This window comes from Tiliqua scincoides, chromosome 5, assembly GCF_035046505.1.
Source record: "Tiliqua scincoides isolate rTilSci1 chromosome 5, rTilSci1.hap2, whole genome shotgun sequence".
In the NCBI taxonomy this organism is placed as follows: Eukaryota; Metazoa; Chordata; class Lepidosauria; order Squamata; family Scincidae; genus Tiliqua; species Tiliqua scincoides.
The window spans coordinates 61,163,847-61,368,535 of NC_089825.1; the positions used below are offsets into that span (position 1 = coordinate 61,163,847).

Sequence of the window (204,689 nt, forward strand, 5' to 3'; positions counted from 1 at the left end):
GAGGGATACACATTTTTAAGAAATTAAATTGAGATGACACAAGTATGTAATGAATATGTGTTCAAGTTATTGTCACAGCAACACATAAGCCATAAAAAAGGATGGTCAGTTAAATGTAATATTAGAAAAGGAACCCATTCACTTGTTATTTGGCCCTGGAAATAGTACCTTGGGTGAGATCAAAAGCAGGCCTTATGCTTGCATTTTCTCCCCCTCACTACCTCCTTCCCCAGTATCCGCTTAGCATAGGGATATGTTTACAATCAAACAGGAAAATCCCACATTCAAATAAAGCTTAACTGTCCTAAAATTCTGAATATGGTAAATGGTTGAGGGGCAAGGAACCTGAGAGAGTTCATGGGCATGAGGTACACTACCAATCTCACTCCAGGTACAATCAGACCAAGTAGCAAATGAACAACCCTAAAGTCTCCCACTAGAGTAAGAGTTCCCACATAAGAGAACCATGAGAAAAATTGCTGTTTAAAACCAAATTTTCCTTCAGGAAGGAAACATTTTCAGAAGAGTCCCTGACCCAAATCAAGAAAATTATAGTGATTTCCAAGGTAGAAATCTAATGCATTCAGCTTGATTTTAAAATTTAGGGCACATTGATTTCAGTGATTTAGGGTACAATCCTATGCATGTCTACTCAGAAGTAGGTCCCATTTTGTTCTATGGGGCTTACTTCCAGGAAAGTGTGTGTAGGATTGCAGCCTTAAGCACATGTTTAACTCTCTCCCTTTGAAATCAGTGAGACTTGAAAGTGTTGAACTTTGTGAGGATCATAACCAAATAAAGCTACAGTTATATCTTTTTATTTAACAAACCTTCCACTGGGAAATCTGTAGTTTTCCAAGGGGAAAATTCGGAACTGCAGAGGTCATTTGCAAAGCTCCATGGGACCTTAACGTATTTGGAGCCCAATCTTATCCTTCCTCAACCCCTTGCTGGTGCAGCTGTGCCAAAAACAGGCACACTATATCCCTTTGGGGGGGGGGGCTGATCAGGAGGCTTCAGAGGGGAAAAGGGACTTAATCCCCTTACCCCTCGATAAGTCTCCCGCTCCACAACGGGCCTGGACCTGCACCAACGATTTTGCTGGCACAAGTCCATGAAGACAAAAAGGGGTGACGAGACTTGAAAGAGAGGGAATAGGAATCTGCGCACACCATTGCCACTGAATCCATCCTCTCCTGCAGCCTCCCTGCCCCCCGTTCTGCCTCCCACCCATTTTGCCCCCCACCCTGCCCCTGCCACTGCCTTACCTGCTCCCATAGGTGCAGGATGGTCTGGTGGTGGTTGGGGAGCACTTCTGACTCCTGCAGCAGCACTCCTAAAATGGCAGCCAACGGTGTTCTCTGCACTTTGTTGGCCGCCATTTTACAGCAGTGGAACTGTGTTTCACTGTCATAAAGCCCTGCACATACTGGCCCAATTGGGCTGTTGGTGGCATATGCAATGCCAGTATACTTTATTTGTTCAGTACTTAATAAGAGAGTAAGTGGGCAGAATGAATACCTTCTATTCAGGACCAACGTTATATTACCTGTTTTGTCCTAATTAAGGACTTCAAACCCAGAAAGCCATAGTTTCTCTCTCGGAGGTTTGTCACAATAATATTGTACAGCTTTCATTATCATGACTATATGGATCATCACATTCACAGTGCGTATCTCTCATTCTGTAAAAAAAATTAGGGTAATATGATATAATTTTAAATTGCTATTTTAGGCCAACAGGTTAAATGAAAATAAAAATTGTCCCCCAAGGTGAGATTTTAAAATTATATTCGATAAACTACTCTGGAATTTTAGATTGAAATTATTTCAATAAAATCAATTAATTTGGAATCAATAGCATTGATTTGTATCCTAAGGTTTCCATCCTCCTGCAGAAGGAATCTTCCCCTTTCAGAAAGAGAGAAGTAAACCTTAAAATAAAACTTATCCCTACTAAAAATGCATGTTCATTTCCAAAATAAATTTGAAATAGACCTTTTCACTTGAAGATCTCAGCTAAAAGAATGTATTCTTTAAGGAATACTGCATCATCATTGCTGCAAAGGGCCTCCTGATGACTGGAAGAGTAATCTTCTAAACATTGTTGGTAGGCAGTCTCTACCTGTTTCTGTGGAACTTCTTTACAAACATTGTTGAATTGAGCACAGGCTGCACAGTGCCAGTGCCCTGTGGATCACACAATGTATTTCCTTGTACAAACACACCAAAAGATTGGACTAAAAGCAGTGATCCAACTAAAACATACTGTCTCCTGTCATTATGACATAATAGTATTAGGAATGCCATCCTCAGTATACAAAATCATGTGGAAATAATTGTACCTTGGGCATGAATTCGTATGTGTAAGATTATAGTCAATGTCCCATCAAAATCATATACATCGTATTAAAGATGGGATGTCATCTTAAAAAAAATGGTATGAAAACAAACTCATCAATGCCCAATTATCTAATGGTTAGTTTTGGGCAGGCCAATTATAATGGTATACCAAGAGCTATGAATCCATTATTTATAATGCTGTATAGTTAGGAGTTTTTAAAGACTTTAAAAAGCTATATTTTATTAAAAATTAAACTATTTTTTTGTAGTGCAGTCAAAGATTTGCATTTGCTGAGAAGGCACCTGAAGCAAAAGAAATGCTCTCCTAAATTCCACTATACAATTGTGTCCTGATGTCAGCCATGCCCTGGGGACAGAATAGATAGCTTCAAATATGTCCCTCCAACTCTTGCTTGTCTGTTCTAGGAATACACATTACACTTTGTACTTTCAAGCAAAAGCAATGTTGTAAATAATCCAGACAGGAAGCTGTTTTCTCATACCATTTACTTTTGATGGCACGTAAACAAAGCCAGTTTTCATTCTTTCCACAGCAATGACACTGTAAACTTGTTACAGTATTATACACCACTAAGGGCACAATCCTAGTCCACTTTCCAGCATTGTCATAAGGGCAATGTAGCTCCGAGGTAAGGTAACAAACATTCCGTTAAGAGGCCTCCATGAGTGCCACCCAACCACAGGATGCAGCACATTTCCCATTGGCACTGCTATGCCAGTGCTGGAAAATTGGTTAGGATTTGGGCCTTATTTGTCCAATTTGATTAAAATCTACTATAGTTTTGGGCAAACTTTAATATACAATAAAGAGTAGAGGGAAAAGCCTTGGATGTAAACTTGGGGGGGGGGAAATAGTTAATGTTTGGAGGTAGAGGAAAAAACAGAATGTGATTGTTTGAAATGCTGCTTTTTCACAGGAAATAAATATGTTTATGTAAAATGAGGAAGGCTCTTTTTGTCACAGTCAGTAAAGTGCCACAGTCTGAAAAAATGCAGGTTATGGGCTCCATCAGTCAATACATAAAAGTGACATGGAAGCCACTTCCCTATGACACCAGGCCATGTGGAGTGTGCATGAATTAAGCAGCCATATGGGTGGGACCACAGTTGTGTGTCTTTCACACCCAACCATTGCCCTCTCTCTTAGCTTGTCAGCAATAGGAAAGTTGCTTCCATGGCTCTGACAGCACATGTGAACAGAATCAAATAAAAGGGAAAAGCAGACATGACATTAAATTAAAAACAACCATCTTATCTAGTTGTGCAAAAACTCAAATCCTGCTGACTTCAATAGATTTGAAAGGGTCATCTTGCATCTGACATCATATTGCACTGTCTTTATTACTTTATATTATTGCCTGACAGTATTCATTTTGGCCACCATTTCAGGTAACCAAGATAATTTTTTCTTCTGTCACTTTAAGTTTTGCTTTGACGTGATATATTACATAGTCTTGAATTTTGTGCTATTTCATGTGGAAGAACTCATCAATTCATTCAAGTGCAAATGAACTTCGCAGGGACCATACTTGGAGTTCATAATCAGATTGATTGATTGCTTTCTTTTCTGCAGACCTCATCACAACAAAAGTTCGGCATTGCTCCAGTGTGAGACTAGTTGCTTAACTCTAAATATATTAATTTGAAGACTCATTAGTATGAGGAAATTCAACCTTCAAGCAAATATGCTAGGGTCACAATCTAAAACCAACATATACATATTTGGCAATAAAGGCTATTGAAATTAATGAAATTTATGTCCACATTCACATATGTTTGGTTCTTGCAATGAAATTAATCCAATATCAGTTAATGGAGATTTTGGACAAGGGACATGGCTTTACAATGATATCTGCCCTGAATCCTAGGTCTGAAGGCATTGGGGCTACTGTCATTAACTTCAACAGAGATGGAATGTCATCCTCTCAGGAAGGAATTTCCAGCAACGATCCAACTCTTTCAGTCAGTCACATACCAACAAATCTTTCTATTTTAAATACGGTGCTTTTTACAATTCTTCCTCTTGCTGTACCTCAGTGTTCAAAAATTGATTGCAATATGCCACAAATCTGGGATAGCTTTTCCAAGTTATCACAAAGTCCAAAAGGTTGTATCGTTGCTTTCTTCCTAATAGTTCATAGTTCCTTTGGTCTAGTCAACAGATGTCTGTAGATAGTAGATACTAGGTATAGCAAATATTGAAACCTTAGCTGAATTCCCTGCAGCTTCCAATTTACCTAAAACCAAGTGTCTATTATGGTCTCATTAAAGACTTCATACAAGTCAGTGGCAGGAAAGGTCCTCATTCTTGGGCTGATTTTGCTTATATTGACAGGAAAATGTCACATGATACTCAGGCTGCGCTTTCTATTCAATCATATCACTGTAAAGGAATGTCAATAAAATCACTTTGTTATGGCATCACATGGTGTAGTTATTCATAGTTTATTTTTGGCATAGTTTATTTTCTGAAAAAATCCTTTTATATGCTGATTGCTGGGCTATACAAAATGTGTACTGGTTGTTAGGGTACATCCTCCAGTTCCATCTGTGTAGCTAATAACATGACAGAATATGATGAGCACTTTTGGTGGTACTAGGTGATGGCAGCTAATAAATGTGGGCATATGAGTGGTATATAGTGGGCCAGACCTGCATGACTTGTGGCCCACCAAATTGTGACCCACCAACACATATGACAACTGATCAGAAGCTCAAGTAATCTATTTTAAGCTGCTTTCCTAGGATTGGAAAAAAATGGCATGTTTTTAAGCACATGGGGGGGCATAATTCAAGACTACAGCAGTAGGCTGTGTTTAGTTTGCAAGACCACATGGTATGCAGTTCTGTAGTGGGTTGATTTTAAAAATCCTATCATTTGCATGGCTGTTTCACAAGTAGAATGCAATAGGTCAGAGGTCCAGAGCAGCCGGTGCTCCTAGTGAAAAGAATACAGTAGATGGTCTACGGGCCTGCCATTCAAACCTAACATACATATTTTGGGAGAGAGTTGAAAAAAGCACAGAACCTGGTTTGTTAAAGCTATCTTGCAATGCATGAAATTAATCACAGGAAGGTCAATTAATAGGAGTGGACTTAGGGTGCAATCCTAACCAAATTTCCAGCACTGGCATAGCTTTGCCAGTGGGGCATGTGCTGCATCCTGCAGTTGGGGGGCAGTCATGGAGGCTTCCTTAAGGCAGGGCAATGTTTGTTCCCTTACTTTGGAGTTGCATTGCCCTTATGTCAGAGCTGGAAAATTGGTTAGGATTGCAGCCTTAATGAATCAGGGCCCAGTCCTATCCAATTTTCCACTGCTGTTGCTGCTGTGCCAGTGGGGGTATGCACTGCTTTCTTTGTTGGGGAGGCAGTCACAAAGGCCTCCTTAAGGTATGTGAACATTTGTTCCCTTATCTCAGGGCTGCATTGCGGCTGCATCAGTGCTGGAAAGTTGTATAGGATTGGGTCCTCATGTACTCTAAAATCTTGAGCCAAGTATAATTGAAGAAATGTAATTGCAAACAAGTGGCTGTGCCAGGAGCTGGGGTTGTACATTCACAGCCCTATTCAGATAATGTTTACTACTGCCAAACATCTGTTCAGGCATGGAGAGGATGGAACTGTTTTCAGCCCTCCAAAAGGGGAGGAATATCACAGCATTGCTCAAAGACCATACATGTCTTCAGTCCTTCAGTCTCGGAAGACTATGGTGTCACGCTCTGAATGGTGGTTCTGGAACAGAGTGTCCTCTCCAGTGCGCGAAGCCTGGGTAAAGTAGGTATGGAGGATAGGCTGTTACCCATGCAGAAAATCCCCCCTCTCCACGTCGCTGAAATGGTCCAATGGAAAGGCAGAGGCCAATACGGTTGGTTCCAGCGGCGTCGCAGGAGTTGCCAGAACGTGACTGTGTTCAGCCATGAACTGCCTCAGGGACTCCGGCTCCGGATTTTGCCTCGAGGTTGACTCCTGTAGCCTTTTCCATAACTGGATGTAGCCACAAGGCAGTGGAGGTTTGGGATCCTGAAGCCTTTTCCATAACTGGATGTAGCCACAAGGCAGTGGAGGTTTGGGATCAGAGTTTTCCTTCTCTCAGATGAGCTGCCTTCCCAGGCTGATGAGTCCCATCTACCCGGTTGCTGTTTAGTCGCCTCTTACGACAAGTACAGCCAAACTGAGGGCCTATTCTTATCCCCAGCCCCCAGGGGAAAGACCATATTCAAGACTAAATTCCAGTACATATTTATTTTCAGAGCATTTTCTGTGATAACTTATTTCTTTCAAAAAACAGAGATATAGCTTTTGGCTCCTACATGGTCTAAAATATGGGGGGATGGTAGCCCTATGCACGTACAACCTCATCCATGTCCCCACCTTGTGTGTATATCTCCTCCTGAATCAGATTATATTCTTGAAAGCAGGATAACCTTCTCTTTACCTAAAGCATCCATGATAGATGCTTTTTCAGCCTTCTCCTGAAAACGTTGATGGACTAGGAATAAGGAGGCACTTTCCAATCTACTACAATTAATAATTTTGCAGGCTATACAAATGTAAGGAAACTTTTTCTTATCTTTATAAGAAATTATCAATCATTTTAGAGTTGAGAGTTGTCTCTTCTATTGAAGGGCATCAGTCATCAAACCAATCCACCAGAAGAAGTCCATATATTTAAGTAAGATTCAAATCTGTGCTTTGAGCGATGGCTGAAGATTTAATCAGTGTCACACCTGAGCTTGTAAAATGATTATTATTTCAGTCAGGAATGGGATTTCATCTTCTGTGACAAGTTATTAAAATAGCAAATTTGTAATATTAAAAATTCAATGGGAAAATAATGATAGGTAGTACCACCTACCTATCAGATCATACAGGGTACTTTAAGGGACTAGCATTAATTGCTCAGACAACCTTTGCAATTTGTTCAGGCAAGCTTTCAAGGGCAGCACTAAAATCAGGCTTTCACTTCAGTACATACAGAACATAAATCAGAGAGGATATTATCCAAGGCAAAACACTAGATGCCATTGTTCCCCACTCCACAGCTTTCTCCATTGCTTGCAGGACAAGAGCGTCTCCCTGAAGAGAATACATTCCAAAAAAACATGACTACAAATATGGGAGGATAATACAATTAGTCACATACACAAACCTTTATTGGCATTAAAATACAGTTAGTCTAAATCAGTGGTTCTCAAACTTTTAACACCGGGACTCTCTTTTAAGAATGAGAATATGTCAGGACCCACCCAAAGTGATGCCATAACTGGAAGTGACATCATCAAGCAGGAAAATTTTTTAACAATCCTAGGCTGCAATCCTACCCACACTTTCCCAGGAATAAGTCCCATTGACTATCATTGTTAAAAGTATATACATTGTAGCCTGTTAAAATTACAGATCTGTTACATTTCCCCAAATTCCAGCACACTCTTCTGCTTTGTATTCCAGCACACTCTTCTGCCCAACTTCTTTTCAGGATCTAAGGTGACCAGATGCAGACAAGGTCAGGATACCTATACCTTTAACAGTTTAGTAGAGGAGGACATGTTGGCAGGTGGATTGCATCATGCAGAAAAAAAGAAAAATTGTACCTGCCCTGCTGAAGTTCTTCTGCACAATTATGGAATATCCTGTCTTCTTTGGCATCTAGTCATGGCACTGCGCACATATATGTTCAGTGAACACTCACAAACACGTTGTTCTCTGTCCATCAGTTCCTCTATCCTGGCTGAAAGTCTGCTGCATGACAATTGCCCCATTGTGTATTGTAATTTGGGCACTCATTTATTTGTTCAGCATTTCACTATGATCCTGTGCAGGCTGAAGGAAGCCACTTCTTGTCCTGATGTAGGTGGCAAAGGCAGTGTTTAGGATTACAGACATCCCTTGTTAAGGTTGCAGTGGTATAAACTCTTACTTGGGGGTAAGCTCTGTAGTAATTGGTGGGGCTTATATCTGAATAAACATGTATGGAAATGAACTGAAAGGCTGCAATCCCATGTACACTTATTTAGGAGCAAGTCCTATTGAGCACAATGGGACTTCCTTCTGAGTGAACATGCATAGCTTGGATTGCATTGCTGCATTCCTATCCATCCTCACAGAGGAGCAAATCTCACTGAACACAGCAGGATTTCAGAGGAAACATGCTTTGACTTGCACTGCACATGTGATTTGGTTCAATGAGACTGGTTACTTCCCATTATAGCACAAGCCTATGCATGGTTATTCAGCAGTTAAGTCCCACTGGGTTCAGTGAGATTTGCTTCTGTGCAATGATAGGATTGAAGCCTCATGGCCCAGTCACATCCATGGCCTTCCTATACTGTGCAGGGCGGCACAGGCTCAGCTGCTGCTGTGGCCAGCAAGGGACTATGATGGAAAGGAGGAATAAACAAAGGAATGTTTTACTTACTAGGTTGGCCAGTGGTCCTCAGTGGGTTTACTAAGATTTGCACCAGTCCTTTGGATATCATGGGTATGTCAAAGCAAGGAAACCTAGGATATCAGCAGTACTATTGCCATGGATATCAGCCCTGTCCCCTGATACACCCCCAGCCAACCCCAATCCCTGCTCTGATCCTCACCCTCCCTCCCTACAGCCCACCTCCGCAGCCACCAGTGGTGGCCGGGTACTCGGTGGCATGCACACGTGGTCACCACCAGTCAGGCAGCCCTGTTCCACATGCTATCACCGCAGCTACCACACCAAGGCCTTCTATCAATGGAATATGAGTTCTGTAAGCAGAAGGTCTGGATAGGATTGGGGATAGGATTGAGTTGTTAGTGTACATTAGAATCAAAGAAACCAAGGTTACAAAATTGGACTGTTGAAAATATGGAACTGTTGTCTGCAGCCTGTACATTATGCCATAAATTAACTGAATGCCTCAGTTATGCCACCTATTAGGAACTGCTTCAGTGAAGTCACTTTGTTCCATGTATTTGATTATCAAAATACTTTGTCAAAGAGAATGAAGAGTGATCAAGTCACAAGCAATGTAAGGAATAGGCCACAATAGTCCACTACATCTCATATAAAGCTGTGGTGCTAGTAATAACATTATTGAAAGTATTGCTGCTCTTGATCTTGGGGCTTCATCTTTCCTGTAACTTCATGGGACCAGCATTCAGCCCAGGTGAGCAGCAGGAAGGTTCCAGCCATCTGATAGGGAAGGGTTAATGCATCTGAGCAGGAGGGGGAAGCAGGAGAAAGCTCTTTTGCTCATCTCCCATAGGAAGGAAGGAACCAATGATCATTGCACAAAGGATGGAAACTTTCTTTGGCTGAGGCAGGGCAGGAGGGGGAGCCAAGGGTGTTCTTGCCTTACAATTTACTTGAGTTCATTAGAGTCACTAAAGAGTGACTCGGTGACTAGGAAAATGCCCCCCTTATGACTTATTTTCGAGTTGAGTCACAGTGGGGCGGTGACTCTAGATGCGACTTGAGTCAAGCTATGCTGGGTTTTCCTTATCCCTGGTCCAAAGTATGACAGAGCAGCCACCCCAGAGAGCATCACAGTAGCTATGCAATTCCCTTGATGCTTGTGGGTTTGGGCTCAATCCTATCCAAATTTGCAGCACTGGTGCAGCCACAATGCAGCCCTGGGGTAAGGGAACAAATGTTCCCATACCTTGAGGAGGCCTCTGTGACTGCATCCACACCACAGGATGCAGCGCATGCCCAACGGACACAGCAGCACCAACACTGGGAAATTGGATAGGATTTGGCCCTTAGTCTCTAGATTTTGGAGCTCCGCGGAGGAGCAAGCAGCTGCCTTGTATAGAAGAGGCAGGCAAGTGTGCCAGCCCAACTTCTCTATGCCCAGAGGCCTCCCTGCCACCTGGGCCACTTGTGGCACTGCTTTTACCGTACAGGGGCAGCGTGTACAGGGCTACCCTGTTCTCCTCACAACCTTCCCATGAGGTAAAGTTAACCTGACAAACTGCAGTCTGTTGAAAGCCACCAAGTATGTTTCATTCCCCAATATTATTCCCAAATAATAGTCCTAGGGCCCAATCCTATACAACTTTCTATTGCTGATACAGCTGCCATGCCACCCTGAGGTAAGGGAACAAAGGTTCCCATAGAGGAGGCCTCTGTGACACCCCTCCATAGAATGGGCGCATGCCTGGTTGGCACAGCTGCATGGGTGTAGGGATGTGTGGTGGGTGGGGAGGCAGGTGAGGCAGAGCCTCCCCATCCAGTGCTATTCGAAGGACTCCACTGGAGAGGCTCTGCCTCACCTTCCTCCCTACCCAGTGCTTTTTGAAGGACTCTGGTGGGGAGGCTCAGCCTCCCCACCCACCACACGCCCCTGCATGTGTGCTGGGAAGGTGCTTGGCATTGGGCCTTAAACCCCGTGAACCGACTCTAAGACTTGCAGCGCCTAGCCTAGCCAGCAGGTGGCGCTGCCTCGCCGTCAAGTCAGCTCTCCTCGCGCTCGCGCTCGTGCTCCTCCCCACCCCGAGCGCTCGCGCCGTCCTTTGTCTTTCCCTTTCCCTCCCTCAGGTGAGGCGGTTGGGCTGGGACTGGGCGGGGCGTGGCGGGGCGAGGGGGCGTGGCCCTCGCGCCTCTCCAACTGCCAGTCACAGGAGCGCGTGCGGCCCCTGTGTGCGCACGCGCAGCCGCCGTTGGTTCGAATTCGCTGCAGCAGAGCGAGGCAGGCGGACGGTTGTCGCTGGCGCTGCGCTCGGTTCGAACAGGGTTTCTTTGCACGCGGCGGTTGAGAAGAGAGCGCCGGCCTCGCTCGCCATGAGCCCCGAGGAGAAGCCTCCTTCGCCGCCCGCCGCCCGCAGCCGGGGCAGCCGGACGCCCCACCAGCAGCGGCGCGGAGGGCTCCTGACGGAGATCCGCACCCCCGTCCTTGCCGAGCCCTTCCACCAGCGCTACAGCCTTAGCCCCGGCCGCGAACTGGGCAGGTGAGAGGCGAGGGCGTGGGGGCTCCTCGGGGCGGCGCCCGGGCAGTTCAGCGGTCCCTGCTGCGGGGTGTGGGTGGCGTCCTCCGCCCGGCTTGTGGGGATCGTTCGACCGTCTGCAGTGAGGAGGCGAAGAGCAGACCTGACAGGCGGGCGCGGAGGAGCAGAGCCCCAGATGACTGTCTCGGCTCGGCTCCAGCAGCCCGCCTGTCAGCCAGTCTGGCCGGGTCTACAGCTGCCGAAGCCCCGCTGGGTGCTCTCCCCCCGCCCCCTGCTTCGAGAGCATGTTGATCTGCCCAGCGTTGCATATACGCAGCACGGACCCAAAGTGTGCACCTGTGGGCTGGGCAGGAATGGGCTAAAGCTGCTAAGAAGAACTAAGTCCAGCGCTGTTCTGGGACTGCTGGGGGGAGCGTGGGGTTGTTGACACGCATCTTCCCTTTTCTTCCCCCCCCCCCGCCTTCAAGCTTTGCTTATTACCTATAATTTTATAGAGAGGGAAGTGTGTGTGTATACACACACCTGTGTATATATATACACCTACATACATATACCTATATACATACACACATATATGCACAGATAGAGATAGGTAGTTGTGTATATATACACACAATACACTTATCTACCTCTGTGTGTGTTTATGTGTGTGTGTGTAGGTATATATGTGTATATATATGTGTGTGTAGGTGCATTTATATGCACGTATGTGGGTATATATGTATACACCTAGATACATGTGTATATGTATACACACACACACTCACTGTATATATGTATAGGTATATGTAGGTATATAGTCCCCCATCAGGAAGGTGGCAAGGTATTTGCATGCACTCAGTTACAAATGGCACATCACCATGACAAGCCCCCCCTCAGGACCTATGGGTAATTAGCAAAAATGCCTGCCATCCTGATGGGGGGGCTTGCCACAGGTTGAGCGGTGATGTGCCATTTGTATCTGGGTGTGCGCAAATACTTTGCCACCTTCCTTCCCTTCTCTATAGGTGCCCTGCATTGCCCCAGGCTGTAATGAGGCCAAGTTTTTTTTCCCCTTACTGTAATCTTATCCCCAAGAGTAGTGCTCTGCTGTGTCCCATAGGAGGTAATGGCAACCTACTTGTATGGGAGAAATTAAAATGATGCATTCTTGGAGTGGAAAGGTACGCTTGCTCCCTGCCTCTGGTGACCATAGTGATTTCAGCCATTGCTAATCCTTATTACTCAGTCTGAGCCCTTATTTTCTTGATGATTTTAAAGGATGGATGAATGTTAGGGTCTGCCCATCTGCTTACTATCACTTGCTCCTTAAATCATTTGAATGATCAGCTTGGAGTGTGCCTGAGTGCTACTTGAGGGTCTGTCAAAAGTTGTGCAAGTGAAATAAAAATTTAAATATTTCATTCATGAGTGCGTTCTATTTCTCACACATGAATACCTATGGCTGTAGGTACATGTTTTCTGTTGAACCAGCTGTTGAAACAACAATGTGTATGAACTGAAATAGAAGAAGAGTACTGCTTGTAGGATTTCATGACATCTTGGTGGTAGTGATTATGTCTGAACTCACCAAGTATTTTGTGACCTGAAAAAACTGTACACCTGAATGTTGTCTGTTTTGATCAAATGCAATGTAAACATTTGTAACAGTTGTGTCTTGTGACTGCGCAAGGGACTAACCTTTATACCTCTGAATGCAATTTGTGTGTAATAGGATTGTTTTTAAGCTTGTATAGATACAGTAGTATCATTTTTTTTAGTTTTTATTTGTGGTATTTTCATAAGAGGAAAATTGCGAGACAAGTAATAAGAAACTTACTCCTTCACTTGCTTTAAATGACCAGCATTATGGATAGATTTTACTGGTCTGACTTTTTTCATGTCTGCCTAGTCCAGCCATTTTCAACCACTGTGCCATGGCACACTGGTGTGCTGTGGATTGTCTGCAGGTGTCCTGCGAGAGTTTGGGGGAGGGTCATTTGTTAGTAGAGCCACTGGGGGATGTGCACCCCTGCTGTCAGTGTGGTGTGCCTTGTCAAATGTCAAAAAATTGATGTGCCTTGACAATTTTAGTGCCTTATTAGTGTGCCATGAGATGAAAAAGGTTGATAATCGCTGATCTAGTCATTAAATTTATGTACCTAGAAATGTTATGAACTTTAGGTCTAAAGATAAGCTCTGGAGCATGGAGTTTTTTTGGTAACTGGTTGATGCTAATGAAGTTTTAATACTTTATGGTGTGAGCTGTAAATATCTTTCTGGCATGAATGCTTAAGTTACTCATGATACAGGTCCTGCTCTCAAAAAAAGTTGCTTGCATTTTCATTGTGCTTTTGCTAATTGTGGGCAAGCCCTATGCAGCCCAGGACCAGGGTAATTGAAGAACTAACCTTCTCTTGTACACAAACTTTTCCCCTAAAGCAAGGAACTCATTTCATACAGAGGGCCAAAGTTAGCTTTCATGGTGCCTGCTGAGGGCTGGGAGTGACATCATTAAGCAGAAAGTGATATTGTTAAGCCATGATGGCCAGAAATAAGTACTTAGTTCTCCCATAGAAACTCATTAGCTGCAAATGACAAAAGAGAAAAAGTGCAAACCTTGTTCATATTTTCAAGGTATGAAAGCCCAATTATCAAGCTTGGAGAGGCTAATTATAATGGGATCTAGATAAATAGCTTCCGGGGGCCACATGTTTGACACCCCTGCCCTAAGGCCAACAGAGGAGTTCCTGCTGTGCATGCTGCCTCTGGTGGAGATTAGATTGACACTAGGAGCAGGGTCTTCTCTGTAGTAATGCCTTTATTATGGAACCCCCTCCCAGGGAGTCTCCACTTTGTTAGTCTTTCAGTGAGAGCTGAAGATTTTCCTTTCCTGTCTGGCCTTCCCTTCTTAGTTAGTTGTATTCTTTACTGCAGACTTCCTTATTTTTTCATTTATTGCCCTTTGTATTTTGTTCCTGTTTTCATGTTACTGTTTTATCTCCTTATTTTATGTCACCTTAAGTACTCCATTTATTTGAAGGGAAAGATAGGAGATGAACCATTTAAATAAACAAATCATTTTCAGATCTCCAGCTTCACAATTAACAACCATTTCAGAATATTTCAACTTTTTGATATATTTATGGTTACAAGAACTTGCAGTTTAATAAGATAACTAGTTATTGGAAAGAACAGCCATTTTTTATACAGGTGTGTTCCCTTATCCATGGGGTTTCCATTCTGGAACCTGCTGCGGATAGCTGAAACTGTGGATATGGGCGAATTCCCATCCCTGTGGTCTGGGGGGGCTGACCCCTCTCCAGAGGCGAGGGGAGCTCCACTTCCCTAGACTCCAGGGGGCTTCTGAGCTTAGCAGAGGCTGAGGTCATCCATTCTCAGTTCAGACTGCAATAGAAAAAACACGATTTTTGGTTTCAAGTGAAATGCATTGATATGCAAGGCATTGAGAGACCTAGGGAAGCCCTCCAGGGCTTCTCAGTGAAACCGAAAGTTGTGTTATTTCTAATGCAGAGCTCAGTCTGAGCTCGGCAGAGAATGGGAATGGACATCCTTGGTCTCTACTGAACTTGGAAGCCCCTATGGAGGCGAGGGGAGCTCTCTGGAGGAGGTGCGCAAATGGGGGTTGGACTCAGTGTGCGGATATCTGAATCAGCAGTTGTGACCCCCTGTATTTTCTTCTGCTACTAGTATTATAGTGATAAACTACAACTAAAATAACTTTTAAAGAAAAATCTGTGCCTTTAATCCAGAATATGCAACTAGTGGTTGTACTTCAGTTTGTTTTACTGTCTGTTACTTTATTGCTGGAATAAATAGTATATCGTATATACAGCCTGTCCTTTCTTTCTGAATGGCCACTCCTACTTACTTACTTAGCATATGGCATATAATACATGGATTTCTATAAATTAAACTAGATCAAATATCAGTGTCCAGTTCGTCCAACCATTCAAGGACAGAGTTACCTTCATTGAAAAACTCAGATCATGGGCCAGTATACAACCTCAGTTTGCAGCCAGACACAATGTGGTATATGGTTTGGCAGGAAAACCCGGAATCACATTGTGGGGTAGATACTAGCCCCTGTTTAAACATTGAGTCCTGGCAAACACCTGGCCACTCCTAGACCAGATTACACAGAGATTGGTCTGGACCAGGGGTGCCCAAACCCCAGCCCTGGGGCCATTTGTGGCCCTCGAGGACTCCCAATGCAACCCTTAGGGAGCCCCCAGTCTCCAATGAGCCTCTAGCCCTCCGGACATTTGCTGGAGCCTACACTGGCCCAACACAACTGCTCTCAGCATTAGGGCAACTGTTTGACCTCTTGCATGAACTGTGGGATGAGGGCTCCCTCCACTGCTTGCTGTTTCCCATCTGTGATGCAGTAGCCGCAGCCAAGGAAAGGCCAGCCTTGCTTTGTGCCAGGCCTTTTATAGGCTTTGAGCTATTGCAAGACCTTCAATCATTCATAGAAGTTCATCTTAATATATACATTTATGTAAACGTATGTACATTTATTCAAATTTTAAATGTAAATTCTTTTTTCCCTCAGCCCCTGATCCAGTGTCAGAGAGATAATGTGGACCTCCTGCCAAAAACTTTGGAAACCCCTAGTCTGGACCTTAAATAGTTAGCCAGGAGCATCACTGGTGCAAATTTAGCTGGTCTGAGATTATAGGGCATGTTTGGCATAAGATGCCTGTCCCTGGTCCAGGGTATTCTTATTCATAGTTCCACACTGAGCATTGCTTCTGATAACTTCACAAAAGCTAAGTGATGATGTTTTCTTTTCTCCCTGACATGTATGCTAGAGTTACATGATAAGGCAGGCTATAAGAGAATCTCAACATTTTCATACTTGAGGCTTAAATTTGGTTTGTTTTAAATTTGGTATTGCAAATTTTGAAGACTGTGTTGCTCAACTGTGTTTGATTTTCTCAGTTCTTTCCCACATGAACATATTAAACTCTTTAGTGAGCTTTGCGTTAACTATGAGAACACATCTCGGGTATATTTCTGCTTAGTGTACTGTAGCACATAGTTTCCTACTCTGTGAACTCCATAGTGCAGTGGTTAACTAGGGTGCAAAGTTGAAGTAATTTAGTAAATTCTGTTAAGTCATTGTGTAGTATGTTGGAATTGTAGGTTTATACACCATATGTTTTCTGAATGAATACCTGGAAGCTCCACATACTAGAACTGGAATGTGTTGCATTTCTGAGATAGTGGCCCTGTAAATTACATATTGATGGGAGCCTAGTAGCTGGGGGGGAAAAGGATTTGTGTATGAATGTTTCAGGTAGAACAGTGGTTTACGTTGCTGTCTGCCCTATACTGGTACAGATATTGAGAAAAGTCTGACTTCCCCTTGGTTAACTGTCATGAGATTTCTGCTGCTCATTTGGGAACTTGACCTATAGACTCTGTATTATCTCATGCACAAGTCCCAATGGATGTCACAACTGGGACGTTAAGCAAGGTACTGTACCTCTAGAAAATAAGTTGAAATTGTGACATTGATTTTACACGTATATAATGGTAGTTATATGCAAAGGTTGTGGTGCTGATTGGTCAAATATAATTGTGTATTCAATTTTGTTCCCAAAATTCAGCTTGATGGCGTTTAAAAGCTTTAATTCATCTTTTGTCAGCATAAAGATGGTGTCTTTTGGAAGTAATACATCTATAGCAAAATTTGAAATTGTCGTAGGCTAATGTTCAGGGCTGGTGCCCAGTTGTGCCAGGCTTGGAGATGGTGCTGCCTTCTGGGCTTGTGCATGAAGTAAGCCTGCATTTGAGACCCCTTCTGTATGGGCCTGTTTTTCTCCCCACCCATGACTTTTGTCTCTTTCTCTTCCTTCTCTCTCCCCTGGTATAGGTTGGTCATTCACTCTCCTTCCCTTACCTGGTCATGTGTCACCATCCCCAACAAGCAGTTTCCCTCTAGTCTGGTAAGCTGGGATCTGAAACCCTCTGAAAATAGAAGAGAGGTTGTGTACCTGTAGGCTGGGCTGAAATGGGTTAACAATGGCTTGACAGGGATCCCTTGGACCTGCCAGACTTGGGCCAACCTGAGCCCTGCGAAGGCAACCAGAGCTGCACTCCAGTCACCTCCTGAGGGCTTTCTGAAGCCCTTCTAATTTCTTTTAAAGCCCAGCCCTCCTAATCTCTTTTAAAGGCATAAAAACATTACTTCCAGTTTTGTTGAAAAACTAGTAGTGACTTTTTTGCCTCTAGGAGACATTCTGAAGCCTGCAGAGGTCACGGGTGGACGTGCGCAGCCTCTGTGGGCTTGAGAAAGCCCTCTGCAGTTGACCAGAGCAAGGCTCTAGTTGCATTTGGAGCTCAGATTGGCTCAGAAAACCATGAATTTTCTTGTTCACGGTTTTTGGTACCTATGGAGGCTCTGGAAACGGATCTGTTGTGGATACAGAGGCACCACCTATAGTTTGTCTACTGTATTTTCTGTTGAATTCTGTAATATTTGTAGAAAGTGTGTGTGCAGGATCACAACACAAACACTTATTTAGCTTTCCATCTTTCGTCCATCACTTTTTTACAAGTGTACAGTTCCCCTTAATGCTGTACAGTGAAAGCTAAGTGTTCCTTTCCAGTATCTCCTTCCTGTAAATAATCTTATTGTTGGATTGAGGGAAAAGAAAACACATGTGCTTGCAGATCCCTTTGGGGAAGCACATATTGATGCGAGTTTAGACTGCACATATGCGAGTTTAGACTGCATTCCTCTTTAGGCCATGTTTTCTAGTGCCGGTACTTGCAACTAATTCATTGTAACAAAAATTCTGTTTTAAAAAAGTGCTGTATAAAGTGCTCTTAATAGCTCATGAACTACAATTTGATAACTTATTTAATAATTAGGTATGTATAAAACTAAAAGATGCATTCTATCTCTTAACATCAAGATATTGAATCATTGTGTAAGACAGAGAGTTCTTTTTATTTTTAAACATTTTTAAACATACTTTTACTTTTAAATTTATCTGTTCCTTCAGGTATTTAGAGGTGTTTCAATTCCTCCTATCAAATGAACATGTGTTTATGATAGCAGTATGTGCATGTACATAGAGTATGTGTACTCTACATAGGTAGAGTCAGTGGTGTCAAATCCAGGGCAAATTCGTTCAATATAAATTAGCATAGGAATTTTTATTAGCCTGGAATGCAAGCATAAAAGAAAATAAAATGGTACTAAAAATACTAAAAATTCTACCACATTGGGATGAAGTTCATGGTTGCTTTTGTTTATAGCAATGCTAACTACATTTCCAAGCAATAGCCAGTGTTTAGGAGGTAGCCAGGCATTCCCTCGTGACCTTCTGCATATTGTCTAAAAACAAGGGAACATAGTTAAAAAGTTTCCAAACAAAAATGTGAAGACTGGAGTCTTGCTTTTGCTTAGGGGAGAAATGGTAAAAATTGTGAAAAGATGGACTACTTATCTCTTGTGCAGTGAATCAGTCAATACCTTACAAGTCCTAGAGACTGCAAGAGGTAGTTTGGGAAAAGCCAATCAGGGAAGCACAGTGCAGGACAGCATTCTCATTGTCCATTCTAGTTCAGATTAATGATGCAGGGAAAAGATACAATTGCAACTACTTTCTGATTGGCGGTTGGGGAATTGGGGGGGTGTTTCCCAAACTGTGGGTTGCGACCTGATTGTTGGCGGGTCATGAATTTGGCAAGCAGATAGCTGACAAGGAAAATGTATTGAGCCCTGTGGAAAGTGAAACCGAGATGCATGTGCATGTTTACTCATGAGTAGGTGACCATACCTCAGTCCATTTCTAAGGGCAGGCTGAGAGGACACAATGCCACCAGAATAATCCTGATCTGATGAATGCAGGCCCCAAAAACACTCGAGAAGGAAGCCCCTCACTAACAAGGAAAATGTATTCAGTCCTATGGAAAGCAAAACTGAGCCACATGCCTGTTTACACATGCCTTGGTTCTTATTGAAGGCCAGGTGAAGGGGAATGCAAGGCCACCAGAATGGTCCTGATGTGATGAATGTGGAGTTCAAGAAACACACATGAAAGTGCCCCCCCACCATAGTAAAAAGGATAGAAACAGACTTCAGAGGTTACTTAAGTGAAACCTTTTTTCGTCTCATAAAACTAGGTGGGTCCCAATAAAGTGTCAGTTTAAAGTGGGTCCCAGTGCTAAAACATTTGGGATCCATTATACTAGATCCCTTAAGTATGATTGATCAGCCCTTAGTTAGTTAGTAAAGAAAGAAGAGGTTTTGTTTCTTGATGATGGAGTTGTATGACAGACTCCCAAAATGGGATTTGTATTGGCAACCTTCAGTCTCGAAAGACTATGGTATCGCGCTCTGAAAGGTGGTTCTGGCACAGCGTCTAGTGTGGCTGAAAAGGCCGATTCGGGAGTGACAATCCCTTCCACACCGGGAGCAAGTGCAGTCTGTCCCTGGTCTGTCTCCCTGGCTGTGGGCCTTCCTTCTTTGCCTCTTTGCCTCAGACTGTTGGCCAAGTGTCTCTTCAAACTGGGAAAGGCCATGCTGCACAGCCTGCCTCCAAGTGGGCCGCTCAGAGGCCAGGGTTTCCCACTTGTTGAGGTCCACTCCTAAGGCCTTCAGATCCCTCTTGCAGATGTCCTTGTATCGCAGCTGTGGTCTACCTGTAGGGCGCTTTCCTTGCACGAGTTCTCCATAGAGGAGATCCTTTGGGATCCAGCCATCATCCATTCTCACGACATGACCAAGCCAACACAGGCGTCTCTGTTTCAGCAGTGAATACATGCTAGGGATTCCAGCACGGGATTCCAGCTAGGGATTCCGACGCATCCTCGGCATCACCTGGCAGGACAAAGTTCCAAACAACACAGTCCTGGAACGTGCAAAATGGGATATGGTGCTGTATAATGGTCAGACTCTTACAATCAGGTGCACTGGTTCATTACATTGTGGTCTTCGGGTCTTGGTGCACAGTAGCCAATTCTTCCTATGCTGAGATTGTATAGCTGGAGCATTAACAAAGATGTACTGCTGTAAGTATGAGGCTGTAAGTTGTAACTGTAAGTATGGGGACATAGATATGTACCTGCATGTATGGTGGTTGTGTTCCCAAATAAGGCTTTAGACAAAGATAATTTTCTGTATGGAAATAGGTTACCTCAGTGCTATATATATATTTTACTATCTAGAGCAGTAGTTCCAAACATTTAGAAGGCCATGGACCCCCGAGGCAAAAACTGGATTCATTGTGGACCACATGCAACCACCATCACAAAAATACAATTCAGCATATAATAATTAGAGAGCATTTAATTAAGAACATAAGAACAGCCCCACTGGATCAGGCCATAGGCCCATCTAGTCCAGCTTCCTGTATCTCACAGTGGCCCACCAAATGCCCCAGGGAGCACACCAGATAACAAGAGACCTCATCCTGGTGCCCTCCCCTACATCTGGCATTCTGACTTAACCCATTCCTAAAATCAGGAGGTTGCGCATACTCATCATGGCTTGTACCCCATAATGGATTTTTCCTCCAGAAACTCGTCCAATCCCCTTTTAAAGGCGTCTAGGCTAGACACCAGCACCACATCCTGTGGCAAGGAGTTCCACAGACCAACCACGCGCTGAGTAAAGAAATATTTTCTTTTGTCTGTCCTAACCCGCCCAACACTCAATTTTAGTGGATGTCCCCTGGTTCTGGTATTATGTGAGAGTGTAAAGAGCATCTCCCTATCCACTCTGTCCATCCCCTGCATAATTTTGTATGTCTCCATCATGTCCCCCCTCAAGCGTCTCTTTTCTAGGCTGAAGAGGCCCAAACGCCGTAGCCTTTCCTCATAAGGAAGGTGCCCCAGCCCCGTAATCATCTTAGTCGCTCTCTTTTGCACCTTTTCCATTTCCACTATGTCTTTTTTGAGATACGGCGACCAGAACTGGACACAATACTCCAGGTGTGGCCTTACCATCGATTTGTACAATGGCATTATAATACTAGCCATTTTGTTCTCAATACCCTTCCTAATGATCCCAAGCATAGAATTGGCCTTCTTCACTGCCGCCGCACATTGGGTCGACACTTTCATCGACCTGTCCACCACCACCCCAAGATCTCTCTCCTGATCTGTCACAGACAGCTCAGAACCCATCAGCCTATATCTAAAGTTTTGATTTTTTGCCCCAATGTGCATGACTTTACACTTACTGACATTGAAGCGCATCTGCCATTTTGCTGCCCATTCTGCCAGTCTGGAGAGATCCTTCTGGAGCTCCTCACAATCACTTCTGGTCTTTACCACTCGGAAAAGTTTGGTGTCATCTGCAAACTTAGCCACTTCACTGCTCAACCCTGTCTCCAAGTCATTTATGAAGAGGTTGAAAAGCACCGGTCCCAGGACAGATCCTTGGGGCACACCGCTTTTCACTTCTCTCCATTGTGAAAATTGCCCATTGACACCCACTCTCTGCTTCCTGGCCTCCAACCAGTTCTCAATCCACGAGAGGACCTGTCCTCTAATTCCCTGACTGTGGAGTTTTTTCAGTAGCCTTTGGTGAGGGACCGTGTCAAACGCCTTCTGAAAGTCCAGATATATAATGTCCACGGGTTCTCCCGCATCCACATGCCTGTTGACCTTTTCAAAGAATTCTATAAGGTTCGTGAGGCAAGACTTACCCTTACAGAAGCCATGCTGACTCTCCCTCAGCAAGGCCTGTTCGTCTATGTGTTTTGAGATCCTATCTTTGATGAGGCATTCCACCATCTTACCCGGTATGGATGTTAGGCTGACCGGCCTATAGTTTCCCGGGTCCCCCCTCTTTCCCTTTTTAAAAATAGGCGTGACATTTGCTATCCTCCAATCTTCTGGCACCATGGCCGTTTTGAGGGACAAGTTGCATACCTTAGTCAAGAGATCTGCAACTTCATTCTTCAATTCCTTAATAACCCTTGGGTGGATGCCATCAGGGCCCGGTGACTTATTGATCTTTAATTTATCAATGAGGTCTGAAACATCTTCTCTTTTAACCTCTATCTGACTTAACTCCTCGGTTAGGAGGGGCCGTTCGGGCAGCGGTATCTGCCCGAGGTCTTCTGCCGTGAAGACAGATGCAAAGAACTCATTTAATTTCTCTGCCATCTCTAAGTCTCCTTTTATCTCCCCTTTCCCTCCCTCACCATCCAGAGGGCCAACCGCTTCTCTGGCGGGTTTCCTGCTTCTAACGTATTTGAAGAAGCTTTTATTATTCCCTTAATGTTGCTGGCCATGCATTCCTCATAGTCTCACTTGGTCTCCCATATCACCTTCTTACATTTCTTTTGCCACAGTTTATGTTCCTTTTTATTCTCCTCATTAGGGCAAGACTTCCATTTACGGAAGGAAGCTTCCTTGCCCTTCACAGCCTCTCTAACTTGGCTGGTTAGCCATGCGGGCACCCTCCTGGATTTAGTGGAACCCTTCTTTCTTTGCGGTATACACCTCTGCTGGGCCTCTATTACTGTTGTTTTAAGCAGCCTCCATGCACTCTGGAGAGATTGGACTCTTTTTACCCTCCCTTTCAACCTCCTTCTAACCAGCCTCCTCATTTGAGGGAAGTCCGCCCGTCGGAAGTCAAGGGTTTTTGTGAGAGATTTGCCTGGTATTCTTCCCCCAACGTGCACGTCAAAACGGATCGCAGCATGATCACTGTTCCCCAATGGCTCAGTAACGTTTACATCTCTAACCAGGTCCTGCGTACCGCACAAAATTAAATCCAGAGTCACCTGTCCTCTGGTGGGCTCCGTGACTAGCTGATCTAAGCCACAGTCATTTAGCACGTCAAGAAATCCGGTTTCCTTATCGTGACCAGAACACAAATTGACCCAGTCAATATGAGGATAATTGAAGTCCCCCATGATTACAGCCCTGTCCCTCCTTGTCACCTCCCTGATCTGTTTCCTCATTTCAAGGTCCCCATCAGATTTCTGGTCTGGAGGACGATAGCACACCCCCAGTATTACATCGCTGCACAAGCCTGGTAATTTAACCCACAGAGATTCTACGGTGGAGTCGGACCCCCTTCAATCTCTACTTTGCTGGATTCTATCCCTTCCTTAACATAAAGGGCCACCCCACCTCCAACACGCCCCTGCCTGTCCCTCCTGTAGAGTTTATAGCCCGGGATTGCGGTATCCCACTGATTCTCTGCATTCCACCAGGTTTCCGTTATGCCCACTATGTCAATATTTTCCCTTGTCACCAGACATTCCAGTTCTCCCACCTTTGCTCGTAGACTTTGGGCATTCGCATAAAAGCATTTATACACGGAATGCCCCAGGATGGGCTGCTTATTCGCTCCTTTGTCCCCGCATCCTCTCATTGTGCCAAACCGTCTATCACATCCCATCACCCTACCTTTCCCAATTTCTTCTCCTACCCTGCCTTTGTCTTGTTGTTCTCTAACCTCCCCATCCTCATCCCATAGGGATGAGGAGTCCCGAATCCCATAGGGATGAGGATGCCCCTCGGCTCCTGTCGGCCTTCCCCCAGGGATCAGTTTAAAAGCTGCTCTGCCACCTTTTTAATGTTATGCGCCAGCAGTCTGGTTCCATTCTGGTTCTCAATTAGATATTTATTGAGAAGATTTGCTGCTTTTGTTGCTGGCTGTGGTCTGTTCATTCTCCGCCCTCTCTGGTGGTCCATGGGAAAGTGTCTCTTGAGTGAGTGGTTCCCCACAGACTACCAGAGAGGACAGATAACAGACTGCCCACAAGTGCAGCCAACACTTCAGTCTACCACCATGGGGGACCACACAGCAAGACACTAGAAGTAAAGGCAATCTTTTTTTCTGACACCTTATGGACAACTTCTGAGGGTCTCATGGACTGCCTGTGGTCAAGCTGTGGTCTCATGGACCACAGCTTGAGAACCAATGACCTAGAACATTGTTCCGCTGCTACAATAATCCATAGGGGGGGGAAACCAGCGAATTAGAGTAGCAACAAAAGACATGCTTAAAATATTTAAATAAAAATTGGTTTAAGAAATCTAGGAATAACTAAGAAAAATGTACGTAATGCCCTTATGGAAAAATGTGGGAGATGTGGTCAGAATTCAAATGGAGCAAAAAACAAAACGACCACATGCTTATTGGAGAAATAACTGTGGATTGCTTAAAAATAAGCCCCCAACACACTAACCTAAAATTTAATGCAGTATGTTAACCTACATGAATATTAACCAGCTGTTAATTAATGTTAGTATTAGGCTGCATAAATTTGTTTTATTTCACAAGTATGTACTTATATACTGTCTGTATACAGCTTATATACTGTCTGAGGTAGGAGATGAACTTAAAAAAATGTTTCCTACATTTTGAACCTCTTAAACTTGCATTCAGCGTTTAACAGCATTTACAGCTCTCTTATGGCTCTTGCATCTGAGTGCTAGTATTCTTAAGTCTACAGTCTTATTTACTCCCTAGTATGGCACTATGAAGCAACATAGGTGATGAAAGCTTTTTCTGTAAAGAAGGGAGAGAGAGGATTGATGAGAAGAATTACTGGAAGTAGCATTTGACTTATAACAATTCACAATGTCCATGTTGTCTCTCAAAATTCAAAATGTATGGGGCAGTGCTCAATATTCCCTGTACAAATAGCCAGTGTCTACAATAATTCTTTATCTAAGAGTGCCATTGTTTCTCAGCCTATTTTTATGCCTTCAAAAAAGATTAATTTTTTTCTGAAAGTGCTGTTAATAAGCAGTGCACCCACAACAGTAGCAGGATGCATTGTAGATTACTTGAAGAAATGATCATTTGATGTCACATTCTTAGCTGCTCTGTAGTGGAGCCCATGACAACCAGAAAGTGGGTAAACATATGACGTAAAAGCGTTGGGCTTATCGAGCTTGACTTGCAATCAGTATGGCTTTTGTTTCTTTTCTTCAATCTAGGAAGCATGCCAACTTAAACTATGCCTTTGAGGTTGATAGTTTCAAGAAATGACCTTGAGTTCTCTTTAATACCATTTAGAATTTCAGCAAAAAGCACCTCGCATCATATATGTAGCAAATTTGGTTCATTTACAAAGTGTTTTATGATTTAAATTTCAAGCATTTGCTGCAAATAGCTGTAAGTCATACCTAACCAAGAAGTATATTTCTTTCCTTGAAGAGAATGATTTGTATTCCAGTAGTACTTCAACCTCTGCTTTCTCTTCACTAAAGTTTTTTTAAAATAAATTATTATGATCCACAATTGTGATAATTTTTTACAAACAGGCAAATTTTAAATTGAATATTTCTTGCTCTGATATTAGAAGAGACAAGAAAACTCTAGTTCTAGACACTTGTGCATTAACTGACATTTCTCGTGATGTTGTGAGCCAAGCAGATAGAATGATTAAATTCTGCATAAATATGAGCAGTTTTAATTGCGGTCTTGTAAAACTTGAGAACTTGGGCAGGTTTTTCCTGTGTCACTGAAATTCAACATTGTTTCTCAGTAGATCAAAATCTATTTTAAGTTAGGTCTGGATTGTGGAGCCTAGGTGTATTGCGTGTAGTGGTTTGATGCCAGATATGATTTCCATAAAGTGTTGGCAGGTTCCATGTGTCTGTCCTTATTTTTCTTCAGAGATAGATTTTTCAGTCTTAAGTGGGAGTGGGGAAATCTGGTTCAAGCTAATTTTGATTGAGCTGAGATTAGGAATTTTTGGGAAATGGTGTATAACCCAAAATGACAAGTAATACATACTAAAAAATGCAAGCATATTCTGCTGCACTTGCAGTATCCTTACACTACTGTTTCCTGCATATATACTCCTACTGTATCTTTTGGGCACCATGCTTATACACTGTCTAGTGCAGTGCAGCATGGCCTTTCCCAGTTTGAAGAGACACTTGGCCAACAGTCTGAGGCAAAGAAGGAAGGCCCATAGCCAGGGAGACAGACCAGGGACAGACTGCACTTGCTCCCGGTGTGGAAGGGATTGTCACTCCCGAATCGTCCTTTTCAGCCACACTAGATGCTGTGCCAGAACCACCATTCAGAGCGCGATACCATAGTCTTTCGAGACTGAAGGTTGCCAACAAAGTACGGGTACCACCAGTGGTACTTGAGGTGGTGTCTGGTGGTACTTGTGGGACCCCCAGGCTTCTGCCACGTGGCAGTGAGACCAGTGACAGACAGGTTAGGAGGCTTGGCTTAGTGGGCAGAGCAGCAAGACATGATTTTCCACATTCAGAAAGGTTCTCCTGTCCATCCTAAGCCTCTTACTGTGTTTGTCATGTTGCATCTGGCCTCCCAATCCAGAAATAACTGGTCATGACATCACCAGTTATTTCCAATAGATGGACCATGCAAAGTGGTATGGCAGAGGACCAACATTGAGAAACACTGGTCTAGGGTAAGGTTTCTGGAAACCCTAGCAGATTTGCACATAACAAACCATTGACCTTATGAGATAAATGGGGTTAGATGCAGGGCATTGGGGGGGGGGTGGCTACCTTACCTGTAAGGCTTCTACTTCAAAGGCTCTGCACTGGTTGTGGGTGCCATTTGAAGGTCCCTGCTGCCTCCAAAATGTCTCTGCTACACTCAGAAAGCCAGCAAAGACTTTCCTGAGGCAGCAGGAACTTTCAAAATGGCGCCTACAACCAGGGCAGAGCCCTTTGAAATGCATGTGGGAAGCTTAAAACATTTCAAAGAGTTCTGTGCTTGTCGTGAACAGCACATTTTCAACATCTCTGCAGCCTTTAGGAAGCCAGCAGAGACCTTCAGAACACCACAGAGACATTTAGATAACAGATAACCAAGAACAGCATTGTGGGAAAAGTGGCAATTCTGCCCCTCACAGATATGCAAATTCATCTATGAAGATAACTGATTGTATTTCAGCAAAGAGCAGCTCTGTGGAACAGAGGAGAAGGTTCTGTTTGTGACTTAGATAATCAAAATAGTGTGAGAAGTGAGACATTTTCTTATGGATATTGCCTTGGAGTAAAGGCCAGTTCAGCTGTTAAGTCCCCACATGGAGGCTTCTGATACATTTCCACAGCAACCAGTAATGTTTGGAAAGAGTTCATTCTGAATACACTCTGAATTACCCCTCCTTACGAGGGTAATTAATTTCTGGGAGAAAACCTTTGTAGAGCAAAATTAAATGTAATTACCATTAATTTCAATGGAAAAAATATTCGTGTTCCTGAGGTCCAAAAGTGACACCCATTTACCAAATCCCATTAAAACTGGCACAATTACTTCATTGGTCAATGTTAGTTATCCTAATGCAACCCAATAAGGCATTTTCTCTTCATTAATTATGCTATAATATGGCTGTTTACTTGCTCTCGTTAAGCTCTTTAACAGCTATTATGTCCCGTGCACTTAAGACTAATCTCACAAACATACATATGATACTCAGTGTAGTTCAACCTTTAACGCAAAAAAACTCAACAAGTTGACATAACGTGGAAAAGTGAAAAGATGAGGTGAGGAAGACTGCAAGGAGAGTCATTGGTTGGTTGGTTAGTGAGGACGGGAATAGAAAACAAAGGCAAAGTTAAGGAGAATGAAGATGGTTTGAGTTCTTCACGCTCCATAATCTCTAGGTCATCAGTGTCATCTTCTTCCTCCTCCTCTTCTGCTGCTATGGGAGGACAAGGTTGAAGTGTGGAAGCCACAGAAGTAGCAGAGAAATGGCTGGACAAAAAAAACAATAAAATGTGTCTGCTTGGCTTCTCACACCTTCCTTGCATATATACAACTGTAACATTCAATCAATTCTCTCATGAGAACTTTGACTTTCTGAGCTCTTTCAAAATTGCTGTCATTTCCATCCACCAAAGCAAAACTTCTGTTGATAATGGATAACAAATTGCACAACTGTTCCATGCCAAATACTTTTATTAGTTTCTCCCCTTTGTCAAATTGCCCTTCTTTCAAACACCCAGTCTCTTTTAAACTCTCTTCTCTTTGAATTAGTCTGTCATCCATCACATTTTCAAAGTGAAATTCCAAGATGTCTTACACATTTTCAATGTGGACCTTGTTTTTGCTGCAGCTGTATGATATCATCACAGATGGTTTCATAAACTTAGTGTCATGTGCAGCTTCAGGAAGACGTTTCTCTAAACTACATCCGAACTGTCACTTCATCCCAAGCAGTTTCAGTGTTTTCAATAACCACTTTTATGTTGTAATTTTTCCATGAGTCCCTGTCACTTTGTTGATTATTTGGACAAGAGTGACAAGATACTTAATCACAAGCTGCATATTGTAAGCAATGACACCTTGGTACATCAGTGGTAGCAAAGATGTTGTGTTGGAGGCAAAAGACAACCTGAACAGTGTTATCATAACAGTTGCTGAATGGCCTGGAGCACTGTTTTTCAACTGGTGGAACCACTTGAGGTGGTGGTTGGTGGTACTCATGGTACCCCCAAATCCCCTCCACCTGGCAACGAGAACAACAGTGCAATGTGACAAGCAGCAGAAAGAGGCTTGGCTTGGTTCGGCAGGTAGTGCTCCAGCTTGCATTTCTCTTGCACTCAAAAAAGCTGTCCTGTCTGCCCTGAGCCAGTGTTTGTTGTGTTGTGTCTAGCCTCCCAGTCTGGAAGTAACTGGCAATGACATTATTGCTAGTTACTTCTGGTGATACCTTCATTAGGTGGACCACGTGAAGTGGTACTGTGGGGGGGAAAATGTTGAGAAATGCTGGCCTGGAGCATTGTCAATTATTAAAGTGCTTGTCTAGGTTATTTTCTTTGTAGTCTTTTCCAACAAAAGTAACTGCACGTAATCTAGAAACACTTGTCACCTATGACAGTAGTGTCACCTATGCACTCTTACTGAATGCCAAATCACTGGAAGTTTTATCTTTTGACAAGCCCTGGCTTGTCTGAATGGTACACGAGCAAAAATTTGAGCTTTACGGTGCCCAGTGTTTGCCACAAAGCAGCAACATAAATCTGTATTTAGCGATTTTATGTCTTTGCTCTTCATCTTTGGAGTTGTACATACAAGACTTCATCCATTTTCAAAACAAGCCAGCCTTGTCTATATTGAAACTCTGCTTGTTGGTGTAGCTGCCTTCTTGGTTCATTTTATTTAGCTCTTCAGGAAAAGTGTTGGCTGCTGTAAGATTGGCAGATGCAGCCTCATCTGTAATCTTGAAGTTATGCAAGAGGCCGAAGCAGTCCTGAAGCAGTTGAACCATACCTTTAAAGTTCAAACCCTTGGCTATTTCATCACTCTCCTCAATTGCGTGTGCCTTCAATCACTCAAACAATGATAGTGCCTTTTCGCTTGTGAGAAGAAAAGTGTATTATGTGGCATTTCGTTGAATCCTCTACCCATTGCAACAAACGTTTCTCACGTTTCTCCATAATGTGGATCCCTACGCAACGACAACATGGTTAAAATTGCACAAGCAATAGCTCTCCCAGCAGTTTTCAACATCTTCATCTCCAAAGATGAAAAGAAAGCTAAAGGACATAAAGCCTCTAAATACAGGCTTATGTTGTTGCTTTGCGGCAACACTGTAGGCAGTGTAAACCTCAAGTCTTTTGCATGTAGATAGTGTGCATAGTAGATGAAGAAATGAAGTGCCTACACCATATATTTGTTACGTTGTCCATTAGTATGCTTTATCACTTCCAATTTTACACTGAAAAGGTCTCTCTTGCTTTTCTAGCTCCTTAGTGTGTTAACACTTCATTTTAGTGGGCATGATTCATGAGATTATCACTGCTATAAACTAGCAAGCCACAAATATGTACTCTGAAAGGAGAATTTAATGCAATGTGCCACAGCAGCTCATGGCTTGCAATGCTCAGCTGCTCACGGGGCATGCAAAATACAAATTGGTCTTTGTAAATGTGAATGAATTCTTCATAAGCTGAAGACGGGGTATTAAATGAAATTTCTCATAAAGTCATAACCCAAATGGGCGTAGTTCAGGATTTGACTGTATTGTTGATTGCAAGAAGAGTCTTTATACCAGGTGGATGCAATTCTGAACACTGGCATAAACTGGGTGTGCCTTTTCAAATCTTGTAGTTCCTGTGTTGAATGCCAGTCCCTCTATATGAAGTTGTAGCATTTTATCTATTTGGGAAATTGCCCTCCAGCTGAACTGTGTTCTGAGCATTTTGACCATTGAAGTGATTCAGGACACACGTAAAACAATGCCAAGGTGAAATTGCTAGGAGACGGGAGGATTTATTTTTTTTGTAACAAAGTTTATTTATTACAGATACAGGTACGGAAAATGGGTTAGACTTAGGGCTGGTACTACACAGGTTACACCTGAGGGTCTTGGCCATCGATTACAACATGCATTAATCCAAAAAAGCGACAGAAGGATTTAGAAGAACTACAAGCAGATGTAACAAAAGCTAGATTTGGTCCATGGCTGAGGTTTCAGTAATGTAGGAATAAATGAAGAGGATCTGTCTTCTGATCTAGTGACCTTGTGCTCTGTCTACTAGAACTGATGGTTTCTTCTTAAAGCATGTTCAAACTTGTTTACTGATCTTCCAGTTAGCTAATGAGAAGTATTCTTTTTTCACAAGGAGGAAAAGTGCAGAAATTGGTATTCTGTGTTTTTTATTGCAAGGTACATTTTTATAAATTATAATTTAAAATATTATTGCCTTAAAAGTGTACTAGATAGGTGGTATAATGTCAGCGGATGCAGCTGCAGTCATTACCCATGCACCCCCAGTCCAGCCCATTATTTTTTCACAATTTCCTGGTTTATTTTTCACAGGTTTGGGGGCATGTGTGTTTTGTACAGTAATGAGAAGTGCAGAACATGGTGTTATGTGTTTTTTATTTTGTTATCACCAAAAAATTACTACTAGTAAGTAAACTAAAGTTCATCTAGTATGAATTAGGAGTTGGATCTAATTTGGGGTGTGTGGGTGTGTGCATATAGATGAAAAAATTCAAATGTTGTACCATAGTAACAGTTATTCAGTGACCTGTGTGTGTTTACTTTGCATAATTTGACCTTTGCAAGTTACAAAGGAGCTATGTAAGACGTGGAGCTATGTAAGACACTCATGTCAACCCCCTTCTCATGTTAAATTCTCCTGACCTACCCTTTGACTTTATGGAACTAAGTAGTCATTGCCCTCCGAAATCTATCTTTGCCACTAAAGGAATTGAAAGCTTTCTTTTATAGTAATAAAAATTGACATAACTATTATAAAATGTTTATGATCCTGAGTTCTGTATCCAATACTAATTTTTGCTTCTGTATGAACTACATACAATTCTGTATACGAGCGATAGTGTTCAGCCATTCAGTGAGACTTGGATCTTGACCTTTTAAATGTTTTGGCCCAAATACCAATTTAGTTGGAACATAATAGTGCGTTGGCCAATGTCAGAGAGCAGGAAAGCTGAGCACTGTGGAGATATTTCAGTATGCATGGCTTTTGGTTTTCTAGGTAGCTTTCAAAGCAATAACATACAAAAAAGTGGCATTCTGAAAACTAGTGAACTATTTGGCAGAAGACATTCTTCAAGCTATGCCCCTGTACTATAAATATTCAGATTTTGGCTTTTTACACTTGGCAGCTTGCTTAAGGTGGTAGCAGCAGGATGGACTGAATATCTGTGAAATTGGCAAACATGTTCTCCCTATGGCTGCTGAATGGTGAATATAGTTTAATGTTGCATCCATTTTATTTTTTATCCTCCCCCTCCCCCACAAATCTAGAGGGAAATTTGCTGTAGTAAAGAAGTGTGTAAAAAGAGAAACGGACCAAGAGTTTGCAGCAAAATTCATGAGAAAAAGAAGAAAGGGCCAAGATTGCCGGATGGAGATAATTCATGAGATTGCTGTTCTAGAGCTGGCACAACACAACCACTGGGTGATTAATTTGCACGAAGTGTATGAAACACAAACAGAAATGATCTTGGTCTTGGAATAGTAAGTAATTAAGTTCATTATGATAGTGTAACTTGTGTATAAAATGAAGGAAGATTTCATAAGTAACTAGCTATATTGTTGCAAAGCCTTGCTCCTTTTGGACGAATGGCCTTCAATTTACAACTGCTTCAGTTTGTCGTTTATCTCTGGGGTTTGGGGTAGATTAAAAAATGGCAAATTGTACATACTTATTGATTTAAAGAATTTATACTCCACTTTTCCCTTGCCAAAGCAATTCTCAAGGTGGCTTACAACAGGGGTGTCCAAACATTTTGGCAGGAGGGCCACATCACCTCTCTGACACTGTGTTGGGGGGGCAGGAAAAAAAAGAATTAATTTACCATTTAAAATTTGGATATAAATTTACATAAATGAATATATTAGAGATGGAGCTTATATGAATGAATGAAGGTCTTACAGTAGCTCAAGGCCTATAAAAAGCTTTGCACAGAGCAAGGCCAACCTTTCCTTTGCTGCCACTGCTGCATCACAGATGTCAAATGGCAAGTAGTGGAGGGAGCCCTCGTCCCACAAGTCAGGTGAGAGGTCAAACAGTCATCCTCTTGCTGAGAACAGTTGCATTGGGCCAGCACAGGCTCCAGCAAGTCTCTGAAGGACCAGAGGCTCATTGGAGACTGGGGGTTCCCCAAGGGCCTGATTGGGAGCTTCCAAGGGCTGCAAGTGGCCCCTGGGCTGGGGTTTGGGCACCCCTGGCTTGCAAAATGCTCACAGGAACACAACATAATAACTCTCAGGCCAGTGCTGGACTCCATGGGAACCACTGTTATAGGCTCCCTCTGACCTAGGCATGTTGTCTTCATGCTTCCATTCAGGGCATGCAGATCTTAAGCCCAGGGAAATGTTGTACTAGACATAGAATGTGTTTTTAATCACTTACGGGTGTAATGCTTATTCTTACATCAAAACCAGCCCAAAATAAAAATTGTTCAGCATTCCTGAAAAATGCTCAGTCTTCGAGGTAAAAGGAATTCATAGCACTAAATAGATACCAAATATTCCTTTGTATTCCTTTATGAACTTGATGCATAAATAGAATAATCAAGTGTGTTTTTGTGATTGGTCTAAGGATTATCACTGAACACTAGAATAATGTGTAAATGCTGCTGTTATTAACATTTAATATTTTCATAGCACATTTCAAGTGTTCAAAGTGCTTTATGTACTTGATTTCAACAGCCTTTAACAGCTTGCTAAAGTGACAGCACAGTTCACTGCAGCATGTGCTGCACTGGTGGTAGCCATTGCAAAAGTGCTGTAAAACACTTTGCGATGAAATCACAGTTGCCATCGCTGGCACAAAGGCCTGCATGTACTGGCAGAAGGAATAATGCATGTCAAGGCAAGCAAGTTCCACCCTGAGTCCCACCCTGGCAGAATGGGGTGGGGGAGGGCGGTGATGAGGGCGGTGTGGGTGGATTGGACTCGGAGGGATCGGGATAGTAGCAGTCACGTGTGCTGAATCCTTTCTCCTTCTTGGACCTGATCCACTGACATGGATTCACTTGGATTTGTGCTAGCTACTTAGCTTGAGCAGATCTGAATAGACCCTTGTAGCAGCTGGGGCTTTCCCTGGGGCAAGAGGAGAAATGTCTCCTTACCTTGAGGAGACATCCAGCCTTCCAACTTCCCCCCATAGGATGCAGTGGGGCCTGCTGCATCAGTGTGCAGGGGAGGGATACTATTGGGCTGTGAGTCACTATTCTTAACCTTTTATTGTAGATTAGACTGAGAATAAAGATGGTTTAAATTTTTGGCAGAGGCAGGCATTTAGCCAGGGATCTTGTAGCTGACATTCTTAGCTTGCTGTGAATGAGAGCTGAGAAATCATCAGTTTGGTGAAGATAGTGTCTTGTGTGTAGCATCCAGAGAAACTTTTTTCAAACTTTATGCCTTGTAAGGCATTCTGAGGAAGCCCTTGGACAGATGCGCTCAGAAAGCCTCTGGAGGTGGCGCAGGGATATAAGAATGCATCCCTGTTAAGTGATGCACACATGTATTGCAAAGAGACTTTCTGGTAACCAACAGATTCTGAATGTCAGTACTGGCTCACTGAAACATAAGTGTACACGCTTTCCTGGGAGTAAGCCCTGTTGCATTTAGTAGACTGATTCCTAAGTTGGCATACCTAGGATTGTAATCTGTATTTCTTACAGCACAATTCTATGAATGTCTACTCAAAGCCCATTGTATTCAACAATACCACAGCATTGTATTCAACAATTGTAGTCAACAGTTCCTCGGAAAGTGTGTATTGGTCTGCAGCCTTAGTTTTTTAGTTTCTATGTGGTATTTTTCAGTGCTGCTGGAGGGGAAATCTTTGACCAGTGTGTAGCTGAAAGAGAAGATGCCTTCAAGGAAAAAGATGTTAAGTGTCTCATGAGACAGATCTTGGAAGGAGTTTCATTTTTACATCAAAATAATGTGGTTCATCTTGACTTGAAGGTAAGATTCTGATTCTGCAAAATTGAGCCAAACTCCTAGTTCTAATTTCTCAATGCAATTAGAGCTGTCTTACTTTATTGAAGTGTTCTAATTACATAATCCAAATACATTTGACATTTTAGAAGCTTAACCTATTCCTGCACTTCAATTTATTGCAGTCTTGGTATGGAATACTTTTCTGTCTACTCGAGATGTGTCTTCACACCCATGTGGCATTTGATACAGTACTTGTATCAAGCTGCCCTTCTGTTGAGCCTGTTTCCTGCTCCCTAGTCTGTACTCCAAGTTGTGCTAATCTTAAAATATTTAGCCTCAACAATTCTGTCCAAATATTAGGTAGTGCTCTAAAGGTGAACCTAGATATATAGAATATATCTAGATATATACATTTGGATCATCCACTGGGGGAAGATGGGGATGGCAGAATGACATTTATTTTGGCATGCCTTCATGGCTATGGGGTAATTAGCTTATATTGGTCAAACCTCTTTACTTTCCATTACATGAGTTACTACCTCATTGAAATAACCACTATCCCACTACAGTATTGTCTCAGACTCCTGCAAGCCCAGTTATCTAAGGTTGGAGTGATTTAGAGAAAAACTCTGTTAAGGTCTAGATTCAGATTTTGGAATGTTTCCTAGTGAATATTTTAACTCAAATGACTGGTAATATTGAGCCCCACACAGTATTTATTGGTGGTCTGTATCCATTGTTAATAGTGCAGTATTTGTGTAGTGCATGCAGCCTTGTATGTTTTTATGAACAGCATAAAACACACACACAGTGAGTGAGAGAGAGATCTTTAGCTCCTATAGAACTTACTGGATTCAGATGTAAAACTCTGTATTGTCCAGTCCTTTGAGGAATGTATACCCTGCTTTCTAAGTCATCAAAGTGCTCAAGGCAACAAATACTTTTGATGAAGGTCCTTTGTCTTGATATTCAAAATATTCCTGATAGCTTGTTGCAGTAAACAGATAGGACTATAAAGCAATTAGGGTAGCTATGCAATTTTAATAAGCAAACTCTTGTTACAATTACTTTATTTCTATTCACTTATTCTCAGCCCCAGAACATTCTGCTAACCAGTGAATCACCGTTGGGAGATGTTAGAATAGTTGACTTTGGCCTTTCCAGAGTAGTGAAGAATAGTGAAGAACTAAGAGAAATTATGGGCACACCTGAATATGTGGGTAAGTTATCAGCAAAACCAACTAAAATTGTTGGTGTGATCCTCGGGGCAAATGCTTAAAGGGGCAAAGCAAAGATACATGATAATGAATGTCCATCCATACTTCAAATCTACAAATGTTCAAGAGCTTGCTTGTTAACTGGTAGTTATTCAAAGGAGCAAGACACAGTACAAAATATCTACAGTTCTGCTTGATGCAAACAATATTAATTCTCAAGCTTCGAGTACTATTGCCAAAACTGTAGAAGCATTAAGGTTGTTTCCATACACAATCAATTTGGCATCCAAATATTACATTGTTTACACTTTTATATAAAGCACAGTAACCAGCAGTGTATTTTTTTTTTCTGTAAATAGCTCCAGAAATCCTGAGTTATGATCCAATCAGCACTGCAACAGATATGTGGTAAGGAGAACTCTTTACTGAAGTTATTTCAAATTTGTAAGGATTTTTTCCTTAAAGCTTACATGTTTTATTTTCTGCCTTTAAATTTAGGAGTATTGGAGTACTAGCATATGTCATGCTAACTGGGGTATCACCTTTCTTGGGAAATGATAAACAGGAAACATTCTTAAACATATCTCAAATGAATGTAAATTACACTGAGGATTTTGATCTCATATCAGAATCTGCTGTGGACTTCATCAAAGCACTTCTGATTAAAAAACCTGAGTAAGTTGTATTCAAAAGTTTTGCTTCAGTGCTTAAAATTATACAAGTTGCAATCATAATCAAGTTGTAAATGGAGTGTGGTTGTCATTATTCCTGATAGAGTACAGCTGCATGTTTTTATATACAAGGAACATTGTCTTAATTTTTTCTTCTGTTGTAAAGGCTAAGAATTTTTTACATAGTTAACAGTAACATACTATGCATATTGAAATAAAACTGTCTGAATTAGGGCTCAATCCTACCCTGCACTGGAACAGGCAAGCCAAGGGGCTTGCGCTGTATCCAGCGCAGGATAGGGGCCCATGGTGGCTCAGCCAGAAGAAAGGGGAAACTTTCCCCTTACCGGGGTAAGGTGCCCTTGGCCCCAATGGGTCTCCTTGGACTTGCACCATCTCTTGCAGCTCTGATCTCCCTGAAATGGGGGTTGGGATCCAGCATAACTTCCAGATCCCAGCCCTGCCCTCACCTGGGGCTGCCATTTTTGGAGAAAACCTCTTATGTTTAGAATTTTTGAAGATGGTGTTTGTCCAGTGTCTGCAAAATCCAGAACCTTCCTGCAATTTCAAGAGTAGTATCACAGGGCCAGAGCTTCCACAGTGTGGGGATTTTGCAGTGATGGTGGAGATCTGTGTGGTACCATTTCATTGAAACAAACGAGGTGGACTTGATAGTAAAGTACTTCCTGAATTCTCCACTTAAATGGTTAAACTCTTTACAGTAGGAAATTTTGTTCTGAATTGAATTTTTATCATTGAAAAGAATTGAGTCAAATTTCCTCTTCTGTCTAGGGAACGAGCAACAGCAGAAGAATGCTTGCTACATCCTTGGCTAGCACAAACTGAGATTCCTGATGCTGTTTGCTGGATTAAGAATACAGAAGAAGTGAATACCAGTATAGTAAATGAAGACAACTCAACTTCTGAAAACTCTACAAATGGCGAGATAACAGATGAATCAGTGACAGAAGAGCTGATTGTTGTTGCTTCATATACACTGGGACAATGTAGGCAGTCAGAAAAGGATAAACTTGTTGAACAAAAAGCCATTTCCAAGCGGTTTAAGTTTGAGGAGCCATTGCTACAGGACATACCTGGAGAATTTATTTACTGACTTGCAACTTGCTTCTCCTCTGGAGACTTGAAATTCTAACTTGGAAGACTAATGGTCTCTCAGAGCAATTTCTGTATAGCCAAATCACATGTTTGTGTATGCAAAAATCCTTCTAGAGAAAGTAAGGGTGGAAATGTTCAAAAGCCAACCTGAAAACTGTGCCAAGCTGCTCAATTTTTTTTTTTATGGAAATGGTATATTGGGGCATCCCACAAAGATGGGAGTAATAGTGTTTGGTATGTGTAAGGTTTTTTTCTAATGCCGCTGCTATTTAATTCAAAGATCTTCACCATTGTGATCCATTCCTGTACAGGAAAACACTGGTAGGTATTTCTGTTATCTGTACAAGCTGATAAACATGACTTATGTCACCAAGGGCAGCAAAATACCAAGTTAAACTAGAATTTTCCTTTACTTGTTGGTATATTAGACTGGATGATTATTCAGGCTGGCATGATCTGGATGAAAAGTGATTTAGTCTTGTTCATTAACTTGAAAAGTCAGATCACCACTAGTGAAATAAGTCTTGAAGGATAGCAAGGCCTCTAGCTGCCATTTGGCCCTAGATAGGAATGCATGAACATTTCTCATTTCCATTTTGCAAATAATTTTTTTATGGTGTAAAAACACTTGTACTCTAAAGACAGTGCTTGTTAATCCCTCACTGTAAACGATAGTCACTGGATGAAATGGTACCTCTTAAAAATACTTGCAAGTTAGGTATTCAGTTTGGATAGCAAAACCTACATTCTCAGCCCAAGAAATGCGAAGTAGAGCTATTCCACAATTGCCAGACTAAATTATAATGCTGTTTCAGTGTCCATGAAATTGTCTTTTGCATACAGCAGGACTACTTGGCTGTTTATCCATACCCCAGTTTAGGACTGTTCTGTTATAAATTGGCTTTTGTGCATATTGTTATGGCTGTTTCATCTATGCAAGGTTTTTCAGAGTTGGCTTGACTTCTTGAAAGATTAGATCTGAGGAGGCATTAGATCTGAACAGACCAGTGCTACCACTAAGCAGAAAGCTTTTCAATCTAGTTTTAAAGGGTGCAGTGGATGAGAAACAAATGGATGCAGTGACTGAGTGTGCGCTGCATAATTTGTATTCATTGGTGAAATGCTTTTGTTCCTTCAGGGCTGCTTGGTGTGAAATTGTCCTATTCTTTGAAAAAACATGTATTGCAAAAATTAGTAGAACAGTTAAAACTTAATCCAGACTGATATTATATCTAGCATTTTCTGTAAAGCATTTGCAATGCCATTTCCTCTGGTACTCTAGGCAATGTTATCCAGCATACTAACGTGTTCTAACAAAGCCATAAGTAGCAACACAAGTGTCTGAAAGTGTTCTAGGACTCTGCCAGTGCTGCTTGCTAATAAGCATTGCTCTCTCGAGTTTCACCATTCTTGACTCATTTATAAAAATTGGACCAAAGCTTTTATGCTTGTGTGAGGGAGAATTAACTTCAGCTACAAGAATATATGCTTTGTGTGAAAAAAATAGTCTTTGGATCCTACTTTCTACTTTTAAACAAACCAGTTAAGATAAAGATGTTTAAAATTACCTCTGTTAGAAGCTAATGGGAGGGAGAGACTGATGACTTTGCAAATTACTTTGGCTGAATTAGCAAATATATTGTATAGCATACACTTAAATTCTTGCAATACAAAATTTAAAAGGCAAGGTTTAAGCTGCATGGCAGCATGTCCCCCATTACCTTCTAGTCTGTATTGTTTACTATTAAAATTTCACATTAAGTGTAATGTACTTACAAGGCCAACTTTCTTTTGGTTGGCTGCTTAGAGACTTTTCTGTATTCTATATTGTATTAACTTGCTGTGCCTTAAGGTGGATTTTGTACAGTAATCAAATTGTTTCAAATATGTATAATGTTACAGAAGTCTAACATAAGTTATAAGCAAAACTTGAGTTTGTCTAAGTGGAAAAGTGTGTGTAAGTAAGGGGGGGAAGGGTGGCAATAAGCTAGTTCCATAAATCCATTACTCAATTATATTCTCCTTTGTGAGCATACAGTTTTATAAAGAAATTGAAGGCTCCTATAGATCCTAGAGCCACATTACAGCTGAGAAAAACTTATTAAAATGAAAATAGGTGAATATACAAAATATAAATACAGATACTGTGATCACAACCCACTAACCATAATCTCTTGACATTGTAAGTCTTCACTTCCATTTTATGTTCTACCAGTTATGGTGCTGCTTTTAAATTCCTTGCTATAGCAAATACTGAACTTTTTGAAAGGTTTTGTGTAAGAAGGGGAAAAGCAGCAGCTATAGTTGGTTCTGATGTAGAGGATCAGGCACTTGGAATGACAGAGTTAAACTGTACTAAGTACTGATCACATGACAGGAAACATTCTAATGTTTATGGTAACCCATCTCTAAAGTGACTTATGGTAGAAATGTTCTGTAACTTTTAAGAGCGAAGTGCCATGCCTCTTAAAATTTTTTTGCAGAATTCAGGCAGTTGTACACAGAATTATTGCCTTTAAACACAGAAGGCCTATTATGTTCTTCTATTGGCCAATGCAAAACTGTTTTGCTTTTAATATAGTGAACTGGTTTTTCTAGTTTTTTAATGATGATCTTCAGCACTTGCATACTATAGACCTTCCAGCCAAAGAAACTTGTGTACTCCATTAGTTCTAGGGAGATGTTTAACTCCCAAGTGGTTTCCTGCTTCCTATAGGAGTTAACAAGAGGCTGCCCAAAGGATTCTCATCAAGTGGCACAACTTAGGTTATACTTGCTTCATTGGTTATGCAGTGCCTTAATTACAATACCATCCCCCCACTTGCTTCATGAGAGTTATCTAGGAAACCAAAGTTAGCTTGGGCAGGAGACAACTCTTTAGTTGCTATCAGTAGCCTTTTGTTCCACAGTGGTCTCTTCATTAAAGTTCAGTTGACAGTGAAACTGCTGTATAGTGTCTGGAGTAATAGGGTGAAAACTGCAACTTTTGCCAGAAGTAAACAAGTCTTCTCTATAGGCTTTTCTTTTACTCTGCTATACGGAGTTACTTTGAATTTGACATTGGTATTGTCTACTGAAGACAATCTGAAGGGGGCTCGAATTAATAAAAATGCACTGCTACCCCTTTAAAGCAGGATAGAATTGAACTCACTGACCTGGCTATAGCAGTTAAAAAATTTGGTATCCTAATGGAAGTTTGGCAGGCTTTTCTGACAAAACACTCTAACACTGTATCTACTATACAGCACTGCCTTCTCTTATGGCAAGAAATTGCATTGCCACCATTGTGTTTAACTCCTAACTTGAGCAATAATTCCACTGAAAAGAGTTAGCACTTGAAGTTCAGTAATGATGAAGTGTTCACTTAACACTCCCTACAATATTACGAGTAGTTACATCAACTTGGAGCTAAGAAATATACCACTTAGTGCTTTGGGAAATGTTATAAAGCATCTTGATTTTTCACATTTGTATGTGAAAAAGGTGTTAAGGGGATCAATAAATGTTCAGTTTTATAAAAGCTGTGTCTCCTGATTCAAATGAAAAGCGTATTTAAACAAGATTTTTGACAGTGACTTCAAGCTTGATTCTTTAGTGCAATCTGCTTTATGATCTCTTACAGCCACGGACATCTACATCATTATGATTAGGCAATCTCAACTATATTCTTGGCTAAAATGGTGTCATATACCCTGATTCAGCTCTAGTGCCATGTAAATAACTCTGGTGCAATCCTAATCCTTTATGTCAGTGCTTTCCATGACATAAGGCAATAAAGTGACATAAGACAATGAAGCTGCAAGGTAAGGGAACAAACATTCCCTTACTTTGAGGAGGCCCCTGTGAGTGACACCCAACTGCAGGATGCAACACATGTCCCACTGGCACTGTTGTGCCAGTGCTGGAAAGCACTGACATAAGGGATTAAGATTCCACCCATATATGGCAAGTTGTGCCAGCTTGCACACAAGCGAGTCATAAGCTGATTTCAATCTGGAACATGGTCATAGACCCAATGAAGAAGTGCAAGTGTGGAAGTATGTTTCTGCCCAACATACCCTTTCTGGGTGGTATATAGTTCTCAATCTCAATCCTATTTATGCACTTGATTTTCTATCTGTAAAGTTGGAAAGGCAGGGAAATTGGACATAACTTTACAGTAAAGGGGTGCAGGCAGTATATGTATTTGATCAGATAGTTTGATAATTAGGATGGAGCACAGTTCTGAAGGTGTAGCCACAGTTATGATATCTTGGCAAGTGAAATGAGCAGTTGTGCACTGGATATCAACTTATAACTAGAAGTGTTTTTACTCAAAAGTAAGCCAGTTGTGTTCAGTAAGATAACTAGCATCTTCTCTGTCCTCCCTAACACTTGCACTCCTATAAGTAGCAAAAAGTATTACTATACAAGTCCATTTTTCTTCAAGTATATACTTATAATTCCTGCATTTTTAGATGCCTCTGTTTAAACAGCTACTATTTACTAAACTTATGTGCCTGTTAGGTAACAGAGCCTAAAAACAATAACCAGTTTTGCAAAGGGGAAAAATTACTAGATCTTTTTCTGCCTGAAGTAGAAGAAATAGTTGGATCTCAGCCATGGGTTCAGTACTGTTTCCAAAGAGCTGCACAACTAGTTCTATATGCCTAAGGCAGGTTCTGGCAAACTACTTTTAGAACTGGTGCCTATCAAAAGCAGATTTATTAAAAAAAATGGCCCCTATGCCATAGCTCAGTCAAAAATCCAATTAGAATTCTTAAAGCAGTTCTTTTGATCCCAGCCTGTGTTTATAGCTTTATTCTTAGCAGAAGCCATTTGTATCAGAAGATGACTTGCCTGTGCACATTTAGTCATGGATGAATGAAACTGGTAGTGTTAGTATGCTTTTATTGAAATAAGGATTTGCAGCTGTTTGGGTAGTAAAGGAAATTGCAAAAGGCATGCATTAAGCCACATATCTAATAGTTTGGGGCCGAATGTGCTGTGATAGTACCTGATGGAAGTTCTGTGGCTGAACCAAGTAGCTCTGGTCCTGAAAGAATGACTGCATGGGAGATTCCTTACAAATCATTTGTAAGCCACTCTTAACTTGCTTGGAAAAAGTATTAAAAGGCCATACAGAAAATATAGTCTCTTGTCCTATTAAACAGCTGCATTTACAATACTGGAGCAGCGTCTGCTCTGTTGCTCAGTTTACTTAGTAAACAGTAAAACAGGAAAGAGAAGAAACAAGTTAAAATTACATGAGACTACTATATTTTTTGTTCAAGTAGTTACATTAACAGAACCTCTGAATTTTACACCTCTTGCCCAGTAGCAGTCTTCACAGATGAAAAATACACTGGAAGAGTTTGACCATCTCGAAGTTTCAAGGTAACTTCTTGTAGATGCCAGCTGCTGAAAGTAAATACTTCTGTTAGTCACTTTAATACTGTTCTGTGGTTAGGTGCAGCACAACAGGAGTGGCAATCAAATAACCAAGTTTAACCCATTTTTGCCTGACCCACAGGTATACACATTTGGTCTCTGTTGCATATATGCAACATTGGGCAGAAATGGCTTAACTTATAATAGCCTCAGTACTGTTTATCTGTTCTGCTTACAGTCCTAGAAGCTGCTATTTTGTTTCAGCCATTTGTTGTAGTAGATGAATTCTTCCTATGTCCTGTCATTGGTTGCAAAAGCCTGTGTGATCCTGGTTGTATGTATTATCTTTAAAAAAATGGCTTTAGAAGGCTTTGCCTCAAAACAAGTGATTAGATCAGAGTTTCTCAAACTGGGTCAGGACTCACTAGGTGGGTCAAGAGCCAATTTCAGGTGGGACCCTATTCATTTCAATATTTTTTTAGTATGTTAGACTTAATGCTACCATGGCATGTGACTGCATTTGGGGAAATGTTACAGACCAGTATTTTTAACAAGCTACTATGTATATTTTAACAATGACAATAAATGGGACTTACTCTTGGGTAAGTGTGGGTAGGACTGCAGCCTAGATTGTTAAATTTTCCTACCTGATGTCATTTCCAGTGGGTCCTGACAGATTCACATTCTAAAAAGTGGGTCCCAGTGCTAGAAGTTTGAGAACCACTGGACTAGATGATTATCTTCCAACACTAGTCAGATGATGCAAGATAGCTGCTATGTTTCAACATGCCATGTTGCTGCACAGAGTTCTCCTTTCTCATCCAGAAGTAGGAAGTAACCTTGTGCATGACAAGCTCTAGTCACTTCATGTAATCATAAACCACAAGAAGTCGATCTTACAAGGCTGGAGGGCAAGACATCTAGCCAAAATGGTACTGCCATGTTGTCACATCAGTGCCCAATGTATTCACAAGTATGCCCAGATTGATTCACTGAAGCAACAGGCTATGTCCAGCCCCAGAATATCTTTAATACATAAAAGATGAACCAACATGACAGCAAAGGATTATTGTTCAGCCTGCATATGGTATATTGAGGGCCTGAGTTTGTCATTGTATTTAACTCTTTGCTGATGCTAAATGGTTGTTTGATAACATGACTCATACCAAGATGGTCCAACACATCTGAAAACCAGAACCAATTCATACCCACACATTATGGACAGTGTCTGCTGGAAAATGCAATGGCAATTGATACAGTTAAAGTCACAAGCTACAGTTAAAGTTTTAGCTTCACAGGTGGCTTTGCCAAAGAGGGCTGCTGTGTGAACAGGGTCTAAATTACCCAGTTTTGTAGTTTAGCAGCTTTAGTAATAGGGCTGAGCAAGTTACAAAAACCTCAAAAGTTCTATGTGCAGCAAAGTAACATTATTTGGAACCCCCCCCCCAAATTTTTTGCACAAGGTCAGTCACTTAATTCATGCTTCATGCAGTTATTTATCTCCCAAAGACCACTAGTGTGATATTCAAACAAGTGTGAGCACTCTCCCCCTCCCCCAGCATAGTCTTTTCCATACATACCTGTTGCAGGAGACGTCTCTTTCTGAACTGAGGTAAAGGTAACCAGCTGACTTAGTTCCAGATACTGGTATCTTCAACTGCAGATGTACAAGTAAAACACTACTGTTGAATATGTGTTCACATTAATCTTTTCACATGGTACACTGTTTGTAATACATACTAGTTAGAAAATTTTGAACCCATCTAATGTATTGAAATCCTGAATTACTGTAGCAGATTGACCATCATGTCATCCTAAATTTGCACAGCAAAGCGGCTCTGTGTTGTATATGTATTCAGATGACAAAATTCCTCAAAGCTCAAGGAGAATGCCAGGATCCAGTTTAGCTGTCTTACTGTATGCAGAAGTAGTTTTAGAACTGGTTATCTGTACTTTTCATTAATAGATTGAGAGCCTCTTCATATATTCTGATGCAGTCTAGGCAAGAGCTGCTTCCTTGCAATTCCAAACTATAGCAACAATTTGCTATAGCAACAATTTGCAGGTAAAAATCATGTAGGTGAGGTTCATGTATTGCTTTATATTTATCACCTGGGAAGTAATGTTCACATGCAAAAGAACCACGAGTGGCTGTCATGCCACTGCTATAATGAACGCATCTGATCTTGCAAATCTTATGTGCTGTAGTCCTGATAGATTCAATGAAACTAACATGGCATGTGTGTCATCCACCTAGATCAGTGTTTCTCAAACTGTGGGTTGGGACCCACTGGGTGGGTCATGAGCCAATTTCAGGGTGGGACCCTATTCATTTCAGTATTTTTAATATATTAGACTTGATGTTCCCTTGGTATGTGATTGCATTTGGGGAAATGTTACAGACCTGTACTTTTAACAAGCTGCCATGTATATTCTTTTAACAGTGATAGTAAATGGGACTTAATCCTGGATAGGATTGCAGCCTAGGATTGTTAAAAATTATTATTACTATTATTATTATTGTTAACTTTATTTTTACCCCACCTTTCTCCCCAGAGGGACTCAAGGTGGCTTACAAACAAGATTAAAACAAATTAAAAAACAATTTAAAAACAGATAAAAACATAACGACATATCATAAAAACAGTAGATAAAAAAGTAGTCAGGTAAAAGACCTTAGCACAGCAAATTATAAAAGGATCAGGCCTGTAACCAGATGTTAAAAAAGATATTAAAAGATGTTTAAAAGGCCAGGAACTCAGAAGGCTTGTCTAAACAGAAGGGTCTTCAGGCCTTGCCGAAAAGTTTCAAGAGAGGGTGCAGTTCTTATGTCAAGGCGAAGGGAATGCCATAGTGTTGGTGCCACTACTGAGAAGGCCCTATTTCGTGCCGCCGACACATGTACCTCCCTAGGCGGCGGCACTCATAAAAAAGCCGCTCTGATGACCTGAGAGGACGAGCCGGATTGTACGGGAGAAGGCAATCTCTAAGATGCAGTATAGGGCTTTAAAGGTCAAAACCAGCACCTTGAATTGGGCCCGGAAACAAATGGGCAGCCAGTGCAGCCGCTGGAGAAGCGGCTGCACTAGTTGCAGTTTCCGAACCGTCTTCAAGGGCAGCCCCACATAGAGCGCATTACAATAATCTAGCCTCGATGTTCCTAAAAATGTTCCCTAAAAACCCTAAAAATGTTCCTGTTTGATGCTACTTCTGGTCATGACATGACTTCCAGTGGGTCCTGACAAACTCTCATTCTAAAAAGTGGGTCCTTTTGCTAAATGTGTGAGAACCACTGCCCTAGATCCTAATGTAGTGAAACCAGCAGGCAATTTAGCTACACACACAGACAGAGATGCTCAATTTACAGGGACATCTGTTCAATTTAATGGAGGCCATAGGAAGTTGCTTTCTACTGGATCATTCCATTTGTCCAGCTAGCCGGTATAGCTCAGTTCACTCTTCTCAGTACTTAGCTCAGTACTTCTGCATTCAAATGATATGCTCTGCTATTGAGATATTGCCCTCCTCAGCATTTCCACATCAGTGGTGCACTTAGATTTCCCTGACCAGATCAATACAAGTTGTTTTGATAAGTTCGATTCCATTGAGCTAATATTCACAAGCCATTTAAACTGGTGCTTGCAAATTGCATAAAATTCTTACCTTCTATTTTAAAAAAACCATCAACATAAGAATATTTACTATATCTATACCTCAATAAATAATTTAGATATTTAGGATAACTACTACTCTTAACAGCACCAGGTAATCACAGCATAATGTCATTTTATGCTGACACCACCCCAAAGCACGCAAGTCTTGAGGATGAGCTGAAATTTACCCTTTGTTTCTATTCATAATTTCTTATCATTTCTCTTCATGATTTCTTATCAAATCATAATACACCTGTTACCTGAGCGCTTGAAGCATCCACACGATTGCTTTTGTCTGTTAGTCTGATGTAATGTACTTTAAGAGGAGGGGCACCAAGCATCTCTAGGGCTGTTGTGTCTTTATGAAGCTGCTCAAGAGCCTGCTGATAGTATGCTGTTCTGGCAAAGTTCTCTAAACCAAAAAGAAAAGATCACAACACCATTTGGAAGTCAGCTAGTGTAAACAGAGAAAATCAGCAATGGCATATTAATATTTAACAGCCTGATACAGAATGGTGGCCAACTGTTCTGACAGGTGCCAGAACCAAGACAACCAAAGGGCTGTGCCCTTTCCCAAGTGCCCTCTATGACAGCGGTTCTCAACCTGGGGTATGTGTACCCCTAGGGGTACTCACCAGGACAATTAGGGGTACTAAAAAAAGAATTGAGTAATAGGAAAAGGCAGGTAGTGTTCCAGAATGCCTTGCAAGGCCAGCAAGGCAGGAAGGAAGGCAGCTAGCTGCTGTGAATGCCCCACCAATTGCTAGTTTTGTCAGCAATTCATATATTATCAAATATGAATAAATAGTTGAAAACCAGAACAGGAAAAAAAAACAGTGCAAAGTTCTTCGGTTCTTCAGTGCAGGCTTCAGTTCTTCAAATAGGTAAAAAGAGAAAATACTGTGATGAATTTATGAAGTATGGGTTATTTATAGATAGATGAGGCCTGTCCTATAGATATAGATAGGAGATGAGGGCTGCCCTAAACCCCAGTGTTTAGTGTGTGGGGATATATTATCCAGTGGTTGCATGAAACCCTTAGTTTTGTAGCATTTACAAACAAAATATGTCAGTTATACGAACAGATACGGAGCTGGTGGAAAGGACTTTCTCTTATGCCTTTATAACAAATAAATACTATAGTAAGCTGAATGCTTACCATGTTTCAGATTTAAGACTATATCTTACATCAGTTAAACCTGATTTCAAAAAATGATGTGCTGCAAAACAAGTTCAAGGTTCATACTGAATATTTGTTGTGTATAAAATATTTGTGGTGAGTTTTATAAAAATCATTCCATTGCTTTTTAATCCCATTATTGGGTCATTTATTTATAGTTACAACTTATACATTTGAAATAGCAAAATGTTTGTACTGTAGTTAATATGTGGGGTACAATTTATGGAAATGGGCTGCCACGGGCTACACAACTGGAAAAAGGATGGGAACTACTACTCTCTGAAAGAGCTTTCTCTTTATGGCAACACACATTTCATCTTAGAACAAGAATTGACTGCCCTACACTCACCCATTTCAAATGTACAGATCCTGTTAAAATAGATCTAAGGTGACTAAATACCGAATCTCAGCTTTGGGCAATACTAGCACAGAGAGCATTTTCTGTACATCGGGGTGAGCCTGAGATAACTAGACCCCTGTGCTGATAAAGCTCCTGCTATTTGGTGCAAATTAGTATTTTCAACTCCACTATTACCTTTACCACAACATGTACTAAGACCATTCATTTCTATGGAGCAATGTGCTCATGGAATAATTACGAGTGGGAATGCAGAATTCAGCTTCCTAAAAGCATTTTTCTCTTAAATTCCCAGTGGTTGGGGAAGGGAGGATCAATGTCCAGCATAATCCTTCCCGTCTCACTAGGATAGTAAAAGCTGAATAAATTATGCAAAACACAAAAATACTAGATATGGAAATTTGCAGAGCAGAATCTGAATTGTCTTGGTGCACAAATCATGCAGGGGCTTGATGCAAAGGCAAACAATATGTATGCATGCCCACAAATGGAAGCATAAACTTTTTTTTCTCCTGCTGAGGGAGAGAAGCCCCTTCTCCTTTCACTCCCCAAGCTCTCTGTGAAGCCAGAAGAAAACAATTCCTTCCTTTCCTCCCAAAAAACTAGTTCCAGTTTTTGCAATTTCCATCAAACCCCAGTAATTTCTTTACTCACCAGAAAAATCCCTTCCCCTGGCCACACGTGGCAACTCCACAGCCATGCACCTGGGCCAGTTAGAATTTGCAGACTGACTGTCCTGCTGGGCCTCATGGAAGGCCTCCCAATGCAATCCTGTCACCAGGAAGCATATTTCACCTGATTGATATAGCTACAGCATTTTGCACATATGCAGGACATTGGAGCGGAATAGGAGTTGTTAGAGCATTGTCCAAGATGGGCTGCTGAGGCTGTTCTGTGCTGGAGGTAGTCTCATTACGTCCGACTCATAGAGCTGGGACAGAAGCATCTAATTTTTCTAAAATCTACCCAAACAAAGTGGATGGTGGGTACCAAAAAGAATGTAAAATGAGAGGGAGTTTTCACAAGGAGTCTGACTGAAAACGAAGAGCTCTGCCACAGTGCTATAACAGCCAAAGCTATGTGTACTTGTGGTGATTGAGTGCCCCTTGTTCACTTCTTCCTTTTGCTTCCTTTTAAGAGGTTTCCCTAAGACGGCACCATTGCAGAAAGACTGCATGGTCAGCCTCCCATCCGGGCAGGGGAGGTTGTTCTTCACCCACCCAAATCTGCTTTTTTTATTCTTATCACCTTGGATTATCCAAATGCACACCCCTCTGTATTTTTAATAAACTCTTTTTACCGTATAACTCTTTACCTGCCTGCGCTTGCTTGAACTCAATCAGTGCTTTGCCTCAGTCCTCCTTAGCCTGTGGCTACATGCCATTGACTTGGGTTTGGGAGAAATTCTCCACAAAACGGTCTCTTCCTGCCTTGCATCATCCTGGAGGCAGTTGCATCTACCCATTTCGGCCTTGGTGCAGGGAGGATCAAAGAAAAGGAAGAAGGCATCAACTTGAGGACCCTCATCCCCCATACCACCAATCATGGCAGTACGCCACACTAAAATAAAATTCTGCATCAAGACAATTCAAATTCTGAGTTCTGCAACCTGTATAATTAACAAAACAACAACAATAATCAAGCAGTGACAAAAGAAACCACTTCATATTTGGAAAAACAATTGACAACGTTGGCATCTCTGAGCTACTAGCTACCTTGTACCCAAGTTGTACTTCTGAACTTGGAAACGGACACAAAGATGTTCTATTGCAATGTACCATCCTTATGTTAGGTAAAAGCAGAATTCACTGAACATTAAATGAGTTCTTGAGGGTCAAAGCAATCCATTTGCCTTTATCAGACTCTAAAAGGCTCTTAGCTGTGAATATAGAGGGAAGATGTGAACAAAATTGAGGCTGTTCTATGTATACAGTAGAAAGCATCATATTATTCCACATAACAGCTGGGGAGATGCCACTTTTGAAAACATCTTGGATGCATATAAGCAAAATCTTCCCAGAAAGAGAAAACTAGCACAGGCAGGAAGAAAGTTCTGTTCAAGCCCTTTGCCTGCTGTGCTGGTTTTCGGTATACAACGAGTTTTTAGCAGAGTGAAACATTTAAAAATGTGATTTGACCCATGCAGCCCAAAATGGTGCAATCCATTCTGCCACCACCATATTCTACCACCTCATTCTGGTAAACCTGTGGAACAGACCTAAGTTGCTAGGCGTGATGGAACTTACTTTGCATGAAGTAATACATCAGAGAACATCCCCCACCGGATAAAATTCCCAGATAAATAGCCATTTGCTGAAGTTTTCTCAAGGACTCTGGCATGTTTTGTTCCCTAAGGGGAAAGAGGGGAAAAAATAGATGCATTGTACATGAGCAAAACAAGGGAATTTTGCCAAAGCCCTTTCAATATTCCAGCAAAACAGGGCTGAATGAAAGCCCTTTCGGGGGCTTTCAAAAGCCATTTTGGGGGCCCTGCCATTTACTCAGAGGAAATCCAGGGTAAGAACTGAGGAGGCTGGACACCTCTGCTCAAATACATTTCTTCATTTGTTTGAGGGATGCCACCACTTCACTAATTGCCGAGGAGAAAATGACCTCCCTGGTGTGGCTGACAGCCAGAAATGAGGCATATTGTTGTTGCAGCTTCCCATACATACTGAATAATACAGGGGAAGTATTCAAGCTTCAGGGAGCGGAGTGGGGGCCGATTTACCTCAAAGTGAACTGCCCCACTGAAGGAAAGAGAGTAAACAGCATGGGTGAATTTGGCGCGGCTGACTTAAGAAAACAAAGCCAAGCCTAGCTACTTGGTTACCAGCAAAGTATATGGTTGCTGCATTTTAGTGGTTTGAAACTTACGCACGAAAAGTGGGGGAAGTGATAAACAGGAAGATTTTGCAATGGTCTTTCCCTCAGCCTTTCAGTCTTCTTCCCACTACCACCTTGCCTATTTGTGAGAAACACATATTTGTCATCTGAATGACATAGCAAAGTCGCAAATACCACAGAGAAAGTTAAAAGGCATGAGTGTGCCTCGTAGAAAATATCACTAATCTGTCCAGAGATTAACATGTACACGCTTTCTCTCCCCTTGGTATCCTTTCCTGTAATTACCATGTTACTGAAAACATTCTGCTAATGACAGGGTCTTGTCCTCTCTCTGTCCGGTGTCAGTCAGGGTTTGGATGTCTGTGTTAGAGCACAACTCATAGAAGCTCTTCACTTATCCATCTTTAGGGTAATAAATAATATACAGTAGAACCTCCAAAGTTGACCACCTCTCTATAATGACCACCACCTTAACTTGACCTAATTTTCACAGTATGGACAGACATTGCATATACACTATGGGAGATCAACCTCTATACTGACCACCTCCGTAAGTTGTATCTTGACCACTTTGACCATTGTATAGAGTATTAATTTACCCTCCGTAAGTTGCTCACTGAACAAGATACTGTGGGCCTGTGTTTTGTCTGGTTTGTCCCATCTTGGAAAAGCAAGAAGCATTTTGCCAAAGAAGATGGGACAAAGATGGTTTGTCCCATCTTGGAAAAGCAAGAAGCACAGGACAATCCCTCCCCTCACTGGCATCGCTAGGGGGGGTGCGGGCCGCACCAGATGACGCGCCGGGAGGTGACGCGCCCTGGGGAAGGATGTGCTAACTTCGGGGCTTGCAGAGCTAACCCATTGTGCCATAAACCGTTGGATGTGGAATGCCCAGCAGAGTGCAATGCAAAAAACAGAATTGAGATAGCTCCTTTTGTTCAAAAGTTAAGAAAAAAATGCATGGAGCCCTATAAAAAGCTAAAGTGAGCTGTATCGCGCGTTTACTCGAGAGTAGGTGTAATTGCTATAGTCCGTCAGAAAGGGCAGGCTGAGAGGAATCTAAGGACATCAGAATGGTCCTGATCCAATGAATACAGCCCCCAAAACACCTGAGAAGGAAGTCCCTCCCTCCTGCAGTCTATTGAGCTTTATGGAAAGCAAACTCAGCCATGTGGTTGCGTTTACTCGTGAGTACGCAGACGTGCCTTGCCTTTTGGTCAGGCAAAAGGGAATGTGAGGCCACCAGAAGGGTCCCGATCTGATGGAACTGCAGCTCAACAAATGCTCCAGAAGGCAGCCTCCCCCCCCCCCAACTAAAAAGGACAAAAAAAAAAAAAAAAAGGCTTGAACTGGTAAGGGGAAAGTTTTCTGTTTTGCACTTGTAAAGCCAGGTGGGTCTTTGTATTGATATGCTTGAAAAAGAAAAAACTTTAAACTGGGCACTGGGGAGGGCTGGAAATCTCCCCGATTCTTTCTGGGGAGTTGTTATTGCAGGCAGACTACAGAGTAAGCTCCATTGACCATTATGGGACTTACTTCAGGGTAGACATGCATAGGATTGGGCTCACAGGCTGCAATCCTATCCACACTTTCATAAGAACATAAGAACAGCCCCACTGGATCAGGCCATAGGCCCATCTAGTCCAGCTTCCTGTATCTCACAGCAGCCCACCAAATGCCCCAGGGAGCACACTAGATAACAGGAGACCTCATCCTGGTGCCCGCCCCTGTATCTGGCATTCTGACATAGCCCATTTTTAAAATCAGGAGGTTGCACATACACATTATGGCTTGTAACCCATAATGGATTTTTCCTCCAGAAACCTGTCCAATCCCCTTTTAAAGGCATCCAGGCCAGTCGCCATCACCACATCCTGTGGCAAGGAGTTCCACAGACCGACCACACGCTGAGTAAAGAAATATTTTCTTTTGTCTGTTCTAACTCTCCCAACACTCAATTTTAGTGGATGTCCCCTGGTTTTGGTGTTATGTGAGAGTGTAAAGAGCATTTCCCTATCCACTCTGTCCATCCCCTGCATAATTTTGTATGTCTCAATCATGTCCCCCCTCAGGCAACTCTTTTCTAGGCTGAAGAGGCCCAAACGCCGTAGCCTTTCCTCATAAGGAAGGTGCCCCAGCCCCGTAATCATCTTAGTCACTCTCTTTTGCACCTTTTCCATTTCCACTATGTCTTTTTTGACATGCGGCGACCAGAACTGGACACAATACTCCAGGTGTGGCCTTACCATCGATTTGTACAATGGCATTATAATATTAGCCGTTTTGTTCTCAATACCTTTCCTAATGATCCCAAGCATAGAATTGGCCTTCTTCACTGCCGCCACACATTGGGTCAACACTTTCATCGACCTGTCCACCACCACCCCAAGATCTCTCTCCTGATCTGTCACAGACAGCTCAGAACCCATTAGCCTATATGTGAAGTTTTGATTTTTTGCATAAATGTGCATGACCTTACACTTACTGACATTGAAGCGCATCTGCCATTTTGCTGCCCATTCTGCCAGTTTGGAGAGATAGATCCTTCTGGAGCTCCTCACAATCACTTCTGGTCTTCACCACTCGGAAAAGTTTGGTGTTGTCTGCAAACTTTGCCACCTCACTCCTCAACCCTGTCTCCAAGTCATTTATGAAGAGGTTGAAGAGCACCAGTCCCAGGACAGATCCTTGGGGCACACCGCTTTTCACTTCACTCCATTGTGAAAATTGCCCACTGACACCCACTCTCTGTTTCCTGGTCTTCAACCAGCTCTCAATCCATGAGAGGACCTGTTCTCTAATTCACTGACTGTGGAGTTTTTTCAGTAGCCTTTGGTGAAGGACCGTGTCAAATGCCTTCTGAAAGTCCAGATATATAATGTCCACGGGTTCTCCCGCATCCACATGCCTGTTGACCTTTTCAAAGAATTCTATAAGGTTTGTGAGGCAAGACTTACCCTAACAGAAGCCATGCTGACTTTCCTGAGAGTAAGCCCAATTGACTACTATGGGACTTACTTCAGAGTAGATTCACTTGGTGGAACAGGACTGGCACCCCCTTATTTAATTATTTCTTTTATTTTAATTTAATTATTTATAATTATTTATTTTAATTTGCTTGATGATGTCACTTCTGGCCATGACATCACTTCCAATGGGTCCTGGACAGATTGTCATTCTAAAAAGTGGGTCCCGGTGCTAAAAGTTTGAGAACTGCTGCAATAAGGTGTTAGTAAGTTAACACAGAGGTGTGTGTGTGTCTGTGTGTGTGTGACACTCTACAAGTTTTCAAAATCACTAAAATCAGAATTTGGAGGAATAATACCATCATGCTATATATCAATCAATGCGTAATTTCATGCAGAATGCAATGAAACAAACCACACTGAAATATCTGTGTTCTAACAAAAGGTACAGCCAAAAAACCAGTGGGGGCGGGGCGATGGTACATTACGACGCTCACCACCTGGGGCATTGCCCTGCCTACTGCATGGGGTGATGCGCAGGCCTCCCGCACCTGGTGACATGAATCCTAGTGATGCTACTGCCTTCCCTACACCTGTTAGCACGTGTGCGAAAGGGTTTTTATAGGTGGGCATACTGCACATACTCAACAGTCCTGCGCTGGCTGCCAACTGTACCTGGACATGTACCAAGTTGTGAGGACATGAGGTTCTTGTGCATAGTGAAGCCACTCTCCTTTCACTTTGGTTCCCATCACCACTGCATTACTTTACACTTATACTGAAACACAACTGCTATTTTGCTGCCTATTCTCCCTGTTTGGAGAGATCCTTCTGGAGCACTTCACAATCCCTTCTGGTCTTCACCACTCAGAAAAGTTTAGTGTCATCCACAAACTTGTCCATCTTCCTGCTTAGCCCTGTTTCCGGGTCATTTATGAAGATGCTGAAAAGCACCAGTCCCAGGACAGATCCTTGAGGCACTCCACTTTTCACCTCTCTCCACTTTTTTTGTCATTTGCCCATTGACACCCACTCTCTGTTTCCTGGTCCTCAACCAGTCCCAATCCATGAGAGGACCTGTCCTCTTATTCCCTGACTGTGGAGTTTTCTCAACAGCTTTTAGTGAGGGACCGTATCAAACACCTTCTGGCATTTAGTGAATCTGAGGAGACCCAGTGGAGGCCAGGCAGCCTAAGTAAAAATGTGTGTGTTTATTTTTTAGCTGTTGGGGTATGTAACATGCTACATGCTAAGGGCTGGCAAGGGACAGCATTGGTCTGCCTGTCTGCTATGAAACCAAGTATTTTTTTTAAATTTACAATTTAAGCTTATGAATTTTCAGGGTTTTTTTAAAACACTGATTGTGGGCTGTTTATTCTCTGTCTCTTGATATAGATATAGATGATATAAATAGTAAGCATAACAAGAGGATCAATTCTCATTGATATTTGCAATAAAACTTTTTAAAAATCCAATCTAAATAATAACTTGGCCTTGCATTTGTTGTCCTGGGAGCTAAACATGGTAATATTTAAATGCCTTTTTTCCCATATGTTGACCACCTCCCTATGTTGACCAATTTCCTCCAGTCCCTTGGGTGGTCAACCTAAAGACGTTCTACTGTATACCAATCGCCTGGGGGCTGGGGATAAGAATAGGCCCTCAGTTTGGCTGTACTTGTTGTAAGAGGCGACTAAACAGCCAACGGGTAGATGGGACTCATTAGCCTGGGAAGGCAGTTCATCTGAGAGAAGGAAAACTCTGATCCCAAACCTCCACTGCCTTGTGGCTACATCCAGTTATGGAAAAGGCTTCAGGAGTCAACCTCGAGGCAAAATCTGGAGCCGGAGTCCCTGAGGCAGTTCATGGCTAAACACAGTCACGTTCTGGCAACTCCTGCGACATCGCTGGAAACAACCGTATTGGCCTCTGCCTTTCCATTGGACCATTTCAGCAACGTGGAGAGGGGGGATTTGCTCCATGGGTAACAGCCTATCCTCCAGACCTACTTTACCCAGGCTTCGCACACTAGAGAGGACACTGTTCCAGAACCACTATTCAGAGCGCGATACCATAGTCTCCAAGACTGAAGGATGCCAACAACTGTATACCAAAGCACATTGCTTTCAGTACAGTGGCTTACTGAGAAATATTAAGAACACCTCGAAGTAGGACATGAAGGCAGATTTGTAAATACTTTGAGGATAAAAATTGCTTTATTTAGATGCTACTAATTTAGCAATTCAGTCTACCGAAATGTTCAGTGTTTGATGCCATCAACCATGGTATCCTCCTTCCGGAGAGGTATTCTGAGTTGGAGACTGGAACACATTCATGGTTCCATCCCTCCTTGGATGGCCAATTCAAACAAGTGGGTGCTGGGAGACTTCTGCTCCCCCTGAAGGACCAGGTGCACATACTGGTGGAGGCAGTCTATCTTTTTAAGTGCTCTTCCTAAGAAGCTTGCCTGGTGCATATTTTTAATACTGCCATTTTGTCAGCTGTTTTCCCACTTGTTTTGTTTTTAAAAGTAATGTTTTTACTGATCTGATTATTCTCTGCATATACTGTATAAGCTTCCAGAAAATATGAAGAGCAAGATACAAATTTCTCTCTCTCTCTCTCTCTCTCACACAGAGAGAGAGAGAGAGAGAGAGAGAGAGAGAACTGAATAATGCTTTTGTGCAACTCCCATTCATTTCGATAGGGCCTGCCTGGGACATATTCCCAATGCATGGCCAAAGGATGGCCGAGAAGCAATTATAATGAAAGAGGCATAGCATGAAGCCATTTCCAGGAAGATGTTCTAGGCAAAGCGTTTACATGCTTACGAAAAGTCTCAAAAGCCGCCCAGATCAAGTCTTGCTTCACTTGATGAGTCATATTACAAGTGGGTGCAACAAGAGGAAACCCTACCCTAGCACAGGAACTCTTACCCTTAGCAACCCTAAAGATGGAGAAACCAGGATGCAACATCACCATTACTGGGCAAGTTTCCTTGGTCCAATAAAAAAGGATTGGTGCAGCTGTCTCCATTCTTTCCGCTTGAGCAGAATATTCTCAGGGAAAATTAAACATGCAACCACCATCCTAAATATTGTTTAATATCTTTTAAAGAATCAGTGGGGAAAAATTAATGCAAAGATAAATTGACCCATTATATTGTGCCATACCTTCTCAAGTTTTCTGTTACAGATTCCTTGATCTTCTTGGTCAAGGGCTAATCTAACACCAGAACACCACACAGTAATTTTCAGCTTCTTTTGAGTAGCTCTGGAACAAAAGTATTAAATGTCTGCTCCTATTCTTCACCTATATGAAAGGAAGGACAAGATAAACTTGAAAGACTTACATCAGGAACTAAGAAAAGTTATCTGCTTACAAACCTGAAACCACTACTGCGGACTGCAGTCTTCATGCCTGCTGTTTTATTCACCCCTCCAAGTCTCTGCAGTCTCATCCCACTCCTTGTAGTTAAATATCTTGACATTTTGTTCATTCAAAGTGTGTATCTTATCCATTTATAGCTCAACCACACAAGATTGGGATAGTAAAATATTTTCCTGAGGGGCAACTGAGGCATATGAGGATTTTATTCATATAAAAAAGGGGTCTTAACAAAGTTTAAAAGATTATCATCTATAGGTGTCCAAGCAGCTTGCTGCAGGTGATAAGGACAAATGAGAAAGTGAGTAAATAAAAATATCATTATGTATGGAATTCAGGGGTAGAAATCATATTGTGATGACTACTGCTAAGCCACAAATATTCATACACATAATTACCTCAGGCTTCCTATTAGTTTCCTTTCACACCCTTTCCATATTCTAGTTTCCATTGCAGAAGGTTTCCTCCAACCCCACATCATGATATTTTGCCCTCATCCCTTTGGTCTGTGACACAAGCATGTAGTAAGATGATGTTGCACAAGCTATGAATGTATTGAGAAGTTCTCACTTTGCTTCCATCGGCCCTAAGCAGCTTTTCTACATGAAGGAAATATCCAGCAAAACTGGGAATAAGCCAGTCCCATTTCAATGCCAAAACCATGAATCTACCTTGCTAAACAATACAATGATTAACCATTCTTTTTAAAATAATATATATATATAATTATATAATTTTTATTTATTTATTTATTATTTATAAATAAATAAATTTACAATAAATAAATAACATTAAAACAAAAGATACATAAAAAACATTAAAAAAAGAAAGCAAAAAAACTACATAGAGTACAGGCATGCGCCACTTAACAACTGTTCGCTTAATGATGGACCACATACATGATGGTGGTCAAAGCACAATAAGGATGCTCTTAATGAGGCAATTGCTTCTCCCATAGCCTGCAGCAGAGTGTTTATTATTTATTTATTTATTAGTAGAATTTATATACCGCCTTTCCACTCCAGAAAGGAGCACTCAAGGCACAACAGAGAGGCTCTTAATGCAAAGAAGAGGCAATTTGTCTCCAGTAGTTTGTGCAGCCAGCTAGTGTCTGGCACAGAGTGTCCGTTTACACAACAAAGGTACTAGATTATGCTGAATGTTCGCTTAATGACCTAATCGCATAACAACAGGGATAGGAGAACATATCCCTGTTGTTAAGTGGTGCACACCTGTATTTCTAACAGTGTAGCAAGAGCAAAGCCAAAAACTCTAATTACTTACTGCCTTAATGCTAATAATCTAAATTTCCACCCCTACAAAAGCTGTATCTCCAACAGTCCCTCTTATAACTAATCTTCAAATCCAGAACTCATTAAATCATTGCTTTCTCTTTCTCTTGCAAAAAGTCAGTGATTGGTTTCCAGATTTTCATAAAAGTTTTGGTTGAATTATCTTTAAGTAAATTTGTAAGTTTATTCATTTCTGCAAAGTACATAACTTTCGTCCACCATTCTTCTATCGAACGTATATCTGTGGTTTTCCATTATTGTGCATAAAGTTTTCTAGCTGCACATCATCTATAAGAACAAAATTTCACTTTTTTCCACATATTCATGTCACACCAGTGATTAACCATTCTCTACCTACAGTGGGAACTTTCCCACTGTTCCTTTTTCCAGCATCTCTTGTACAAATTAACCTTGATCTTTTCCAATTCTTGTTTTCTTCATGCCTATCTGTTGTCTACAGAAAGTCAGTGTCATGGCTGCCTCAGACATAAGAACTGGGTGTCCAGGAAGACAAACATAGTAGGATACACCTTCTCTTGCTTGAAGTTTGACCTTCTTTTTAATTAATTCCAATTAAAACAACCCATAAGCACTCAACTTAAAAAAAAGTTCCTCCATTACCATTTTGACCTCCTTACATTCCTCTCAATGATGCTGATTAAGTTCTTGCTTTCCCTCAGGGCCCCTCAGTCAACCCAACTCCACCCTTATCACAGGGGCACCTTTTGAAAGCCAGGAGTCTCTGAAGATTATAGCTGGTGCCCAGCTACAGGAAATCTTAGTGATATTACAGAGTTTTTTAAAAAGAAAGGCTTCAACTGAACATCTCCCAAATACATTCCTTCATGACATCACTGAAAGTCCCTAGAGAAGTGAGGTAGAAATAGCTCATTTCCTTTTGTCATTTTACTTTGGTGTCTGTCCCAACTGACAGTGACACCATTTGAATGTCTAATGTGGCTTGCTCAATCAAACACAAGAACTAGCTCTTTGTGAGACATCACCACCACTAGATGTACTGTGACCCTTTCAAAAGCATGCCCTAGATGTACTTGCTGTGTTCCTTTCAAAAGCATGCCCTAGAACTGCCACACAGTATTTGCTTCTGCAAGTAAACTACTGAGGTTAACAGTTCACAAACATCTATGCTTTGATGGGGACCACTGATAGAATGCTGAGATGCAGTGAAATCTCTTGTTCTAGGAAACATCACAGGTTATTTGCAACAGGTTATTTGTATATAAACTCAAACAGCAACAGGAATCAAAATGTTCTCTAAAGTTAAGTCTTCACCCTTTTTGGAACCAATATTCACATTTAAATTGAGCTAGTAAAATGTTGTCCACTTTTACTTTTTTTTTAAATAACATACGTCCCGTTCTTTCTCATGTACTTTCTATCCTGATTTAAAAATCTTGAATGAAAAATTGGAGTGCTGATGGAAGTGGGACCAGCAGTTCAGGAATATTCTAGAAGACCAATGTTCTAGAATATTCTACAGCAGTGGTTCTCAAACTTCAGGACCCATCTACAAAAGTTTCACTTTACCAGCTGCTTAAGCCTCTGTGGCTATAATGGTGATTATAATGGGCTATAATGGTGGTTCTGCAGCAGTGCTCCCCCCAAGTAGCAGGTTGTTTAACCCTTGATGCACACAGTCTAATCTGCCTTGTCAGTTTTGCAACAACCGAAAATTGGGTCATGATGACCTAATTCCTAATTCACAGTTTGAGAACCACTGTTCTACAGTAAAATTTTATCATTTTTGACCAAAACAGCACCATACTTTGCTTCAGTCTTTTTGTATATAAAAGTTTGTGAGCATAGATCCCAACAAATCTTGCATTATATTTCTGGTAACAGCCCTTCCAGGACTCTTAGGACTGTAATTATTTTGTGAATAGAATCCATATATGTCAGTATCATCAGTGTTGCAAGGTGCTACATGGTCCTGTTCTGTTTCGTATATTCCTCCATACAATGAGAAATTCTGGCACAGTATCCTTTGAGAAAAAAAGGGGCACTGAAGACTTTTGCTCACACAAACCCTCTTCTTTCATGGGCAGCAGACTATATTGTGGGTTTGCTTGCAGAGACCAGCTGTTTCAGTTGCACAAAGCCCCTACGTCATATATGACTCAACAGCTGTAGTCTGTGGGGATGACAATTTTGTTTGAGGGGAAGCTATTTGCAGGAGGCCATTTTACTGATTAAATGTTTGTTCCACCCTTCTCCAAGGATCTTAGGGTGGCATATATGGTTTTCTCCCATTCTCCCATTGCAACAACTCTGTGAGACAGGTCAGACTGAAAGGTCACTAGCCCAAGTTCACCCAGCATGCTTCATGACTAAGCAAAGTCAAAATCTGAGTTTAATCTATGTACAGCTACATACCACTTCCAAAATACAGACACACACATAGTGCTCTGTCCTTCCTCCTCTGCCAGCTAAGGAGCTGGCATAGACAATTTGTTACTACAGACAGTTGCCCAAGAAACAGAGCCTCAGAATCCAGAAAAGTCTCCCAGAAGATGGAAGTGATGTCACAAAAGGTGAAGACCACAGAGAGGTCAGTGTGCCATGAAATGGCAAATGTTGAAAATTGCTGATTTAAGGTGTGCATCTCACAACCAACAACAAAATGGAGGGAAACAAACTGCCTAGCTGCTTGCTATTCTGATAACAGGCCTGAAACAGATCCCTTTAGTCCATTTTTTTTTCCTGATCAGTCTCTAACTCTACTGCAGTGCCAGCCTTATAATGTGTGGAACAAGATAGGGCTATTTGTACATTTTGTTTTTAGAATATCCCTGGATTGTACATGCTAACAAACAACACTGATAATGGATCTCAACATGATTGAGGCCTGGATGGAAAAGCTGCCCTGAAGTCCCTCCAGAGAACAATTTTCAAACCGAGCCCTCAAGGGAACTGTGTCTTACTCCATCCTGGAAATGACATTCAGTAAAGCAAGCACTTCCCAGTTGAGAAAACTGTAACTGTTATGAATTCAATTGTGTTTTATATTTTATATATTTATGTGAAAGGAGGAAAGCTAGGTTTAACAGAAATCAGATGGAAAGGCATTTTCACAACACTATGTATGCCCCATGACAATCTGACTGTAATTACCTAGGAAGTGATCAGTGAAGAAGCTGAAACAGGGAGAATTCTATATGAGCCAGTACTTCTGCTTGAGACAGCAAAGACAATTTGGTACTTAAAAAAAAAAATCAATAATGGTTATTCATATTTTTAAAATTTAAAACACCAATTTTTAAAATTTAAATGAAGCAGCACTTACATAATGCAAAAATACAAGTATGTGTACCAGTATATTAGAACAACTTTAAAAAAACGGAAATGTCAAAGTTATCTAAACTTTCCCCTTGCCTTGAATTCAGGGCTGAGCAAAGCTACACCCCCTCCCCAAGCTCACAGCCTTATTCATCAGCAACATGAAGAGGTCCCTTCTTTTAGCAATTCTTTGATAGCCACTTGTCCAAAATAGGAGCTAACTATTCAACCAGAACTCAGATTTTCTGGTCGAGATCATGCTCTTTGTGGATGCTCAATTCCACTTTTGTGTCATTTGGTTGCATGTTGTGCGCCTCCATAAGCAGGGCAGAAAGCTGTACCTCACTCTGTTTTGGCTTCATGATGGCACCATGTAACATGTAACAACATGGCACTGTCTTAACAACATTGCCACAAAATCAAATCAAAGTGAGGGCAATTTTTGCTTTTATTCTGTCTTTGTGCAGCTGAAAAATCTGCTGAACAGCATTGGAGGAGCTGTTCAGAGACATAAGCTGTAAACAGGCAGCAATGGAGAAGTGGACAAGGTGAGTCGGGAGAGGGCTTTGTGGAACTTCTCACATCCCCAACTCCTCCTTTTCCAGGTGAAAATTTTAAGAATATTCTGAACAGGTTTTGTTTTAGTCATACCAGAAGGGAGTCACGCCCACAAGTATCTTTATCAGAACACAACTGCCTCCAACTAGAAGAAATAAATATTTCCACATGCAGATTCTCTCACTTTTCCCACTGTCTGCTTTGCTTTGGAACATCCTGTTATTTTCTTCTGCTTGGTCATTCCATGTCAATGATATGTTTGACATTTAGATTAGTACCACAGATACTCACCTGTAAGTCAAGAAGTTTCTGCTAATAAATCAAGTGTAAATCATCTCCTTGCCTTATCTGAAGGTCACTCTGGTCAGGGTTGTTCAGGCAGCCAGGAGAAGCCCAGAGGAGAGCAAAAGGACAATGCAGAGATAATTAAGGGCAATTAGGCTCCAGGGTAACCAGGGCATTAGTTTCTGCAAGCTGCAGCCAAAGTTAATCCTTTCACTCCTTCCTCCTGAGAAAAAAAGTAAGCCAGGGCACAGCCATTGAAATCAAGCAAGCCACATTCACTTTGGCAGGACACCCAACCCTTCTGCACCCTCCTTTCATTTTGCAAATGTTTGGCAGAGGTCTGGTTTTTAAAACACTAGGATGCAATCCTCATTTCCATCTAAAACAAAGTCCAGGGCTACAATTCAGTGCACCACTACTTAAGAATAACACCCATGGAAAGCAATGGGTCTACTTCTGAGTAAATTGGGTTGCAACAATATGTAGCTGTGCTTGCTCATTCTCATACCTTGTTGCTTGTTTCTCTGCTGTGAATTGAATTGCACACTCCCAGTTATGTGTTATATGTTGTATGTTATATGTTGAGCCTCTGGCTTAACATACCAGGCACCTTAAAGAAGGATTTGATTAATGGTTCTGCTGGTATGTTGTTTACAGTGCTCTTACTCTGACAGTGTTTACAAAATGGTTGGGAAGATCAGAATTTAAAAAGTTAATGAATAAAAATATATCTTATGATCTTTTACCATATTTTTAATAGAAACTGTACAGTTCTTAGGTAACAATTACTGGAAGGTTATTTCTTACGATCTGGCCTTAGGAAAAATCAGACAAAACCCCCCTAAGTTTAAATAAATAGTCAGACACTCCCCTAAGTTAAAAAAAAACAAAAAACCCTCCTGACTTATCTGAGGATCATAGAAAAACCCATGATTTCTGTCTCAAAACTTGCCCTTTGCTTATCTGTGAGATCAACTTATACTCAAGTAGATTGAATTGTTAAAACTAGGCATTTTCCTCCTCTAACTTAGGAACATTTACACTCTATTTAGGGCTATGCCAAAGATACCCCAGTTTCAATACCTGCACTCTTCTTAGCCATTCAAGGAAGAACAATCAACAGTGGGGTAAGAGGGAGTAGAAATGGCACCTTATTTTCTCAAATTTTCTCATTCTTTGATGCTTTTGGGAGTACATATGTTCCCCTTGACTGCTGATTCTTCTTGAATTTTATTTTATGAATTTGTACCTTTCCCCATGCTGCAGGTGCCCAAGGCAGGCACTATTCATCCTTCGTGGTACAGTTTAATCTGATTCGCTATAATGATCCATGTGACTGTTTCAGAATGCCTATAATGTAATTGCATCTGATGCAATATCATGGCATCTTCTCCAAAATCACATGTGCTGTCTCACCCAAATGGATTAAAAGGCAGTGAAAGAAAGAAAAATGACTCAGAGAAGAACTGTACCCAAACAACATGAACACATTTGCTATGACTGAAAAGGTTGGCTGAAAATGGGAGGTACTTTTTCAACACTCACAAAAATAAATCTGAAACAAGGAAAGTTGTTTCAGTTCAGTCACACTATTTAGACACATTTAGGGTGCTATCCTAACCCCTTATGTCAGTGCTTTCCAGCAGTGGCATAGCAGTGCCAATGGGACATGTGCTGCATCCTGCAGTTGGGTGTCACTCACGGAGTCCTCCTCAAAGTAAGGGAATATTTGTTCCCTTACTTCAGAGCTGCATTGCCCTTATGTCAGTGCTGAAAGCCACTTAGGGCTCAATCCTAACCAACCTTCCAGCACTGACCTAGCTGCAATGCAGCCCCAAGGTAAGATAACAAACATATCCTTACCTTGAGGAGGCCCCCTTGACTGCCTCCCCACTGCAGGATGCAGTACATATTGGTACAGCTATGTCAGTGCTGGAAAGTTGGTAGGATTGCGCCCTCATTTATTTTAACAGAATACATTTCTTTATCTTTTTAAAATCTTAGCTACGGACTAAAGGGTACTGGTCATGCACATGCCTAAATGACCTACAGGCAAGACAATTAAAATACAAAAATTCACCTCGAAAATTATTCAATAAATTAAAAACAGAATTCTGTCATTCTTCACCTGTCCTTTTCTATTCAAGGTTTTTATGAACACCAATCATCCTATTATTCATCCGGCAGGACAATATGCATGCCCATCCATATCCTTCATTCTGGGTTTGGGTGTTGATGGTTACATTTGTATTGGTTTGATGCTGCTTTTACTGTTGTACTTATAAGCTGCTCAAAATTCTGATAGAAACTACACACACACACAAATGTATATACAGGTGGTGACTCAGTATCCACAAGGGATCCGTTCTTGGACTTCCCCACAGTTACGAAAATCTGCAGTTTTGGCACCTTTAAACCCTCCAAAGGTGACTGGAGCTCCGTCCACCCGTGGCCTCTGCAGGCTTCAAAATGACCCCAGAGCGCAAAAAAAAAAAAAAAGAAGTCTTCCTGCAGGGCTTCCACGGGCATCAGTCCTATGAGGGCAAAAAGGGTCCCTTCCAGTTTCCTGAGGGAAAAGCAAGTCTTTTTTTTGCGCTCCATGACCATTCTGAAGGCTGCAGGCGCACGCAGCCTCTGTGGGCTTCGGAAAACCTTCCAGAGGCAACCAGAGCACAGCTTCGGTCGCCTTTGGAGGGTTCGGGTTGGGCCAAGTCTGGTTCAATGCGGGTCTGGTGGAAAATCCACTAATAAACAGCCTCAACCATTATAGGTTATAAAGGTCACACACACACACACACACACACACACACACACACACACACACACACACAATATCAGTACATTCGAAAGAATTTTAGCCTCAAAATTTTTTTAAAAGTAGAGGTAAATGTATCTCAAAAGTACTAATCTAACTTTTATATTACATTTAAAAAGCAACAATTCCACTGGCTTGGGTGGGAGATTTCCTGAGCACAGTGTCCATTGTGTGCTCATGACCAAATCCCTAGTCATTCCACATGCCAGTTTCAAGTACACATATAGAAGCCCACAACAGGCTTAGGAAGTATTTTGGGTTCCTTTTACAAGGGAAGCGTCTTGATAAGTGGAAAGGATAGACAATGCTATGCTAAGGAATGGAGACGCCTACTACATAAACACTATGTATCTGATTGCTGTTCCTAAAGCAAGGGAATTAAAAAGGTCAGACGCTGTAATAGTGGGGTGTGTTTTAAAAGAACAGCAGTGTAATTATATAAAGATAATGTTACTGCAGTTAGATCAGAGTTGAACTTTGCCATTGGTGAATCACTGTCTTAATAGTTCTTGTAGCATAGGCAGCATAAAGCAAAGTAGTCCATCTCATCACTTTGGAAGGCTAATCAGTTTGTTTTGCAGCCCTTGCCGCCTGTTTACTTCCATTTCAGCTATAGGCAGCATCTAATTGCTGAACCAGTTTACAAAAAATGCTTTCACCTGCCTACCATTCTAGCCAGAAAAATATAGTGATCACACAAGAGGGATTTCACAAGAGCACAAGGACTATGTGGCATCCATGGGAACTGATTCAAAAACACAGATCTACACTTTATGTGGAACCACCTATAACAGAGGTAGCCACATCCACGTGACAGAACTCTACAGCATACCCAGGGGCTTGCAAATATGTGAAAGGACAAGGATGTATGTGACAAGGATGCAAATACAGGGATCCTCCATGTCCACCGATCCTGTATCTGTGGATACACTTATCCACGGATCAAGTCCGCACCCCCCAGCACATGCACCCCCATGCACACCTCCTCCTGGGACTGCAGGGACTGGCAGTAATCCATATCTGCGATTTCAGGTATCCACAGAGGGGGATGTGGAACCCTGCGAATAAGGGGACACACCAGTATGTGAAAGGACAAATATGTAATGAACAAGTCCTTTATGAGAACAGCCATCTACACTACAGATAGTTACCAAAATCATCACCAATGGGATCTTTCCAGTGGTACTACTCATCTTTCACTGCTAGCAACTTTGTTTTCCTTTTAGTTATTATGAAAGACAGAAACCGGGATATTCATTCATTCATTCAAAAGATTTATAGCCCACCTTTCCTCTGCCGGAGCAGATGCCAAGGTTGTCTGCTTGGGAAGAGGAGAAATTAACCTGGCAAGAATGTTATAAGAAATGCTATACTTTCCCCCCAAGTAAGTGCTACATGTACAGTACATTCTTTCAGCAAACCTCACAATGACCCTGAATAACCAGTCGTAAAATCTCCAAATTACAGATGAGATGGATGCGGCCAAGGCTGAGAGATAGCAACTTGCCTAAGGGCCCAATCCTATCCAACTTTCCAGTGCCAATGCAGCCGCAGTGCAACCCCCACATAAGTGAACAAACATTCCCTTACCTTGAGGAGGCCTCCACGACTGCTCCCTCACTGTAGAATGCAGCGGACACCCCACTGGCATGGCTAAATCAGTGCTGGAAAAACTGGATAGGATTGGGCCCTAAAGCTACCTAGCAAATTCATGGCTAAGCTGACACTGGAACTAGGACCTTGCAGTTCTGAGCTCATGCTCTTCATCATGATGCTACTTCTGTTCTGTACTATGCTTTGCCAGCTATCACTGCTCTAGGTGGTCATTCAAAGTTTTGTTTTTTTAACAAAGCCTTTGGTAGTCATCGCTAGCATTTGGTTCCACGTGCAAAATTTTAGTTTCTTTTTTTAAAAAAGGCACCAGAAGCTGTGCTCCGTATCTTGCGATGCAGTATTCATGATGATTATTCTGCTAAAGACTTAATATACTCCATGGTGGTTCCATTTTGGATAGGTCTGATTTTGTGGGTAGCTAAAGGGCAAAATGAAAGCAATAAGTATACTTGCTCAAAAAAGAAAACAAGGAAAGTCTCTTCACACACGCTAAAGCAGTCAGATGCCTAAAGTCAAATATGGGGCATAGTGCATCTTTTGGATTCAGCTGAAGCATATAAAACGCTTCTTGTTTCTGCGCCACCGATTCTCAACACTGTCAAGCTCCCGCCTGTAAACTGCTGCCTTGTAACCAACTTGACAGCAAATATTGTTCTACATTTATTAATACACGACATGCTGTTTGCAGAATGACATTTTCCAAAGCTGGACCTCAGCTGTCCTCAACCATTGCTACAAAAGTGCGTCAGATAATTGCCTGGGTGCTCTGTTGATAAAAAATAAATATGTTTTCAATGAGCTGCTGTCATATTCTTTTAGGATTCTGTCTTCAGCCTGCAATAGCTACTGCCAAGTGGCTTGAAATCCCAAGCATGCTTTTTATTTTCTCTCCAAACAAACTTTCTCCCCCCCTTCCTTCTTATAATGCAAATCCTGCCTCCCAGAAACTCATATCAACAAAACAGGTTAATTAAATTCAGAAATCATTTCACTTTTCTTTGAATTTAGATGTCCATCAGTCTATCACACTATTTTTTAGGTCAAAAAGTTATTTTTCCTTATGAATAAACGGTTGACTACACACTTCAGTGATAACTGAGCTTCCCTGCTCTCTACCTTCCCCCCCATCTGATTCACAATGATTCTTCGAAATCAGTGCCATGAAAGAAAGACCACATGGCCAAGGTATAGCTTGTGTATTACTTGTCTTCATCACTTGAGTCCACGGAAGACAATAGCCCACATGCTGGGATTGGCATGCATCAGCCAACTGGGCATCCAAGTCCACCTGACCAGGTCAAAGGGCAGGTAGAGATGCTTACATGGTCAAAAACAATCCAATAAGATGGACCTATGATCTTACTGAACTTTGGTTACTTCAGGTCAAGCACAAGGATGCTTGTGTGTGTCCTGATCTTGCTCTTTCAGAGTGAATCTGTGCATGGTCAGTTCCACCTGTCTCACTAAAAATCAAGGAGGTATAATGGTACCCAGAAACCTGAGGCTGTAAAGTAAGTACAGATAGGGATCTGTGGGCTAAGGCCGATTAGATAATTATTGTACTTTTAAGCTTACTTGTAATCGCCTGCTTATATTTTTGCTAAGATCTTGGGCACTTCCAATATCCCATTTTTCAAGATAGCTGGTTCTTCCTTTTTATTACCCTAACACACACTTTTTCTTGTTTTAATAAGTGCTTTTTATGTTTTAACTCTTCACTTAACTCTGCCACTTGTTGCCAATGCTTTGTCCTAGTTCTCCTGGACCCTTGTGTTACGTGAAAATCTCCTTTTCCCTTCCAAGTTGTGATTTTATATGTATTATGGGCTAAAACTCATGCAGGTCAAACCTCAAAATACAGGACACCCTTCCCCCAGTACACTTTTCCAAAACCCTGGTAAAAGTCACAAGTTTACACAACCTCTAGCAATGAAAAAATGCCTCCTGATCCAATCACTGTTATGCAAAACAAGCATGCACCTCCGGAGGAAGAAGTCTATTGTTCTATTGTTGTAGCTTTATCACTCTTAAGTACCCTATGCAAACTGCCTCCAGGGGTTGGCCGAGTTCCCCCACATAGCAACCCATCATGGCTGTCAGCTGACTTTCGATCATCCTTTTCTTGCATGCTCCACGTGTCCCACTGTGTGTAGTGAGCATGCACATCCAGGAGGCCACATCCAGGTCATTTCAGGTCAGCAAAAACCCTTAAAAGAGAAAGGCTGCCATGTGCGCTCTCTCTCTCTCTGGCTGCCCTCCAAGGCACAGGTCCTCCATAGGACTCTTCCCCCCTCCCCCCAACTGCTTCTCAGGACAGGTAACTATATCTTGCGTCTGGAACTCTCCCCCTTCTATCCTACCCATTTCTCCCCTTCTCTCCCCATCTTAGTTAGCAGCTGGGTTATGCAGATCAGGGACCCCTAAAATCCTTCCCTACAACCTATCCTTTTCTGATTCCTTCTCGGATGCACCAAATACACAGCACATGCAACCACCATAAAGCTAGGTACACAGGATCCAAGTACTAGGAACCAAGAAACATGTACTTACCATTTTCCATGTGCATTATGTTTACCTGTGTGTTTTTTTGGTAATAAAAATATAATCGTTGATTGAAAGTTATCTTTCTCCCGGTCTCCTCTTTAAGCTAAACAAGGGATTATCTCTGCATTACGCTATTTTGTTAACTAGCCTGCGATCCTGAAGTTTCCAAAAGGGTAATATAATAATTCCCCTTAAAACATAACAGCCCTTTTTGGTAACACTTGGTGACATATTATTAGATTTATTTTAGGGCATTCTTCACATAATTGGGCACGAGACTTACAAGAATGGTCTCCCTGTGCCTGGTTTTGTTCATACAGTAGTAGTGGAGTCTACCAATTGTAGTTCTGGCATAGAGACAGCTCAGGGGAAAGAGGGCACTAGCTCTTCCCCCCCCCCAACACCCCTTTCATCACATAACAGAACCCAAAACCACTTAGCAGGCAGAAGAAAAATCAATAAAGGGAAGGATTTGGCAGCTCAGTATAACAGGAAATTATTTGCACTCTCAGCTTCAAATCAATAATCTTTCTTCTACTGCTCCAACAGGAAATTATAACCTTTGTGAGCATAATCTGGAAAGTTATCTTCTGCAGTTATTCAGCACATGTTTCCCCCTGCAAATATAACAGAGAACTTTACTGTTGACTTAAAGAGCCTTTATTTTCAGTTCTACCAAATATCCATTTCTGCTTCCTTGGCAGCAGGTCTGTACTTGCCTCATTGATGACTTCACATCTATTCATTGTAAACAAGGATCACTCAGGGCTGTCATCCCCATATGGCAGTCCTATCACCTCCTCCCTGCACACAATTTCCAGCATCTCATCTATGCAAATTCACTCTGTCTGTCCTCTCCCCCACCCTTGTTTTGATATTAACCTATAAAATAGTTGTCTTTATCCAGACATGTGTTCTTGCAGAAGTTCCATCATTAACTTACATAAACTAGATTGTCTATATTTCTACAAAAACAGTATGCACACATAGGCACACATTGTACATTGGTAAGGTTGAGGCTTAAAAAAAAATCTCCAGAAACTATACTACAAGACCGGTTCACAGGACACAGCTGAAGAGAAGAACTGCTTCCATTGTAAACTATAGGGTTGTAGCCACATAAACCAAGTCACATAAAGTAGGCACCAATGAAATAAATGAGATTTAATTTATAGCCCATTCCAGTGCAGGGCCTATGGCAGCAGATTGCAATATTCACTGCTTTTAAGTCTTGTTATGGTGCAGGTTGAGATTCTATTCCCCCTTCCTGGCCCAGACCCACTCCTTGACTCACACCAGCAAAAGTTCTGCTATAGGTCTGAGGAGATACCTTGACAGGCTGCTTACTGAAAAGTAAAAAATATTCTTACTAACCTCTCTTGGGCCATCAGGTCAACCCCTCTCCCCAAACCACTGCATGCAGCATGCACTCTGGTAGGGTGGCTACACAGCATAAACTGGAGGGTGATAGGATTGGGCCATTAGACGACATCTAACTTGTATGCTCCAAGCAGAGGGTTGGCTCAGATAACATCCCCAGGTCTCTTCCAACTCTAAGGTTCTATGAACTTGTCTCATTGATCTCAGTGGTGCTTAGTCAGCATTCATCTTCTTTGGATGCAGCCCATTGTGTCTGAAGCAAGGTCTTGTTGATACAAAATCTTTACCTGTGATGGCTTTACCTGTTGTAGTGCTTCCTTCTTGCAATGTTTATTTCCCAAATGCAAGTCATCACTTAATGTTGTAGTCAATAAAAGATGAACTGGCACACGTGGCCCAAACCTTACAAAAATTTTGACTTAATGTCTAAGGTAATTTTGTCATATTGTCATCAAACAGATTAAGGGCCTGTTCCCATGCGTGTACCGCCTGAGCCACCCACTTTCCCTTTATGCTTTAATTCCCTTTAAGCTTCTGATGAGTCCATTTATGCCAGAATTTGAAACTGAGGCCTGAGGTACACATGCAATCAAATGAGGAGCGTAGATTGCTTCGGTGGTAGAATGAACTGTTGCACTTCAGATTGAAGTTGGAGAGGGACCATATTTCACTGTTTCCTCAAGTAAAAATGAAATCCTGGCATGTAGAAAACCAGCACAGTGAAGGGTGGGTTGGGCTCGAATTTCCCTGCAATGCTAGCTTTCCACCTGCAGAAAGAATTTTAAAAATGATGCCCCACCTGCACCTTTAAGTGGTACAGTTCAGAAAGAGATTTACCGTTTCACCTGTTGTATATCTCACAGACCCAGATCACATAAAGTTGCTTCCATCCCATTTACAGAACCAAATTGCTGACATAAGCCTGGAAGTCCTACTAAGCCGATGTCCAAAGGCCATTACTGCAAAAGGAAGGAAGGGAATACCACACTGCTCTCCCAGAGCTTGGCTAACCCAAGCTGCTCACCACACTGCAGCCAAGAAGAGCTTTTGTCTTTGAAAAACATGTTTTGTCATTTTGGTAACTCTTTCCATCAAACAAATATCCTATCCAAGATTAATTAAATTAATTAATTGTTCATCATCATAGGTGTACTGATCTCCTGTGTGCTTGGCTGGCACACTGCTGTTCCTTTCATCTTATTAGTTTACAGAGCTCTAGGTGCACTCCCTAGGTGAAGCATGCCAAACAGGGAACAAAGAAAACAGCACTTGGGAGGGGTTTTTAATATGTTACTACAGCATGTCTTTCCACTCAAAAGTTTGGAGCACAGGACTGACTGGCTCTGTGGCTACTCTGGTCCTGATCTAGATAATCTCCTCTTGACAACAGAGTTGCCATATTTTTACTGGACATTGCTCCTGTGCTTTCAACAAGCAGTCTGATGACTAGCCATGAGCAGGCAACAGATTTCTCCATGAAAAGCTTCATCAGCCAGTTCTGCAGACCATGCTAGGTGTTAAAAGACACAAGAACCTGTCAAGCCTATTAGCTTCTGTTCAGTTGGCAATGCTACTTGTCCAAATCCCACCAATGTTTTATAGCTACAGCCTTTGAGACTCCTTTTCTATTTAATGTCCCCCTATGCTCCCCTATTCGCAAGTTTACAGCTTCCTCTACCCTAGTGTTTCTCAAACTATGGGTCGGGACCCACTAGGTGGGTCGTGAGCCAATATCAGGTGGGTCCTCATTCATTTCAATATTTTATTTTTAATCTATTATACTTGATGCTACCATGGTATGTGACTGAATTTGGGGAAATGTTACAGACACGTACTTTTAACAAGCTATACATGTATTCTTTTAACAATGATAGTAAATGGGACTTACTCCTGGGTAAGTGTGGGTAGGATTGCAACCTAGAATTGTTAAAAATTTCCCTCCTTGATGATGTCACTTCTGTTATGACATCACTTCTGGTGGGTCCTGACAGATTCTCATTCTAAAAAGTGGGTCCCAGTGCTAAATGTGTAAGAACCACTGCTCTACCCCATCAAATGCCACTGACTTCAATCCTCAGAATTAATTCTGGCAAAGTTCTTGTGTCTTTAACCATTGCACAGCAGTGGAAACTCAACAGATGGTATATTCCCTGGCATGATAAACCGCTGTACCTGCTGAATTTCTGTCCATCACACAGGTACAAAATCTTGGTCAGAAAAAACAAAGATATCAACCTTACCCAGAAATTACTGGATCACTGAAATTATCCAGTGATAATCTAGAAATTATATCACTGAGTAGTCCCAGTGATATAAATGAAACTCCAGGAAATGTAGTTTGAGGACTATAGCCTTGAATTTTTCCTGCATGAGACACACACAAGAGTCCATTCCACAAAGTAGGTGAGGCCGGATAGGTAGCTTTGCAGATGGGCAGCAATTTTGATACATAAGACTGAAAAAAGCCTCAACATGACTGATAGCATTGTGTATAGAAACTGGAACACACACAAGAGATGCCGCCCCGTCATACCCAATACTGAGTAAACCTCAATCTAAGTAGTGAAGGGTGTGTATTGTGACTAATGCTCTTCAATTGGAACTTAGACTTGGGTTGATTTTGAGAAGTCAAGTCATCAAGCCCCTTGCCAGGGCTTGCACTGTTCTTGCCCTTTTAAGGCTGTGCAGTTTTTTCCCAGCATGTGTGAACTGGCTCATGAATATGTTTTGAAAGCAATGACAAACCAAAAGTTGCCCTGAGCTTCCAAACACACACTGTGCTCTTTCTCCTCACCCTTTCAGCCTAGTCCTGGAAAAGGCAGCACACATGGCTTTCATGTGAGATATGTTTACAAAAGGAAAAATGGAATCTAAAATCCACGTCGAGAAAAATGTGAAGCTTGACTGCACTGCAAGAGGAACGTTTTTGGTCTGCAGAGTTACAGCTGATCAGAGGCACAATATTAGATCAAGAAACATAATACAAATGCAGGGCCAATCATTCGTCTCAGTTCTTATTTAGCAATGGAAAACTCTTTCCTTTAACTGCAAGCATAGGATTCGATTTAAAATGAAGTTGCACAGCAATAAGGCTGAAGAAAATGAAGTCACACTCAGCAATAAGACTGAAGAAAATGAAGTTGCACACAGCAATAAGGGCTGAAGATCTGGGTGAATTTCTACTGCTGTTGACTTGGTGCAGGATGATCAAGTCTTAGACTTCTGCTAGGACTAGCATCAAACATGGGGGAGGAACATCTGCTTTATACATCCATCTTTATAATTATTATATAACAGAATGACAGGTGTGTACACAACCTGGCCTCAGGGCTGGAGTCAGCTGCTGACTTGCATTTCTGCTAATTAAGGATGTCACATTTTGATAAGGATCAAGAACAAAGCAAGAGCCTCAATACTGCAATGACCCTAGTGTGGCAGGGCTCTGTGTACACAATGTGTCTTAAAGTTAAACCATTCTCTTCAACTCTTGGCAGCTTACAGATTTGTTTTGTTTTTCTGATCTACCCCCCTCAATCCCACCACTTAGGGAGCCAATATTTTGATAGTCAAAACTTGGCAAACCCTCGTCGTCACATGGTACAATGTACAATCCAGTCCGAAACATGCAGATCTGGAAGTATGTGACACCAAGTTCAAAGGCCATTTCTCCCACATAAGAGAGCAGAGACTTGCAGCCTTCATGTGGGTTTCACATAGCAGTGACAAGTGCTTGCACTGGCTCTTAAATATGTACTATTCCAACTGCGAGTCATGGTTGTATAGTATGGTAACAATAGCAAACATAGCTAATTGTGCATCCATTGCTCACAGAAAATTGCCATGGGAGTATACAGGGAGTGCCATGTTATCTACTCCATCTTATTAGGACACAGAGATAATCCTTATTTCATATTCACAGATGAGCGACCTGCACTGTGGACATCTTGTCTCTTATTTGTTTTTTGCAGTAATGCTACAGAAAGCAAATAAAAAGAAGCCAGTAATTTTAAGAGTATACCAGAAACTACTTAATTTTAGAGCACCTTGGAAGGACCTCACTTTCAACGTCAGCTCATTAACCATGATTCTATATGGGTCATTTGTGTTTCAAGGAACTCATTTATAATTGTGAGAAAGAAATGGCTTGTTTAAAATGGACAGGAACATTTTAATTAGTCCCCTGGTCATAATAATGAAGAAAATACTTCCCTCTCCCCTGCTAGGCACCTATTATAAAAAGGTGAAAATAAATGTTAAATCTGTTAGGAAGAAAAGGCAGATTCAGAAGTAATCACATTGCTTTAAGTATGTTAATGCATTTTATGTTTGGACAGAAGGAAAAACTTAACATGAAACCATTAGATAGGTTGCAACTACTGCTGCTTCTCATTACACTGCATTTTAAGAATGTATTTAATAACTTTCTTTCTCACTTCTCCAAGACTGTTCAAGCAACATCCTTCATAAATTCAGTTTTCCTTAGCTATGACTTTTCAGTTTCAAGATGTCTTTGTTGCAGAGTGAAACAGGTAAGTGAATTTTCAGGTAAGTGAATTTAAAAAAAAACATGAGTAGTTTAATCAGAAATGACTAAGATTTATAGAAGTCACAAGTACAAGAAATATCAGGGTTTTCATACTCCAGCAAAGGAAACAATTTAGACATTAAATCACAGATTATATTGCTTGGTTTTGGTTTTATTTTTTCCCCCAACTGCCTATAACTGTTTAAGAAAGGGGCCATGTGGGGGGGGGGAATAAATATACAGAAGGGAACATTAAAGAAACAAGGACTTATGGAGTGTTTTCCTTAACAAAAAATTAGAGCAAATGATGGTTTCTTTTGGTGCAGCCAATATGCACCTTTCTTTACCAATACTGTATATACAAGCACACTATATATTATTTTGGCTTACAAAGGTATCATTTTCTAGACTGAAGTATTTTGAGAACATTAATTTGATAGCAAATGGGATTATTAGATGTGAAACTATTAGTCAGCACTTCCCGTGTTTGGGCGCCCATGTGTGGTTCTCTTTATTTTTCCCACATGACAGAAATTCCTTGAGGCATTTCTTCAAGGAATTTCAATGACATATCTTCATCCACATACAGAGTATTAACCTCCTTCAGGAGGAACAGAAAGCTTCTTCACATGTGGGGCTTTGGATTAAGCCCATGATCTTTTCTCATTACAAGCATAGTTCCTACTTATTCTACAAGCAAGCAAAGCCCGGAAAATGGAAGCTGAGTGGGGAGGCAAGGGACCATCTCAGGCATCTGGGTGGGGAGGCAAGGGACCATCTCAGATGAAAGTAGGTGGCCCCACAAAGTAGGTGGCCCCACAAGTAGGTGGCTATGTCAGAAGATCTAGCTGATGGAATGAACACAAATGACTCTTTACCAATTAGTAAATACAAGATGGTAGTCTGCTTCATTCTGCTAAATGGAGAGGTGAATTTTACCATGCTTCAGATGTGTAAATGTGGCAAACATCTCCTTACTGCTAAGCAGAAAAATCCAGATGGGGTGTATATCCAAATGGGTGTAGAGACTAGAATACTCAACTAGAACTGCAGGGACATGGGTTCAAATCCAACTTCTTGGAAAAAGAGTGGATATGAACAAAACTCTAATATAGTACACTAGTATTTGCTACATTGTTGTCTTATTAATCCACCTGTATCTTCTGAGATATAAGTCATAGGATGACAGGCCAAAAGGACTCTGAAATTCCCTTAAACCTTCTGTGTTACACAACTGGAAATTCAGATGCCAGCTGTGGCTCATTGGGTCTTTGCCCAGCTTCGGATGGTGTGCCAGCTATGCCCGTTTTAGTCTCAAGCAGACCTTGCCATTGATGACTTAATCACCTCTCAGTTAGACTACTGTGCTCTATATGGGGCTACCTTTAAAGACTATTTGGAAGCTTCAGCTGGTGCATCAAGTGAGAGAGCATAAACAGGGGCAAGGCTTTACAGTCATGCCACATCCTTCCACCCACATGGTTAGATCTTTCAGTGACATTATCTTGCAAGTCTAGCATGAGTTGGCTTGCAAGAGGGCTCTCTCAGTGGTGGCTCCTGTATTATGAAGCCCTCTTTCTTTGGATATACAGTTGTGTGCCACTTAATGATGGGAATCAGGAACACAATCCCTCTTATCAAGCAGCACTTGATGCAATGCGGACCCTCCGCAGAGAAGGGGATGCTCTGCTCCCCTTGCCTCCAGAGGGTTGTCTGAGCCTCCCAAAGGCAGCGCACATCTGCAAGGCTCAGACTGAGGGAAATTTTGTCTCTCACACGACTTCCAGTTTCATGGAAGAAACCGGAAATTGTGCGAGAGACGCAATTTTCCTCAGTCTGAGCCTTGCAGAGGCAGCGCTCGGACATGCTCTGCCTCTGGGAGGGTCAGACAACCTTCCTTTTGGAGGGTTGGGGTGCGCACCCCCAACACCACATGACCATGCGTGATTGTTGGTTATGGAATCCCGGCGTTAGATGGAATGTTGCTAAGGGGCACACACCTGTATATACCTGGTACCCTCTTTACAAACTTTTTGCCACCAGCTGAAGACAGACAATTGTCTGTTTGATCAGACAATTTAGTGATTCTTTATCACTTGATTTTTTTAAGCTGACAGTTCTTTGTTACAATTTTTTATATTGTATTGCTGTTCTTTTATTAATCTTTGACTGGTATTTTGCAACTAATATTGTTGTTAGCTGCCCTGGATCTTCATGAAAATAAAAAAGTAATTTGTACCCAAACGTCCTTAGGGGATTAACCCACATAATCAGGATGTGAGCATGTCAAAAATAAAGGAATATGCAAGATACACAAAAGATGCATATAAAATAAGTCAATACTATTAGGAAATGCTGAACTCACAACCAAACAGTCCAGTTCTAGAACTTAGACCTAAAAGCTTTGAGGGGGTGGAATGTCCCATTGATACACAGAAGCCAGATCCAATATGAAGGATTTGACTAATATGCTCCATGACATGCATCTATTCATTCCTCAGATAAGTGTTGAAAAATATATAAAAGTAGCATGTATTATACACTGGGCATGTGTATGGCTCCTACCACAACCTGCATGGTCACTTGGTGTAACCACAATGCAAATATTTAAGCTGCAATGCAAATCTGGCTGGCAAACATCAACATCAGACAGATTCCAGGGTAACTGCAGCCTTCAAGACAAGAAGTAGAAATTTAAAAAAAATCATAAGTAAAGGAGTTCTGAAGCGTGGATAACATGTTGCCTGCCGTTCACCACAGACATCACTCACTGTTTAGTGATATATCAACATATGCTTGGATTGTAGTGGCTTTTGCATGCCAGACTCATAATCCACACACATGCAACTTCCATTCCACTTTCATGGATACTGCATTTTAAAAAAATCTATAAAAGCCTGTGTTTTGCAGTTGTGTACCTTATAACTGTGCAACATGAAGAAAATTATCTTGGCGTTCTTACTGATTCAGCCTTTTTCGATATGAAATGAATCTGGCAAATCTGAGCACAAGACAGGCATGTCAACAACAAATTGATTCATGTACTGATAACTTGTCATTTTGTAACGGGGATTTTGTGAATGACAGTGCTTTGGGTGCAAGTCCTGCTGTACTTGGTCCAGAAATTAATCTACCAAGTCCCGTGTGCTCCTCCTTTTCTGAAAGGTGTGTGTTTATTACATGTGAAATCCATGTGTCCCTGAACACTGACGCATTCATTTTACTAATCATAATAGTCTACATACAGGTGAGTTTGCAATGGAAAACACACTCTAAAAATATGACTCAGAAGTTCAGCTTTCCAGTGTGTGTGTGTGGGGGGGGGGCAGTCAAGTAAAACCAGGGTAAAGCACTGCCTCCACCCCTGTACTTCAGACAAGTCACTCAGGTTTTAGGACAGTTTCTCAAACTGTGGATTGGGACTCACTAGGTGGGTCATGAGCCAATTTCAGGTAGATCTCCTTTCATTTCAATATTTTATTTTTAATACATTAGACTTGATGCTACCATGGTATGTGACTGATATGGGGAATTGTTACAGAACTGTACTTTTAACAGGCTACTACATATATGCGTTTATGATAGTCAATTGGGCTTACTCCTGGGTAAGTGTGGACAGGATTGCAGCCTAGGATCGTTAAAAATTTTCCTGCTTGATGATGTCATGTCTGGTCATGACTTCACTTCTGGTGGGTCACAGCAGATTGTCATTCTAAAAAGTGGGTCCCACTGCTAAAAGTTTGAGAACCACTGCTTCAGAACATCCTGCATATCTGATTCTTTAAATACAACCAATTCAACAATGCACAAACATGGATCAGTCTTTTGTTATGCAGTTGACTGCAAGAAATCAACAATCCAAACTTCTTGTGGTTACTGTGTTGCACCATGTCACACCCTTCTACTTTTTTTCCTATCCTTTACTAAGTTTGAATTGCTTCTCTTTTTCAGTCTTGATTTGTGGCCTTGACATTACGTACTCATCTTTCATTGCTTTCTCATGCACACAGAAAACTAGGGGGAGGGGGAAAGATTCTTGTCAGACATTCTCACCAATGTCCAAGTTTTCAATCTGCAGGGATGTATGCTTTGTATAGAGGATTATGCCATCCCATTTATTTATATATCACCTTCAAGGCAGTTCAACGGGGGTTTTACAGTATAGTTCTGTGAGAAGAACTCGCAGAACCCTCAGTTCACCAGATGTTTTCCGCACAAGTGCAGCCATCAACCTGGTTGTGCCCTGCACTTTCAAGCTTCCACGATAGCCACAATTGGTGCTTAAGATGTTATCCAACTCTAGCTGACTCCTCCTCCACATTCCACTCTCACAATGTGCCTTCATGAAGTCAACAGAATTCCTTATTCAAGTTGAGACTGCAGTTGAACCTGCTTAGCTTTCTTCAGGCAGGCACTGGCTCAACCACCAGACCACACCTCCTACCCAATAGATCACATTAGTCCCCACCTGCAGTTAGAAGTGGTTAGCCCAGACACCAAGCATAAGTGTCATTCATCTAAACAGCACCTGGGATACAAATTTGGCTACACACCCTGTCTCCATTCTACCACAACTGGATCAAAGTGTAGGATAAACCCAGTTTGTATAGCTTGTATTCTCTCCCTGTCCCCTATCCCCACCCAACCAGTGTCTGCTCCCTTGTGAACAGTTTCATATCCATTTATAAAGGAGTACAAATAATCACCAAAGGAGAAAGGCCCAACCCCATTTTGGGTCAACACTACTTATGCTGCAATTCTATGCACACTTGCCCAGGAATAAGTTCTACTAATCTAATGAAACTTACTTCTGAGTAGACACACCTAGGATTGCATTGCTAGTATTGTTTATGAATGATGAAAAAGTTCCATAAATGGATATAAAAAAATCACTTTAACAGAAAGTATAATGTTCTGATGGGTTTTGAGTAGGGACCTCCTTTAGAACAAATTGACATTAATCATTACAAAATAATATTCTAAGAGCCCAGTCCTAACCAACTTTCCAGTGCTGATACAGTTGTGCCAATAGGGCAGTCTTGCGGTGGGGGGGGGCAGACACAGAGGCCCCCTCAAGATAAGGAAATGTTTGTTCCCTTATCTTGGGGCTGCATTGCATTGGCACTGGAAAGTTGGGTAGGATTCGGCCCTAAGAATTATAAAAATAATACGGGGGAGCCATATTCATTATTGAGTCAGTGGGGGGCCCCCATGCACCCCTCCTCTGGAGGTGAGGGGAGTTCTGCTTCTGATTTCACGTGAATTCTGGTTTCACAGAGAAACCAAAAATGACTTTTAATGCCTTATAAGGTGGATGGATGTCCGCAACCTCTGCTGAGCTCAGAAGCCCGGGTTTCCCTTGCCTCCGGAGAATCCAGACTGCATGGACAGGCATTCGCCCTTACTTATGGTTTTAGGTATCTGTGGGTGAGGGGGGATTCTGAAACAGAACCCCTGCAGATAAGAAGGCATACCTGTATATCTAAGGGGTTTGGAGAAGTATTAGCTGAAGAAAAAATACAAATAGGAGCTGCAACAAAATGTTGCATCTCTCAAAAGTTTAATAACCACTTACCACAATTTGTTAAAGGCTCATGCAGGCCAATTCCCTCTCCTTGTCCCAATTGCTGCTGCTGCTACTTTTTTCCAACCAGCACCTCAACATTCCTGGGAGCCACTAAGAACATTCCATCCATGTCAAGCCATTTGAGGGGATGTTTGTTTTTTTTTAATGTGCAGACGCATGTGCTTCTGAGCAAATACGAAGTCTCCCAAGTATGTAGAAACCACTGCCCTGTCTTGGGGTGGCCCTTTTTTGCCTTCAGTTCAATAGCAGACACATTGAGTGCCTATTAGCATATATTAGTGCTAGCAGAACATTTTGTTCTCCAGTGAAATTTCTCACATCAAAACAACCCCTGATGGACATTGAAAGTTTTCAACACAGGAGCTTCTTTGGGGGGGGGGGGGAACGACTGGCATTTTTAATTCCTATGTCATATGACCTCTGTCATATGATCCAATTCAGATCTGCTGATGCCTTAGCATGACAAAGATACTGTACTCACCTTAGGAGAGGCAAAACTATGTTGTGCTACATATAAATAATCAAGAGAAGTCCAGAAGGTCACATTAACAAGTTGCCCTGCTTGCAGAGAACAGCAGATAGATTCTGATTCAGGAAACGTGTCTACTTGCAAGTAAGTGCACATCTAGAATTGCAACAGGTCAACTTTAAGCTACACAGATTAGCGTAGTGTAGAACATTAGTTCTACCTACTAGTAGAAGTACTACGTGCTAGTTTACCCCGTACTAGTGTAGAACATTAGTGTAGAACAACATTAATGTTCAAGACAGTTGTGTAGCTGAGGGGGGAGTCACAGGACCATAAGGTGGTACTCTTCTAGGGGTGGCAATCCAGCCCCTGCCACGGCAATCCAGTTACTGCAGACCTACTTCTTCTAGTTTGCAGTCAAACCGCTCAGAGTGAGTCCGCCTATAGAAGCAGTCAGCCTTGCCCTGAGCGGCGTGCAACCACACCAAGAAAGGCTGTAGGACGGGCAGGAGAACCTGCCTGCCCTGCAGCCCCCCTCAACACAGTTGGTCAGAGTGAAACGCACCAGATGTAACTGCAATGATGTCATCACATCACCGCAATTACTTCTGATTTGGAGGGGGCAGCAGGCTGACTGGCCTGCCCTAGAGTGGCATGCTAGTCAGCTACACGGTTGGTTCAGGACACATATTTTAAAAAGGACTTTTAGAGATGGTTGGGGGGAGGGAATGACTGAAGCCTGTTGAAAAAAGTGGGTAGACAGATGTTTTCCTCCCTCTCCCATAACTCCATTAGAACCCAAGGCCATCAAGTGAAACTGATCTGCAAGAGTCAAGACAGACCAAGGAAGAACATTTTTTAGCAACTGCATAACTAATTGGAATTCTCTATCACAGGATATGTTGACAACCACTAGCTTGAATCACTTTAAAAGAGGATTAAACAAATAATTCATTGAGAACAAGTCTATCAATGGCTACTAGTCATTGTAGTTAAATGCTACCTGAAGGAGAACAGCAAGAAAGAAATATGTTTTTGAATCAAGTGGCTTATGTTGATCCAATGTAAATAAGGTAATAATTAGGGCAAAATATAAAAGACACTCACTTTTTAAGTATATGTGAGTAGTCTCAACATCACAACAGGACCATATAGAAGAAATAAAGCTCATATAAATTTGACTTTTATTTTTCATTTTTAAATATCCCATTACTACAAGCAAAAACAACATTTAAGACATTCTTGAAATGTATGTATGAAAATAATGAACATATAATAAAACTACATTTTCTGGGTTGCACACATCCTCCAACCCCTCCTAAACTCCAGGTTCACTCAATACACTGGAGATCTTTCAACAGCTTTTTTAGTGGATTTTGACTCAGACCCTTCTATGCAAGTGAAGCCCTTTTACAGAGATGATTTGCAGACATTGAGTAATCAAACCTGAAAACTACTTGTGAATATTTACTATCAGCCAGGGGCATTTTCCATCAGCACTCCTGGAAACAGCTTATTTTAGTTCTGTGGCTTCAATTCTCAAAGCATTGGGGCTGGGGGGGGGGGGAGACTCCTGACTGCTTTGAGGGTCATGTGCTATAAAGCAAGTATCCTAAACTACTGGAACATTTTACAGTGCATGGCAGTACATCAACATCTTGACAGACTTGCCTGAACAGTTCCCCCCTCTCGCTCTCATTTTGTTTTTATAATTTTTTTTAAAGTTTCCACTGTGCAAGAACTCTGTTGATTGCACTCAAGAAAGATGATGCTACAGGTCTGGTACAGAAGCAATGCTGCTGATCCCGTCATTTGGCTTGCCTGCACTTGTTTTAGTTTTGTTTTAAAAAAAATCTGCCAAGGGGGTCTGATCCAGATCAGAACCATAACAGCAGCGTTCCTGGAGGGGGAACAAAACACTAAGTTTCTTCAGGTGCCTGGCTGCTGGTGTAAAGTGGCTCCTCCTCCTCGCCTTCAGAGCCAGTTGTGACTGCAAAAGCTTTTGCTTTAGCAGTTGCAACTGGCTCTGAAGTCGAGAAGGAGGAGCCACTTTACACAGGTCAGACACCTGAAGAAACTTAGTGTTTTGCCCCCCCTCCAGGTATGCTAGTGGACCACAAAGGGGGGTGGAAAAAGGTTTTAAGCCTTTTCCTCTAGTGGGAGCCAAAGTTTCCAATGGGAGCTTCCTTCCTGAGACAAACGGTTACCATATTGGAAGTGAGAATAATTCAGAGCTAGATCAGACGTTAACATTAACCATGCTTCGTGCCAGCACCGCCCTAATGCTACACCACAGTTAATAATGGCAATGAAAGGGAGAGGGAGTAACCTGCAGTGTGCCACAGCAAGTGCTTCTTATTGTGGGTCTCGGAAGAGAAATGGCTAAGAGAATTGCTTTTCTTGGTGCATAAAGGGGAAGATATGTGGTTGCAGAATAAAAATATTTTTCTTGACAATTTAAAGTTTCAACAAAATATAATGGGGAATTATTAAAATTTTAAACAAATAAAAAAAGTTCTTTGGCCAGTCAATGAAAAACTACTGTTTTGTATGATTTGTCAGCATTTTGACTATTTAAGATTTGCATATTCTCTGTCACCCCCTACATCTGGGAAATCAGTATCTGACATAATTGGAGACAGGATGTTGAGTAGACAGGCACTTCAAAACAAAGAGACTTGGGACACAGATGCCACTTGATTTCTCATCACTTGATGAACGTGTGAACCGCTGAAAAGCAGTGCACTGAGGTGTCAATAGGTGATATGAAGCAGTGCACTGAGGTGTCAATAGGTGATATGAAAGCTTTGATTGCTGCACTAGATCAGCGATGACACATAGATGACACATAGAAGACCACAGGGATATCTACTATACAAACAGTATAGGTGCTTTGTCTCTTAACTTGCATTTCCTTGCTTCTGTGAGTTTGTGTTCTAACGCGTATAAGCAGTAATTTAAAGTAACTGAGGGGTAATTGAGGAGTAAACAAATATAATTACAAAACCTGAATTCTATATTCTACATGCTTATGGCAAAAATCCACTGAATCTACATCTCTCTGTTTGAGAGGAAGTGTTGCAAATGCTTGGAAAAACCTAAGCAAAGTGAATTCATTGGATTTGACTTCGGCAAATTTTCTGAGAAACATGGTGGCCGACTGTTCCAATCAAATAAAAATAATATCGTACTTATTTCAACAAATCTGGAGCCAAACTGCAGAAAAGCATAGCATCTGCCTGAGAATTCAAGAAACTACAATGGCAGCCAAGGTAAAAATGAAGGAAAAGAAATCAACAGGACAGGGCTTTTAACATGCAGAGGTGTTTTGTCTTTGATGCATCCACATTTGCAGTCTCTCTGATCAACCACAGAAAAGTTCAACATTAATCTTCCACTCAGAAGAAGAAATTAAACATTATGCAAGTTGGTTGACATCTGAAAAATTAATTCTCAACCCAGAAAATTAATGTCAGTTCTACTTATATTTAAAGGGAAGCTAACATGCACACAGGTGTGTATTTAGCCCCACTTGTTACAAGTGTTGATCTCTCATTCATTACCTGTGAAAAGGAAAGAGACATTCCCCCCCAGAGCAAAATGTGGCACTTTAATTAAAATTCTGATGCTTTTTTACAAACCAGGGAAGGGCTATGGCCCAGTGCAACCCTTGACATTTCCAGCTGAAAGGATCTTAGGGACCAGTGCTAGGAAAACTCTTTGCCCAAGGCTCGGAGAGCCACTGCCAATCAGAGTAGGCAGCACTGGGCTAAATGGACCAGAGGTCTGATTTTGCATAAAGAAACTTCATCCAAGACCTGAAGTTGACTTTTTGTCTTTCATGCACCAATCATCCCCTTGATTGGGCCAATCTTCCAACCAGCAGGATTGAGTGCAAACTGGGAGGCAGCTGCAATCATTTCACCTATGTATTTTAACTCCACTCCCTTTCTTCAAGAAGCACTGTAGGCACTCAGCAATTTAGCAAGTTCCAAATTCTTACAGTGCATTCCTTAGTTTCGCTCCAGGGCTTGCCCAGAGCTTCCCAAGCAGCCTGAACAGTTCGGGCTGAGCCACCTTGTGTCATTCCTTGGAATTATCATTCCTGCCCAATGATAATGAATACTTTTCAGCACAGATTTGTCTGGGCTTTACTTACACAAAAATGTTCCCAACTTGTCTCCCAACTTGTCTCTAAGGCTGCAATCCTAACCACACTTTCCTGAGAGTAAGCTCCATTGCACAAAATAGAACTTACTTCTGAGAAGACCTGGTTAGGCTTCTGTCCTTAGTCTCTCACTTTACTTCGGGTTTATGCTAGTTGGGATCACTGGACCTCCTGCAGGTCAAGATGAATCTCTGTCAACTACCACTCAGAATTCCAAGCAGAGTTTCAGCTGAGGGTGGCTGGTCTGGTCAGTGTAAGAGGTGAAACAGGAGCCAATGACAGTGTAAGCTATATGCTTAAAGCAGGGGTATCCAAAGTTTTTGGCAGGAGGGCCACATCATCTCTCTGACACTGTGCCAGGGGCAGCGGGGGGAAAAAGAATTAATTTACATTTCAAATTTGAATACATTTACATAAATATACATAAATGAATATATTAAAGATGAACTTATATGAATGAATGAAGGTCTTGCAATAGCTCAAGACCTATAAAAGTCCTTGCACAAAGCAAGGCTGGCCTTTCCTTTGCTGCCGCTGCTGCATCACAGACATGAAACAGCAAGCAGTGGAGGGAGCCCTCATCCCACAGCTCATGCAAGAGGTCAAACAGTTGCTCTCACGCTGACAGCAGTTGCGTTGGGTCAGTTCGGGCTCCAACAAATCTCCAGAGGGCCAGAGGCTCATTGGAGACTGGGGGCTCCCTGAGGGCCACATTGTGAGGCCACATGTGGCCCCAGGGCCGGGGTTTGGGCACCCCTGGCTTAAAGAATACTCCTGTCAGTTTCACAGATGCCCCCTACTCTCACATGCACATCTTTACTTCTAAGTTTTCCATATCCTTCCCTTATTTCTCAAGATATTTGCGCTTCATCAGTTCTACCTCAGCTCTCTTGTCTGGAACTCCCTTCCAGAATACCTATGTAATTAATCCCCCCTTCCCCAAGCTCACCTTTTCCAACGAACCCCTTGCTTTAAAGTCCTCAACTTCCAACTGCTATGAAGCTTAAGAACACATTTGCTAATTCATTTGCTGCATTTGCTAATTCATTCCTTGTTGCCCTTACCTTCCCTCCATCTGTTATCTTTCCACTGTAATATTTAGATTGTAAGCTCCCTAGAAAGAGGAGTTTGCTTATACAGAACTATCAAGGAGTAATGCAGCGATATTGTTTATATTATCAAAGGCCATGCACTCTGGTGGCGCTGTATAGACCACAGTTACAATTCAACACAGAATTAAAGATGCTCACATCCATTAATTTCTTTGTGTTGAATTGTGCCCAATATAAATAAGCCATTGTCACTCAAACCTTCTCGTGCCACCAAGGACAACATCTTGTGTTGACCAAGGACTACATCTCCTATTACACTGGTAATATGGGAGCTGCTGAAACATAGCACCTTTCTGTTTCACCAATATAATGCAAGAAGCTCCAAGACCATGAACAGAAATCCATCCAGCTGATGCTCCATGTTTCTGGGATAGGCAATGACTGAGTGGGGAGAAGCCATAGTGGGGGATCCTTCCACCTGGTCCCATGGTTTCTCATATTAGCCTGGTGGTACAAGAAGGTTGTCGGCACAATGCAAGGTGAAGGCCTGAGCAACAGAAAAATGCTCCCTCAGATCTGACAGCTGGTGTAGTGCAATGGCTAAAAGAGTGAGCTGTGAATCAGAAGTGCCCTAGTTTGATTTTCACCTCTGCCATGAACTCACTAGGAGACTTTAGGCAAGCCACCGCCCTTCAACCTCAGTTCTCCAATTGCAGTACAGTAACAATAATAATAATAATAATACCTTCCAGAGTTGTCGTAAAGACAATATCAAGATAATACATACATGTGTTAAGTAATATCATGACCTCTCACTCATAGTCAAATGTGATTTGAGAATATGGGTCAACCAGAGCAATGCAGAACCTATCACACAACCAGCTTCTAACTCAACCCACACTATCATTCACAGTTACTAAAAAATTCATGCAGCTCAGTGACGATGATCTCTTTGCAGCACTTTAGGACTTCAGCAGGGATACTGTCTTTTCCAGGTGCCTTGCCAAAGGCAAGGGAGTCCAGGGCCACGTGAAGTTCTTCTAGGGTTGGTTCACTGTCAAGCTCCTCCAGCACAGGCAGGCACTCAATGTTGTTCAACACTTCTTCGGTGACTACATTTTCTCTGGAATATAGCTCAGAGTAGTGCTGCACCCAGCGTTCCATCTGCTGTGTCCGGTCCTGGATGACCTCGCCTGTGGCAGACTTCAGAGGGGCAATTTTCTTTTGCGTTGGACCTAGGGCCTGCTTGACACCGTCATACATCCCCTTGATGTTGCCTGTGTCAGCTGCTATCTGTATCTGGGAGCAGAGCTGGAGCCAGTAGTGGTTAGCACATCTCCTGGCAATCTGCTGGACTTTGCTGCGAGCAGCTCGGAGGACCTGCAGGTTGCGCTCACTGGGACAGGCCTTGTAAGCTGCTTGAGCTCTCCTCTTTTCCACAATGACTGGTGTCAACTGCTCAGAGTGGGCTTCAAACCAGTCTGCCGTCTTGTTGGTCTTCTTGCCAAATATGGACAAGACGTTGTTGTAAACGGCATTCTTGAAATGTCCCCATCTGTTGGATGCATCTGCATCGACCCAATACCGACCTAAACAAACGCATCGGTAAAGCAGCTACTACGTTTTCCAGACTCACAAAGAGAGTCTGGTTCAACAAGAAGCTGACGGAACATACTAAGATCCAGGTCTACAGAGCTTGCGTCCTGAGTACACTTCTGTACTGCAGCGAGTCATGGACTCTTCGCTCACAACAGGAGAGGAAACTGAGCGCTTTCCACATGTGCTGCCTCCGACGCATTCTTGGCATCACCTGGCAGGACAAAGTTCCAAACAACACAGTCCTGGAACGTGCTGGAATCCCTAGCATGTATGCACTGCTGAAACAGAGACGCCTGCGTTGGCTCGGTCATGTCGTGAGAATGGATGATGGCCGGATCCCAAAAGATCTCCTCTATGGAGAACTCGTGCAAGGAAAGCGCCCTACAGGTAGACCACAGCTGCGATACAAGGACATCTGCAAGAGGGATCTGAAGGCCTTAGGAGTGGACCTCAACAAGTGGGAAACCCTGGCCTCTGAGCGGCCCACATGAAGGCAGGCTGTGCAGCATGGCCTTTCCCAGTTTGAAGAGACACTTGGCCAACAGTCTGAGGCAAAGAGGCAAAGAAGGAAGGCCCATAGCCAGGGAGACTGAACACAGACAGACTACACTTGCTCCCAGTGTGGAAGGGATTGTCACTCCCGAATTGGCCTTTTCAGCCACACTAGATGCTGTTCCAGAACCACCTTTCAGAGCGCGATACCATAGTCTTTTGAGACTGAAGGTTGCCAACCAGCCACTAAAAAATACACTGGTCCAGTCACGCAATGCCACCATTCAAGTTGTGAGCTGAGTGTGTAGGCGAAGCAATTACATGATCACTTTGCCCAGATCCATTCAATCCCCATTCTACATATACCAGTTTGGTCAGGTGGACTGACTTTCACATTAAGGCATTCTGGAGATCAACTGGCAGCACCCATAACAGCAGGTGACTTTAAGTAGTTGCTTGGCTGACTGGTCAATTTATATAGGGTTTGACTGTTCTGTTTACTACTCATTTAATTAGAGAAGCTCAGTTGTATCACAACTGAAATATCCTGGACAGATTACATAAACATCCTCAATTAAATCTAATCCTTTTCAAGGAAATGGCTGCGGTAGACAACTAAAGAGATGCAATACCAGATACTAAAATGCTGTACTGGATAAGTGCCCAGCTATATGGTTGACATGACATAAACACTCATATGAGAAGGAAGAGGAAATTATTCACTGCAGAAGGAGAGACGATCATGCTGACTATTCAGCTGAGACCAGTTACTAGCAACTAGTAAAACGTCACTTCATAATGAACCCAAGAAGTTCATGCAAGCAAGAACGTGTCAGACATTTCCTGGGTGAGTCTTTGAGAATTGCTTAGGGAAGACAAGAAATGTTAGCACTTTCCACTTCCAAGGGTCTCACTGAGCAAAAAAAATAAAAGGCCATGCCAAGATAAGTGTTTTGTTGTTGTTTTTTAAAGTATGCTTGGGGCTTATTGGTTCACAGTACAGAACTACAAACATAATGCAGTATTTCTAAGCCTGAACAATAGCAAAATGGCAAAGGATGACCCATTAGATAAGATTCTAGCGCTAATACTTGTACCATGCAACAACTGACTTCAGAAGAGAGTCCCAATTATAGGGCCCCTTCATGTGTTACTTGAGCAGCATGGTAGCTGCCGTATTCCCAGTGTTCAAATTACAGGGGAACCATGGGTCCCCCAGTTACTGTTTTAAGAAACCTACAAGTGGCCATGATGTGCCTATAATTCAGGGAATAGAGCATGTGAGTGGGCCCCCTACCTTCTCTCATAATTCAAGAACTGCTCTTTTCCACACTACTCCAGTAGTGTTTGGGGGGCTGGAACCATGTGGGTGGAGGTGACTCGTGTTGGTTTTAACACCCAATCATTTGCCCAACATTCTGTTCGCAGGTGCCTAGATCTTTTTCAATTACTTGGAGCCCAATCCTAAGATGGGTAGCTCTGGCAACTGGTGCACTGCCCTGGCAACTGCTGTCACAGAAGTGCCATAAGGCACTCCTGAGCCAGTAGACACAGCATCAGTACTGGGACTCAGTGGTGTGAAGACGGTCTCATGTAGCAACCAGCAGTAAGTACTACCGCTAAACTAGAGGCAGAACTAGGCGGAGGGAGAACTGGGTGAAACTGGGCAGAGGGGGGTAGGCCAGAGGAAGGATTGGATCCAGGAGGGGGGCAGAGATGGCAGCAGAGGCTCCCACCATATCCTGGACCCCCTCCCAAGCCACAGAACCCTCTACAGGTCTTCTTAGTTCTGTTCCAGCTTAAGAGCTGGCATATCTCTTTGGAAATCCATTGGGGCTTTTGCAGTTCTTCATGGGGTATGGAAACAACTGTTCACTTACCCCAAGGAGACTCCAGCAGATGCCCTAGCCCCATAGGATGCAGTGGCAGCCATTTTGGCGCTGCTGCATTGCTGGGTGCCACCAGGGCTTAGTTGTGGCAAGGAACAGTTCAATCCAATCTCCCACAGTTGAATGGGAGGGTCGCAAGCCATCCTTGCCACAACTATCTCCCATCAAAAAGTACTGGAGACGACATTATGTTATATGAAAATTATATATGTAGGTAGCCCACTCACACATGCTACTCATCAGCTGGCGTTACAACTAGTGATGTTGCCACAAAAGCTTGCAATTGGGAAGTTTGGAGTATGAACTGCTACAGACTGTAACTTCCTAGCTAATTACAAGTTGGGATCAAACCTATCCAAAGCTTATTTTATTTTCATTTATTGAAACATTTTTATGCTGTCTTTCTGCTTGAAGGCACTCAAGGTGGTTCACAGCAAAATTCATTGAGACTCAACTCACAGTTATCACAGCTTCTACTACATCTGGCAAAAGCCTGCTATACAACATGTGTTAAGGGCCTGGAACGCTGAAGTAATACTATGGACACAAAGACATTGGGAAATGTGGCTCCTCAAAGCTTACGTTTCTTTAATAAAGGCTATATGCAATCTGGAAAATTACAAATTCCCAAAGAGATGGGCATCCAGGATATTGTGGTAATATTCCAGCATGTAATCCACCGGTGTCAAACATAAGGCCTGCAGGCTAGACGTGGCCACCAAAAGCAATTTATCCATCCCTCGTTATAATTGGGTTCTCCCAGTGTGATAGTTGGGCTCTCTCATATCTTGAAATTATGAAAAAAAATTGTACATTTTCTCTTCTGCATTTGCAGCTAATGAGTTTCTATTTGAAAACAAAGTGCTTATTTCTTGCCAGCACCTGCTTAATGATGTCACTTCCGGCCCACAGCAGGCACCATGAATGCTGTTCAGCCCACGATATAAAATGGGTTTGACACCTCTGCTATAGGCTTTTGTGCAGTCCAATGATAATACTGGGAGAGGAACAAGACCTGGAGCTCTGAACTCGATCTGATCATTCAAATTAACTTGCTTTAGGTGAGCCCATCTCATTGACCCTCAGAAGGCTCATCCATCACTAGTTACAGTGATCTGCTTGTGAGACAGCCCTAGTAGGTTAAGCCATTTCTGCCCAATGTTGCATATATGCAACAGGGATCAAAAGTGTACACCTGTGGGCTGGGCATAAATGGGTTAATTGTGTGCTTGTGTTCTCTCTCTCTCTCTTTAAATTAGTCAAAATGCTTCACATTATCTGCATAATCCTTACAACAATCCTCTAGGGATGGCCAATTATCATTCTCACAATATAGATGGGTGACTGAAGCCAATAAAAAGTATGCCCAAGGCCAAAGAAGTGGCTTGCGTAATGATTATATGCACACCTTATCACATTGTTAATGGTTATATTCACACTATGCAAAATAAGAGGGTTACTCACCTCAGTCCTATCCATGATAGCATAACTATTAAACTGTCAATCTACATATACGAGATTGATCAGTTAAGGTGTGAAATATTTGTTATTTTTTCAGGTTTTAAATGCTGCCCTTCCTCCAAAGGGTGGTGTACATAGTTCTTTCCCTCCTTCTGTCCTCACAACAGTCCTCTGAGATAGATTGGTAGATTAGGCTGAGAGACTGTGACCTGTGTGGCCCAAGGAAGCTTCATGGCTGAGCTGGGATTTGAACCTGGGTCTTCCAAGTCTAAGTCCAACTAAATAACCACTACACCATTGTGGCTCTTTAAACAAATGAAGTCTTGCTTAATCGTTTTCCATTTCCCTCTTTATGATGATTCTAAAATTAAGCATATTCAACAGTTCTTTGAAAATGGTTCCAAAATTTCTTAGCTCCTGATCTATGCTACCAAAATTCTGGATTATCTTATTTTAAACTGCTCTAGGGAATTGAAAAGCATTTAGTAGCTAATTTAATTGTCTGCGTGACCACAAAATCCTAATCTACCTTGTCCTGAATTTGTCCGTAAACATTTGGGAATGGGAAATTTAATTTGTAACTTCAAATAACTTACAATGCAATTTCCTATAAGTTTGTTTTGTATTTATTTGCTATTGTATTTGACCATCGAGCATGATTGTTAAGCAAAATAGTTCTGTTAATGGCACAATGCTGAGTTTTGAAATAAGAGCATACATCATCAAGATACAGTAACAGTAAAAATATACTCCCTTAGGCCAGGGCCTGGGAAATGGAAAAAGGTAATTTCAGCAATATTAAGGCCAACTACTGAGACACGTGAGCTTCTTAATCACAGGTTAGTACAAATGACTAACGCTAATGTAAGGTAATTGTCTTCTCTGAGGATTTTTTTTTTAGGTTTAAAACAAAGTATAACTTTGAAAGCTGAATAGTCTATTGCTGCAAATACCTTTTATATAAAGAGTTTTAGGAGCTTCTGTTCTTTCTCTCCATTAACAGATTCATATTAGCATCATAAACAGAACTGGATGTATGTTGCAATTCTGCAAGAGCACAGAAAAATACAAATGGAGTAACAGCAGTGTAGAATTTAACTTCCCAAGAACCTCAGCTTTCTAAACCAAATTTCTGGCCCTCATGGATATGAAGATATGTTTGACAAAGTGAGAGCAATGAACGCTGAAATCTTAGAAGCCAGAGATGATTAATATTTCCAGTTTATAGAGGTGGGGCTTCAGTAACCTGCATAGCTACTCCCTCCCCACCATCTGTGACTAGTAAAGATCCAATATTATGCAAAATGTAGTAAATTATATAAATCTGCAAAATTACACAGGTTACAGAATTCAGTTTTTTACCAAGTAGAATTTGGATTGACTGAGTAGAAAACCAGGAGTGGTCCAGCAACAAAATACTTGCTTTAGGCAAGTCTCTTGACTTGGTCTCTCTTTTCCATCTAAACCAGGGGTGTCCAAAGTTTTTGGAAGGAGGGCCACATCGTCTCTCTGACACTGTGTCAGGGGCCGGGGAAAAAAAAGAATTAATTTACATTTCAAATTTGAATAAATTTATACAAGTTTACATATATGAATATATTAAAGATGAACTTATATGAATGAATGAAGGTCTTGCAATAGCTGAAGGCCTATAAAAGGCACAAAGCAAGGCTGGCCTTTCCTTTTCTGCCTCTACTGCATCACAGACATGAAACAACAAGCAGTGGAGGGAGCCCTCATCCCACAGCTCACGCGAGAGGTCAAACAGTTGCCCTCACGCTGAGAGCGGTTGCATCGGGCCAGTGTGGGCTCCAACAAATCACCAAAGGGCCAGTGGCTCATTGGAGACTGGGAGCTCCCTGAGGGCCGCATTGAGAGGCCTCGAGGGCCGCAAGTGGCCCCAGGGCCGGGGTTTGGGCACCCCTGATCTAAGCAATGAGACTCATAATGCAGAGTATGAGATAAATAGTAAAGGCTCACACCTTAACTATAGGGCTGGCTCTCACAGTCCTATAATAATTGTCACGATCAAAGAGGAACTGCAATACTTAGGGTACATCTATACCAGCTGTATTAGAGGACAAGTCTCAAGTTATATTAGAAACCAATATGCAGTCCCCAGCTGACCTAGTGTCCCTGATTAGGGTTGCATTCTTGGACTTTCTTGCAAAAATGTCAGTTCCGAGAGAGAGATTAAGTTTCCCATGATATTCCTTGAGAGAACATTGTCTCTTGGAATGCAGGATGCCACACCTACTCATTAGAAGAGGTGCCATATGCTCTTCTTTGTGTGTCTAGTACAGGTATAAAAGAATAACAAATCATATTGGTGAACCAACACACACAAATGAAAGGCAATTAACAAGGTCAAAATAAAGTGGGACAGAGGTGTGGATGCAGCCTGAAAGCACTGTCAAAATTAAGACGCTCTATAGCTTCCTATGTGACACAAGCCTTTTGCTTTAAAAAAAAAAAAAGCATTAAAATGATCAGATAAATAAAAAGAGCATGAGGTGACAAAAAAAGGACTGTATACATCTACTAACCAGTACCATATCATGAGATAAACATGTCCGCTGCATCATCAGAAAATTTGCACCTTTGCCCCCTTTATTGATGAAAGTTTGGAAAACCCAACAGATGTCCATTCACATCAGCCTACACATTGCGTGCCACACAAGGAGGCAGCCAAAACTGTCCCAGCTGTGTTAGTTTCTTCCCCTCTTCCCCACAGCTTAATGCTTGCCCCATGATGCAATGTGGTCAGTTTGTGGAACTTTCCTGGGAGACAACTCTTCATGCATGGACACCGTATTATGGAGGAGCCGTTTCAGCATCTCATAGCACACATTAAGAGTATCTGTTTTTTAAAAGCAGACACACAACTTCAAAATCAAGCAGCACGTCTAGCTTGATTCCGACTCATTTAAACGGGTGCTTTTTTTATTTCATACCTTTCCACATGCACTTGTGTCACCCACTTTTGCTTGCTTGACAAAGAAAGGACAGCAATCACTAAAAATCAAACAGAAGAATGTACATAACAAAATGAGCACTTGTGGGGGCTCTTTCTGAGAGGGCTTGAGCTCAGTGAACCTTCATGTGGGGTTAGTCAATAGAGCTCAGCATCATTCATGCCCACAGTGCTGGTTTGCAACTTCCTTTGTGAGCCCCCTACACAGCCCCCTTGTGCTACACTGATCCTGCCACCCACTCTGTATCAACTGGCTGGCCCACCCACACAGCTGTCACAATGCAGATAGGTTCAGAGACACCATGTTAAAGAGAGATGATGGGAGTATCATTCCTGCTCAGCAGAATTGCAAACACAGACACTTCTCTGCCTCTACCCAAAATGCTTCCTATGGACATAACACTTTACATTTTAATTCATAAAGGGATAGTGATAGGAGTCATTATGGCTATTTAAAGGGAGCAGATGGGATTCTGGAGAACTAGACTTCTGGTGTTTTGCACTAAGTGCTTTCTCTTGTTCCAAGAACTAATTAGTAGAGTTTTGGATCAGAAATTTCTACAGGCTTGATCAGCTGCTTCTTAACAGCAGTTCCTGTACATACTGTTATTGGAGGGAAGCGTCTTTGCAGCTTTGCTTTATAAGCAACTCATCAATGATTATGAAAGACTGGCTACAGACGATATCCGGTCATGGCTGAAAAATAGTCCAGCACCACCTGAGGAAATTGAATCATCATGTTGGCAACCTTCAGTCTCGAAAGACTATGGTGTCGCGCTCTGAAAGGTGGTTCTGAAACAGCGTCTAGTGTGGCTGAAAAGGCCAATTCGGGAGTGACAATCCCTGAATACTTTCCTGAAATTATCCACCTCTGGTACAATAAATGTGTCATTAGCCATTTGCTCTATAACACCCAGCCACCTTCCCTTGAGACTGGGCTTCTGCTGCAGCAAAAGTGCTTTTCCAAGCACTGGATGCACAGCAGGGAATGTGCACATGACGTGACACTCTTGAAAATTTTAGTATTGTAAGAAAACTCTTGATATTTAAGCAAAGCTTTTGTCAGCCTGTTGAAAAGGGAGGATTTGTTCTGTTACAGCTTGCTTCCATGAGCTATTTCTCTTGGAGATGAAAGGATTTTAATGTTGTTTCAATTTCCGCTTAACTTATTCAGACAAGGGGTTAAACAGTCTGAAAGCCCTGAAAAGCACCTTTGGGTAATGTGCCTCTCCTGGTTCACTACCACTTTCATCAGAAGGATAAGGGGTTGCATAAACAAGTAGAGTGTGTAAAGATGGGTGGAGTAGTACAGCTTAGTGCAACTGCACAGTGACCCAAGAATGAGAGGTAGGAAGCAAGCAAAGCATAACCACTCCTGACTGCAATCAGGAATGTTTTGTTTCTTAGAAACTCATGCTGCTAATAAGCATGCATTGAAAAGATGGGGAGAAAACCCTCTGACTACATCAACAGGGCAATTAAAGTTGTTGAGAAGGAAATGAATTTGCATCTAAGTGGTCTTGAACATGTGTTCTTTGATATCTTGATAATGTAAACAAGTGCTTTGAGGCAAGATAAACAATCCTCCCTCCTGCCCAGCTCCCTCCCCCTGGAACACCTCCTCCCCACCCTCCACCCCTCTCCCCAGAACATCTCAGCCCTACCTCTCCCCACGCCTCCACTGACCTCTCTGCTGCTCAGTGGTCTGCCAGAGATTTGGTGGCTGCCCGGCAGTAGCCCAGCGCCAGCCAGCACTGGGCTACCACCAGCGCTTGCCCGGTGCTAGGGCTTGCGAACGTGCCTTACGGCACATTTGCAACAGTGTGCGTGCACTGTTCAGGATTGGGCCCTAAATACATATTACTTTTAATAAGAGTGCTTAATGATTGTTATCAGCAACATATTTAGAAGACCTGGAAGAGGCAAAATATATTGTTTATTTTGTATTGGTTTATATAACCACGAAGTGGAGAGATTAAGGCAAAAAATTGTTTTTTTGCTCTGCACATCCTGATAATTATAATACAAAACATTTTGTATCTTCCTCATAGATTGGGAATTCTGATCAGAAGCTACACAAGTTCTGGAATATCAGTGCCACCTGGTGGAGAAATTCAGTGTCTCATTTCCTTTTTGCAGGAGACATACTAAAAGTCACCACCACCTTTTGATTTAGGGTTTTATCATATTTACATACTAATTACCTTATAAGAAGCATAAGGCAGCAATATAAATATCCCCTTTTAGCCTTCAACTTCCTTACAAAGCAAAAAAATCACTCACAGCCCAATCCTAACCTGCACTATATGCAGGTACAGATTAAGAAGAGGCTTGAGGTCTACTCAGAGTAAGGGGATATTTATCCCCTTGCACTAGGCAAAACCCCAGCCTTCCCTATGGGGCTTCTCATATCTGCACCAGCTATTTAGCTGCTGCAAATCCAGAAAGCCAGGTGTAATGCCAGGAGGCCCAGGAAGGGGGGTTAGGCTACAGCACAGGAGGCCTCTACCAATCTCGCCCCCTCCCAGGTCCAATCTGCTCACCATACTGCCCTCCCTGCCCAGAAATGCCCCCTCCCAGCCAGCCACCCCACACCCCTGGACCACTTGGCACCTTACTTACTCCCATTCCGGCTTTGATCAGACCTAGACTAGTCTAGCTTCAGCAAGGTTGCTGTGTCATATGCTTTTAGACAATACCATGTCATATACAGAAGTTGCCTATGTGAAGTTGTCAGCTCCTGAACTAGACATTTTTGTTTAAAGTTAAAAAACTTCAAGGAAATCAGTATTTTCCTCAGTCATCTGTCTTCTCATCTACTGTGAAGCGAATCTGCACTTCAGTTTTCTCCAGAAAGCTGATCTAGCCCATCACCAGAGCACACACTAAAAACAAACCTTACAAACCTTTCTCTAGCATGAAGACTGTTAGCAGTGAGGTATCCTAACTGCTGAAAAAGCAGCTCAGGAAAAGTGACCTCTACATCTTTCAGGCTACACATTTTTAAACCAGCACTTTCTGGAGATGGTACCAGGTCAACTAAAGATTTGACTTCTTTCACAGTAAGAGAATAGCAACAGTCGAGTTTTGTTAGGTGCATAAGTATTCACAATTTAGTTCCTTTTCCACTTCACAGGCAACTATGACAAAATTACAGGACTGAATTGCCACTAGGAGCTAATGAAATTCTCCTAGTAATGGAAACATTTTGAGATTATTATTCTCAGTGCTGTTAGATGTGCTGTTTTATGTGGAAAGCTTTTGGAGACTGTGATTAGACACATTTTTTCAGAGGAAGAAAAAACCTTTGCTTTGCATAAAAATATGAAAACATGGGAGAATATAGCTCTCACCCCTAAGGAACTTTTCAGGGTAGCAACATAGCTATGGGGGGGGGCACAGCACTAAGTTTTGCAGAGTGCCACAACACTCCATGCAAGCTGCCCCTCCCCCCTTGCCATTGGAGCCATTCCTGGCAATGAAAGCAAAGTGGAGGAGATGCCTCCACTTTGCTCTCAACACCAGGAATGGGTCCAACAGCAAGGGAGGGGGGCCACTTACATGGGGCACTGAGGTGCCCTGCAATACTTAGAACTGTGCCCTCCCGTAGCTACACTACTGAGTAGTGAACAATTAAATTTAATGCAAGTGCAAAAACTAACAGTAGCAGTAGGTAGATCAGAACTTCTGTCTTCTCACATACATAGGTATTCTCCTTCAACATTAGGGCTGGGTTAGAAGGCCATGAAGTAGAGACCCAATTCCAGCTGCTAGTCGATCTATTCTCCATCCCATCCCAGCACTTCTTCTTGTTGGCATCCTTCAGTCTCGGAAGACTATGGTGTCACGCTCTGAATGGTGGTTCTGGAACAGAGTGTCCTCTCCAGTGCGCAAAGCCTGGGTAAAGTAGATATGGAGAATAGGCTGTTACCCATGCAGCAAATCCCCCCTCTCCACATCACTGAAATGGTCCAATGGAAAGGCAGAGGCCAATACGGTTGGTTCCAGCGGCATCGCAGGAGTTGCCAGAATGTGACTGTGTTCAGCCATGAACTGCCTCAGGGACTCCGGCTCCGGATTTTGCCTCGAGGTTGACTCCTGAAGCCTTTTCCATAACTGGATGTAGCCACAAGGCAGTGGAGGTTTGGGATCAGAGTTTTCCTTCTCTCTGATGAGCTGCCTTCCCAGGCTGATGGGTCCCATCTACCCGGTGGCTGTTTAATCGCCTCTTATGACAAGTATAGCCAAACTGAGGGCCTATTCTTATCCCCAGCCCCCAGGGGATTCCCAGCACTTAAGCTGCAACTTAAGCTGCACTTAAGCTGCAAGAGTAGGAGACCACATATAGTCCACGGACATGGGAAGCTGTTAAAAGGGAAGCAAGCCTCAGTCTGAGTGGGAGACTGTTTAAGAGTCACATTCTGCTCCAGAGTTTCTGAAGGAAGAGCAGGTCATTTTTAAAAAAACAACTGCCATCTCCTTACATTTTCTACAAGAATCAAAAACCAGCCCCTGGGTTTGGCAGGTCACTTGACTCATTCTAAAAGACTTTTCCAAGGTTTTAATGTAGTTATGCTCTTCAATTTTGTTAGGTATTAAAGTGCTTTTCAAAAAATTGCTTTAGATAAAAACAGTACAAAGTCAACAGTATTAAAATCAGCTAAAACAATATATGTATATGTAGTTTTCTGAAAATCAATGTTCATTTTTACTCACATCTTCTGAGTTAAAATATCCACATGTACGTTTAACTGAGTTCAAAACATTAATTGCATAGCATGGATGCCACCTCCACATGGTCTAGTTCAGGGGTCACCAAACCTGTGGGCCACATTCAGCCCACCAACACATTTTGACCAGCACGCTGAGGCCAGTACAGCCCTCCCCCTCTTCTCACCCCTCCCCTTGTGATGATTGACACATTTGTTTTATACATGTCTGAGTTGCTGCTGCTATGCCAGGTAAGCAAGAACCAGAACAATCTTGTGACAACCCAATCTTGCTTGGACTGATGGATGGAAAAGGTCAGGTCCCACAGGCGTCATCCATGCTGCGGGTTGGCTATCTTTAGTTTTAAGGCAGTGGTTCCCAATCTGTGTATTGGGGCGCTACAAGGCACTTGCAGGGGCATTGTGGGCCGCCAAAGCCCAGCACTGAGACTGTGGTGCCAGACTCCAGACCATGGCAGAAAGCTCAGCATGGTGGGCAGGCCTGTAGCACACATAAAAAGCAACTGCAAAAACCCCTCTCATCCACCCTGATCCACTTACCTTCCTTTGGCTTGTGTTAGGCCTCCAAACCTGGAAGTTGGTGACAATACCATGTGATGCATTTTGCATCCCATGGCACCTCTGCATGTTGCAATTTTCAGAGATGCACTCTTCAGTCCATCCAGCTTAGTCTGGAACGCGATGTTCCCGGCACCACTGTTCTTTATTCAGCTGCCCTGAAGGCAGGAGCTACCAAAGGTTAGAAACGTGGGTGGTCCACGTGATCCCATCCCTAAGAAGGTAGTGTTGATGCAAGGTCCACATCCATATCACATCACAACTTTTTTTAACGGGTCAGGCTGGAAGCAGAAGAAGAGGGAGGAACCATGTGGAAACACCCCTCACGCTGAAAAGTGTGGCCACTCAGACAAGGAAAACACCACTGAACGTATATAAGAAGAGCCCCACTGGATCAGGCCAAAGGCCCATCTAGTCCAGCTTCCTGCATCTCACAGTGGCCCAACCAATGCCTCAGGCAGCATACAAGACAAAAAGATACCTGCATCCTGTTGCCACTCCCTTGCATCTGGCATTATGAGGTAGCCTACTTCTAAAACCAGGAGGTTTCATGTACTCATCATGGCTTGTAACCTGTGATGGACTTTTCCTCCAGAAGTCTGTCCAATCCCCTTTTAAGGGAATCTAGTACCTTCACCACATCCTGTAGCAAGGAGTTCCAGAGTTTAATCACATGCTGGGTTAAGAAATGCTGGATCTTTGTTGCCTCCATGTTTCTGTGAGCTATGGGGCTTTCAAGGGCCACCTGCTCAACAGGCAGGGACCCAAGGTGAATTGGATGATTCTACAACATTGAACAGAGACAGGTAAGTGCAGCCGTATTCCCCCCAACACATCGCTGAAAAGTGTGGAAGAAGCTGAAGCTACTGCTATAGTCACATCCTTTCTCTAAGGCGACAAATGGGAGATGCTGGCTGGGAATCTATGGACCCACACATTTTTGGATAACTGTGAAAACAAGGAGGACTTGATAGAGTCCTGTCATCAGAGTCCTGTCAACAGCTGTCATTGACATGGAGCTGAGCAGACTGCAGATGGACATCGTCGCCCTTCAAGAGACTAGGCTGCCAGATTCCGGATCTGTCAAGGAGAGAAATTTCTCATTTTTCTGGCAGGGAAAACCACCAAACGAAACCAGGGAACATGGCGTTGGCTTTGCGGTCAGAAATACCCTGCTGAAATCCATCATCCCACCTACTGTGGGAAGTGAAAGAATTTTGTCCCTGCAGCTCCAGTCATCAGCAGGACCTGTCACTCTCATCAGTGCTTATGCACCGACTCTGTCGTCTCCAGCAGAAACCAAAGACAAATTCTATGATGACCTGGCCACCACTGTCAAGAAAATCCCTGTAAAAGAGCCATTGTTCATCCTCGGCGATTTCAATGCTAGAGTTGGTGCTGATAACAGTTCATGGCCCACTTGCTTAGGTCGGTTTGGCACTGGGAGGATGAACGAAAATGGCCAACGCCTGCTAGAGTTTTGCTGTCATCACGGTCTCTGTGTCAGCAACACGTTCTTCAACACAAAGCCCCAACATAGAGTCTCTTGGAGACATCCAAGATCAAAGCACTGGCACCAGCTCGACCTGATCCTCAACAGACGCTCCAGCCTTCCCAGCATCAAGATCACACGCAGTTATCATGGTGCTGCCTGCGACACTGACCACTCCCTGGTGTGCAGCAGAGTTAAACTGCAAACAAAGCGACTGTATCACACGAAAAAGGAAGGAAGACCTCGCATTGATACCAGCAAGACCCGGGATCAGAGAAAAGTGGAGGAATTTGCACAAGCGCTTGAGGAATCTCTTCCAGGCCCGGCCGACGCAAACGCATCCAACAGATGGGAACATTTCAAGAATACCGTTTACAACACCGCCTTGTCCATATTCGGCAAGAAGACCAACAAGGCGGCAGACTGGTTTGAAGCCCACTCTGAGGAGTTGACACCAGTCATTGAGGAAAAGAGGAGAGCTCAAGCAGCATACAAGGCCTGTCCCAGTGAGCGCAACCTGCAGGTCCTCCGAACTGCTCACAGCAAAGTCCAACAGACTGCCAGGAGATGTGCTAACGACTACTGGCTCCAGCTCTGTTCCGAGATACAGATAGCAGCTGACACGGGCAACATCATGGGGATGTATGATGGTATCAAGCAGGCCCTAGGTCCAACACAGAGGAAAATTGCCCCTCTGAAGTCTGCCACAGGCGAGGTGATCCAGGATCGGGCGCAGCAGATGGAACGCTGGGTGCAGCACTACTCTGAGCTATATTCCAGAGAAAATGTAGTCACCGAAGAAGCACTGAACAACATTGAGTGCCTGCCTGTGCTGGAAGAGCTTGACAGTGAACCAACCCTAGAAGAACTTCACGTGGCCCTGGACTCCCTTGCCTTTGGCAAGGCACCTGGAAAAGACAGCATCCCTGCTGAAGTCCTAAAATGCTGCAAAGAGATCATCGTCACTGAGCTGCATGAAATCCTCTGTCTCTGCTGGAGAGAAGGTGGAGTACCTCAAGATATGAGGGATGCAAACATCATCACGCTGTACAAGAACAAAGGTGACAGGGGTGACTGCAACAACTACCGCGGCATCTCTCTCCTTAGCGTTGTAGGAAAGCTGTTTGCCCGAGTTGTACTAAAGAGGCTCCAGGTACTTGCAGAGAGCGTCTATCCAGAATCGCAGTGTGGATTCCGAGCCAACAGGTCCACCACTGATATGGTATTCTCCCTTAGACAACTGCAGGAGAAATGCAGGGAACAACGACAGCCACTCTTTATAGCCTTCATAGATCTCACAAAGGCTTTCGACCTGGTCAGCAGAGACGGCCTCTTCAAGATTCTCCCCAAGATTGGATGTCCACCCAGGCTCCTCAGCATCATCAGATCTTTCCACAAGGACATGAAGGGCACTGTTGTCTTCGATGGCTCCACATCAGACCCTTTTGACATCCAAAGCGGAGTGAAGCAGGGCTGTGTTCTTGCACCAACCTTGTTTGGGATTTTCTTTGCTGTCCTGCTGAAGCAGGCCTTTGGAACTGCAACAGAAGGCATCTATCTCTGGACCAGATCAGACGGAAAGCTCTTCAACCTCTCCAGACTGAGAGCAAAATCCAAAGTCCAGCTGAAATGTCTGCGTGACTTCCTCTTTGCCGACGATGCAGCTGTCACTACCCACTCTGCCAAAGATCTCCAGCAGCTCATGGATCGTTTTAGCAAGGCCTGCCAAGATTTTGGACTGACAATCAGCCTGAAGAAAACACAGGTCATGGTTCAGGATGTGGACTCACCTCCCTGCATTACAATCTCTGAGCATGAACTGGAGGTTGTCCATGACTTTGTGTACCTTGGCTCAACGATCTCCAACAATCTTTCTCTCGATACCGAGCTAAACAAGCGCATCGGTAAAGCAGCTACCACGTTTTCCAGACTCACAAAGAGAGTCTGGTCCAACAAGAAGCTGACGGAACATACCAAGATCCAGGTCTACAGAGCTTGCGTCCTGAGTACACTTCTGTACTGCAGCGAGTCATGGACTCTTCGCTCACAACAGGAGAGGAAACTGAGCGCTTTCCACATGCGCTGCCTCCGACGCATCCTCGGCATCACCTGGCAGGACAAAGTTCCAAACAACACAGTCCTGGAACGTGCTGGAATCCCTAGCATGTATTCACTGCTGAAACAGAGACGGCTGCGTTGGCTTGGTCATGTCGTGAGAATGGATGATGGCCGGATCCCAAAGGATCTCCTCTATGGAGAACTCGTGCAAGGAAAGCGCCCTACAGGTAGACCACAGCTGCGATACAAGGACATCTGCAAGAGGGATCTGAAGGCCTTAGCGATGGACCTCAACAAGTGGGAAACCCTGGCCTCTGAGCGGCCCGCTTGGAGGCAGGCTGTGCAGCATGGCCTTTCCCAGTTTGAAGAGACACTTGGCCAACAGTCTGAGGCTAAGAGGCAAAGAAGGAAGGCCCATAGCCAGGGAGACAGACCAGGGACAGACTGCACTTGCTCCCGGTGTGGAAGGGATTGTCACTCCCGGATTGGCCTTTTCAGCCACACTAGACGCTGTGCCAGAACCACCTTTCAGAGCGCGTTACCATAGTCTTTCGAGACTGAAGGTTGCCAATACAAGCATTTTGCATCACTATCACTCATTTCAGAGTTCTGAGGGCATCACAACAATGGTAAGCTTGGGAACCACTGCCTTAGGGGAAAGGCCAAACAGAGTTCTACAGAGAAATTACCCCTACCCACCCCTCTAGCTAGCTGGTTTAGGGGAAGCCTTGCCTTTTGGGGGAGGAAATTCCATCACTAGCTGCACCTTGCTTGGTCAGGAGATTTAAACCTGAAAACAAGACTTCATCTTGGGAACCTCCTGATTCTGAAATAAAGTCATTAGCATGCACAAAGGAACTGCCTTCACACTTGGCTTTTCAGCAGCTTCACTGTAATACTCAATCAAGAGCTGTATAGTAATTGAGGCACACTAAACTGTGCAATCAAGGAGCATTCCGCAGCACCCTCTGCAGGACAAAGAACAACAGAGGCTCCCATCTCAAACTGGAGTGAACTATTAAGGGTCATTAAGGGGGGAAGAAAAGAATGGTCCTTGATGTGCTCCCCATACAGTAGCTTCTGTTTGCCTGTTTCCTTATAAGAAGCCAGGTCACAGACACTTTATGTTTGCTTGCTGTCTCCCATTGCTCATTAATTGCTTAAATGCCTGCTGATGTGGCAACAAGTGCTATTACCGTACTCTAAAACTAAAGATAGCCAACCCGCAGCATGGATGACAGAAGTGGCACTGTTAATGAGAGCTTGTATCATGTCCAGATTGGAACAGAAGGATCAATGGCCTGTGTATAGTACAGAACCAGGCCTACTTTCAGAACTCCTCTCCAGTGCTTCTGCCTGCAATCTGGCTCAGTGGACTAGAGGCAAGCAAAACCACTTGCGGACTTAAATACTGCAGAAACACTCATGGGCAATCCAGTCATGAGGATGACTAAAGTGCATGCTTTGAGCAGCAGGATGGGAGAGGCAATGAAGTAGCTGGAGGGGGGATTCCATACCTGCCCAGCCACTGCCTCATCCACATTTTGCTCGCTCACCTGGGAATAGGAGTCAAAAAAAGGAAGGGGCAGTTTATCTTCTCCTATGGCGCTACTGTCAAGAATTGTAGAGTTGGAGAAGGTAGTAGCAGCTGCTGCAATCCTGTTCCCAATGGCTCTCCTAAGCCCTTGGGAAGATCACCACCTCCGCAACCCCTCTTCTGCAAACACAACCTGAAAACAGGCTGGTAAGATCTTCCCATCAATTCCCCCCCCCCAAAAAAAAACCTCCCAAGTCCTTTTTAAAAGATGTGCTAGTGGGAGAGAAGATATGGAGGAGGCAGTGGTAATGATGGGAGTCAATGTGCCTGAAAAAAGCAAATGGGGGGGGGGGAATCAGCAGAGTGAGTATGTATGTATGTATGTATGTATGTATGTATGTATGTATGTACGTACGTACGTACAAATAAATAAAGGCCACTTCTGGCTGCAGTTCAGCTTTGCTTGTTCTGGAAGCACAGCAAAGAGAAACTGTGCCAAAGAGTCATTAAGGAATTGAAGAATGAAGTTGCTGATCTCTTGACTAAAATATGCAAAACAGCCTCAAAACGGCCATAGTGCCAGAGGATTGGAGGATAGCAAATGTCACGCCAATCTTTTAAAAGGGAAAGAGGGGGGACCCGGGAAACTATAGGCCGGTCAGCCTAACATCCATACCGGGTAAGATGGTGGAATGCCTCATCAAAGATAGAATCTCAAAACACACAGACGAACAGGCCTTGCTGGGGGAGAATCAGCATGGCTTCTGTAAGGGTAAGTCTTGCCTCACAAACCTTTTAGAATTCTTTGAAAAGGTCAACAGGCATGTGGATGTGGGAGAACCCATGGACATTATAAATCTGGACTTTCAGAAGGCGTTCGACACGGTCCCTCACCAAAGGCTACTGAAAAAACTCCACAGTTAGGGAGGGCAGGTCCTCTCCTGGATTGAGACCTGGTTGAAGACCAGGAAAAAGAGAGTGGGTATCAATGGGCAATTTTCACAATGGAGAGAGGTGAAAAGCTGTGTGCCCCAAGGATCTGTCCTGGGACCGGTGCTTTTCAACCTCTTCATAAATGACCAGGAGACAGGGGTGAGCAGTGAGGTGGCTAAGTTTGCAGACGACACCAAACTTTTCCAAGTGAAAAGTTCTTCTTTCACCAGAAGTGATTGTGAGGAGCTCCAGAAGGATCTCTCCAAACTGGCAGAATGGGCAGCAAAATGGCAGATGTGTTTCAATGTCAGTAAGTGTAAAGTCATGCACATTGGGGCAAAAAATCAAAACTTCACATATAGGCTGAAGGGTTCTGAGCTGTCTGTGACAGATCAGGAGAGAACTTGGGGTGGTGGTGGACAGGTCGATGAAAGTGTCGATCCAATGTGCGATGGCAGTGAAGAAGGCCAATTCTATGCTTGGGATCATCAGGAAAGGTATTGAGAACAAAACGGCTAATATTATAATGCCGTTGTACAAATCTATGGTAAGGCCACATCTGGAGTATTGTGTCCAGTTCTGGTCGCCACATCTCAAAAGGGATATAGTGGAAATGGAAAAGGTGCAAAAGAGAGCGACTAATATGATTACTGGGCTGGGGCACCTACCTTATGAGGAAAGGCTACGGGGTTTGGGCCTCTTCAGCCTAAAAAAGAGATGCCTGAGGGGGGACATGATTGAGGCATACAAAATTATGCATGGGAAGGATAAAGTGGATAGAGAGATGGTCTTTACACTCTCACATAACACCAGAACCAGGGGACATCCACTAAAATTAAGTGTTGGGAGAGTTAGGACAGACAAAAGAAAAAATTTTCTTTACTCGGCATGTGGTTGGTCTGTGGAACTCCTTGCCACAGGATGTGGTGACAGCATCTGGCCTGAATGCCTTTAAAAGGGAATTGGACAAGTTTCTGGAGGAAAAATCCATTACAGGTTACAAGCCATGATGTGTATGTGCAACCTCCTGATTTTAGAAATGGGCTACGTCAGAATGCCAGATGCAAGGGAGGGCACTAGGATGCAGGTTTCTTGTTATCTGGTGTGCTCCCTGAGGCATTTGGTGGGCCGCTGTGAGATACAGGAAGCTGGACTAGATGGACCTATGGCCTGATCCAGTGGGGCTGTTCTTATGTTAAATAAAACTCTAAATTGAGTGATGATTCAAACTAAAACTTGGGATAAATGACCAAACTTTAAAGAGACAATCAATAAGATGCATTCAGTACAAGAGATGAATACAGTACAAGAGACTAGCAGACATCCTAGAAAGGGTTTGTGTAATAGAAGCAGAGCTAGCAAATCTAAAGAGCTAAAGGAGCTGGGAAGCTTACAGGGTCAGTCACGCATCACTGAAGGTGGGGCAAAAAAGTCCCAGGAGTAGAGGTGAACTGGTTCAAATAGAGATCAGTCAAGAAAGAGAGCAAGAAAGGTCACTAGACAAGAGCAGGTGGTGAGAGATTACTCCATATGAGAGGCTGGAGGTGGATGGATGGGGGTGGGGAGTGAGCCCTATAGAGGTAGGAGAAACAGTGAAAAGAAAATTAGTGTTTCTAGACTATAAACTTAGAGAGCACAAAACAGAATTGTGGTTTCTGTAAGAATCTGAGAAAGGAAAATATGGAAGCAATGGGCATTTTTAAAATAACAGCTAAATATTTACCTCCACAATTATCAGTGTGGTCAACAGATATTAGCTGGCTTTTGATACAAATAAATGGGGTAGTTATTTTGGTGGGGGAAATTATGCCCTAGTAGAAGTTTGGTCCTAGAAGGAAAGTTGCATAATAAGTTTTGTTGCTGTATGTAGGACTGACTTTTTTTGTAACTTTACACCTGCTTGGAGAAGCTTGCAGGCTTGCTGGACCAGTAAGTGAGCACTTCCTGCCTATGGAAGGGAAGTCACTCTGGAGAGCACAAATATTTAGGATCTAGATACCGGCAATTATCACTTGATTTGCCCTATATCATGAATACTGCCTCATTTATCCATCTCTTTCATGCTACAAAAAATATTATTGGTATCTGGAAGGTCAAAGTACATCATTTTTACAATAATAATGGCCTTGCGTGGATGAAGCCAAGGGTAAGACAGAACAAGTTCATTGACTCCCTTTCTTACACCCAGAAACCTGAGATTTACAATAGTTTTACAGTAAGCAAACACACTAAATTAGTGACATATAGTGTCACATAAAGTGTGACATATAAACGCGAGCTATAGGCTTTTTTCTTTTTCTTTTTTAATATTTTGGTCACCAGCTTTTCCCACCATAATATATAAAAGAAATGCATGGCAAAACCCTTGTTCATACAAATAATGACCTTCATCAGACTTTTATTTCCCTCAGCTGAGGATATGGGCACCATCCAAAGAATAGGAAGAATGCTTATATCCTGTGGATTTCAGTAAGTCTTAACTATATTTAATGCTGCACTTGAATTATTTCTCATTTCTCTATGTCGCCCTTCACCTAAGGAGCTCAAGTGAGTGTGTACAGGAAGAATAATCCTTAAAAGCCACATGTTAGATAAGGGCAAAAGAGAGTAACTGACTGGCTCAAAATAACACAGTGAGCTTCACAGGACTCACATGGGGATATGAAACCAGGTCTTTGTGGTCTGAATCCAACAGAGAAACCCCACAAATGCACTAGCAATAGGATGTGTCCTATGACATCATCAAAATTTAAATTCGTGGAATTTTACTGACCTTCTAAAACCAAAGATATGGACTGTCTGCAGAAAATGTGGACAATAGTTCAACAGCAGAGTGCATGCTTTGTATGCAGAAGGTGTCAGGTTCAACCCCTGGCATCACCAGATAGGGATGGGAATAACTCCTGTATGAAATCTTGGAGATTTTATAAAAACTTTTATTTAAAAAATTCACAAAAATTTATATAAAAACTTCTATATGCTGGATGCAGGATGTCCTAGTCAGGGATAGCTGTGTCAGTGCTTTCATGTAGGTGCAGCACGGTCTTTGTGGTGCTTTTACACAGGAATGATAGCAGTGACCTGGGAAGAGCTCTGAAGTATGTATGTTCCAACTGTACACACCTTCAGAGTGGAACCAGTACATATTTTGGGGATTTAGAATAGATAATGTTTTTCTAAATCCCCATTTCAGCATTCTAATTACCTAGTTCACAAAAAATGTGTCTCCATACTGGAACACCTTGGTTGTTCATGCTCCCTTCTTATGACACACACTATTCAGACTATGTGTGGACTAATATGTGAAGAACAGCAAAGGGACAGAGAGATGTCTCATTATTTTATGGCAGGAATAGGCAACTAGCATGAGGGGGAGGGTTAAAATGGCCCCCAACCGAGTCCCCATTCCTGTATTTGCCCAGGTCTCCCACATTAAGGTAAGAGCAAAAGGGCGTTTACTGTCCTAATCACCAGTATGAATGGCAATCACGGGTCTGCCAGAGTTCGTCACTTGTGCATGTCAGCTGCTCACTCCTGAGCAGCAGGCCAAGAATCAAACAAAGGGAACTAAGAAGCTCAGGTGAATAATGGGAGGGCTCTGCCAAAGCATCTGTTGCTGGTCACACAGAGACAGGAGAAAGATTAAAAAGCCTTTGTCTGTGTATTGTATGAAAGCAACTCAGTGGGCAGAGCTAATGTTTCCCTTCAGTTCAATTATAACTCTGGAGCCTATTATTTTTACAATGCCAAACTGCTAGGTGAAATTGGTTTGTTTATTTTTTTTAAAGGCAAATCTCCTCAAACTGCTAACAGGACTTGCCAACCAGGGGTTCTACAGAATGATGCCTCCCCACTACTGTAATGAGGCAACACATCAGGGTCAGAGAGATCCAGGTTCAAATTTCCACTTGGTCATGAAGCTGGGTGACCTTAGACTACCACACCCTCTCAGCCCCAGGGGTGTTGTGAGATAAAATGGCAAGGGGGAGTACACTTCTTTGAGCTCCATCAAGGAAGAGTGGGCTAAAAATGTGGTTTATTTTAATAACCCCTGGAATAACTAGTTAACATGACTTAAGAATGCAAATAGACAGTGCTGCTAGTTTAACCTTATAAGAAAAAGCACAAAAAGCCTTTCTGACTGAAGGTTCACAGTCAGGATTCTGAGCCCTCAACAAGAATTAAATGTTAATGCTGTACCCATATCACTGTCATTACCTGATACAGCCACATCAATCATTTAAAAGCTAAGTCAGCAGGACACCTCCTTGGCTATCAAAATGCACAGAGGCGAGGAAGAAGCTGGACAACTGCTGGGGAACCTTCCTGCCCTATACATCCTCCTCCTGGGTTAAAACAGACTGTATTCAAAAGCCCTTTGGTCGCAAGCAGATGTTCAATGCATTTTGATCCCAAGTCCCAGTGTGCTTGCATTAGTATTCCCGCTAGCATGTTTGTCCCTTCGTGTCTATGCGTTAAAGCTCTATTTAAAATCTGCCCATGTCCCTAATCTGCCCATGGACCTTTTAATGAATATTCAGGGCCAGTCTGCTGCCTCTGGCAAAGAAGGGGGGACGACTATGAGAAGAGCTAGTGTGGTGCATAAGTCCCGTAGCTCTCTCTCACACACTCACCCCTCAAAAGAATGACAAAATCCCTACAAAGCATGGCATTTCCACAACAAAGACGGAAGCAGGACCAAGGAGTTTTCTCCAGAGAATATGCGCCACAATCAGTGCTGCTAAACTCACAAGAAATCCAGCTGCAATCATTCAAGCAGCCAAGTCCAACATAACCACAAGACTGTATGCCCTCTGACCCCTCACTTCGGTTCTACAGAGCCACAGCACAAAAGCACGCTGACACACAGTCTGTTTTCACTGATGAATCAGTATCTAGACCCTATTCCAGAGTGCAAGTGTTGGCCCAGTCCCCTTTATTTCTGTGAACTCCTTTGACCAGCTTTAAGCAACAAGAGATTCTCACACACAAACATAGAAATACCCAAACAAATAAAAGCCACCTGAGGACACTGTAGAGCTGGCAGCTTCTTTTTCTTTTTTTTTTAACCTCACAAATAACTAACCTAGCTCTGTGTAGACGTGTGGGCAGACGGGCTAATAAAATGATTAGGAACGATTTTGGAAGGTTGTTCCAAGTTACCACTTCTACATTTTATTCATGCAATAGATAAAAGTAGAAGATAGCCATTATGTAAAATTAAAGAACTCAGTAGAACTTTGCCACTTGAATTACTAGCGGAAATACAAGTATCATTATTAGTGTGAAAATACAAGTATCGTTATTAGTGTGAATAATGCAAGTATCAGGAAATACAAGTATCATTATTAGTGTGAAAAATATAATACACTTTTTGAAATACTAGAGTTCTCTAACCTGTAAACTAAATATTAAGAGACCTTAATGGGTAAAGAGAACAAGCAAGACAACAGAATCAAAAGTAGCAGCCATACAATTGCTATTATATACTTGAATGAGAGGAGTTCTTTTTTCTGATAGCAGAAAAAATAAACTCACCAGATGTAATTTGCAAAAGATGAAGTGACATCAGATAGGTTTTTGCTCTCTTGGAATACATCAATATCTTTTGGAAACAAGAATATGGACCCAGTTCAATATGCTGACAGGTTAAAAAAATTGCATGTAGTACAACTATCAAAGCTACAGACCCTACACAAGGCACACAGGATAACAGACAAATTTCAAAACTAAGTACATAGAGTTGCCATTGTATTCTTTACATCAATTGCAGGTTCACTTCCTGATAAACTGCTTTGGTATTTCATACTTCACCCCTCCACAGAATTCTTGATATCTAAATATTTTTCTTTTGTTATTTTGTTTGTTAGTCAGACAACAACCTGTGACAGGTGCTGTAACCCTACACATGTGGCCAGCCCCCCCACCTCAATTATAAATCTCCCCTCTCCCAGCAAGCTACATCAAACACAGCACAGTTGCCCCAAACAGTCTCAGACCCAACCAGGCAATTTAAATCAAGTGAATCTTTCCATGCCTTTCCTACAAGCTACGTGTGGATCACTTTTCCAAAGTTCTTGCTGCACAAGCTGCTTCCAGGAAAAATAAGAACACAGTCTTCCTCAGTTTAGGAAAGAACCCCAGATGATTTGAGGTGAAGTGCAGAAGAGCCTTGCTGGAGTCTTGGCATGTCAGAACATGCTTGCACAGTGGCTTATCATCACAGAGGAAGGTTAATGGAAGTGCCATTCCACACCCTGTTCTCCATACATGCAGGCTCATATCCAGAAGTCTCAACTTTGACAAAGTACACCAGGTGCGTTTTCAAGCACCTGCACTCTTGAACCAATTTTTTATTTTGGAAAAGGACAACCTGTTGAAAAACCATTTCCAAAGCACGATACATTTTACATAAACGGCACTTCCAAGTATATAGTTATATCATGACATTTATAGTTCAGAGTGCCTGGTGCTTATTTTTGAAGGCAGAACTGCAGCTGAGTCCAGTGTTCCTCTGTCTACTTGTTTTGTTTGGGTTATGTTGTCAAGCTGGAAGTCAGGCTTGAGTAGCTCTTTCCTACTAATTCAATGTGAAATGGCAGTTGCAATCACCTGAGGCTAAGCATTAGGTTTGGAAACGGAGCTAACACCTCCTTAGGGCTGGAATTGTTTGAGCTGTGTGTGTTTCCCTGACTTAACCCTGTGCCCCCTGCTTATGTGCGGGTGTGCACAGAGAAAGAAACCCTTTCCAAAATGAATAAAACCCATCCCTGGTGCTAACTTTTATTGGAAATGTTAGATCAACAGTGCTACTTTTTAAGATTAGATGAGCTTTATTTTCTATTTATATTATAGCCTTGCCTGATTTTGTATTTTCTTTATTCTCAACCACCTATTTCAATGCTAGTAGCTTGTGTTCCCATGCACAGAAACCTGGACGTTATTATGAGAGCACAATTTTGTACTGTCCAGTAAGACCACACATAGTACTTTGGAAACATTTTTCGATAGCGCCTCTTTTCCAAAAATAAGAGCAAATGCACATTTAGTGGTTGCAACCCAGGAGCAACAGGCCAAGGTCTATCCCCCTTCCCACACACACACACACACACACACGTACAAGGGAGGGATAATAGCTGGGTGTTATATGAAGCTACTTAATGGATGCTTTGAAAGCACTTTCAAGGTCTCCCAGTGGAAAATGCTGCCTAAGAATTATTAATGATGGAGCTGGCTCCATCCATGAAGGCATTTTGATCAGCCAGCGGTACACGTTTTCCACTTGTAGCTCAAAACATGGTTGGTATTGTTTCTCCTTGCAGCAGCAGCACCATCTATAAATGACTGCTAGGAAGTTGCCTCATGTTTATTATTATTCCATGTGGCCCTTTTATCATAGGAGGCTACTGTTCCAAAATACGACCCATATAAACTATGAGAATCCCAAGGGCTACAGCTCATTTACTGGTGAACTCTCTTCTCTCTCTCTCTTTTTTAAAGCCACAAATCAAGACACAGTCCTTTTCAGCGCTTGACCCACTTTACAAACTGTAAGCCCTGCAGGGTGCTGCTGTGAAATATTGCAAAAATAAAGCTCCTCTTGTCAACAACCACTACCTTTCCTGGCTGGTTAATCACAAACCAAATGGAAATAATTGTAAAACTACAAGCACACGTTTAACTCTCTCTTGGCGCAACATCCGAGATGTAAGATGAAGCCAGCTGGGTCTGTTTACAGGGCTAGCTCTACTTGAGTAGGAAAAGCACTCTTCTCAATAATTACAGTCCAGTTAAGCTCAAGCTTAAATCCCATTTCTTAAGTGTAACTGGTAGGGCTCTAAGCTACTGTCAGTAGACTGATCTACTAAGATTTTGGTTGATTCACCAATAGAGCTGGAGGGGTGTTCCAATTTTATTCAGAGGGTAACATTTAATTAAGGGGAGGTGCAAGTTAAAGAAAATGCTACTTTTAATTTTGGAGGCTAATTTGATTGTGATGAATTATGTCAGTTCCAACAAAATGGAAAACAAAATATTATTTTTTCCTTCTAAGAATGAGCTCAATCTTTTGATCATTACGGTGTGTGAATCTCCCATCAAAGTCTGGGTCCATCCTTACAGAGCGATACTAAAGGGTGCAGGGACCTGCATCCAGCACCTGGGGGCACAAGTGCAGGCATACACACATGTCTTATATTGAGCCCATCACTGGTCTACATACTCTGAATTCAAGACACTCTCCAAAGCCTTAGGCAGGGGTCTTTCCCAGCCATGCAATCCAAGATGACAAGACCCAAGCCTGGGGCCCTCTGCTTGCAAAGGACATGTTCTACCTTTGGCATCCAAACACTTCTCTCTCACCAAAGGGGTAATCAGCACTTTCAGAAACTCCAGCACAAACTATTCAAGCACATGGAGGAGAACATGCCTCCTTAGAGATGCTATCACACTCCCCTTTTGCTGGCTTATTTTTACTAACAGATTTCAGAACACACACCCTGAAATCTGTCACAAGAAAAGAAGAGCCCCTAGGACAGCAGCAACAAGAAGGAGAGCAAGGGCACCACCAAGGGGTCATTGCTCTATTATCAGTTCAGGTGTCAAGTAGCTGACAAAGTCCTGCACTAACACATGCACACCCCAGCTTACTAGCAATGAGTGACAGCAGCACCCATTGCTCGTCATCTGTTCCAGCACCCATTCTTCTTGTGCCCCCCCTCACTAACAAATGAGGGGGGTATCTGTAACAGCTGACCAGCACTGGGGGATTCAGATGATGAAGCTCAGGAAGTACTTGACTGGTGACAGACCTGGCCGACTTCCCTACGTACTGTGCTACCGCTTCTCCTCCTGCCACCATGGTAAGAAAGGGATTGACTGCCTTTCTGTTTCAGTGGAAAAAAGTTAAGGCCAGCCCTGCACGGTACTGTAGCAAGTAGAATTGGAGAACCTGGGTGAAATTGAGTCCAATAACCAAGACAATAAACTGAAGACCAATTTTCACATTATTGTGTCCAGGTGTGAGGGAGCGCACCAGGATGCCGGTCTGCTGTTGTCTTGTGTGCTCCCTGAGGCAATCTGTGGGCCACTGTGAGATACAGGAAGCTGGACTAGCCTGATCTTGCTTTTTCCCAGTTTACCTCAACATTCTTAATGGAGGCCATGTGCTATAGGAGGCATATTCAAGCCAATATATTGTACAGTGGGCCCTTGTTATCCAGGTGAGTTCCATTCCCAGAACCCTCACACTTACCAAAATCTGCTGATTAGGGCACTAAAATTCTCCAAATGCGATTGGAGCTGTGCTCCGGTCGCATCCGGAGAGTGTTCTGAGGGTTGGAGAAGCTGCACACAGCCTCTCCAACTATCAGAATGCCTTCTAAAAGCATTTCAATGCAACTTCCAGTTTCTTGGAGGAAACCAAAAGTGATTTTTTTATGAAGGCATTCTGAAGGCATTCCTTGCACAGCCTCCTCAGCCCTCAGAACACCTTCTGGGTGAGACCAGAAAGCAGCTCCAGTCATGTTTGGAGGGTCCAGGTCAGGCCACCCATGGGTTCAGAACTCACAGATAATGAAAGCTGCAGGTACTGAATCTGCAGATAAAAAGGGCTGACCTGTGAATTATTTTATTCACACTCTGACCCAGGGCTAACCCAAGCCCCCCTGAGGTGACATGCCAAATGCTGCCCCTCTTACCCAATTATGTGCCAGCCTTTGCTCCTCCCATCTGTCAGTGTTCTAGCTCAGCATTCTTCTTTCTTCCATATTTTCTCTTCCTTTCGGTCCCCCTCTTCCTTTTCCAATTCAGGCAGTGGGAGGAGAAGCAGTGGGGCAAGTAGATGGAAAGAGATACACGCCTGCCACTAACCTGCTGAGTTGACCACTTCAGTTGGCCTCATGAATGGGTTGGCCATGCTCTGACCTTCTATCACTGCCTTGTGGCTCCCTTTCCCTCTTTTCCCTCCACCACAATCCCAGGAGCGGACTAGGGGGAGGAGCATTAAGTCTGTCAACACTGTCAACAACGTGATATATATAGATATATATACCTGGGCCCAGAATAAACATTTATCACTGGAGTATTTGCAGTACATATAGTTAAAAAGGAGTGTTTGATCAATCAGTCGAAGAACTAGCAGCTCTAGGGTGGGACCTGAGACAGGGCCAGGCAGATCTTACCATGGTACAGGCAGAAGCTAGCAGATCTTTAGTTTCAGTTTTTCAGGCCTCAGTATTAGTTACCTTGTAGAGCAGAGCTGAGCTTTACAGTCACATCAGTAAAATACTAATAAAATACATGTTGATTAGCAACCTTACTTAATACCTTGCATCTACTGAGGTTCTATTGGGATTGGTTTATTGTTACAGTCTGTACTACAGTACTAGCATACATAGCTCCATAACAAACATTGGTATTGTAGAAATGTATTTTGCTTCCCTCACTGAATTAGAACTGTGGTTCTCACACATTTAGCACCGGGACCCACTTTTTAGAATGAGAATCTGTCAGGACCCACCGGAAGTGATGTCATGACATCATCAAACAGGAACATTTTTAACAATCCTAGGCTGCAATCCTACCCAGGATTAAGTCCCATTTACTACCATTTTTTAAAAGAATATACATAGTAGCTTGTTAAAAGTACACGTCTGAAACATTTCCCAAAAGCGGTCACATACCATGGTAGCATCAAGTCTAATATATTAAAAATCAAATATTGAAATGAACGGGGACCCACCTGAAATAGGCTTGCAACCCACCTAGTGGGTCCCGACCCAAGTCTGAGAAACACTAAATTAGAAGAAAAATACTTTTCATGAAGGCAATCTGTGTAAAAAGGACGAGGTATCCGATTTCTTCCCAATTTCTGTATGAGTAACTTTTTGTTCTTTTTGGAAACCTGAAAATCAATCACAAAAAGCTGTGTGATCATCATTATCCACAGACAGACATTATCTCTTCTCAAAAGTAAAAGTTTTTTTTCTTGTGTTTTTTTTTTTACAGTAAATGCTTTGCCCAGATGACAAATTTCAGTGGATTTTTAAGGGATTAATGATTGGTTTGTTAGCCACTCTGCCATTTAATAAGCCTCTTAACATCCACATTGACAAGCCATTGACAAGCATGGCTTAATTCAGCAAAAAGAATGTTTTCCCAAACCTATGTTCTTCAAATTTACCACTTCGTTATGATATATTTTACTTACTCTTTCCTCTGGTAACCAGTCTTCTAATAGACTTGCAATTTTTGATTTTTGTTTTTAAGAGGTTGTCATCTTCAAGGCAACTTCCTCCAAAGAAGCTGCATCTTAAATGCTACAGTGTCTTGCTAAACATCAAATTCTATGCCTATTCCTAAAACAAGCTTCTCTTAAAAGCACATGAACCCACATAAACAACAGGACCAATATCAAGGTGGTGAAACGCAACCTCCTACTCTGGAATACACCAAAAAAAGTGTGCAGAAATCTGGCATTCACGCTACTTAATGTGGAATCACAGAATTTAAACTTGTGTTGTATTCACATGAAAGTTTCTAGACCTCACAGTTGTAAGGACAAAAAAAAATGCAGACAGTGATGCAACTGTGTTACAAGTCTGTTTTGCAGATAAGACTTTCAGATCTCTATTAAGGCATTCCTCATTTCAGAAGGCACCACACTTCAGAAGCTGACAGAAAGTAGATCAGGATCTAATGACAGACCTCTGGGTAGTTTGCCACAATAGTGGCAAATGTTTCTGACTCCCAGTCATTTAACAAGTGCAACACAAGCCCTTGAAAAAGCATCATTAGAATCCCTGATCTAAAGTACTATGATTCAAAGATGTGTACATACTTGTACAGTATACACAGGTCATCCCAATCTATGGCTCTTAGGGTGCAGTAGGAAATGTCTGCCATCAACCTGAGCCACTTGCATTCAGTTCAAGCCACTAACCTGCACCTGGCTTAGGTTTCTCATAAAGAAACAACAGATTATGCAATGCTCAAGTTTGTCCATGCCTGCCACAGAAAATAATGGAAACCCCTTATGACGTTTATCAGTTCTTAACTGTCCTTTACATTTTCATCTTGCAAGATGGATTTCAAATCTCTCCACCCTGTCTCCTATATTGTAAGCAGTCCAAGGCAGATTTTCAATTTAACTGGGTGGAGGGGGGGCACAAGGCATTTAAAACGTAACATACTTCAGTCAGCACAGGATAAAGAGGATTAACAGTCTGCTATGCAACCGTGTATTATTTATATTACAGACCTTCGATATAGTTTCAACTCGTCATCCTTCACTTATGTGGAAGAATGAATAAACTGCAGGAGGGATAGCACTGAAATCAACACAGCTGCATCTAAATTAATTTGGTCTGGAATATTTCTAAAGTGGCACAAACTCACCGGCAGCTTCCCCCCCCCACCCCAGTCCTGGCCCCATTAGAGATGAAGGAGAATGTATTTTCCATATCCACATAGGAAATATAAATGTTCTATTTGGTTGCAAGTGCAGCCTGGCAGCAGGGGGGGGGGGAACAGGACAAGATGAGAGGAAAATTCAAGTCCATTCTGCTGTATTCCAAGCAAGCCCCCCTCCAAAAAAATCCCAAAGGAGCTCCCCTACTTATCTAAATTTTACAAACATACAGGCCTGCAATTCATGTACACACTTCTGTGAACTGAAGTTTCACGTCTTCCACTTCTGTTTAAACCTCAACACCTTAAAGAAGGGTAGGTGACAAAGGAATGATACTATGCCTTCCCAGGTATAATCTTAATGTTCAAAAAGCAAATCAGAAAGTGAAGTGAGAATTTATCTACAATGCAAACATCAATGCAAACATCTATCCTTCCATTTTATACTAGTCAAAAAGCAGTACCTCCTTGATAGAAATTTTGGAAATTTGAGAATGAAGATGAAAAGCATGCTAATTGTGATGGAATTAGTGAGAACACATCTCTCAGTCCAGAAGACAAAATCACTTGGAAACAATGCAGAAATTAAAATAAAACCTATGCATTTAATAGGTAAGGATGCAGAAGCAGGCAGCTGCTAGCACCAAAAGTCCATGGGGCTCTACAAGTGCTCAGCTGGAACACTTGAAAAGCTCCAATTTGTTCATTGTTACTAGAACTGGCACTAGGTGGCTGGGTTCCTGAGGCAGAGCCCTGCACTGTATCTCCCATGACATCCTCACGCACCCCACGGTGGTGGACTGGTTATAATCACTGACACTGAGGGTTGTTGGCTTGGCCAGGTGGGCCTTCTGATGGTCATGAGCCCTCATCCAGGTCAACCTTGATTGTTGCTCTCAAACATATTCTTCCACTTGACAAATAATCTCATCTTGGAGAAGAAGAAGGGGTAGGTAATGAGGCAGGTGTTCCACAGATGCCCAAATCATCCTTTCCCACTGAGGACCTTTGGAAGGTTTCCAGGAATGAAACCAGAAGGAGAATGCTCTGCTTATCCATGGGATCACCTGACCCTGCCTCCATCCTTCCTCAAGGTTATTTGCCCTGGGAAGGTGGGAGGGGGATTGCAAGCAAGGAAAGGAAGATAAGGTGATGTCCCACTCAAGGTGGACTGTGTCTGCCTCAATTCTGCTTGTGATAATTTGAGCAGAAGCATTTATCAAGCAACTCTGCACTGAATGATTACTATCTCTCTAGTGTAGACTGTAACATCTAACAATTCTACACATAGATTTATCTCCATATAGGTATGATTTAGAAAGTCACAGCTTCTCACACTTTCAAACCAGCTGTAAAGAAGTGGTACATACAGTAAAAAACTGCAGGTGGTATAGTCACATTATGATAGATTTAGAAATTGTGCCAATCATCTTCTTTAAAAATTCAAGGCAGCTTATGCAAGAATAAAAATTATCCAAAAGTACCTCACACAATTGTAGCTAACACAAAAACACTACAACAGAAGTAGCACCTTGGATTGGAAGCAAGTTAGATCAATTGTCACAATGTTTAATATTCTTTTAGAAGCAAGGAATGGTACTTTAAACCAACTGAGGCTTCCAAATAATTTTAAGGGATGTTTTAAGCACAGCACATTGCCAAAGCAAATTCTCAAGGTTAAAAATACATGAAAGAATGTGACCAGATCCTCATTTTCCCAGAAAGGGCACAAGTGATATACCAGACATAACTGGAGAAAGGTAACCCTGGCCATCATAGACACTTAGTTTTCCAGGCAGAAAAGACAGATCCAGCAACCCTAGACAGTAAGCTTGTGAAGGAAACGGATACTCCATAAAACAAGAGGCCAACTCACTTCCCTATGATCACCAAGATTCCCCATTTGAATCAATTCCAAATTGCTTGGAGAAGTGATTCTACTGTACCATTCATTTTTTAGCTCTCATCCACCATCTGCAGATGGATCTCTGAGTGAGTTTCAAATAATTCCTATGCAAAAGTATAAGAATTTGCAAGATGGCCTTCAGTTTATCCAAGCTTCAGGGATCACATGTTTTTTCCCCCAGTAGATAAGAGATCCAACTGAGATGGTTAATGTGCACAAGTCTTATATTCTAGGGCTTGATTTGATTTAAGACAAAGCTCAGCCTTGGAACCTGTTACCAAAGCCAGAGCTAAAACAGAAGGAAAGTACGACAGACTTTTGGCTGGCTCTCCTCCTCGAGAACAGGAAGTATGGATGTTCTCCATGTTGACTTTTGAGAGCACTGCAGGTGCTCCACCTGTTGTTGTTTAGCATCCTCAGATGACACAACTAAAAGGTCAGGAGAGACTAGTGTTTCCATGTGCCTTTAAAACTCACAAAGACCAGATGCTTCCATGTTTATCACATAAGGCATAACACCAAAATTAGGTATAATTTAATTTTACTGGAAATAGTTCTTGACATTTTAAAGAGAATTAGGAAATATCTTTTTGAGAGCAAGGTGCCACAAGGGTGACAAGAGTCATTCTAGTCACAACAAATTCGTGAGTCAATTACAGCTAGCAGCTGACAACTTCAGCTCAGTCACGATAGAATAGCCTCTTAGGGCCCAAACCTATCCAAGCTTTCCAGTACTGATGCAGCCTTGTCAGTGGGTTACACACTGAATTCGGGTGGGGGGGGGAGCAGTCATGAAGGCCTCCTCAAGGTAAGGGAATGTTTGTTCTCTTACTTCAGGGCTGCATTGCAGTTGCATAGATGTTAGAAATTTGGATAGGATTGGGCCCTTTGTATTTCAGACTATTATCCCAATGAAAGTTAACCTATGCAAATCTAACGGAATGTTCTACCAGACACTGTCTCTTCGTCCTTGCCTTCACCCACTTCCCTGATCAAAAGCAAAAAAGAAGTCCAAAAGCCAAACTGGAACATTACATTCTGACTCTGCCATACAAAACTTCAACTATCAATTTATTAAAGTGTCTGGCAAAACTAATCAATGCCTCTGGCCCAGTGGTTCTCACACATTTAGCAACGGGATCCCCTTTTTAGAATGAGAATCTGTCAGGACCCACTGGAAGTGATGTCATGACCGGAAGTTACATCATCAAGCAGGAAAGTTTTTAACAATCCTAGGCTGCAATCCTACCCACACTTACCCAGGAGTAAGTCCCATTGACTATCATTGTTAAAAGAATATACATAGTAGCTTGTTAAAAGTACAGATCTGTAACATTTTCCCAAATACAGTCACATTCCATGGTAGCATCAAGTCTAATATATTAAAAATAAAATATTGAAATCAATGAGGACCCATTGATAATAAGGCAGTGTTATTCACACTGTGTGGCGCGGCTCTTTAGGGAGGCGCCAGCAACTCAAAGGGGAGGCGTGGCGGGATGTCCTCTCGCAACGATACAGTCACACCCCTGGGCAGAATATGAGCCCATCTTCTGCCCATCCTCTGCGCTTTTTTTTAAAGCAGGAGTTGAAAGCAGAAGAAACGCCCCGCCCTCTTCTGTGTTTGATGCATGTTGTTTCCAGAGCTCTTCGACTCCAAACCCCATCTGGCAAGTACCAAGCATGTTCAGTTTGCAGTCCTTAACCCTCACTGATCCTTGTCCAGTTGGTTCCTAGTTCCCAGCCTATGATAGCTTCTCATCAAAGTGAAATCTCTCAAAGTGAAACCCCCTCCCTCTTCCACTCCCCCCTTTCAATCTCCAAACCTTTCCGCTTTCCTCCCCCTCCCCAAATAAAACACTTCCTATTTTACCAGTCACCAGGGCTCTTAAAGTTGCTTCCATGCAGTTGGCCAAGGGGGAGGGGAGAGACAAGCACACACTTTACTTGGACAGGAGCAGAAAAAGGGTACTGTTTTTAAAGTGATTTATTAATCTTGTTGTTTGACTGAAGAGGAGAGGCTGTATTTTTAAAGTGAAGAATCTTGCTATTTGAAGGGAATACTTAGCAGCCACTGATGAAGTGATTGCCAGCCCAATCCCATCCACACTTTCCTGTGAGTAAGCCCCATTGACTATAATGGGATTTACTTCTGAGTAGACATGCATAGGCTTGAGCTGTGCATCTCCTAGTATAGGAGACAAATCAGCTTCCTAATCAAACCCTTATCAGCTCTGATATATTTTCATGGTCTATTTTTGTTTTCCCCACCAGCTGCTGGAAAAATTTAATTTAATTTAATTTAATTTAATTAATAAAGGGTTCAGTCCTATCCAAGGAGAATGGGAGAAATGACTAGTTGGATTGGGGTCCACAGGCGTGTGTGTGTGTGTAATGTTGGTCAGACTGGTTGTTCACAAAATTCATTTGATAAAACAATTCTATTGGTATGCTTACATAGTTTATCCCGATCGACTAATTAAAAAGGTGATCGGAGTTTGTTTGGCCTGGCCTGGAACACGAGAGTCCCTCCCTAATGGGGAATGGAAGGGGGCTGGGGCTGGCAGCTATGGCAGGCCTTTTAAAGGGCGCAGGACCCAGCCCTCTTCCTCCTTTGCATGTGGGCACCATGGGAATACCCGCCCGCCCACCCTAGAGGCAGTCTGAGTCTAACTGGTCGCCGTTTTCGAGCTGCCATTGGTCACTTTAAGAGGGAAGGTGGTGCGGGTTAGGAGGTGTGAATGGGACTCTGGGCATGCACCTTCAGGCGGCATAGGCAGGGCGGAACCCTATTTCAGTCCTCAGGGACTCGGCGGCACAAGGGCGTAGACGGGGCCCTGGCCAGGACCGCGGGGCACACCTCAGAGGCTCAGCGGCTCGAGGTGGTGCAGTCTGCGGTCCGACTGCCTTCCCCTTAAGGGACAGACATGGATGAGACGCGCCGCCCAGCAGCGGGGCGCGACCTGGAGTCGGGTGCATGCCCGCCTGGGGGCAGAGGTTTCTGGTACCGCCCAGAGGTCCTGACCCGCACCACAGGGGCTTTCGCTGCCTCGGATGCTGCAGGTCTCAGCCTCCTCTTCTCTTGTTAATGTGAAATAAAGTTGCCCTTTCTCCCATATCTGTTGTCTCGAGTGTTCATTGGACAGTGCGGAAACAACAAAAAAAGAGTCCTCCTGGGCCAGACAATATCTACTTACTCCAGCATCCTGTCTCCAACAGTGATCAGCAGCTGATCATTTATAAAGCATGTATATTGCTGTGTATTAATAATATATATTTTAAGATCTGCATTTAATTAATTATATGATTAATATAATTAATATAGTTACTATATATTTAATATTATATTAAATATAATATTATATTATATTTAATATAGTTAATATTTCTGGCCACTTCCTGTTTAATGATGTCACTTCCAGCCCTCAGGAACATGATGGGGAGTCATGACCAACAGCCACCGGGGTCAAGGGAGCCACTGGCCGGAAAGGTTTGAGTACCACTGCCCTAAGGATAGGTCTCATGATAGAGATAATGTATAGGAACTCTCCTTCAGAGTGACTGGAACACAACTTTGAGTCAATATTTAGCAAATCTGGCAATTCACTGAACACTGCAACTTAACTCAAGCATCTTGAAAATGAGGCTGTGATAGTAAACAGATGCTTCAAGCACCCTTTAAATTACTGTTTGTACACTGCACTGAAAACTTTAATGTTCTTAGCTGATAACACAGCAGAGTGTGTAACCAAACTATACTATTTTATTCAAAGCCACTGTCCCCAACCCAAGCACAAAACAAATACTAACCACGGGAATAATGTATCCTTCAGGAATTAGAGACAATGTACAGTATACACATATTCAGAGAACATCAAATTAAAATATTATCAATGATGTCAATGAGTTCCATAGTTTCCTAACTTCAGAGTACTCAATTTATGCCAATGCTGCTAGATTAACAAAATAATTATTACAGTTGGGTCTTGACCAGTATCTGTCCTTGGAAAGAAGGCAAAGAGACTGAACACCTCAGGTCAGTGGTTCTCAAACTTTTTAGAGGTCCTAGAAGCTGCTGACTGACATATAAATGCCAAGGGTGTGGCTATAATGGTGACTGGGTAGCAGCAGGTAAAGACGGTAATTTGTACCCAGGTCAATGGTCAGAAAGGGAGCCCAGGAGACAAAGAAGAGGGCCCAAAAATTTACTGGGATCTTATATTTTCCTACCTCACTGCCCATGTAGGATGCTGTGTGTGTTGCCGCTGCTGCTGGTACCAAAAGTCATATGAGCTGGGTCAAGGAATGCATACCTGACACTTAACGCAGTGTCAAATCTAGGAGGTTACCAGTCTGCTACAGTAGCTCTTTAGCATGTAGATCCACTTGGATGTAGATCCAGTTGCCATGAAGGAGTGCATCCCGTGTTTCCCTGAAACCTACCTACCCCGAAAATAAGACCTTGTGATCAGGGCAGAAAGGGTCCTCGGGTGGGGTCGGGCGGACAATGTGACCAGGAACGCTGCACTCCCGCACGCGCCACCTAGAAAGCGCCTGCTATGCTGGCTTGGGCAGAGGACGCTGAGGAGGACCTGAGGCGGGAAGCAGCAAGTGAGGCAACCCGGCCTACCAGGCTCTGACACTCTCCACACCTTCCAGGGATTAAGTCCCATTAACTATAAAGGGACTGACTTCTGAGTAGGCAGGCAGGCAGGCATCCTCCTGGGCGCTGAGGGGACACCCTCTCCACATCTTCCAGGGAGCAAGTTCCATTAACTATAAAGGGACTGACTTCTGAGTAGACAGGCAGGCAGTACATTGTGGTACATTTAAAAAAAAAAAGACCTACCCCGAAAATAGGACCCAGTATGTTTTTTTGAGCCAAAAAAATAAATAAATATAAGAGTGTCTTATTTTCGGGGAAACACAATAGGAGCTCAAGGACACAGCTTCGGGGCTACAGCTGCTGCAGAAGTATGTTTTGGTGCAAACAGGACACTTTATGTCCTAGTAAGCCTAAATACAATGATGCTAATTTTCTGCAATGATTAGCTATATTTAAAAGGTTTTAGAGAGATTTAGGACTGTGTTTGGTTTTCCATCTTATTATATCTAGCTGCCGACACTGCACAGGCAGGTAGAACAGGACGGTGCATTGGGAAGCCCAGTAGACTTGGACTCCAAAGACTTTTCTGGCTCTTGCCACCCTCCCCGTTTTGCCCCTTCCTCACCACTGTTCTGCCCACCCTTGTCACTACCCTCCCCCACCCGGTTTCATCCCCTCCCCCTTTGGAAGGGGCGCAAAAGAAACTTTGTGCCCCCTGAGAAAATTCTTCTCTGTGGCCCTGCATAGCAGTGCCCTCCCCCCACGTAGCAGCTTGTTTAACCTTTGATGCATATAGCCTAATCTGTCTTGTCAGTTCTGTGATCCAAAAAAAAAAAGAAAAAGAAAAGGAAAGATCACAACCTACATTTTGGGAACTGATGCATTAGGTACTTCAATCAAGTAGGACACTGTTCTTTAGATCATGTACAAGGCTTACAATGGTTCGTAGTTCATTCCTTCTGGAAGCAACAGGTCCAGGCATTCCATTCAAGGGCACTGAGAATGAGAGAGCAGGGCACAAAACAGAAATGCCAACATCCCTCATCTGCTTGGCCCACTGCAGATTTAACTATGGCTAGAATTAACCATGGTTTATCATCAACCTTGGGGGAAGATCCCAAACACACAGAGAAACCATACCTTAGTTTGATGAACTAAGCCTCATTTGGACATATACAGGGACACATCTGTGAGCTGCATTGGTCAGTTTGGAAAGGTGCTAGTGGTATAGAGGAAGCCCCAGCTTCAATCCCTTGCATCTCCAAGTAGAGGTCAGGAAGACCTCTGGTATAAATAAATAAGAACCTGAATTCTATCTAAAATTATAAGCAAGGGAAATTTCTCCCTATCCATGCTCTCCTCACTGGTCATAATTCTATATGCCTCTATAATGACTCCTCACAGTTGGTGGTGGTGGGGAAATACAGAACCTCAAATGTTTTAGCCTTTGGATTGTACATTCGTTGAGGTAATACAAATAAAAAAAAATGTGGGAGAGAGAATCCTCTCTAGACTTGCTCATTCTCCCATACAAACACCCATTTCATGGCAGCTCTTCTTCCTCTTGTATTACAGCCAGGGTTGGGGACGACGACAACTTTAGCAATGGCTGGGCGGTGGGCTGGGAAGTCGGGTGTTTGGAAGGAAGGCTCAGAAGAGAGGGGAAGGATTTTGCCCTCCTGACCACCAATTCGTTCCTGCGAATGTCCCACCAACCCCTAACACTTCTAGTGTTAGAAGTAAATGTAGTGTTGGCAGCTGTGCGTGTGTGTGTGTTTACAGATCTATCAAAGGCTCTTTGCCAAAATTGCAGACTCCATGTGCAGAGACCCTAGATATCAGAACACCAGATGCTGATGAGTGAGTCATTATCTTCATCTCCTGCTTCTGAGCTTCGATGCATTTGGGAGACTGCTTTTGGAAGCAGAATGCTAGATAACAGACTTTCCTTTGATCCAGAAAGACAATTCTTGCATTTGCATTATTGTTTTGAAGTCAAGCCTGCCTTTTTATTCTTTCATCTGTAGCTTTCAACGTCTTATAACAATAAGTGGTCAGGAGCAGCCTTTATATCAGAAACTTGATGCAAGCCAAAGAACTGCAAGGGGTGACTGACCTCTCTGATACAAGTCTGAAGGAGGAAGCAGTCACCCACTTGTGTAGACAAGGCTGTGACTAACTGATGGCAGCAGAAGCACAGCTGGACTAACTCTGCAATACCCCAACTAGCACCAATGTTACTGTGGGGATATTTGCTCTTACCAAGGGTGTGCAACACAAGTCCAGGAAGGAAAGCCTGAGAGAGAAATAGCATAGCCCTAATATGAATTTGTCTGGGCTTAGTAGAACCAAGCTCTCTACTGCAGATATGTTTCTCTCGCTATGTGACCCACTTTAAACATGACACTTTCCCTACTGCCTGCAGGAAAAATCACTCACTCTGTGTGTGTGTGTGTGTGTGTGTGTGTGTGCGTGCGTGCGTGTGTACACATACACATATACACACTTTCACCTATGAAGATGCATACATACATGTATAGCCTTCATATGACAGTATACATCCACATGCGATTTGTTTTTTTCTGACACAGAAGAGAAAAGCAAAAAGGAAAGAAAGGTCATGTTTGAAGAGATATCAGAAAGAGCCTCTTTTCTGTCTGTCGTGACAAGCCCTTGTGTCTTATCCTCTGATGATGCATCTGCTTGCCATTATGTCTTGGCCAGGCTGAGAACTCAGTTTCACGTTTTCTACTTCCTTGAGCTTTAAGATATTCCAGAGTAACTTTTTAGGATCAGCTTCATGGTGAGGAAAGATTGCTGGCAAGGTTTGATTTATGAATGTACAGCTTGAATAGATAGAAAGCAAGATTGTACACTATCAGCATTAGTTTCAGAACAGCAGCATTCTAGCATTCCAATATACATGGTGGTTCTGCCAGCCTGAAACCTCTTAGCAATTTTTTTCCTAGCAAGCTCCTAATTCAACTCTGGGCTTACACACACAATTATTTTTTTCAACTCCTATCCAGCCAGGTGAGGCGACAGAAATATTCCATCAGTTTAGAGCAGTGTTTCTCAAACTGTGGGTCAGGACCCACTAGGTGGATTGCGAGCCAATTTCAGGTGGGTCCCAACTCATTTCAATATTTTATTTTTAATACTGTATAGTAGACTTGATGTTATCATGGTATGTGACTCCATTTGGAGGAATGTAACAGATCTGTAATTTTAACAGGCTACAACGTATATGCTTTTAATAATGATAGTCAATGGGCTTACTGTTGGGTGAGTGTGGATAGGATTGCAGCCTAGGATTGTTAAAAATTTTTGTGCTTGATGATGTCACTTTTGGCCATGTCATCACTTCCAGGTTAATGACATCACTTCCAGTCATTGTCATTCTAAAAAGTGGGTCCCAGTGCTGAAAAGTTTGAGACCCACTGGATCAGAGGACTCAAGAAACCATAAAAGGTCCTCAATCAGGATCCTATTTTGCACAATTAATCGAAAGACAGCACAGGTGTATTTTGTGTACTGTATCTTAAGAACATACTTTCAACATTATTATTGGAACAAAATTGGTTCCGTGGTCCCTAAAAATGTGTACCATGTTCATGGAATGAAGACTAATACAGCCTGATGAATTCTAAAAAGACTTCCTATCCTCCTTGACCAAAACGTTGAATGCTAGAAGGGCTGGTTTACATTAGTGGCGCTGTGTGTTCATTATGAAGAAGCACAGGATTAATGATCTATGGCCAGGAGAAACTCTGGCCCCGCAGAGAGTGGGGAAGGGTCGCACAGAAAGACGGGTACTGTGTCCAGCAATACTGGGCAAGTGCAGACAAGTTTGCCCCAAAGCAGCAAGTCTAAACAAAATATAATGGAAGTTTCAGTGCCCAAATCAAGCCAAGCATGAACAAAGGCCTCAGCACAGACAACAATGGATGGGAAATGCAAAAGATTAGCACACCAGCTCAGAGGTTTTTCCTGACGCCAACAGTCAAGACTATGAATGAGGAGGGGGAAATTAATAATGAAGAATTAGGAACAAGAGCCGGGGAATGGAATGAGGAGATGAAACCCAATGAAAAGAACGAGAAATTACAGCAGAACCCTGAAGGAAGTAATTTGTGAAACTTTAAATTTAGCAGATTCCTCCTATCATGTCAATCTAAATAAACTTGGGAATCAGTGCACTTTCTGCCAACAAATGGTGACCCTAAAGAAGCCAAAAGTAGAATTTTTTTTTATTTTAAGTCATCATTTCAAAAGGGATCTTCAATAATAGGACCCACAAAGATGTGTTGAATTTTACAACATTGAAAATAAAGTCTATCTTATTTCTCAGTCATTCTCTCAGTGGTTTTGTGAGCGCAAACAGAAACTGGGTTGCAACTAGTGCAACCCAGCAGCTGGATAGCAGCTAGAGCTGAGAGAGACCAATTAACATGGGGGGGGGGGTTAGATAAAGAGCTTCTGAGGGTCATATCCATCCTGCAGGCTTTATGTTTGACTCCCCTGATCTAACCAAACAAATAGCTATTTTTTAGCTATTCCGAGGCTTGGAGAGCCCTGCAAAGTGGTCCGTGGGCTCCCCACACCCTCTGGAGGGCCGACGCTGCCAGAGGTAAGTACATAAAAAAAGTTTTGTCCCTAGCAGCAGCACAAATGTGGCGATCATGTCATTGCCTTTGCCATTACCCCACCCCTTAAGGGAGCAGAGCCACAGCTTTCCTGGGAAAGGACCCCAGTTTGGGAACCACTGCCATAAACAAAGCAGAGCAGCAGAACCTATGATCTCTTGAAGCTTCAGATTACAGAAACAAAGTTGCTGACCTAAGAAGATAACTTTGTATAGGAATATTGTTTCTACACAGGATAACATTTAGCATAATTACAACACTTGCTGAGCATTAAATGCACATTCATAGATACCACTATTTTTTTGTGATACACAGCTAGGATTGCCAACTCTTCTATATTATCAGTGGCCCAAGCAGTAAATCTGTATTTGGTCAAACAACTAGTACTAGAGCAGAAGCTCTTAACATTTTTACAATTAAAGACCCCCAATGGATTGTCCAATATGTCCCCATACTCTCTTCACCAAACTGTCAAACTCATCACCACCAGTCCTATTGGGAACCAATATGACTTCAAAAGATGTCAATAGTTTTACTTTACGTATGGATAGCTAGGAATAGAATGCCACAATCCGTATTGATAACAGTGATCGGTAATAATCTAAAACAGGGGTGTCAAACATTTCATACATTTCAGATAGCATCCATGGCACCTGCTGAGGACCAGAAGTGATGTCATTAAGTAGGTACTGACATCATTAAAAGGTGATGACCAGAAATAAGCACATTTTTCTCACTTAGGAACTCATTAGCTGCAAATGACAAAAGAAAACACAAAACCTTATATTTTCAAGATAAGGGACAGCTCAGTTATCACGTGGGTGGCCCTTTCAGCATCACGGCTTCTGTTGAGTCCTCACTTCGCAGCTCAGCAACTGAGAGGTCCTCTGCAAAGTGACACCTCAGCAGAGGCAGTGCTGCTGAAAGGGTGGCCTGTGTGATAATTGGGCTCTCCTAACAGCTTCTCCCTTCCTCACCCCTCAGTCTTCCTTTGTACCACAGAACACTGAGAGAGCCCAACTATCATGTGGGCTGCCCTTGCAGCAGTGACACCTGCATGATAATAGGGGTCTCTGCCTTTCAGCAGAGGCACTTCTGTTGATGCATCACTTTACAACTCTGCAGCTGATAGCAGCTAGTGCTGAGAGAGACCAATTAACATGGGGGGGTTAGATAAAGAGCTTCTGAGGGTCATATCCATCCTGCAGGCTTTATGTTTGACTCCCCTGATCTAACCAAACAACAATATTTTTAAAAACTGTTCAGCAATCAAGTCCTATCATCATTTGGTTACCATAACCCCAAGGGTCATGAATACCCCAGTTAAGAATCTCTAACCCCAGAGTCTGAATATTCCAGGTGACGTCTTGGCTCAGTCCCCCTTAAGCCTACAAAGGGACTATTTTTATTTAAATAACAAGTTGGAAAGCATAGACTGAAGTTCCACTGACAGATGAGAGTTATGTAAAATGAGAGTTATATAAAATAAATGTTCAAGACATCATAGCTAATACAGCTCTATACATGGCAGAAATCTATTTTATATCCCAATGAAGGCAACAATATATATTCCTTCAGTAAAAATGAAATCTTAAACCTTTAGCATGAGAAACTAAGGGCCCAATCCTACCCAATATTCCAGTGCCGGTGCAGCCATGCCAATGGGGCGTGCACTGCACCCTGTGTTGGGGAGGCAGTCACAGAGGCCTCCTCAAGGTATAGTAACATTTGTTCCCTTACCTTGGGGCTGCATTGCAGCTGCACCGGAGCTGGAAAGTTGGATAGGATTGGACCCTAAATAATGTGTTGAAAAGTTGACATAACCATTTTATGGGTATTTAACCTTGACATCAAGAGAGAAGAACTAAGAGGGTTTATTTTCCTTCTAATCTGGGAAGTGCTTCGTTTATTCAGAGGGGAAAATGTGATATAAATCAATCAACCACATTTTCCATGTTTTTTTCTCTGCATGTCTGGTATATCATAAAATAAAAGTGGGCAAGAAGTATTTACAATGCTCTTTCGAATCATTTAACTTCTCTATTAAAACTGTAGCAGAAGAAAAGAACATTGTATACATTTACTTCTTGCATATAGGGGCAAAACAAAAAATATTTTTAAAAATCCTGCATGCTGTAATCACCAAACTACAGAAGAGACAAATAATTAAATACATACATATTTTATTCTGCATCCCAATGTAAGGGAAGAAAGTTTGTACTCTTTTGGTAACACTAGTACAAGCAAGGCAAAACAGGTGGCCTTCCTACATTTAGGAAACATCTGAATTGAAACAGCAGTGATTTAAGCTTTTCCACAGAGACTCTATTTTAAATGTAAATACAAGCACAAAGAAAAGAGAAACAAAGACCCAACAGGGCAGACAGGGAGGAGGAATCCCTCACACCAATATAAGGAAAATGTAGTAGTCGACATATGGTGCGTAACAAGCTTGACAAGATTAAATGCTGCCATCCTAAACATACTTGCAAGGAAGTAAGTCACACTGAACTCAGTGGGATCTACTTCCAAGTAAACATGTTTAAGATCAAGCAGAGAATTTGCATTGTGGGGGAGGGAGAGAAGTTCGTATTTGGCAGTGGAAAACCTCCCTCTAGTGGTTGTACAGTATGTAGGCATTTAAATAATAGCATAACCCAGTAAAACACATCTCTTTCTCCTTGCATAGCTAATTTGAAAGTATAGAAGAGTTATTTATGTTCCTAGACTTAAAACAACAGTGTGAAAGGGGGGTGAATGACCTCAGATATTGTCCATTGCTATTACATTTTTTTTAAAAGTCAAGCTTTTTCAAGAGTATTTTCTGCAGTGCCAGGTAAGAGATCTTTAATGCCTTTTGTCAGGATAATATGGTCTGAGCTAAGCTACAACATAACATAAAAATGTACACATTTCCACCCATTTATTTTGTACTAAGTGTGGCCTTAATTTTCAGAATTAATGACTTTTTGAAAAAGAAAGTCTCAAACTTTACTCTGACAAAGAAATTTATTTTGGAGTATTATTAAATGGATTGATACACTGTCGTCTATGTACGTGGCACCTTACATCAGGTGTGACCAACCTTTCAACTTTAGAGCTCCTGAACCTTTAACAATTGTGTAGGGGGGATTTCAGCAGGTGCAGCTTGTCATCTGTGAGATGAAGGGGGTCCAGGAGCCAAAGGAGGGGGCCTGAGAATTTCCTGGGATTTCCAATCTTATGTAACTGAAACACTCAGCTTAGAGTGCCAGCCTATTCAGAAGCCTTAATACGTTCAGTGGGATTTACTCCTATGTATAGGATTGCAATGTTAGCTACGGTAGGGAACATGGACTAAGGTTTCATAGAAAAGATGGGTTTTCCTAAGGAAGTGAGTGAGGAAGCATCCCATAGGTATACCAAGAGGCAGTTCCAAGTACAAGGGACAAAGGGAAACAGCCATTCAAGAAAGCAGGAACTCTTTGGACAGCTGATGGTAGTGAAGCTGAAAGAGCAACTATCACAGGCAGGAGTGTAACAGGATATGAGTGCCAAAAGATAGGGATAGATGAAGCCATGGAGCTTGGACAGGATATAGGACAACTCAGGAAGCCAGTGAAGAAATTTAAAGATGGGCATGATGTGGTCAGCACAAAAAGCTAGAAGGACTACTTTAGCAGCAGAGTGTTGGATGGAGGTAAGGATCTAAGATGAGCCAATGAAGAATTAGCAAGGTGGAGGCTGTAGTAGTCACGACAAGAAACAAGAAGGGCTTTTGCCAAAGAGCCTGGAAAGAAGGTGATGAATTCACCTTCACACACAGAGATGAATTCACACACCTGTCTTGTTAAAAGCTAGGAAAAGAAACATACACCCCCTGGAATTGTTCTGTGAACACAGTACTGTCATGAGGCTCTTCAAAACCATAAACATAATTATTTAAATTTTTAAAAAAGTCAAGTGTCTTTCTTGAAAGCTCATGCAGCATAAGTGATAAAAGCAGGCACTGCAATACAGGAAATTCATGCTTCAGATATAACCTCTGAACTATGCTTAATGGCAAAAGAACTGTCTTTGAAGACAGGTCATTGCTGAACAGCAGCATGATGGAAGGGGGTAAGTTATTTCCTGGGAAGAAGCAGCTGGCAGGACTCAACTCTTCCTCTACCTGACACCTCAGAATTTCTCCCTATCGCTGACTCCAGACTCCAAGGCTGGAAATGAGTTGGGTTGTGAGAAAAGCAGCTGAACATAGGAGCTGCAAGAGAACATGCAACAGGTGTAACAAGATTAATTTTATAATAATTTTATAATAATAATAATAATAATAATAATAATACTGCTTTTCAAACCCCTGGGGGATAAGAATAGGCCCTCAGTTTGGCTGAACTTGTCGTAAGAGGCGACTAAACAGCCACCGGATAGATGGGACTCATCAGCCTGGGAAGGCAGCTCATCAGGGAGAAGGAGAACTCTGATCCCAAACCTCCACTGCCTTGTGGCTACATCCAGTTATGGAAAAGGCTTCAGGAGTCAACCTCGAGGCACAATTCAGAGCCAGAGTCCCTGAGGCAGTTCATGGCTAAACACAGTCACGTTCTGGCAACTCGTGCGACGTCGCTGGAACCAACCATATTGGCTTCTGCCTTTCCATTGGACCGTTTCAGCGATGTGGAGAGGGGGGATTTGCTGCATGGGTAACAGTCTATCCTCCATATCTACTTTACCCAGGCTTTGCGCACTGGAGAGGACACTGTTCCAGAACCACCATTCAGAGCGCGATACCATAGTCTTCCAAGACTGAAGGATGCCAACAAGGCTTTTAAACAAAAAGCAGTTCACAAAGTCGTTTACATAGCAAAACAAATCAATCAATAAAAGATTAGACAGTTTGTTAGAGGTCACTGTAATGCAGTTCTATTGAGGCAATTCCTAAAATATTCATTTGATAAAGATGTTAATATCAAAAAGCAGTCAGGACACCAGTAAAACATGAAACCAATCCAAGCAGCTATGTTTTTATGCAAGTTTACACCTGTTCTTGATCTTCTTTGTGTGAAGAAAAAACACTGGCCTACCCTGCAAGGTTGTTATTACTTCAATAATGTGTTCAAAGCATTTCACATTCTGGAAACGCACTAACAAATGGATATCATATTTTCTAGTTACCATGTGGCTGAAGTTTTAAATACAGTAATTATGAACTTTTTGTTGAAAAGTGGTATATAAATACTACTACTACTAAAAATAATAATAATGCAATTTGAGACACAGAATTGCAAAAAGCAAATAAAAGAAATCCCAGATCAGTTGTGCACTTTGAGGACAATTTTAATACATGAAGTTAACATTGGTTTGTGTTTATATCAGTCCATAATAATCTGAAACCAGTAGGTGAAATTTTTGCCAAGTAATCAAGCTCAAATTATCACTTTGCCTTATCTCCGGGACAATCAGAGGGCAGAACCTTTCAACTCTGAAAAGTTTCATTTCTCAAGGGCAGAGGCGCCAAGTTTCTCAAGCAGCAGGCAGCCACAGCTCCTTAGAAGCAATTTCTTAACCTTTTATTCTCCTTCCTTCTGCTGCAGCCTGCTTCTGCTTTGCAAATGCTTGCAAAGCAGGTCTGTTTTTTGAAACACCAGGATGGGAATCCTCCTTTCCATCTGAAGCAGGCTACAGTTCAATGCACTCTTACTTAAGAACACCTATGGAAAGCAGTGGGTCTACTTTTGAGTAAAAAGGGTTGCAAATATATGCAGCTACATCTCTCTGCTGTGAACTGAATTGCACACTCCCAGTTATGTGTTATGGGTTGTATGTTGTACGTAGAGCTTCTGGCTTAACACACTAGACACTTTAAAGCTGGATTTGATTCATGGTTCTCCTGCAGTGGTTCCCAACCTTTTTCACTTGCATATCCCTTGGCAGCCCATTTTCATAAACTGTACCCTTCCTATTAGCAAAGTGTTTGTAATTAATAAGACAAGCCCTCATCTCCTCTATATGAAAGCCCAGACTTCATGTATTTATCACAGTGTTTTCTCTTTTTATCTGTTTGAAGAACAGGAGACTCTGCCTTTGCACTGTTTTGCACCAGAAGTGTGCTGAGAAATTCTGGGTGATTGATCACTTTCCATATTATGTTTCAGCTTTTTTACTGTGGTGGTTTTCAATCACCGGTTCATACATGAATTGATGACCAAATACTAGCTATTGGTGGGGCTTTCACAGCCAACTAGCTACCTCCCTTCCTGCCTTGCTGGTCCTTGCAAGGCATTCTGGAGCATGACCTGCCTTTTTCTACCATTATTCCATTCTTTTTCAAGTACCCCTAAAGGTCCTGTTGAGTGTCCCTGGGAGTACATGAATACCAGGTTGGGAACAACCGTTTTACTGGTATGTAGTTTACAGTGCACTTACTCTGATAGTTCTTACAAAAACGTGATGAAGACCGGAATTTAAAAAGAATAAAAACGTATCTTATGATCTTTTACTATGTTTTTAATAAATTAGAAACTACAGTTCTTAGGTAACAATTAGTGGTGGGTTATTTTTCAGGATCTGGCCTCGAGTAAAATCAGACAAAACTATAGTCAGACACCCCTCTAAGTTTAACCCCCGACTTATCCGAGGGTCATTGAAAATTCCATGACTGTTGGCTCAAAACCTGCCCTCGGCTTATCTGTGGGATCGACTTATAGGCTATCTGCGGTGATTTGTTCAAGTGTGCATTTGATTTTCCTCTTGCAATATATCATACAGTACTTATGTTTTCATCTTGTAGAACTAGGACAAGGACAAAAGAGACTTAAAAAGAAAAGACAGTTTAAATATCATGTGAAAACAGTTTTCATTCAGTTTTCAGCAGGGACTGTAGCAAGAAATGCAATAATACTGGTGAGCATTTTCTTGTACCATCTACTAGCTTTAGTTTGCTTTTTTCTTTGTTCTAGCTAGACTGCTTTTTAAAAAGCTATTCAAGTAAGAACATAAGAAGAGCCCTACTGAATCAGGCAAAAAGCCCATCTAGTCTAGTTTCCTGTATCTCACAGTGACCCACCAAATGCCTCAGAAGGCACACAAGACGAGATGCCTGCATCCCGTTACATAAGAACATAAGAACAGCCCCACTGGATCAGGCCATAGGCCCATCTAGTCCAGCTTCCTGTATCTCACAGCGGCCCCTCCAAATGCCCCAGGGAGCACACCACATAACAAGAGACCTCATCCTGGTGCCCTCCCTTGCATCTGGCCTTCTGACGTAGCCCACTTCTAAAATCAGGAGGTTGCGCATACACATCATGGCTTGTACCCCGTAATGGATTTTTCCTCCAGAAACTTGTCCAATCCCTTTTTAAAGGCGTCCAGGCCAGATGCCGTCACCACATCCTGTGGCAAGGAGTTCCACAGACCAACCACACGCTGTGTAAAGAAATATTTTCTCTTGTCTGTTCTAACTCTCCCAACACTCAATTTTAGTGGATGTCCCCTGGTTCTGGTGTTATGTGAGAGTGTAAAGAGCATCCCCCTATCCACTCTGTCCATCCCCTGCATAATTTTGTATGTCTCAATCATGTCCCCCCTCAGGCGTCTCTTTTCTAGGCTGAAGAGGCTCAAACGCCGTAGCCTTTCCTCGTAAGGAAGGTGCCCCAGCCCCGTAATCATCTTAGTCGCTCTCTTTTGTACCTTTTCCATTTCCACTATGTCTTTTTTGAGATGCGGCGACCAGAACTGGACACAATACTCCAGGTGTGGCCTTACCACAGATTTGTACAACGGCATTATAATATTAGCCGTTTTGTTCTCAATACCTTTCCTAATGATCCCAAGCATAGAATTGGCCTTCTTAACTGCCGCCGCACATTGGGTCGATACTTTCATCGACCTGTCCACCACCACCCCAAGATCTCTCTCCGTTGCCACTCATTTGCATGTCACATTCTGAGACAGCCTACTTCTAAAGCCAGCCACCACCACATCCTATGGCAAGGAGTTCCACAGACTAATTACCAAGTATGTTCTTTAAATGCTAGCAACACAAATCCAAAAGCATCGAACACAAATTTTTGGGAAAGCCCCAATTCACTTTAGAAAATTATTTCATACGTTTTCCACAATGGCCAGCCCATCCTTGATGCAAATAATGTGACTTGTATCAGGTGGCAGGGGAATGGCAGACTTGGAGTGCTCTTTGCTTCTGTCTTCCACTGTTTCCCTCCAACCTGCTATGGACAGAGCGGCAGTGAACCACTTTCCCACTCACTCACCTTGCTCCTTCTTCACACTGTTCCTTTAAACCAGGTGTGCCCAAACCCCAGCCCTGGGGCCACTTGTGGCCCTCAAGGACTCCCAATCTAGCCCTCAGGGAGCCCCCAGTCTCCAATAAGCCTCTGGCCCTCCGGAGACTTGCTGGAGCCTACACTGGCCTGATGCAACTGCTCTCAACATGATGGCCAACTGTGGGACGAGGTCTCCCTCCACTGCTTGCAGTTTCACATCTGTGATGCAGCAGTGGCAGCGGCAAAGGAAAGGCTGGCCTTGCTTTGTGCAAGGCCTTTTATAGGCCTTGAGCTATTGCAAGATCTTCATTCATTCATGTTCCATCTCTAATAGATTCATTTACGTAAATTTATTCAAATTTAAAATGTAAATTCTTTTTCCCCCTGGCCCCCGATACAGTGTCAGAGAGATGATGTGGCCCTCCTGGCAAAAAGTTTGGGCACCCCTGCTTCAAACAAATCTGAAACTGCATGTGGGAAGGAACAAGTAAGAGGCTGAATTTTTCTCTCTGGGTTTTTTGGAAGGTTGAACTTATGCACTCAGTGGTGGCAGCAGGTCAAGGCAGTGTTGAGTGGCAAATTATATTGGGCTGGTCTGTCCCTGTATCCCACCCCTCCTTCAGGATGCTCAGAGTAGTTTACAAGGCTCTCAGGCATATCCAGGCATTTACACGTACTGTATTATGAACATGTTTGCTTTCAACACACCTTGGGAACTAAATACAGTATAAGTGCAAAACAGCTGCTGAAGTTTTCAGCATATATAGAGTGATATGAGGAGTGGGTGAGGAGGAGAAAGGAAAAAGTCCAGTTGCCTGTGGAGACTTCCACATCAGGGTAGAATCTAGACCAGGGGTGCCCAAACCCCGGCCCTGGGGCCACTTGCGGCCCTCGAGGCCTCTCAATGAGGCCCTCAGGGAGCCCCCAATTTCCAATGAGCCTCTGGCCCTCCGGAGATTTGTTGGAGCCCAACACTGGCCCGACGCAGCGTGAGGGCAACTGTTTGACCTCTCGCATGAGCTGTGGGACGAGGGCTCTCTCCACTGCTTGTTGTTTCACGTTTGTGATGCAGTAGTGGCAGCAAAGGAAAGGACAACCTTGCTTTGTGCAAGGCCTTTTATAGGCCTTGAGCTATTGCAAGACCTTCATTCATTCATACAAGTTCTTCTTTAATATATTCATTTATGTAAACTTATGTAAATTTATTTAAATTTGAAATGTAAATTAATTCTTTTTTTCCCCCCTGGCCCCCAACACAGTGTCAGAGAGACGATGTGGCCCTCCTGCCAAAAACTTTGGACACCCCTGCTCTAGACCCTCATAGAAGTATTTTAAGATTTATTTAGATATGTGGGCTATTGTAAGCTCTCCCAGTTGTTTTTGTTGAATACAGCTTACTCTTTGAAGCTGCTATCATGAAAAACAGAGTCTTGTATAGACCCTTCAAATGTGCTGTGTCTGTGACAACCTTTCACAGGTCACAAGCCTACTTGGGCAAAAAGTAAAAAAATCCCATCTTTTGAATGTAACTCACTCCCAAATAGAAATGAAGCCAAGTTAATAGTCTACAAGCATATCTAAGAACTAAGTAATGTATGAACTCTTCACTCTCAGCCTTTATTCAACTCAAAAGTGGGTGGATCTGCATATGAATTTCAACCCAGCAACTTCATGCTGGAATTTTCCTTTGAATTTTTTGGGGCTGGGAGGGTATGACAACTTTTGAGTCTAGAGATCTAGCAGGGCAGGTAAAGGTTCCTTATTTTATCTTTTAAAATAAACTTGTAAAATGAGTGACTAATTAACAAGTAGGCAACAGAGAGAAAAAGCCTAAGCCTATTCATGTCTGTCTATCCATGTCTATGGTAAATGAGGCTTACTCCCAGGTAAGTATGGCTATGACTGCAGCCTGAGAGCCCAATCCTATGCATGCCTGCTCAGAAGTAAGTCCCATTATAGCAATGGGCAAGTGTGAGGATTGCAGCCTTACAGCCCAGTATGACTACTCAGAAGTCCCATTATAGACAATAGGGCTTACTCCCAGGCAAGTGTGGATAGGATTGCAGCCTTACAGGATCCTTACAGGATTGCATAGGATTGGGCTGAACGTAAGAACAAAAGAAGAGCCCCCCCCCAGCCAGGCTCTTATGAACAGCCCAATACTACGCAAGCCTACTCAGAAGTAAGTCCCATTATAGTCAATGAGGTTTACTCCCGGGCAAGTGTGGACAGGATTGCATTATAGTCAATAGGGCTTCCAGGTGAGTGTGGATAGGATTGCAGCCTTAGAGCCCAACCCGATGCTTGCCTCGGGCTGCAAACCTACCCACACTTACCTGGGAGTAAGCCCCCTTGACTATAGTGGGACTGACTTCTGAGTAGGCACGCACAGCCTTGGGCTCTCAGCCTGGCAAGCTCGCTGTCGCCGGCCTTAGCCCGCAGGAGCTGCGCCGAGGAGCGCGACCACCCTGCCGAGCAGCTCTTGAGAACGGGCTGGAAACTCACCGACCCAGAAGAATCAGGCCCCAACGTCGCTGAGGCGGCGAGACGAGGGCGCTCTGCGCAGGGTCACGCCTTGCCGCTGGGCGCAGCCATGTTGGGACGCCTCCCCGCGAGCAGAGCTGTGCGGGTGCCGCTCAGTGCGCAGAGGCTGCCCGGGGAAGGCACTTCCTGAGCCTCCCCAGCAGAATGACTCGCGCGCTGTGCTGGGAAGGCTGGCCAGGCTCCCTCCTTGCGAGGTCAGAAGCCCCACTGACTGCAGCAGGGCTGAACCAACGCCTCCTGCTTGCACATCACCTCCAGTGCGCTGAAGGAGCCTGCGCCCCGCAGTAAGTACGCGCGGTCAGGCCGGGCTGCTGCTTGCTGTGCACCCTTGGGAGGATGCAGGCGTTTGCTTCAGCATCACCAAGCCCTGATCGGCTCATAAAGGGCTTGATGAGAGGGGCAGTTTCCCCACTCTGAGGAATGGTGGGCTGGGATGAAGGCACCCTGCTTTTCTCATCTGAAAGCAGCCTCCTTGGCTTTAAAATTTTTCAGCTGCTAAGTTGTGATTAAAAAAAAAAAATCATTGCATTTGTAACTACATCTACTCTATTTTTATTTATTTTTCACATTTTTATTCTGTCCTTTCTCCAAAGAGCTCAGGGTTGTGTACACAGCTGCTCCCCTCCTTTTGTCCTCACAACAATCTTGTGAGGTAGGTGAGGCTGAGAGAAAGTGACTGGCCCAAGGTCACCCAGGAAGCTCCATGGCTGAGGGGGGGATTCAAACCTCTTAAGTCAGTGATTTTCAACCTTTTTCATCTCATGGCACACTGACAAGGCACTAAAATGGGTCAAGGTGCACCACCAGGTTTTGGACAATTAACAAGGCACACCATGCTGCCAGTGGGGGCTCCCATCTCCCATTGGCCCTATTAATAAATGGCCTTCCTCCAAATTCCTGTGGCACACCTGCAGACCACTCATGGCACACCAGTGTGCCAAGGCACAGTGGTTGAAAATGGCTGCTCTAAGTCCACCTCCCAAACCACTACACCACCCTGGCTCTCACTACAAGTCACTACAAACTTAAGCCATTTCTGCCCAATGTTGCATACATGGGTGGTCACACCCATATGTGCAACAGGGATCAAATTTGGGCTAGGCAAAGGTGGGCAAATTTTCCACTTTAGCGATCCTGGACCTTTAGCAATTGTGGGCCCTATCCTACCCAACTTTCCAGTGCTGGTGCAGCAGCAATGCAGCCTTGAGGAAAGGGAACTAATGCTCCCTTACCTGGAGGAGGCCTCCATGATTGCACCCTCACTGCAGAATGAAGCACAAGCCCCATTGGCATGGCTGCACTGGTGCTAGAAAATTGGACAGAATTTGGCTCTGTGTAGGAGAGAGAATGTCATCTGTGAGAGGAGACACTGCACCTGCTGAAATTCCCTCTTCTAAGTTAAAGGTCCAGGATCCCTAAAACTGAAAGTTTGCCCACCCTTGGGTTAAGGGACTGGATTAGTAAAGGACAATTCCACTTGCAATCCTATACATATTTACCTGAGAGAAATTCCTCTTGGATTCAGTAGGGTGACCGTGGAATTTATTGAAACAAGCATGGGACAGATATTGTAGTCAGCTATGGCTAAGAAGATGGACTTCCAAAGGTACCAGCTGAAAGTCAATCAGCCTTCCTCATTAACATAGAACAGGGGTGGACAAACTTTCCACTTTAGGGACTTGTCATCTCACAGATGAAATTTTCTCTCCTACACAATTGCTAAAGGTCTAGGATCCCTAAAGTTGAAAGTTTTCCCACCCCTGATGTAGAAGGGTGCTAAGGAAGGCAGCAGTGCTCTTGTGCCTTTAACTGTGTAGAGAACCAGGATTTGGGCAGGTGGCTCTTGTCAGGCAAGCACCACCTGCTGACATTTCCTCTTCTGCATCACCACTGTGGCAACAGAAGCCTTTCCCGCTGATCACCCTGCCCAAAAATAACCTCCCACTCTTCGAAGCTCAGTAACTCAAGGCAAAGACTTCCTGTAGCAGTGACCCAGGCTGGCAAGGCATGATAAAATATAGCCTTAAGTAAGTCTTATGCTGGTGGCACTGTGCCCACCTCCACAGATAATGCATGCAATTGGGGAGTGTCTCAGTTGTCAGGAAGAATGTGCCCCCTCCACCACCAAGATGGGCATTGCATTAGCCTGTTTGCAACTGGGTTCCAACACAACTATGGAAAGGCATGCAGGCTGCATGTAGCAGGAATGGGGGGAAAGAGGACCCAGGCAGAAAAGAACTCCGGCTACAATTCTATCCACACTTTCCTGGGAGTAAACCCCATTGACTATAATGGGACTTACTTCTGAGTAGATGTGCCTAGGATTCGGCTGTAAGGCTACAATCCAGTCCACATTTTCCTGAGAGTAAAACCCACTGACTGTAATGGGACTTACTTCTGAGTAGGCATGCATAGGATTGGGTTCTCCCCCAGCTGGCATTTCTTGCTGTCTTTGCTAAGGATGCCCAGGAAAAGCTGCTCCACCCAGGTTTTTCTTACACAAAAGGACCGATCAATCCACACATGCTTCTCCCTCTTAGGCACTACCCCCTCCCTCTCTTCTCATTTGGCTGGTGCAATCGCTTGGTTGCACTAGTTGCTTTCATCAGTGCTTTCATGCTCATTATCAGTGTAGCTGCTGCTGGCTTCAGGCCCCGCCCCCAGATTGCCATTAGAAGCAGAAGGAGGGGTTGGGACACAGCTGACAGCCAGCAGACCTTCCCAGGAGTTGTGTAAGCTGCAAGCCACAGCTTTGATGACAGTGGTGCTGGTGGATTGGATGTATAAACAGGATCTGCAGGGAACTGAGCAGCAGAAAGAAGGGTAAGCAAAGCCTCTCTTGTTCTCTGTCAATCAAAAGGACACATATTGCTCTGTCCTTGCTGTTACTATGCAACGCTCCATGCATGCTGATGATGCAGGTAAATAATAAGCCCACTTCCTGTTAATTGCCACCAGAATTTTTTAAAGGTATTTTGCTATGCTATTCAGTCTCCTATCCCCAGTTTGCTTGCTAGTGTTGACTCTTTGAGGTCTCTGGAATATGAGAGGTTATTTGTGCATCCCCCACTTGTCTCTTTTATTGCAGCTCTGATCAAAACTAAAGGGAAAAGCAAGACTTGGAATGGTTTTTGAATCTTGTAAACTGAATTTTAAAAGGGTGAGATGCCTACCAAATGGATAAGAAGTATTGCATTCTAGGGCATGGTCCAAGGGCGCACGATTATCTTGCCTGAAGCAAAGAAGGTCTAGATCTGCCAGAACCTGTAGGGTTTACCATCTGGGAACCCCGTGTATGCTGCCTTGGATTCCATTAAGAAAAACAGGCGGGCTGTGAATAAGATTTTTTTAAACAAGGTACAGAGCATCTGTCCAAAACTTAATAACTTGGGGTGCATTTGTTATGAATTTATAAAGTGCCCAAATGTTTTGGGCACTCTGTGTAAATTAGAAAATAACACAGGCTTAAAATTTGGTAGACACGGTACAAAGAGGAAAAGGGACGGGGGAGGAAAAAGGCCAAGGAGCCAATAATACTGGAAGTAAAACTTTCAAGATACACTTGAAATGGTAATTGCAGAGAACAGTCTGGGAGGAGAGGAGGCAAGTGGCAACTTGTACCAGCCATGGAGTGGGTTTGGCTGCCTTACTTCTCCCGTAGATGCTGCAGGTAGAATGACTGCTCCTGGGAAACGAGGCGCCAAATGGCAGTTAGTCCCATGTTGAATGTGCCGTGCTGCCTCATTTGAAGAGAACCCACTGTAACAAGGGAGGAAGTAGAACAAAGACAATGAAATAAAGGAAGCAAACATGGGGACAGAGGATGAGACAAGGCACATCCAAGACACATTATGTAACTTGGCTAAGGCTGCAATCCTAACCACACTTACCTGGGAGTAAGACACATTGACTATAAGGAGACTTACTTCTGAGTAGATATGCCTAGGATTGGGCTTTAAATATCAGTGGCCAAACCGAGTTTAAGCAGAGCTTAAGAAACTGAAGGCACCTGAAGCAGATGAGCACCTTTGTCCCTTGAATATTCAGAGATCTCTATTCCCAGAAGGAAGGGATTTGGAATTGACCTATTCAAGCAATTGCCATTCCATATATACCAACAGAAGGCATCAGATCACCTGATCCCCAGCATCAGATCACCTGGTTCCTCCCTGCTTTGGCTCTGGAAATATAGTTAAAATTGTATTTTAAAATACCCTAAGGGCACAATCCTAACCTCTTATGTCAGTGCTTTCCAGCACTGAGGTAAGGGAACAAACATTCCCTTTCTTTGAGGAGGCCTCTGTGAGTGTCCCCCAACTGCAGAATGCAGCACATGTCCCATTGGCACCACTTTGCCAGTGCTGAAAAGCGCTGACATAAAGGGTTAGGATTGTGCCCTATATTGCTTTGTGGACCTGAAGATTGAACAAGTAAATAAAAAACTGCTCAAAAATTAAAGAGGAGTTGAGTTATCAGAAATTCAAATATTGTCAGAAACAGGTGCTAGATACTGAATATTTCCATTGGGGAAATCCATGTTTGACCCAATATACCCAAATGAAAGATGGGGAGGTGAACAAGTTGTAAGTTTCCCTTAAACTTTAAAATGCTCTGAGATCAAATGAAAAGCCTTCTGCAGATATGAAAGATGTTGCCACACTTGGGAAATACATGCATATCTTTTTAATATTACAAGTTTTCAATTTTAACGAAACTTCTGATGAAGAAGTGCATACATGCTCAATTAATAAAGTACTGTAGGTTGTTTCTGTGTATAAAGCCAGGTCTCTGGATTTGATCACTGTACCATGACCAAGAAACAGAACCGAGGACTCTGCAGATATAAACAGTCTTGATTTTTAGCAGGTTAGGCCCCAATCCTATACAGTGCATGCTGGCTCACCGCTGGTGCACACTGTCGCAAATGTGCCGTAAGTCACTTTTGCGGGTCAGAGCACCAGTGCTGGGCTAGCGCCAGGGAAGCACTGGAACTCCGTTGCTCAGTGGTCACATGGACAATTGGGCAGCAGAGCGGTAGGTGGGGACGTGGGGGGAGGTGGGAAGGAGGTGTTCTGGAATGGGGGAGGTGGGCGGAGGATAGGGAGAAGGCAGGGAGGAGGTGTGCTAGGGAAGGGAGAAGGATGGGAAGGAGGCAGGACCGATGGAGCTTTGCTCCAGTGGATCCTGAGCCTCTGTTTTGGGCCGCCGACCTAACACGGGGCTCAAAATTCTACACCAACCCTTGGGTCGACATAGAATTGACATAGCCATTGCGGGGCTACTCGGCTTACCCAGTGTAAGGGAACAAAAATCCCCTTCTCCCTTGGAGCCACCGGTGCTGCCTACAGAGTGCGCAGGATGCAGTAGCCGCCATTTTTTTGCGCCACTGCAGCCCTGGGCGCTGGGAGCACAGGATTGGGCTGCCTAGCTCTCATCTAAATAGTTTTACTTTGCTTTCTTGTGTATAACACTGGATAATAAACTTCTTAAAAGGTCATGACCTCAATATTACATCAGTCATTTCATATTGGTTTTGAGGTGCTGAACGTGATATGACAATGAAAATGCAAAATTGGCTATGGTTTGTGAGAGATCCACAATAGATTGTTCCATGGACATGTACTGGTAAATGTTCCATTCTCCGCATTGTCAATTAAAACATGTCTTTCAGGTAGACCAGCTGGGAAAATTTGCTGTTGCTGGATGTCTTTTATTGCTGCTGTTGGTCAGATTGGATAATATTGGACAAGATATAGTCAGTTCTTATTATCCACTAGGTTTAGGATCCTGGAAACCCTTGCAGATAGTGAATTTGCAGGTAATGAACCATTGATCCTATGGAAACAATAGGGTTAGGTGCAAGGGGTACTCTAGGTGAGGTTCTGTACCTTTACCTGCCATCAGAAGAATCCAGCAGAGACCCTCAGGAAGCCAGCAGATTGCCAAAAGATCTCTGAATGCTTAATAGACCTTCTGGAGGCTGCAGGGACCTTCAGAATGGCACCTGTGACCAGCATGGATGCCTTTAAATGGCCAGCAACATAAGGAGCAGTTCTGCCCCTCACAGATAAGCAAATTCGCAGATAGCTAATTCCCATATAAAGAGAACTGACTGTACATCAATATTCTAACTCAGAATAAGTCATGAAATATATGTTTTGTTTTGTTTCCTTTCCATGTGTTAAGAAACCCAAGGCCAGATCGGTTTCCCAATATATTTAGAGAAAGAAAAGTGACACTCTTTTTATTCTGGTATAGCATTTTGTGTCAGTTTTCTGACACTGGTCTTTATACCAATATTAGTAAAAGTAAGGTAAGAACCAATCTTTAATGAGGTTAAGTCAGACTGCAGTTGAAGTATGAGTCAAAGTGACTCTTTCTGCAACCCAGTTTCACTGGGTTTGGACCATAATTTCTGTACCTTGACCTTGAGCTCATTCTTCCATTTACTTCAATGTCTGCTGCAATTTCCAGCTTTGACTCAAGTCAGGGTAATGTGCTCACTATCATATTTGTCCCATGTTCCAGTTGCATGTGTTAGGTTGTGACTTTAAAACTGGCTTTTGGTGTACATTTATATGCAGAGTGCTGTGGATTTGAATCCTAAAGTTCCTCCAAGCAGATAGGGAGCTGAGCCAATATCTCAAATTTAATTTGTGACTCGGTATTAGACACTTTTATACATTATTATGGTCACATAGCCCGGTTTTCCATTTGTATTACGTGTCCCAAATTGAAATCTGTGCCTCACAACTGCATACCAAACAGTTCATGGGTCATCTGTGGCCTGTCAGACAAATTTTTTAAAAAAATTATTGGCCTTTTAGTTTCAAGCTTCTAGCCATCAATTTTTTTTGGAAGACATTGCAATGTGTCTCTTCAAAGCAAATCACTATACCATTGCTAAAATTCAGTTTAAATTGCGTTATATAACATAATTGTAACAGTCTCACATTTGATATCTAAATAATTGGAGGTGTTTCAATCAAATACACTGTAAGTACAGCCTGTCCTGTAACCCTAGTCTTTGGCCTCTGCAGAACATTTTCTTGTCCTGATCACATGAACACTCTAGACTGGGAAAGTTCAGGAATTTATGTAATTTGGGGGACAGGATACAAATCCCTATGTTAAGTAAATGCATTAAAAACATGTTAGTTTTAAAACCTTTTTTGTTTTTGTTTTGGGTCGTGATCCTACAGCAACAGGGTAACAGAAGTCCAAATGTGAAATACTGGAAGGAGTCCTGCTGTTTGGGGCTTTTTTTTTTTTTGGTGATTCCTTCCTTTATTTTTATTTCTTAGTTACAAACCTCCTTTCCTGTGCTGGGGAGAGTGAGTGCAATATTGCACATCTTTCAAAGGAAAAAAAGGGTGAGACACTGCTACAGGGGGAAGCACACCTTTTTTCAAGGACAACTCCTAAAAGTAATGAGAATTAGCAAGCACTTGCCCAAAATAGTTGTTAACGTAGATCAGGGATTTTTAACTGGGGGTATTCATAAGGGAACCAAATGATGGGGGTATGGATTTAATCCCTGAACAATTTTTAAAAATGTTGTTAGATTTGATTAACTATCACTATTATCATTAGAGATTGAGGTGTTCTGTTCCTAGCTGTACATATGTAAAGTCATTCATTGTTGGCAACTTTCAGTCTCGAAAGACTATGGTATCGCGCTCTGAATGGTGGTTCTGGAACAGCGTCTAGTGTGGCTAAAAAGGCCGATTCGGGAGTGACAATCCCTTCCACACCGGGAGCAAGTGCAGTCTGTCCTTGGTCTGTCTCCCTGGCTGTAGGCCTTCCTTCTTTGCCTCTTAGCCTCAGACTGTTGGCCAAGTGTCTCTTCAAACTGGGAAAGGCCATGCTGCACAGCCTGCCTCCAAGCGGGCTGCTCAGAGGCCAGGGTTTCCCACCTGTTGAGGTCCACTCCTAAGGCCTTCAGATCCCTCTTGCAGATATCCTTATATTGCAGCTGTGGTCTACCTGTAGGGCGCTTTCCTTGCACTAGTTCTCCATAGAGGAGATCTTTTGGGATCCGGCCATCATCCATTCTCACAACATGACCGAGCCAACGCAGGCGTCTCTGTTTCAGCAGTGCATACATGCTAGGGATTCCAGCTCGTTCCAGGACTGTGTTGTTTAGAACTTTGTCCTGCCAGGTGATACGAGGATGCATCGGAGGCAGCGCATGTGGAAAGCGCTCAGTTTCCTCTCCTGTTGTGAGCGAAGAGTCCATGACTCGCTGCAGTACAGAAGTGTACTCAGGACGCAAGCTCTGTAGACCTGGATCTTGGTATGTTCCGTCAGCTTCTTGTTGGACCAGACTCTCTTTGTGTGTCTGGAAAACGTGGTAGCTGCTTTACCGATGCACTTGTTTAGCTCGGTATTGAGAGAGTTTCAGAGATCGTTGAGCCAAGGTACACAAAGTCATGGACAACCTCCAGTTCGTGCGCAGAGATTGTAATGCAGAGAGGTGAGTCCACATCCTAAACCATTACCTGTGTTTTCTTCAGGCTGATTGTCAGTCCAAAATCTTGGCAGGCCTTGCTAAAACGATCCATGAGCTGTTGGAGATCTTTGGCAGAGTGGGCAGTGACAGCTGCATCGTCGGCAAAGAGGAAGTCACGTAGACATTTCAGCTGGACTTTGGACTTTGCTCTCAGTCTGGAGAGGTTGAAGAGTAAAACCAAGCAATTGACATCTTTTGAAGTCATACTGGTACCTGTTGATGATTATGATTTTGCCAGTCTGGAAAAGGGGTTATGGGGCTTATTGGACAATCCATTGGAGGTCTGTAATCATAAAAATCTTAAGAACCCCTGCCTTAGATTTTCCCTGGGAAGGAAGGGCTGGCATTCCTACTGCTGGGATGCCCCTCCTCCTGGAAGGTAGGATCGGAACCTCACTGAACGGATACTCCTCCCACGTTGGGGGTGTCCCATGGTGTTCCCTAGTTCCGGTCCTACCTTCTAGGAATGAGGACGGACCTCTGTTGTGCTCTGGCACGACATCAGTATTTTTCCTTTTTTAATATTTTTTATTTTTTCCTTCCCTGGAGCAGGGGGTTGAACTTCCCCCACTGCTTCCCAGGCTCTGAACAACTCAGAGCCTGCCTGGGACACAGTGCTGCCTCCCCTCTCACTGCAAGCGGGCAGGAACGGTGGGTTGAGGCAGCATGGGGGGCTTCCGTCCCCCTCCCCCGCGCATAGCCGGCGGTGGACCCACGCCGGCAGCAGCGCCTTCCCAGCCAGAGCCACACGACGGGCGCCATCTTGGGCCCTCCCCCCTTCCCCACGGAACGGACCCAGGCCTGGCCAGCCTAGCAGCGGAGTGCTCCACAGGCGCTACACCCCGCAGAAGGCTCACCAGGGTGGCAAAGCACCCGTCGGTCGCCGCTCCCCCCAAGTGGCAGCGGAGCAGCGGCGATGAGGAGGTGGCAGGCGGCAGGGTTGCCCCTCATCCGGCGTGACCCCCCACAGACCTCCAGTGGCAGTGGCAACAGCAGCAGCAGATCCGGTAAACCCCTAGACAGCGCAGCCACCCCTTCTTGGCAGCGGTGGGCGAGCGCGGGGGGGAACAGGAATGCCACAGTGGGATTGTTGTGGGGCAGGCTCCCCCCCAGGGGGTCACGGCGAAGGCCCCCCATGCAGCACCTCCCAGGTGGGCTACCCCCCTACCCCGCGGGACAGGCCCGCTAGGCGGGGGGTAAGCACGGCGGGGGGAAGTGTGAGCACCCAGGCAGGCTGAGCTGACCCCCCCACCTTTTTCCAGTCCTACAGCTTGCAAGGCCCCCCCCATGGAGGACGGGAACCTGCTGCGCCTGGGGCCACAGCCCCAAGGAGGACGGGAGGAGTACCAGGACCCACCTGGCACCGCAGTTACCCCAGGGGGACATGGCCCCACCATAAGCCGGTATGGGCCAGTCCAGGGGGGGATGTTTGCGCTGTCCCAGGCCCAAATTGAGGACATGGTGCGATGGATCCTGGGGGAAGCAAGTGGCCCCAGGTCCACTGGGGGGCAAGAGGAAGCGTAAACAGGCCCCCCATCCTCATCCAGCTCTGATTCCACCAGCCCCAAAAGGGAGCCCTCCCACGCAAGCGGCATAAGGCCAAGGGTGAAAAGGGCGAGTCAGACAAGCCCAACCGCCACAAGTGAACCAAGGACTCCAGCAGGACAGCCTCCTCAGACCCCTGGGAGTCAGTCACCCCTGACCTGTCTGAGGACTCCAGGGAGGAGGGGGAGCTCACTGGTAAGGAAGCAGGGCCTCCAGAGGAAAGCAAGGGCATGCTTTTCCCTCTGGACCTGTACCCACGCCTCTTGGCCAAAGCCGCAGGCATCTTGGACTTAGGTAACGAAGGGGAAACCGAAGCAAGTGAGGCTTCAGAGCCTCTCAGGCCCAGCTCCAAGTTCCTCCATCACCAGAAGGCCACCACCAAGGCTGTGGTTCCCTTTCCAGACCCCTTCAGGCAGGCCCTAGAGGCTGAATGGGGGGCACCCACCAGGTCCAGACATACCCCACGCTCTGTGGACAAACTCTGTTGTCTGCCAGCTGACGTTATGGAGCAGCTGAAGGTCCCGGGCGTGGACTCCCTGGTGGCAGCACTATCTTCTTCAGCCGTGCTGCCCTCAGAGGGGGAGGGGGGCCCCAGGGACCCTTGTGACCGACGGGTGGAGAGCGCCCTCAAGAGGAATTTTGAGGCCTCCGCCCTAGCCGTTAGGGTATCAGCTGCCACCTCCATTATGACAAGAGCTCTTATGGCCTGGGTGGAGGACCTGATGGCCTCAGACAAGTCCCTGTCTAGGCCCACATGTAACACCCTCAAGAAGTTGTCGCTAGCAGCAGTCTTCTCAGCAGACGCATCCCTGGAGGCCATGCAGTTCAGCGCTAGAGCGGTGGCTGCAAATGTAGTGGCTAGGAGGAACATCTGGCTTCGTCACTGGGACATAGATCAGGGCTCCCAGGCACGTCTGGTAGCTTTCCCCTTCACGGGGTCCAAACTGTTTGGTCAGGCCCTTGACCCCCTGCTGGTAGAAAGCAGGGACAAGCGTAAGGTGCTGCCCTCGGCACACAAGGAGGCAGGCAAGTCAGCAAGGCAGGCAGGCCCTTTTGTTCACAACACTCCGCATTCAGACATAGAGGCTCCTTCAGGGACTCCGCCTCCCGCAAACCACGATGGGCCAAATTGAAATTCTTCCCCCAGTCCTGCCCCCCCCCATGGGAGGAGATCCTTCTTCCTCTTCCCTCTTCCTCTTACACAACCCTTCTGGTTGGCTCTGGTATATCCCAGCAGTAGGAATGCCATCCTTCCTTTCCCAGAACTGAAATTCTCAGGTAAGAAATTCCTACTTTCTCTTTCAGTCATACCCTGTATTATGATCATATCACTGTCTTAATAATGGTTCATACCACCCTTTTGTTCCCTAAACTAATTCTTCTGGAGTTGCTATTGGTTTTTGCTTTGTTTTGCTTTCTTAAGAACTTGTATGATGTGGTAGAAAAAGCACTTTTTATCATGTTAAAAATGAGTTCCAAAACTGCACCAGGCTTAGAGGAGCAGAGGGAGCGTGTTGTTTGCCACTCATGATGTCCCTATCACTGCCCAATTATCTGTGAGAGTCACACAGTCAAAGGGTGCACTAGTTTTGGTTTGCCTTTGAGGGAGAAGATTTTAACGTCTTTAGGGGAAAGATTTAGGGCACAAACTTAACCCACTTCCCAGCACCAACATATGGGCAATGCAGTTCCAAGGTAAGGAAACAAACATTCCCTTACTTTGAGGAGGCCTTCGTGAGTGCCACCCAACTGCAGGATGCAGCACACGTCTCATTAGCACAGCTATGCCAGAGCTGGAAAGTTGGTTAGGATTTGGGTCTTGGGGGATTACAAAAATCCAAAAGATAGATGACTTCTGCATGAAGGAAAAAAGCATGGATGGGGGACTACTTGCTATAAGGGGACAATAGTGCTTCCATATCTCTTAGCCCTTGGAGCAGCTTCTCACTCTACATTTCCCTGCTCACACCCAGGGCTGGCCCAGATCCTCATGATGCAGCATGCCAAATGTGGCCCCCTGCCCAGTGATGTGCCAGCCTCTTCTCTTCCCTGTTTCCAATGTTCTGGGCTCATCTCACTTCACCCTTTCACATTTCCAGTTTGTCCCTTTTCCAGTCCAGGGAGTGCAAGGAGGAGAGGGTGGATGCCCTCCCTATTATTCTGCTTCCTGAGGCGACCACTTCAGTTGCCCTTTTAGATGGGCAGCCCAGCTCACACTCTTAGTATGTTTCCTTTTCTCTCTCTGTAGATATACGGAAATGATCCCTACCTTAAGATGCATGTACATGACACCAAGGCACAATTGCTCCCATGTATTTCATAACGAAAATGTACATTTGGAAAAACAATGGAAGTCAGTTGGCAGAATGTATGCTTTCCCTGTGATACGATTAATATGTCTATAACAATTCCAGTGTGAACGTTTGCATTCACGTTAAGGCCCTCATCTTGAAGTTGGTGTTTAATTCTGACATTAAAAGTGTCTCTTATTTGGCATATGAAATCCCGTGGTAGCTTTATGCAAATCATACTTCATACCTCTCATCTGCTGCACTTTAGACAACAAGCAACCTATTTGTGTTCAGTCCTAGCTGAATCAGTCCTAGCAGTTCAGTCCTAGCTGAATGCGTTCTTATGTATCTTCCAGGATGCATGCATGTGCAGTGGAGAAAATTAACCCCTGGATGTAGTCCAGTGTATCAACAACTGCAGTGAAAGTTGTAGGAGTGAAAGAGATAGGAGTGGGAGAACAGGTCACAGGCTTGGTGGTCCTAAGAAGGTTTAGGTTCCATTTGAAGTTTTCCATTGGCTTGCAGGATTTTTTGAATTGCATAGAGCAGGATAAAACCACCAAAATACTTATCACTGCTGATTATGTGAGAACAGCAGCTCACATAAGATTTTTTCTAATAACTATATATTGCTTACAACTCACTTGAAAAGCCCATCGCAACAAAATTTAAGTTATTGTACCAAGCTGCCTGAAAACTGTCTGTAACTGGTCCATCTGGGCCTAGAACTTGGTCTGTTCCTGAGAAGATCATACTGCCTAAACCACTCATACAAACCTCCTCTCATTTTGTACCTCTTTTGGGGAGCGGGAAATACCCTTTCTGCTTTTTGTGTTTCTGTTCCTTATTTCAGCTCCAAGCATCTCTTGTTACAAAATCTTATCTAGCAACAAATATCTTGAGTAAGGCTCCAAAGTGCGTGCATACTAATCCTTCCTGTCTTCCAGCTGCTGAGGCATGTATTTGTTTTCGAGTCTGAGAGCTTCTTCAGTATGCCACCTACAAATTGGAAGGGAGAGGTAATGACTATAGTGGGGGAGAGGCAGCAAACCCCTAGGCCAGGGCCTTCCAAACTACAGGTGGAACCTGTTTATCCGCGTTAGTTCCACTCCGTGACTCAATGCGATTAACAAAAAATGTGTTGTGCTATATTCCATAGAGTTATGCAAATACACTGCAGCCTGACACTTCCAGATGGAAGGGAACTAAGGCAGCTGTTATCAATCCCCTCCGCCCAGTACTCAGCCCTCCCCATTGCCAGCTGTCCTGCTGAGCTTTTAAGAGTCCAGCCCTATGCGTTTCTACTCAGAAGTAAGCCCCATTGTAGTCAATGGGGCTTACTCCCAGGAAAGTGTGGAGAGGATTGTAGGCTATATCTCATGCTTTGCTTGGTGGGAAGGCTTGCTTGTGTCGGTGATTGCCTGCACCATGGGGGGGGGGGTTGCTTGTGTCGGTGATTGCCTGCACCATCTCAGTGGGGGGGGGGGAATTTGGCAAACACTCCCTGGATTTTTTAAAGCAATCCCCTCTGTTGCTACTGCACCTGCCTCTGTGTGTGTGTGTGTGTGTGTGTGTGTGTGTGTGTGTGTGTGTGTGTGTGTGTGTGTGTGTGTGTGTGAGTGAAAGAGAGAGAGAGAGCTCCACCTTACTGCAAGTGTTCTAGCTACAGAGATTTTTGCCCCCCCCCTTCCCCTCTTCAGCCTCTTTGCTGGCTCAGGGGCTCCAGGAGTGTTACTGCAAGGGGGACCTCTTCCAGGGCTATTTCCCTGCCTGGGCGAGGTAGAGCCTTTTTGCAGTGTTTTGGGCTGCCTGGAAATGGAGCGAGACACCAGCACGAGGCAAAGGTGTGTGTGACTTTCGGTTCCCCCACCCACAGATAAAAAAATCCGTGGATAAATAGGCTGCACCTGTACATCCCACGGGCCAGATCTGATGTTACATAAAAGCCCCTTGCATGTGGTGCGGAGGTGGTAAAGTCTTACCATACCACACAACAGCCTGCTATCTTTGCTCCCGATTGCTGAGAAACTCATACCTGGCAGCCGCTTCCACTGGGAAATCAGGGTGCAGACCCTTCTGGCATAATTGGTAGGGCATTGCCCAGTGTGAGTTTCTGCAGCAATTGGGAGCAAAGATAGCAGGCTGTGGCATGGAACTGTAAGGCATCACCACCACCACACCCCAAGGGGCTTTTCTTGTAACACTGTGGGATGGAGTTTGGAGACTACTGCTCTAGGCCTTAACAGATTAAGGGTGCCTTTGTAACCAACTTTCCAGCATTGGCATAGCTGTGCCAGTGGGGCATGTGCTGCATCCTGCAGTTTGGGGATAGTCATGGAGGTCTCCTCAAGGTAAGGCAATGTTTATTCCCATACCTCAGAGTTGCATTGCCCTTACCTGCTGGAAAGTTGGTTAGGATTGCACCCTAATGGGCTAAGGGCGCAATCCTAACGTGCTGGAACAGGCAAGCCAGGAGGCTTGCGCTATATCCAGTGCAGGGTTGTGGCCAGCAGCAGCTTCGGAAGAGGCAAGGGGACGCTTTTCCCCTTACCCCTGAGTAAGGGCTACTGGTGCCTATGGGTCTCCTTCGACTTGCGCCACCTCCTGAGGTAGCACAAGTCCGAGGAGAGCGGAGTGGCTTGAAGCTGCTCCAGTCTCCCCGGGAACAGGGGTAGGGATCCGGCATAACTGCTGGATCCCAGCCCCGCCTACCCGCCCCCAGGGCTGTCCATTGCCCCCCTCCCCCCTCCCTCCCTCCCTCCCTCCCTCCCTCCTCCTCCCTGCCCCCATGCCTACCTTTTGTCCTTGCATCGGCTCATCCGAGCCTACACAAGGAGCTGGGGAGAAACTGGCGCGGAGGCTTCCATCAGCCTCCTCAGGCCAGTGCTTCTCAGATCGCTTCTCAGAGCATTTTACTAGTCTGACTAGTAAAACCATTCCATCAGGTTATCAAAATTGAGGCCAGAAAAACCTGCAGGCTCAAGATGCTTCCAGACTTCAGTATGCTACAACCTGCTAAGTTTATCTCTGAATCTTTCCTTGAAGCAACTGAGGAACAAAGGAGTGTTCTCTCCTTGCTTCACCTCTGACCTGCCACATCCTTCCAGGTCTGCTTTGGAGCTTCCACATTTGCCCAGACTCCACCCTGGCCTGCAAGGTTCTGCCAAAGATTTGCTTATCCTGGCACTGTTTTAGGCCTTGTCCAGAGAACCCCCATCAAAAATCGGCAAGATTAGGGCTGTTCACATGTTAATGTTCACATGTACATCTGGGCACCTTAGGCAGAGGCTGTTGTAAATGTGGAGACTTTCTGTGCTTGCTGCACATCTTGGCACATACCCATAAGCCTGTCGTACCCAGTAACCGCACTATACCCATTACACTTATGGTGTTTGTCTGAAACAACAAATGTTGTACATATGGCTTCAGAGGATGTCAACACAGGGATGAGGCTTAATAGTGAACACTCACTTTCACACATTTGTCTCCCAGGTTGCTATCACACCTGCACCAGGCTACACTGTTAACCTGTATTTGGGTACAGTTATTCACACATTCTGTTAAATGCAGGTATCGTGTGATACACACATTAATCTGCATATTGTATACAAGATTGTCAGTCTGTAAAAATGAAATCAGGTTCAGTCATCCACATGGAAGTGTGTACTCAGGTATGGATGTTCTGTACAGTATAATATGTGAACAGTTCTCCTATTTAAGCAGCATGGAATCAAACACCAGTGATTTGCCTCTTGTGTGATCATTAAGTTATTGGTGAACTTGTTTTATGTTTGACTACAGTGTTTTGTAGTCAGAGCCCCCTCCTCTGATGAAGGGGTGGGAGAGTGGTGGTTGCCATGGTGCAACACTGCATTTCCTCAACTGTGGAAGCCTGTAGCATTAAAGTCAGAAGCCGAAAGAGTTCTGGCAATTGCTGTGGTAGAAAAACGCAAGAGGAGCAATGGCATATGGGATGGAGAGTCACCTTCTAGAATCTTAAGGCTAAACAAAGGTGTGTGTGACTAACATGCCCTAGTTCTCTGTCAGTGTTGACCAGGACAACATTTAAAAAACAAAACTCATAGTGACCACTTCAAATGAACTACGTTACTTTCAGCTGGTTAAGAACATAAGAACAGCCCTGCTGGATCAGGACTTAGGCTCATCTAGTCCAGCTTCCTGTATCTCACAATGGCCCATCAAATGCTTGAATGGTTCATACATGCAAGTCCATCATTTGCTTTCTCAGTGCTCGTCAGCATCTACACATTGATTCCATGGAAAACACTCCTTGAAGGTGAAGTTAGTAAAAGTTCTGACTGCCGTGTTTATTCTTCAGTGGCTCATTTGCACATGTGAATTCTCCTTTTTATCCTCACAGTAGTCCTGTAAGATAAGGTAGTCTGATAGTGACTGGCTCAAGATCACCCAGTTAGCTTCATAGGAGCAGGGGTTTGAACCCAGATCTTCCTGATATTCTGACCACTCCACCATGTTGGCATCCTTCAGTCTCGGAAGACTATGGTGTCACGCTCTGAATGGTGGTTCTGGAACAGAGTGTCCTCTCCAGTGCGCGAAGCCTGGGTAAAGTAGGTATGGAGGATAGGCTGTTACCCATGCAGCAAATCCCCCCCTCTCCACGTCGCTGAAACGGTCCAATGGAAAGGCAGAGGCCAATACGGTTGGTTCCAGCAGCGTCGCAGGAGTTGCCAGAACGTGACTGTGTTCAGCCATGAACTGCCTCAGGGGCTCCGGATTTTGCCTCGAGGTTGACTCCTGAAGCCTTTTCCATAGCTGGATGTAGCCACAAGGCAGTGGAGGTTTGGGATCAGAGTTTTCCTTCTCTCAGATGAGCTGCCTTCCCAGGCTGATGAGTCCCATCTACCCGGTGGCTGTTTAGTCGCCTCTTATGACAAGTATAGCCAAACTGAGGGCCTATTCTTATCCCCAGCCCCCAGGGGAAATGACCACTCCACCACACTGGCTAATTCCAGGATACTGAATGGTGTAGTAGTGGGTATTGTGGTATTGTTGAAGTTTGGACTCCTGAGCACTGAAAAACAAAGCATGCAGATTTTTTTTTTTGTCACCCCCTGAAATTCCCATAGAATCAGTGTCACAAAGCAATTGACTTGTGATAGAATTGCTGCCAGAAGCAGAAAACCACAATAAAACAGTCTGCTACACTGTTGTTCTCTCGGTTGAGAAATGCTGGGGTGGTAGTGGTGGTTTCCAGGCGTTTTGCTGCTATTAAAAAGTCTTCCCACTGTTGCTATGCATCTTAGCAAACCCTGTTTTATTCCTGACATGTATAGAAATAGTTGCTTGCATTTCAATACAAAAAACCACTGTCCTAGGTTATTCCCCCCCCCCCAAATATACCAGAAAGTAAAGTTGGAGCCAGTGCAGCTCTTTCCTTTCATGCTAATGTAGACCAGGCTTGAAAGGGTATGTGAAATGAATATGAATGAGTCATAGTCTGCATCAGTGCCAAGGACAGACTATTTAACAGTCTGCGGAATGCATAATTTGTGAGAGATAGTGGGGCTTTTTAAAACAACAAAAACAGAGATGTTTGTAAAATGCACACATGATAGTATTTGGAAATCAGAAAGTGAAGAACTGGAATTCTTCCTCCTGTTTTCCATGCTGGAAAATGAAACCCATTAATTTGGGTCAGGTACAAATCTGGATTAAATTTATACCATATTCCTCAAGGGGGAAAAATTAAGGCACTTCTTTATTATAATCTTCAAAAGACTTTGTAACAGATTGAAATCTTCTGTTCTAATAGGTTTGCATAGCTTGTCCTGTTTATAGTAGATTTCTGCACTTAATTTAAGATCCAAGGTTTTGCTTAAGCTTTGCAAATAAATCTACAAAAGCTCTTACCCTATCAGTGCCTATCACAGCCAATCCGTGGTGTAAAAGGCAAACCAGTTTCTGGGCAGCCTTCTTACCTGGCTTCTTGGAGATGGGTTTCACTCGCCCCAGGCAACCACTGAAGTGGCTGTTCCCCAAGCATGGACTTTTGCTAATCAGTGCTGCCAAGTGCCATGATGCAAATTGGAGGAAGGGAAGAGGCATTAGAGCGTCTCCTCAGCCTTGCTGCAGTCCTGATCCTGTTTGTGGCCCCTGCAGCTGATTTTTAAGAAAAACAAACAAAACATACACACCTGCATGCACGTGCGCAAGGACAGAACTTCATGTTGAATGTAACCTGTTGTTTGTACAGATGTCAAAGGTTTTGCAGAATTTTGAGTTCAGAGTGAGTGATGTGTGACGTAAGTCATCATCCTTGAACAGGAGGACATCCTGGCGGGTGCTGCTTTTCTCACCTGCAGGACAAGTTCCACCTGTCCAGTTCCCTCCTCTGTGCAACTGCTAAAGGCATCTTGACCTCTATTGCTTCTGATCTGCCTGTGTGTGAGTGTGGATCAGGTGTGCCCAAACCCTGGCCCGGGGGCCACTTGCAGCCCTGAGGGACTCCCAATCCGGCCTGCAGGAAGCGCCTAGTCTCCAGTGAGCCTCTGGCCCTCCGGATACTTGCTGGAGCCCATGCTGGCTTGACGCAACTGCTCTCAGTGTGAGGGTGACTGTTCAACCTCTCGTGTGAGCTGTGGAACGAGGGCTCCCTCCACTGCTTGCTGTTTCATGTGTGTGACGCCGCAGCGACAGTGAAGGAAAGGCCGGCCTTGTTTTGTGCCTTTTATAGGCCTTGAGCTATTGCAAGACCTTCATTCATTCATATAAGTTCCATCTATTAATTCTAATTTATTCAAATTTGAAATGTAAATTGATTCTTTTTTTCCCCAGCCCCCGACACAGTGTGGCCCTCCTGCCTAAACTTTTGGACACCCCTGGTGTAGATTAAAAGAATTGAATGGCTAGTAGGGCACTGTGATTGAAGGGCCAAGTGTATGGCTGCATCCAGGGCACAGGAGTTGCTCTTTTTGACTTCTTTTGTGGAGACTGCCTGTATTTCTCTTCAAAATCATATTCTTGGCCAACAGAGGCTAATGATTTGGATTAAAATGCAAATGTGCAGGAAAACCCTATGCATGTACGAGCCCTATGCTCATAAATGCTACTAAGGTCAATGGGATTTATTCCCAAGAAATTGTTTCTCCAATACCATATTCAGCATAGAATCTTTGAGGGGTGACCCTGCGTGGCGAACTTGCTTATGCGCAATTGCAAGACTCTTTGAACAATATCACACTCATGATTATTCATTAAAATTCTCTCCCTCTCTTCTTCCAGTTGCTCAGAGAGCAAGCAAGGTTCTTTTCCTACCCTCCCTTTTATGTTCAAAATCATCTCATGGCATAGGATAGGCTGAGAGATGGAAAATGGCCCAAGGTCATCCAGTGACCTTTCTTAATATTTAGGGATCTGAACCTAGATCTCCTCACTCCTAGTCTGGCATTCTAACCAATACACCATACTGCCTCTTGCATTGTTTGATACATCAGCGTTGTGAACTCGAGTCAGTGACTTGGACTTAAGTTGCAAAAATGCATGATTTTGGGTGACTCGGCAACTCGTGAGTCACACGCATGGAAGAGTCTAAAAAAGACTTGAATCAATGCCCCCCCTGACTTGGCACTCGTCCCCACACATACTATCTCGAATCTGCCTGTGTCTGGGGGTGCTTGCTTACTGTTTTCACTGTGTGGAAAACCTTGTGGAACAAGCATTCCGATGACAAGCAGCAGGGAGTTCCATCCAGGATGCAGGAAAGGGTTAATGCGAGCAGGACTGGGGAGACAGGACTGGGCTCTCTTTTCCCATCTCTGATAGGAAGGAAGAAACGGATTATCTTGGGCAAAGGATCAGCATTCTAATATTTCCATTGGCTGAGGGAGAGCAGGAGAAGGAGCAACGCTCATTGAATGAGTAGCTGAAGTGGGACTACTTGTAAGTAGGGCTGCCAAGGATTGGTCATCCTGGCAAGCCTCCCAGCAGCTCCTGGTGACCCTCCTCACTCTTGCCTCTTCTGTCCCGGCTGTCACTCAGTTCCTCCCACTCCTCCTGCCCTGTTTACAGATGGGCTGGAACAGCAGGGGAGTGTTCAAAGAGAGCTCCGACACACGCACACATTCCCAGGCAACAGCCCCATTTTTTCCACTTTTTAAAGGGTGTTTTTTTTAAATGTGGGGGCGACTCAACTCGAGTCCATTAGAGTTATTAAAGGGTGACTTGGAGACTCAAACAGTGCCCCCATTTGGACAAGTCATGGGGGGTGGTGACTCGAGTCAAGCCACGCTGGATTTTCCCAACACTGCAAAACATACAAGGTTGAGTATCCCTTTTCGGACTGCTTGGGACAGGGAGGTGACTGGATTTCAGAATAATTACATAAATATAATGAGAAATGCTTCCTCTTGCTCTTTTCACTATTACCCATACAGGTGTCTGCTAGCCTCTGACATTTTTCAACACTTTCTATACAGTATACACCAAGGAGCAGAGAATAGCACTTAACAGACTGTACCTGCACTGTATGTGGGAATGAGCACAAGATCTTCACATTACAGAAAGTTTAAAAAAAAATGCTTAGACAAAAATGTCTGGATTTTGGAATAGACCAGATTTTGGATGTTTGGATAAGGGATAATATACCTTTACATGCCTGTTCTAATGCTGCACTGGTGCAGTGCTGGGTCCAGGATTTTGTAGAAAAGCTACAATCAGTGGGCCCCCCTTAAATTGGGAAGAGGCAATTCTCAGGTTTTCTCTGACCTTCTTGGATGCTCAGTGTAAAGTGAGAGTGGTGGTGCTTGTCCAGGTGGCGAACCCTTTGCCAGTTTGGGGGCTCAAGCACATGTCTGACTTCACTGCCCTCTGGAGCCAGTCTAGCATTGTCAACATGACTGTTTGCGCACACAGGGAGTGAATATATAATTTGCAGCTGTTTGTTAAGTAACCAGCTTTGGGATCGTAATTCATGCAATGGAAGAGAATAAAGGGAAGCCATACCAGACATTTGTTACAAAACGATCTGTCACAGAGTACACTGGTGTCTGTCACTTTTGGACCGGAGCAAGGGGGGGGGGAGCACGGAATGAACAGATGGCACAAATTAAATCACAATAATTGTGTTATCCGCTCTGGGAAACAGTGATCAGAAATGCACATTGTTTAAGGGATGTAAATAGGAAGGATTAAAGGAACATTTGTGTGCTGCATTGCCAACATTCTTCAGTTTGCCAATTCTGTGACATTTCTATATATGCAGGATATATTTGTATGCATAGTTCCTAGGACTTGTTTCCTTTTGAGAAGACATGCAGTCACACACTTGCCCTGTGAAAATTATAATACGTAGATGTGCCCTTGTGATGCTGTTGTTATGAGTCTGTTTTTAATGTACGTTTTGTGTTTTGTGCTGTTTTGTTAGTTTCATTCAGGACTGGCTCATAAATGAAGCCAACTGAAGCAGTTGCCTCAGGCAGCAGAACAGTGTGAGACACTTGCCTCCATCCATCCATTTCCTCCACAGCTCTTTTTTCTCCTGGAAAAAAGGAGGAAGACTGGAAAAGGAAGAGGGGGTGAAATGGAAGAGGAAATGTGAAGGAAGTGGAAGGAACACAGGCTGACACATCACCAGATTTTGGGGGGGGCAGGGATTCAGAATGCTGGTTCTGGTGGAATTTTTAGCAGCAGTTTCTAAGGATAAAGTCAGGAGTTAACATCTTTTTGTAAGCTGTATTTATTTTATTATGTTATATTTATTCTTGTAAACTCCTAATATGCCAATAAAGGTTGTTGAAGTTGAGTTGAATGTGCTTGAAAGTCTTGGGCTGGCTCTTGTTGATTAAACCCCAACTGCAAAGATCACCACTCATAATATACAGCTAAAGGCTGATGATTTGTTTGACATTTGTCTTCTGCATAGAGACACTTGTGCTGTCGTCATGGCCTGATTGTGGCAATATCTTGTATGTATTGCTAAACTGATGTGACGCCACAGAAGATTAACAAACTTAAAAACTGCTCAGGGCAACAATGTTGGCAACAGAATGTTTGTTAATGCAGCATAAGTGCAGCTTATGTGAAAGAAATTAAAGGTCAGCTGGAGGGAGGGAGGGAGGGTTATCACAGATCTTGAAATATCTCTGTGTTTTGGTGGAAAGAGAAGGGTAGAGGCATGAGTGAGGATGGTAAGGCAGAGAAGCAGATATCTGGCAAACTGAATTGATAGGCTAACGTGGAAGAGATAGCGGTCAGGGAGTCCAGGTGCATTCTGGCCGAAGGAAGAGGGCAAGGAATCATGGACTTGAGAGAAAAAATTGATGTAAGACAGAAGCTTGGGAGAAGCATGGAATTAGGAGTGAGTGGACATGGATTCAGTTCCTAGTTACTAGGCAGCACCAGGGCCAGCACAAGTCATCCTGACACTTGAAGCAGCTTGCCAAATGCTGTCTCACCCTACCCCCATGACATGCCAGCCTCTGCTCCTCCCACTCTTCCTAGCTCTGCACCCTCCTTCCTTCCACATTTCCTCTTCCTCTCTGTCCCCACCTTCTTTTTACAATCCAGGGAGTGGAAGGAGAAGCAGTGGAATCAAGAAGGCAGACAAAGATGGGTGCTGCTCACAAAATTGCTGCCTGGGGCAACCGCAGCAATTGGCCTCATGGATGGCCTATCCTGGGTTGCACTGAGAGAGTTTTACAGCAGCAGAGGAGCTGGACCAGGTACACCTGGGATTTGGGGTGGGGGTGTCCAAGGGAAGGAAAGGATGAGAGAGAGAGACATGCAGCCTGATCCTTTGCATGCTAACTCAAAAATAAATCCCATTGACTTCAGTGGGGCTTACTCCCAAAGTATTGGAATTGCAAGCTTAAAAGTAAGAATGAAATAGGGACTGCTTTAGCAATGTCCTTCCTTAATGTGCAAATGCATTTTCAGAACATGTTTCCCCCCCCCTACATACTAGAGGGATATCATTTCTGTGTCAGAAGAGTGTTCTGTTACATACAATATCCTGCCTCCAAAATGTCCTGTGAAAGATAAAGACTAGCATGGAGGATTACTCTCCTTTCTTCCCAGCTACCAAATAGAGAAGCAATTTTGATAAATATGCATTCTCCAATCCAGTTGTCTAATAGACCTTGTAGGCTTTTACTTGGAGAATTTCACTAGTTTTATTGTTTTGTTCTGGTGTGGAAGGTCAGCAATAGTGTTGGAATCAGTTTCATTGTGATAGTTCATAGGGAAAAGAACTATTGTCCAGTATCTCTAAATAAGCATTTGAGATGCCACGGGGTCCCTCTAGTGGCTGATCTAGGACATAGCTAATGTCCATCTTCAGTTGGATTCTCCGACGCATCCTCCGACGCATCCTCGGCATCACCTGGCAGGACAAAGTTCCAAACAACACAGTCCTGGAACGTGCTGGAATCCCTAGCATGTATTCACTGCTGAAACAGAGACGCCTGCGTTGGCTTGGTCATGTCGTGAGAATGGATGATGGCCGGATCCCAAAGGATCTCCTCTATGGAGAACTCGTGCAAGGAAAGCGCCCTACAGGTAGACCACAGCTGCGATACAAGGACATCTGCAAGAGGGATCTGAAGGCCTTAGGGATGGACCTCAACAAGTGGGAAACCCTGGCCTCTGAGCGGCCCGCTTGGAGGCAGGCTGTGCAGCATGGCCTTTCCCAGTTTGAAGAGACACTTTGCCAACAGTCTGAGGCTAAGAGGCAAAGAAGGAAGGCCCATAGCCAGGGAGACAGACCAGGGACAGACTGCACTTGCTCCCGGTGTGGAAGGGATTGTCACTCCCGGATTGGCCTTTTCAGCCACACTAGACGCTGTGCCAGAACCACCTTTCAGAGCGCGATACCATAGTCTTTCGAGACTGAAGGTTGCCAATACAATACAATAGTTGGATTCTCAAAATCCTGGCTTCTCTGTTGATTCAAGAAAGGGTATTAGGAGCCCAGAATCTTTCCTCATTGCCCTCATCTGATTTAACAAGTCTCTTTTTAAATAGCCATTTTCCTGGTTGCTTGCAATGCGCCTCTTTCAGGAAACCGAATAGACAGTGCTGGCTTCAGGATTTGTGGCCAAGGTAGGCGTCCTCCCTGAGCCAAGGTACCTCCCTCTTTCAGGGAGGTAGGCATACTTCCTGAAAGAGTCAAGGGATGCGAAACAAAAATGGTTTTGCTTGGGATCTGACCTTCTTGAGGGCTCTGTGCAAGTAAAAATGGCCCACCATCCTCAGAGTGCTGCCCTTATGTCAGCTTGGGTGCCTAGCAACCATCTGACTTCACAACCCAATTAGAGCCACCCCTGCATGCTGGGAAGCTTGTAAATTGAAAGTGAGAATTGACCTTTGCATATCCAGGCCATCAGTGTGATACAAATGAACAGAACAGGGATATTAGGACAGGAGGAACAGTAAATAAAGCAAAATAAACTATGGACTAATAACTTAGGTGTACAAGAATAGGTCAAAAGAACTGCAGAAATAAACTGCAGAAACCCAACACATTTTGAACCAGAGGGGCTGTATGTGTCAAGAAGATACAAACATTTTTAAACACAATTTAATATGTTTTTGAAAATCTTTTCCCAAAAGAAATACAAAACATGAACAAAGGTAGTATCATATACATTACTCACGTGTCATGTGTATGGATTTCTCCACAGGGCAACAACTGTGTTTCCCTGCACAGTTTTTTCAACTGAAACTCCAGCCCACCCCCAAACTGCTAACTGTCCTCTCCTGCAGTGCCTGGTCCCAATCCGAATGAGAGAGACATGTTGTAGCTTTCAAATTTACAACAATTCACAAGATGCATCAACTGTTCATGGGTTTCCCACATCACATTGAGTCTAGTTCACAGACTTTCACTCTTTGGATGCAATCCTAACCCACTTTCCAGCACCGACATAAGGGCAATGCAGTTCCGAGGTAAGGAAACAAACATTCCCTTACTTTGAGGAGGCCTCCGTGAGTGACACCCAACTGCAGGATGCAGTACATGTCCCATTGGCACCACTATGCCAGTGCTAGAAAGTTGGTTAGGATTTGGGCCTTTATTTCAGAATTGGGTTTTCCAAGGCTGGCTAACTGGTGGTCTTTGGGCTGGTCTAGCCTGTAAAGTTGTCAGTCTTCTCGCATTCTAATAAATGTATGTATTGTAAAAACTTGACAGGAAAAGAAGGAAGCTTTCAGGTTGTAAGACATACAGCCTTTAATACTTTGTACATCTCTCTGATTTTGAATGCAACAAATATTGCATCTGTTATATGTATATATTACAGTACTGTATACAGTAAATGCAGTGTGTATCTATTTGTTTTTGTTGCTATGCCAGAGCAAAATTGCTCCATAACAGTGAAGCTCTCACTGCACCAACTTTATTGTAGAGTCTGGCTTGTGCAGCAACATGCACTACCACCCCTGGACAGCAGTATGGAGAACAATATAGTACCCCACCTGCAGAATACACAATTGGATCATCCAGATGTGGTGTCCAGGGTAGAGATGTGCAGGCCTGGGAAAAAAACCAGAAAAATACGTTTTTTTCCTGGTTTTTTCATGAAGCCTTTTTTGTTTTTTTTTTCTGAAAAATTGGAAAAATTGAAAAAAGAAAAAAAAATTGAATATGAAATGTTTTATTTTAACATGATGGAAAAAATATTTTAAGACAAGGTGTTCAAATATTTTCCAAATCATTTCTAAAAAATATATATGGTATCAGACTATTCTGGTTTCTGTGCACTGAGGACAAGCAAGTCACATTTAGGACTTGATATTGGGAAGGTACTTTCAAATGGTGCAGAATATAGAACATCTTCAGGGATTTGGTCCAGGAATGCCATCAGGGATTCTGCCAGACATATTCCTCCTGCAACATGGTGGCAAGGTCTTTGCACAACACATCATCTGACTCCTCTTGCTTTTCGCCTTCTTCAGATTCCTCCATTTTCTGCAGCATGTGAAAGAATCTGGTCTATGTTTGGAAACTCTCGCATTAAATCAAGAAATAAACTCATATGTGAAAGGGTAGAGAAACTTGTTTCAATCTGGGCAAACCTTCAGTTTTTAGAAGTCCATAATTGTGATAATGACAGACACAACAGAGTAGCTGCAGAAGCAGAGACTGGCAGCACAATCCTGAGCTGTCTGGGCCACCCAGACTGAGACCGAGAACGGCTGCTGCCGGATCCTGCGTGCCTCGGACTACCGCAGCTGGCACCTCGGGAGAATGGGACTTTTGTCCCCTTCTCCCGGGTAAGGGAAGCAACCGCGCAATGGGGCTACTCACTTTACCGCCGACCAAAAGGTCGGCAGTAAGGTAAAGCCGTTTGTGTAGGGCACTGAGCCCTCCATGAACGGACAAGATCCAGTGGAGCAGAGCTCCATGGACCTACCTCCCTGCTCTCTCCCCCCAGCATGCAACTGTCCATGAGACTGTCAAGCAGCGGAGGCTGGGTGCTGCCCCACACTAGTCCAGCGCTAGCCTAGCAGCACGAAACCATGGCAGCAAGCCCAGGATTGGGCTCTGATACTGATAATTACACCTCAGAAAATAACTCTGATTAAATTTAATGCCCTTTCATTGAAACTTAGTCCCACTCCCTTCTATACTTTTTCCTCCTCTTCAATTATTTTTATGAGAATGGTTTATTATTTTTATTTAATACTATGCAGAGGAAATATGAATAATTGTTACTTCTGGATTTTTTAAAATTGTTTTGTGGAGGTTTTTTGTATATTCCACATAAACTAGTAAACAGTTCAGGAGATTGTTGCTCCATTTGTTACAATTACAAATAAATATTCTTTAAAAAGTAAATTCTGTTGTAATAACACAGGCCTACAAAACTGAGGGTCAGAAAAGTTTTTCCCAAACTTTATGGTGGTTTGATATGAATTTGGGGTGCCAATTCCAAAAATGGCATCCGTTTTGCCCTATCACACCTGGTTTTGGAGATATAGTATAACCTCATTAGTGAATGGTTCAAGCAGCTTCCTCATGAGGAAGCCATGGTGTAGGCTTCCTCATGAGGAAGCTGCTTGAACCATTCACTAAAGAGGCTATGCCGTGTCTCCAAAACTAGACGTGATAGGGCAAAACCAATGCCATTTTTGGAATCGGCACCCCAAATATACCCAGGAATTGGTGTAACATTTAAGGAAGCAAAATGTGTGTTGGTCTGTGTTTGGATACACTATATTTTTAATATGCTAGTTGTGATAATTTTATGCCAAGTCAAATTGTCCATAGTCATATTTTATGTTCCAAAAGTAACAGAATGATTTTCAATTTGAAAAAGGAAAAAAGTGCTAATGTAGCATTTTTTTCAATTTTTCTGAAAATTTCCATTTTTTTCCGGGGGGAAAAAATGGGAAAAAAACGGGTTTTTTTCCGAGCTTCAAAATTTCTGGAAATCTTACGTACATCTCTAGTTGGGGGTTGACCAGGCTGTTGGTCCACATACATCATCAGATCCACCTGGCCAGGCCAACGCCTGAATACTCTGTACTGGTGGCAAAGGAAATGCCCTGTGTACCTTCAGAAGGTACCATGGGGGTTCCAGCACATGGCTTGGCCCTAAGACCTCAGCAACCTGATACAAACACTACTGTAATCCCTGGTGTCTACTCTTCTAGCTGGGTTGTGATCCAGATCCTTTAAACTGTGCTGAGACGATGGTTCAAGCCATAGGTCAGTGATACTTTTGTAAAGGAGTTTGCTTGCTAATATTCCAAGATGTGATGGTTGAGGCTTTCTCAGTTGGAGCTAGTGGCTGGGACATGACTGTGGATCTCTTTTGAATATTAACCGTCAGAGCTTAGAAGGGGTGGCACCCACCCATCCCAACTGGCAGGAGGGGCTGGTGTAAGATATGTGATGGGAGGCGAGCTCTGAGGTAGCAGAACCACTGCCCTGGTAGGAGTGCACATGCTGCTTGCTTCATTTACAAAAACTCCCTAAATTCTCATTACTATCTTCTCCAAAGGAAATGGGAACCCAAGTAGCAATATCCTTGGAATTTGTCACCACCTGGGAAGGTGGGAAATGCACAGCCTCTTATCTTCAGAGCATTAGACAGACTCCGCAGGTTGGGGAATGTCTGTGGTTTTGATCTGGTTTCTATAGAGATACAATGGGAATAGGAAAAGTGGTATAGAAATCAAATAAATATTCTCCTTGTTCTTATTGGAACAAGTGTCAAGCCTGTGTATGCTATTTTAAGCTGCATCTAAAGCCATATTATTTAGGATACAGGAAGCTCTTTTAAATCAGTAGTATAATTCTTGGATCATAAGACCTCTTTAAAAGATTCACAGTGTTTGTATTTGCCAACTGGAACTTCTTGTGCAGTTTTTTCCAGTTAGCAGTACCTTATTTAGAAAACTATTTTTAATTAGCATGAGAGAGACATTTAGGGCGCAATCCTAACCAATCTTCCAGCACTGACCTAGCTGCAATGCAGGCCCGAGGTAAGGTAACAAACATGCCCTTCCCTTGAGGAGGCACCCCTTGACTGCCTCCCACTGCAGGATGCAGTGCACACTACAATGGCACGGCTATGTTAGCGCTGGAAAGTTGGTTAGGATTGTACCCTTAGTTAAAGAAAGGTCCATGAAATCCCCTCCCCCCCATTTTCATTTTAACTGCAAGACTCCAGCAGTTCACTGAAGGATCAATGTTCACATATTTCATTAATAAACAAGAGAGAGTTTAAAAAAATACATTGCTATTTCAATAAATCGAATTAGATAGTCCCTCCTCCCTTGGAAAAAAGGTGAGTTTTGTTTCAAAAAAGTCTAGTTTTAGTATAACCCCCAAGAACTGTCCTTCATAGCTCCTATATGACACCCATTTGCTGTTTCTGAGAGATAACGAAGCAGTTAGATTATCTCAAGCAGTTGCAAGCCCACACATGTCTTATCTCTGGAATACGCAACAGTGGAGAAAAAATATCATGTTTTTTGCAGAGCAGTGACTCATCCACCCTGAAGCGCTTCTGTAGGTAAGGATCTTGCCTTTTGTGTCCTTTTGAGACAGAACCAAGTGAAGATTTTCTTTCCCCTTCTCCTTCCCAGGTATGTAATAAGATCCATTCCTAGCTTTCTTCCTTCGTCTCCTCTTGGACCTTCTCCCCGCTCCAGCCCAACTTGAGATGCCTCCCCTCTCCCAGCTTTTTGCTTCTTACTGGAGGAATGGATGGAATGTGAGAGAGGTCAAATACATGCAGTCATTGACTGTTAATTTATCACCCATTGCATCCAGCTGATTGTTTTACCACAAATTTTCAACATATGTCAGCAAATGTGGTGAGGTAAAAGTCTCTTTATCTCCTGGCGGCACAATACCAAAAATGTAAGTTCTTAGATAAACTGAAAAAATAAAGAGTGCAGGTGAACTCTGATGCATCTGCTGGAGAAGGTTACTAAGCAAATGCAGAAGAAGTTGTCTTTTATCCTGCGCTGCTAATAATACAAGTAAGTTATTATGGGAAAGGAAGGCTTTCTAAAGTACAAAGGAGAAGTAACCCTGTAGAAGTTATTAATATGGTAGGAAAGTAGGGTATCTGTCGTTTTTGGTTGGTCCTAAGATTGGTTTTTGAATCTTACATAATTCAAAACAGTGAGGACATGTTGGTTTCCCAACAGCCTGCAGTTTCTGACATCCAAAGTGGAGCTCAGACATTTATTAGCAATGTAAATGGCTTTGAACTTTTTATTGAAAAGCTGCATATAAATATTTTTTTAATAATAGCAACAATAATGAACCTCTGAAGAGTGTGAGATGGTTTCAGCGCATACAAAAGGTTGCTTAAAACAAAGGGAAGTAAGAAAAAAATGGTGTGTGTGTGTCCCGTCCCCCCCCAATTCCAGAAAGTCAATTTTTGTTTGGTCCTAACAAAGGCATTGCTGTACTTTGGATTGTGGATTTTTCTTCTAATAGATGAATGGGGCTGCCTATGATTGTTCAATAATGGGATGGGATAGAAGCAAGGGACTCGTGCTTTGTTATTTAGCAGTTTTGAAATGAAAATCTATTTTGAATACAGTCTTGCTAAGGCTGTAGTCCTGTACAGTCCCCAAATTAAGCCCCATTGGACACAATGGGACTTACTTCTGAGTAGACATAGATGGGGTTGTACTGCAAGTTAAGCACTTTTCAGTCCCACCAATTTCAATAGGAAAGATTTAAGCCCATTTTAATTTTCCCTTTGAAACTGGTAAGGCATAAAATGCTGGATTATGCCTGCTATCTTACAGATTATTGAAGCGTCCTTCCCAGTTTTTGTGAAGGAAGTAACTGAGAGGTCCATCAAGCAAAATGAGTTGCTAGTGTAGAACTCCCATTTCTTCCTGAATTGGGAAACGTATCATTCTACAGGAGACCTGAGGATTTTAATAAAAGAGAAGTCACTTGTAGATCATATCTAAGCACTCGTATGTCTATGATTGGCATTGGTTTGAAAGAGCACACTGTATTTGTAACTTAAAGAGAGAGGAAAATACAGCCTGTTGTTTAGAAGAAAACAAGATAGGATTTTGACATTGAAAGGGAGTTAGAAACTTTTCAGAAAGGCTGGCAAGCTTTTATGAATTATTATAATTTAAAATGTGATGGCTATATGTTTTAATTAAAATGCTATGTTTTTCGATTTTGGAAAGATACTACTCTGTTCAATCCAAAGGATATTTGAAACTGATGTGACACTGAAAGTAGCATATTTTTGTTCTGTATTAGAACAGTTTTATGTTTCTTATGAAGCAATATGTATAAGGCTGCAAACCTAAGCACACCACCTATGTAAGACCTATTCAGCTCAATGGGGCTAACGTTTAAGTAGACATGCATAGGATTGCACTGTAAAAATGCTAATAATGCATTTTTAAAATTTGATATTTGCATATTTTAAGCTGCAATCCTATGTGTGCTTTCTTGGGAGAAAACCCTAGCTGAACGCAGTGGAACTTACTTCTGAATAGACGTGCATGATTACGCATAGGACACAGACCACAATTATGAATAAATACATGTTCTGTAATTCAACTTGATTCTGTTTGTCTTAGGTTCAAATGCTTAGGTTTGTCTCCAGCTTAAAATGTATGCATGTTGAATTTTTAAATTTTAATAAATTTATTTTGTCTTGCAATACTATTTCTTGTTTTGTAGATTTTATTCTCCTTTTTGCAGATTTCTAGGGAGCAATTCTACAATATAGAAAAAAGTCTTAATGTAATTACTTAATGTAATTACTTGTTAGGGTTGAGAATCAGACTTGAAACAGGGCTCCAGGGTAGCTAGCTGCAAATACAGGCGTGCCCCCGTATCCCTGGGAGTTCGGTTCCGGAATCCCACACAGTTAAATGAAGCCACAGATATGTGTGAACACCTCCCCCCCCCACCCTCCAGAGCTGAGGGAAGCTCTGGTCTCCTCACCTCCAGTAGAGTCCTCTGAGCTCAGTAGGGTCATCTCAGCCCACGGACATCCATGGCCTCTGCCAGGCTCAGACTGAGCCCAACAGTGGGGAAAAACATCACTTCTGGGTTCTCCATGAAACCAGAAGTGATTCTTTTAATGCCATTAGACATCAAGAGGCCTGGGGAAGCGCAGGAGGAGGGGCTGCAGATCTGATCCGTGGATATGTGGATCTGCAGATATGGGGGGGCTCCCTGTACTAGCTGCAATTCTATGAAAATGTGAGGGTAATGGGGAAGAAAAACTCATATCAGATGTACCTGGTTTTTTTACATGTTTTTCCCCCCTTGCTTTCATGCAGGTATTGCAATGTTTGGGACTGTGGTGATTGGAATTGGAATTGCTGGCTCAGTACGGATCAGAGACTTGCTGAATCCTTTGCCTTCCAGTCCTGCAGAGCATCTTAAACTATTGGGCTTCGTGTCTAGGTGAGGTATCTATTAACAAGCATCTTGTAGCAAGATAAGGGTTTCTGTCTTGGTGAGCCTGGCTCCCAAAGCATAGAGCACTGCAACTCTTTCCTGATTGACTGGTTTAAACATTCATATTCCATTTTGGAAACGCAGTCTGTTGGTTGTTGAATGAATAAAACCATTGGTGAGGGGAACTAAGAGGGAGTTGCAGTCCTATTGGCGGTATTTAGGAAAATTTTGTAAAAAGTTGTAGGGGGCTCAAAACAAAATGCTGTAGGGCAGTGGTTCTCAAACTTTTTGCCATCATGATCTATTACAGGGGTGCCCAAACCCTGGCCCTGGGGCCACTTGCGGCCCTCGAGGACTCCCAATCCAGCCCTCAGGGAGCCCCCAGTCTCCAGTGACCCTCTGGCCCTCTGGAGACTTGCTGGAGCCTGTGCTGGCCTGATGCAACTGCTCTCAGCTCTCAGTCAACTGTTCAACCTCTCGCATGAGCTGTGGAGCGAGGGCTTTCTCTACTGCTTGCTGTTTCACATCTGTGATGCAGCAGTGTCAGCAAAGGAAAGGCTGGCCTTGCTTTGTGCAAGGCCTTTTATAGGCCTTGAGCTATTGCAAGACCTTCATTCATCTTATAAGTTCCATCTCTAATATATTCATTTATGTAAATTTATTCAGATTTGAAATGTAAAGTAATTCTTTTTTTTTCCTGGCCCCTGACAGTGTCAGAGAGATGATGTGGCCCTCCTGCCAAAAAGCTTGGACACCCCAATCTATTTCATCAGCTGCAGCGGTAATGTTGCACTCCAGAATACTTTGCGTCTTCTGGGTAGCTCCCCAGAGTGCAAGCCGCTAGGTATTCTGGGGCACTACTCATGGTGCAACGCAGCCAATGAAGTGGGTTCTGTGTTGGTACTACAAAGAAGTCACCAAAAATTGGATCAGAATTCAGTTTGAGAACCTCAACTGTAGTGTAATGCTTCTGCTCATGGTTACAGCTTGCAGCAGGAGGCTTGTGGGGATGGGGGAAGAATTTTGTAGGGGAGGAAAACGTGCACCCTGGTTGGGGGAAAAAAATAAAAATGAATGGAATTGACTGGCTTTGGCCCCTAACAGCTTATACTTTCCTCAAAGTGGGGTCGGAATCAGGGTTGTGTGCAGTGTCAGCACCAGGTTACCAAAGGCCCTAGGACTCAGCCTTGCACTGGGCTTCTCACAGTGTTCCATTCCAATCCCCTGATGAGATTTCAGGCACTGCCACAGATAGTCACTGGTACTAGAATCACAGGTAAGCCCATGTGGGCCTCAACCAGTGCCTCGCTTGATTAACCCCTGGCGGTGCATCTGATGAAGCTGAACAAAAAAAATCCATCCCTTTCTCACATTATACAAGTTGGTTCCAAGGAAGCAAAAGAATCCAGTCTCCTTTCCTGCTCCCCAGAGCGTGTGCTCCCACATCATCACACACAATATAACAATAACTGTTCAGTTCAGAGCTGGCTGTTAGGGTGGTGAAAAAGGAAAAAAAAAGATACACAAGAAGGGACTTGCTAGACAAGTCCAAAAGCGCATGTAGTCTAGAATAGTTTCCCCCAGTAGCCAACAAGATACCTCTAGGAAGCCTCCAGGTGGGGCAGATAGGCAAATAGCCCCCTTCTGCTTTTGCTTTCCAGCAACTACCCTCCAGAGGCATAATGCCTCTGGAGGAGACATGTAGCCATCATGACTAGTAGTGACTGAGAGACTCTCTTCCATGGAATTTGTCTAATTCCCTTTTAAAACCATCAAGGCCAGTGGTGATAACCACATCTTCTGGCAATGAATTCCGTAAGCTTTGTGTTGTATGAAGCAGTACTACCTTTTTGCCTGTCTTGAATTTCCTGTGAGTCAGTCTGGTGCTGGCTTCCAGTGTCATGAGAGTGGAAGAAAAACATATTTCTATCCCTTCTCCACACCATGCATAATTTTGTATGCCTCTATTATGTCTCCCTTAAGTTCCTCGTATGGGGAAACATGTTCCTGCATGATAGCTCACTGACAGGTATATATGGTAGCTCACTGACTTGTACAAGACCACAAAGGAAATCCATGTCTGAGCCCAAACTTCAACTAGGATCTCCTAGTTTTGATCACTAGACCTCCATAGTTCCCTTCTGGTTACTGTTGTATGAGCCATCTGTTCTCATTACTTTTCTTGTGCATTTGTATTGCATTATTGTTTCTATTGACAATAGGAGACCTTTAGGAGAAGTTCATCAGGTCAAGCAAATTAGCCTACAAGAAGCTCAGGACAACAAGGATACCCATGCTGCCATCATCAGTACAGATAATCGAAATCATGAGGAGACGGTCAGGTATTACTTTTCCTTTCCCCCCAGCACCAGAATGATGTTGAAATGTGCATGCACCATCATTTCAGACAACATCTTGTTGATAGGAATGTTTAGGAAAGAATTGTCACTTAATCTATATTTGGGTCAGAAGAGTCTACGTGCAAAATAAACATCCCTCTAATCTAATGATTGTCAAGCACTTTGCTACAGCACATTGGAGAGCCACAAACTTTCTGCAGGTATGCAGCAGGAATTTGGGGAAGGGTTATTTATTAGTAGGGCCATTGGGGGATGCGAACCCCCTTCCAACAGTACCAGTGTGCCTTGTCAAAAATCGATGGTGCGTCTTGACAATTTTAGCACCTTGTTTGTGTGCCATGAGACGAAACAGGTTGAAAATCACAGCTCCAACAGTTGACAGTGATTCAGGAGCATTAGATTGTCCTCAGCTTCCAAAAACATGGAGATCTCTTTTCAAGATCACCACTTCCATGTATTTCACCTGGGAAAGCAGCAGTGTGCCATTCACAGTGCATTAAAAAGCCCATCTTTTTTGCATGAGGCCGAGTGCAAAATATGAAACAAAAATTTATTTGTAGTACCTACAGTGGTGTTCCTGGGGGTCCCGGCGCCCAGGGCAACCCCCAGAATTCCGCCCCCCACACCCCGTTTCGCCCCCTTCTCTGCCATCGTCATCGTTACCGCAGTTACTTCTGCACAGCTGCCTCCTCTGTTCCCCCTTTGAAAACAAGGGGGAATGGAGGAGGCAGACGAGGCCTTCACGGAGCCTTCCGTGCTGCGGGGGTCTCCATGGCAGCGGTCTGGGGCTCCTCCCAGCTGCCCCAGACCGCTGCAGTGGAGACCTCCGTGCAGCTTGTAAGCTGCGCGGAAGGCTCCGTGGGGGCCGGGAAGCGGTGCGTGTCCCCTCTGAGGATGCCCTCAGAGGCGGAGCAGGGGGACCCAGCCGGGAAGCGGCGTGCATCCCCTCCAAATTCGGAGGGGGCACGTGCCGCTTCCGCTCCGCCCCTGAGGCACGCCCTTAGCGGTGGAGTAAGGGTGCCCAGGAGCGCTCCTGAAAGGCAGCTAGACGCTGCCTCCCAGGCAGCATCTAGGCGCCGACTGGACTGGCCCCCCTCTCCCCTCCTCCTTTATAGGAGGAGATGAGATGGGCGCCCTAGAACGTAAGTGCCTCTCTAGGGTGCCTGTCTCCTATCCTCTTATAAAGGGGGAGGGGAAGGGCGACTCAGTCGGCGCCCAGGCACTGATGGAGAGGCAGCAAGCTACCTCTCCGCAGCGCTCCTGGGCACTCCTCTGGGCGGGGGCGGGGTGGGGCGAGGCTCCAAGGCACCCCTGGAGGGTCAGCGCCTGGGGCATTTGCCCCGCTTGCCTCCCCAGGTGCGCCAGTGAGTTCTTCCTACTATCTGTAAAGGGAATTCCAACTTGGTTACTAGTTTAGTAGATTATGTTGGAAGCTGCCTGATACCAAATGTAGCCATTGGTTCATTTCACTCAATGCCATCTTCTCTGGCTAGCCATGGCTCTCCTGTGTGTCAAACAGAATTCTTTTGCAGCAATTCCTGAAAGTGCCAAGGATTGAACCTGGGACCTTCTGTGTGCAAACCATGTGTTCTACTACTGATCTGTGGCCCCTCCCTAATTTGGAAATGGTTTGGAAACTTAGTGTACTATAATGGCTACGCAAAAAATCCCCGAGAATCATAGCTTTGTATGGTAACTGAGGATAATTAGAGAACCCCCATATAAGCCACTCTGAGGCTTCTCAAAAGATGAGCAGGACACAGAAGTGTAAAATGTATCTATTTTCCATCAGGTCATTCTTGAAGGCTGGGAAACATGTCCTTGTTGAGTACCCTTTGGCACTCTCTGCAAAGGCAGCACATGAACTCTGGGAGTTGGCAGAGCAGAAAGGTAATACTGTATGTAAATCAGAACTGCAGCTACTTATTTACAATGGAGTTCACCATTCCCATTTTGCAGCTTTTTTGTTTAAAGGATATGCTCTACAATAGGAAAATGGCAAGAGAACTGTATCCCATGTTGAAAGTGGGACAGGAAAAAGAAAGTTAAGTATTGCTTCTACTACTGCAGCATTGTAATGAGAGAAGGTACACTTGCCAAAGTTTTCTATGAGACCATTAAAGGTATAAGAGCACTGTCGCATAAGCTGTCCCTCTGTCAGTTTCTTGATAATGGAACTTGGAGCTCTCAAATACAATTTGGGTATAATACAAGATACAGTACCTTTGTCCTTAGAAAGACAGCTTTAGAAAGGTCACACTCCTGGATCTAAACAATACCTACCAAGTGATGGACAGACTGAATAATATTATGTCAGTCATAATTTGCATTAATACAATGATTGCAGTCTTCACAGTGGCTGTGAATTTATGGCTATAAGGACAGGGGTTATTTGCAATGTGTGAAGAACCAAACTTGTCTGTCCTTCCCTCCCACCTTTCTTTGCATAGAAAGAGTCTTGGCATATTCTACCACTATTACTACACTGGTTTATCACCTTTCCTAGAAATAAAAGTAGAAAGAAGATCTTCATGTGGCTTGGAGGTTGCATGAGTTGCAACCTTAATCATTTTCATGTTTTCTCTGGTTAACATATGTTGTATATTCTTGTGTCACTGTAGCAGTTTTTCACCTGGTGCAAAGAACAAAAAAGTGAGCCAGGAAGAAAAGACCATGCAGCACTCCTCTGAGTGCACCACAGTGCCCTGGGGCATTGTGGTGCACAGTTTGGGAACCACTGATCCATGGTGATCCACAGAGGCTTGAGAAGTCTCTTCTTTTTTGCTGCCTGCCTGGGAACAACAGGAAATGTCAAGCATTTAACAGGGCATAGTAAATGGGTTGTGTCAGGCATAGTGGGTCACCAGCCAGATTTGTTTTGGAGAGTTTTGCTCCTCATGTTGATAAAGTTCAATCAAGAAAAAATGGTATATACAGCTACTGCCTCAGCATTAGATTGGAAGCTCCTGAATACCAGTTTCTTGGACATATATAATGGCTTTCATGCTCATTCAGAAGAGCACCCATCAAGACCAAGCAAATGTGCCTTTGAACTGGTTGCCATTCCTAACTGTCTGTATTTGTTTGTTTGTCTCTTTTTGGCACAAGTTCAATCTCATTGAACTCTACATTTTTCTCAATGGCAGGCAAAATTCTCCATGTGGAACACATTGAACTCCTGACAGAGGAATATAAACAGCTGAAGAAAGAGGTGACAGGAAAGGAGCTTGTGAAGGGAACATTACACTTCACAGGTCAGTAATGCACATCTGATCTGGTTCATGGTCAATACTTTATTTTTCATTCATTCATCTATTTGTTCCTGTCTTGAGTGGATAAATATGTTTCAGTCCTAGATAAATATGTTTCAGTCCTAGATCATGCAGATGTTTTGTCATGCAGAGAGGCTTCCTCAAGCTCTTTGTAAGAAATTATCTACTGTTAAATCTCTAGCTTTTATAATCTCTAGCTTCCTTAGCCGCCTTGGGTGCCCTTCGGGGAGAAAGTCGGAATACAAATCTAATAAATAAATAAAATAAATAAATAAGTGGTGACTGCCATCTAGAGTCATTAGGCAATCAAGTGCAATGAATCTTTTAAAATGCTGATAACGGTAGCAATAAAATTCTACCATTCTAGCATAAAACGGTAGCATATAATAGAGATCAGTGCATTTTATTTCAGTAATACCCTGGAGCAGAGTTCATTAGCTCTAGTTCTATGAACGTATTTAGGTCTACCTCTGAGTCTATATATGGAGCAGAAGAAGGTGATTGAATGGATCATACTACTTCAAAAAACAGATGAAATGGTCATTAGAATGCTTTTCAATGTGTTAAAAATGTGCTTTTCAATGTGTTTTTAAAAAAACCAAAAACCAAACCCGCCCTAACTAGTATATTGAGGAGCAAATCCTGTGCTGGTTTTCTTTTTAAAAGAGTTTTTTTTGTAAGAGCATTCAGCAGGTGATATCTGCACACATTCTTCAGTCAGAAAGGTTCAGCCCATTCTACCACCTCACTCTAGGCCTTCTGTATTCTTCTATGTCCATTTTAGAATGCAGACATGTTCTTTTGACCCATTATATTTTGGAATTCTTCTTGTTTCCAGCCCTGTATTCCAAGTCCTCTCTCTGTCATTCCTAAAGGTCACCCATTGGATGAAGAGAAATCAGGGTTTCCAGCTTTTAGTGGGATTGCCCGCTTGACTTGGCTAGTTGATCTGTTTGGAGACCTCACACTCACTTCTGCCTCTAGAACAGAGCAGAAAGAAAAGAATTACTCTAGAATGACTGCACATTTTCAGACTGCAGATAAGAGGTTGGTAAAATTAACTAACAGAACGTGTTGTTGTTGTTGTTGTTGTTAGTATTATTAGTATTATTATTAACAGTATTTATATACTGCTTTTCAACTAAAAGTTCACAAAGTGGTTTACAGAGAAAAATCAAATAATTAAATGGCTCCCTGTCCCAAAAGGGCTCACAATCTAAAAAAATGCAAATGAATACCAGCAGACAGCCACTAGAACAGACATTGCTGGGGTGAGGTGGACCAGTTACTCTCCCCCTGCTAAAAAAAGGAGCACCCACTTGAAAAAGTGTCTCTTACCCAATTAGCTGGGGTTAAATAATCACAACCACATTCTACTGTTCATTTTATATCTTTCAGGAAGGTAGGACTTTCTTGATTTCCCCTCCTCCAACAATGGTTCAGTGATAACCTATTGGATTGTATGCAAAATTGTACTGTATGTACTCAGTGCTAAAAAAAAAATTAAATTCTGCACCCAGGCAATCCAAATATAGCACTAGGAAATAATGGATTCTGCTGCGAGTGTAAGAGCTCAATCCTATTTTCTGCTCCCCAATGCAGCGGCAATGAAATTGCTACTGCTGCATCCTGCAGGGGGGCCGGTTGCAGAGGTCTCCCTTGGGTAAGGTAACATTAATTCCCTTACCTGGGGTAAGCCACCATGAGGAGGGTCTTCTTGGACCTGTGCCAGCAAAATTGCTGATGCAAGTCTGCATGGACTGACACCACAGAATTGGGTCTGGGAAAGGGTTTAGGATTCAGTATCCACACTCTGCACTTCTTGTGTTGTTTACTTCTGGTTTTGCTAGTCGTGGTGAGGAGCTAGAAGCTGCACCTCCCACCACTTATTCATCCCATGTCTAGGTGCCAAAGTTTTAGCAGTCATTGCCACAACATATCTTGGCAGCCCTTACAGACCGTCAGTATGCATTACAGCAGATCTTTTCAGGAAACGGAATTCTGAACCCAGTACTGAATTCTGTAATTCTTCTGTACTTCCATGGAATCTCAGCATATTGTCATGGTCATCAGGAATTCTTTCCCCATTTTTCTGTGACATATGATTATGCCCATGATGGATATCCAATGTTACATTAGGAGCCTTGCTGGCAGGAGAGAAACAATTTGGCATGGATGTGTTCTTGCTGTTTCTTCATTTTAGTTATTGCTATTACAGAATTTCTTCTCTTGATTTCTCTATTAAAATTATAAAATTCTGGATTAAGCTGATTTTTTGTCATGGAACTAGAAAGTAATTTTTCCCATGGGTGGGAATTTGGATGTTCTATATCTGTTTCTCTGTTGTTTGCTTGAAACTCTAGTAGGCTTTTCCCAAGCTTCATGCATCTCCTTGCATCTCAGTTGTTTTTGCCGTGACTTGCATACTATCATTGGATAGTAGAGCTAGTCTGTTAGGAATGGCAGCAATGCATAATGGACCAAAAATGATGGTTTAACACCCTGTCCTGGCTCCACTAACATCACTGTAAAACTCCCATGGAGCTGATACCCAGGCGTCTCTCTCTCCAAAAAGGTCACTTAGACTAACCTTGAGGATAAGAACAGCAACATAGTTTCCAGAAGGATTCCATTTGTTTCGAATAGCACAGGTAGAACACAAATAGAATTAAATATGCAGTGTACAACTTCTAAAAAATGACTGTATACAGAGCCCTCTCTGGCTGGCTTCTCTAGTGGCCTAATCTTATTTGGATGCCACAATCATCATACAGATGCTGGCAGGACATATGTTATATCCTAAGCCCATCCTAGCAACACCACATAGACAATGCACCAATGCCAGTAAAACAAGGACCTGTCTTGGCAAAGCGACACTGAAGCCGGCTTTCTCAGTAGCACTCCCAGTGTCCATGGAAACACTGGAAGTGTTGATACAGTCTGTTATCCACAGTGCATCATCCATGTGATGTCAGCCATCATCTGTGTGACAGTGGCTTATCATCCGTGTGATGTCCATCTCTGCAGCCAGTCAGTCCCAATACTGGCAGCCAGAGAAGTACCGCTTTAGTACTGGGGTTGATGTGCTGTGATGCCTAATGTAGTCTATATCTTATGCTCCATCATAGGAAAGTGGGTGGCAGTTAGCATTCTCTCCTCGGAGCCCTGCTGTAGCTGTGCAGGGTCAGCTCCAGAGCACCGAGAGGGATGTCATCGCTGAACAGGGTTCAGCCAAGCACCTGGAAATGGCTGCGTGGAGCTCAGCTTGGGAGGCAAAGTCTCCCATCCAGTTTGCTGCATGCTGGATGGGGAATGGCAGTGTTGCCCACCTTGGCTCATGGAGTCCCTGTGCTGCTCATCAGCACAGGGACTCTGTAAGCCCAGGCAAGCAGCACTGCCAGTCTCCATCCGATATGTGGCAAACTGACTGGGAAGCTTTGAGTTCCAAGCCAAACTCTGTGTGGGCCAGATAATTTTGGCTGGTGGGCTAGATCTGCCCCATGGGCCATAGGTTGCCAACCCCCTTAGAGGAAACGCTGGTGGTAGGAAGTGTGATTTTCTGCTGTTTTTCCCTTCCTGGTTGGGATTGGGCCTCAGGACAGGAAGAATCCCAGTGTTGTCTTTTCACAGCCTATGGCTACGTATCCAAATAGTTTGGAATATTTTGGTCCCCTTTTATTATTTGGCTGACACGGGAGACGACCAGTTATGCTTCTTGGCCCTGAGTGATAAGTTTACATACATAGTGTTCCAAGTCTATTCTGTTACTGGCCCAGGTTTCCCGCTGGCGCAATTCCATTGACGTCAGTGGCGTTTCACCAGCTGGGTGTTTGGCCTGCTTATGTTCACCTCTGAATTTGTTTTCAGTACCTCTACTGCAACAGTGTCCTGGAATTTGTCCGGCTCAGTCGGCATGGATGTTTTTGATGTGATAGAAGAAGAATTATTTCTGGTCTATCCCTACATAATTTCAGGAGGATTGAATTGCTGTGAAGTATTCAGAGGTTGAGGGAAGCTGCTCTTGCTGTGCTCCTTGGGTGGGGGAGTCAGGAGAGAGAGGGACAGCCTGATTGTCACACCGGGTTAATGTGAATTTATGCCTAGTTTCTCTTTTGTTTAAAACTGGAAAGGGTTGTTAATAGCATTACGCATGCTCTCCTACACAAAGCATGCTAAGCAGCCAAAGCAGCTTTAATTATGGCAGTTCTTCAGCATTCACCACAGTTCAGTTTTTCTTTCTTATATTCCATATTCTTCATGTTTCTTGTACTACTATGAAATTATGACGTAATTGCTTATAAAGATGCCTCAGTTTTAAACAGTGTTAAGTCTATTAGATGTTACAACTTCTTATCTCTCTCTTAATCCTTTCTTTTTTTCTCCTGCTTTAAACTAGGCCTCTCACTTGGATTGAGGAAAGGGCACCAGGGATGAAACGGGATAAAAAAATCAACTTCTGCTTCAAAAGTGGCTGCCTGGAGAGCCTTCCTGAAGCCCCTCGAGCAGCTGTTGGCCTCTTCATGCAGGACTTGATCCTCTTTGCCAGTAAACTGTTGGGCCAGGTGTCCAAGGAGGAAATGGAAGCTGAGAAGAGGCGGATTCTGCTGTGCCTTGACCTTGCTGAAGAGATTCAAATGCACTGTGAGCGGCCAGCAAAACTCTACTCTTGAAATTACTTGAGAGTGGGACTGGTCACCTTGAGTTGTGCTTCTTGTGTTCCAGCAGGAGTTGTTCCTTCCCCCCCCCCCCCACACACACAGTTCTCTAATGTGTCAGACTATCTGCATTCCTAATAGTCAGGCCAGTCCAAGTGTTCTGTGTCCCCCACAGGGTTCTTTTGACCTGACAAATGGGATAGCATACATCACACTGCCTCATTGTATAGTATCTTGCAGTTCAAAGCTGATGAAGAAACATCTGGATGGATTGCATCTGCTGGAGTCTTGACTTTGGAAATGCATTGGTAGTTGTAACCTTTTGGAAGGGGAGGGGGATTTATGTGAAAAAAAATGTAACTCCAAGATATGGTTCTGAAAGTTTGGGGACACTTCTGGAATTCTGCACTGAGGGTTTTCTATACATTGGGTCTAAAATCCTAACTAGAGTTTGACATGTGATGATTATCTGCCCTGTATATTCATTGCCATTGCTTCATAGATCACTAAGGCCTCCTAGTAGGGTCAGCAGCATCTTTAATCTCTAGCATCGTCCATTAATACAACGCAGAGAGGTAGATCCTTTGGAGGGGAGTTGCAGGAGAGTAATTGCTCAATTAGCAGCAATAAGCATTTTTAGATTAATGCCCTGCTAGATGGCAATGCTTTATTGCTATATTCAAGGAACAATAGGCAAGGGTAGAAAAATTAGGACAGCCTTACAGAGCAAATCTCTAACTATCTCTCAGACTCAGCTGTCTGTCAGGGAACTGCCAGGTACTCCTTTCCCGTCACTCCTCTCCATCCCACCTTTAAGGTTCTGTTAGAAAAAGGAGGGTGCTTCTCTCTTGACAAGACAGCTCTTAAGGCCAACTTCCAGGTCACTTCATTACAGAGCTGTGCACAGCTCTAAAACTACTGCAACAAAAGGTAATCTAAGAATTAAATCTGAACTTTTCTAGGTTTTGTGGGCCTTGTCCCAATGTAAGAGTAGAGGAGTGTGCTTTCATCATTTTCATATCTGAAAACACTTTCTGGGGGCAGAACTACATACAACACTGAACCCTAGCCCTATATTGAATTACTCCCTGTAATGTTTAGGCTGCACTCTTGCCTGGGAGTAAGATCTATTGAACATATTGGGACTAACGTCTGTGTGAATATGTACAGGATTGCACTGTTAGATTTATTTATGTCATTTCCCTGTCGATGCTCTGCTTCACTGGCTGTCTCTGGTTATCTAGGAGGGGTGGGGAAATGGCATAGATAAGCCTGATTGAGTACAGTGGGGCCATGGAAGGAGAACTCTCCCTGGCTGCTGTTTTCTGTGCGCCCCTCCACAAGAGTCACCTCTCATTCTTCCCTCAGAATCATCAACCCAGTTAATTGGTTCAGACATATAAGCTGCAGAAGCACTTCTAGAGCTTCACTGTTTACTTTTTGTATAAAAAGTGCTTATGTTTTAAACTCATAAGCTTATGAGCTTATGTTTAGGTTTTAACATAACTTTGAGGTCATAGTCTACCCTCTAGGTTTTCTTGATTGCCTTATATGTCACATTGGATCTCTCGTTTCAGATCTTGGTTCTTTTTGCTTTATTGGAGCTAATTCACTTATTACTTGGTAAAGTTCATCACAAGGCAATTTTAGAGAGCAATCCTACTCAGAAATAAAGTTGAAATAACCTTGTCATGACTGGGTTCATCCCAAAGTCTGAGTGGACCTTGTTCTTTTACCGCACCTGCCTTGTGTCTCATTAGATACATTAAACAAATCCTTAGAATAGAAGATTTGAATGTATGGGAGGAATATGTCCAGAAGAAATATATGTAATACATTTGAATGGTTAGAAATATAGTCACATTTGCTATAGTATATAGCAATGTGAAATCTAGCATCAGTCTAAAAAATGATATATAGCCCTGAAATCTGTTTTGGTTATATACATTGTGGCCCAAGACTTTATAAGAGGAAGTCCCAAAGTATCCTCAAAGAAACCTGGATAATGAAATTTCTTAGACTCTGCCTTGTACTTTTGCCTTTTGTTCATGCTGTTTTTATCCATTTATAGCCTTGTTTCTATGCTGCATTAGCAAAACATTTTCCTTAAGTGCTATCGTCTAAGCAGCCTTTCTGGCAAGTAAATGTCTGTATTGCATTTGGAGCCTTCTCTTTATAGCTGTAGTCAATTCAGTCAATTCTCTTTATAGCTGTAGTCAATTTGTATTTACCACAATACACTCCTAAGCTCTGAGTCTACCAAATAAAAGCCTAATTCCATTTCCATGCAAAACAGAAGAAAACCTCCCAACTGAATCGACTTTGGACTGAAAATGCATGTAGTCACCAGGAGAAAATATGTGAGCATAAGTTACTGTTTTGAGTCCAAGTCTTTGGCTTCATTGATTTCTTATCAAGAAGATTGAATACTGCTTCTGTGAAAGGAGCAGGATCAGTTTTGCTTTTATTGGATACATGTGGTAGCCAACCTGTGGGATTGTAACGCAAAGGAAGTGAAAGTGAATGCCATACCCAGAGTATGTGTGCAAAACTACCTTCACTGTACAGTAGAATACTGAAACAGCCTTTAGATAACTTCCTTGAATAGATTCATCATTTGTCTAATTAATACAATTCCTATTGATTTGCTTCTTACAAGGGCTGATCTAAGATATTTTATTTTAGTGCCTGAGGCAAATAAAATTGAAATGGCTCCTCCTCACTGCTAATTATTGTTATCCTATGCAAACTGCGCTGACTTACACAAGAGCCAAACTGTGCCCTATGGATCAGATGTGTCTCACTCTCACTTTGTCATCTTTAGTTGTCCTGAGACCACTGCCTTGTGGTTGGGCTTCAGATGTAGGGGGTTAAGAAATGTATCTAAATTACTACATGTATGACTCTTAGATATGCTTATAGGTTAGGGTTTCCCAAACTGTGGGTTGCAAGCCCATGTGTGGTGGGTTACAACCTGGGCCCTCCCACTTGCCTTTGCTCTGTTTTGGCTCCAAATCAGAGCCATTCTGGAAGCCAAATGACTCACCAGAAGGGTATGGAGGTCTTTTGAGTTGCACCAGGTCAGCAACCCACTCTACTGGCCTTGGAAAGTAACTTCCAGTTCTTGGAAGCAAACTGGAGGCTTCTGAGGCTTCTGTAGGCCATTCTGAGGCTCACAGAGGCCAGTAGAGAGGGTCACTGGCCCAATGTGACCCAGAAGAGGCCTTCCCATCCTCCCAGAATGTCATTCCCATGTTGCAGCCCACCACAGAGGATCAGGTGGGTCGTAGCACTAAGAAAATTGGGAACAGCTGTTTTAGCTGAAACCTTCCTTATTTAAATAACTTTAGCTACTCTTTTTGCTCTTAATTATGGTCTACATATGTCCACCATGTGATTCTGTGGACAATGGCTATCTGCAGAAGCTAATTCAGTTATATTGGAGTTCTGGAAATAATAGAAAGTGCTGCAGCTGAAATCTGTAAACTCTCTTAGCTTCCATGGTACATTGCTTATGCTACTTAGAACTAGACAGCTCTTCTGAATTTAAAACTGTCAAAAATAAGGCATAAAACTGTCCTTTATTGTAAGCTTTATAGTGGCTTTCACATTGACTCTAAATGAAATCTTTCTGACAATTCCCTTTTTTAAAGGGAGTTTTCAGAAGGTACAATTCCTCTCCAGGAAGTGAAAAGGTTTCAAATGGCCTTTGAAATTTGGTTTGAGTTACTACTGGTAATGTCAGTGTGTTTGTATGTTGCAACATACAATTGTTGGGTGTTTTTTTTTATTTTAATCTAGAACACTGGAGGCCTTTTTAGTGTGTGTGTTTTTTTAATATATGCAGATATGGACTGATTTTTGGGGGGTGGGGCTTATGTGCTATCTCCCAGAACTGACACTTTGTCAGAATGTTCCCTCCCCCCCCCCACTGTTGTCATCCAGTTGAAGGTTGATGCTATCCCTGTGAGAGATTCTTCACTTAACATATTTGTGATTAAGTCCATATATTGAAATCTGCAGTGTTGAGCTGCAGGAATCTTTTTCCAATTTAGCAACTTACTTTATTGCTGATACAGATGAAATGGAAGTGGAGGCAGGTGAATGGCCCTTGTAGATCCTCTGTGGCTGCCTCCTCAGTACATTTCTTAGAAAGCCAACTCTGGACACTCCTGTTTCCTTAGATCCCTTTGTTTGATGCACTAAAAATGCCTTCCGCCATCCTCAGTAACACAATTTGGTTGCTGCTTTGTGCTGATTGTAGGCTGGTGATATTGTTTGTGCTACTTTTAATAAAGTCAAGGTGTGTGAGCTCAACTGAATCTTTTTTTCATGTTTTCATCAGCATTTTCATCCTGACCACTTCACATGTCCTGTTTAAAAAGGACTTGGAAACTCTCAAGTGCTAGGCAATTTGTATATACAGTACTGTATGTAAAGCCAGTGGTTCTCAAACCTTTTAGCCCCAAACCCACTTTTTAGAATGATAATCTGTTGGGACCCACTGGAAGTGATGTCATTAATCTGGATCCCCAAATGCAGTCATATACCCAGTTGGCATCAAGACTAATATACTAAAAATTGAAATGAATGGGGACCCACCTGAAATTGGCTCACGACCCACCTAGTGGGTCCTGAGAAACAGTTTGAGAAATAGTATGTTAAGCAAAATTGGTCACTGCATAGAACTCAACTGACTGAAATCCTGCTGATACTAAACTTTTGTACCTCCACCAATACCAGATAAACCATCTTGCAATACCAGATAAAAGTCATGGATGATGTTGTACCAGACTCCCCGCCCCCAAGCACCAGTGTGCTGGCATTATATATACTGGGCCCTAGTCCTGGGTGTGTGTGTATGTGTGTTTCCTATTCTTAATAATTCCTCCTTCACTCTCCCCTTCACTCCAAAACTGGTCTGAGAGAAATATTTTGGATGCATTTCAGATCAGATTGTGCATTAGCTGAAATGAGTAAGAATGACTTAATTGTGCAAATAGGTCTGTTAACTAGGTGCTGACATTTTATTTGCTCTTGGTTCTGTAATCACAGATAACAGTACAGAGCTGCTATTCTTGTATACATCTAATGTATTGCAAGATGGTTTATCCTGTTTCCCCCACGTTTTTCCAATTAGACTTAATATTTAATTTTTACAGTGTATTGACGCTCCATGCCTACTTTTCATTTTTGTTGTGTAGTTTTGTCTTCAGTGTACTGAGTATCTTTTCATGAATTCCATTATTATTTAGGTATCTGTTAGTTTATTCTGTTTTAAATAACATTTGTACAACAACAATATTCTGTATACTTTAATATAAGCTATATTAAAGTTCACAGTGGTTTTTTGTTTTTTTTTAATAGAGAGAAATAGGTGAGGCTCCCACACTGACCTTCTCTCCCCAGCAGAATTGGTTCACTTAGGTGCATCAAGTGACCTAATGCATCAGGTCATTATTCTTATTTGTGGATTCAATATGGCAGACAAAGTGGCGTGGCAGTTTCCTCTTAGTGTCTTGGAGAGTCCATCAGATTTGACCTGAAGGATTACCTGCAAGGAATGTAGGGTCAGTGAATTTCCATATAAATTGGATTTTTGGGTCCCTGCTGGGAACTTGTGTTGTCAGCTGCAGTGATTTATATATTTCCATGTCACAGAATAGCTCCTTAAGAACAGGACCAAATAGCCTCCAATTGTAATTATTTTGCAGCACCTTGGGCTTGGGTGGATTAGGAGTAAGGGGCCAGGCAGAAAGAATCAGCATTCCATTTCCGCGGCCTCTAACCAGGAGTTTGTCCTGTGCAGGGAAAACAGGCCACAAAGAGGTCATTTGCTTCTTTCAAATGATCTGGAAGGTTCTTGTCCTGTAATTCTTTTAGAGGAAGAAGCAATATCTAGTATTTGTTTTCTGTTTTTATGATGATCGTTTAATTCTTTTACCCATCAATCTTCCTGAAATAAAGTATTGTCATCTCCTGAGAATTGACATCTTTCATGTAATTTATATGCTGGGTGTTGATCTTATGGTTGTCGAAAAAACAGTACATTACATCTTCCATTTAAGAAATTTAGGTCCTACATTCAGTATTTTAAAAAAATGTATATGTCATCTATAGCATGGTATTATTTCACTTTGGGAAATATTTTGGGATGAGATCAAGAATAAATTTAGCACTTTTCTGGCTTAAGAACAAAGTGTTTTTGGCTTGAGCAGTCACACCGGAACTGAGATTCTGGAATATATTTTTTTTAAATTATGCTTACTATTTTGACAGTAAAGTACAAAATAAAACTAGGCTTCTCACAAAATATCCTCTAAGAATATTCATCCTAGTCTGCCAACATGGGCACTGTCAGGCCTTTGGCATCCCAGGCCCTGAATTGTTGTAAGCCAGGATGTGGCAGGAGGGGCCTTGATGTCCAGGCCTGCTATGAAATGCAAGCATTGGAACAGCAGCACTGTCATCAACTGCACCTGTGTTAGGTGGGAGCCATGTGACCTGGCAGGATGTGTACAGAGTCACATAGGCTATGATGGAGTGGTCCAATGCACCACTGGACAGCCAATCAGAAAGGGTCACAAGACAGTCTTGTGACGATGAGGTTGCCCTGATTGGCTGGCCCCAGTATATATGGGGGCAAGAACAGACAGCAAATGTGGGTTGTTGTGGTGGAGTTTCTGTGTGTTGTGCTGCTGTTTTGTTCTGTGACTTGGACTGCTTTTCATGACTGTGCCTCTCTGTATCCCTGACTTCTGGACTGTTTGACTGACTACTCTTCTGCCTGCTCCTTTACCAATACCTGCTTCTGCAACAAACAAGCCTGTGTCTGCTCCTTTGGCTCTGTTTGGGATCGCCTGCTTCTTGCACTGCCTCCCTATGCTCCCGTGCCTCTCTGCTATCGGGAAAGCAAGGGCTATCCTCTCCTGCTGCCCTGACAGGCACAGACGCAAAGACCCAGATGCAAAGACACACATCGCCCAAACATTAGAAAAATGGTTCACAGTAGGAAAATGTTGTTGGCATCCTTCAGTCTCAGAAGACTATGGTGTCACGCTCTGAATGATGGTTCTAGAACAGAGTGTCCTCTCCAGTGCGCGAAGCCTGGGTAAAGTAGGTATGGAGGATAGGCTGTTACCCAAGCAGCAAATCCCCCCTCTCCACGTTGCTGAAATGGTCCAATGGAAAGGCAGAGGCCAATACGGTTGGTTCCAGCGGCGTCGCAGGAGTTGCCAGAACGTGACTGTGTTCAGCCATGAACTGCCTCAGGGACTCCGGCTCTGGATTTTGCCTCGAGGTTGACTCCTGAAGCCTTTTCCATAACTGGATGTAGCCAGAAGGCAGTGGAGGTTTGGGATCAGAGTTTTCCTTCTCTCAGGTGAGCTGCCTTCCCAGGCTGACGAGTCCCATCTACCTGGTGGCTGTTTAGTTTTCATAGGAAAAGTAGCCATTTAAAATAGTCATACAAAACATTTAATTTAAATTTTATCAATTTAAACCATTCTCTTCCATAACAATAACTTTTTCAAAAGTAAAATAAACATCCTTCCTCCTAAGAAGAAGTGGATGCTGTTTCACCCATGGCAAAAATAGCAAGAAACAACAAAGATGTGTTAGCAAAAACAAAATAAAAAGCAATCAAATCATACGTACCACCCAGAATTAGCAAGCCCAAATTAAAATTGGCTAGAAAATATTTCATTACATTTCTAGATGTACACCTTTAACAGACCAGCAACACTGGCCTGGGAAGAAACTGCTCTGCCAGCCACACACATGTGGTCACGTCCCTTCAAATGCTATTGACAGTAGTGTGGGAACAGCCATGTCAAGTTAGTGCTCAGCTGAATCTTCTCAGCTGAATATTTTTTTGCTGCAGGAGAAGTGATTTGGGATCCCTCAAATGTTCCCTGAGCTGCCTTCACTCACATTGTTTGCTGCTCTACACAGTCTATGTTGCCTGTTGTGCTGGTACTATTTTGAATTCCTTTTTTCCCCTATGTGATATCAAACCATATGGGATCATGCAGCAAGGGGAATGATGACATGGTACCATGTGATGATGTCAAGAAGTCACTGAGTGAACACTATTAGCCCTGTTTATAGTCAGCTCTTGAAAAATTGTTGAAGATAGTGATAAGGGGGTTGTAAACAAGGCTTCACAAAAAGAAACAAAGTATCCTGAATTTCATTTCATTCTTATATGGTGGCAGCTTCCAAGCTGCTGCTGGTTATGTTTCCTACTCTCAGCAATCCCTAACATAATCCTACAATAGTTTTGTTAATGCATGTTACAGCACAATCCTATGCATGTCTACTCAAAAGTAAGTCCTATAGTATTCAGTGGGGCTTACTCCCAGGAAAATGGGTATAGGATTGTGGCCTTAGACTCTAGTATTGTCAGTAGAAGCCTCATCACAAGACATCACCATCAGTTTCCTCCCAACTATCTTTTCTTAGAGTTCCAAAATGCAGGGGCGGCTTTAAGCCAGTTGGACCAATTGTTCTCACTTGGGTCCCACAAAGATAATCTATACATTTTGTTTACTTGTATACAATTTTATATTAAAATGTGCTTAGAACCATTTGATCCATTAACTCACAAGCAGTTTTTGAGTGTGCATTTGATTGTTTTCCATTCTTCCATAGAGATGTACAGTTATAAGAAATGTTATTGATATCTCTAAGATTCTTCAGACGCTGGCTGTGAACCTGGGCCCTTGCAAAAAAAAATTCCAGTTGGGCCTTGTAGCTCCTAAGGTTGACCCTACTAACATGGCAGTTTTCAAGAGTGTTGTGACTGGTGAGATTCGTGGGGCTTGGCAGCCAAGACAAATGCCAATCCTGCAATCTTCATCCTATCAACAGCAAAGGAAAGAAAAGAACGGGAAAGTCTGGTATTCCCCTTTCTAAAGAATTCCTAGGAAATGTGAGGTGATGCATTTAGTGACTGAAGGGCTGAAATGCTAGGAAATTATTTCCAGGGGAAAAGGGGATAGTAAAGCAGGATTAGGGAAATTATCAATGCCTCTCAAATTTGCAAGGCATTAATGCTCTGTATGGGTTTCGTTGGCAAAGTTATCATGTTCTATTCCATCCAATGCCAGGGGAAATAAGATGACAGTACATTAGCTTTCAAACCATTACTTATTCATTTAGACCCATCCTCTCTGAATCAAGTTAATGAGCCTCTTAGCATTCAGCTAAAAATGGCAGTTGGTGGTTTTCCAGCAAATGGGGCACACATTTCTCAAAAACTAAAGCTTCCTATTTTATGTTCATGCCGGACTCTCCTCAGCAAAACTTAAAATAGGTTCATATTGGAATCATTAAAAGAGAGGCATGTAGGGGGTAATGTTTGACTGGTGTTCTGCTTGTATGCCACTTGGGGGCTCTGTTCTTGTTAAGTAAGGTCACATATCCCTTGCACATGAATAAAACTGCAGAAACATAGGGCAGTTTTCACACACAAGGCTTAAAGCTGTGCTGCCTTAAATAATCCCCAAAGGTGCAGGTGAAATCGGCCTAGACTGTGATGTATATTCAAACTTTCTTCCAAATTCGGTCTCTCTTGGTAGAAAAATGTATTAACCATGTGATCTATCTGAACTGGAAGACATGGGGAATAATTTAGTTTAGTTAATTACATTGTCTGGACAAAATAAAACAGTCACCATGTGACTGTTGGAGTAAATGAAATTATTCACAGTAAATGAAATTACTCCACAGAGAGAGGGGGAAAAATGGAATGAAATGCCATGTATAGTGCGCTCCACGTAAGACGATGTTCATCTGTCACTAGTAGATGAAAACAAGGAAGGTGCCAGTATCAAAGGGACAGCTAATAGCCTAGCCCAAATTTTATCTTACATTAGTTAAGCAATCATGGCTTCATTACAAAGAGGAGTGAGAAGATGATTACTGTCACTCTGGTGGCTAATTGAAAGAATCTGAAAAGAATGACAACTTGAGGGAGACTTTCTGGTTCCTGATGGAGGCAGATTGCAGCTGCTGGTCACACATTAGTTGTTTGGCAACCAATGTGAAAGCTCATTATCCCATGCATCCAGAGCATCCTCAGATCTAAGGGAGCTGCTGACAATTAGCACTCATGTAGAACTAAATGGCTTTCCAAAGGAGGACAATGTATCTTCTGTGCTTCTTTTGTGCCTCTCCAGCACAGCATCTCAGCTTTTGCGCAGCAAACTGGCAATCCTCCCTGTTCTGAAGGCAATGAGTCCCTCTGGTGCCACTTTCTCCTCCTCTCCGGCTTTAGGATCCAGGACTGAAGGTTTGAGGTCTGATGAAAAGCAGCTGAAGTCTGGCAACTGCTGCTACCACTGCTGTTGTCATTGCCGCCAGGTCCAGCCCAACCCAACCCAATGAGTGCTCTAGGCAGTTGCCTGAGTTTAAAGGATTTTGGAGATGCTGGAATAATTTGGAAAACCTTTAAGAACGCATAAACACAAGAAAAGCACTGCTGGATCAGGCCACAGTTCCACCTAGTCCACCATCCTGTCTCCCCGCACTGGTATACCAGTTGCCGCTGGGAAGTCCACAAGCAGGAGAAAAAGGAATAGTTCTCTCCTGCCCTTGTTCCCCTGCAATAGTATTCATGTGGCATACCTAATTCAACCATAAAAATCATAGCCAAACAGAAGCTCTGTGGATATACAGAGACGTTATCTCTTCGAATTCCAGTTGCTGAAAATATAGAATGCTACATGCTGAGCCCTTGGTCTGATCCAGCAGGGATCTTCTTACATTATTTTGAAAGGGAGAAATAAGTCCATTCCACTGAAATAAATGGGTCCTTAAAAGAGCTAAACTTTAAATCATTAGGACCAGATGGATTTTCAGGGAATATTACAACAAAACAATTTTTTAAGTTCTTATTCTAGAACAGCCATTTTCAGCCTCTGTGCTGTGGCACACTGGTGTGCTGCAGATGGTCTGCAGGTGTGCCGTGGGAATTTGGGGGAGGATCATTTGTTAGTAGGGCCACTGGGAGATGTGAGCTCCTGGTGTCAGTATGGTGTGCCTTGTCAATTGTCAAATAACTGATGGTGTGCCTTGACAATTTTAGCACCTTGTCAGTGTGCCATGAGATGAAAAAGGTTGAAAATCACTATTCTAGAAGATTAAATGAGATTATAGCAAAGTATGTGTCCCTAGAAAGAGATTATTAAAAAGCAGAGAGTAATAATTAACTTCTGTAAGTTTATGAATATCATACAGAATGCTCAAGCTTCTGGGGGAAAGCAGGCATTGTTATTTTTAGATGCTGAAAAAGCTTTCAGTTGATTGGAATGGCTGTACTTGTTTCAAGTTATGAAGAATTTTCAAATCAGGTAGAAATTTATAGTTTGGTTTCAGTTGACTGATAAATGTGAAAGGAAAATTACTACATCTGTTCAGGCACTTTATGAGATAGGGGGCCCCTGAATACACTGATCCACTTATCTGCAGATTGGGTCCGTGGGGCACCAACACCATGGCTTCCTCACAAGGAAGCTGCTTGAATCTGCATATGATGGCTATGCTGTATTCCCAAAACTAGAGCCAGTTGGGCAGAACCAATGCCATTTTTGGATTCAGCACCCCAAATATACCCAAGAATAGGTTCTAACTTTTAAGACAGCAAAATGTGTGTAGGCTTCTGTAAAACCACACAACGTTTTATAATTAGTTGCTTGCGCAATATACAGAAGCCAATTAACATGTACAGAGAAGAGGTGGGGTAGAATAAAAGGTGGTATCACCACTTATGAAACGGTGGGTTATAAACATTTTAAATAAAGAGAAGAGGTGGGTCATTTTCAGCCAATCATCTATTTATTCACCATTTATGTTGAAAAATTCATGCCTTAAAAATTGAGCCTGAAACGCTGGGTCAACTTGTTGTTGGCAACCTTCAGTCTCGAAAGACTATGGGATCGTGCTCTGAGTGGTGGTTCTGGAACAGCATCTAGTGTGGCTGAAAAGGCCGATTCGGGAGTGACAATCCCTTCCACACTGGGAGCAAGTGCAGTCTGTCCCTGGTGTGTCTCCCTGGGTCAACTTATACCTGGGTCAATACAGTAAATAAAGCAGAAACTTATAGGAGCTTCTGAGAAGCTTCTTGGAGGTTTGGCAGCTGTCTGGTGGAGTGGGGGGTGAAACTAGGCTGAGAAGCAGGACACAGGGGTGGAGGAAAAAAGAAAAATTATACTAGTAATTATGGTATTCAGAGGTAGCCGTTTAAGTTTCTTCTCCAAATAGAATGGGAAGGGAAGTCTGTGTGAGGGCTGCTACTAGTCCCTTCAACTCCCTTCCAGTTTGGAGAAGGTAAAATGCCTCTTTTTTTTTTCCTCTTTTTGCTGCTGCCTCAGAACATTCCTGGCAAGTCCTTTTCAAAGAATTTCACACCCCCAAGTTTAGGGGTCTGGTTTTTAAGACACCAGGATGGAATCCTCATTTCCATCTGAATCAAAATCCCAGGCACCATTCAGTGCACCATTACTTAAGAATAATACCCATGGAAAACAATGGGTCTACTTCTGAGCAAATAGGGTTGCAACTATATATAGCTGTGCTTGCTCATGCTCATTCCTTGTTGCTTGTCTCTCCACTGTGAATTGAATTGCACACTCCCAGTTATGTGTTATGAGTTGTATGTTACATGTAGAGCCTCTGGCTGAACACACCAGGCGCCTTAAGGAAGGATTTGATTAATGGTTCTGCTGGTATGTTGTTTACAGGCACTTACAAAAAGTATTTTACAAGGTTCCCACAGAGGCACCAGTGTGTTGTGTGCAGAGTTCTGTTTTCCTTAGAAGTCAGAGAAAGATTCAGTTTTAAATTAGTCTTGCTATCTACATAGCCCAGACTGTATCTTTCTGGATCCTTCTTCGGTTCTATCTATTAGCCAAGCCAATGTGATGGAACCCCAGGAACTGGTGTAGCTAGACAAGACATTTCTAACAATGATATACTACTTTTTACCTTATGGCTTAAAATAAAGATTTTATGATTTAAAAGATTTACAAGATTTACAACAAAGATTTAAAAAATAAAAAGCACTAAATAAGAAGATAGTATAGAGCTAGATCAGCAATTTTCACCAAATGTGCAGCTGCACACTGATGTGTCACAAATGGTCCGCAGGTGTGCCATGGGAGTTTGGGTGGTGGTCATTTATTAGTAGGGCCATTGGGAGATGGGAGCCTCCTACCGGCAGCAGAGTGTGCCTTATCGCTTGTCAAAAAACCTATAGTATGCCTTCACAATTTTAGCACCTTGTCAGTGTGCCCTGAGATGAAACAGGTTGAAAATTGCTGAGCTGGCTAGATCTGTAAGACATTATGTTATCTGAATTATAATTAGATTGAATTGTAATACAATTGAATTATAATTTCCAAATATCTGTTTGCTGAATACATTCTCATAAGGAGTTATTCATGGTACTACATTGACTGGTATATCATTGGCAATACTGCATTTATCATCCACCCAAGAACAAAACAATACCTCACGTTTTCTGTAATGGGTAGTAAATTATTCAAAAGCACATCATAATAGCCAGCGGTCCACACATTTTAGTGGAGCTAACATAAATTCTCATCACTCCTATTTTGTAATAACCAGGGAGGCCCAGCTTTCTCCCTACATAGTCAAAGTGAATGTGCCTCTTGTACATGCTGCCTAGAAAGGACATTTTACAAGAGCATCAGTGGCATAGATGTGTGTGATTAATAGCAACCCTATGGCTCTGGCATAAGATGATACCTGGTGCACCCTTGAAACAGGTACTCTTTGCCTCCCAGTAACACCAGGGCATCAGCTTTTTCAAAATGTATTATTCCTGTGGTAGAGAATAATATGGTTTCCCTGCTTGTCATCAGAATTAAATGCATAGTTGAATTACTGCAAACAGAATTAAATGTATGCAGCTGCTAAGCATATTTGTAGATCTTTATCTCCTCAGTTATGGCATATTCTCCCACCCACCCCTTCCTGGTATTCGTCCCTCTTAAACTCTCTGGTAGTGTGATTCAGAATCATCTTCAAAATCCTACAAGATCATCTAGTTTTTCAGCACCCTGGAAAGCAAATATGCATAGTAAGATTTTCCTGCTTTTATTGGTTTGCAAATATGGGTTCCCTCACAATGGTGCTTGAATGAAGGCACTTTCAGATGGAGAAATCCTAGGGCTCTTATATAAGCCCTTTAAGGCACATACTCCCTCTAACAAACACAAGATATTTTATAATGGAACTGAAATAGTGCAGATCAAAACTGTGTGGATTCTAGGAATAAGGAAGTTAATTGCCCACCTATTTTATTTTTCTCTTATAATTCCTATGAACTTATATAGCCTTATACTGAGTCAGATCATCGGCCCATTTAGCTCTTCACTGAATGGCAGCAGTTGGTCAGGGTATTTCCAAACTCCACCCAGAGGTGCTAGGGATTGACCTCTGCATGCAAACCAGGTGCTTTATCACTGAGCTACAGCCTCTCCCACAAATTCACTAGGCTTTCAACCCATTTTCAGAGACTCTGTCTCCCTTAGGATTCCTGTTTTCCTCAGGAAATCCACTGAGATTTCCTTAAGGCATGTGATCTTTTCCAGGTTTTTGCAGACTCTTGGCTAAGAGACTAGTAGTGGATCCACATCAGCAATACCAGTGGCACTCTTTCTCCTTTACCCCATATACATTTGTCAGCCTTTAAACTGATGGCATGTTTTTTCTTCCTGATATCTCTGAGTAAACATTCATGCAACCCTGATTGATGACCTGCACTGAGGACTAGATGGGGTGGGTGCTGGACCTCTCAATAGCCTTCGACACCATTGACCTTCTGGACTGGTGACAGGGTTGGGACTCGTAGTTTTGCAGTGTTTTGTGGTGGTTCCACTCCTTCCTGGGAGATTGGATCCAGATGGTGAGGCTGGGGAAAAACCTGTTTGGCACCCAGACTACTGACTTGTGGAATGCCACAGGGTCTATTTTGTCCCCCAGGCTACATGAAACCACTGGGGGAAGTTATGAGAGGCTTTGGAGCTGGGTGTCACCAGTAAACACATAACAACCACCTCTCTTTTCCTCCAGTTTTCAAGGGGGCTCTCATAATTCTGGAGTGCTGTTTGGAAGTGGTTGAGGCCTGGATAAGGGCTACTAAACTGAAATTAAATCTGGTCAAGACAGAGGTCCTCCTGATCCAGAAGGCCACTATGAAGGAACTAGATCTACAACTTGCTCTAGAGGGGGTACCACTCCCTCTCAAAGAGCAGGTCTGCAGCCTGGGAGTAATCCTGGATCCACAGCTGTACCTGGATGATCAGGTGGCATCTGCGCCCTGGAGGGGGGGCTTTGCTCAGCTTTGGCTGGTGTATTGGCTGAGACCATACTAAATCAGTCAAATCTGGCTACGATGGTCTATGCCCCAGTGACATCTCACTGAGACTACTGTAATGCATTCTATGTGGGGCTACCCTTGAAACTGTTCAGCAGCTGCAGGTAGTGCAGAACCTGGTGAACTAGTTGGTCACTGGGACTTGGTGGGGTGAGCCTGCCATGCTGTTTCTCCAATGGCTTCCCTAGCTGCCCATTCTATTCCAAGCCCAATTCAAGGAGTTGGTGATGACCTTTAAAGCCCTGTGAGGCATAGGACTGGGATACCCCCATGTAATTCTGCACATCCCCTATGATCATCAGGTAGGGTCATGCTTAGGAAACCGTTACCATTTGAAGCCAAGGGGATGGTGGCAGGATGCAGGGCCTTTTCTGTGATGGCAACATGTCTCTGGAACCAACTACAAGAAAATGTGAGGACAACCCCCTTGTTGTATGGTTTCCAGTGGGGATTAAATACTTACTTGGCATTTAGCTTGGCATTTGAGGATGGAGGAACCTCCCAGGAACCCCTTTTAACTTCTGTTGCTGCTTTTATGCTATTGCTGTTTTATATCTTAATCTGTTCCTGTATAATTTTTAATTGTTTTTTGATGGTTTTACAGTGCAATCCTACTAAAAAATCAACCCCATTGAATTCAATGGCACTTACTCCCAGGTGGGTGTGCGTAGTAATGCAACCTAACGTTTGATTAATCCTATTAAGAGGAGAACGTTTATGTTGGCGAGATTTAACATCTTTCCTTCAGCCGTTCACTCTGGCAGATTCTCTAATATCCCCCTGGAACATAGATTGTGTCTTTTTTATTCTCTAGAACCGGACACAGTGGCCCACATTCTACTTTGTTGCCCGACCCTCCAATTACTCCGAGAAATTCATTTATATTCTGTACTTTCTTCCCTTTAGGTACTTTCACTGAGACTTTATCTGCCCTTTTGAGTGACTCATCTGTAGCCACCACTAGTGCCGTAGCAGAATTTCTATCTGCAGTTTCCAAGTTAAAACCTTCACCTTGACTTTATCTTTGCTTCTTTCCTTTTTACCCTTACCCCCTTGTTGCGACCTTTTCTCTCAGCAACACAGCCATTGTGCTGGTTATTATTATTGTAATCTATTGTTTTATGTCAATTTTACTGTTTATGCCAATAAAGGTTTTGGAATGGTTGTTGTAATGCAATCTAACTCTAATGTTTTTATTCAAATGTTTTTCATCAAATGTATTTTTAAAATTGTACACCACTTTGAGCACTGGAAAAGCAGTATATAAATCTTTTAAGTAAATAATAAATAAAACAAATAGAAAGTCCCACTGTGTGTTCATTGAGGCTTACTCCTACATATATGGGTATATGACTGCAGCCTTTGCCATTTTTGATACAACAGACCAACATAACTGGAAAGCAAGTTATGGAAATCCTTTCTGATTTCAATGCACTAAAATCATGCTCCACCAATTTGTTTCAAGACAGCTAGAGAGAGCAAACTTTTTTTAACCAAGCCAGGAAACAAGGCAAATATAAACCAATTATTTTTTTAGACATTTTCCAACTGTTCTGAATCAAGATAGAAAGAGAAAATACATACTTTTCTTTTAACCAAACCAGGAAAATAAAGAAAGCACACTTCAATTTGTTTTTAGCAGGCAAAATAGATGATACCATCCCTGGCAATGTTGTCTGAGAAATTTAGAATCCCAATCCTAATTCCAACAACGGCCAGAACTAGAGTAACTACTCACTCAGTGATCAAACAATCCTTATTTATTTTCATATTTTTATACTATTCTTCTTCCAGTGAGCTCAGGGTGGTGTAAATGGTTTCTTCTATTCTTTTTTGACCTCACAACAACCCTGTGAGGTACGTTAGGCTGAGAGATAATGGTCACCAAGGAAGCTTCGTAACTGAGTGGAGATTTGAACCTGGATCTTACTCCTGAAATGCTACACCATCCCGATCTCATCCCACCATCCTTTTATCTCTCCTAAGTAACTTCAAAGTATATACGTACAAACAAGAAGGAATGTTTTGAGCAGCCTACCAAATAAAATTGGAAGCCCAACAATCACAAAAGGGAAAAATGGTGAAGTGTTTCGTCTCCACTTAAAATCTCTTCTTGATAAATGTATGTAAACCCCTATTTAGACAAGGTTTACTTTTTTCCTTTCTTTTCAGTGATTTAATTAAGCTTCCTTTCCCCCTCTTTCCCTTGAAGATACCTCACCATATACCATGTATCCATATCAATCCTGAATTAAAGCAATTGGAGGCCCTGGGCAAAGAGACTGTAGGAGTCCCAAACATTGATAGTACCATCTGATCATGAAAAACAAAACCTTGTTCTCTTCTTTATCTACTTGATGAAAGTAGAACATTGCTGAAAATTTAGCATTATAAAAAGATAGTTTATAAATTTATAACCTTTAATAAGTTTACAAAAATTTGGAATTAACGCAGATGCTCATACAGAAGCAGAATCATAGCTATGTTAGGGGAATCAATGCTACGTGTTAGGGGCAGCCTGCCCGGGTTTAATGAGAATTACCTAGCAGTTCCCATCATCCCTGGTGGGCTGGGTGGCCCGAATGCCAGGCAGGTCTGGTCCACTGGAGCCTGCAAATACCCTGAACTGGATGCGGCCACTGGTGGGGCAGGTCAGGACAGGGTGGCATACCTGCCCTGGAGCTCCTGGGCAGGCAAGAGACGCCCCGCCACTCAGGTCAGCAGCTGGAGCAGTACGGAAGGGCAGCCGCTTGCCGTGCAGCTTGTCCAGAATGCAAGCCGGCCTGAGATCTCACGAGCTCTTGGGCTGGCGCTGAGCCTGGAAGGTAACACCCTCCTTTGGTGGGCTAGCACCTGTCCAGCAGCATGTCACAGCCAGAAAGACCCCCGCAAGGCAGCATCAGATGGGGCTGCCACCTGAAGTACTTCGGGGTGTGGGATTGACTGGGGGTTCCACCTGGAGGTTAGGGCTCAGCTGTTAAGGGATTCCTGTGAAACAACAGAACTCCATGAATGTAAAAAGCTTAACTAGATTCAACCGGCTTGGCAAAGTAATGCTGGGCCCAATCCTATCCAATTTTCCAGTGCCAGTGCAGCTGTGCCAATGGGGAGTGCACTGCATCCAGTGGTGGTGGTGGGGCAATCACAGAGGCCTCCTCAAGGTATGGGAACATTTGTTCCTTTACCTCAGGGCTTCATTGCAGCTGCACCAGTGCTGGAAAGTTGGATAGGATTGGGCCCTCTTGCTCACTGCTCCTCTGTTCATCATCTCCTCTCACCAGATGCTCAGGTAAGCTGCACCTCAGCCTGAGGGTGCGGAGCCACATCCATCATGGACATCACACTATGTTATACCATTACACTGTGTACAAAGTCAGAACAGTCTCTTTTGAGCTTTTTGGGATGCAAACTTATCAATTATATAATTAAAATCAGTAAGGGAGCAATCCAAAGGCGCCCATGAGCTGGCACAAGTCCCTTACGCCAACCCAGGAGGGTCGCAAACATGCCATAAAGCACATGTGTGCCTCCTCAGGACTAAGCCTCCAGCCTCCGTGGTGGTTTACTCCATGAGCCTTGTGTTGGCCCGCCTGGAAAGGAGCCCCAAAGAAACATTCTATCCCCTGATAAAATTTCTGGCCCTGGACCAGTCTGCACCACCTTATCCAAACCCTGCTTCTGGAGCACTGTCACACACATAATCTGGCTCAAGGCACCCAATCTTAATGCAGTGATTTTCCTCAAGAGCTTTTTCCAGATCTCCTGATCAGGGGCTGGAGGTGAGGTGAGGGTCACTTCAGTTTCCTCCCCCCCCCCCAAAGTCCCACCTCACCAACCTGAACAGAAATGTCCCCAAATACACAGAGGGGAACGTGGAACCCCACCTTGCACTTCTGAGCAGCTTCCTCCATGGAAAACACATTGTGCTTCAGAAGATCACTCAGGTCTTTGGTAATCTTGACCATATTGCCCAGCTGCTGGTTGGGCCTCAAATTCGTTGACTGAAATCTCTCTCTACAATGGGGACAGGTGGCCTCTGCAATTGATTCCTCCCAGCTCTTGATGCTGCAGGCACAGCAGAAATTGTGTCCACATTCTAGAATGACTGGATCTGTGAAATACTCCAGGCATATGGAGTAAGTCCCTTCTTCTTGCAGTCTCCTCCTGAAGCTCTCTGCAGCCATGGCTGTGACTCCACCATGCAGCCGGATCAGTTTCGTTTTCTTCTTTCTCCAATCAACCAGCAGTTCTTGGTTTGGTCATACTGGGCCATTTTCCCAAAGTGCTGGAAAGTATCTGGTCACAGGGCTAGAGTGCCTGCCTGGTCCAGAAACAGAGAGCTTCTCCTGAATATACCTTTCTTGAAGAATGTAGGATCAGCAGGACTCTCATCTTCTAGGATCTTCCTATTGTTCTCCCTTCAGAGAACACTGAGGATTCTAGAAGATGAGCTCCTCTCTCCTCAGCCCTGCTCTGTGCTTATTCTGTGTATATGAATTCCAACTAATATGAATTAGTTTTTCTGAGTCTTCAACTTCAATTTCACACTCCTTTTACACTCCGAGAATATAATGTGCAGCGCAATCCTGAGCTGCACATGGGCCGCTAAAAGTCCCTTGCGCCAGCCCAAGAGAGTCGCAAATGTGCCATAAGGCACGTTTGCGCCTCCTCAGGAGTTGGCAAGGCCGATGTGTGGAGGTGCACCAACTTGCGGAGACTGGAATAAGGCTCTGTGCCGACAGAGGCTCTGAGTCTGGTGTCAGCCCAGCTGGGCCAATGCAAGGCTCTGAGGTGGGCAGGGAGGGGGCGGGAGGGAGGCGTTCCTGGGTAGGGGGAGGGCAGGTAGTGGGTGGCTCCGGGGGTGGGCGGGCAGGTAGCGGGAAGCAGGGCTGGGATTTGGCAGTTATGGGCAGGAGGTCTGGTCTAGTGGGTAGAGCCTCCATTATCCCGAAGGAAGGTCACCAGTTCGAGGCCACTGACAGCTCCCTGAACAGCAAGACCTTGAAGCAGCTGACAAGCCGATCTGAGTTATTCCACCTGCTCTTCCCTGTGAGAGAGGAAGCATCTTGGCTGCCCTCCATGTGAGAGATGAGCGAGCTGCTTGTCAGCCTGCGTGGGAGGCAACTGGAGGCCAGAAGTGAGATTAGACCAGGAAGATCAATCTGAAATGTTGTGTGGTTCTTGAAAGAGAGAACCTTTATGATTGTAAAAATCCCCTTGAGGGATTTAGAAATGCCTGCCTATGTAAACTGCCTTGAATAAAGTCAGAGGAGTAATCCGATGACCAGAAAGGCAGTATATAAATACCTAGTTGTTGTTGTTGTTATGCCGGATCCTGACCCCCATTCCCGGAGAGTTCGGAGTGGCCTGAAGCTGCTCTGCTCTCCTCTGAGAAGACCCATTAGGGCCAGGGTGCCAGGAAAAGTTTCCCCTTGCCTCTGGTTGAGCCGATTCTGGCTCCTATCCTGCGCTGGATACAGCGCAAGCCTCTTGGCTTGCCTGTCCCAGTGCAGGGTAGGATTGCACCCTTAGTATGATTTACATTGTGATAATTACTCCATCTGTTACACAGAAAGTTTTGTTAATTAATTGCTTCATTGCTAGCCCCATCCTGTGCACAATTGCCCTGTGCACAATATAACAATGCCATTCACCTGTATCCATGGTTTCAGCTAT

General features: G+C 43.2%; 3 protein-coding genes across 14 annotated transcripts; 2 read left to right on the plus strand and 1 right to left on the minus strand.

The window, feature by feature from the left end:
• The first annotated feature begins 11,074 nt into the window (after positions 1 to 11,074).
• Positions 11,075 to 41,216, plus strand: STK17A (serine/threonine kinase 17a). Its single transcript, XM_066631076.1, has 7 exons — positions 11,075 to 11,285; positions 31,988 to 32,200; positions 34,519 to 34,663; positions 35,733 to 35,859; positions 36,216 to 36,264; positions 36,355 to 36,531; positions 37,320 to 41,216. Exons 1-7 carry the CDS (start codon positions 11,119 to 11,121, stop codon positions 37,639 to 37,641), a joined length of 1,200 nt encoding a protein of 399 aa, XP_066487173.1. The 5' UTR covers positions 11,075 to 11,118; the 3' UTR covers positions 37,642 to 41,216.
• Positions 35,661 to 143,519, minus strand: COA1 (cytochrome c oxidase assembly factor 1). Of its 9 annotated transcripts, none has more exons than XM_066631075.1 (9): positions 141,046 to 141,301; positions 117,455 to 117,616; positions 62,843 to 63,059; positions 61,829 to 61,915; positions 57,191 to 57,329; positions 50,451 to 50,554; positions 46,927 to 47,078; positions 44,594 to 44,670; positions 35,661 to 43,040 (listed from the first exon to the last, which is right to left on the minus strand). In XM_066631075.1, exons 6-9 carry the CDS (start codon positions 50,542 to 50,544, stop codon positions 42,944 to 42,946), a joined length of 420 nt encoding a protein of 139 aa, XP_066487172.1. In that variant the 5' UTR covers positions 50,545 to 50,554; positions 57,191 to 57,329; positions 61,829 to 61,915; positions 62,843 to 63,059; positions 117,455 to 117,616; positions 141,046 to 141,301; the 3' UTR covers positions 35,661 to 42,943. The 9 variants fall into 9 exon arrangements, with proteins under 9 accessions (XP_066487172.1, XP_066487169.1, XP_066487163.1 ...); XM_066631072.1 differs by lacking the exon at positions 117,455 to 117,616 and adding an exon at positions 93,385 to 93,478 and having other exon boundaries at positions 35,661 to 43,043; positions 141,046 to 141,298; XM_066631066.1 differs by having other exon boundaries at positions 35,661 to 43,043; positions 141,046 to 141,298.
• BLVRA (biliverdin reductase A) lies at positions 141,141 to 187,927 on the plus strand. Of its 4 annotated transcripts, none has more exons than XM_066631062.1 (7): positions 141,141 to 141,368; positions 173,203 to 173,329; positions 175,546 to 175,665; positions 177,476 to 177,573; positions 178,830 to 178,937; positions 179,831 to 180,002; positions 183,352 to 187,927. In XM_066631062.1, exons 2-7 carry the CDS (start codon positions 173,211 to 173,213, stop codon positions 183,623 to 183,625), a joined length of 891 nt encoding a protein of 296 aa, XP_066487159.1. In that variant the 5' UTR covers positions 141,141 to 141,368; positions 173,203 to 173,210; the 3' UTR covers positions 183,626 to 187,927. The 4 variants fall into 4 exon arrangements, with proteins under 4 accessions (XP_066487159.1, XP_066487161.1, XP_066487162.1 ...); XM_066631064.1 differs by lacking the exon at positions 141,141 to 141,368 and adding an exon at positions 143,806 to 143,907; XM_066631065.1 differs by lacking the exon at positions 141,141 to 141,368 and adding an exon at positions 170,403 to 170,432.
• Positions 187,928 to 204,689: the final 16,762 nt, after the last annotated feature.

Coding starts and splice junctions, on each gene's coding strand:
- STK17A (XM_066631076.1), top strand. CDS start 11,119: ATGAGCCCCGAGGAGAAGCCTCCTTCGCCGCCCGCCGCCCGCAGCCGG. Junction 32,201..34,518: donor ATGATCTTGGTCTTGGAATA/GTAAGTAATTAA, acceptor GGTATTTTTCAG/TGCTGCTGGAGGGGAAATCT. Junction 36,532..37,319: donor CTTCTGATTAAAAAACCTGA/GTAAGTTGTATT, acceptor TCTTCTGTCTAG/GGAACGAGCAACAGCAGAAG.
- COA1 (XM_066631074.1), bottom strand. CDS start 50,544: ATGCCAGAGTCCTTGAGAAAACTTCAGCAAATGGCTATTTATCTGGGA. Junction 47,079..50,450: donor GATGTATTACTTCATGCAAA/GTAAGTTCCATC, acceptor TTTTTGGTTTAG/AGAACTTTGCCAGAACAGCA. Junction 44,671..46,926: donor TGGATGCTTCAAGCGCTCAG/GTAACAGGTGTA, acceptor GTACATCTGCAG/TTGAAGATACCAGTATCTGG.
- BLVRA (XM_066631062.1), top strand. CDS start 173,211: ATGTTTGGGACTGTGGTGATTGGAATTGGAATTGCTGGCTCAGTACGG. Junction 173,330..175,545: donor CTATTGGGCTTCGTGTCTAG/GTGAGGTATCTA, acceptor TATTGACAATAG/GAGACCTTTAGGAGAAGTTC. Junction 180,003..183,351: donor TTTCAGACTGCAGATAAGAG/GTTGGTAAAATT, acceptor GCTTTAAACTAG/GCCTCTCACTTGGATTGAGG.